Raw genomic sequence first — 243,793 nt, 5'->3', positions numbered from 1 at the left:
TGGTAACAACTGGAGAAAAGAAAAAAAAAAGGAAAAAAAAAAAACCTTCATCCTTTATTGTCTCAGTTTTATTTGAATTTTGTAATGTAGTCAACCAACTTTGCTCCAACTCAGTATCTAGGACTTCTCATCAAATACTGTTGGGTTTTGAATTCTTTCTTGGAAATTCAATTTGGAAAGAATCACTAGGAAGGATCTAATTGTTAAGTTATGTGGTATTTTCAAATAATTTACACTGTATTGTTTTCATGAAAAACTGTGTTCATGGCAGCAGTTGGTTATTCTTTTGTTTCCAGCCTCTTCTAGTGTCATTAGGTCACAGAGTTTTCAGGACTGTGGCACTTTGCAATGCTTCTGGCCACTCTGTTCAGAGCAGTCCCAGAATGTATTAGACAAGAACTTTGAAAAAGTTTTTCTGTGACACAGCCGGGTCTACACTCTAACAGAGCCTGATAACCATTTTGGTCCATCCTGAAGAAAACCTGCTTGATTTATAGCCAACCTCAGGCATTCAAGAGAAAGAGAACATGTCCTATGAATCTGTCACCCCCTTCAGTTGAGTCAGTGGCAATGCTTTGTTATGGTGCTTTACAAAGTCAGTGTTGTAGTGGCTGTATCATTCTTCACATAAGCAAATCTTGCTTTTTTCCTGTGGTTGCTTCTCTCCTGCCTTTGAGCAGCATGTAGAAGTTGAGTGAAAAGCCAGCCCTCTCCTCATTTGCCTCATCCTCTAAACTTGGGGGGAAAGGGATGCTCCAATTGGTCCTGTTGAAGCACTGTTGGAAAGCACCTGGATAGAATATCCCTTAAAAGAGTTCAGATTCAAGACTTGGCACCATTGGCAAATTACTCTGCTCCTCCTGTATGGCACCTTCACAGTGACCTCACATTTCTCAGCAGCCTCATAACACCTGCAACATACAATCTGCATCTGTACCACTCTCAGGGATCTCCCCCTACCTTGGCCTGTACTGCAGAGTTAAACTGGGAAATCCCAGTCATTCCTTATGGCTCTCCCTGCAGATGTGCATCACCTGGTCTAGCCCAGCTTCAGACAGAGGCTGATAAAATGTAGGGAAAACCTCCAGAACACCTTGTCTGGAAGCTCCACAGCACTCAGACTGCTGTTTCCCTTAGTACTTTGGGAAGTCGATGCCAGAAATCTTGTTAGGCAAGAAAGAGGGTTCAGTGTTCTCTGGACTATGTTTGTCTGAAAAAAAATTGTAAGAAATCAACCTGGCTGGAGGAGCTTATCAGGGGATTCCAGTCAAAATGCAAGCTAAGTTATAGGAACTGTTCAGACAAAGCAGCAGCAGGTCAGGCTTCTCTCAAAGATACTATGCTATAAGCTATAATAATTATTCAATCAAAGCCACATTAATCTGTTCTTAAATTCTGGCAGAATGAACACAGTTCATTTTCCTGAGCAAAATTCAGTTACCTTTTTTTTTTTTTTTTTTTAATATAGTTCAGCTGAGGTCAAATTTGTGTTCAACCAGAGGGGTGCAGAGGCCAGAGGAGCTGGGTTAAATGAGCATTAACAAAACAATAGAGAAAACCGATTATCAGAAAAGTCACCATAAACATATTTTTGTCTGGATTTCTTATTCTTTGGTTCCTCTGATGTTTCATCTTAACAGTTTTTCCGTAAGGCTATCATAACAATTATTTTACTAATCAGCAGTGAATATCGGAAGGACGTGCATTAACATTCATGCAAGTGATGTGTAGAATTTCTGTTGTTCACATGCATTCTGGTAACGTACTAATGAACTTTGAAAAGTTTTCAAATATCTGTACAAGTCATTATTTCTATGAAAATTAATCATAGAATCATAGGACGTTTTGACTCAGAAAGGACCTTAAAGATCATCTAGTTATAATCTTTATCCCAAATTAGAGTGCCCTCGAGCTCATCCCTCATTTAACTTGACTACAAAAAGGAATCTCAGTCTCCTTAGTGGAACGCCCGTGGAAAGTGTCACTTGGAACAACAGCTCTGCTCTCTTCCGTTCAGCCATGCTGCGGAGGCGGCCGTGTCCAGCGCGGCTTTCCCGCTGCTATTTGGGAGCGCGCCTCCTCCGCTGGGCGCAGCGCGGGGCCGGGGCTGGCGGGGGCTCCCCCGGGGCCGTGACAACATCCAGGGCCCCAGGGGAATGTTATTAAACCCTGCTCTACGCGAGAGGCCCGGCCCGGGCCCCGGAGGGCAGGACGGAAGCGGGACCGCCCTGTCCGGCCGTGGCCCCGGCCCCGAGCCCGACCCTGACCCTGACCCGGGCCGGCCCGGCTGTGGGGCGGCGGCGGGCGGCAGTGGGGCGGTAGCAGGGCGGCTGTGGGGCGGGCCCGGCGGTGGGGCGGCCCGGCGGTGCCTGTGGGGCTGTGGCTGTGGGGCGGCCCGGCGGGCGGAGCGGGGAGGGGCGGCTGTGGGGCGGCCCGGCGGTGGCTGTGGGGCGGCGGTGGCGGCCCGGCGGGCGGAGCGGAGCAGGCAGGGCGCTCTCCGGAAGAGGGAGGGACGGAGCGGCGGCGGCTCGGCGGCAGCGGGATGGCAGCGCGGGGCGCCCCGGGGGATGCCGCGCTCCGCCGCGCGGCCGAGCAGTGGCTGCTCTGGGATAAGGTGAGCGGCGGCGGCCAGGCGGGGCTGGGCGGGCGGCGATGGAGGCGCGGGCTGGGACGGGTCGGCAGGCGCGAGGTGACGCCCGGCTGTTGTATTGTGCCGGTTTGGGGTGCGGTAAAAGCGCCCGTTTGCACCTTCGGCTCTGCTCTCAGAGCTCTCTGACAAAGGGGCGCTCGCCCTCCGGCTCTCCATCCATCCCCTCCCGCCCCGCGGTGGGGCCGGCGCAGGTGGGGCCCTGCCACTGCCGCCCCCCGCCCGCGGCTCCGGCACCTGCCCGGCAGCCGCCGCTCTCCTTTGGGAACACCCCCGGCTGCTCTCGGTGGGGCTTTTCGCTCTACTGAACGTCTTCTGCAAAAAGGGGCCTGTATTGTTCCGAGCAGCTGAGAGACTTAAATTATTAAAGACCAGCATACGTTGCCGTGTTACTTATCTCTCAGTGTTAAAAATCTCCTGCTACTTTCAATGTTTTGTTTACTAAAATACTGATCCCAAAAGACATGTGGGCCCACTTCAGAAACACTTGGAAATGCAGAAGCTGTCAGTCCTGTTTTTTTCAGGTGTTATTTCCCTTCCTGTTGAGACTTACCTTAGTCTTTGGTTTTGACAGCACAATACACAAAGTAAAATCTTCTGTGTGTTTCTATTTTCCACATACCTAAAGAAACATCTTTCCATAGTGGTGCTCTGGAAATAGTTATGTAGTTGCTTGCTGCTGCAGGTCCCACTGAGATGCAGGCCTCTATTGGCACATTTGGTTCGCCTTTTTTTCTGTCCCTCTCGATATAATTTGTTCATTTGGCTGTATTGGAACATGCTGGCCATTACCTTCACAAAAGTTACTTTCCTGGGCTGAGCACTCAGCAGTGCCTCTGGGTTTTGTGCAACACACATATATCTGTTTGGTAAGGAATCTTCTGCTTATTTCAGAAATATCGGTGGAAACATATAATTTGTTTTTAACATTATTTCCAGGTTCTAAAGGACGTCATCAGAAGTACCTCGAGCTTGTTGTGATTCTTCATTAAAGATCAGTCAGCTGTTTGACTGACCAGTTCTGGTTTTATTAATGTCAGAGCAGTGCCAAACTAGTCCTCTTTTCAGAAATGCTATTGCATCACATAGAATTACAATAAACTTTTGTGCCTTTTTTTCCCCAGTTTAATTGATTTTGAGAAAATAGTTTGGTTTTAGAGCCTCTTATTTACATAACTTCCCTGACCAGCATTAGTTATATTCCTGTCTTCCGTGTAATTATTTGCTTTTCAATTGGTTATTCTGATTATTTTATTAAGCCCTCTGGAAATCTAATGCAGTATCCCTTATAGCATCTGTACTTTTGAAAGTTTAGCCCTCTGTTAGCACTTGCATCTTTGACTCAGTAATAATTGACTAGTGTGCAATACCCATTGCTGATTGCTCAAAAATGATGAGGTATTCTAATTTCTCGGGGAGTTATTACATGTTTCTATTGAGTAACAGAAGAATCAGATATAACCCTTGTCCATTTACTCTGATACAGAAAAAAGGTTCCTTTTTGACATGCAGAGATTGGTTAATATTTAATGATGATAAGCCCCATGTTTCTTACAAAATAATCATCTGCAAGAGCAAGCCCTTATGGCTGATGGCAGTTCTCTTGACGTAACTGGAAGTTTCTATCTACATGACAATTACTGAACTTGTTACCAGGCTGTTTCCATCACTCTGTTCATTACAGTAATAGCATATTTTTCATTCTTTCTATTACTAGTCATAGAATTATGAATGGAAGGTAGCTTCTAGTTTTAGTAAAAATAAAATCTGTTTAGTCAGGAGATTTTCCTCTCCTCTAAAACCTTGTGGGGACTCCTCTACTGTTAATAACTCTTTGAGCCTTCCTGTAGTGTAGATTAAAGTAAATAACTTGAGTGTTACCAGGTGATGTTCAAGCTAATTGAACTAGTAGATATTAACTTGGTATTAAATCACCTGCCACAGAAAATGGTACTCCCATACTCATGTCTTGTTTAATTTGAGAGCAGTAAAAGTGTAACCTGAGAGAATCAATAAGAAAGGAAAAAGCCAGCACACTTCATCTTTCTGATACAAAATGGTCCTTTTTGGTAGAGATGCTGTGAAGAGTTTGTTTAAGCAGAAGAAAAAGCCAAAACCAAGATTAGTTTTTTTTATTTAGCTGTGTACAATGGCATCATAACATTCTCCACCAAAAAACAAACAAACATAAAAAGGCAGATTCTTCGGAGAATATAGCTATAAGCAATTATAGCAATAGTTCTGGAAAAATCTTTCTGCCATATTGAACAGACTTGGCCTGGCTTTTACCTTTATTTGGTGTGGGGTGGAGGCAGGCAGTGGGGAACAACTAAATTAATGCAACCAAGTTTTCTTTAGAAAATTATGTGGACTGAAACTCTTAAGACGTGGGCAGCCACCTGAATGTTTAACCAGACTTAAAAAACTGGAGGATCCCTCTAGTTTCACAGTAGATACCAAACCTGGGAAATTCCTCTAACAACAACAAACAAACAACTCCTTGGCTGTGAGAGCTGCAGGATGCTCCTGATGTCCTTCTGCATTGGCATTACAGCTTCTAGTCTGTCAAACACCTGTAGAAATGTGTAGTATCTACTTAAAAACATGCTCATTTCAGTATTAAGAGATGACTCGTGTGCACAAAGCTCGGGCAGAGGAATTAAAAGGTGACTAGGCAGTGTACAAAACTGGATGCAAGTGGTGTCATTTGGGCTCTGCCTTTGAGATATAGGCCTGATGTTAAAGCAAAAACCGGAGGTCAGCTTGTAAACAGCCTAAACTCAGTTGTGCTGCCCTATATATTCTATGACAACCTAGAATTATGTTTATTCTTAGAGAATGTAATTGCTCAATAATAATAGATAATTGTGTCAAGCCACTTACAAGGAAGTGTTAATTACAACATTCTTGGACTGGTAAATTGGTAATTTTTGCACTGGAAATCAGTAATTGTGGGGTGCCTAATTGTTCATGGCACTCAAGAAGCTGGATTTCTTATTTTAATTCTTTTGTTTATTCTGCATTATACAGCTTGCTCATTAGTACCAAAGGCTCTTTAGTTTTTCAAGTATTTATTTAAACTACATTGTTTGTCCTGTAGCAGTGGGTGCACAGGTCAGTGGTTAGGACATCCTGACTCTGGTCTCAGTTGGATGTGCAGAATGTTTATACCTTTCTATGCAAACTTACTCACGTGCCTGCTATTCTGTGTGTTCTGCAGCATTTTCTGAAGCTGCAGAAGATACATGGTTTTACATTTAGATGTTGTTTTCCTTTTTGTCTGGAATGATATGCTTTCCTTTGTTGTAAGCATACCTAGGTCATCCAGGAAATAGTAAAGTCTGTGACTTTTATGAGGTCATTTGATTGCCTAGAAATCAGAGTTTGTGTCCTTTTGGAAATGATAAACTTTGTACTCCAGAGTAAAGTGTGTGTACTTGTGCAGTGAATAACCTGCTGCCTCTCCAGATAGTCCTGTTGTCAGAAGTCTGCCACCTGCCATCTGTCCTCTTGGCTCATCACTTCTCAAGAAATCAAATACCAAACTTCGCAAGTCTCATGTTACTACACTGAGAGGTTGAGGCTTTGCTCAATGTACAGAATTTTGCTGATTCCCTAAGTCCGGAAACAAAAAGAATAATTAACAACAGAAACTCTGTGGAAGCAAAATACCAATAAAGCAGTGAAAGGTTGAAACTCCTCACTGTTCTCAAGTGGTCTGACATGGCCTTTTTGTTACTACTCTGGAGTAATTTTAAGAATTGGCTGTAGTTCCTAGGCTTTTATCCTGGGATTGTGTTTATTTTTACAAGCATTACCTGCAAATATGTTGGAAGTTATCTTTTGCCCAATCTGCTTAGTGTTGCTGCTACCTCTGGTGCTAGCCAGTCTTGGGGCAAGGTTATGATTTAATTTGTTTTAAACTCTACATATAGTGCTATAGAAATAACAAATGTTTCTTAATAATTAACTTAGCTTACTTTCTTAAATGTTTAGTGTAGTTCTTGTGTTGTGATGAAAAATTCTCTGAAGTGTGGAAGTGCTGCCTTTTGTTTGTTTTGTTTTTAAGAATAGAAAACATTAAAATAGACATCTTGGAAATCTTTTAACATCCCAAATTTTGAGATATACACACACACACACTCACATTGCTGTCTGGGTAACATGTTCACTTAAGCAGATAAATGTAAAATAAGTAATACTTGAGGTTGTACTGATTTAAAATTAAGAAGACAGCAGGAGCTCTGGTGTTCTTGAAGTTGTGTGCCGTGTTTTGTTACTGAAACCCAGAGACTGGGACAGCAAGTCAGTTCTGTTAAAACAAACCAAACCTCATTTAGAATATCTGAATTTTGTATCAACAGAATCCAAAAACTTATGCAATCGTGAAACAATTGCTTGCGGAAGGAAATGCTGGAGAACTGCAGAAATACTTTGGCTCACGGATGGAGTTTGGCACAGCAGGGCTCAGAGCTGCCATGGGAGCAGGGATTTCCCACATGAATGACTTGACTATTATCCAGACAACCCAGGTATTGTGTTCAGCACTTCATCTCACTTAACTGGTGTGTATATGAATGGAAGGGCCTCATTTATGGGAAGCAAATGAGTATTCTATGGAAGTACAAGTTGTCTCCTATTACAGTTTTCAGAAGTAATTTAAATTATAATTATTAGCTGAGTGCTGATCTCTGAAAACAGAGAGAAGCTATTAAACCATTGAAAGAAGTTACTCTCCGTGTTTGATTTGCAATTTAATTTACACACAGCTGCAGTTAAGCTCTAGTGTTACAGTTAGTGTTGTAACAACTACAGAAAAACCCCAAAGGTAGCCAGCATTTGGATAAGCGCTTTGTGTGCTGGACATGGATTTACATAAGGGTAGTGAAGGTATGTATACATACATGGATCCTAAAGTAGATGTACTTGAGGAAAAATCCACAGCCTTGAATAACTGGAGCCCGGAGTGGTGATGTATCGTGTGCTAAAGGGATGTCATTATTAAAGGTGAGATTTGGTTCAAAACTGAAATGCTGGCCAGCTGTTCTCTTCCTCATGTGAGACGTAAGACATCTGAATCATTTCTCAAAACCTGCAATTTGGACTAATTGTGTTACCTATGACTTTTTGGAGTTGGTTCTGATATTTTAAAAAGTACTTAAATGCTGTCCAGGTTTGCAATATTGATTTGAAGGTTTCTGGTATTTCTTGGTGTTTATTGGTCCTGGACAAGCTGAATCCCAGAGCAGTTCAGTGAGATGCTATGTGTGCTCAGCTTCCTAAGACATCAGCATCTTAGCAATTATCTTAATGCTGTGATAAATCAAGCATCAAGATTGAGTTAATGAGGTGGATTTGTTGTTGTCTTTAGGGATTTTGCAGATACCTTGAGAAGAATTTCAGTGATCTGAAAAAGAGAGGAGTTGTGATTGGGTTTGATGCTCGTGCTCATCTTTCCAGTGGAGGTAGTAGCAAAAGGTACTTCTTATGTTTTGTATTTAGCATTTTGTAGATGCCTTGTTTGTTCCATGATGGATTTATATGTACTTCAACTGTATTTTTCTGTAAAGTGAATTAATATTTCATTAATGTTAATTAATATTAAAGTGGGATTTACAGTATTCTTACATACTCGTAATGCCAAGGCAGTTGTTAGAGTTATGCTTTGTCTATTGGGAATAGTGAGAGAACACATTTAAATTGGGTCTGTATAATGATTGAGATATATTGATAAGTGGTGGTGTTTGCTGTCAGGATTTTGTAATTGTATTGAGGTGGGAGTTTCCAGAAAGCTGTGAATTCTAGGAAACTAATTGGTAAGAAAATGAATATATTCCCTAGGTATCTTTTCTTCCTGTTTAGGTTTGCAAGACTTGCTGCCAATACCTTCATCAGTCAGGGAGTTCCAGTTTATCTGTTCTCTGATATAATACCAACCCCCTTTGTGGTAAGTTTTTCTATTGTATTTTTTTATAAACTATATCTTTATATACACACAAATTCTGCCAGATACCTTGCATTACTTACACTAAGGACAGCTACACAAACCAATTCTTACTTATTAAGCTCTTGCTGCAGTTAGTAGTATACTTATTTAGCTCTGTATAGTTTACAACATTCATAGCAAAAGAATGAATTTTTACTTTTTTCTTTTTTTTTTTTTGAGGGAAGGAGGGACAAGGGCAGGTATTGAACCCAAACTAGCAAGCTGCTGGAGTGCAGTGATGTTTTGCCAGAAGGGTTGCTGGATTGTGTCCACAATGCCCCTATCAGAACACCAGATGTCTCCAGAGCAACGCAGAAAAGCCCTGCTCTTGGCTCTTGTACTAAAAGCAGTATTTTCTCCCTATAGCAGTTACTCCAGTTCAAACAGAACACAGTGGTAGAAAGACTTTCTACATAGCATTCCTATACAATTTTTTGTAGATTTAGAGTCAAATTCTTCACAGTGCAGCTTAAAGTGGTGTTGCAAGAACTGCAGTTGATTGCATTTGACTATTAAATAAAGAGCCATGAGTTTTATGACTATTGAATAAAGAGCCACAAATTGGACCTATGTTCATGAATAATGTTTTATTTTTAATTCACTCAGTCTGCGTTGAGCTAATTTATAAGACCTCTTTCTAAAACAATTCTCTTCTGAACCCCAGTGGAGTGGTTGCTCCCCAGGCTGCTCCCAAAAGCCAGAATGGACAAGGCTGCTTGAGCAGCACTTCTCTGCCCCATGCTGACTTCTGTCATTACCCCAACAGACTTGGCACCCTCTGAGGCCTTGCATACCTCAAGTCATTCTACAGTAGGCATCATGTGCATCTGGCTTCCTGCTAGAAATACCCTAGAGATTCACAAAGCATCTGGAACAATGTTAATGTTAACATATAAATGGAAAAACGCACAAGAAAAACAAGGGCTAAAATTGTGCCACACGGAGTCTTTTGGAGCAAGTACTATTTAGCTTTTGTTTTAGAGAGTCCATGTGTAGGAATCACATCCTGAGTTTTCATTGAGCACCATGGAAGTATGAATGAGAAGAAATAATATATAATATGTTGCACATTCTACTTCAAGTAACTTTCTCTTGTTACAGCCATACACAGTAACTCATCTGAAGCTTTGTGCTGGAATTATGGTTACTGCTTCCCATAATCCAAAACAAGACAATGGTTACAAGGTATTCCAATGTGATGTATTTTCTGGCTTTGTTTTTTCCATGTAGAGAAACTAATGCAATTGTATATAGTTCCTATCATGGTATAGGCTAAATTAATTACTAGTCTCTCTCTTATCTCTTCTATGTATTTAAAGCTAGTATTGTGTTAAACTGATAATATAGTTAAAATCTTTGCTCTGGAAAGCAAGATGCCATTGTAATCTGCTGTCCACTGAAAAAAAAAACAGCTGAATTACCTGTGCACTAGTCATTCAGTAGCTGGGCAGTCACATACAGACTGTTTCCAAAATACAAAAATGGAAGTTTTGTCAAATGACTGGGTCTTTTTTTGTGTTTCATTATGATAAAATTAAACTGCTTTCTTACTAGAATGGGATGTGAGAAGAAACACTGAGAATATGAACAGAATACTTTGGGTATACCTAAGCCTAATTTATTTTAATGCTGTAGTGAATGTACTGCAATCTAAGCAACAAAAAGCTTAACACAACTATCTTACGAGATTAGTGATCAAATACTTACCTGTTTTTGTTTAGGTTTACTGGGAAAATGGTGCTCAGATCATTTCCCCTCATGACAAAGGAATTTCTCAGGCTATTGAGGAGAACCAAGAACCATGGCCTCAGGCTTGGGATGACAAACTGATTGACAGCAGCCCACTACTTCATGATCCATATGCCATGGTCAATAAGGAGTATTTCAAAGACATACAGAAACAGTGCTTTTACAGGTGACTGTTAATCCCTTTAAGAATACAGGATATTCCATCTATTATATTAGCGGGGCAGTTTAAGTTGATGGAGGTGAGTGGCCACTGACCCAGTTCTGCCTGTGCCTTTTTGCCATCTTTTGTGGTAGCACTGGCAGCTGTGTGGTGGTGTGGTAAGCCAGTTCATAAAGCTGTCCTGGCAGATGTATAACCCAGTAAAGCGAGCAGATTTCTGACGGTATCATCTCAATGTATTTTCATGGTCATGCATCAGCTAAGTGTCTCAGCAAGACTGGGCCTGCTGGAGTGAACTGGCATGGACAGCCCAGCCACCTTAAAATAAGATTCTAAAAGGGACAGTGAACCAGGTTGTTAAGTCAATTCTGGACAAAAAAGCTCTTGCTCTGTCATTCCAGCCTTGCTTTTGCTCCTGGTATCCTTGATTGCCTTACAACAGCCTATACCTATCACTTGCTCAGTAAAACCTTCACTCAGCAAAATGAAGTGGATATTTCTCTTGGTGATTAACAGTTGGAATTGATTTATGTAGTAGATGAGTGATCTTTCAGATCTGCTTATTTTATGTCGAAATTTCAGTCACCAGTAACCATGTTACTGAAAACAATCAGGAGTTACTAGAAAGCTAGGGCTATTAAACTACTTCTTCAGAATTGGAATTAAATGTCTCCTTAGGACTTCACATGATCTTACATCCTAAAAATGAGTGCACTGAAATGGGGCAGGCTGCTGTTGACTCACTGTGTTCACAGTCTTTGGGGGTGGTTTAAAGGCCAGAGTTGGGGATGAATAGTCTCTTTAGTCAGTTGTATTTGTTTTTCACTCACCTTCTTTGGGATATGTAGAGTGTACTGTCTTTCTTACTCCAGTGATTTGCACATAGCAGGATATTGGATGCCAAGAGTGACACATATTGTTGAAAAATTAGGCTAAGCCAATTTTCAAGCCATTGCTTTTAAAATCTGACAGCCTTTAATTCATAATTTTAACAGTGATATAAAATACTGAGTAGTGTCTTTTTCCAAACATAGTGAGTTTTGTGCAGAACATCTTCCATGTCCAAGTTAACTGTTAACCTGTTTTATTTCAGGAATATAAACAAGGAAACAAACTTGAAATTTGTTCATACTTCTGTGCATGGTGTAGGACATAAATTTGTGCAGTTGGCATTCAAAGCATTTGACCTTAGCCCTCCTTTTGCTGTTCCGGAGCAGAAAGATCCTGATCCAGACTTTCCTACAGTGAAGTATCCAAATCCTGAAGAAGGCAAAGGTGTTCTGGTAAATATATATATATATATTTTTTTAATAGTTGTGATGGCTTTCAGTGTTTTTCTTTTTGCCAGAAGACAGAGCTGTAGATGTTGATGTGAGATCTATTTTTAATCTGTTTCGCAGCCTTACATTTAGTGAAGAGCTAACTGGTATCCTTTCATTGATGTAACCCTCTTTGAAGGGTTACAGTCAGGTAGTAACTAGCTGTAACTTTCAAGTACTTTGTGCTCTAACAGAATGGGCAGGATCTGCACATGGGACAAAGTGGTAGTTAACTCAAAAAATAAATAATTTAAATCTTCTCAGTTGTTTTTAGAAGGCTTCTGCTCTTTTGTTCTGACACAACACCAGGAGGGGGCGTAAGTCCTGACAGGTGGTTAGAGTTTCTGCCACTATTTCTGTTACAGTGTTGTTGAAGGATCCCATTAAATCTAGGTAGATCTTAAGTTGGGCTACAGAACTGAAATGATGTAGGTAAAATTAAATGTCCTGACTGTATTCTCTTGCTGCCAGGCTAGAAGTTTTTTGGTTTTTTGAGATGCACATAATGATTTTTGAGTGTTTGAGATTAAATAAATTGGGAAAATTGCTTCAAACCTATAAAGAAAGTGAAAATATTAATGCTCATCTGCTCCTGCTTGCCACTTTTCCAGACATTGTCTTTTGCTTTGGCTGAAAAAGATGGGGCAAGAATCATTTTAGCAAATGATCCTGATGCTGATCGACTGGCAGTGGCAGAAAAACAAGAGAGGTATGGTAATAAAGTAATGAAAACCACTGGTATTTTTTACTCCCAAGGTTAGACTCATTTGGGGAATTCTTGCTACTTGTGTTGCAACGGAAGAATAGTCACAGTAGTAATTGTTTGGATTGAAGACATGCAGAAATGTGAGAAGTCTGTATGAAGCAGACCACAGTAGGGGCAGGATAGGAAATCATGATCAGTATTAGACATTGTATAGAAGCCTGAATAAATAGTTGATGTTTGCTGTAGTTTAGGCATTCATAGAAACATATGAATTATTGTTATTGTGCTGTACTTTTTCAAAGGTAGGTTTTCAGTTAGATTGTTTTCACAGAGGACTGATAGACATATTTTCATTCAATTTATTAAACAATAAATTTGATTCAGGAGAATCTGTATGCTTCCCTGATAATCTCTTGTTCTTTAGTATGAGTGTCTTTATCAAATTCTGTTAAACCAAACATTTTACTAATCATTATATGATTTGTGCTTCTCTTGCTCAGTTTCCCACTCTTTGCATAATATTATGTACTTGCATTTCACCTTAAGATTTTTCACAGTTAAGTGCTTCCCAGTGTAGTCATTTGTACTCTCCCCTTCAATGACCACCTACCTATATGTGCATTAGTTATTTTTTCATGCCCAGTAAAAGATCACAAAAGGTAAACTTGCTCTGACTCAATATGGCTGTGCCCTTATTTCATGCCTTCTGATATTCTGTACTTCTACAATTGTTTACATTTCTGTATTGGGGTTTTATCTGATGAATAAAAGAAAGCTGAAGTTCAAGCACTATCATATCTACAAATAGTAATCTTTCTCCTTTATCTACCTTGATAAAGCAGAAACTAATCTGAACAGTTAGAAACTATAAGTCCTTCATAAACATAAGCTTAAAGGTTTCAGCTTAGAGAAGGGCAGAAAAAAGTCTGCTGCTGGGCCAGCCTATATGAATTCCCTGTGTGTGAGAGCCAGAAGAGGGATGTAAAATTATGGCATCAGTCTTTGGTCTAGCAGATGCTATGGTCATCTGCTAGATGTCCTCAGTGAATGTGGATGAATTAAATAGTTGAATCTGTGTCAGTTAGACGAATTTCAAAGTCCAGTAAAAAGAGACAGTGCAAATACCAATTTTTCTCAACAGATAACCAAAAAAGCTAAAGTAGTAGCTTTAAAAGTGGCAGTGTGTTTGGGAGGGATTTGGGGTGCTTTTAAACTCATTAGGTTCACAGCATGAACTAAAGAGGTTTCTCTGCCCTTGGAAGAAGAATGGTCTTATGTGGACACTGCTGTATCTTGAACAGTGTTAGTTGGAAGGTTTCAATGCTTTTGGTCTATGCCAGCCTCAGTTGGCCATTCAGCATTGAGGAAAAGGTATAAAAAGTTTCAGATTATCCTAGTTACGATGCATTAAAACAAGAATGCAAAATCACTCGTGCTTTTTCTGAGAACTTTGAGCTACCAGAAGCTTGAAGAGGGGTGTTAGTTTATTGTATCCATTACCAGTGAGAGTGTGGTGCTCTCATTCTGCTACCTCTACACTCATTGTTTAGCCAGTCTTAGTTGTCTCCTAACTTCCAGTCCTGTGTCTTCTCAGACTTCTGCTGTAGCTTTTCATACACTAATCAATTATTAATATAGGCTTCTACAGTATCTGTACTTCTTCTTTGACAGAACCTCCTGCTAGAGCACACTCTCTCAGCACTCTTACACTAAGTTGCTGCTGTGCATTGCTTTGTGCCTGTTGGCATCAATAAATGCAGGAGACTGAGTCTGCCTCTCTTTCACAACAGGTACTGTTTCTGTAGGTCTTGGTTTTGTCAGTTTGGAAATGTCTCTGTCCCCTTTTGTGACTGGGAATTTTTTTGACAATTTTGACATTTGTCTTTTGGTTTTTTTTCTTCATTTTTTTTCCTGTTCTAGCAACACATCAATATTAATCTTTTTTATCCATTTGAGATTTTTTCCCCAATCTTCCCAATGACTAATTGATGTATTTGGGATTAAATTAAAAGTATTTGTCACTAAGTCAACTAAAAATACTGATCACTTGAGAACTGTATTTTTGTGTCTTTGTGCTTGTCTAAAACACTGAGTTTATAATTTGTATGCTGAATATTTTTGTTTAAAATATGTTGGAAATATCACTGTTTCACATTTGGATAACTGCAAAAGCTTATGTGTATGATGGAGAAGAAAGGTAACAGTTTCAGAATGCTTTGGGGGAGGAATTTTTTTGTTTGTTCATTCAAATACATGATACCTCATTACTGTTACTTGGCAGTGGTTTATTTGTTAGTATTAATTTATAGAAGAACCAATAGATTTAATTTTTGTTGCTCCCTGTATTATCCCTTAAATTCATATACTTTCTAAAATTTTTTTGCCTCTAGTGGTGAATGGAAAGTGTTTTCTGGAAATGAACTAGGAGCTCTTTTAGGCTGGTGGATCTTCACTTGCTGGAAAAATAACAGTAGGGATAGTGGTGCCATTAAAGATGTCTACATGTTATCCAGTACTGTTTCCTCCAAAATTCTGAGAGCAATTGCACTAAAGGAAGGTTTTCACTTTGAGGTAAGCAACACATTACACATCATTCAATGTTCTTTTATTAGCTTTCCTACAAAGTGTCATATGTTTGTTAAACATTGCTTTTCTTTTTAATGCCTTTGATTTCTCCTCACTGCTGTAGGAAACACTGACAGGTTTCAAGTGGATGGGCAACCGTGCCAAACAGCTCATGGACCAGGGGAAAGCTGTTCTTTTTGCATTTGAAGAAGCTATAGGTAAGAGACAGAATGTTATGTTTTCAAATCTTGCAAAATAGTGAGAATAGAACTACTGCAAGAAGTGACAGAATTGCAGAGAATTACAGAATGGGTAGGGTTGGAAGGACTGCTGGAGGTCATTTGGTCCATCCTTCCTACTCAAGCAGGGCATCCTAAGGCACATTACACAGGATTTGGCCCAGATGGTTCTTGAATATCTCCAGGGAAGGATATTCTACAATTTCTCTGGGCTGCCTTTGCCAGTGCTCTGTTAGTGTCTCAGTAATGAAGTAAAATGTTAAAAAAAAAAAAAAAAAAAAAAAAAAAAAAAAAAAAGTTAAAATGGCAACATAAGGGTATCCTCTATATAATTGGTGTATTTCCAGTGAGTAACAGATAATTATCTATTTGGCTAATTGATACTTGTGGTTAAAACCTTTGTATCTCTGCTTAGCACAAAGTTTGTGAGCTAGGAGTATATATCTACAGTAGCATGGCTGTGCAGATTTGGACTGCAAATTCTGCATAAAGTATTAAAAAAAAAAAAAAAAGACATTTTTCAGACTTGAAGTTGAGTTTTTTACCTGACAGGTTTAAGGTCAGCTTAAATGTGAATAAAATAAAGGAAAAACTACCCCAAATTACATTTGTAGACTTGAAAGCCACAAATGAAAGTTAAGAATAAGGAGGAAGTTGTAAAGCTATAATGGTGTCTAATGTCTCAGTACCTGAAAAACAGAAAATGCGACTAATTTCACAGATAATTATCAATGTTACCTTACACAACTGTATGAGGTAATCACATTTGGGACAATGCTATACTTGCATTGTTCCTGCTGTGTGGCATTTTTCTTTCTAGAAAGCTTATGAGGACCTGGGAACATGTGGCACTGATATGATGCAAATCTGTCTTGAAATTCCATTAAATACCTTACTTATTAAAATTAACACTGTTTAGAAGATAAAGTTTTCTACTTTTGGTTTGACTCTAAAATGCCTGTACTACGGAAATGTGCATTTCTCCTTTCAAAGATGTTGGCTAACCTTCCCTGCCCATCCTATTTCCTGTTAAAATATGTCAAATTATATCTAATGTTCCTTGTTTAGGGTATATGTGCTGTCCTGCTGTTTTGGACAAAGATGGTGTCAGTGCTGCTGTTATAACTGCGGAGATGGCCAGCTTTTTGGCAACCAGGAATTTGTCTTTGTCTCAGCAGCTGAAAGCTGTCTATGATGAGTGAGTTAAATTTTAATTTTTCATTTTTTCAGATTTTCTCAATTTCATGTACTGGGATTCATAGGGACTCAGTAGCAGCCTATAGTTTGTAATGAAATAAAATGTGGATTGTTGTACTATTAAGAGAATTCTATAGTAATAGTAATCTTTCATAAAGTATTCCTGCCTTCTGGACATGAATATATTTATGACTTTGTGTTGGTTTAAAGTATTTTAAATATAATAATATCTACCTTACTAATTCTCTGTTAGTTAATGAGATCTTAGTGATGTTTTTCTTCACTTGTCTGAAAGGTTTTTTTCCCTTTTGGGAAGTTCTGCATTTGGGTCCTTTTACAGAAGATTGGGCAGGGTTTTGGCCAGTAGTATTGCTGAGCTGTAGAAATTATAGTGCTTCTTGCTGCTTAAATGAGCCAGACACACAAAAATGTTGATGGCAGAATGGATGTAAGTATCTCTGCCTTATTTATGCTATGTATAGAAGCCAGCTTGCTTCTGTCCTTGCAGGGCTACTTATGATAAATTAATTGTAGTTGGCTCTAAAGTTAGACCTTTTATTGTATTATTCGGTAGTCTTTTTTTTTTTTTTTTTTTTTTTTTTTTTTTTTTTAATAGATTATTGTTGTTGAGTTTTGATTGTCTTTTTCTCTTTCTGTTCCTGATTAATGAGATTTCAGCTGATTATGCAGAAGTGCTCTGACTGGCCATTACTCTTGGCTATATACAGCCAGGTATCTCTCTGAGAACTTTTAATATGAGGCACTACTTTTTCTTTTGTTCATTTTTACAGGGTTCAAAGAAATCAATAGCAAAGATGAGTATTGGATTTCATGGGGCAGGGAGTGGTTTTTGTGGAGGTTTTGGGTTGTTTGTTTTAAAGGAGGGAACAGCACAGGCTATTTGATACTCTCCTGCTCTTCATGTCTCACAGAGACTAACAAGGGCGTGTGGAACCAGCAAAGAAACTCATGGAAAACTCCAGCCTTTGTGCTGCTTGTTTTGCCAGTCCTGAGTTCTCATTTGTGTGCAGCACTAGCCATTCTTGTTTTATTGTCTATTTAGGAAGGAATCAAGTGGCAAAGACTTTCTTAAACTGCATAGATAAATTGTGTGATATAAAAGCATAAAAGAGGAATTCATACCTAGAGTGGCAAATACACCATCTGATGGGAGAATTCCCTTAGATGCTACTGACTGGAAGTGCATCTTCAAGAATTGAATATTCAACCTGTTGCTTGGTGCCTTTTTTTTTTTTTTTTCCTAATACTAACAACACCTGCTTTAGATTGACCTCAGAATATTTGACTGAGTGGAATTGAGCTGTGCCACAGTGCTGCTGTATATATAGCTGCTGAAGAGGAGTCAGAGCTGCTTTAGCGTAAATCAGTCTGTAAGATGCTGCTGCACATAGTCACTCTATGGCAAAGCTACAGATAGAGGGAAGGATACAAACCTGCCCTATTAAACTGCCCTATTGTTTGATAATGAGCTGGAAGGAGGGTTCTTGTTTTGTTTTGGGGGGTTGTTTTGTATGTGTTTGATTTTTGTTTGTAGCTAATACAGAGTTGCGGTTTTCTACTTGTTAGTATTTTACTTTTTTGCCTTGTGAGTTACACTTGAAGCAGAAGAAACTCTATTTTGTACTTTGGAAATGTAGAAGGGGAATCTGTCTGGAAGTAAATGCAGATCAGGAAAAGGATGTGGTCCTAGTAGGCTTATCACTTCTTTCAGACACAGGATAGGTTTTGTTAATTCCCTTACTGAAGGATTCTTAAGACTCATTGAACTACTATTAACCTTCAAGATGTCTATTTAGTTATAAACATGACCCTATCTAAGAAGGCATTCAAATTTCTACTGTGAACATCCTAGTACTAATGAAGATTCAGCCCCTCAGATTGTTGCTGCAGTCAGGGATATTTATCAAGTCTTGATCTGGAGCAAGAGCTCACTGGAACAACTAGTCCAGGCTTGTATGTGCTATTTTGAGAAGTCAGTGTTACTGGGTCATTTGTCTTTGATACAGCACGTTACCTGGCAAACAGGTGAGGTAGAGAGACAACATTCAGAACAGATTGGTTTAGTAAAAACACTTTAATGGGAGAGTAGAAACACTTCAATGAAGTGTGGTTGGGAAAAGCAGTCTTGAATTTGTTTTACTTAGAAAAGGTCAGCTGGAATCCACTCAAAGAAGCTGTTAGATGTAATCTGTTCCTTCCTATGGTGGTCAGAGCTCTTCAATGGTATCTTTTTTTCTTTTGGTTTTGCTGTAAACTTTCTCAGTTTTCATCATTAAAAATAAAACGCATCTGCATAGAAATTTCTTTTAAAGTATGTAAAATGGGATAGTTCAGCTGTTTAGACCTTTTTAAAATTGTAAAGGCATGAACTCATGCTCCAGTTGGGTGAGCATGAGTACACAGTGTTGCTTTTTGGAAGGTTGTGTAACGTGTCTGGTGTACAACTCTTAGAACATTGCTTCCTGGATTCACTAATATTATGTCTTCACAGATACGGCTTCCATATTACCAAAGCTTCGTATTTCATCTGCCATGATCCTAAAGTTATTCAACAGCTTTTTGACAACCTTAGAAATTTTGATGGAAAAAACACATACCCAAAATCTTGTGGTAGATTTAAAGTTTCTGGAATAAGGGATCTAACTACTGGGTATGACAGCAGCCAGCCAGATCAAAAGGCTGTAAGTATTTTTCTAAATTACATGTAAATCATGTGTGATGTATACATAAAACATTCTGTGGAGAAATAGTAAACGTCTTTACATACTGAGTCATAAAATAAGTTAAATTGATGATCATTGTTTTGCCTTGCTGAGAGGAAGCGAAGCCAAGGAGGTGTTGGGTTTTTTGTTAGGTTTTGTGGTATGTTTTTCTCTCCAAGATGAGCTTGTAAAGGGCGGTAGGAGGATCTTGCTGCCTTGCTACAGCAATCTGCATTGTTTCCTTGTGAGTGCCAGTTCAACTGTCTATTAAGATGTGGCGTTGGATTCTATATTTTTCCTTTCCTCCTGGGAAATGCCATGACAGCTCAACCTCTATTAACAAAAAAAAAAAAAAAAATATTTCTTCTAAAAGAATTGTCTAGGTTTTAAATGAGCTGCCTAGCAGGGATACAGTTCTAACAGATTCCAGGCAGAGGGCAAGGAAATCTTGTGGTCTCAAGACCACAGTGTTGGAGAAAACAGAACTAAACTATAATTTTAGCTGATGCTTTTATCATATTATCTAACAACAAGTCATGGGTTTCTATATAGTTTCTTTTCAAGTTAAAAAAAAAAACTCTTAATATTTCTAGATACTTCCTACTAGTAAAAGCAGCCAAATGATAACATTCACTTTTGCTAATGGAGGAGTGGCCACAATGAGAACCAGTGGGACGGAACCAAAGATCAAGTACTATTCTGAACTTTGTGCACCCCCTGGAAACAGGTATTGTCACTTGTACATTTGGTGTAATAGAGTCTGTGTAGATTGTTTTAGTGAAATAAGAGCTCTCCACAGTCAAATAATATTACTAAAGTCATTTTAGTGAATATATTTGTATAAAGCTTTAGCTCTGCAAAATTTGTTGACACATTCTTGTCACTGAAATTTCTTTGAACCCAGTTTTGCGTTCAGTGAAAACAATATCAGGAAAAATATTCTGCCTTAAATAAATGCAAATATTTTCATCCCTTTTTACATACTTAGTTGCTTTAAAATTATTTAATCAAATATAAAGTGTTGTAATATATTTCAAACCCTTTTATCCTTAACTGGTAGCCTTGGAAATCATGCAGTCTTAAAGATAAATAATTATTAGCTTACATAATGAAATAAACTTTTTCACAGATGAAAAGTCATCTAAGAATACTGTTACAAGTATAAAAATTACACTTCGGATTACTTACATTTAGTAATAGAAGATCTTCTGAACTCAGATTGGCCATTCTGCTTCAGATTATATTGTAGGGTTATGTTTCTTCATAGTCTTCACGCATATCAGTTGAAGGTGAACATCAGTGCATTGCCATAAGAAATCAAATATATACACTTCTAGCATTAATAGAAAATGCTTGTCTAAAGCAATGCAACAGTTTTTAAAATTCCTCATACTAAAAGTATGCATTTTAGCTTTTCCATAGTTTCACTGTTTTCTGTGTTTGTGTGGTTTTTATGTTCCAGTGATGTTGAACAGCTGAAGAAGGAGCTAGATGAATTGGTCAATGCTCTTGAAAAACACTTCTTTCAACCAGAAAAAAACAAACTTCAACGAAAGACTGAGTAAAATAGCAAAATTACTACCTCGATTGGCTTTTGCAGCATTAGAAGTACATTATTTAAGAAGTTAAGGTTTTTTGGACCAAACATCTGAGAACTCTTGACTATAAGGACTTCTGCTTTTAAAAGTAATTTTGGGTACTCTTGGCTCTACTATCTTATTTTGGAAGGAAAGTACCTTTACCCTTAATGGACCAAAAAAAACCCCAATCAGTTGAACTAAAAGCTTTATGAACTCTAAGTTGACTGCAAATGTATTTCAATCAAAACTTGTTTTAATTAAATATAAGTAATATTCTGCTATCTGAAACTGCCTGTTTTGTGGTGACTTATTTCTTTTGTATGGGTATAATCTGATAACACTATGCAATTTTTTCTAGGTTTAGATTTGCAAAGCAAGTTCTTCTGTTAACAGGAAGTATTTAAAGCCTGTGGTGAGATTTGCCAAACTTGGGGCAGATGATTCAGAAGCAGTGATCTTTCTTAGGGATTTTGGCCCTAAGAAATAATAAACGAGAAACTCACAGCAAATTTGCTGTGGGACTATATATCATATTCCAGGCTAGAGATACAAAGTGTACTAAACTGCCTTGGAATCCCATGAACCCATTAAGATAGTATATCTACATACAGCACCTTTTTGTTGCCTCACTGAACATAATTAGTTCTATGCATAGCCCAGTTTTGGAGCCTCTCACACTGTTTGCTGCCATGACTTGGTGCATAACTCTGCATGTCTGATTTCGATCAGAAGTTTCCATTTCATTGCATGCTCTTGTCTGTGCTTGCAAAGCCTGAGAGGTTTTTATGGAGGTTGCCAGTTGACCTTAATATGGGGCTTTTCTGCATTTTCAGTACTTGCTTTGGATATCAGCAGTAATAGTCACAACCATAGCTACATACTTCTTATAAATGCAAAACTTCTAAGCTTGATTATCCTCCCAGAGTTCAAGTCCTCTGGGCTTGTTATTTTCAGTGCAATGTGAATATTGCAGCAGTTGTGCAGCTGGGTAGAGGGAGGCAGCCCTGGGGGGAGTGAAGGAGAGGAAGTTTCACAGTCTGATGTACCACTGCAGATCATGTGCAGGCCTGTGGTGAGAGACCTCAAAAATGAGTCTGGGGATGCTTCAGGGATCTTTGATGGTTTATGACACCTTCTAAGACATAACAGCTGCCTCTCAAGTCAGCCTAGTTGAGTGAATCCCATCAGAAGAGATGAATATCTTCAAGCCTCCATGTGAATGTCCCTGTTCCAGACAGGAGTTTTCATGCCTGAGCCAGTTGTGTAAGGAGGGACAGTGGCAGGATAAAAAGCCTCACAGGATCTGCTTCCTCCTGGCTTGAAGGTACAGACAGAGGAATGGTTCTTCAGGAGGCAGGCTGGGTTAGTGCTTTCAGTCTGGACACTGATGAGCTGCACCCAGGGCTGGAGAAGCTTTGTGGGTCCATACAAACTGCAGCCTTGGGCTTCTACAGGGGAGGTGATTCTCTCCCTGCACTCTGCTCTTGTGAAATTCCATGTGGAGTACTGCTTCCCAGCACAAGAACAGCATGACCCTGTTAGAGTAGGTCCACAGGAAAGTAATGAAAACACAGAGTTAGAATAGCTGTGCTGGGAAAAAAAGCTGAGAGCTGGGGTTGCTCAGCCTGTAGAAGAGGCTATGAGATCTTTCACTATATAAAGGGCTTATAAGAAACACACTTTTTACAAGGGACTGTATTGACAGAACAAGGGGAAACAGTTTTGAAGTGAAAGAGGATAGATTTAATTGGATACAAGAAAAGATTTTTTTTTTAATATATACTGAGCGGTGTGAGACACTGGAACAAGTTGCCCAGCAAAGCTTTTGTATGCCTGAAAGTGTTCAAGGCCAGATTGGATGCAGCTTTGAGCAATCTGATCTTCCCTGTTTCATGTAGGGAAGTTGAACTAAGTGATTTTTAAAGGGACCTCCAGACAGAAAGCATTTCATCATTCCTTTTATTTCATTTTTATTGGGAGGGCTCACATTTCTTTTCGTACAGAATATGATAAAGGATGCTTTACTGAATTTGTGGGGAAGGCCTGAAGACAGGATTACAGGTCCAGAATTTTTTATGCATTTATCTTAACATCTCCATAAACCAGAGAGGCATATTTTACATGTTGTTTTATATGCCAAACCTGAATTTGGATTTTGCTAATGTTAAAAAGTCTAGAAGTGAAACCTGTAATGCACTCGTGTATACTGAAACATCCTTAGGATGGCTTTAAAGCATCCTCAGAAGCAGTACAGACATAGGATGATGACCTAACTTTTATCATTCTCTCTTCCTAACATCAGGGAATTTACTTGCTCCATTCCTTTCTCTAATGCAAAAAGAAGTTCACAGTTTGGGGTGGGGGGGGAGCCCAACAAAAAAAAATAGCCAAATGCACAGTGGTTTATCAAGCTGCTTGCTCATTTACAACAAACTACAAAATTACGAGAGAAAACTTGTTATTGCTAAAGTCTTTACTAACCTTGTCTTGCGTCAGAGAAAGAGGATCTAGAACTGAAATAAAGAATCAAAACAAAGGCAGCAAGAGTTCAGCAAGAGAGAAGTTAGTATTGCAACTCAGAACTGGTGTTAAGCTACAGTTTCTTCAGGGCTGGTCTAATCCTTCCACTTAAGTGTTGTGTAAGATATTAGTCCTTTATTAGTCCCAAGATATTCAAACACAGACAAATGTAATTTGTAAAAAAGCGGCCTTGAACTGGGAGCAGGTGCACTAGTATTTTGTCCAGAAATGGAAATTGCTATGACTGGAATAAAGAATGCTTGCAGCCCAGACTGAATTCAGGTGTAAGGGAATTCTTGGTTATTTCTAGAGAAAGACACATCCCTACCTTCCCAAAACCATGAATAACGAGCCTGGTTTTTATAACAGATGAAAACACCATTCCAATTGTAAACATTGATCCTGTAGGGAATCAGGCCTATGGGGCTAGAGGGAAAGACTGAGAAGAATTAACATAGTACTCAAAACTCTGCCAAAATAAAACTCCAAAACAATAATGCTTTAAGAGTAGACCAATGGACTTCACTTGAAGGTTATTAGTTTCTTTACAGATCCCAATTTCATAAAATTTACTGAATAAATTAAAATTCAGGAATGGATTGAAACAGTTTTGCTGAAAGGAAGTAAATACATTTAATCTTTCTTACAGGCTATGAACTTAGTCCATGGCATATTATGTAAAAGTATTGTTATGATACTCAAGTATTGTACTTGAGTTGCAGAAGGATCTATCTGATAATTTTGCTATATACAACAAATCATACAAGGATAACTGGAATTAATTCTAAAAGATTTACTATGTAAGCAATTTTCATATTGTACAAGTCTGTGCTTAAATATGTGATTCACCTAAAAGGTTTCTGTAAATAAAGCTTTTCTCCTTGCTAATCCTTTTAAAAATTCCAGTGGCCATGGGTTTGATTTTCACGCACCATTAACAAGTGAATCTTATGTCTTTGATTAACAATCACTGTGAATGGCAACATTAAAATGATATTAAATTACCAGTTGTTAACCACCAGAATAAGTATTAACAAGTTTGGGGATTTTTAGGATTCTGATGCTGAAGATGCCATATGTATGGATGCCATACATATATCTAATTGGATGTCATACATATATCTAATTAATTGTAAATAAAAATAATCACCAATAAAACAGTTTTCTGTCTCTACATACAAAACTAGTCAAACGTGATAAAGCTGAATTGCTTTCCTTCCCAGTACATTTTTGCACTATATAAGATATATATTTGCACTATATAGTCATCAAGGTTAGGATTTCTGATCAACTTCCAAGCAGAGGCCAACATCGATCTGCTGTATAGCAATTGCCAGGTAACTGAAATTAGGTCATGCACCATCAGAACATTGTGGGTAATGGGATGACACTATTAGACTCTCCAATTATATCCTAACACTCTCCTAAATGAACTGTAATATATAGGTGATGGCATAGAAACAGCAGCTTCCAAACAAAAGGAAAAGCTAAAAATACCCACATAAACACTGGTAAGTAATTTTCAAATGCATGTGTGGGAATGACTTGCCAGTGTTTATCATCATGACATCTGAAATGCTCAAAAATACAGAGACAGCAGCAGGCAGGATCTGTAAGAGTAGCTCAACTCCTTGACTACTCATCAGTGATAATAGAAAGCCTCTTGTCTACAAAGATAATCACTAATTAATGTCACTGCCATGTATTCCTACAGCATATGCAGTAGGTAAATGTGCTATAGTAACAGATATGCAAATTTTGTTTATGAATTGAGACGATACATAAATAGCATCTGGAGATAAAATGCCATTGGATAAGAATATAGTACTTCATCCAGAGCTCCCTAAGTCAAAGCACTGCAAAACAGTTAGTAACATCCCTTAATGTAACATCCCTACTAAACAAATTTACATGACAGAAGTCACAGAAAAAGACTGTTTTATATAATAACAATAGAAAATCATCATTATGGGTAACATAGAGGGAAAAGAACAAGGCAACTAAAACACAATATATGGGTCTGCATTCAAATTCACAATCCAAGAACATTATTGCTCAGCTGCTGCCCAACTATGGAGCAACTTGAACTCTGAAAACATCATGGGTGGAAACTTCCTGTTTACCTCATGGTACTTGAAAGGGTACAGCACCAGGTTCTGCCCTCACTCCTAGGCTGGCACATTCAGCCTAAATTTGTATTGATCTACAATCTTACCCCAGCTGGGACCAAGTGAGTAGATACTTCTGGTCCTTAACCTACAAAAGAGGCTTCATTACCCACATGTTCTCACAGAATGCTTCATACAAGCCTGTATATTCAGGTTCTCTACAAAAGGAAGTGGTGGGGTTTTCCTTGCATTTTTTTAGAACATGACTGGACAAAGAGAAAATGGTTAAACTGGTGTTATTTTTACATTACGTTTGCAGGATGTGCAAAGCACAGTTTGATTTTCCTCCTCATCTGAGAAAGTTAATGTGATGGTAAAGGTTTTAGTTAATAGGCTACTGTAAAGAGAATCTAACCTGTGAAGGAAAAAAAGAACTGAGATCACCTCTTTCAGAAAATAGAAAATTATTAGAAAGTCTGGTGCTCACAGCTTTCACATGAATACTGGGACCCCAGTCCCTGGAACACATAAAAGTGTTTAATTTTTAAAGACTGGAACATAAAACCCTCATTGTGTAGTTCTTTTGGGGTTTTTTGCCCCTACTTAAGTAAGTTTTATCAGGAAACACAGAAGGAATCTGTCCAGTGTAGCCTGAAAGGTGATGATTAGCTAACTTTTATTGCAGGCAGGCTGAACACTCTGAGGCTGATTTCTTTCCCAGTATCAAAGAGGAAAAGGAACAAAGTTTTTCTAATTGTGATACTCGAGTATTGACTTCTGTTGTTCAAGGATTTTCCTAGAAGCAAGGAATAGTCTTGTAGGATCCTTATCTGTTTCATTACATTTTTTGAAAGGCAACAGTGAAGCAGTAAAAAAAGTCTTCCTAAGATCATTGCTTGGTTATTTGGGAATGCATGAGCCTCAGCTGAAGTGTCTGGGTGGGAATTGCAATTCACCTTCTGCTAGAGCATGGTTACCAGAGGCATATTAATGCTCAGTCAAGCTGAAAATGAGCCAAAGGGCATACTTGACTAAGGTACTGCTATGGGGTGATAACTGGAGTAACAGCATTGTCCTTAGCTGTGGTGGTTTAAAAACTAAGGCACTGATTGCAAGGAGATGGCATTCCTCTTTCCAAGGACCATAAAGATGTCTATGAAAAGCAAGAGTATTTATTGTATTTATTCCCATGTCTGAAGTGGAAGCAGCAAACCATGACCTGAGCACAGACTGGGAACAAGCTCTCTGGGTGAACTGCTACTTACACACCACAGTTCACTCACCAGCGATGCTGTGGAAGTACACCTATATGCCAAGGGTCATGGAGACACAATGCACTTTGTACCTACCTGTGTAGATAAAAAAATGTACACCACGTGTATCTACGTGTCTAGATACAAAATCTACACTTTGTAATTAGGGGATGTGCTTGGATACCAAAATCTGACTTGTTTTTCATAATCTGGGGCAACATTGTGATTGCATTCATCAGCTTGACTGTTTCAGTCACAGCAGCACAGCAGATTTTCTTTATAAAGTTCTGATTCTACAAATGTGTACAGACTTAAAAGTAAGTAAATCAGTGGTCTTACTGCCAAGAAGACTTGAAATTGAGTGCAAAAGTGGTTTGCACAACGAGGATGTAGGGTGCTTTAATCATCTTCACTTGCAGAGTATAGTTAAGTCTCTGGATCCATTCATGCTTTATCCTTTCTGGCAACTGGATATCCTTTCTGGCAACCTAGTACCTACTCTTACATTGATTTTATGAATATGCAAGTGTGGTTTCTTTGAGGAAGCAGTCCAGGTGACTCAGGTGAGCTCTCAAAAGGCTGCCCTTCAGCCAGGGCTGGGCCCACAGCAGAGCGGGGACTTGACAGCGTCAGAGCTCGCCAGCCGGGCTCGTTCCAGTTTTGTGAGCAAACTTGGCTCGCCACTTCAGCTGACCTCGCCATTCGCCCAGGCTCACTACCGCAAGGCGACAACGATAGTGTTTTCCGCGAGAGCTCAGAGGCTGTGCCAGACACACGGGGCAGCGTCGCCGAAATGCTCTTCGAGAGGAACTTAACGGGCGACGGGAGGAGGCTCCAGCTGCCCGCGGTCGCGACATGGGCGCCCCCCTATCGCCGGCTGCCCGCCGTCCCTGCCGGGCTCCCGTGCGGTCCGCTCCCCGTGCCGGGACCCGCCGCCTGTTGCTATTTCGCCCTCGCTGGCGAGCGGCCGGCCCGGGTGTGCGGCGCGGGTCCGTCCTCGGCCCGGCCCCGGCAGGTAGGGGCGGGGCGGGCGGCGGGCGCTGCAGGGGCGGCGGGCGGTGGTGGACGGTGCAGGAGGCGGCGGGCGGTGGCAGGAGGCGGAGGACAGTGGCAGACAGTGGCAGGAGGCGGCGGGCGGTGGCAGGAGGTGGCAGACAGTGGCAGGAGGCGGAGGACAGTGGCAGGCGGTGGCAGACAGTACAGGAGGCGGCGGGCAGCCCCTGCCCCGGCCCGGCGCCCGTTACCGGCCCCGCCCGCCTCCCCGCGCGGTCGGTGCCCGGCCGCTGCCGAGGGCATTTCCCTGAGGCGAGCACGGCCTGCGGCGGTAAGCGGCGCCGGACGGCCCCGGGCCTGTCGGGGGGCGGCGGTGAGCGGGCCCGGGGGAGCAGCGTTTTTGGAGGGTGGGAGGAAGGAGGAAGAGCAGCTCTTGGCGCAGAGGAAGTGAAGAGTTGTGTTGAGGAGCGCAGCACCCGCCGCGGGCGGCCCGTGCCTGCACCCACCGGCGCCGCGAGAGGGGACAAGGGTCCGGCCGGGGCCCCGCTCCGTGCCCGCGGCGGGGAGGGCGGGTGCGCGCTCCCGTGCCCGCGGCGGGGTCGCGCCGTGGCTGCTGCCGGGCTCCCGGCGGAGGCGCGGCTCCGGCGGCCACAGCGGCGCTGCTGCGGGACGGGGCGGCCGGGCGGGAGCGCGGCGGGGACGCCGTTCTCGGCCGCCGGGGCTCTGGGACAGCCGGCTCCTCGTCAGAATAACCAAAGGACCGGCTCGAATTTAATCTGTCAGTGACCTGAGGTGCTTTTAGTTCTTTTTCTCTCGTCTGCCGTTTCCTCGCCCATCTATGTAACATCGGCGGGTGTAACTCCTCCCAAACCCCGCTCCGTCTCAGAGCAGCAAAGCGCCTCTTCCCTGGGCAAAACCGAACCATTTCCTACCGCGGCACAGCCGAATGTAACTTTTAATCCGCCCACAGCGGCGCAGTGTCCTTGTGGCCCTTTAAATTCGCGAACTAACTCAACAAGGGAATGATCTCTTGAAACTGCCTTCGCGAGAGGTATGAAACGAATGTGGTTATTTATAGCGGAGTTTGAAACGATCGAGGCCTTTGTGTGCTGTGTTTTATTTGGGAGAGAGGCTAACACGGCAGATCTGCTGTAGGAACCTTTAATAGTGCAGATGGTGGGATTTGTGTCTGCGTTAAGCCTAGAGATTGAATGGAACATCGTGGGTCAAAAATAATAAATTATACATTTTCCGAATAGCGAATACCTCTGAGCTGATGCATACGACTATACTTTTAACACTTGTAAGTGCTGAAATAGAAATTTGTCACGGGTTGTTATATAGGAATGCCGAAAATCATAGGTAACGCACAAAAGTAGAAATGTTTGCAGGTGAGAAAAACGACAGGATGGAAGGAAAGTGAAAGGCATTCATTGATATGTGGATGACTTGACACTTTTTTTCACTTTAATTTAGTTAACTGCAAAGTTGAGTGCAGGCTGTGGATATGCAATTGAATAAAAAGGAATGATGTTCATAATGTCATTTACCTAGCAAGCTTTTATTTATTTATTTATTTAGTGCATTACTGTTGTAGAACAGCTCAATATTTTGTTCAGGTCTGTATGAGGCTGAGTCAGAAGACTTCAGTCATCAGCATATTAATTTCCATGGACTTGATTAAGGAAATTACAACAAGTGTTAAGGGCAGGAACAGTCAGCTATTTTCTTCATTTGATAGCTGATTATAAATGTGTGTGTTTGTAATCAATAATATATTACCATTTTGTTGCAATTTTTATTTTAAATTAATAGCCTATTTTTAAAACTTACTTGAGGAGTGAGATAAATGCTGGCTGTACTGGTTAATATTTTAGGTGTGTTTGTTACTGGCAGCAGTACCAGCGTATATGGTCAAATGTTATTCAGCACACAGTCTGGAATTGCTGACAGCATTTAAGCATTAAGTACTTTAAAAGTGAGCATTTAATGAAAAAATAATGGAAATTAAAACTAGTTTCTGAGGCAAATTGGTTTCTGGACTCGCACATGATGTTGCCCACAGCTAACCATAGCTTCAGAAGGAAACAGCAAATAATAAATAGCTACGAGATAAAAAGAATATCTTCACAACAAGAGGGGTGTGTCATGCTTCCAAATGCCCTTAAAAGCATAAAAATCCCTTTCTGAACACTGTTCTCAGCAGTGACCATGTGATGATATACTTAATATATATTCTCATTTGTGTTTTTCTGTATATCCTGCCAGGTGGATAGAGAAATCTGTCAGCTTGAGCAGAGACAACGTAAATTTCAGTTAGGGATCAGAAAGAGAGGGAGACAAGTGGTATTTAGTTCTGGCTAGTATTCCAGAGTTCTGGCTGCAGGCCAGGGCTCCTCATAATCCTTAAGTAGTATGATATTTCTGCTAAAATAATCAGGGGTGAAGTGCAGTCAGTACCAGTGCCTCTGGTTCCATTTGTCAACAGGGTTCAGTGCTAATGCCATGCAGAGAAGAGCTGAACAAATTTGTGCTATTTAAGACCAGCTGTTTTTCGTAAGACCTTGCTGTATGGTTGCATTTTTTTTGCTTAGCTTTGTGAAAGGGAAAATAACTGACTTAGAGAAACGTACAGAAACTAAAGCTGCTGCCATGTCCCAAGCCTGATGTGGAGTAACGGCACAGTCGTCTCTCAGAAGAGCTGCAGAGATTGAGGAGGATGGTGTTTTTCTGTTCAGCTCTCAGCTCAACCCCCTCATTTATTCATTGCTGTGTGAAAGCTCTGCCTGCTTCCTTGCTTGATACATCTTGTAAGCCCATCAGTTCTGCTGTGAGTCCCAGCACTCCAGCTGCTACCAAAGCAGGGAAGGAGCTGGAGGATAGTGAAGGGTTGCTTAAGTCTGCAGTTACCAGTGTTCCAAACAATAGTTTAAAACTTTTGGCTGCATGTCTGTATTGAGTTTAGTCTGCTTGAGATGGAAGAAAAGTCAAAAGAAGGACAATGCTGCAGCACTGTCAAAGTCTCTGGTTTTTTTGTTGTTTTTTTTTTTTTTTTTGGTTTTGGTTTTGTTGTTGTTGTTGTTTGTGGGTTTTTTGGGTTTTTGTTGTTGTTGGTTTGTTTGTTTGTTTGTTTTGTAGATGGTGGGGGGGGGATGTTCTTTTGGCTTAGAATATTCTCTCTCCTCTCTGTGTCTTCTTCTATATTAGTCTGCATCTATCCCAGATCTGCCTGGTGTTCCCCCAGGTGCACAAACCCAGTTTTCAGTGCCTCACTTTCCCAGGTTATTAACACAATAACCTCACAAGATTCTCCTTCCTAACCTTAAAGTTCACCTGACCCCATCTAACCAACTGGCACCTGGAGCCAATACCTTGCCCTTGTGATATAGTCTTTCTTGAGAGAAGGTGAATTTTGAGGAATGCTGTCTTGTATGATGCAATGCTGCTTAGACATGTACCTTCACAGAGGTCCAGAATGGCAGAAATAATAATTTGTGTAGCACTTCCTTTCATGCTGTGTTACCATCACCCTGACTTCTCTCTGAAGGGGTCGCTTTTAACTTGGTGTCATACCACAGTGAGAATGTAACTTGATTTTAGAGAGCAAGAGTCTAATATATATATATTTTAATTAGGTTAGGGTTTTAAAAAACAATATCAGATTTCACTGGAACAGTGTAGTGTTTCATGCTAAGTCTGCTCCCCAGTTGTGAGAAGTGGCTGGGTTGATCAGAGCAAAAGAGAAGCTGAGGACAAAGGGCACACGTATTCCCATGTGTATCTTCTACATTAATGATAGTCTGGTGTGCCCTGGTATAGAAGGCAGGGATGGATACATTCATGTGGTTTGTATAAATATGTCTTACAGTTTGGCTGTTTTTATGCTGATGAAGCAAATACAGCTGAACCAAAGCAGGCTAAACAGTAGGAACAGTAAGGATCATATTCTCTATATCTCTGTAAACTATATCTTTCTCAGCAGCAAAGCTGTCAGCTGAGGAGTGCCACTCAAGCTGTTCTCAGTTTTGATTGCAAGGGCAACCAAGATCCTTCAAAAGATGCTGGTGGAGAGGAGAAAGAGGAACTGTCTCAGTTATGTTGTGAGTGCTGGGAGAACAACTGGAGACATCCAGTGTGCAAAGCAAAGCCCAGAGTGATGAAGCTGAATGGTGCTTAGGGCTGCCAAAGGAACATCTAAGTTGAGGTAGAAGGAAACTAGTGGAGAGCTTTATTTTTATATCTTTTCTATTCCCTTTTGGCTTAGAGGTGAAATAAACATTTAATAAGCATGAGTCAATTGGACACTTGGGAGGAGGAGGAGACTTGTTTGAGCCTACTGTACTAATATATAAAATCCTGTGGCACCTGCAGAGCCGAATTTCAGAGGGGATGAACTAAAAGGCAGCAACCAGGGATGGGCAAAGGTGCTAAAATTCCAAGTGGTGGCATCAGGGCAGACTTGGATGGGCTGAGAGGGTGGCTACTCTTTGGCCCTAATGAGTGCTTAATTTTTGCTGGGAATAGGCCTGTTGAGAAGAACAAAACTGTTTTTAGGTCTAAATTAAAGAACGTTCATAAAATATTTCATGGTCTTGAAGTAAAACCTTGTTGTAAACTTGAAGGACATTAACACCAGTGGCATGAAATTGGCATAATTTCTGGTGGGATTTGTTTACAATAAGTGACAGGAGGGGAAAACAAAGAAAGAATGGCTGGGAAAGGGAAATGGAACATGCAGAACAGGAACATGCAGAACAGTAACATTCAGGGCGAAATGGGTTAGATAAGGAGGTTTTCTGATGCTGCTGAATTTGTGCTCTGAGAAACTGCACTTTCAGCCTTTCCTAACATTAAGAAAAAAGCCCTAGCACTTTCACTTCTACCTAACTGGTTTGATTTAGTTGTGTTTTTCTTTGGAAATAAAAAATGCAGACATTTGAGTATTTATGCTGTTGAGTTTGCAAGGTGTTTATTATTTTAAAAAAGAGATGAATGCCAAGAAGCTTCACATTTATGTTAAATACATTCCAGCAGTACAATGTTTGTTTAAGTGTGACAGAGTATCAACCTTCGGTTTTTTATATATTGTTCAGTCCTTAGAGTTAGCACCCAAAATAATGTATTATATTGTGATACTCATTTCTCGTTGAGGCTGCATTGCCTTGTAGATCTGCAGTAAAAGAGCATGGTAGATTGTGGTAATCAAAGAGAAACTTGAAAAGTTGGTTGAAACAGGAGTGACTTTTTGGTATTTTTACATGCCTTTAATTGCATTTTTTAAGAAGGGTTCTCAGAAAATACAAATAAGAAGCTGGCTACAAAATGTATGTGGCTAATACATCATTGTCTGTGTGGTAGCTCACTTCTCATGTTTTCAGCTAAGAATAAAGTTTTCTTAGGCTTTCTTATCCTGAGATTTTTATCTATGCCACTAAGTGACAAGAGCACTAAAAGCTAAAACCTAGATTTTTATGTAGTTTAGACTTTACACCATGGTAGTTATGAATTAATCCAATCTTCCCTGCAGTTGCTGAGCTATTTTTCATTGTTGCAGTTAAGGAGAAAAAAATTGTAATGGTTTGTCAAAGAAGAGACCATTTTGATTCCTGGCTGATGGAAAACTGTAATGCTAACTGTGTTTAGCACTCTGTGTTGATAAGGTGTAAAAATGCTTCCTGAAGCTGCTATCCCATTTAGAATCACAGAATCATTGATGTTGGAAGGGATCTCCAAGATCATCATGTCCAGCATCTGACTGAATTCACCATGTGAATTAGATCATAGCACCAAGTACCACATCCAGTTGTTTCTTGAACACTTCCAGGGACAGTGACTCCACCACATCCCTTGGCAGCCTCTTCCAATCCTTATCACCCTTTCAGTGAAGAAATTCTTCCTGATGCCAAATCTGAACCACCCCTGCCACAACTTAATGCCATTTCATTTACAATGTAATGCATTTATATTAAACTAAAAGATGCTTATTTTCTTCTTCACTTGTGAAATAAACAAGAAAATCTTCCAATTGTAGTGTACTTAAAATGAGGTGCACAAATTCTGGGTTTTCATGGCCCTTTTCCCCACACCTCTCATGTGCAGATACACAGAGGTTTATGAAAAGACTTTTTAAAAAATTATCTACATATCTGGAATGCTATTTATTATGAATTCATTAAATAGGATCTTGAAAACTTGTGCTCTTGCTAAATTTGCTCTTCTTCAAACTGGTAATGTTGCCAGTGTTCATTTCTCAAAAGATGAAAAAGTTTCAAAAACATAAATGCACCCAAAGATGATTTCTGCAGTTCTGTTGTTTTTACAGTTTGCCAGTTACTGCAGAAGCATTTTTCCCCACTGGGACATTTACAGATTGGTTGCATTTTAAACAGTTCAAAATGAATTTCCATCTTGAAATTTTTTTAAAAAAAAGTTTTGTGGCTTTTTTAATCCTGAAATTTCCTTTAATTTTTAACAAGGTGAAAGACTGTTAAAAACTCAGTCTGAAAATATTATTACAAGAGCAAATGAAGGACAAAGTTTAATAGAAACTCTTGAGAAGAATAGTGCTGGGTTTGATCATATTTGTAGATGAACAAAGACAAGAAATACTGTTGCCGCAGTAAACAGATGCCACTTATTCAATACTTGTTCAAATGTAATTAAAATGTTTTTTAGGCTATCTTGGTACTATTTATGTTGTTCCTAATAGATCTTATAATGAGAAATTCTCTCAGACTGATGGTGAACTACTGTCCTGGTATTTAAACACAGGCAATTAAAGGCCTGTCAGCCTTGTGTCAGTCTCACACAATATAATGTAACAGCTGAAACTGGGGTCAATTAAAGAAGAGTTAGAACAGGCTAGTATAACAAATGCCAATCTATGTGTTTTCATGGACTGCATTTTGTGAAATGGAATTTATAAATAAATGCATTTACTGGATTTCATTACTATAAGTACTAATACATAATAACAGTAGTGGTGGTAGATTCTGGGTATAACAGGGTTACAACAGGGTTGTGTGCTACTTGGCAAATTCCACTTGATATTTTAAGGAGTGAAAGTGATACAATGTCAGTCTGGCTAACATTTAAGTGTTCCTGTCTGGCTGACCAGTTAAAATGTAACCATGAATTGTGATGGTCATCTGGTTCTTCCCAGAATGCTGTACGGACTGCTCTTTGTGCCGGGATCTGACAGGTCTTTCAGTGATCAGTCAGTTGACTGCTGCTACCATTTTTAGATGACAGTGATTCCTATTTTTTTATTTATTGAAAAAATCTGTTTGGTTACAAGTAGTAATCACTGGGCAAATTATATCTAAGGAAACAACTCCATGTTAGTAGCCAAATTCAAAGTTATGAACTTATGGACAAGAAAGTTGTCAAGCTGACTTTTTTCCCCCCACATGTAAAGCTGTCTTACCAGTCAGTGACTTCAGCTGCCATGAAGGTCAGAATAGCTCAGCTGAGTTCTTCCTGTGATAACAGGATTGAAATAGGCCAGTGTGATCTACATGTGCCTGCCCATGAAACAGACACTGGCTAGAAAGAATGTTCATTGTAATTTAGTTACTCATTAGATAGTTGAGCTAAGGTCAGATTTTAAATCAGGACTGACTTTTTCCCAAGCAATGCATTTATTACGATTATGTTTGTTGGATCTAAAATAGTAAGACTGGCCCAATGTAAAGAGGGGGAACTCTCTAGATTGGCCATGGTAGCCCTCTTCTGATGTTAAGCTATTAATTATTTGTGTTACTGAGAGTTGGTTTTTTCATACAGTTCCAGCACCTACATAACTCTTTCTTTTCCTTTCAGAACTCCTCTGTTCCTTAGTCAAAGGAGCCGTGCAGCATCCAGATAATGTCATTCCATGGAAGTGAAATATTGGTGAATTAAAGGTTCTCTAAAGGACTGCAAAATGGAGCCAATAACTTTCAAAGTTAAAAAGTGTCAAACACCAAGTGATTTCTCAGCAAGTTTCAGTCTCCAGCTAGTGGGTTCTCTCCCAGTGCATTCCCTAACCACTATGTCAATGCTGCCTTGGATCGTGGCCGAGATCCGGTTGCTCAGTGCAAAGTCTTCCAAAGAAGAGCCCAGCGTCAGCCAAATCCGACTTTGTGTCTCACCAGCCAGTCTGCGGTGTGAGCCAGACACAGGGAAAACGCAGCAGTGGGATCCTTTAATTTGTTCAAGTTTGTTTGAATACAAGCCACAGCAGGTCCACAAACTGATTCACAACAGCCATGACCCGAGCTACTTCGCTTGTCTGATAAAGGATGAAGCTGCAAATCAGCAAAGTATCTGCTATGTATTTAAAGCTGATGATCAGACAAAAGTAAGTAAAAACAAAGAACCAAAGCAAGCATCCCTGGAGCTGCTTTTGTGCTGTTTGAATCACCTTTCACTACACTGTAAGACCTTAAGGTTGTAGTTACAATTAGAGACTATCTCATTAAAACTTACTGATTTACTTTATTTGATGTTAATTGCTCAGTGGAATTCAAACTGCTCAGCATGTGAAATGATAGGTGTGTACATCTCCTACAGGATCAGCACCTGAATTTCATCAGCTTAAAAAACACTTTAGTTTGGGATATGGGCTGAAATCTTGGCCTTCAAGTCAGTGAGAGCTTTTCTGTTGATGTCACTAGGGCTAGTATTTCACTCTCGAGTCACTGTGAACTTTATCTTATCCTGCACTCAGACCTCTCAAATTTCTGTTTTCCTGAGTTGAGACCTATGTAACTGGGAAACAGAGATACCTCTTTTCTCAGAAAAAGGAGAGGGTAGTGTGGAACCTCCATATGTATCATATCTCTAACAACAGGACCCTGTGGAAACCTTTTCCTAGCTCTATAATTCACAAAGCCTGGCAGGCAGGTTTACAGAGTGGGAGAAAGTGCCCAGTCTCTCACTTCTGTGACATGCAGGCTTGCTGCTGCATGGTGTGAGACAAGAATTGGGTATGCACGTCTGGCAGTGGGTGAGATTTGGCTTAGTCTGAATTTCCTAACCAGTTCCTAGCCAGTTGTGTCTTTGCTGAAAAAGTGGAAGCATTAAAATTGTCTCTCTCTTCTGTTTGAGAGTAATGTGTGACACTGACTCTCATGAAGGAGTAAAATGAGTAGAATTTAAAACAAAGTTATTGTGAACTACTGGGAACAAAATGGTGACATATCCTTCACCTCTTGAATGTCAACTCTAGTCTCCATAATGTTGGAAAGCAGCATGATCACTTGACTCATAGGAGGTGTCCTGCTGAAGAGCCCTGGAGGTATTATGTGAATATACACCATGTATGGGATTTATGCCAACCTACCCAACAGAAAAACATTGTACAGTTCCAAATCCATGGTCTCAAGCTTACAGCTCGAAACATATGGAAACAGCTTTAGTTAAATCCTCCCAGATAAAATGGCAGTTCCAGTAAATTAAAGGGCAAATACGTGGTACATCATAAGCATTTAAGTTAGAAATCCTGTCAAGTTAAATGTAGAATACCAAGTTTATGTACGTAAGAGCAGAAATAAGGAATAGATATTTCAAAACTTGGAATTGGATAACAGTGAGTGAATGCATTTTTCAGTTTGCTTATGCATTTACTTGTGCTTGTGGTTTTCCAGGATTATGGTGAGTGCACAGCACTGATCACCTCCAGTACATTTTCTTAGGCATTTTCTTTTGCAACAAGAGATTCAAGTACTTTTTCTTCATGTTTGATCAAATTCCTGGATATGTTTGAAATGATCAAGAACAAATTAAGTTTCTAGTGAAATTTGCATCTGTGTCTATATGTTTTTGGAAACAACACCCAAAATTTTTGGATACCTGGTTTAACTGCTTAGCTCTAGATTGACATAGATATGTGTCCTTTCAAAAACTGCCTTCTGCTTGGTCTCTTAACTTGCCTTGCATGCAAGAGTTGTTTGTCTTGACTTCTTTTCAGTCTAGGTAGACATCTGATCAGCATTTGTGGACCTATGTTTTAGCAAAAGGGTAATGGAGATGTCAGGTGTTCTTACCATCCAAAAGTGAAGCTCTGCCTCTTTTACTTAAATTTTGTGCAATTTCCACGTTTTAAATAAGTTCTTTGTGCCTTGTAGGGTGTTGTTACTTTGCCCTGAATATGGCCATATAATTCCTTTTAGCTAATTGAAGTGTGTATTTATTAGGAAGAGTGAACTGATGTTACCTGTTTTGCAGATGCCCAACTTGAAAGGATAGGTTGATACCCACCTACAAACATATTTGTTACAAACTGAAAGAGCTGTTTGTTAAAAGCCAGTGAATTGGGATGAAGAATTTAGAATTGTTACTGCAGTTTATGTTCAATTTCAGAAGAAATAAATTTTAGAGATAGGACTTTTGCAGCCTGTGCAACTCAGCAGACTCCTGTGCTGGCACTCTTGTTTGTGAGGACTCTTTTTTTCCTATTTGCTTCAGATCTGTAAAAGAATCACAGCAGTCCAGATATGTTTAGTCACAGAATGTTCATAACTATCTTTAATCAACAATCTTGGACATCCAGACTTTTGCGATAACTACCAATTACAATAACGTTGTAAACTGCAAGAGCCACAACTTTGTGTCTGCACATATAAATCTGTAGTAGGGTTATATTTGACAAAGAATTCTTGGATTAAGTCTGGTCTGACTTAGGATTTGAATTAAAGGTACTTTGTGGCTTTGCAATTAAGTTCTGTGTGTATCCTCACCTTAAGATAACTATAATAAAAGGGGGCAGAAGTATGTCTGTGGGAGAAGTACAGTAGGAAGATTAGGATGTTAAGAGGAAGGCAGCTGAGTAGAAGACTAAGCAAGTAAAGCCTTTAAGAGGAGGACAAGAAACTTGAAAGTCATGCAGACAGGAATACCACTGGAGATGGTAGAAAGTATAGAAATCCAGGAATGGTCAGGCTTTTAGCATCAGCACTGCAGATAGACTGCAGTCCATTAACTGTAATGTTGCTCCTTTATAAATATAAATTGAGCAAGAACATACAGCTGATTAGTGAGGGATTATTTTACTGATTAATTTACTGATTTATTTATTAATTTAATTTTTTAGATTCTTGTTAATGTTGCTCAATAATTTTTAGCTCAGCTCTAGAGTTGATGGAGGTGCCTGCAATGTGAGGTTTTCCCTGCAAATAAATACAAGGGTCTTGGGTTTCTTGTTGCTGCATTTCCAACATATCCACTTTAGAGAAGAAATTAGTAGACAGGTAATTAACACTAAGTAATGTCAGGATTCTTTGCATGGAATTCTTTGTTATGCTGCTCTTTAGAAGTGAAAGAAAAGGTAGTTCCCCACTGTGGTCTGTCTTCCCTCTGTAGGATCGTCAATAATTGTTTCCACTGTACCATCATGGCAATGTGTGGCTCACTTTCCCTGCTGGACAGCAGTAAGGAGGGAAGGATGAGATGACATTACTTGGATAAAAGCATGTGAATATGGAAATCATTCTACTCTACCTTGTGCTTAAAGGGTGGGTTTACTCTGCCTAGAGAGAGCTTCTCTTCTTTCCAAATAGACTTGTCAGACATGGTGCTGGAGTGTTCCTTCCTTCATCTATAATCTCAGTAAGTTTCCACTAGTTACAGATAGTGGAGTTTCTTATCTTTACACCCTTATTCTGCAGAGGGTCTGATGTGGCCTCATGATTAATTTCTGCCTGAGGGTGGGGCTGAAGCATTAATACATATTCTTTGTAGGTGCTCAGGAATGGAGCTGGATTCAATTATATTGCCTGCAGAGAGCTTATGAAGGCTACTTATAGGTCAGGTGAGTAATGGTGGGGGAAGCTGGGGAAAAATTAAATCTTCACTAAATCTGTTTGCAGAATAATCCTTTCAGAATAAGAACACAGCATTGCTGAACACCTTAATGAGAGTGCTTGGCTACTGTAGGAGTGTGATGGAAATTAAACCATACCTGCTCCACCCTCTTCATCTCCCCAGTGGCCTCTGGTCTGACATTTACTTATGTACCACAGAAGTGGGATGCTATTGATATCACTGTTGTTGTTGAAAACTATATGCTTTAAAAATTATTAGCTTTTTAGTGCTACCTTTGAGATCTACTAGTTCTAAACTATTTGGAACTGCAGGTGATGTTGCAGGTGAGGTGTGCTGTTTCCTTCCTGAGCTCATTCTCCCCAGCTTTCCTTCTGTATGATGCCCTGCTTTAGCACATCATTCACTCCAAGAAATGAAAGAGATAAATAATGTGAGGTTAATGGTATCCCCCTCTATCAGATGCATAGTAGCCAAAACATTATGAAGGATGAGTATTTCTATTCTTATTTTCAGCTTGGAAAAGTAATTCCAGATGTCATTATGTTGAGCCTTCTTTGGTGTATCAAATGATTTGTTTTACTTAGGTATGTTTAATCTTACTTGATGGATATTTGGGCTGGCAAATGGAACACAGGTCACTAGTTTGTCCAATTCATGCCCTGAGCTAGTTTAGATTTAAGGCAAGTTAAGGTTGTGCTGTCCTTCATTATACTTTCATATTTATTTTAAGTGAAGACTAACAATTCTAAATTGAATGGTTTCGCAGAGGTCTGAGTCAAAGAGGACATTTAGTATCTCAGCCTTGTTCAGGGCAGGCTCACGTTTTCCCAAGCCTGTGTTCTGTCACCTACAGAGCTATAAAGACTTTTTTGTTGCCTTTGACAATCCTTGCTAGATTCAATTCCAGGTGGACTTTGGCTTTCCTAATCATGTCTCTGTCTTGGGTTGGCAAGTTCTAATCGAGGCTCTCTGGAAACTGGCTGGATTGACTATGCCCTGCTGTGTTTTTCCTACAGCAGATATTCGAGTGGTTGAGTCCTTCATCAGGACCAGTGTATGCTAACATGAGGCTACTCTGAGCTGTCTGTAGAATGCATCATCCACCTATTCTTTCTGATCACAGAGTAAAATAAATTCCTGTATGCAGAGTAGAAGTTGGCAGACAGCACTGTCATTTTTAATTTTTCATTTTTTTTAAGTGAAGCAGATGCTCAGAATGCTTGAAAGTTTCTCCTTTTTTACTCTGTGATATAAACTGGAGGTTTAGAGAATTTGAGGGAAAGCCTAGAAACTTGAGCCTGGTATCTTGCCAGGAAAATATTTCTGTAACATTACCAATGCAGAACTGAAGTAGGAAGAAAGGTAGAAAGTTCAGTTCAGATTTTTAGAGGGTTACATTTTGTACTGGTGTTTTTGTTTGTGTGGGTTAGGGTTTTTTTGTCCCCAAGACTCTGAACACAAGTTGTCATAACAGCCTGTAATATATGCTTGTGTTTACCAGAGCAGTTAATGCTATGATGGCAAAACACTGGGTAGAACTTTCCTGCTTACGAGGAATACATTGCCTGTGATTTAAACAGGATCACAGCTGCACAAGACATGAACAAGTCTGTGCGGTGCTTCTGAACCTTGTCTCTGTGGTGCCATCAGTCAGGGACAGCTTTTGGCGGGGGCAGCTGCAGGAGTGTTACCAGGAGAGTTGCAGTGTCTGTGTGACTGCGGCAGACCGGGACACCCGCTGGAAACCTGAGCCTGGGGATTGACCTCACCTGTGCCAAATCTGCCCCAAGGCAAACACAGATAGGACCCATCTCCTTACACTGAGGCATTTCTTGAAATGTAGCACTTGGCCTGTTGTTGAGCTTTTTGGTTACAGCTGTGATGTCTTCTGTTGTCAGAGCTCCTCAGGTTTTTTGTCCACCCATGGCTTTAACAGTTACTATGCTTTTAAACAACCTTCACCTACTTTCATGAGTTAAAATAGCTTATGCACTTAAGTAGATCACGCTGTCTTACCTGGAATGCAGCACTCTGTTACATGTTGTTTATGATCTGATTATGTGCTGAGGAAGCTGGTTTCAGATAATCAACACTTAGCTCTCTGTGAGGCTGCACAGAGCTGAACTTCACATTATTCATCTATAAAAGGAATGGCAGGGGCCCAGTGAACTCCTAAGCAGTTGCGAGGCTTGGCTTCATGACTGTTGATTCTTGGAAAAACTTGTTTTTACTTTAGACTCTAAAATATAGCCTCACTAAGTATCTCATTTTTATTAGCACCATTTCGCTTTCTTAAAAGAATTCAGGGAAGATAATTTTAAAGGTAGAGGTGATCTTTTTCCTGTCTCTTTTACTGCCTGATGAGTCTAGGGTGATTAAAACATGGTTCTTCCTTTGCAAAAAACATAAAACACTAAAACAAAATTAAGTAACTGGACTAATGTCAGTGCAAATGAGAACTTGATTTGGCAGTTTTCTGCCTCCTTATGCAACTTCAGGGTTTTTGATTAGATCAGTTTCTTTAGGACATCTGTATCCCATATACAAACTGAAGAAAAAGTAAAATACAGAAGGAAAAAAATGCAGAAGAACAAATGAAAAATCAAATACATATTTGTGCTGTGCACATATACAGTCCAGTTTAAAAAGTAGGTCAAAGTTTAGCTGTGTAAATCCTAGCAGAATATCCTATTTGATGCAAACAACCAGCTGTGCTTTCAGTACTCTCACAATTAATCAAGCTTTACAGGCTTCTTGAGCATGAGTGTGACGACACCAGTTCTATCCTGGGATCTGTTCAAACAGTTTATGTATGTGAGCCTTTCTGTCAGGGGACTTTAGTGGCCAGTGACCCTGCCCCTAGCATCATTATTCCAAGCCTTTATGGGGATCTTGTCAAATCTTGTGACATGCTGCACCAGCTAAGTGCGCATGTGTTTGCTCATGTGTTTTACAAAAAATATTGTGAGATTTCCCTAAACTTTGTCTGATTGCCACTTGGAGGAAGTAATTTGTGTAACACCTGCTGTTTGACTTGGTTAGAGATAATGTTTGGTCAAGGAAGATGAAATTAATCACAAGGTTTGTAAAAAGAGTTGTCTGTTCCCACTGTTATGGCAGCAGCAACATAAAAATTATATATTCTTGTGATTTCTTATCTTAATGTCATAGTCAACTACATAGTAAACTGAGATTTTTCATGTCTTTTCCAACTTAAATAATACTGAAAGTAGCTGTGTGTTGTGATTTTACATGTGCTTTATTTTATTGTCAGAGTTCATGCCAAGGCTATTTATTGTTCAAGGCTATTAACTGTTCCTTCATTGTTGGGGATTGTAGCAGAAATACAAAACAGTAGAACTGAGGAAAAACATAATTAGTGTTTTTGTGATGGCTTCTCATCTGATTACTAACCATTTTTTTTGTCTTTATTTGTGGCCAGCACAGGTAACTGGAGCCATGAATATTTAAGCATTCTCCAGAGCTGTAGTAGAGTTTTCTTTAAAAGCTCCTGTTCACACAGAGAAGAGCTTCTTTACATATCTCCAAGGAGAAGCTGACTCTTAGCATCTTAACCAAGTTTGAGTCAGCTTTCCATGGTCTTGTATTCCCTTGTATGCTGATTTGCACATTCCCACCTTTCCCCCTATTCTTTATACTGTGGTATCACTCAGTGAGGTGTTTCAGAGCAATTTGAATATTCCAAAGGAAAAGTGGTAAAGTTTCAATGAAATCAGCATCCTAACATGATCACAGAGCAGTTTCACATGCACCTTTGTGGGAGTCAGAGCATTGCCATCTAGAGCAGAGAGAGGGCTCAGCCTCAGATCGCCAGTTCATTCAGTCTTAAACTGCTGTGGGGTTTTAGTTCAAGTGTAATCTATGATGGTTCACTGAGGAGATTTTATAGTTGTCCTCTGTCAAAAGAGGCAATTCTGTTATTCTTTTCTCGTCTAATCCATCTCTTGATGTACTTCCTTGGTATTTTCCCTTGTGCTGGCACTTAGGTTTCTCCAGCTCTGTGTTGAGCTGCTTTAGGGACTAAGGTAAAAGAAAGTAATTTCATTCTGCTCCAAAACAAATTTGGTGCACCTTGCTAGATCACCACAGATGTTTTTTGTCAGATTTCAAGTTGACATAAATCTGGAAACTAAAGTGAACATGAAATAATTTGGGACAAGTTTTTCCTGGTCCTTTTATAAGCAGGTGGGGGAAATAGAGTGCCACACCAGGAGTACTTCAAAAGGACCAGGCTGTGGAGCAGGAAACCTGTTGTTCTTTCTTTCTAGGATGGCACAGATCTTGAAAGTAGGACTATGAGGATAGAGGTGCACAGGGACACTTGCAGGCTTCCCTCTGTACACAGGGCCACCTTTGGCATGTGGTGCTCATAACACCAAGATTGTGGATTCAGTCCCAATATGGGCCATTCACTGAAAAGTTGGACTTGGTGATCCTTATGGGTCCCTCCCAACTCCAAATATTCTGTGAAAGTGTCACTGACGTTGAAATCTGTCCTGCTAGTAAAGTGTGAGAAGAAACCACTGCACACCTGCTCAGTGAGTCAAAGTAGCCTTGCTCTAAAAAGACATAAACATCCCGGAGTGGGTGGTCTTCAACTGGGAGACTGTCTATCCCCATATTTCCAGAGCACTAATCATATTAAAGTTCTCAGCTTCACAACTGGTAGCAATAGCAAACTATGTAGTAACAAAGTTATTCAGCTCAGCTTACAACTGTTGCAATAAAGACTGATTTATGCAAAGGTGTTGGATGCAAGACACAAAGGAAGTGAATGAGTCTCTTCACTGCCTTGCAGCCTCATCAGTCCTATGGCTTCAGACAAACACACAGCAAGCAGACAGTGCTGGGCAAATAAAAACCCAAACCAAACTGAAAGACTTGTGCCCATGGAAAAGTTCTGACTGAGAAGTAGGAGGAGTGTGGAAATACAAGTTGTGTATACAGAATTAAGAGTTCAAGAAATACTGTTTGATTTATAGCAATATTGAATATAAACTGTATGCACACTACTACACAAAGAAATACTTAATAATGAAGGAACTACAATGTATTTTCTGAGTTACCCACTGCTGAGGCTTGCTGAAGTTGATTTAAAACTAGAAGTTTGGAAGTTTGAATTGTTGGTCTCCAGACTCAAGTCAGAAAGTCTAATCTAGACTCAAAAGATGGTTTTTATTTTTTGTTTATTTACTTAACAATCTTAAGTAATGCAAAGTATGAACAGTTGTGAAGTTGTTAAATTAATTTTATGGATACTTGGTGCAATGATAGTTGTATGCAATTTAAAGCCAGAAAGTGTATATTAGAGAGGGGAGAAAAAACCGCTTTGATAATTACAGTCCTTATTAAAAAAATCAGTATTACCTGAAAGAGTGTTAGTTTTTTTGGCACACAGTACAATAGCATATTGAGGACAGTGTGATTTATTTAGCAAAAGTGAGAAAATAGTTTTTGTCAAATACATGATTAAACAAAGGCCATATCTGTCATGTACAGTCTCTACAGACAGACTCAAGAGTAGTTGTCACTCATATCTGATTGATATCTGTTGTCTTTCCTCGAGACTAGTAAAACCAAAACGTCCTGTTTTCTGTGCTTTGCAAGCTTCATTAGGAAGCTTAGGCTTTAGCTCATTTGGAGCTACTTAAACATGGACATTCATGTTCAGGGAGTTGTTTTTCCTTCTTTTCAGATTTTAAAATGCCCCTAAAAGACAAATGCAAGCCATCCACACTAAAATATGAAGATGCCAATTCATAAATTATGATACTGAGTAAATCACCTTCCTGAAATAGCTCCTTATGTTTCCATGCACTTGGTTTTTCATTTTTAGAGTTTTGCCTTTCCTGGGCTGACATTTATGCTGTGCCCCCTAGGTCATCAGATGGGGACTCTTTGGCTGTAGTGAAGCAGAAAACCAAAGCAGAGGAGGCATATATAACTGCTGTATTTACTTTAGCAGTACAATCTCCCATCCTGTTATATGTCAAAGTGAATAATGGTAGAAAATCATTGTCGTAAAATCAGTGCTTTCCCTTGCCTGGTGTAGACACAGTTGTTCTGTATTTCTGTTTTTTTTACCGTCTCTGTGGACGTCAAGTTATGGGAAGGGCTGTGGGAAATATTTTCCTAAAGAATGATTTGTGTGACTGGACAAATACAGGCTTAAATGGATATGTGTGTTTGCCCTAAAGGTTGATCATCGAGGATCTGATACAAGGATTGAGTGGATAATGCCAGTTTATACTTGGTTTGTCCTGTGTATGAAACTGCTGGTTGATGTGGACTTCTCCTTTCTTTCCCACCCTCCCCCCACTTTTCCCAGAGTGACAGTAATTGAGATCTGTTGCTGGTCATAAAAACAGCTTCACTGATGGTGATTCCTCTTGCATTGGGTTTAAGTTTGGTCCTCGCAAGCTTCTTGTTTCAGCCTTTAAAAGAGCCCCACAAAACTAGCTGCACAAAGGCAGGATGTGCTTCAAAATTGTATTTTTAGGAATTGTGGTGTGGCTTGTTGTGTTGTTTTGTTGCTTATATGCTATGCTTCTACGTATAATGTAAAGAACTTGCACAGGAAGAGGGAATAAAAGCTGAATTTTATAACTCCTCGTTTGAGATTTTTGGAGGCCATGTTCAGCACAAAGGTGTAAAGGGGAGCTTGCAGTCAATATCTGGTGGTATATTTGCATCTAAACCTGTGGCTAACTGAAATAGAGGTGGTTTTTTGAGAGTCAGAAAGCAAATTATACATAAATCTTATTTCTGAGTCTTTGAGGCTGAAAATCTGTATGCATTTTAACTTCAGGCTAGTTCCTTTGAAGACAACAGACATACTTGCAACAGTGACTTTAAACATGCATGTAGATACTTGCTTGGTTAGCACCTATAATACATAATATATTATTCTGCTTGGCTTTATCCTTAGATTTTTTTCAATGACAGTTATGTTGCTCATGTAGGAAGAAAAGGTTTCCAATACCTGTAATTAATCCATTTAGAAAGATTTTTAATGAAACAGAAGTACTTTTAAAGCCAGACAAGAAAAATTATGATTCAAATACAAGAATATATTCAGGATTATTAACATGGTTGATTCAACACCATTATTACAAAAATTAGGTTTCTTTCCTTATTTAAAATTTCAAATAGAAGTATGCCGTATGTCTACAAAGCAATAATTTACTAAAGTCTTAAGAAGGGCATATCCTCATTCATCACTTTTAATTCTCTGTGGACTATGAAAACCATGTTCCAATGTGCATCTTCAAGTACACATTGTTGGTACCTTCAGAGGTCTCTCACTGAAGCTGAGTTTGGAGGCATTTCTAGAAGTTGTGTGATCATGTTAGGATTGCCTTTGTTGGACCAGCTGTCCAGCAGCAATGAGGCACTTCAGTTTTCCCCATTTAAGTGCATATTTCAAAGCGACACAATAGTGGGTAATGACACGCTGGATTACTCCTCCGAGTGTATAACTCCTTTTGTGACTCCAGTCCCTTCACAAGTTCGCAGATTCATCAGGGTTTACGATAAGGTGTTTAAGTGCCACTTAGTGGCTGTCCGGGGCAAATGTAAGATACTGCGATTGCTGTGACAGTTTTCACCTCCTCTGCTTTTGCTTTCCACCAGCAGGAGAATTGCTCGCCTTTTTTTGGAGGTACCGAAGGCTTAATCTAAAACTGGTTGAAATCATCTGAAAGATGCTGGTAGAGTTTTCAGCAAGAAAGTTTCCGTACTGCAATTTCCATTTTACTTTTTTCCCCCAAATTGTCCTACTGAAGTTCTGTTTGGGTTCTCCTAGTGGGTTTTTTGGGGGTTTTGTTTTTCATTGGAGTGTTTTTTCAATATGTTTGCAATGCCTCTTAAAGTATTGGAATGGGTTTGTATTTTACTACGTAAAGTCTGTAGAACAGAAATATTGCCGTTTCTGGAGTTTATTCTTGTGTGTTAAATTTCACAAAACAAGACGTGCTTGGTTAGTGCTTGAAACCAGCCACTGTTCTGGGGTGTTTCAGCTCTCCTCAGCAGAATATCCAATAGATGTGAAGACATTAACTCTCAGTCATGTTAGGAGCTTGCTATAGTAAATTTTTATGTGTGTAAGGACAAAAGTTTATCTTCTAGAAACTTGCAGGACTTCTGGATATTCTTTACGTGTATGTTATTAGCTGTGTACTGAACCAGATACATCCTTAAGACACATAAGGGTATAGTAGCAACTCGATCTGTGATTTAAGTGGGGGCAATTCTCAAATGAATCACCTTTACATCTCATAGTGCCTGCATTGCCTGTATGCAGCCTTCCTCTTTACTGGGAAGAGGTTTTCAGTGGGCTGCCTGCAGGGAGTTTGTGTACTGCAGAAGGCATGCTTCAAGTTTTTCTTTAGAATGGAGTTGTCTTTTTGTTTTTCCTTTTATTTTGATTTTTGTGTTTAATAGACTATCTGTATGCATGCTAGATTTGGAAGAGTCAGAAAAGTTCCCAGGAACCTCCAACAAACAAAACACAGATTTCTGATTACATTTCTTCTTAAAATTACAGACCAGAAACTGTCAAGGTCTTAGGATAAACCTCTTTGCACATGTTGAGACAATGTACTTCCAGCAAGCCATATAAAACCTAGATACGTGACAAATTTTCCTTAGCCTGATAACCCTCAGTGACCTGACTTTAAGTACACATGTTTGCACAGGCATGTCAGCCTGGTCTGTAAGTCTTGATGCCAGCTTGAAACATCAGCTGAATTAGACTTCTGGGTTTCTGTCTTAACTGGAGTTGTGAGTAAAATGAAAGGACATGTATGGGGATGACATTGTGTATCTGCAGTGAGAGAAAGTAATACTTGGTTCTTATTAAGTTCTTGTTGTTTGACTGTATATTACAGCTTTTTGCATGCTAAGAGAAAAAATTGGGAAGATTGATTAAAACTGGCCTACATTCCACTCATAAATTATAATTGAAAGCAATGGAACACTTGAGAATTTAATATACCCTGGATGAAATGTCCTGTTTAATATCTTAATCAATGATTGGGACAGGGGGATCAAGGGCACACTCAGTAAATTCACAGATGTTACCCAACTGAGTAGGAATGTTGGTTTGCTGGAGGGCAGGAAGGCTCTGCAGAGGAAACTGGACCAGCTGGATAAATAGGCCAAGGCCAGTTGCAAGAGGTTCAACATGGCAAAGTGCTGGATCCTACACTTGGGTCACAACAGCCCCAGGCAGTGCTACAGGCTGGGGCAGAGTAGCTGGAATGTGGCCACAGCCAGCTGAACATGAGCCAGGCTGTGCCCAGGTGGCCAAGAAGGCCAGTGGCATCCTGGCCTGTGTCAGCAACAGTGTGGCCAGCAGGACCAGGGCTCAGCACTGCCGAGGCCACACCTTGAGTGCTATGTCCAGTTCTGGGCCCCTCAGAACAGGAAGGACATTGAGGGGCTGGGCCAGAGAAAGGCAAAGGAGCTGGGGAGAGAAAGGTCTGGAGCACAAGGCTTATGAAGAGCAGCTGAGAGAGCTGGGGGTGTTCAGCCTGGAAAAGGCTCAGGGAGGACCAGATCACTCTTTGCAGTGATCTGAAAGGAGATTGTAGTGAGGTGGGGATTGGCCACTTTTCCCAGGTAACAAGTGACAGGTTGAGAGGAAGTGGCTTCAGTTGCACCAGGGAAGATGGATGTTAAATTGGATGTTAGGAAAAAAAAATCCTCAGTAATAGGGTTGTCAGGTATTGGATCAGGCTGCTCAGGGAAGTGGTAAAATCACCATCCCTGGAAACATTCAAGAAATGTGTGCATGTGATACCTGAGGACACGGTTTAGTGGTGAATATGGCAGTGCTGAGTTAGTGGTTGCACTTGATGATCTTACAGGTCTTTTCCAACCTGTATTGATTCTATGATTCTAAAAGACCTGCTCAGACTTCTGAGGTCCACTTATCCATTTGAGTCTTTGCATCTGTGAACACATTCAAATATGTGAGTTAAGACTTGCAAATTATTCTAATATGTGAGCTCAGACTTGCAGTGGTATCTGTGAATATACTTCAGTGAAGAATTCAGCTATCTAGCTCATCCATCCAGCTTTGTGCAGGTTTCTCCTGGAATGCCAGTTCCCTATTGGTACTAAGAATGCCCAGAAAGGAGAAAATGGCAGAACTGACCCAGGATTAATTATGTATTTATGTATTTCAGTAGTGTACAGCATGTCAGCTAATAATTTAGACTTTATTCCTGAAAATATGTACACATTTCCAAATTCTTCCAACTCCATGAGTCTTACATGAAATGATGCAGCTGTCTCCCCTTCCTGGTGAAAAGATGGTTAACAGAACCTGTGGGGAGGGGCTGTGTGGATCCCGGTTTTTTTGGATGGCTGACTCAGCACACAGAGGCTCCCATTGTTGTGGCAGAGGAGCGGAAGCACAGTCAGCACATGTGGGTGACTTACAGTAGTATATCCTGAGCCCTTTGAGGCCATGCAGTTTTATCAAAACCACAAAAGAGCCATAAGGACAAACCCTGCTGCTGCTGTCTCTTTTAAAAGCCTCTCTATTGTGTTGTTATACTTCACAAATATTTTCCAGTGTGTTTTTTAGGAGTTAAAACAGAATTGTCTTAAAGTAACTAAATGTGGAATGTTGTTTGTAATGAAACCTGGAACTGTAAATTTCTGAATGGAAAGCCAGCTGAACCATGGGGAAAGGGATTTTTCAGATTGGTTAAGACAGTGTTTGAACCTTGGTTTGAAAGATGGTTTTATTGCCATTTTGTGGCTTTCAGTGTAATCGAAAGACAGTATGACTTAGCCAAAAATACAAAAGCAAAAAAGTCCACAGAACTGGTAAAGATACACTCAATGGGTTAATAAGCCTGCAGAAAAGGGTAGGATGGGGAGAGATTAGAAACAGTAAGTTAAAATTATGTGCAAGGGAACACTGCTGGTAAAGTTTTCTGCTTTCAAGACAACTGAGAAGGAATATAATCAACAGCACAACATAGCACAATAAAAATCACAGATAATTTAATAAAAAGGCAGATTTATATGCTCCATACAAAATTACTGTACATGCAAATTATTATGTAAGTTCCAGTGTATTCTCCAGTGTATTTTCCAGTGTAATTTCACATTACACTGGAAATATCTAGGGAAGGACTGTGCTGCAGCTTGTAGTCAAATGGAAGGCTGGTGATGATAAGTGATGTTAGGCAGGCAGCTGAGTGTACTTCTTTATCAAGGGGCTGCAGTAGTTCTTAGTTGGCTGCTTCAATTCTCCCACCAGGGTTTTTTCCAAGAGCATCCAAGTAGGGAGGCTTATGATATGAGATCAATCTTACAGACATTAAAATTTCTTCAGCTTGATTATGGAAAAGAACAGGACAACATGGTATTTGTTTCCTCTTTTTGTTTTCAATTCTTAAGATGCATAAGGATATAGTAAGGACTTGGTCTGTGATTTCAGTGGGCACAGTTCTCAAATAAATAGCTTTTACACTCAGCTGCTCATCACATGTGAACTGCAATATAGCTCCATTGACTGAAGGTAAGTTCTGGACCCTACACCTGCTGAGAGATAAATCTGAACTGATAGTTCTTATTGTTAAGCAGTTCCCAGGAAAACCAAGAATATTTTGGTTTGGGGGTAGAATAGTTAACACTTAAAGTTTTATTTTAACTGTTGGCATTTTTTCAGTTTGCTGAAATGAGGGTTGCTTTAGAGTATGTGAACTATAATATAAATCCATTAGAATCTGTGTGCTGTCTATGGGGATTGTGGCTGGATTAAATAACGAGAAATCAGTGCTGTTAGAAATTGATTTATTTAGTTATTATGTAAACTGGAGAACTGAGAAGGCTGGCTACTTTTCATGCTCTCCATACTCTGTTGCAACCGAAGTATACAAATAATATGCCTAGGACAGTGGGACTATTTTGTATTTATAATTATGTGAATAAAGAGTTAGGCTATAACTCTGTAAAATTATGCATACATTATTGCTTATTTTATATTACTCATTACTACAGTGTTCTGGTAGGCTACAGTAAATAACTAATCTAACATTGTGCCATGTAATGGAAATAGGCATTCAGGGTATATATATCTCCCATAGCATATGGGGAATTGATAAAATTATAATTATGTTTTGATTTTAACCAGTTAAATGAGAGGTGTCATGTTCTGTTCATAGGTTTTCCTCAATACTTTCTAGACATTTTTTACTCTATAACTTATCTGTTACTGGAAATAGAAGTGCCTAGTAGTTTGGGGGATTTTTTCCACTGTGAGGTAATGCTTCTTTACAAAGGAAATGAGACTTATCTTCAAATGAATTATCTGTTTTCCCATCTGACTGCAGTAATTGTATAAGCTTAAAGATCAACAAGCACTTTAACTTTTAACTAGTTGCATTTTGAAAACGTTTTTTAAACTTTAAGAGGTTTGTGGTTTTTTTCTTCCTGAGATCTGTGAGTGCTTGTCACAAGGAAGCAGCAGTAAGGGTTTAAAGTCCTTTCAGGGCCATGTATCTAGTGCCAGGAGACATTAATGGCAATTTGATTTTCACTTGTTTTGCATCCCAGTGCTGGGAGATTTTTAAAATAAGCAGTCTTGTGTAATTAGTATTTTATAGTTTATCCAGGTGTGTCAGGGTGTGTGTGCATCTGCTGCTCTCTCCCCAGAGCCACCTCAGCATTCTGGAGAGCTCAGCTAAGTTATCCCTCAGCTTGGTGACACTGAGAAGACCAAAAGCTACTGCCTGACAAGGAGGAAAAACAGGAGGTTTCCAGCTGTTTCAGCTACAGTCAAGACTTAGCTGATGATCTCAATGGCTTGACCTGTGTGTTTGTCATTGCATACTGGGAGCATCCCCATTTATTTTGAGCTCTGTGATTTGCTTCTGCAGTTTCCTAGTTTGCCCTGCCTGTTTTCTGCTCTTCCTGCTCATTTCACAGCTTCCAGAAAACCCTCATTATTAAACAGAATAAATGCATGGAGCCTCTGATGTCTCTTTGTGACAATTCCCTCCAAGTTTCCTTTGTCGCTCATTTTCCACATAATCCTTGTGGGTTTTTTGCATCCAACTATTCATATCAAAGTGACCTTCTCACAAGAGATCTTCGTAAGTCTTGCTTGGACTTATCTGTAGATTCAGGCTGTGTTTTTTCAGTCATTTATAGAGATCTGATAATTTGATTACAATTAGATCACTCAGCAGTGTGCATTTCATCTTGGTCAAATGCAGACATATGATTGTGATTGAGTGGAATTAGTCAGAACCCATGGCAAAGTTCCTGACATCTTTAAGCTTTATGTTTCTGTGGGAAGACAAAAAATACAATCCAGCATAAAGCTTGCAATCCAAAGTTTGCTCATCAGTGTTTTAAGAAGGGTTTGAAGTGGCACAGTGATTTCAGTCCAGATGTGCTCTTTGCATCAGATGACCCTATGTTTATGAATGGGCAGCGGTGGACTCTAAAGCTGGATTGTGTTACTGTTATGCTGATTATGTATATCCTTGGTTACCTTTACAGAATGATTAATACTACCCTGTACTGTGAGTAGTATTTTCTCCAGTCCCTTGTCTGACTAAGGATTTCACCAAAACCCCTCCACTCTGAATTTTCTGGAGCAAATTGAAATTGCTAAGAAATTATCCATTCTGTTCAAGGTAACTGACTGATCATCCCAGCATCTGCTATCACCCACAACTGTCTTCTAACAGGACATAAGAAAAACACAAACCATTTTCTCCAGATAGAACTTTTTCAAATTAAAAAAAGAATGCCTTAATACTTTTTTGTTCAAAATAGACCCATGGGGAAGAACATGAAGATAATGGTAGCCAATCAGGAAAGCTGCTTCAACCATATGAGGTGATTTATCTTCTGATACTCTCATGACCTCACTCCAGCTGATGTAACCCTGCCTCTAGGGTATTACTTGCCCAGGGAAGACTTTAATTCCACTGTCTGCTGAGTGAGCAATGTGGCCCATCTCTCCTACAGGTGTAGGTCACCTTTCCCTTCACAGATCTTGCTTTCCCTCAGTCCTCTTGCTGAGGTGCAATTGAGCCCCAGCACATGGTAACCCTCTTATGCTCTGACACTGTTGGAGAGAGGAGGGATAGTGATGGTAGGGAAGAGGACAGATAGCCCATCACCAACGTGACTTTTCATTCTTAAGTGAGAAATCCTAATATCACTTGAATCAAAGCATTTTAGCAATTACAAATTTTGTGGTGGAAAAGGGAGTTATATGTAAGCTAAAGGTACGGGAGATGTTGGAAAGGACTCTGCTGCTGAATCAGTGCCCAGCAGTCTGGTGAGGAACTGTTCTATCCTGTCTGCCACACAGGGAGTGAATTGCAAGTTACCTCTGGGCACCCACCCAGTGTCAGCATTTTTCCTATTTGCTACTGGTTAGCAAATAGCCAGAAAATTTCACTCACAGTACTAAGAAGATTATCCAAATCTGTGTAATTTCTGTTTCCACTGAGTGTCTAGAAAGCAACAAGAAAGTCATTCCAGGTGCTTTGGTGAAAGCTGGATTTCATCTTTTAGCATGGGCAGTGGGCTCCTATGCACTTTAACACAAAAGGAAAGCCACTACCAGTCTGTGATTATGTGTTGGGTCTTGCTGTTGTCTTTCATCATAGATCTGGTTTGGTGAAGTAATTTGGTTTTATGATTAATATTTTATTTTGTATTGAGAAAAAAGTTTGCTTATAATTTAGCCAAAAGAAATAACAAAGCTTACTCTTTTCTTTACCACAGTATATATTCAGGAACCACTGAGTTAGGTTTGATTGAGTCTTTGGATAGGATGAAATCCAGAGGATTGGTTACTCTTTTCCATTGATGGATTCAGATAAATAATTTTTTGTATGTCACATTGTGTGAAGGTGCCATAAAAGTCTGGTGTTTCCTTAGACCTCTTTATTTTGGTATGGCTGCATCTAAGAACCAAAACATTATTACATTTTGAATTCACATCACAAATAGTACTCTCACAGTAGTTACGTTCTTTCTCTTTTGCTCCGATAAAGTAGAAGCCATCACACTTGGAAGGGGAAAGGATGAGACAATACTCAGGGAAATCCTAAAGAAAAATGAGAAATAAGTGATAAAGGATAAAAATTGTGTTTTTAAACAAAGACCAAATATTGGAAAGTGATAATTAATGGCAGGCTTTTTTTTTCTTCTATTTTTTTCACCTGAATTTATCAAGACCTTTCTGTGTACAGGAAGGAAAGATATAAGTGAAAGTTGCAAGTGAATGTGGACAGAGGGGATAATTCATGAGAAGGATAACTGGCAAAATATTTTAAGTACAATGCAGAAGAAAAAACTAAATGGGAATAGGATCTGCTTTAAAATCACCACTAGTTGTAACAAAAGAGGAACAGAAGAAGCCAGTTCTCAGGTACCACAGCTGTGGCTATACCCTTAATGCAAGTTCTTGTGAGGCTTCATTCAGTGATGATGCACTGTGAACACACAAAAATATTTATGGCTATTAAACCTAGAGAAACTGAAATGAGAGGAAAATGAAGCAGAAATACTTTCTTGAGTTGAAAGGTCAACTGCACCCTCCCTTCTTCTTAATATTTCCTTATGTCTCCCTTCTCTTTTTATATCTCTTTCATTCTCCAAATGGCTTCTTTTAATGAGAAAAGTTTGTTGGAGAAATCATAGTAGGGGTATTTGTGTATGTGTAAATTTATGTAGGACATCTGTAAAACAGAAAGATCGCCTTTCTGATAATGTGGCTTTGAAGTATTTTAAATGTTGCTATTTTGAAAACAGCCACAAATATCTTGCTAATACTTTCCATGATAACACGGAACAGCTTATAGGACTGAGGGGGTTGTTTTGATTTTTTGAGAGATCATACACTTGGATAAGATGGTGTCAAGTGCTACTTACTATTTATGCAATACAGATGTTATTCCCTGGCCCTAAATTTTTCCATGTCCCCAAAATGGGTATGTAGTATTTTTGGAGAGACAGTTATCTACACAAGACAAACTTAAAATATTAAAATGTAGAGGTTCTCTTTTTAGAAATTTGAACATCCTGAAAAATGAATGCAGTTATTGTTCCCACTACGTTACTATATGCATCTTTTTTGGAACGTAAAAAAGTGACCTTTTCATTTACTCTGAAGAATTTAATGTATTACTAAATGTTTTTTATAGCTGAACACTTAAGCTTCACATCCAGCTGTTTCCCAAATGCCGAAGTGTGCCCACTTCTCCTTCCTTCAAGGCCAGCATCTATCATCTCTGTTTAACAGATGAATTAAAGCAGAGAGAGCAGTTATGTAGCATGCCTGAAAGCCACGTTAACAGCAGAAGCTGGAATTCATTCATTGTTACTCTATCTCCTAATTCGGTATCTTCACCACCAGACCACTCTTCTTCCCAATCCCATAGAAGCATGTAGAAGTTTTCAGAGTGCATTTTAAATCATACAAATGTCACTATAACAACTAGATGCAACAGGTTTGAGGTTAAGTAGTGTGAAGTAACACACTGGAGATGGCTGTTTGAGCCAGTTGCAGACAGGGCGAGAAGCCAGATATCCTGACTGACATCAGTGTTTAATGTGGACTCAGGGGCAGATGTGTGTATTGTTAGTTTAAAATTGTGTAAAGATGTCAGTCAGGAACGGGAAGCTGGAAAAACTCCCAAGCTGGCAGGGTCTCCTTGGAGAAAAGGGAAGAAATAATTATTTAGAAGTAATACTGTTCACACTCAGTGTTAGAGAAATGAGACTCTTGAGACTCATATGCAACCATCAAATATAGTGGTTATACTGTACTGTATAGTGGTTATGAGCAGCACATAATGAGGAGTGTTCTGCCTTGCTCATGCCCTCAGTTACTTTATGAAATAAAAGCAGACCTGGTTCTATACTTCAGATGGCAATATTTCTAGAGTTCTTGTCAGGTTCTGAGTTTAAGGCCCTGAGAATAGATGGGGTTTTTTTTCATGTATGTGCTCTGTCCATCATGAACAGTAGCAGCAGTGAAAATGTCTCACTCTACCATGCCAGTAAGCCTTTAGAGACTGCTGCCTGAATGGGTATCAGTCATATTTAGTCACTGCTGCCTGAATGGGTATCAGTCACAGTCACTTATTTGGCTTATGGCTAAGAACATCTGTACAACTGACAGAGAGAACCACTGGCCATCTTTGTGAATTATCTCTAATCTGTAGAACTATTAGAAAATGGAACTTTACTCTCCTTTTATGAAGATCTGAAATATGTTTGTTAAGGTTTTCATTTCATAACTGTATCTTAGGTACAGCCTGAGAAGAACCACTTCTGCGTTGCCCCCTCATCCCTGTGTGGCCCATTACAGACACAGAGCAGTGCTAGGGCACTCACCAGCACCACGTTAGGAGGTGATAGAGCTCTCTGGCAGCTCGCTGCCTTGTTTGCTTTGCATGAACCAAACCCAGGGCTGCAGGGTCATGCATTCTGAGCCAGGCACCAAAACTATCCCTTTTCTGCCTCAGTGAGCTGTGAGATTGGCTCTGGTTGTCCCTGGCCCATGTGCAGGGTTGTCACTCTTTCCCTTCTGTTTTCATTTAATAACTCAAACAACTGGAGCAGCGTCAGCTCTAACCTGGAGATCATTCCATTGGCTGTAAGTGTGCCAGGGCAAGCATACACAGGGCACTCTCACAGTGGAGCAGCTGTGTCAGTGAGAGTGTCTTTGGGCAAAACCAAGAGCTGAATTTGGCACTTCATCATCTAACTTCGGCCAGTTGAATTTTATTGAGAAGTGCATAGCAGACCCCTATGCTTTCCTGTTACGATTGTGCAACTCTAGTTCTTCATGTTGTTTCTGCGAGGTGGTGGAAAATAAAAGGCTTTTTGTTTTGAGCCCAGTGGATTATTTCCTGTGAACTCCAAGCCTTTTTTCCTTTCCTGGTTCTGTGCCCCTCCTCCAAACTCATGAAAATTAGTTGTTTCAGGCAGCCCTACGGCCACTTTGAAGGGGAGGAGGGTGTTCACAGCCAGCTCAGCCGGAGCAACGACAGGAATGAGCATTCCTGGCTGAGTGGCAAGTTACATCCCTGGACCTGCCGGAAACATGTACACTGCTGTCTGGCCTTCCACCACAGTCTGATTTCTGGAAGTTGAGTCGCTAGCGTGTGATGTCAAATGCCATTAGCTAACACGAATGGCAAGACAGACTGGAAGTGTAACATCTCACAGTGATTTCAAACAGATGATTTTTCGCTCGATCCTTTAATGTTAGGAATGGCTTCGATGTCGGGATGTTCCCGGAAAGTTTTACTTACGAATCCCGTCGTCAGCGCTGGGCCGGGCAGCGCCAGGCGGCGGCCGGCGATTGTCTGCGTTGCCGGGTGCGCTGCCGGAGGGCGAGCCCCTTCCTGCCCCGAGCCCGCTCCTTCGCCCGAGTCCTCTCCAGAGCCCGCTGCCTTCCCGAGCCCTCTCCCTTCCCGAGCCCGCTGCCTTCCCCCGAGCCCGCTCCTTTCCCCGAACCCTCTCCTTTCCCCGAGCCCTCTCCTTTCCCCGAGCCCTCTCCTTTCCCGAGCCCTCTCCCTTCCCCAGCCCTCTCCTTTCCCCGAGCCCGCTCCTTTCCCCGAGCCCGCTCCTTTCCCCAGCCCTCTCCTTTCCCCGAGCCCTCTCCCTTCCCGAGCCCTCTCCTTTCCCCAGCCCTCTCCTTTCCCCAGCCCTCTCCTTTCCCCGAGCCCGCTCCTTTCCCCGAGCCCTCTCCCTTCCCGAGCCCTTTCCCTTCCCCAGCCCGCTCCCCTCCCGCGGCAGGCGCGGGGAGCCCTCCGGAGGCGGAGCGCGGCGGGGGCGGGACGCGGCCCGGCCCTTCCTTTCCCTCCCTTTCCCTCCCTTTCCCTCCCTTTCCCTCCCTTTCCCTCCCTTTCCCTCCCTTCCCGCCCCGCAGCCCCGCGGCTGCAGCCGGCGCCGCCACGGGCAGTGTCCCCGGCGCGGAGAGTCGCCGTGCGGGGCTCGGGGACACTCGGGGGTCCCCGCGGGCCGGTCCCCTCCCGGCGCATGAGGCGGCGGGCGGGAGAGGCGGAGAGGAGCGGCCGGAGCCGGGGATCGCCGTGCCGGAGCCCCTAGGATGTCACCATTGTTCAGCTGGGTGGCCAAGGTAGGCGGTGCGGCGCCCGCCGCGCTCGGGAAGTAAAGTCCAGCCTTAGGGCTTGCAGATGTTCGCGTGTAATTTGAAGGCAAGTCGGTCGTGTCTGGGAAGGGAGCAGAGCACTGCTGTATTGTTCAGCCAGGGAAAAGGAGGAGTACTCAAAGTGACCGGTAAAGTCAACCTGCTGTCAGACATGGCTTGGGTTTATTTAGGGGCTAAATGCGAAGCTTCAGGTCTTGTTCTGCCTTTCTGCGGGTCTGCAGAAGGGGAGACTGTAATTAAAACTGCTCAGAAGGCCTGATTTTAGTGCCTGTTGAAGTCTAACGCTACTTTTGCACTCTAGGGAATGTGTAACAGCGCTCCCACTGTTTGTTTTGGAGTCTTTTTTTTCCCGTGTTTTTTGTCATGCTTTGAATTAACGAAGAACAATAAGTTGGATTTTAGTTGGACACTTACATTTTTAACTATGACAATGCATGTGTCGTGCTGGCTTCTTCATCTGTGTGTCTAGGGCTTCAGTAGGATTTTCCACTGTAACTGAAATTACATGGGGATGCAAAGCAGTAAAGATGGTTAAAGATCTCCATAGTTTTGAGCTGATGTTTAAAAGAATTTCTGAAGTAACAGTCATTCTGAATTTAAAATGAGCGGCAAATTATATTCTTTGTCAAGGCACAGTTTAACACGTAGAAGAAGACAAGTGTGTGAAAAAGCTGTATGACAGTCAAGAATTGTAGGTTCCTTGAATAAACCAGCTCGGGAAAAAAACCAAACCTATATCTTGGAATTGAACAAACAGCGTAGGCTGCTAGGCAGACCACATATAAAACCTGATTCGCCCTTCTCTGTTGTTTGGTGTAAATGGTCAGTTGCTTAATTACTTCTGCGTCCCTGTTCCTGAATATTTAACAGGTGAAATACCTACCCTCGGGTGATGCTAAGAGGGAAGTGCTTGATATGTGACTATTGCCTTTGTTCAGGTTCTCAGATAGAAAGCTTTGCTCTATTCTGCTTTGAAAGGACTTTTAGACACACCCTGATAAACCGAAATGTGTCCTTTTCTCTTTCCACTTGCCTTTTTTTCTCTGGGTGAAGACCTATTGGGTGGAGCACGTGTAGTTACCTCTCCTGTCACTCCTCAGGCTCTGTCTTACGCACAACATAAAACCCGTTTTGCCGTGTTATCTGAAGGAATGATTTCGGCTGATGCCATCCCGACCCTTATATATGTGCCGGGGTCCTGTACATGTGGCTGCTGTCAAAGATGAGTGATGCCATTGAGTACGTACTTCAAGGATGTGCCCAAGGCACGGCTCATTTCCTTCCCTCATTGTTCACTTGTCAGCTGGGCAAGGCAGCTGGTCGGAGAGGAGTTGGAGGAGGAGGAGGTCAGAACTTAGAGCACGGAGAGTTCGCTGTGTTTTTAGACAAACAAGCTCTTGCACAAACACACTTCTAACTGCTTTTAGGAGTGCTTTCTGGGCTTTCAAAACTAATTATTTCAATGCTGGTTCCTCACAACTACTTGTTTTATTCTTTTGATGGCCATTAATGGTCAGCACTAATTTGGGAGGGAAAGCAAGGCAGTGTACTTAGAAATATAAAATGAGGCTTGATGATAGAGAAAGCTTTCCTGCCTGCCAAAATCTGATCAGTAAAAATGTGGGAGCTGTTGCTGTGGGCTTTCAACACAAATGCGAGCCTTTCCAGTTTTTATGAGATGGTGGCCCATTCCAGAACAGGGAAGGACTGTAGGATGGGAGGAGGAAACTGCCCCCCTTGCATCTATTACTTAAAAATGAGTGACCCCCCACTTAAGGAACATAAGTATTCTGTCTCACCAGGCAAGTCACCCGGCCTGCAGATAGTTGCATGTGAAGGAAGTTACTCCCATGTGCTATAAAATTGATTACCCTGGTGTTTGTATAAACAATTATCTTTAATATATCTTATTTACACATTTTTACATGCAGTTTTACCCAGCTTGCCTCTCACCTAGACACAGGCTCCTCAGGGCTGAGTTTTGCAGTGCTGCCAGGCTCAGCCATGGAGCCCATTCTGGGCTGGAGGATAAAGCCCTACTTGGGTCTTGTGTGAATTGATGTTGCCCCCATTGGCCATATGATAATGGCTAAATCCCTGCATGATGGCTCTGTGGATAATGAATTCTAAAGTAGTGACTTGTTTTAGTCTCCTAAAATTATTTAAATAAAAAAGAATAGTTATACCTGTTTTTCCTGCATAGTTTGATACAAAGTTAGACAACTGACTTAAGGGAAATCTTTGACTAAGCACCTAAAAGAACAGTCTCTTGAAAGTGTAAACTGTGTTTACACTGTTCTGAGTAGAAAATACAGTTGCTTTTGTAGATACGCAAAGACTATTCATATTCAGTTTAGGTCACTGAAGTATCTGTTACTAAAAGTAATCATTGTGGGGTTGAAAAATGTCAAAGCTTTCAGTCTCAAAAAAAAAAAAAAAAAGAAATGCAGTTTTAGTGGTAAACTGGCACGTTATTAATTCATTAGTAGGAGATAATGCAGTTAAAAGTAATTTTATTTTTGCACCTATGATATTTAATACAGATTTAGTTAAAAGAGATTTGTCTTAGTTCTTTACAAATTGCTTAACTTGTAATGCAAATTTTTATTCAGAAGCAGCTTTACAGCAACCAGAATTAGAGAACTGGTTGCTGAAGAAATAGAAACTGTTCTTAGTTCAAGAAATTGTATAAATAGAGAATTTGGAGTAAATGTGTCCTCAGATTTTCAGCAAGCTCTGAAATTGATACAGTTTTTCTTTCTAGTTACACACACGCAAAAAAAAGGTGCTGTATATGATTTAAAAGCTGAGTTAACTTCAACTTATTTGTCTGAAGGATTATAAACCAACAAGGAACCAGTAAAGAAAATAACTTAAGATAAAATGCAAAGCAAAGTTATGCAATAATTCAAGATTTCTTCTTTAACGATTTTGCTGGTAGGGATCAATCCACCTTGAGCAGCTGCCTCCCACCTGCAGGACAGCAGGTGGGAAAGAGATCCTGATTCAGTGATAGTGTGTGTTGCTGGAGCCTCCACTGATGTGCCACCAGCACTGGAAGAAAAGGGTGGGTGTACAGTGTAGCTGCCCCAGCTGGGCTGGCTCTTGTTGGACCTTGACTTGAGAAAGCTGATTGTTTGGATTCCTTCTCCTACGAATGTCAGATTTTAGGGTGTGTTCACAATAGATGCTCTGAAATTCCCAACAGCAAAACAAGAAATAAGTTTTAGTATGGTTTTTTTTTCAAGGATTTCTGAGTTGGAAGAGCCTATGAACTTTGCTCAGTTTAGGAAGTTCTCCAGCCATCACCAAAGCAAGTGTCTATCCTATTCAATGCAGCAGGATGTGGTTACTTGGCTTGTGCCATGAAACATTACTGAAGAAGTAATCATAATAATATTGGAAATGCCACTTATATTTCTTGTAATCCTAACACAGCTTTATATGCTCTGTTAGAATTGATCTTGCTGCTGTTTTGCCATCATTCCTACTATTTTCTATATAATAGAGTGCCTAGTAGACCTCTGGAGGAGCATGCATGGGAGTAACAATATATGAAATTAATTTGCCTTCTACAAAGGAATGAAGAGGATTGAAAATCAGGATGGTCAAGAAATCCCCTCCTGCTCTTTTTTTTAGAGTGTTTTAAAAGGATGATTTTGGCTTTTTACCTGGTCTGTTCTAGGCTATATCACACTTTTTTTATGAGGATGTTTTGTTCCAGTTTAACTGACATGCCTCTTTCTTTTATTCCCCATGGCTTCCAGCAAAGCTGAGCACCTTTGGACATCTTTGATCCCTCAGTAAATGACTTACGTTTTAGCCAAACAAATCAAGTTTGGTCTCTTCAGGAGGCCTCATAACCAAGCATTTTAAAACTGTCTAAAGCCAAAAAACTTAAATGTTTGTTAAACCTGTCTTACTTCTAAGCCCATCTTACTTAAATTATTTGGGTAGGTAAGTGGTGGTGAAATTCTATGGGGTGCAGGTCTTGTTTGTGCTAATGCATTTATCCCTGATAACCCTTATTGTAAAGGAATTTGAATACTTGCATACTGTTTCAAGAATCAAGTAGTTCATAGTGAGCTAGTGCCAGGGAAGAATTGGGAATTGCTGAGGAGGGGAGGCTCAAAAGCCGTAGTTTTGCTCGTGGAAGAATCTCCTTGAAGCCATTGGCGCTGTGGGTAGGGCTGAAAGGACAGACCCTCACTTGTCTCCCAGGCTGGATGCCAGCACTGTAGCAAAGAGAAAGTGCAGATTTCTGCCAGAGCTGTGTTTTGGTGCCCAAGCTTGCACAATGCCCTTGTCAGAGAACACCACGATTCTGCCCAGTGTGTTTCTCCAGGTCAGTTTATGTTGGTGTAAAGTGTTGTTGCCAATTGACAGCTTTCACATAAATGCAGATTATCACGAAATCCCAAGCAGTTCAAATGGACTGTTTTCTGTATGCCAGTCACTCCTCGCCTTCCCCTGCGGGGGCCTGGGTGATGACTGAGGAATATGTGCTCAGCATTTGAAATGAAGTCAGTCCTGTGGTGAAACCCCTCAGTTACTCAGCAGTTAAGTTCCCTCTGGAACTATTTGCTTTTATTCTTCATCCTTCCGTTTCTTTTTCTGCATGCCAGGCTCTAATTGCACCTGCTCTGCTTAGATGCTCCCCGTTTGATAGGAGAGGATGGAATATAGTTGTCCACATGGCATTTGTGTGGCTGTGCAGGTGTAGTAGAGCAGTGTCCTCTGCATTTGTCAAGTACATTAGCGATGCTTAGTAAGGAGTAGAGCTTTCCACAGAGAAATTCCTGGCCATGTAGATTGCAGTTCAGCAATCAAGCAATCAAGGTTTTTCTCTTGAATCATTTATGCCTTTCTGAATTAATTTCTCATGAGTATCTTCTTTCAGGTTCATGTTGACCTTCAGATTAAACAAGCCAAGCCTGACAAGGTAGCTGAGCTTGCTCTTTTGTACAGGTTCTGTCCTCTGCAATTCAAAACAGAACTTTTAGCCTCTAGTCAAACACTGTTTGCTTTTCTTTGCTGAAGGGCACTCTGGAAGTTGGTGCTAGCTGTCTTCATGTGGTTAACATGTTCTGAGACAACCAGTAGCAAAACTACTAGTAAATCCTGCAGGATCAGGGAAAACCCCAGGTTGTATCAAAGGCGGAAAATACAACTAAGGGCTTGTTTGGATTTTTTTGCCATATATACATATGTCTGCAGCACTGCAGTTTAACTTTATTTGCCTTACATCTGATGATTTAAAATACAGTTTCACATCATAGTCTTTTTTTGAAAGGCTACTGTAATGAAGCAGTCTTTTACGTGTACTAGACTAGAGGTGTTAATGAGAACACCAAAGTAGCAGTTCCACTCTGGGTCCCATAAATAGAAATACCCTTAGGGAAAAGTCAGGTAAAGAACCTCTTTACAGTTTGTAACTTCCCATCGTCCTGAATGTAGAAGCTGCAGCACATCTGAGAAACTTTTGCTTTAAGGGGCTGTTGGAACTTTTTTGTTGTGCCATCTAATAAAAGCTTTAAATACTTTAAGAAGTCTTTTGAACAATTTTATTTTAAATTTGAAAGAGCTGAGGTTGTGTATGGTGTACAGAAGTTGACTAATGACTTAACAAGTAAATCCTCAATGGAATTATTCAATTATTATTCAATTATTGGCATTACAGCTTGGCGCTTTTTTTTTTTTTTTTTTTTTTTTTTTAAATTAGAAGCCTTTACAGCTCAGCTGTTGAAGCTGAAATACTTATGGATGGCAATGACTCAGAGGAAAAATATTCTCAGCCTCTGTTTTGGTAGTATTTTACATATCAGTTAAGATACACAAAATATGTCAAGAGATGCTTTCAAATTTTTAAGGGGAGGTGAGGCAGCAAAGCTGGGAAAAGCAGCCAGAACTCAGAGAGCAGAGGGTGAGGCAGGGGAATGAGTTTAACTACTGTGTATTTAGCTCAGTGTTTCATCGCTGAGTTAACTCTACTGAATTGTATTTGAATTGTTTTCAGTTATTCTTGTTTTTTAACCAAGTTATACCTCACTCTGGGAAGTGATTTCTACTTTGAATTGGCCCTAATTTGGTGCTGTGAACCGAATTTTTGCAGTGAAATATATCACAAAATGAAGGTTTAGTTCTGTTTAAATGAGTGACAGTTCTGGTATTTTGAGACACCCCCATAATGTAGTCTGTCACACAAGAAGTGGAATGGGAGAATCCACTCTAAAACATATTTCTTGTTCAAAATAAAACAGTGAAGTAGTCACACCAGATTATGCTTGAGAGTCCAGTTAGAAAAGCTGGACAAACAGCATACACATGGCTTTGGCTGTGTGGACACACTGTGGATGGAGGGAGTAGGGGCCCATCAGGGAATTTTTGTTTTATTGGGATCTTGACATTTTGGCTAGTGCTTAGTGAAAATGTCAGGCCTGAAGAGGTTATCTGGAATTTCTGTGCCCTAGAGTTCTGTCTGTTTCTAACTGAAGAACTGTGAAGAGAATGTGAAAATGTTTGTTGTCGTCTATTCTCAGGGCACTGTGGATGTATACACACATATTGATGGTGGCATTTTAAAAGCAAACTAAATATTATTCTGGAGTATCTGGAAGCTTCTTTCCAACTCAAAAGTTGCTAGCTTTGGACATGTGAATGTTTCTCTTTATACCTTTGCAGCACCATCACTATAATCAAAAGCATGGTTTTTTTCCAGGGGAAACCTTTGATATGCAGCTACCAAACAGGATTTTCAGGTACAGATATTCTGTGAAATTGCAGGTTTGGGGGAAAGAGGCTGCTTTTGCATAGTTCCACAGGCACACTCCCTGCTACTGAAAATGGCAAAGTTGAGCTAAACTAAACAGTTCCTTTTTTTTTTCTCTTTTTTTTTTTTTTTTTTTTGATGAACCATTTTGCAGGATTTATGTGTTTTTCTCAAGGACCTATGTAGGCCAATAACTTACTTTCCCCAGATCTTAACAGTTGCCCCTCTATATTTACTGCTGCTGTAGTAAATGAGGTGAGCTCACTGAAGCCGTTGTCATGGAAATTTGGATGGTTTGCACTAAATGCTTCATGCTGGTTTTGTTTCTGTGGAGCTTTTTATAGCTTCTAATCTCCTCAAATGCAAGTCATGGAAAAGGAAATTTGTAGAAGTGCTTTGGAGTTTTAGACAATTATATACAAGGGGCTTGTCTTTTAAACTGGTGTTACTTACCCAGAACCTGAACCAGTTATATGTTTTGGAATTTCGGATTTGGGTATGTCCCATTGGAATATAACCTACAGAGTTTATCATTCTGTGAAAGCAACATTTCTGCTTGACATACGGTCATTGAAGGCTGACCTTTTTAGACTGAAACACTAAAACATATTTTTTCATATGCAAACATAGTTCATGCAGCTGATGTGGTTTTGTTTATGAAATGTGGAATCATATCAAAAAATTATTGTAGCTTGTTGTAATTCCGGCAGCATTTTTTTCTTCTGTTTTACAGCAGAGAAGGTTGAAACCTGGTAAACTAACTGCTCTTTTAAGTGAAAGTCAGAGTAGCGTTCATGGGATGTTTGGTCATTACTTTCCCATCCTGTTCTCCTGTGAGTTGACCTGAGGCAGCTGAAATCTGTTACTGTATGACAAAGCAACAAATGTGCTCATCCACAAGCAAATCATTTCACCAGGATTTGGTACCAGTCAGGCAGAATGCTGGAAAAAGCTGATCAGCTTCTTCGCTCCAGTTCCCCTGGGGCCCTTATAAGTTTAACGTTCAAATTAGATTCCAATTAAAAGCATCATCTGTCCCTCTGCCTCCCACCAGCAGCCCTAGGAGGAAGGGCTGTGTGGCTGTTTCCTTTGCAAGTCTGTCAACTCTGTTGTCAGAGTAAGAGATGGTGTTTTACTCTGCTGCAGATAAAACTTACACATCATGTCAATCAAAAGCATTCAAAGGTTGACTTCTCTCCGCTACCTTCCTTTGTGAAAACATCAAAATAAATTTTGAGGGGAGGGAGATTCTGACAGACATTTGGGTCAGCTGTCAAGAAGGTTATATCAGAAATAACCTTTGTTGTAATGAGGATACACGTGGAGTTCTCCTCCTTTCTTGTTTGGAATTGGATATTGATAATAACGACAGAAGAATTTCAGGCTTTTTTTATTTTATTTTTTAAATTTGTAAAGAAAGTATATTCACTTCTCTCTGTTTTGCTAACCCCTATTCTGCTAGTTGTACCAATATTGATAACTACCAGAAGCCCAAGAGCAGAGGAGACCATGTGAGAGCCTGTATTCTATTGTACAAATGAAATTTGGTCTGATTAATAATTTTTTTAAAAAATTGCTACCTCTTTTCCTGTTTTAAGTCCTGTTATTGCCTTTCAGTTATAAAAGACAAATTCTCTGCTCCGCCTCAAAAAAATCAAAACAGAAAAGAACTCTTGTCCTGAAAGCTTTAAAATGCTATTGCTGTTTTTCCATTTATAGCTATTTAAGAATAGGCTTCCTTCTGTTTCCCATCCCATAGCCTCCAGCAAAGTTCTGCCTCAACCCTGTGAAGGGAGCTACTTACAGTTCCATCTTACACCTCTCCCCCAAAAAAAGGATTTAATCTCTGTTCATAATGAGCACAGATACTTCTAGTTATTGCTTTACAACAGGTATTGCCTTGTTCAGTACTCACCTTGCAAAATGTGAGCCAGGAACCCTGTAGGTATGACCAGCAGCTATTTCTATGTCTTGACATGCTGTTTTCATTTGCAAAACTGTGTGAAAAGAAACCTTTGAAACGAAATATGGAGAAAACACTTCTGAAGATGTATTTCAAGTAATGCCTTATTTGAAATATTTTTTGATTTATTCCACAGTTGATCTGTATAGGTTTATGGTACTGAATGGAGGAGCTGATAAAGCTGTGCAGGATGAAAAGTCATGGTTTTTGTCATAAGGACAGAAAGGACTAGGCAAATATGAATTAGTGTTATGAACCATGTTATAAGCCCACCAGGTATATGGCAGAGTATACCTATATTCTTTCCAAAAGCACAATTTGTAGGAATACTCCCTTCAGAACCAGTCAGGTGCTGTTGCATTTAGAGATATTCTAAAAGCTATATGGAGACTTTGCCAACTGTAGTTGGCATAGTTGCATAACTGGGGTTATGCATTTTCATGGGGAGGGTTCCAAAAGTAAAAACCAGTACGGGACATGGCAGTTTATGGAGAGTTGAGAGAGCTTTGTTGTATTTCAGGCTTCAAATAAGGTATGTCTTAAAAGCATGTGTAAGAAGCCCTTTAAGTGTATCAGTAACATGATGCATCTCTCTTGGGGAGAAAGCACCATCACAAAACAGAACAGTCCAACTTCATTAGAATACTGAGTGCACTGAAGTTCTACTTCTGAGTTTGTTTACAATACTCTATGAACAGATTCTGCAAATATTGGTTTGGTTTGGTTTGTTTTTTGTTTTTTTTTTTTTTTTTCAAATGAAGTAAAACCTTTTGTATCTCCTTAAGTTACATGGAGTGCTCTGAAACTCACATATTTTGCAAAAAGTGTACTCTCTTCTGTCTGGCTAAGGAATCATGAGGAATGTTCTTGAGCTGAGATTTGCCTGTAATATTACAAGGAATGCAATACAGTGAAAGTGGCATACAGTACTCATGACATCAGTCTGCAGTACTTTAACAGTCTTCTGGAGATAGCACTTGATGTGTGTGGGAAGTCTAGTCCCCTTTACAGCTTTTTATGATAATGTGTAAATTGTTAAGAGTATGTGTTAGCTACATGGAGCTCTACTCGTGGTGCTTACTGTCAGTCATCTCAGACAATGCTAGTGGCATTCATCCACTCATCCACGTCAAAAAGAACTAGATTTAAAAACATAACTTTCTCTGCCCCTTTAAATATCCTTTGAATTTTAGTGCACATTCATCAGGTTCTTACATGCATCCCTGCAAAATTTGAGTCTTAGCCTCATCACCCTCACTTATCCCTTTCTCTGTATAAAGCCCATTCAAACCTTACTAAGGAAACCATGTCCACAAGTAGGCATGTGTATGACTGTTCTTCCTTTCATGGTGATATTCAGCTGTTCAACTCTTCTTTATTAAGGCTGAAACAATACCTCTGTCTTGCTTTTGTAGGTTTCACAACCCTTCCTAAGCAACACACCTGCACTGTGGTTAGTCCTGCTGGCTGCTACCCTCCCAGCTCTCTGCTTGTGCTCCAACTTGTTCTCCTTTTCGAGACATTTATGAGTTCCCTGCTTAAGTGAGACACCCAGCATCTTATGTACTGTGGAGAGAAATGTGCTGGACTGACATGTGTGGCTGGTGAAGCTGCTAAGAGTGGCATAGTTTTTATAGCTGTTTTTTTGAGCAGTGAGGTTACAGCAGCAAAATTTGGGATCATAGGTGTTGAGAAGTGAAGTCATGGAGTAAAGGTGACTTGTCTCTCTGCACTTGCCAGTCTTAAGTACTTGGGGAGCTGTTGGTAAGAATGTCACTTTAGTTCTACCCCTGGTGCATTTGCTGTTCATAGAAAAGCTGACAGGAGCTTGCAAGGACACTCGTCAGCCAGGGACTGGAGAGCTCTAAGCTTTGTTGTTCCCTGAATTTAATCTGGGTTTGAAAGTGGCTTTGTGGGAGGGATAAAAATCAAATTAAATCTGTCTATTAAGGGCCAATGGGTAAAAAGGTTTTAAAACAAAAATTGAGGTTCATGACTGGAAAAAGTCATAGAGGTGTAGGAGACTCTTAGAGACCAATCTCTAAGCAAGATAACAGAAGAAAAAAACACCCTTGAGATAAGAACTGAATATAAAAGACATTTCACTGCAATAGAAATTAACTGGGAAAGTTTATAACTCTTTTCTGCTTTCAATTTCTGCTGATTTCCAGAGTGTAAGGAAATTCTGTCTTGACATTCCTGCTTGGAACTTAGCTGGATGTGACCCCCAGCATTTCATCAAAGTTTGAAGTTGTATCTAACTTGGAAGTTTGCCTTGCTTTATGTGGGAGACTGCACCATCAGAGGTCACTTCTAAATTAAATTACTCTGTGATTTTAGAAGGAGAAATTATGCAGTATCTCAATTTAAAAGAAGAAGACTGTCTGTAAAATTTAATTAAAATGCTTTTGGTTTAAAATTTCCAAACTTTAAATGCTATGAGTGGAGAAAGTGTTTGAGAAATCAGTTGACCACTACTGTGGGTTAAGCAGTGGTAAGGACAGGAAATGCTGATCTGCACTGATATCTGGACAGCTATTTTGCCACCAGTGTGCTGAAAACAGAGCAGCTGCTTTTTATTACATATCAAACTACTGAAATTAAAAGTTTAATGCATCTTTTTTAAAAATTCAAGTAAACACCGTACTGTGTTACTTTTTATATGTGTGGTATTTGTTTAAAAATATTTTAATTTCTTCATTCTACTATTTTTACAAAATATTCCATTACTGTAAATAACTTACAGGTAACAAAATTATTGCTCTCTGTCCTGATACAACTAGATGGCTTCTCCCACAGTTAAATAGCTGTGTACCCTATCTTTTTTTGTAGCAGTACTCTCTACTAAAATAAAGAAGGAAAGATACTAACAGGAAACAGTATTAGATTTCTTGGTATATTTTATTTAGCTTGCTCTATTGATCAGGAAAAAAAAAAGCCAGCAAAAGCACTTACAAATAATTCAGATGTTCTCTCTCGCTTGAGTAAGCTAGCAAAATTCAATCAAAACATCTAATTGTTTCAAGAGCTTTGTGGAAGGTCTTCAAGGCTTTGCTCCAGCTGGGGTGGTGTGAGACCTTCTGAGGTTCAGCCTAAGAATCTGAGCCTAATGGTTTTCAGTGTCCAGCAATTCCTGGAGTCTGTTGCACAAGACCAGCTCCTGTCAGCACAGGTCTGTCTTAGGTTAAACAAACCCCCCTATGTCCTTGAAATCATTAAGCCAGTGCTTGAGCACTTCATTGACCTGAAGCCTTATGCAGACACTGGTAGGTATAAACAGGTAGATTTGTACTGCTGGTATACACATTGCATAACATCTAGAATAATAAATTATCCCACTTTTTTTCTTTTTTCACCTAGTCATCCCAGCTGATGTGTTAGCAGTTGTTTTTCTGTGGCACATTTTGCTCTTTTAGCTACTATGTTTAAAATAAACTAGGAATCTTTTTTTTTCAGTCTGGTCTTTCTTACCAAAAGTCAGCTGTAACATTCAGCTGTTACTGGGCTCTTTTAATTGTAATAGTTTCTAACTCTTTCTTACATCTACTGACAGGATAAAGACCTTGACCTCTTATATGCTTGTATGTAAACTTACAGGGTGACTGCTAGTTTCAAGGGGTGAAAATGCAACTGCAGTTTATGTGAGGGGGAAGAGCTGTTCTTTGCTCTTCAGATGCAGCAAACCTGTGCATGCTTAAAAATTACTGCTTTTTGTCATGATTTGGGGCATGGCATAGAAGCTGCAGCTGTTTGTCTTGTAAATGAGCAACATGCACTAGGAAGTCCTAAGTGTTGGTTTATATTTTGCTTCAATACCCACAAGCCAAGTCACAAGAATACTCAGCATTTCAGTTCCCTGCTTTGTCTCTGCAAAGTAAACATTCTCCTTATGGCAGAAATAATGTGGAACACTTTAAAAACACCCACAAGTCCAGTGTTATTTTTAATGGTTATAGATCCATGATCTTTTTCTGTATCTAATTCAGACACTTGAAACACAAAACCTTTTCCCTAGTACATTTCAGTTGTATCTTCTGTTCAGCAGGCTTGTTTGGCCTGAAGTGATAAGAAGGTAATGCTCTGTGTTTGGTAAAGGTTCCTTGTTGCTTACAATGATGTTCTGTACTTAGTTTTGTAGGTTTAGGGAAATAATTTTATCCACTAATTATGTATTTATATTAAGAAACCTGTCAGAGAATGCTTAAGCATAGAAGTATGCTAGAAAAGAGGATTTGTATGGCAGGAAGAAATCCTACCTGCGTGCAACAGTCTCCCCCACTGTCTTAGCAAGTTCAGATTAGTTGGCACAATTACCAGTAGGTATGTATAACAACAGTTGGTATCTATATCACCAAGGTGACATAGGGTGGCCCCTCAGGAGGTCATCTAATTCAGCCCCCTGCTCAAAGCAGGGTCACCCAGAGCTGGCTGCTCAGCCCATGTCCAGTCAGAGTTTACATATCCACAACGATGGACACTCTGCAATCTCTCTGGGCAACTTATGCCAGCTTGTGGCCACCTTTGCACTTAAAAAAAAATAAAAATTCTTATGTTCAGAAAGAGCTCACAACCTTTAAAAGACTCCAAGCAGCATTGACTTAATTCATGAGCAACTTCATCCTTGCTGCTTTCTAATACAAATTGAAGAGCCATAAAACCTGATTCTGTTTACATCCTAATTAATTTTTGGAGGTTTGCAAGAGATGTGGTTACTGATCAGCCAGTGGCATGCTGCTTAACCTGGAAATGTTCCAGCTGTGGTTAATAAACATTTGCCAAGATAGAGCTTACATCTTTATTCTAATAACCTGAAATAATTGTAGTTTGTTTTTTTTTTTTTCAACTACCGTTTACTTCATATTTGTTTACTCAGCATCCAGGTCTGTTTACTTGGAGAGCCAGTGTCAGGATACAGAGAGCAAGTGGATTATTCATTTTTCATACTTGCATAAAAAGTCTGGAGTGGTCCAGGTAGATAAAAAGAGCACAGATCTTGATCAGTCAAAGAGCAGTTCCAGGGGAAATAAATATTTTGGATTTTTTTTTTTTCATTCATCATGGATCTTGTCTTTACTAATGAAAATAGATACATGTTTAACATACATAAGCATCACAGAAAAGTGAAATGGTGATTTGCTGTTTCTGCTGTATCAGTTGCCTAATCAAAAGTAATAAAATTTTATTAGCAGGCTGAAGATTTTTTTTTGGTCTGTAAGTGAGAACAGAAGAGTCTGTGTTTTTTAGTGAGTGTAGCACGGAAGCCAGCTGTTACTTATCAATGACATGATTCAAGCCCTAGCATGTGTGAAAATAAATAAATAAATACTTCCCTTGATTTTTCATCAACAGGCCTGCTGGCTCTCCTCAGACACAAAGTTTATTAACTACTGCAGAGTCCTGTGTGATGTAGTGTCTTTCCCTAACCACTGTCTACATAAAGTATAGCCACTGTTGAATAGCTATTTTATCAATGTCCAAGGTGTTTGATAACAAGAAACACTGAAGAAGTTAAATTCAATAACTGCATGTATGTGCTGGATCTCTAAGGCCCTGTCAGGGCTTTAGCTCAGCTGTAACCCTTGCAGCACCTGCACTGTTGGAAACTGTCCTTACAGTCACTGATGTGTGACTGGGTGAGAGCTGATGTTCCTGGCTTTACCAAAGTCAGCAAAGTTCAGAAAATGCCTCGGTCCTTTGCTGCTGCCTCTGCAGCCTCAGCAGAATTGGAGGTGGGATTGCTGGTCTCTGCTGGTGACCATGTATCCTGGGCAGCTCAGTAGTAAAATTGTCTATGGCTGGTGAGTCCAGACACTCCCACAAGAGTAAAACATATTTATGAAAAATTACTAAAGCACTTCAAATGTGGATAGAATTAAGTGTCATGTTTTACTGTAATTCTGATGTGTTATGCCATTCAAAATTGTTTCTTTGGAGGAGTGTTGAGTAAATAAAACCGAGGTAGACCTTTAGCTCCCTGTAGAGCAAATGCATGTTTTTGTTTGAGGTACTGAAGATTTGTTCTATCCTTAATGTTCTTCTTGTGCATGATTAAGAAGTTAGGCACAAAGCTGCCTGAGCTCAAGGCTTTCTGACTGGTTTGTGACATATCAGAGAATGGAGTTATGAATTCCTGATCCTGCTTTTCTTGCTCATTCTTCCATATTGTCTTTGCTGAATGATTAGCTGATGACTCATGCCTCGCACTGAAGGGTGAAGTAATGCTTCCCGAGTTCCTATTTTGTAATGTGTTACTATTTTAAATCCACTAGCTATATGTGTGTGAATACCTATCTATCTATATGTCCATCTATCCACTACCTACCTACCTACCCACCCATATCTTTATCTTTGTTTTCTTGTCTATAAAAGAAATCCTATTGAGGTCTTTATGACCACCCAGAATATTCATTCAATTTTCACTGTACATATTTTTTCCCTCAAAATCCTGTGCTGTTTCCTCAATTGGTTTATGCATGTTACTGCGTTATGTTTAAGCAATAGATAACCATAAAAATGTCTGAACAAAACCAGAGGCCAGGTCTCCAAAATATTCTCTAGGTTTAGGGATGCCTTTTCTCATAGGGGAAGTGGTCCTTCTGGACTAGTATTTTAGTCTGCTGCTCCCAGACTTCTTTCTGTACTATCTCCAACCAAATACTTGTAAGTAAAGCAAGTTCCAGTTGATGCTTGACTGGGGAAATTTTTGTCATGAAATTAGCACACTTTGCCTGGATTTTTCTCGACCTATCTTTGGTAAATAAAAAAAGCTGGCAGAATTAGCAGTTGTGATCATAGATGGTGGCCTCACATTTTTTGTTAGAGCAGGAGCAGCAGACTGCAGAAGAACCTTAATCTCCTAGGTCAGTCAACGCAGTGTGATGTAACCAAGCACTGGCCTCACAGCAACTTAGCACAGAGCATTTGTACATCACTACTGTCTAACCATATCAACAACTGAGACTGTTTCCTGTCACTCAAAATGCATCACATGGCAGTTTGGGTTCTAATTAGAACATCTGTGATCTGTAGCAGACTGCTGTCTCATACAGATGCCCTGCAAGTCATATTGTATGTGAGGTAATATTATTTAAGAGTGTGCTCTAGCATAGTAGAATATAAATTAACATCTAAAATAATTAATTTCAGTAAGAGAAGGGAGTGAAAAACAACAGAGATTAAATTACTTTACCAATTAATTAGTCCATGGCTTCTTGTATGTTTTCTGAAGTACTTCTGTCTTTCATTTTGAATTGGAATTTGTCATGTTATACTAGTTGCTTCAGAGGCAAAAATTTTACTGAAGATGAAGAGCAACTGCAAGGGACAAAGCTCTTTTGACAAAGTGTTGATGATGGTGAACTCCTGGCAAGGAGACAAATGAGAAATTCCTCTTCTCAATGTTTAACTGCTATAATGTGTCTCTTGAATAAACACAAGATCACTTCAACTGGTCTTTTATTTCTGAAACTGAATTAGAGTATCCTTCCAGGAAAATCTCAACAGGAAGCCTCTTAATATTGTAATTTGTTTCTCATAAAGCAACAGATGCTAATGTGCATTTTTTCCCCTCCTGTAGGTGCCTGAGATTATAAGCTCTATTCGACAAGCTGGAAAAATTGCCCGTCAAGAAGAGTTTCAGAATAATCTCTCAGATGTTGAAGACCCTTTTGCCAAAAAGTTTGAGGTGCTGTTCTGTGGACGGGTAACAGTAGCCCATAAAAATGCACCTCCAGCACTCATAGATGAATGCATTGAGAAATTTAATCGTGCAAGTTGTGCAAAAGATTCAGATTTCAACTCATCATCCCAACAACATGAAACTGCCAATAACTTTGGAGGCTTCTCTTTCAGCAGCAAATTGCGGTCTGTATTCCAGCCCTTGGCCAATGAAGAGGAGGAAAAAAGGCCAATTAGGAAATCTTTTTCTCAACCTGGACTTCGTTCTTTTGCTTTTAAGAAGGATTTCCAAGAGGGAAGCCTTAGGAGTAACAGCTTTGTCAGGTCTTTTGAAGAAGATGCAATTTCACTGAACCTGAAAAGTCAACTCATCTATGGACACAGTGTTGTGCAGCCAACTGACATTGCAGAGAACCGGACTATGTTGTTTACGGTAAAGCAAGATTTGCAGCTTCTGGTGGTGTTTTCACATCCTGGAGTTTGGAGTGGCAGACACCAAAGCAGATGTTCTGACAGATGGCAGTTACTTCTTTGATGACTTAATTGCAATTACCAAAGCTTAACTTAAACTCGCCTATTTCTCTGGAGAGCATTACTTGTTAGGGCAAATTGGTTTACATGTTCTAAATAAGTTTATATTAAATAGTTTAAAACAGTACTACCTGAAACCTTGGGCTTTTAAAGAAAGCTTTTAGATAGCTACTGCAAGTTACTAGGTAGCTGTGCATTTGCAGAATGGTATGTACACTTACCCTAGCTAGTATCAGCAGAAATTAATTTCCAGGGGAATGAATTACCTGTAACTAGAGCAGAAGGACCAAACCATGACTGAGGGCTAGCAGACTTTGTCCCATGATAAGCAGTGTAACTGATGAAGGTGCTCCTGCTGGCCAACATGTCTGTGTAATGATGGAGTAGTAGTGTAATAGCTTCCAATGCTACTCCACACATGCCTCCACTGCTGCCCTGCTTTGGTGTGGCTAGCAATGCCCTTGCCTTGATAGCTGAGCAGCAAAACTGTTTTCCAAGAACTGAGAAGCAAATAAGGGATGTGGTTTGTGCTCCTCTTACAATCCTCATGATGCATAAGCTATGTAACATATTTTACTTAGCTTGTGTCTTCTGAGCATAATGCAAACTTGGAGCTGATACTGCAGAATTTGACTCTCCTAGGTCATCTTGGATCCATCAGCTGCTGTTGGAGCTGGGCCTTCTTAAGGCCGGTATTGGAGTGGAGTGTGTGCAATTATAACAAGTTTTCTGAAGCAGAGAAAAAGGATCCTTAAGAAGGATTGCCACTGTGTTATATCTGTATAAAGTAGCATGCAGAAGATGTTGTAGTCAGCTATACCTGAATTAAAGCTTCTGTTTGGTTGTGGCAGGCTGACATCAAACAGAGAGTGCAAGGAGATGGAGAGATGTTTCTTCTCTAGTAAAAAGAAAGCCATGTTCACCTTCTTCCCCTGAGCATGCATTTCACGTAGAAAATACAGATACTCTTTGTAATAATAATAATAATATTAATAATGCCTAGTTCTAAATTGAATTGATTCATGGCATATATTTTAGAAATAGAGAGATTATAGTTGGGCTGGGTAGGTCCAGGTGCTCTTACTCCAGTGAGTACATTCTTAATTTATATTAAATAGGTGCAACAGCTCTTAAAGACACCTTCAGCTTCAGCTTGTGACTCTAATGTCAGTCACCTGCTGGCAGGTACATTCCTGAATTGTGAGGCTTCAGTGATCTGGCTTTGTGTCTTGGGTTGCTTTTTGCCTGGGAAAATATTGTTTAATATGCACAGCTGTATTCTTTTCCTATTCAGCCAGTCTAAATTCAGCTGAATATAAGGAAGTGAGGTAACTCTAGTTTGTGCCTTCAGTATCCACAGGCAGCAGCTCATGACAGAGCTGAGTTTGTTGGTTACCCATCCCTTGTGTTCAGCAGGTTCTGAGTCAGGGAATGCAGGCAGCATGCTCAGGTCTTACCAGTTTGTATGTGGCTACATACAAAACACTTATAAGTAACTTAATATCCAGAGGGGGAAAAGAAAAACCAAGGTTGATATATTTTCAGTTAGTTACTTAGATTTTCCCCAGGACTGAAGCAAAGGTTGTTTGATGCATGAGGTGTGAAAAATATTCAGATTAGTTGTCTGCCAGCTCTCCTCACCTGATTCAAACAGTCCTGATTTTCATATGTATTCCTGAAGAACTGCTCTCCTAGCCACTTTCTTAGGATCTAGGGGGGAGGAGGGGGTACTATAGGTTTTAGTCCTGGCTGTATATTGAGGGTGAGGGGGAAGAGGTTCATTGGTTTGGGTTTTTTCCTCTTGTTCAGTTGACTTCAAATGATCACTTCTGGCCAAATGTGAAAGAATTATGTGGGACTGAGCTGTAAGGAGCCTCTTGCTGCAGGGAGGGGATGACAGCAGCAATCAGGAGGCTGCTGAGTAGGTGTTGGAAGGAATATCTCCACGAACACATGCTAGGTCAGCCCCAGGGACAGTACAAGGAAACCAGCAGGCATCTGGGGAAAACCATTGTGACTGGTTGAAGTGAAAGAAGAGGTGGAAGGTAAATGCACAGCACCATATTTGGACATACAGAGGTGGCACATCTGGCTTGATCCATTCACACACAAGATTTGTCCCTTCCTCCTTTCTTAAGAAAGTTCAGTTATATTGGTGCTGCTGATGTTTTTATGTGCATCTTTTGGGATTTGGTAGTGATCGATGCAGGTTTCTCTAAGTCATGTTCATGAGTGGATCCAAATTCCACCTGCCTTCCTAAAATCTGATACGAGACTTGTTTTTAGCAGTTTCTGACATGCTAGGAAATATGAGGAATTTAAATTTTTCTGTTACAATATTACAAAGATGTTGCCAGAAGCTGAAAATATAAAACAATAGTTTTACCTTAAAAACACCCTTTGCCCATCGGTACTTAGCATCATCTTTTGACTGTACAAATGGCCAACAGATTAAATTGCATTAGAAAATATGCTCCAGTAAATTCATTTGTATAGTTTTTGAGTTAAGTGCTTTAAATTGTTATGTGTGCCATAAATAAATAAAACTCTAAAAAATTATTAGATGGCATACAGGAAGAGGCACACACTTGAATTTAAATTTTATAGCAATCTCATTAAGTAGCTCCTGTGACTGTGGTACATTCCAGGACTGCAGAAAATCAGAAAATGGAGCATGAATATATTTCTCTAAAGGCAGAGTAGGTTATTTGTGTAGGATAATTGTGATACATTTGTGATACCTTGCTCTCATCTGTTTAAACATTACTTTCAGTCTCTTGTCCCGTTGAACCTCAGTGCCTTAATGTGCAGAACTCTCAATGCCCCATCAGTGTTGTTTCAGTATTTTTTCTGGCAGCAAAACACTCATTGATACAAATATACAGGTAGAAAAAAAAAATTGGAGATTTGTATTCAGGAAACATTTTTATAGTGGGACAAAGGGAAGTGTCATGTTACTTGTTAGCACCTTGCAATTTGTTTTGCTCTTTTTAGATTGGCCAGTCTGAAGTTTACCTAATCAGTCCTGACACAAAAAAAGTCGCAATTGAGAAAAGCTTTAAAGAAATATCCTTTTGTTCTCAGGTAAGATTGTAGGTATTCTTCTCTTTTTTTATTGTTAAGATGTTCTCTGCTTGTGAATGCTCATGTAATCCTCTCTTCTTGCACTCCACATGGATTCTCTCAACAGCAGTTTTAGTGATTGAAAAGCTGCTAATTAATCAGTAATTTTATAAGATCATCATTCTTCTTTCATGCTTTGCATTGTGATTTCTGAGATAAAGACTCACTTCTGTGTGCAGTGGATGAATAATATTAGCTAGAAGGAACATGCTGGTCAGGAGCATACTCTTGTTTGAGATTGCAGTGAGCATGATTCATGGCTGTGCAAATCTTGGCTGTGCAAGATGTATTTTTTAAGAAGTGAGAATGAAAGGAGAAAAATTATATGCAAGAGTTATCTGAAAAATAGTGTAAAATTTTTTATTTCAAGAATATAAATTACATTTGTTTGAACGAGGACAGTTCTCTGCCATGCGGTGGTAATATATGTGATGCACTGAGGGCAGGCATGTGTCAGATCTTCCCCTTTCACTATTAATCTCTGTTGCTTGTGCCACAGAGTTTGCTTCTCTGTCCTTCTGCCTGAGTTTTTTTTGGTTTATTTTGTAGGTTTTGTTTTCCACAAATGACTTTTGTTTTTAATTTGATGACAATAGCTTTCATCACTAAACATACAGGCACATATTCTGTAAATTTCAGAGGAAAATACATTTTGAATAGAATTCTTTGGGTCTGCTATATGGCTCTTTTATATACTTCATCCATTAAAAACAAAACAAAAAACCAAGCAATGCCTGACTTAATTGAAATTCAAAAGATTCATGAAGTATTAGGTTCTGTAACACGACAGAATTTTAGTCTTTAATCTCACTGTAACAGAGATAAGTGGCCTATATGTAATGCTAATTTGTTCTTTTCTTCCTGGAAGAAATACAGGTACAATGAGTTCGTTGAAAGTAGATATGACTGTTTCATTGCTGTTGTTTCTTTGCTAGGGAATTAGACATGTGGATCACTTTGGGTTCATCTGTAGAGAGTCTTCAGAAAATGGAGGCTTCCACTTTGTTTGCTATGTGTTTCAGTGTACAGACGAAGCACTGGTAAGTGAAAGAAAAGAACAGCCAAATAGAGTATTAGGCTCTAAAAGTCTTCCACTGCTCCATGCTCTGTATTTTGCTGAATGTCTTCAAATCCTGTTCCACTCAGAAATACCAGTATTTCAAAAATGTAACTAATATAGCAGTCTGCAAGAGACCTTTTCATTTGTTTTGAGGGCAGAACTTAAAATCCTCTTTAAAGTCCACTAAATCATCCTGTCATTTATCAAACTAAGTTAGACCTCATGCCTCTTTTTGGGGGAGTTTTCTCTTAGGATACCTGTTCTGAAAATCAGGACACCACCTCTGTGCTCTAAGTAAGACCAGTGCATCACAACTGCAATAGACAAGAAAGGGGTTGGAGATAGAGAGCAGGATCTTCATTAGACCACAGTAATAAAATTGGGTGGCCTGGAAGAGACATGAGTTCATGATGAGTTTTATCACACTTGTGTGTTTGTGCACAGAACTGACATAGGAACAGCTTGTCTTTTTAATCATAAGCACATTCCCAAGCAAGGGGCAGTATCATTCTAAAAGACTGTTGTGTTTGTGTTAAGGAAAACAGTGGAAGAGTGAAATTCTGTTCTTTTGCATGCCATTCTTTTCAGGTTGATGAAATCATGATGACATTGAAGCAGGCTTTCACTGTGGCTGCTGTGCAACAAACTTCCAAGGCACAGCCCCAGCTCTGTGAAGGGTGTCCTATGCAAAGTTTGCATAAACTCTGTGAAAGGATAGAAGGTGAGGTTTAAAAAGTTTTCTGGTTGAATATTTTTTCTGGCAGTTTCACTGGGGGATAATATGTAAAATCCTAAGGAAATTAAAGCTTAAAAGGAGTTTAAGACTTGGGGTGGAAACTTTTATTTAGAGGAGTGTAGTGTCAGGTTTTCTGTAAAGTAATAAGAATTTTCTAACAAGAGTTAAGCTCCTTTATTGTGTTTTAGTTGAATTTTTGAAAACCATTTACAAGTGTAAACATTAGTGAGTTGCAGCATGTTTGGCTCTATTGGCCTATAAATGCAGAACACTGTAGATAAGGAACTTCTGAAGGATAGATGCTGCAATAGCTATGACCTGCTGTCCTGTTGAATCCACTTAAAAACTGGCATTGTGCTATCACTAAGCAGGAACTGAACAGTATGCTTTTAATATGTTTGTGGTGCTGATCTATGCTCCTTCATGAAAATGCAGAAATTAGAATTGTAGTTGTCACCTAGAACAGACATTCAAACCTCTTTATGTTTCAGCAAATTTCACAGTTAGATTTTGTTCATTTAAGTGATGTTTGGGGTGAATAAAGGGCAACAGCAGCTTGTCAGACCACGTGACAGTGGCTTGTTGGACTAGAACCTGCCTAGTGCTAATTTGATGATATTGGAGAACTTCCAAAACTACTTTCACTCTGTTTTGGTTTTCAGCTAGCTGTGATTTTTGGGACGTTTCTTAAAAGCAAATGTTCCTGAATGCCTTCAATCATTCCATCTTATTAATTGTAGCATCTGCTTCTGAAGGAGATATTCTGTGATCAGAAACTGAAGTGCACAATACTGTTGATGGTTTGCTGTTTTTCCACAGAAAATAGAGGAAAGGAATTTAATCCTGGATGAGAACAGAGAAAATAATCTGAATGAAAGGGTAGTCTGGTTTAGACTGTCAATAAATGTTTTCATCAAGGGGCAAAGTAAGACCTTCACTAACAAGCAGTGAATTTGCTTGTTTTCAGAAGAGCCCACAACACGGAAATTGGGGGAAATGAAAGGGAATTCTAATTATTTATACCCTAAACAAAATCCAAGCAGCACTGCACAAAACACAAACAAAACAGTCTGCTAAAATGCAGTAGATTGTGGGTTTATTTTATTTTGTGTGGTAATGAAATCTTCAGCTAAGAGTATAATCCTGGTCTGTGCTCAGTAAATCTCCTCATTGCAGAGTTCATGTCCTTCATTTTAAAGACATGTGTTTAGTAGTAGCTTTAAATTAACCTAGAGATCTTTCTAATGCCCTCTTAAGAAATCATGGAATGAGCCAGCTCAAATAATTGACCAGCTTTGGCTTAAATTGTGAGTATATTTATGTGATTGATTAATTCTGAAAAATTTGACCCTGTAATTTGTTCTTTTTTGTTCTTCTTGGTAGGGTTGCATCCTTCTAAGACTAAACTAGAACTACAAAAGCATCTAACCACACTAAATAACCAGGAGCAGGCCTCTGTTTTTGAAGAGGTCCAGGTAAGCTTTGTTTCCTACAAGATTTTAAAGCAGTTGGTGGTTTTTGCTAACATCTGTATAAAATACAGAAGTTATTTTCGTTTTTTGAGAATCATTCATTAATTTCACTTAATAGACTGTTAGCCAGCTTGGGCTTTAATTTCAATTGTTTTTCTAGAGCTGTTAAAAACTTATCTTTTGGTGAAAATGACTGTTTTACTCATTTTTCTTCCCCTAATACTCCTTGCTTTCCATGAAGATGTTGCCTTCTCACTGAGTAAAACTGAACACATTTTTTGTGGGCAAAGGCAATAACTTCTACTGTGAGAGCATTCAAACTGTTATTTTGACCAAAACAAATTACTGTAATATTCCCAGATCAGAAAATATCTTGCCTAAAATTTGTCTTAGATCTCAATTCTTGTCAAACTAACTAAAGAAGTTAAACTTTCTATCTTCTTAATTAAATCTATTTTAGGACAGAGGAAAGCATAGCTAGATTTAAGACAGATGATGTGCATTGTAGGAAATGTCACTGGGATTGACACACTGTTGAAGATTAAGAAATTTCAGACTTTTTAAAAAGTAATGTTTCCTTCCTTTCTTGAGCCATTTCAGTATCTTTGTGTGTTTCCACGTGGCAGTTTATCACTCAGTACCAAATTTGGAAGTTACTCTGTGGGACCAATTCCCTGAGCTAAGTAATTTCTTAGCATAGGGCAGCTAGCAGCAGTGGTGTCTTTTAGTGTTCTGCACACAATCTAAAGCTTCTAGTAGTCACAGGAAACTGTTAATTGCTTCTGGTGAAGGTCTGCAAACGATTAACTTGGTAGAACTAAGGGTAAAGTACAAATCTCCTGTCCATCTTTCTCAGACAACTTTTTCAGCTGGACAGCCTGGGATGTTGCATTCTTGCAGATCCATGTATTGTTACCATGATTTGCACTATCAACTATCTTCCTGTGGTACTTTTATTAATGTAATGTGCTACCTTGGCCTTAATTCATACTGTATCCTCTGCGTTCTATCAATAGGCTTAAGGCAGCGTATGCTTTTCTAAAGTTAAATTTCTGGGATTAAATTCTTTAATAAATTGTTTTAAAATCTTCCCTTGCAAGAACTCAGATCTAAATAAAATGCAGCACAGATAAATATGTTCACCTTGTGCACCAATTTATAAAAAACCTATATAATTTCCCAAAAATTAAATGTTCAGTGTGAAGGATTTCTAGGAGAAGCATTGTGAAAATCCTATGTCTAGGACGGTACTCCATGACTGCTACAAATTCAGAACTACAGTGGTTCAGTTTTCTTTATATCAAAAGAAAATTGGCAAAAATATTTTTAAAGCCTTTATTTGCTTGTGGCAAATATCTGTATATCTTTGTGTATTTGTATATCTATATATATTTTTATCTGTACAGCTGTCCTCTGTCTTAGGTGTAAATTCTGTCATGTATGAAGCGAGATCAGGTGTTTTTGTGGCTGTATTGGTGCTTTGCCTGGGACACTGGTGTCCTCTGGTGGACTGGAGTAGTAGCATTAGCAGACTAAACGTGTTCCTACATTGCTGATTTATTAGTGACAAATGAAGAGTAAATATTTGCTAACAGTATAATTACTGTGCTTGTGGTGTTTTCAATTACAGAAATTAAGACCACGAAATGAACAAAAAGAGAATGAGCTGATTATTTCTCTTTTGAGAAACATGTATGAAGAAAAACAGAAGGACCATATTCATGTTGGAGAAGCAAAACAGGTAAGTAATCATTCAATTTTAGTTCATGTAAGGAGAAGCCAGCAAAAATTTTATGCTCAATTTTTATATTTTTCCAAAGGCGAACTTCCATCACTTGCAATTTGAAGCATCAATCTGTAAGCAGTGGTGAATAACTGGGTTTGCTTCTGGTTCATAAACTATTGTCATGCACCAAAACAGATATCTCAGATTTTGAAGTCCCTGGTACCAAGTGATTTCAGGCCTGGGAGACAGAGGTGCAAACAAGGCAGACGACTAAATTGTTTATTTGTTCTCACTGCAATGACAATTCAATATATATGAGAGAATGTATAATGAATTTGTGATTGCTCTCAAATGATCTGTGGCATTTGCCATCTTGCTGTCAGTGTTGAGTCAGTGTAATGTTAAGACATTGGATTTGATCATTGATAAAGCCTATTACATTTACTCAAGACTGGAAGTTTTTTCTTGTGTGCAAATAACCATTGGAAGTGGCCTTAAGATGAGGAGGATTGCTGCAGAAATGGCAGCAGAGACTCTCATCCATATGCAAAGAGATGAGCTACCTTTTATTTTCTATCAGGTTCTATCAATGCTGTTTAACTGGCTATTTATATAGCACAGTTAAGGTTTTTCCAAAGGGATTAGTGATTTTGGATGCCTTGGTTTGTGAGTAGCTGCCTTGAGACAACTCAAGCAGGTTAGTATTTTAAAAAGGATTCCATTTATTCTCTGGAAACTTTCATTTCCAATTATTTAGACCCTTTTAAAATCTTGAACGTTCCTCTACTTTTGGTTGGTAATTCCACTGTGATGATTACTCTCAGCCATTTGTGATATAAACTAGCAAATGAATGTATGGAGAGTAATTAGACCTGTGAAGAAATTAGGAAAGTAGCAGCAAATCTTCCTTTACTGTACTTTCACTTTATTAATCTCTTCTCTTTTATGGCTTACGAGCTAATTATTGACCTCCCTGAGTAAACAGGAAGAAAATTGCATATTTCACTCTCTGATTTATTGTCTTGGGTGTCTCACCAGAAATGTACTTTTAAGAAAAAAGCATTTCAGCTGTGGGATAAGAGAAGGAACATTGCCTGAGATCCTCTGTCATCATACACGAAGTATTTTTATTTGGTGTAACGCTAGCTGATGGTCAAATAGTTGTCATCACAAACAGCTTGGAAATAGGGATATACAAAGCAAGATAAGATCTTTAGTATGTCTTCAATTATTTGAAAATTTGAAAGGCCTGCTGCAATCTCTTTGCTCAGTTCCTGAAACCAAATTTGTTAATCTGACACTTGCAAAGATGCCAGTGCTCTAAGAAGAGAACTGACTTCCCCTCAGCCTATCATTTGTCTCAGCATAACATTTTATATTTACTCTGATAATTTATCTCCAGGCCTGTGTAATAGCAGATACCTTTGAACACATACTCTGATATTTGTCTCAGCAATCATTAACCCATGACACCCTGGTGTCCCTGTTCCTGTCTTCTCTGCATATTCACTTTCATGCTTTTCATTGCCTTTTTCAAAAAATGTATTTAAATCAGGGGAGAAAAAAGATGAAATGTGATACTAGTACGTGGATTTTGTTTAACAAAAACACTTCAAAAAGTGTCTTCTCATAAGAATGTAATAGCAAGCAGCATCTGATTTACCCTTGGAGAATGAAGGAAGGTGTCATGGTTTAGGAATGGATGGTACTCCCCATTCAGTGCCCCCACCAAGACTCTCCAAGCCAGGCACCTACTGCAGTGGGATGCAGAGGACAATTGGAGGGACAAATGGCAAAGGTCACAGGCTGAGATAAGAACCATTTACTGGAAACAGCAGTGAGGTAAGAAAATGACCAGAAATAGCAAAAATACAAGTCAGAGAGGGTAATAGAAAAGAAATTATTGAAACAGGATCCACCCCCTAATTATAGACAGTACTGGAAGACTCCCTCCTGACACATTTTTTTGACTGGAAGGAGCCCCTTCTCTCTGAAGAGAGACCTTTCCTCCCTACCTCCAGCAATGACAGATGGCATAAAATATCCTTAGGTCCTGGCTAAAATTAACCTTGTCCTGGCATAACCAGGACAGCAAGTAAAAAGAAAATACAGGAGCATGTGAAGTTGTCATACTGGAAACAGAATACTTGAAAATTACATCTAGACAGGACAAAATGGTGATGGTTATACTATGTCACTCAGCTGGCCAGTACTAGTAATTATACAGATCAAGCGTTCAGATCTGTGAATTTAGAGACAAGTGGAGAGGGTTACAGTGCCTGTCAGCTTCAAGATGAACTTCCCTCAACAGCATTGAAAACTGAGCTCTGATTTCTACTGCAGATATTGGGTTTGGATGGTAATATTTGCATCATAGTATTGTTTTTATGTTAGCTACATTAGTATTCACCAGCACTAAAAATGGACTGAAATATTTGTTCAAGATGCAAAACTCTCAACTGATTGTTAGTTTTAAGGTGGAAATGTTTCTACTGCTGAAATATACAGAAGAGTTAGATTGTTACACATCTTCGTGGCCCTTAGAAAGACCCATTTTACTATAAGGGAGAAAGTTGAGAGTTTCTGTTAATGATGAGATTTTGATTCATTTCTTGGTTGAAGAAAAGGAAATCCATGAGAAATCTCTAATCTGTAACACTTAAACATTTAGAATTTGTACAATTCTACACTGGTTTAAGTGAAAAATATCAGTTTAAAAATAACAGTTAACAGAGCTGTAAATCCATATTAAAACGGCAATTCTTCTGAAGCAGGCTAGTTCACTCTACACTGTAGGAGTCCTTATTTTAGGAGAGTTTGTTAAACTTCAGTGCAAGTATCACTAGAGAAAAAGGCATGACAAGCAGAGGACACCAGGAAAAACTTTTCATTCAGATTACAGAAGTCTTCAAACTGTTCACTGAGATTTTCTCCATGCTGGTTGAGTATTTCACGTTTCTGTTTTTAAACACTTGCAGGCTTCACAGCCTCCAGCGGAGAATGCTGTAAATGAAGTGTCCAGCAGTGCTCCAAGATTCAGATTAGACATGTTAAAGAACAAAGCAAAAAGGTCTCTTACAGAATCTTTTGAAAGTATTTTATCACGTGTAAGTATTTTCATGTTTATTGTCTTTGATTATAATGTCATTGCTTCACTTATTTGATAGAAAAGTCTTATTTTTTATCATTCCAAGCTGTAGCCCAAAGGTTATTACAGTCACAGTGACAAAAATATTTGAGCATACATTTTAGAAGACAAAAAAAGCGGGGCTTTGGTAGAGAGAATACTAAGTCCTGGTTGAAGTGAACTAATTCCTAGATAAGAAAGTGCATATATAGGCATTTCAGAAAATTACTATGAAGTTTAACATGAGGACTTATGAAAAGCAACAATTGTTTTATTTCTCTTTTGGATTTAGAAAATTAAAACAGAAATTTCACTTCTCTTTATGTAGAAGGAAACTACTAAGGAGCTGACTAAGCATTTACAATGAGATGTGTTTATTAGTGAGTGACACAGAACTGATTAACAATGAGATATCTGAACTTTTAAATCCTGTAGATTATTTGAAGGTGAGGAATGTGAAGAAAAGCACTAAGAACATGAAGGCATCTATGCAATATTACATCTGGTAAAATTCTCTGTAGACAGTGTCTGGAAATACTAATTAGTGGAAAAAACTTGAGCTTCTATGTGATAGTGATTCTTTTCCAACCTAGTTAGTTCTGTGATTCTGTGAAAATGTTTATCATGGACAGATCACTGAAATTAGCTGCCAAAAGTAACCAGCAGCAGTTTGAAATTAAATCAGATGTCCTGATTTAAATCTATGCAGTGTCTTCTCATTCAAATACACTGCATTTTGCACCTCACGAGAAAAGTCTGAAGAAAATAGTAGGAGGCTTGGAAAGGATTCTGCTTGACAAAGGATTAAAAAAATCAAACGTTCTCCCTTAAAACAAAAGAGCTGTGACAGAATGTCAAACAACAAACATTCAGGAACAGAAATTCGACATTCTCATTTGTAGTCAGCAAAAAGTTACATTGAAGCAGTATGTAGTACAATTTATTAGTTCACGGACAAGCAGTTCCCAGTGACAGAACTAGGTTTTCAAAGCTTGTTTCAGACATCATATCTAACCCAGTCTCTTAAGACAAATGTTAGCAAAAGCATGGTTTTCTTGTTACAATTCTACATATAGAGACGATTTTTAGTTTCATATCCCCTCTCATTACTTCCCAGACAGCATTTCTAGAATTTACCCCTATAAAAGCCTGCTGCAGCTGTGCTTGGGATATGAAACATAATGTTAGTGGTGTTACATTAGTTGTAGTACTGTTCAAATTTTTTTCAGTTTGCTGACTGGTATAAGCTGCCTTCTCATACGCATAGCTGTACATTGGTTGCGTTTTCACTGGCATTGCTGTTTTGATGGAAACTCTTGATTTTGATCAGATCTGAAGCCAGAAGTTTTGGGTGAACTGCAAAGAGAGATAGTCACTGTTGTGAATAATTTTATATTTTACCTGTGATAAAACTTCAAAGAGAACATGAGCTTTAACTTCAGAACATTTATAAATTATATGATTTAAGGTTAGGAAGATACAACTTCTGTAATTGTGTTAGCACATCAGGATTAATCAGATATTTTTCTTGGTTACACAAAAACATTACTCAAATGATACAAAAATATTGTTCACAGATTCTACAGAAATATTTATGCTTTCTGATTTGTAGGCACTGAAATGGTAGTACCAGAAATTATATTTTCCTTTGCATTAAATGTATATGGGTTTAGTCCTTTGTAAAAGACGTCCTTTTTATTTCTCAGTATCCCTCTAATACCTAATACAGAAGGTACTTTAACAGTAGTTCTAGTACATGTGAAACATGTGATTATGTACATATCATGGAAAGCACATCATTGCCCATGAGGATTCCTTAATTGTACAGAATCCTTCAAGTTAACAGAGACTATCCTGAATGGATCTTCTGCTTCCCATAGGGAAAAAGGATATTTTTAGGCATTTCAGGAAATTAAATTTGATACTGTCTGTGAAAATTATAGATCCCAACTGTGCTACCCAAATCTCTTTGGTGTGCCCCATGTATCATAATCTTAACTGCTGATGTGCTTTATTTGTACAGGGCAGTAAAGCCAGAGGTCCGCTGGACAGTTCTGGTTCTGTGGATTTGGACAGCTCTATGTCCAGTACCTTAAGCAGCACAAATAAAGTAAGTAAAGTCTGGGACAGTTGTACATATTTAGACACTTCAAAAAATATTCCCTGAAACAACTAAGCAAGTGTGAAATATGGTCAGATGTGAAATGTTTCAAGTTGCTTTCAAGCCTTTCATTCTGTTCCCTTTTTTATAAACCAAAGAAATGCTACTGAATTAAAAATGCCTTGTACTGTATATAACATATATTTTGTATGAATATGTGAGTGTATGTGAAATAAAGTATTGTATAACATCATCTGAATTTTACAAGTGTGTGCAGTGTAACAAGTGCTATAATGACCATGCTGCCTAACCTAATCTGACTGGTTTTAGCCCTGAAAGTTCATACCATGAATGCAGGACTGCATTCATAAGAAACATAAAACTAAAACAAGAAGTAGTTTTCCTGTTTATGTGATTAGAAAGCTTTTAGTCTGCCTAAAACAATATGAACAAACAGCATGGAAGAAACAAATCTTCTTCCCTGGAGGCAGCATAGCACTCTGCAGGCTTAGATGTACAGCTATTGATTCTGCTGTAGTACCTGCTCACCAGCTAACCCCTGACGTAGTGGAAACAAGGGTCTGCTCTTTCTGGTTATGTTTTTGAAAGAATGGCTGATTCTGCACACGAGGTGAGGAATAAATAAAATTAATGGCTTGGGATTGAAACAGACATCTACTCATAAGCTTAAGTCCTTTGTGTGAATCTGCAGGTAGGCAAGAGGAATAGTATATGGTTAGATGAGTTGCTAAATATACAGCATTCTGCAATGGCACCCTTTTCACTGTTCACCAAACCTCACCCTTTTGTTCTGACCCTATTTCTTCTGAGTTGTATTCAACATACTATAAAATACAATCAATCTCAAAATTTTCTCAGCAAAATAAAGACTCTGCTTTTTTGGCCTAAGTGATGAACAACAAGGACATAAAACATCAAACATCTTTCATTGACCTAGCTTGATAAAAATGTGTGTATTTGAAGCAGAGGTCTGTGGGATATGAATAATGACATGGTACTGCAATCTCAAAGATGCATTCTAAGCTCACATATGGATAATGTTATTTCTTGCACTGCTAGGAGCCACCATTGTGTGAAAAGGAGAAAGACAGACTTCCTACGCTCCCTGCAGAAAATGCTGTCAAGAGCAGTGGGTCAGTGGATGATCTCTGCAGTGACACAGAGGATTCCTCTCTGGAGCAGTCTCTTATGTTGCCCCAGCAGAGCTTTCGGAGGCGAGCAAACACACTCAGTCATTTACCCACGGAGAGCCAGGAATCTCTGGGACCTGCTGAAACATCACCATCTGTTCCTCAGAGGAAACTTATGAGGTATCACTCAGTGAGCACAGAGACTCCTCACAAAAGAAAGTAAGGCTTATTAAAAGCAGGCTATGATTTTGTTTGTTGAGGGCACATTTGGGGATGATAATTGCATACCAGGTATGTCCTCTTAATGGATAAGAGATGTGTCGCAGCAGTGTGTCACTCCTTGGAGGTTTGTAGGTATTCTTTTTAAAAACACCTTTAGCCCTGTTTGCTTCACAGGGGAGAGAAGACATGAGATGTGTAGTTCCACAGTATATGTCACAAAACTACTTGATTCGGTTATATTTGTCCAAGCAATCGTTTTTTTGTTTTGATTTGTGAACAGCATAAATAAATGCTACTTCTTGTTTTCTATTTACAGACAAAAATCCAGTAGCCTGTGATCCTGAAAACCTTACTTGTTGGTGATTTCATATGTAGCTTTGAAACAGCAGACAAAAGTGACTTAAAGTGCTTAGTTATTGGTAGAGGTGGGACTCCTGTCTGGCTTTTCAATGAGCCTATCTAGATTTTACTGACAAAAACAAACTATTGCTTCCTTTGATATGAATATTCTTCAAGCTGTCCTCCTTCAAAGGCCTGCCTCTGTATCTCTAGCCCCCTCTTAACTTTATGGCAGTTTTCTCTCATCCTTCTACTGGCTTTTTCCAATTACTGTTGAAACACTTCTGTCCATAGGCTTCTGTTTTACTGCCCAAACTGTTTGTTTACACAAATTAGTAGGAAATCTCTATGTATTCCAGCCCATTGTTTTCTGCAGGAGGCAGGGCAGTAAATGAACATGCCTGAAATGGATGATGACAGTGAAAAAAAGGAGAATTATAATATTTGAAAGGAAGCATAACCTGGGTTGCTTTTTTGTCCCTTTTTTGAACCCTTTTAATTCTAAAGTACTAGAATGTTTTGGTAGTGCAATTTAGGACTTGTTGATGGTCTGTTATCTTCACAAGAGCTGCCCTGGAACTTGTAGCTGCTTGTTCAATCAGTTATTATCTTACTATAGGAATGCAGCTAGAAAATTAAGATTTTTTTTTTTTTTATTTATTTCCTTGGTTATTTCTGTTTGGGTTTAGTCACGTAATTCTTCGTAAGGCCTGAGTGTGCTTGCTCCCTCACATAACCCAAACCCAAAAGAAGTAACTATTGCTTCCATTTCATAGCAAATGTACAGAAACAGAGGAAATGGAAAACTTGTGAGACAAGTATACTTAAAGTTCTCAAAAATCTTGTGCATTATAGACTTTTAACAGGTCCTGTTTTATGAGTATTCTTGAGCAGCTTACCTCAATTAAAAAATGGTGTTCATCTGATAGCATTTCACTTCTCATTCACTGAAACTCTTGATCATATGCCTGACTTTATCACAGAAATCAAGGGGAAGCACATATTAGGAAAAAAATGGGGTGTAAGTGCCATTTTTTTGGGGAGTTATAATTAGTCATATTCTGAAATGCCTTGCTTAAGCCTGTAAACATGAATTTGGGACTTTGCTGATTGGGTTAAAAAAAAGAGTTTGTGTTCTTACAGTTAATGCGTTAACTGTGAAAAACCTAGGAAATGCCTCCTTTACATGTGCCAGCTCTCTTTCAAAGATTAGAGAAGGGATTTCATTTTTTTTTTTCTTTCCCTCCTTTCCTTTCTTTCTGTTTTGTTCTCTGTGCTGCCTCACCTCCATCACTCTGGTTGGAATCCGCACTCTGTGGTGTGAACGAATCTGTCGGCAAATCTAAAAGTTCCTCTGGTCAACTTGCACGTTCTCCTACTCTAGCTCGTCTTAATCCCTCGGCCTCTTCACCCAACTTTTTAAAATATCTAAGGCATAATTCAAGTGGAGAACCAAGTGGGCATTTTGCACAAAAAAGGTGAGCCAGTACCTGCAGAGAGTTTGGGGTAGGGTTTGTTTTCCTGTGTCATAAACATGAAACTCTATGGCATAAATAATTAAAATAATTTAGTATAGACCAAAAGTGGTAGATTTTTATAGGAGAAGTAGATCTTTAACTCTGCACTACTGAATGTAGAGCTAGTACTTACATAATTTATTGTTTTAATCAATCAAATTCTTTCAGACTTTGGCTCTTTCTTTAGAGCCAGCTGTTCCAAAGCAATTTGTTGTTATGCAGCAGACAGCAGCACTCCTTAAATTGTGTGAGGGATAAATTGCCAAGAACCTGAGACCTCACTCTTGTCCTTCCTGAAGCATTTGGTTCTGCCCTTTGTTCATGGAAACACAAAAACATACTACTGTTATTTTGTGCTTGATATTAAAGGCAAGCTGACCAAGTTAACTACATGGAGGAAGAAGCAGCAGGAATATGGAGAGCTGATAGGGAAAAAAACCCCACCACCATCCCCACTCCTCACAAAACAAAAACCCAAGAACAAACAAACAAAAACTCCAAACCGTCAACCCATAATTTGTCCTGGGTACTGCAGCAGTATCAAATTATGCTTTTCCATGCCTTTCTTCTTAGAATTAAAATAGAGAGGGAGTTGGAGAAAAAGACATTAACATTTTGTTTCCCTGAGAACTGGAAACTAAATGGCTCCCTAAAAATCATAAACCGTGAAACTCTTTCCTAACCCCTTGAGCTGAAACTGCTTGTTTTGGCTCAAAAAGTTAATGAGACCAAATGTCCTAAGAAGCACTGTCAACAATCACTGCCCATTGGCAAGCAATTTTTATTGCTGTTGCTGTTTATTTTTTATTTTTGTTCTCTCATGTGAAAATTTCCTGTTTCCCCAGGGTGCAGACTTTTCTAAACCTGAGAAAATACTCAGCTGAGGATGCTGTTTCACCAATTTCTTCAGCTGTACTTGCTGAGTACTAACTAGCATCTGTTAATTCAGGTTTACCTCAGAAGTATGACACAGCTCAGGGCAGGAAATGTCAGTCTGGGGAATCCTGTTCACTCTTCAATTTAATAAGACTTCCTTGAATCCTGAAGGTTAAATTCTCAAAGCAAACATTTCCAAGTGATTTGGTAATGATTCTGTGCCCACAGTTGCAACTTCTCCTTTCCCTGTCTTTTAGGGATATGCCATATTGAACATCTAAGCAACAAGACTGAAAATGGAAATTGATAGGGATGCCAAATAGGTTAATCAGTTTAAATCAATACAGTCAAGCTTCCCAATTCTGTAAGTGGAATTACCATGTAATTGTAATGGATTTACAATGTGATTGTAAGTGAACCCTGTTTGCAGGGCACACCATGCTACAGCCTTATCTTCTTTATCTCAACACCAGCTACTAAAGAACCTGCTTCACTTCATGCTAGTGATTATCCCAGAGTATTCTGCACCCCCCCACTTCCATTCACACCTTCAGGAAGCAGTCCTAAATATCATCCAGATAGAACATTATGGTTTATCAGAAACAATTCTTTCTTAGAAATACTTTTTTCAGGAGTAAATTCTCCTACTCGTGATTTTGTGTACTCATCTGAGAAAACGTCTTCTAATATCATCAGCCAAGTAGTTTTTGTTTGGGGTTTTTTTTAATATTTTCACTCCATGCAAAAAATTCACATTATCTGAGTTGTTCTTACTTCATTCTATTAACCTTCTTCCAAATATGCTTCAGACTTGTTATTTTAAAAGACAATTAAATAATTCATTTAAATTAAAATTATTTCTATTAAAAGAATTATGTTGACCAGAGGACTGTTGATGAAATGTGTTTAGCGCTCCTGTCTGTTGCATAAATAGAGGCACAATCCTGAATGATCAGTCAGAAGGCTTAGCTTTTAGCTTAAAAGTTGCAAGTTTGTCTGAATAAAACCCTGTTAAAGCTTTACAACATAGTTTTTGCTAAAGTCTTATTTTTCATTTGCCAGCCAATGATTATCAGTGTCAACTTTTCCTAACCTTTTCCCCCCAAACCTAGTCGGTCATTGAGACTGATATTTTAAAAAATGTGGTAAAGTTGGCAAAGTTGGCATTGGTTCTTATAAAATTGAAGGAATTTATTTGAAACATGCACTAAAAAATCTTGTGATATAGCAAAGAATAATAACTTTACTGGAAGTACATTTATATACATTGGAACATTTTAGTTTGCCCAAACAAATATGTATCTCAAAGTAGGACTTTGTTAGCAGTGTTAGTTTTGACTTTGGTTTCCTTGACATTCAGATCTTCAGGATTTAGCTGCCTTTTGTTTGAAACTTAGGAATGTGTATTATTTTTATTCTGTGGATTTATACTTCTTTGTTCTAAACTATACTTTTCCCAACTGCACTCTCAGCATCTCCTACCGTACTGCCTTAAGGAAAAAGCTTCATTCTTCCTCTTCTGTGCCAAATTTCTTAAAATTTCTGGCTCCTGTAGATGAAAATAACACCTCTGACTTTAGGAGCACGACAAGGTAGGGTTCTCTCTTTAAAGCCTGGAGGTAAAGCTGTATTTGCAAAGATTCCTTTGTCTGAAATATTTCAAATGCTTCTTGCACTTGCAAAACCTGATTTATGCAGCTGTTCACCTGCGTGTGTTCTGCATGTAATTGCTGTCAAAAGGATGAAGCTATCCCAGATTACTCTCCCATTAGGATTGCAGATTTTAGTAATTTATGATGTTGCAATGGTCATGCAACTTCCATCTATGTACTTCTGTCATTATTCCTGACATGGGAGAATTTTCAGTTAAGAAAATATGATTCATCCTAAGCAAGTGTCAGTGTCCTCCAATTAGAAGGAGATGATGACCTGTAAGCTCCTTCCTGTTGGTGCCGTAGCTATCTGAACTTCATTTATCCCTTTCAGTTTCTACAAAGACTCATATAACCATTTAGCCAATGGCTGGAATAAAGCAATGAATAGTTGAAAGTTCTAACAGATGAAAGTTATTAGTAGGATTTTTAATAGGAAAATATCATTGTTCCTCACTATTTCATTTTGTATTCTGATTAAAAACCTCTGTATAGCATGTGTGGATGACATCAAAGGAGTAATATCCAAGGTTCTTGGATTCTGTTCCCAAGTTTGTTGCATGTTTCAGAGGTAGACTTGCTAACAGAGAAGTTAAAAGTTTTTCTCCCAGTCTGTGTTGGGAGGGAATATATTGCATACACAGTGCACAGAAGGTTGGAAGTTTAGTTGGTGTTTATGAAGCTTGATGAGTACTTGCATCAGCAAGTCTCTGTGTCTCCTGTGAATAATTGCTAAGTTTTGTGGATGGCATGTAAATAGTGTAACGGTAAAGCTACATTATTGTGTATGTATCTTTAATATGTTCTGATTAATATGCTGCTGCAATATTAATGCAAAATAAAACTGAAAATTAATTAAATCTGGAAAGAGTAGACTGTGCAGAGCTGCCAGCCCCTATTTGTGAACCTCAGTGCTGTTTGCAGCCATGTAAAAGCTTCTGCCACAAAAGCAAGTTTCACCTTCCTAACACCGAGAGCTTGCCTGGCATGTGCACAGCACTCTGCACTCCCAGGGCAGTGGCCCATGGGTTCACTGAAGGCTGTGTTATGTTCCTGGCAGATCCAGGTGCCCTGCTCACAAACTGTTCTGTGTTGTGCCCTTTTAGTGACTACGAATCCAAGCACGGGCAGCAGGCCCTCGATGCGGACAGCCCCGTACGGACCCGAAGGCATTCCTGGAGGCAGCAGATATTCCTACGAGTGGCCACCCCTCAGAAAGCATGTGATTCTCCCAGCAGATACGATGGTAAGGGCTGGGTTTGTTTGCTTCTGTGAGCTTATTCGTGTATGTAGTGTATCAAATGTGAATCATTGTGTCTGCCTAGAGGGTATATTTACCTGGTGTTCTATTTCTACTGTCATTGCAGTTTACCACCTAGTTTTTGGTACTACTCAACTCATTAGCTGTTGAATTTTTACTTTTCAGCTTCATATGTAAGCTTTCCCTATTGTCTCATGTTAACTAGCCAGAGAAAAAAATTATTTTTATGTATACTATTTTAAAAAGCTCTGGGGAAAAAATGCATCACCAAGTATTGCTCCGAAGAAAAGAGAATGCTTCTATTTCCTCTTTCTGAGTGGAGTACAGACCTACAAACTAGAAAAATCCAGGTGTACAAGCAGGAATTACATTTCTTCTATGATCTCATTTGAGTTCTGCAGTGCATACTTTGTCCTCATGTATGCTGCTCTAGTCTGTGACATTTGCCATTTGTGCCATAAATATCCACTGTTCCCATTAATATTTTGTGAAATTCTTTATTGCTGAAGAACCACAGACTAGAAGAAAACCACTGTGCATAATCATGCATGTGCATCATTTTGTGCATTTGCTTTATGTAAGCCAGATAGCACAGGACATGCTGGGGCCAAGAATGCCTGAGAAAATCCTCTGGCTCACTAAAGTTTGAGTTTCACAGCACAAGCTTTGTAAGCCATAACTTCTAACTTACCTCTAAGGCCATTGTACGAGAAATAAAACTGTAAGGAAACAGAAAGGAGCAGTGCTTTATAGTAAATGTAGTAAAAAGCAACCATCCTAATGTCACTGAGATGTTTTTTCTTGCATCTTAAAGTGAGACCTTGATTAACCGGAGTAGGCACATAATAGAAGTGTTTCTATCATTAATGCACTGCTTGCAATGTAATTTGACTGACAGTGAGGTAAGCTGCGTGTGGGTACAGATGCCTCTCAAATCTTGTGTATGTGAAAGTGAAGTGATCTCAGGAGCATGTTGTCTGAACATACATGTGAAATGCTCTGTTGTACTTAAAGGCGTGTGAAGGGCTGTTATATGATACTTTTGTTTTTACATGTTTGATGAATCTCTTTGTGTCTGGAAATAGTCTTAATTGTTTTTGAAAGCCACAAAACCTTCCCGTATTAAATAGGAAAATAAAATCCACCTAAATTGCCTACCCAAGCATTTCCTCTGAGACATAATAGCTGTAAGATACAATCTTAACAACCTACAGCTGGGTAAGCAGAATAGTTTGGGAAACAAGTGCGGCCAAAATGGAAAACAGGATGTGCTATTAATAGGAGCAGTAATTTAAAATATTTGCCCTATTTTCTTTTTCATTTTACAGTAAATACTTGACTTAAGAACAGAAGAAAACTCAGAGTCAGCGAGTTTTTTAATTATTTAGGGCAAATACTAGATTTTTCTATTTGGACTTCAATGCATCTTCTGGAACATTTCTGGCAGTGAAGGATACACACTTGTTATCCACTTGTAGCCTTGAAGAGAGCTGCTGTACAGCTGGTCTTACACTGGACCCACCACCACAATTAACTAAGAACCCCCTCTAGTTCCAAAGTAAATGTAACTACCTGTCATTCATCATCTTGTTTTTCTTTCATATTCTGTCTTCTTTTAAGTCTTTCTCACTTTTTTTAGACTGATTTCCTTAAATTTGTACAAACAGCTGATGTATCACCAAAAGATCAATTTCAGCCAAATTGGACACAGGACAAAAAGGGTTTTAAAGATAACATGCTTTGTCATGTTCTGCAAAAGTAATGAAGGGACGGAAATAGGGGAACATCTGAGGTTTATGTGTTTCCCTTTATAAACAGACTCCACTGACCAGTTTCTCCCTCCAGGTGCCATGGTCAACACCCTACTACAGGGTAATCTGCAGGAGAAGAGTAAGAAAAAAAGCTGGGGAAGGGGTGTGTTTAAAAGATAGTTGGTCAGTCAGCCAAGAGACCCAGATCTCTGTGATTCAGAGATACAGTTTTTCAAGTTTAGCCTAGGCTGCTTTACTAAACTTCGTGTTAAAGGTAAAATCCACCAGGGTGCCTGAACTGTGCATTGCTTTGACCACATGGGGACAGGCATCATCAACAAAATTAAGCTACTCTGTGGCTGTAATTTCTCTGGGTTGCAATGAGTAAATTGCACATAAGAATGTGTAGGTTGTCACAAGAACTAGAGACAGCTTTAAGCTTTATACTCACAGAAAAACCTAGGCTCTGACATTTGTGGTTACTTTTGTATACGCATGTGGTGAGCTGAATCTCAAGCTGCATCATGTTCATTGCTGCTCTCTGTGTGGTTAACACAGCAGGATATGAAAGTGTATTTACTAAAAGTTTTTAGTAAAAAGTTTAAAAAAGAAAAAAAAAGAAACCTCAGACAACTGGTACCTAGCTTATGCTGAAATTCTGGTCTTACTCTTTCGAGTAACTTGTTAACAGTCTGATGAAAAGTCTGAACTTGATAAGTCTGATATCCTGAGTTTCCACTTGAAGCTTGAACAGCTTCAACAGCACTGTCTTGCACTTCTGAATCTTTTAATTCTTTAGGAAGTGCTCATAAATAGTTTGAGCTAAAACTTCATTTTCTGTAGCTCAGGTGGAGCAAAATGGTTGCTGGCTGTGCTTTGGGGATTGCATCATGAATTACCAGGCACAGCTTGTTTTGCAGACACCATTATTTAAAAGGAAGGATTTACTGTACATTAAGGGGGGTATTCAGTCCTAAATTAGTAGAAGAAAAATAGTGCAAATAGGTATGCTGGAAAGCCATTGTTTCTTGCCAGTTGAGATTCCTGCCTTGCCTGATCTCTGAGACAACACAAAAAGCATTGTAGAGAAACAATTACTTTTGTTTGTTGTGGGAGCAAAGCCCCACATACACATCCTTTTCCAGCCACTTCCTGCTTGTGGTGCTGCCACTTTCCCCTTCCCTCAGTATTTTTCCCTCCTTCTGTACATAACTTTACAATTAAGCACATCAGAGAACTATTATGCAATTTGCTGGCTGACAGAAGAGCCAGGTGATCCTTGATGAGCCTGAAGATGAGGCTGATTTCCAGTTTGAAGACCTGAAAAGAATTTTCTACATGGGAGAAATGATCTGTAGAAACTTCTAATACTTTACAGCTGGTAGCTGGAGGATGGAGTGTTGAATTATGTTAGTTCCATTGTAGCAAGCTGCAGTTCAAATTCTCCAGCCTCAACTCCTGCTGTTAGCTGCTTCCCCTGAACAGCTGTGATGCTGCTAGTGTTGTGGAGCACCAGGGGGCAACGTTTCTCTCAGTGGCACCTTCAGACACAGCATCTCATCCTCGAAATCTCCTTTTTGTTGTTTATTTGTGGGAGTGTCAGGAGCGTTGAATCCTGCAAAGTGGAGAGATGGAAAAAGAGAAGCAGAGTCTCCTTTCAAAATGGATCATGCTTTGATCTGTTACAATACTACATTTATTTTGAAAGAAGGGTTTTATTCTTTTTCTAAAGCTCTCATAGTCACTGTCCTAAACATTCTAAGTAATAAATGTGTTTCTTCAGTTATTTGATTTTTACCTTTATATCTCCCCACCCTACTTGCAGGCAGATGTTCCTACTTCTGTAGCATCACCCAAGAGCCAAATTTTTTGGCTATGTTAGTGACTTCAATTCTCTGTTCACTGGTAAAAAGGTGAAGAGAACAACAAATCAGTGATTATTTTAAACCAGATGAAGTATGGACACACTCAAAGGCCCTAATTTTCAGTTGGGTCAGTTTTCTATTCCCACTCACAATATTACACAAGCAATAGAGCAGGCAGGGACAAGTGTCTGGAAGATGAGGATGGGTGCCCTTACTCTGCTCAGGAGCAGGACCATCCCTAAATCAGTGTAGGCTGATAATGAAACTTCACTTTGCACTGCAGTGCAGCAAGATATACACTTACATTTGTTCAGCATCTACAAATCTCTGTGCAGTGGACAATTTTCACTACAGTTTTCACATATTGACTGCTCAGAATTGGTCATAGTAGGAGAACTGTTTTGCAGATTGTCAGAAACTTCCAGGACAGTCAAGTCAATTGCTGGATTTGAAGGGGATGTGAATAGTTTTTGAAGGAAATGGTGGGAAAGTAGTGGTGCTTGTTGGAGCTTTCTTGCTGAGTGAGGTGCATTGGAAGTAGACAAGAAGATTTTTCTTACAGCTATGTCAGTTTTAGGTTGGAAAATGGGTGATTTGTTTTAATGTGGCCAATGTATGGTGAAGTTATTTGTAGAACAGTGAAAGAAGTTGAAATTCAGAGCAATGAGATGCTTGTATCATCTAGCAGTAGTCAGCAAATAAATTCAGATTAAAAAATCAACTACATTTTATTTTAGAGCTTGCGTTACAGAAAAAATGGTTTAGAAAGCACAAGTACCTCTGTACAGGAAAATGAACTTGATTCATTAATTAAAATTAATTTGGTTTCAGCTTCTGTCAGATAGAGGTGGCAAACTGTTAAATCCTATGTGCATCCTATGTGAAGAAAAGTAGAAAAATTTGAATTTGAAGAACTGTTATTCTTGAAAATAGCTGTAGTTAACACTTACCTAGCTGTTTATGTGCTTTGTGGTGTGGGCTATATCTCTTGATTATTTAAAAATCATTTTGTAGTAGCATTGCAGATATTATAAACTGTTGCTTAAGCATTCTGTAGAGTGTAAATTACTTGTAACGTGTTTGCCAATACTGTTTTAGCAACGTAGTTACTATTAATTAAAGCCAGTTGGTTATATTTGATTACCCAGTTCTGCGTTTTTTAGAGCAAGTATATGCTCAATCTGATTTGCAGCACAGAAGTTTGCCTACAACCAGTATATACACAATTCACCTTTTATGGCTTCTGTGCCCATTGAAATATCAGGGTATTCCTTTCTCAGGCATCGATAATATTAGCAAATGAGGTTTATTTGGAGGTAGTGAGTACTTTTTAAGAAGTCGTTGTGGTTTGAAAATAAAATGAGTGAGAGACTCCAAGTCAGAAATACAATTTAATGAGAAGAAAAGGGAAAAAAGATAAAATAAATGCAATAATACAAAAAGACCACTGACAGAGTCAGAATACAACCTGAGCAGGGTGATGGAAGCAGTCCAGGTGAGGTGGTCTTCCTGAAGCAGTGATCTCATAGAAAGGTCTAGTAGCCCTGGTCTTCTGGGAATCCAGTGGGTAAAGACTACGTGTACTGTCCCAAATCCCAGCTTATATCCAAGTGAGAATGCTTGGCTCCTCCCTGTGGGTGGAGCATCTCACAATGGGATGATGAGTCATACAGGAGATCCTTGATGGCCCATTAAAGAGAGATGATACCCGGAGGGAGTTATCTATGAGTCATGCACAAGGCATTGATGGGCCAGTAACAGAAGGCACCCCAGAGGGAGGGGGGCCTGGGAAAACACTGCTCCAACAATTGGATTCATCAGTTCATGAAGATGGTGATAGCATACATCCTATTTAATGGTGATAGAATACATCCTATACTACAACCCAGGACAGAAGTCTTGGCTTTAAAAGAAAAGTCCAAAGCATCCTTCAGAGCTGATTTTAATCAACAGTGTTCAAATACACAGTTTTTCTATTCCTCCTTCAGCCATTGTTTAAGTTGTATGTCAGAATAGAAGAACTTGTTGCGTCTTGTGATTCTGCATCTGAAGCTTTCTAATGACAGACGGTCATTTTACCACATCTGGTTATGAAGTTAAATATTCCAGGCACCTATGTAAAATAATAGGACTATTATATCCTTGGTTATAGAAGTTTTCATTCCTCTTTATTTTTCTGTACCATATGTGAAAGAAGGTGTTGTACTACTTGAATGAAAAATCTGAAGAGTACTAAGGATGTGGTTGATGTGTTTTCTTTTGGCAATTGAATCTTAAATGACTGTGAAGTTCATGTTGTTTGCAGAGATGAATTTTGTGAAGTTTAAAATGCAACTAAAAAAATAACATAATGCAGTAAATGAAAGGCTTAATGGATTCTTCCATCCACATTCTTACCATATCTTCTCTGACTTTTTAACCCCAGAGAGTGGATGTGAGTTGTAAACACTACATGTAGAGAGAGCCATGTGTAAACAGTTCCATAGTGAGGATGGTGGTAATGCATTATTACTGAGCCTCCTCCCTATCAGCCCTTCCCTTCTACTTGAAACGTTCGAGTTTCTAGTCAAAGATGAATCTTGTTGTCTTGGTTTTGATAGTTGAGGCTGGTTAGATTAAGTGCTTCTGAAAGAATGTTTCTTAAATTTAGGCTTTTAGGTTGGTTTGTCACTTAAGCCTTGTTAAATACTAAGGTGGATTGATTAGGAAAATATTTGATAAACTAATCTTTTCTTAGTGATTTACAAATGGAATATCCCTGTTCATTTATTTGTGATCAGGTATTGTCTGTTTTAATTACTACTGAGGTCACTCACCATCTTTCCATGTACAGACTTTCTTTAGTATGGCCCCTAGTAGTAATATATTGCAATACTTCCTTCTTAATCTTTTGTGCTTTGCTTTTTGTGTCATCTTTCCACATAAGAGTTTTGTGTAATGCATTTGTTGATCCTTTTGGAGTGTAGGGATACTCTGCACCTTAGGGTTGAAGCACTGCCATGTGAAAAACCAAGTGCTGAGTATAAATGTATAGATGAGTTGTACTAATTCCATCTCATTCCATTGTTCCTACTGGCCTTGTCCTTTATTGGGTAATATAAGTAGTGGAAGCAGAAGAGGAGTGCTTTTGAGGTACATATGGATGTGCTAGAATATTTGGGCAACATTTCCATCTGGTTCATGAGCAGTGTCATCTGCAATTCAGTACCTTGAAGAAGTTCTCACAAGGCCACGAAAGGTGGTGGTTTTCCCAGTGAAGTGCAGTTTCTCGGGGAATCGTGTTTGGCCGACAGACTTGTAAAATTCCATTGTGCAGAGGAATAGTTCTGAAACGTAGTCCCAAGTATGAAGCTCAAATGGAAAATTACCATAAAATGACCATTTTATGATCGAATATACTAACAGTTATTGAGTCAACTTGCCAAATCCTGAACCTTAGAGAGCAGAAGTGCAGGAGTAGCATGTATGGAGGTAGAATTTTATACGGAAGCAAAAGAAACAATATATTTGAAAGGAGTTAGGGTCAGGTCAAACGTGGAATAGGAGTCAACAAAAGCTGACTAAGTTGGCAAGTGAATAGGGAAGCAGTCTTTCAGTGTGTACTGAAGCAGTCAGATCCTGTTTAAGTGCACCTACTAATCTCATAAAAGGCCGCCCATTGCTTGGATTTTAGTACATGGCAGTTTGGTTCAGTGGAATGTGAACTCCCAGTTACATGCAGTTGAATCAATCCACTGTTTAGCTTTACTTTCTCTGCTGTCCTCCAGATCCCTGGTGCGTAACAATGCAATGCTCAGTTCCTTGTATTTCTGCTCTTGTCTGTTCTGGATCTGGAAGCTGGGTGGCATGTCTATCTATCACCTTGTAGTTTCATGGATGTGGGTTAGTGCTGATTTATCTAATGTCTGAGTTTTTTATTTTGCTTTGAGGGATTACCTTCACGTTCCACCTTCCTCCCTCCTTTACCAGCCAAACAGCTGATGCAACTCTGCAGACTTCTGACAGGCCACCTGAGCAGTTAAACAGGATCATTCTGTAAATCTTGGCTCTTGCCAGTGTGCAGACAGGAAGGAAGGCAGCTATTGAATGTGCTGCACTTTATCAGAGTAGACTTTAGACTTGCTGTTAAATGTCCACAAGTGATAAGAAGCAAAAGAAAAAATAGAAAAGGAGCTGCTGTTTGGAAGGCAAAATCAATCCTAGGATTCTTCACAGAAGCACTAGAGGTAGGGTTGATAATCATAATTGCTCAGCTTTTAGAATTTTGTAACTTTTTGGTTTTCTTTTATAGTCTTAAGCATTATTTCTTTTAATGAGTACTGATTTTATCAGATTAGTCAGCAATAGATGGGAAATTTTCAGCCTAAATGGAAGCAGGACCATGGTCTTCAATAACTGATGTTTTGCAGCAGTTCAGGTGTTGCCACATTTTGGTCACTGGAGAACGACAAGTGAGTAATGTCTCTGATAAACCTGTGAATTTGGTACTTGAAGACCAGTCCCTAAAATTTATCCTGAGGAAGCAGGATGTGTACACTAAAGACAGGAAGATTCTAGATGTGGAATGTGTTCATTCTTGCTTTAGGAATGCAATGGGTTTAATCAATTTCCTTGTATGTGTTTTGCCAGATTGGGTGTTTTTTGGGTTTAGGGCTTTTTTAGCAAGTAGGTAGCCATAAACTGTATCTAGACATAGTCTATTATTTTCTAACATACTTGTGCATATATGCATATGTAAAATCAAAATACACATCTGACTCTAAAAGAGATATATAAATCACTGGGAGGATGTGTAAAAGAAACTTGTTTCCCCCAAGATGTGCCTGCATTCCATATTGGATGCTATGAGAATGGAACATGAATGTCAGATGTGAGTAGACCACAGAGAGTGTGCAATAGATACGGGGTTTCCCAGCTGGATCACTTTTCCTTTTTTGCATTGGTGTATGGTGACAACTTCTGTTAATTCCTCTTTCTTATAGTCTCATTATTCTATGCAGCCTTAGAGGAAATTAAAAACTTCCCTTGAAGATTGTCTTTTTATTTCTGTATTATTTTATTCAAGCAAATTAAGTGAATTTTACCAGCATTATCCTTAAGAGCATTTCCCTTTAAATATTTCTTAATATGCACTAAGGAAAATTGGGTGCAAAGCTACTATATTTAGAAATTCTACATAAAAATGTGCAGAACACTGTTGACAGTAAAGCATGTGCATCAAAACCAACAATTGCATCAAAAGCAGCAATCAAATAAAAACAGTTTTCCTTTCATGCTCAATACAAGCTGAAAATTATTGAGCCTGTCTATCTTCTCTATGTGCTGACATTTGCCTCTCTCTCTTTTCTAATTGCTGATCTTAGCCCACTGGAGTCTTTCCATTTACCTGTAAAGAAAAAAGATTAATGTTTCCCACTTTCTTTTAATGAATATAATACAGTCTCTTCATTGTATTGATACTTGTTGTATTTCTGAGTGCATCTGTCAGTTTTCCTATTTTCTTTGCAAAAATGGTGGTGGCCATTAAAGTGTCAAATATTTCACCTTCACCTAATTCTCATTCCCATGATGTTCATTGTTCTTTGAAGTGCTGTAGATACCAGAAGTGTGGGTATCCACACCTATATCCAGAGTGCAAGGTTGTAGATGTTTAAATTGGTCTGCTAGCTGAAAATGTTGCACTCATTTTTATATGTATATTTTAGCCCTAGACTTTGTGGTGGCAAGCAAATAAATGTTGTATAAGGAAATGGGTGGGTGGTATTTGGAGCCACACTACTTCTCTCTGACTCTTTGGGAGGAGAAGATTGAGAGTGGCCAGACTTCAAAAAGCAGAAGTGAACAGCTGTGAACATTTCCATTCTTAGTCATCGGAGCTCAGTTGTGCGAGTGCCTGTGAACAAACAGGGAAAGAATAGCTGTGTATGAACTGCATGAGTCAAAGTAGAGTGACAGTCTGGGCAGAAGTTAAAGGGGAGAAAACCTTCCTTTTTTGTTAGTTTTGAAGTGATGGGAAGATGTGTGTGTTTAATCTTTACCACCATGCTTGGCAATGATCAAGAAGTGGACCGCTGAGCTGCAATCAGAATAATTGCTTCAGGAATGCTCCTTCTGCAGGAGCTGTTTTGAAAGAGCACACACAGATGTACTTGTCCTTGGCTGGCAAGTCTGTGAATGGGTTTTGTTGCACTTTGAAGCACTGTCCTGCATGTATAGCTCAGGGAACCATTTCACAGCCATTCTGGTTGGGTGAAGAACTGCTGTTGTGATGGCCTTCCATTTGAAATTTGGTAGGAAGAGATTGGTTGTTTTGACCATTCATTTAAAAGTTGGTGAACTGAGTAATTTTTCTTTAGATACAACTTGTGTCAAATACTACTGAGCCTCCAGAGAAGCTGTATAAATCAGTAAAATTAAGTGATACTACAGCAGGTATTAAGAAAGCAAAGTATAACAGCTTGTGCTTCTTACACTGATTACTTGATTTAAAACAATGTTATATACCCTTTCCCTAAAACCAAATTATTTTTCAATTTGCCTGAGATTTATTTAATGTTCACTTTCTTTTATAATGTCTTCAGTCTTAGAATTGCCTTGCATGCTTGACAAAATGATGTATTTTCTGGTAGGCCAGCTGAAGCCAAAAGAAAAAGTGCAGAAGGTTATGACATGGTTAAAAATGAGATGTGAAATGTCTTAAGGGCCTGTCTCTCTTTCTGCCTATTTACTTTAAGAACCGGTAATCATCCCATTGCATGGCCTTAGGTGGTGGTGTATTTGTGCAGCTAAGGGTGTGTGTTTTCTTTGTTAAACATGCTTTAGAGATTATTCTTCGAATTATGTGGGTGCTGTATTTGATTTTATCTGCTATTTGAGTCATGCCACGTTTCAGCTGTAGGTTATGTTTTTGTAATTTCTCAAACTTGCCTTTCCCTTTCAGTTCTCTGCATGCGAAGTTGTAATTAGCAAGATGTGGTCTTGGTGTGTGGTACAATGTTTTTACCTCGTTATAGAAAAAAATTATTCTAGACTTTAGCCTGTATTATTCTCATTCTGAAGCAGCTTTTAGGTCTGCTTGAAACTGTCATTTGGGAAACCTTGCTTGATATTGCTACCTATTATCTGTCTATCTATCTATTGATGGGTACAGGAGTTAATGTGTATATATGTAGATGTGTGTATCTATATATGTGCAATCTTCAAATTGTGTCCCTTCATTCACCTGTTCATGACATCCAAGTAGTTAACAACAGCCTCTCTTTTTTAAAGATTACTGTGAACTGGGAGATCTTCCACCCAGATCCCCATTGGAGCCAGTGTGTGAAGATGGTCCCTTTGGGCCAGTGAAAGAAGAAAGGAAACGGACGCCTCATGAGCTTCGTGAACTCTGGAAGAAAGCCATCATTCAGCAGATTCTGCTCCTCAGAATGGAGAAAGAAAACCAGAAGTTACAAGGTTCGTGATGTTCTTGAGTACTACACCCTACTGCAGTACAAACTCACCTTTTTGTTTTCTCTGTGGCCTCGGTAGTGGGCTGCACCAAGCCTTAATGAAACATTCTAGGAACACACAGGTAAATCAGATTAGTAACATCTCCCTCAGCACTATTTAGGGTGGGTGACAATGGATGATAATTTTTTTTATTACATCACCTTATGATTTGTTTACTTGATCTGAAAAGACACTCTCTTTACCATGGCTGGGCTTTTTTAGGCTGGTGTCTAGAAGCTCTCACAAGGAATTCAGCATGATCAGTATCATGAACTGAATTGTTTTCTACATACACATCCACAGGTCCTTGTCTAAGAATTGGTCATTTCAACGTTGTGTTTAGCCAGTCTTGGGGCTTAAAGGAAGTTCTTAAAGAGGTTGTTGTGGACTAGAAACTATGGGTTCCTGCAATAGTACACACACTGTGCAGGCAAGGTTTCTGTACAGGGGCAATGACTTAGATCAGTCCAACGGGTGATGAGAAGGAACTTAAGAAACTGTAATTTGCAGTTGTTCTTAACCACAATTTTTCTGTGAATGACTTAGCTGCAACAAATCCATTTTGGTGGCTATTTTTACACATAAAGAACAGCTGTATGCAGAATCACAAGTGGTTGCCTTTGAGAGCTGCTCCTTTGAAGATACGAATGATGACAACAGAAATTTTTATCTGGGTGATTTTAGATGTTCAGGAAGGGAGCAGGCACCTGTACCCTCAAAAAGGGAGGTACCTGGCATGAAAACAGCAATATTTATTTTTCTTGTCTAAACTTGAGGAAGGATTGACTTCCAAGAAGTGTGTAGAGAGGACCAGCTATATGAAAAGTACAGTACACCAAACATAAAATCCTTTAAACTCAGGCTAAGGCACGTGGCTGGAAAGACAAAACACCTCCTGGATATTGGATATGGCCTGGCAAAGCACTTGACCCACCTCTAGGCTATTTATTTCCAGCAGTGTAGCTCTCCTATTTCAACCCTGTCTGAAGAACACCTGACACCCGAGTTTCCTAAGAACGCCACAGGTGACAAGCATGTTCCCAGCAATGTACTAGCTAAGCCAGTAAAATAAAATATGGCAGTGGATACCAGATATACAGTGTCCTTGGCCAGAGGCTGAGACCATCTGGAGAAGAGGTATTTAGAGAAATGATTTGTACAGTCTCTTCAAGCTTAGAACAGTGCTGTTGTAAATGAGCTTCTGTAACTTTTTTTGTGGCATTTAGAAATAAATTTTCTGTTTTGCGTATTTATACTCCTGATTTTTTAAAAAAATTTCTCTTGTATTCAAATTATCCAAATCTACAGCCTGAAGTCAAATTTTTGGCAAGTGCAGGTCATTAATATCCATACACATTTTCACAAGTTTAACTAGATGCTCCAATTTTGTCTTCCCAAAAGAAAAAATTGCAGAACCATCACATATACGTTAAATGAGCATGTCTAGAAGCTAATTATTGAATTAATGAGGTGGCTGTTGGCAGAACTGAAGGCCCAGCTGTGCTGTGCTGTGCTGTGCTGTGTATGCCCTGTGGGGTGAGGAAGTTGTCCTAGGTAGCTGCTGCATGAAGAACTCAGATGGTGAGATAATACTTGAAAACAGCAGCAAGCACAGCATCTTCACTAGTAGTGCTTATGTGTGATATTGGGAATTGGGCAGTGTCAGTACCTAAATAAGCTTGTTGGTGAAGTCAGTATCTAAATAAGCTTGTTGATAGTCTCACCTCAGTCCTCACGTCACATTCTTGCACATAGCACAGGAAGAGTGAATAAAGCATAAAAGTCTGAAAAGTTTCCAAGTACCAGAAAACATTTGTTTGCAGAAGATGAAACATCCAAAGATTTCTCCAACTTTGTTTTCCCATAAGCTGAAATTTAAATGCTCTTTTTTTTTTTTTTAGTTATATTCATACAATACCATCTGTATTTTAAGGTTTTTAATATTCTGATTTATAAATGTGTTGGTTTTGACCTGACAAAAATGTGAAGAGGTTGACAAATAGTTTAGATAGACTGAATTACTTTCAGTGGGAACACACAGCTATAATAAAACTATGAGTGCCTGTATTTCATGTATCTGTAGTTAATCACTGAATTAAAAATTAAACATTCAGAGGTCCAAATCTTACACTTAGGTAACCTCACAACTCAGATGAATAAACTCATTGAATAAAGTCATTCACACGTAAAAGCAGCTAGAGGATGAGGACGTACACTTCCCAGATATAAATAGTTCTTTTCTTCTCAGTTTTTAAAATGTAAAAGCTTGTATAATGAGTGGGACTACAGGCAGGACAAGATAACCCTTTTTGATTCTCAAAATTCAATAATCTAAGAAACTTTAATTGCAGATACAGATCTCAGAACAGGCTGAGTTTAGTGTGTTGATAGTGTCATTATGCAATGTAAATGTCAGGCAACGTTTAACTGCTTGTTAAATTTGTATAAAGGAGTTGAAAATACAAATAATGGAGAGTTAAATTATCAAAAGATAATATAATAACATTTTAACATAGATTGTCTCAAGACTGAAATGGATAGGAATGATTCTGTGAGTTCATACTGTGAAATCCTCAAAAGTAGCAGCAGGCTTATGATATATGGCAGAATATCCTCAAAATAAAGAGTATCTTGTTACCATTACAACAATGCATCATCACAACCAAGAAGTACTGTAAATACATTGGGGAAAATTAATTTTAGAATATGTTCACTTCATGATAGACTATTTCATAAACATAGTTTCAAATTGTGTTATTTGTAGGAGAATAACCTTTTAATTTTTGTTTAAGACTATAGAATCTTTCCAGACTTTTATGTATTTTGAACTTTTGCTCTGCTCATTTTTTGCAAGTAGAGAGCTGCTCTTGTCCTGCAACTAGGTGCAGCCACATTACAGCCTAGTTTAAAAATTGAAAACTATTTTGTTAATTTCTCCATAAATTTCCCACTGTTTGTCTCTCCTTTGTCTTTGTAGCTTTGTCTTGGTTTCCTAATAGCATTTTCTTTGATCATTTCATCCTTTTAGGAATAGATGACTGGCAGACTGGCATATTTGTATCTCATATGAACTACTCCTCTTTTTCTCCTCTTCTATTTTTTCAGTCTTATTACCTGTACAAATCCATCCACTGTCACAAAACATGCTTTATTATTTAGTTTACATGATTAACATTAATAAATCCTGTTTTCCAGGCACAGTATAGTACTAAAATGCCCCACAAAAAAAAAAAAAAAAAAACTTAAAAGCTTTACCAAGACTCTCTTGGAAATTCTTGCTCTACTTCTAAACTTCGGAATTACACTCAGCTGCAGAATCCTTTTCATTTCTGCCATGGCTTTTTGATGCTTTCCCAGCTATTGTTTTTACTTTGTCATTATTATTATTATTATTATTATTATTATTATTATTATTACTATTATTAGGCTGTATGCATAACAAATAGATTACTAAATGGGGTTTGTGTTTTTAATTGCTGAAAGTCTTCTGCACTGAAGAGCTGAGAAAATGAAAATTCCTGTTATGAAAATCTTATGCTTATTTCATTAGTCATCATCTCTCATGGTTCTTCATATTTAGGAAGCAGTCATCTTTTGAATAGGAGTAGGGAATTCAGTTTAACTGGCCAAGCACAATTAATGTTGCATATAATATCTTTAAAAAACCAAACAAACTGATCCAACCCCAGAATCATGAAATTTTAAGTGTGAAATATTTCAGGTGGATAGCACAAGAGAGTTGTAAATTAAATTAATCCATTTTACAGATAGTAAACAATATTAACTGCTACTTTCATTATATCACTTTTTAGCATCTGAAAACAATTTGCAGAACAGACGCCTGAAACTTGACTATGAAGAAATCACACCATGCTTAAAAGACGTAACTTTGATTTGGGAAAAAATGTTGAGTACACCTGGAAGGTCAAAGATTAAATTTGATGTAGAAAAAATACACTCTGCTGTTGGACAAGGTAAACAGTTTGTTTTTTGAGTTGTTGAAATGCATGTAAATTGTATCTGAAAAAGGAATAAGTGTGGCCACTTAACCACTCCTTATAACCATATTGTCTCTAGCGCTGTTCTTCAGGCTGCTGAAAAAACAAGTAACAACTTTTGGTACCATTGTGCTTGTGCAAATGCAAGTGCCAGTCCTTTTCAGTGGTAGCTGCAGTTGTCTCACTGGACTACTCCATACCTTTTTAAACAACATCTGCCCTTACCAGGAGAGTTGTATGCTACCTCAATGTATTAAAACTTTTTGCCATCTAATTTTATAAATTAAAAGTTAAAACCAAATTTAAAAAGCATGGATAATGCCAATCAATAAATGACTGTGTGAATAACTGAAGAAGCCCTCTGAAGTGTTGTCTGGAAATTCTCTGTTCCAGGCTGTGTACTGTGTCTGTGCACAATCAGTAGGCATGGACATCTCTGCAGAACTGCCTTTTCTCTGAGTTCAAGAACACTTTGTCCCTGCAAGCACCACTTACAGTCTTCCTCACAACTGCAGGGCTGAGCAACCACCCCTGTCTCCACTGCAGCAAAAGTAATATAACCTAGGGATGTTTTTAAAATGTTCTAAGAAATTGGGCTATTACTCAGTGTTACATTTGCCATGGTTTGACTCAAAGGCCCTAGGCTGAGTGCCATATGGACCAGTGGTGAAGATGGCTACTCCAGGAAGCTTCTTGTAGTTCTTTACAAAGCTTTCCAACATGTAAAGGAAGTATCAAGATTTAACCACTGTCAGAAGTTTAATATTTTTAATATTGCACCTGACTATGTGCAATTATGCAAGCAAGTTAAACCAAATTACCCATTTAAAATGACTGGGTAAGTCTAGATTTCTAACAGTATCCAATCCTAATATGTTTTATTATCTTTCCATGTAACTTGTATGCTTGACTAAGTCTTAATTTCTCCTATTGTGATTGTCCTCTGTATGTTACACATATACCAAAAGGAAAAAAAAAAAAAAAACCAAAAAAAAAAAAAAAAAAAAACCAAACCTTCAAGCTGTAGTATCTGGTTCCAGTACATTATGGATTAGAAAACTTCCCCAAGTGAAAGTGAATTGATTTCTTGTGTAGATGATTGAATAGTGAGTGATAGTCTTGTGCTGAATTAATTTTACTCTCAGGGCTTTACACGCAGTTTAAAAATGAAGGCTATCATTACTTATATGAAATAGCTACGTAGCATCTGCCCTTTTAAAAGAAAAATAAATTCAAACTTTAAAACATTTTTGTGTGTACCAGTCATTAAGCAAGCAGATAGCAAAACTAGAAATACAGTACTTGCTATCTGATTATCTGCCTTGTGTTGTCGTCTCTAGATCACATCTCATTTGTACCTATTTATATTTTTGGTATGTGTGCATCCCACCTTCCTAAAATGTGCTCATAACATCAGAGTCCATGCTATATTAATGAAAAGTGTGAAATAGTTCTATTGCAGTGCTTTATTGTGCACTTTACATGGAAAAATGGGAGATAAGCATGTAACTTCTCAGCGACAAGTATTGCAATTCTTGATGCCTCTTCCAGTGCTTCTCAGACTGGATGTAAGCATGAACCTTAGGCAGTTCATAGTATTTCTTTCTGCTTTAAATCACTCCTGTTGAGGTGCTGATGTCTTTTATTGGTTGAAGACATAAAAGCACTGTAGTTCCATCTACTTCTATGGTCCACTGGAGGTAGCCAATTGGGATCTGCCCACCTGTGTGGCAGATAGGTATCTTCAGTTCCTCAATCCTGTTAGCTCAGCTATGGCAGAACCCTCAGCAGGAGTACAAATTACTGGTTTAATTGCTTTCTCTGCTCAGGAGTACCACGTCACCACCGTGGGGAGATCTGGAAGTTTCTAGCTGAGCAATACCATCTTAAACATCAGTTTCCAAGTAAACAACAACCAAAGGACACACCTTATAAAGAACTCCTAAAACAACTAACTTCCCAACAGCATGCAATTCTTATTGACCTAGGTAAGTACAATAGTGGTCTGAAATTAAAACAAGGGGTTTATGATCTCTGTAAGATATTTAAAGAAAGTAACACACAAAATGCCTTTCACTGTTTAATAATAGGTTGTTGGTAAGAACTGCTTTTAATCTGGTGTGAGAAACCAGGAGCTGATGTTTTTCCAAGAGGATCACAGCTCTTATGTGTGGGAAAATCCCACACTGAACACACTATTCATTATGCTCTTCCCTAATAAAAGGCAAAAAATCAATGTCTTCCAGAGCATAGCACTGACACTTTGGTTTTGAGGAACTGTGTGGGTCAGTTTAAGAAGTCCATTATCACTGCATTTGATTAAATGAATTTGCAATGAAAAACTCCATCAAAGGAAAATATGCACTGCAAGTAACCAAATGTCATGTGAAAGAATGATAAATTTCATGGGAAAGGTTGTATTTTTGGACTGATCTGAATGATTAATACCCATTGTATTGTTTTTTTCTTACATCTTTTCTTTAAAGCAGTAGTACAAAATTGTCCCATTATAATTCTGCTCTATATAACTACTCACACATTATTTAAGCATTTTTCACTGCAAATGGATCTACCCCCTTTCTTGCCTGATGAGGAAGGATTACCTATACCCAGAGCTGCCATTTATTAAAAAAATCAGTATGCTGACTGTCTTCAGTGAGTACTAAACTGTGAGAAGATTTGTCAAGTTTAACTGGTGACCTAAGCTTTAGATGATAAAGAGGCTATTTCTCCTTTTTGCCACACTTGGTAAAGTGAGTCAAAATCCCTAAGCAGTGCATAGAAAATCCATAGGAATGTGAAGGAACAAGTGTGTTTCTGCAGAAAGTGGCATGACCAGAGGTGGGAAAGGGTGGTGGTGGATGTCACCTTCACTTTCCCCTACTTGGTAGACCTGCCTGGTTTTGACTTGGCACTGGGAAAGTAACTGTCCAAGGAACTTTAATACCAGCTGGGAATAGGCAGTGGCAGTGTCTCCCTTCAGAGAGAAACTGTCTCCCTTCAGAGAGAAAGGATCACACCCTTCTTTGCACACCGATCTCAGTCCCCTGGACTGAGCAGTGCCAGACAACAATCTTTTGTGTTAGACAGAGACATTTACATGCAGCCAGAGATGATTTACTAACAAATACCTATTGGTCCAGCATACCTGGTGTTGATAGCCCCAGCAGTGAAGGGTGGGACACTGAAGTGGTTCATTAAGAGGTGAACAGTTTTGTGCTGGGTTAATTAATTGAACACCTTAGCAAAGGGATGGTGCTGGGATGATTCCTGGGCAGTAGGGAGCACAGTCAGTCTGAACTTGGTTGTCTCAAACAGCAGACTGGGGCTTACTGGCTCAGCAAGCTGTTCATATTTTCTATCTGGTTCTGCACACAAATACTCTCTTATCTTAGCCACGTGCTCTTCTTGTAGAAACAAATGACTGCATGTGTTGGCAAATTGGTAACTTCATGGAGGTTTTCATGCAAGGTGCGTTTCTGCCATTTGTGCTATTTGCCAGCCCATTAGCTGAAAGAGGGATTGGGCTCTGTCATAACCATAAGGTGAATTAGGAAGCTGCAGACTTCCTAGTGATTCACATTGAAATAGAGCTGTGCTGCACAGTAACAGACAGCATAACTGGACAGGCAGCTAGAAGGGATTTGCATGTTCTGACTTGTGTTCCTTCAGGCTATCAGAAGCATTTTCTCTCAAATCTTTAAGAATCCTTCTGAGAGCATGCACTTACACTTTGAAAGAAACAAACTATGTTCTCCCAACATACTGATTGTAATATTTAAAATACTTTCCCAAAATTAGGCTAAAATAGGCCATGTTAACACAGTATGAGCCAAAGCTGTAATAGTATTGCTTGCACATAGTTGAATTGATGCATCCTCAGATGTAAACAGTGCTTCCTGAGGCCAGGAGTGTGCATGTGGATGCAGAGCTAAGGTATAGCAGCTGCTTTGCTGGCCCAATTTACATGTCACAGTGCTATCGCTGTAGGAAACCATCCATCATTGGGTGTTTGCTGAACACGGTAAAAAATAGGGTTTGTTTTATTGCATTCAAACAAATAAAAGTAATAGATACTTACTTTCACATTCTGGGGCTCTAGAGGTATCACAGTTAATTTAGTCTCTTTTTGGCAGGGCCAGAGATCTTTGCATCAAAATAAAGGCTAAAATTCTTAGTTAAGCCAACATCAGAGCACTCAGAAACACATCAGCTTGTGAGTTGAGCAGTTCTTTTCCTCATCCATTTCCTGGTTATTAGAACTTCTTAGTGTTTTTCTTCTTGCTAAGCATGTAACTCTTTTTCATGACTTAGATGAAATAAGCTTTGCTGCCTGAGTGAGGCAGTGCAGGTATGCCTTTAGACTGTGCTGTAGTAATTTATCCTTCAAGCAAAGGAATGCGAGCTCCTTCTCATATGAAAGTTAGAAATACTTATTCTCTAACATTCAGCTCTGACACCCTGGCCAGGGAGACCTCAGAACTGAATGCCGTGTCCCATATGACAGGCTACAGCAACTACCAGATGGCAGAAGGACTCTGCCCCGGGCTTTGTCTTGAAACAAGAGTTCTGATATTATCTGGCAGCACAGCAGCATTCCAGGAGCTAAAGGGTGGGGTGGTATTTAACAAGTAGGCAACCAAAAAACAAGCTCCACTTAATACTAGAACAAAAGAGGTATTAAAATTTCTCCTCCGTTGAGGTGTTTTACAGAGGAAGTTTGATGGGGGAGGGTTTTTCCTAAAAGTGAAAAATTTGCATTTGGAAGTTTTTTTAAAAAATCTGCGCCCAGGCTACCTAGGATCATGTTTGCTCAGACTTTCAATATGTCCACAGATGGAGACTTGACAACCTCTTTGGGCAGCCTGTGCCAATGTCTATTCACCCTTACAAAAAACCAAAACAAGACCAAAAAACACAACAACAACAAACTAAAAAAACCCACCCCCACAACAACAAACCCCCCTCCCCCTCCCCCCCCAAAAAAAAAAAAAAAAAAAAACACCAAAAAAGTGGTATTTCTTGTTTTTCAATGTGTGCCCATTGCATCTTGTTCTGTCAGTGAGCACTACTGTGAAGAGCCTGGCTCCTTCTGCTTCATTCCCTTCCACTCGGTATTTGTACACACTGGTAACATCCTCCTGAGCCTTTTCTTTTCTGGGCTGAACAGTCCCAGTTCTCTCAACCTCTCTTCACAGAAGAGATGCTCTCTGTTATCCTAGTGGCCCTTTGCTGGACTCTCTGCAGTGTGGCTGTATCTCTTCTGTAGTGGGAACAGAGAACTGGGCACAGCACTCCAGCTGTGACCTCACCAGTGCTGAGTAGAGGGGAAGGATCAGCTGCCCCCAGCTGCTTGCAGCACTCCTAATGCAGCCCAGGATACCATCAGCCTTCTTTGCTGCAAGGGCAAACTGCTGGCTCACGTTCCACCTGGTGGCCACCAGAACCCTCAGGTCCTTTTCTGCAAAGCTCCTTTCCAGATGGGTGGCTAATACTGGTGCAAATACTGGTTTGTTGCCTCCAAGTACAGGAATTTTGCAGTTAACTTTGTTGAACTTCATAAAGTTCCTGGCAGCTCATTTGGCCACCTGCCCTCTGAATGGTAACAGGTGGGTCTGTCACTCCTCCCAGTTTGGTATTACCTTCAGGCTTGCTGAGGGGGTGTGTGCTCTGCCCCATTGCCCAGGTTATTAGTGACCTGCCCCTGTAAGGGATCAGCTGGAAGAAAGGCTCCAGGCGCCTTGTCACCAAGGGCAGCTGACAAGGGATGGTTAGCATCAGCTTCACCAGCCAGCAGCACTACCCTCATGATTCCAGGAGTCCCCTGCTGATCCTGGACATTGTCTCTGTATGCTAAAGCTCAAGGGAACAAAACACAGAAATGGCTGCACAAAATGCTGTGTCTGTTGGCTGCCTCGATTAGCTGTGCTCTCATATAATAGTTATATAGCATATATCGTAACTTATGTACAGCTACACAATTCTTGGTGGTATACAGGCTGCAGAAAAAAAAAAAAAAAAAGGCAAATGGAGACTGGGAGAGACCAAGGCAAGGATGGTTGTGACAAGAGACACATTTACATGAAAAAGACAAAAAGTAAAAGTAGAGGGAAGGGGCCTCAGCCTGAGTAGATCAGATGTTCTAAGTATGTGCCTGAATCCTAATAGTTGTCCTTATTAGGACAACTTATAATAATAGTCCTTATAATAGTTTATTATCCTTTAATAAACTGTTCAGGGACCAGTCTTAAGAATCAGGTATTCAGCTGTTCCAAACAACAGTTTTCCCCACCCCCTGACAGTTTTTGCAATGACTGTAACAAAACAGTGGTAGAGTGTAAGAGTCAATTGTTTTGTATTGTTAACTTTCTTATGATCTTCTTGTGGGTTGCTTCAAAATCTACTTCTCAAAAGAATCGATTTTTTTGAAAGACTGTTTAATTTGACAATATGGCAAAGTTTTGGGGGTTTTGTTGTTTATTTTTTAGTTTAAATCACTAACCTCGGCTCTTTTCACAGGACGCACATTTCCAACACATCCATACTTCTCAGCACAGCTGGGAGCTGGGCAGCTGTCACTCTACAATATTTTGAAGGCTTATTCACTTCTGGACCAGGAAGTAGGATATTGCCAGGGCCTTAGTTTTGTAGCAGGAGTTTTACTACTTCATATGAGTGAAGAAGATGCTTTTAAAATGCTGAAGTTTCTTATGTTTGACATGGGCCTGAGAAAGCAATATCGTCCTGACATGACAATTTTACAGGTATGATTTCTATTTTTGTTAAGTAAAGGGTGCTAATTCAATACAGCTAGCATTGTCAAAACCTGACCTTAAATAGAGTTCTTAAAAATAGGGCAGGATAATCTAGGAAAAGAATACCTCATCTTAAATGCATGATTTTTCAAATCAAAATGCTTCTGGGGAAACTATGAAAACCATAAATAAGAAGTTGTGCTCAAATGAGGTTCAAATGACCCTGCAAATGGGCCTGTTGTAGGCTCACATCCTGTGTCTTTTAGGTGGCTTCCAAGTATCTCTTGTTTCCACACAATTTCATCCAAACATCAATTAACAAATACCTTCCTCTGTTTCTGATAAGTGCAAAGCCTGAACTTCGCTATTATGAATATTAAAACACGTTGATCTTTAGTCTCTTGTTCTTATTCCATGCAGATCCAGATGTACCAATTGTCTCGACTTCTTCATGACTACCATCGAGATCTCTATAACCACCTCGAGGAACATGAGATTGGCCCCAGCCTCTATGCTGCTCCCTGGTTTCTCACCATGTTTGCCTCCCAGTTTCCCCTTGGATTCGTATCCAGAGTGTTTGGTAATTCTCCATAAAACTTCTCTCTGCTCTTTCTGTAGTCTTACATTTAGAATCTTGTTAGGAGCAGCATTGCTATCCAACCTGTTTCAGACACCCAGGAGAAATACTTTGCTTTCTGTGAACAAAAGAAAAACAACAGAGGTCATCCTATGGAGTGTGCAGTATATCAGTGAAACTGGAACAGAGAGGAGGAAAGTAAACGACAGCCCCTAATGTCTTTTCATCCTCATTGTAACCTTTTCCCAGCTTGTAACCACTTTTAGAGAGGATGTAAAATTTGATGCCTTGAAGGCAGCCATTATCATGACAATGACACTTCAACACCAACAATTAGTTATTTTCAAGCTGAAAAGAGATGTAGCAAAGGCATCATCTGAGAAATATATCCATTTACTCCATTATCATGATTTCCAGCTGTGTCAGCAGAAAATTAGCTTGAGGGTTATGTTTTAAAATACACACAGAGATGGCCCTTGCGGTGTAATCATGGATTTACTCTGCAGAAATACAAGATATTTAAACTAGTGTTTCTTATCCTGACAATTTTAGTTCCAAAAATGTTTGGAATTACCTGGGGTTTAGTTTCTAAAGTCACTTCTGTTGCCTATTTTTAGAAGCTCTCTTTTTAAATTAAATCCCAATTAAGAATTTACCTTGATACCATTGTCTGGATGTATATTTCATAGATTGTTTCATGTTTGAGAAGATGCTTTGTTTCCTTTTCAGTTGTGTGTTTTTCATTATGTGATCCTGGGTTGTCCATAATGAGTGGGGTGGATTGGAGCTTTCTCTCCAGTCCTTCTCTTCTAGAGAGAAGCAAGTTTAATTTTCCTTAGTCTGCCTCATTTAAGAGATACAATGAAGATGAATCTTGATGGATTCATATTGACACTTCCCTGATTTAAAAACAATATGGTCCTGTCTATCACAAATAGTAATAAAGAGCTCAAGAGGAACCAACAACAATTCTGTCTGATTTCTGTTTAAGGGCATGCTAAAAATAATGCTAGAAAAAAAATTCACAGTGAAACGGATGGTGTATAGGATAGAACTATACATCCCATGATTAGCATCCAAACACCAGGGAAAACAGCATGGGGTTTTTTTTCTGGAAGAGTTCAAAGCAGGTTAATGTACATCAACAAGAATGTAGCTGACAGTAATTATCTCTAGGAATCAAATGAAGTGCTGTATCCAAGTGTCATATACTGAGTTTATAATCAGCTCATCTTTTTGTTATACTTAATCTTTCATAGTATTGTACATGACAAGCATTGAATGAGGCAATTGACTGCAGTGAGGTTATAAAAATGTATCCAGTATATTTGGATTTCTGCCTTAATACACAGATCAGTATTTTCTCTGTCACTGAAAGATCGTAGGGCTTTAGAAAACAAAGACTTTGCATTAGAATAGAAGGCACAGATCTTCACATATCAGATTTTAGGTCAAGGAGAGAAAAGCATGTGTGACAGAAGCTATTGCCTCTTAAAAATCTCTGATGTTTTTTTGGGGAAAGTTCAATGTGACCAGCACCTGCAGTTTTGTATTTAGTATTTTCCTTAAATTTGGTATTTTCTTTGTATTTAGTAATTTCCTTAAAACAGTATTTATTGGAGCTATGTAGGTTAGGAACACTGGACATTCTCTTACATTAGAAAGTAAAATATCATCCTCACCCATACTAAAGACTGACTCTGAAACCCAACTTTAAACAAAAAAGACTAGAGCTGTCACTCTGCCAGTGGCTGTCATTAGCAGACTGGCAAGTTAAAACCTAATAATTTTTGACCTATGTGTTCACACATTTTAGCAGAACATATGTATATAGATTTTCATTCCTCACTTATTAGAACTCTTGGGAGGAAAGAATGTTGATGCTGAAGTAACTGATTTATAGGTTACTAACAGTCTGAGATTGCACTGCCATTTTCTAACATGTTTTCTCTGAACTACTATTTGAAATTAGCCTACTCCTATTTAATTATACAGTTGTTACTGAAGACCATTCCCTTGGATTTCCATAGAATGTCCTTTTTGCAGATATACAACAGGCAATATGTAAAAGGAGTGGATTAGACTGTTTTATGAGTCAAATAGCAAAACTCCTTTTAAGTTTTTATTCATCTGTCCAAACTTTTGACACTTCTCCTGAACAGGAGCTGATGAAAGCAGAGTGTTAAGAAAGATGTGTTCTTTAGTACCTCTGCTTACTTATTAATAGATGAGATTTGATAGAATAGCATTTATTTTGTTTCAAGATTGTAGATAAAAGTTAATTTTGTTTAATCCTGTAGGCTGCCTGTCATGCTGACATTAATTTGGATGCCTTCACTGTATTGTTGTTGGCTGGGAGCCCACTTAATATGAAGCATGGGGAGTGGATAACAAACAGGTCTTTGTTAAGTATCTGCTGTTTTAAATGAGAGAGGGATTTCAGCCATGTATTACAACTCTCTTGTAGCTCAGTCATACAGACATTCATTAACAACTCCTAAGTCACCTTGAGTTAATCTGCACGTCATTATGGGGCAGGTGCTGAATCATAAAAACACATTCTTTTTAGCTCTACTTTTTTCACTTTGTGTTTCTAGCTATTCTTCAGTATTTTCTGTCCTAATATAGAGCTTTCCCTATGAATAATTTTCCCTGTAGTTTTGAGTTTCAATAGAGAATTGAGGCAGATGCCTGTTCTGTTACCACTTTTTAATCATTTCTGCCACTGGAGTTCACATTCAGTTCAACACAGAGCTAAAAAGTGTTAAACCCCTTTTAGGCCAAACGGCAAGATAGTGTGAGATTTGTGGTTAGTTTTTACTTGTGCTTTACTTTCTTGGAGAGAGAGAATGAAATGAGTTATGGCTTCAAGATTGCAAGCTAAAGAGTGAAAGAGGGGAATTTCATTATGATACAGATTTGAAAATAGAGTTTGATTTTACTAAGAAAGGCTGTTAGCTATTGCTTTCATAGGTCCTTCACTACATCAGAGAGAACTGTAGTTTTGCTAGTAGTTGTTTCTCTTACAGCATGATGGTTTTTTTCTCTCTCTTTGCTTTTAGTCTTTTTTTTTTTTTTTTTTTTTTTTTTTTTTTTTTTTTTTTTAGTATCAAGACATATCTTTCTTTTTGTGTCACTGTGCTATTTTGTATGTGACTGATTGTGGGTGCATTCACAGCTTCAAATACAAAGCAGGGAAAGAACAAGAGAGAAGCCCTTTCAAAGTAAATTTATATTTAGGAAATACGCCACAGTATCTTTTATTCCTTTATCACCTCCATCAGTAATGTTTCATTTGTTAGATGCATCTGTCTGTAGCAAGGTGAGTCCTTCAATGAAACCAGGAGCAGATTCTGAGTTACAGTAGCAGGAAATGCAGGGCAGTGCTGTTTATACAGATTGGGTTTCTTGTCTGATGCTTTTATTGCAGACTTATATTTTTTCCTCTATAAATACATAGGCACTTTGTAAAAGAAAGGAGAGCACATTATACTGAAAGGTCACTGTATACTGTGGTTTCAGTGTGCTTGGTATTTCAGATGCTGTCATTACAGGGCCACCTGCAATATTTACACTTATGCTGTATGACTGAGATTTCTGGGTATTTATTAATATTGTTATTAGCATATTAACAGAAGTGGTTGAGACACATACTAAAAATAAACACACACACCTGAAACTTGAGGCTACTGAAAAGTGTGCATTTAGCCTCATGTGCTTAATGTTGTATTGTGGTTTTGTGGCTTTTTCCACCACATGAGAGAAAAACAGAATTTCAGATCTTCAGTTGTGTCTTCAAGTATAGATTTTTTCTCTCTTGTATTACGATTTTTAAAGGGCTTTGGGATTAGATTTCTCTTCAAATTTATGTTCCTGCAAACATCAAAACAGCCCACTAAACTATTACATTCACAAAAAGTGGCAACATTGATAAACTTGACTACTTAGTTTATTTAAACTTAGCTTAAACTTGAATTGTTGGGGTTTTTTTGTGAAAACTCACTAAACAAATCAGTACATGATTGTGTTAGTCGACTGTGTTATTCACAGTAATAATCTTGATCCTATAAAACTTCTAAAGCCAGAGTGTATCTAACCTCCAGGTCACTCCTATCAGAAGTTGTTTTCCTTGGACAATTTATTGGTTTGATATTCTTGTCAAAAGATGGGCTTGCTTGATATAACCTGTTTTTTCCTTGTTTTCACAGATATGCTCTTTCTTCAAGGATCAGAGGCTATATTTAAAGTGGCTTTAAGCCTTTTGGGAAGCCACAAGCCCTTGATTCTGCAGCATGAGAATCTAGAAACTATTGTTGATTTTATTAAAAGCACTCTCCCCAATCTTGGTTTGGTACAGATGGAAAAGACCATTAGTCAGGTATGAAATAAACTGAACACTTAAGAGGTATGCAAAGGAATGCTCCTGTTAAGTTCTCAACAGTAAAACCAGAACAGCTACTTCAAGCTGGGAACTCTCTTGTAGCTTAGAAGATGTTGAAAACTTTTGGAAGCAGATTACCTGTAAACTAAGACAACTTAGTAGCTTTGTATGATGTTGTAAGCATTGATTCTTGTCACTTTATGAAGTCTTTAGTGAAAATTATTTTTTTTCCAAAGAATCTTGCCTTCCAAGTCTCATATCAGAAGCAAAAACTGACCTAAAAGCGCCTCACAAATGTTAACCTTACTTAATGAAATTAGAAGCCTTCCTGCATCAACTCTGTCTCTACTGGCTTTTATGGTGCTGGCCCATTATGTAACAGCACCTTTGTAATTCTCTCAGGAGTACATGGGGCAGTGCAGACTCTTGCAGTGAGTAGTGACTCTAGACAGCAAAACTTGGAATCCTTCATTACAATTCTTTTAAACAGCAGAAAAGGAAAATGATGCAAGGAATATATTGCTAAGCTAGCAGAATGCTCCGGATGATACATAAGGAATATGAAAAAATCAGAAATTATTTCAGTTAAGGCTTGCCTCTTTGAAAATCCTAAGTGTTTTTACAGTTGACATCCAAACTGCAGCAGGCACATAGAAGATGGGCTTTAGCCAGTTTTTCTGAAGGCCTTTTGAGGTCCAGAACATAGGGGCTGTACTGTGCAGAAATGTTGACAACCCCCCCAAGGGCTGCTGGAGATCAAAGCCGATGAGTTGATAAAGAAAGCAGCAGCAGCAGGGCAGAGGGCTCCCTCTGAGCCCTGGCAGCAAAGCTTCTCAGGGACACAGCTCACATTAGGGCCAGAAAAATGGCTCCTAGTGCTTACTGTCAAAGGAAGGAAATGAGAACTAGAAAGTCTGTGCAAGGGGAAGGAAAGCAAGGAATTTCCAAGGGCAAAGGTGGTTGTATGTTACCTGCCAGGCTGAAAGACTTGCAGTGCTTGGGTGACCTGCAGAAAACCATGTCTTTCAATGGAAGGAGAGAGGGACGCTCTGTTTGAGCAGCCAAATTTGCTCTAAATTTGAAGTGGTTAGATAGAAGTGAAGTGAAGGAAGAGCAGTTCCCTCACTTTGATCAGAGCTGGTTTTGAAGAGAGCAACTGTTTGACCAGCCCACAGTCCATACACAGCTCCTGGGTTAATCCCCATGCTCTTCATCCTTTTGCAGCATGGCCTTTGGTTCCAAGCCTTAATGTGCCTTCAGTTGGCTCAGTTTCAAATCAAACTTTTTATTGCCTCATGTTTCCCTTCTTTCAGATTTGATACTCTGGTTATGACAGCAGGGACTTCCCTCTCTCCACAGGAGCACAGAGGCTAGAAGTGGCAGAGGCCATGAGAGGAACTAACATTGTGCCTTGCTGAATTGCACTTTTATTGAAATTTCAACAGGGTGTCTTCTCCAGAGATGCTCAAATTCACAGAAAATGAAAATTCCCGATGTGTAATCAAACTCAAATTAAAATTGTATTTCAGCCTTCTGTGCTTAGATGCTCAGTATATATGTTTGTGCTGCCATCTAACTATGAGATAATTTTTTGTTGGACATGTGACAGAAACATTACATAAACTGATGTTTTCTTAACCAACAGTTAAAATTTTGTAGACAGAGCAGATAAAAGTTCCTGTTACTTTTAACAGGTATTTAAGATGGGGTTTGACATTTGGCTTACTTTAAAAAGAATAGAGTACAAGAGGTTTAAAAATGAAGAATGACCCTGGAACTTCCCTTCTTGGGCTATTTTTCAAATACACTTTTAAATCAACCTTTATTTCTTCTATGTTCTGTGATTGGCACACTTGTCCTTTTAATTTACTACCTTCTTCACTGCTTGTAGAGGAGATTGGAGTCATAGTTATGAATAATTTGAAGGCAGATGCTTGCCAAAACCTAGAAAAAAGAAAAGAAAATAGTAGGCTTTTTTCCTTTGGGTCACTCTGCATCTCAATTTATTTATCTGCTTTTAAAATAAAAGGTTTTTTATAATGTTCATGGATAAGACTGAGCATTTGCTTCAGTGATTTGTAGTTAATAGAAATCTAGTTTGATGTTACATGATGTTTTTGTAAAATGTATAAGGGTAGATAATTTCATTTTCTTTCAGTCTGTAAAAACACTATAGAATCTTAAATAAAGATAGCAAATGGTTTTCATTTAAAGCTTTTATTTTACTTAGCCTTAGATTTGTATATGTGGCAGGTGAGTTTGGACCACACTTCTTCTGAACTGACAACTGATTCTGGGTATGACTAGGAGGGTTTATGCCAAACTGAGATGTATTAAATTTGAAAAGGGAATACCCTACAAAGTCCACACCCTTGAAACCTTTAGTGTAAGCAGTTTTGCTGAAGTCAGGCAGCAAATCAGTAGCAAAGTCTTTAAGTAGATCCAATGCCAATGTATTGCAGTCTACTGCCTCAGGCTTGCCATTTCCACAATAGGAAATGTCAATGCCAAAAAAGAAGTCCTTTTTTTGTATGCATTGATTAAATATCTAAGTCTAGATCTCAATCAATAGATTTTAAAGCCTTGAAAGAGAAAGGGTTTTGATCTGCACAGCACCTAATAATACTTTAATATACAACAGGTGTTTGAAATGGATATTGCCAAGCAGTTGCAAGCTTATGAAGTTGAATATCACGTGCTTCAGGATGAGCTTATAGATTCATCTTTAAATGACAATCAGAGACTGGATAAATTAGAAAAGGCAAACAGTAGCTTGCGCAAACAAAACTTTGATCTCCTGGAAGAACTGCAGGTAAAATTTATATTTCATATATGATTAACATTCTAATTTTCTAATTTATACACCTTTTCAGCAGAGACTGTCCTCCACCACATCACAGGAGGAATTGATGTTTGGTCTAGTGAATTTAAAATGTCGTCACTTAAAAGTTGTGTTTAGTTTAGCCATCACAGTTTACATTCAGAAGAAATTCTAAAAGAGGTGTGGTTAGAGCATATACTTGTAGCTGGTGAAAAGTTGATTCAACACACTGCCTCTTCTCTTGTAATTAAATCATATTTGTAAAAGATAAGTAAAAATAAAGTGCTTTTTCAACTTCATTTTTACATTTTCAGTCACTGCTTTATTACAGCAGGGATACTACTCCATCAAAAATGCATAAACTAAATGCAGTGTCACAATTTAGGGATATGTTAGAGAAGGATGGATTGTCTATAAAGACATACTTTCTATTACAATTTTTTAACTGTTATCCAGATTGTTTAAACATTATGTGAAATAATAATTTCTAATATATGCTCAATGCCTGTTCAGTCTGCAGCATTTTCAGAGACAATGCACCTGTTCTGTGTAAGGGGTTATTTGATTATCTGAGCAAGAAGTCAGCTTTCTGGCTGCTTTATAACAGGATGTTTGCTATAAAGCTTTTGGCTGTGCATTAAGTTTAGTGGAGAAAGGGACTTCAAGGGTAAAAAGCAGACATTTCAAACCTCTTGATTATTGTTAAAAATGTAAACTTTGTAAGATAATTGGTGAGGGAAGTTTAGATTTCTCAGAAATTGGTTCTTTATCCTGAGGGCCGACCTGCTGGGGAGCAGCTCTGTGGAGAAGGACCTGGGGGTCCTGGTGGACAACAAGCTGTCCATGGGCCAGCACTGTGTCCTTGTGGCCAAGAAAGGCAATGGGATCCTGGGGGGCATCAGGAAGAGCATTGCCAGCAGGCTGAGGGAGATGATCCTGCCCCTCTACTCAGCCCTGGTGAGGCACATCTGGAGTGCTGTGTCCAGTTTTGGGCTCCTCAGTACAAAAGAGACGTGGAGCTCCTGGAGCAGGTCATGAGTATATGAAAAGAAGGTGTGAAGTGGATGGAGCCAGGCTCCACTCGGAGGGTGCAGAGCAGTAGGAAAAGAAGGAACAGTCAGAAACTGATGCATAGGAAGCTCCACCTGAAGATGAGAAAGAATTTTGCAATATGTTTGACTGAGTGCTGGCACAGGTGGCCCAGAAAGGTTGTGGAGTCTCCCTCACTGGCCATATTCAAAAGCAGTCAGGACGCAGTCCTGAGTGACGTGCTCTAGGGGACTGTGGTTGAACAGGGAGGTTGCAGCTAGATGACCTCCAGTGATCCCTTCCAACGCTATCCATTCAGTGATTCTGTGATCTTCCACCCACTCCTGTCCCTATAGACTGGACAGCCTTAAGCAGTTTATTACAAAGCTCATCTCCACTTGAGTGTTGGCAAGTCAGCAGCTAGAGTCACAGCGAGGAACTTAACCATCTAACACTGTAGTGTTGGAGCAATCCCTTTGTCTTGGAGTTGGGCTTCATCAGACTTTGTTTCATAGCAGGGAAGGTGACCCATTGCTGATAGGAGGAAAATGCACCACCAGATAATGTGGGTCAATATTATTGTCAGTATTTTGTCTCTGAAGGCTGAACTTTTATTTCATCATAACTACATGATGGGTAGTGGGCTCATCAGAAAAGGCAAATACTTTCCTGAAAGCAAAGACCACCTCATATCATGTCTCCAAATGTTATCCAGTGCTGAAACTTCCAAACAGGTATCTGATGTTGTTAAAGTACCTGCAGGTCTCACATAATGAGTTTGAACAATCTAATACTTTGTTTCACCATGAATTAGAATGCCAATATGTGCAGCCTTTTGAGCAAGATTTTTTGAATTTTTTCATGATCCTTTCTCCCCTCCTCTCTTTTTACTTTGATAGGTGGCTAATGGAAAAATCCAAAACCTTGAAGCTACAGTAGAGCTTTTATTGACCAATGAAGGCAAACTGAAGCAGTCCATTCTCACTCTTGAGCAGGAGCGAGCAGCTCTGCTGAAAGCTGTGGAAGAGATGCGGAAAAAGGCAGGTGATACAGATGGGAAACCTCTACTTACAAGACAAGAACTGGATGCTGACTGACCTGCACAGTTGTAAGGGAGCAGAGAAGCTGAGCAAGAAACAAAGGGAAGAACTGAGTCATTTTGTCCTGATCCACGGGGATCTGACGTTGTCGTGTTCGTTGTACGTGCCTTACTGTGGCAAAGCAAGATATGGGCATGGTGGCTTTCCATATCAGAGAGGCTGGTTTCTTGGGGAAAAGACTCTTCTCTTCCTAGTATGTAGAAATACTATGAAGAGTAAGATGCCACACAAGAAATAGTGAACGCATTACTTTACTAGTGCGTGCAGTCATACACAATACACTGTAAATATGGATTCTTCAATAAGTGCTTCTAAACCCTAAGTGCTTTGGGTTTGTCCAATTTTTGTTTGTGTCTGGGTCACCACCATGTTAAATAGCACATCCTTTAGAAGGTCTTTTGAAGAAATATGTCAGTGTAAAACCTTTGAATGGATGACTGCCCCATTGCAGCTATGCAGTGGTAACATACACAGGTGATTTGTGATTAGACTTGAGATTTTTGACAGTGTAATTCCCCTACAGTTTGGCTGGATTCTGTTAATTATGTTGTTTACACCTCAGAAAACTGCTTCCTGATGCTTGAAGGTGTCAATCCATCGGACTCAAGGGAGCTGGACATTATCATATGTAACTATGCATAACTGGGGGTTGCCTTCCTTTTTTTAAGTATGTTGGTTTAGTATATTTCTTGTTTAACTATCATTAATTTAGTGTATTGTCAGTTAGCATTATCTGATAAACATACTGTATATAGTAACTGCATTATTCTTAACAAAATATACTGATATTAATTTGTTGAAGCCTGTGACTCTTGCAGGATCATTCAAGGATTTATATTCAGACTCCTCAAATTTCATCTTATTTATTTCTGATCAGCTGTGTGATGTAAGACATCTTTTTTGCTGGGAAACTAATGTCCACTGCCATTTTTCTCCTTTATTTGCTACTCTGTGCCCACCCATCCTCTGAGAAATGTAAAGACTTTTTCTGAAGAATTGGAGTCATTTCAAGAGCTTTCATGGTGTGCCAGATACATTTAAACTGTTTCATAAAGGGTATGTAAGTTCTAATTAGGACACCATTCTTTTTGCAATGCATCTTTCAAATAAGATTACATATCTAAAAAAGTAAATCTCACTTTCCTTAATGCAAAAGTAGTTTGCAAGACAGTTAAAGCAACACTGTGCAATAATACCCATGGATATGCTGTTGTTTGGGTTTGCTTCAGAATTAGGAATATTGCCATAGTTTTTTTCAGTCCCTAAGCACTGAGTTAATAGGCACTGGTGTTTTGTTATAGTGGAGATTCACCCAGGATATGATTTTTGTATGTTTGGTTTTTGCAAGTCCACTTTGTATTCACTTAGTATTGAAATTCCACATACATCAGTTATTATTAATCCATTTACCTCTTAAGATTGTCTTTTTTTAATTTGGAAATCCATAGTGAAGCTTACACTTCATGTTTAAAATCTTGTCATAATGGACCTCATACTGTTAGATCACTCACTCATATTGCATTTTTACAGCATAATACTATAGTTCATACACTGACTTTTTAACAAGAGCAATAAAAAAAATAATAATCTATGCCTACATCTATGTTGTTACATTTTTTGACACTGAAAAACAAAACCACAGTTGGTGGGGTGCCAGTTCAGAACCATGAAGGATGAGACTTCTGGAAGTATGGTACTGTCTACAGTGGTTGTTCATTTCCATTCCCAGTCATGCTTTCTGAGAACAGTGGCTCTAGTTCTCATCTAAGTGCACTTAGTAGTGGACTTACACAAATTCTCAGTAAAAGACTTTGGACTAGAAGTTGAACAGAAGTAATACCACTTACCAAGTTCTCAACTTTGTAAAAGCACAGGGCTTTTCCCTTCAGAAGTATGACAAAGAAGTAATAGAGCCTAGAGCTCGTCCCACATACTTGATACTCCCAACTATGCTATAGCTGAGCATCCTTAAGAATGTTTAAATTACATCTCCTATGTTCTGTCTGAGTACCAGAAATTGTCATCACATACTGTCTTCCATATGAACAGTAACTTCTGATTCAGAGAGTATTTTTTTTAATCCACCTGAAAATCCATACATTCAATCCCTCAGCAGAAATAGCAAATGAACCACTCCTAGAAAATTCAAGTTGAAACAATCAATGTTTTCCCCATATTACTTCCACATATAAAAATCCCCAGCAGTGATGCTTAATCTTTGGAGAAAAGAAAAAACAGTGAAGAAGGAAGGAAGAAGTTCATTGGTATGTGCAACTTAGGCTCCCAAAGGTGCATGACAAAGGCAGCAAGGGATGCAGTGTAAGTGTGCTAGTGAATTACATAGATGTTCAGAGAGAAGTTAGTCAGAAATGTGGAAAGAACCGATGTTGACATGTGCAGCAAGAAAAAGGCAGGATCTCTGAAACCTCTGCAGTGAACAGCACTGCGTGTATGGAGGACCTGCTGCAGTGTGTTGTGGTCACTCAGTTCTGTTTTGGTTTTCTTCCATCTAGTGTGAGTGATTGTGGTAGGTACCTGGGACTCCCCATGCTTCTGGCTGTTTGATGTACTTCTGTATTTTGCCCTGTTGTCTATTTCCTGAGATCGTTATTTAATACAGAATCTGAGAAATGATGCAGTGCCTATCGTGGGAAGATCAAAGCACTTTCATAAAGGCACAAATTCCCTTGTTTAGAGTGAGGATTGAATCACAAAAAGGTGTGATGACTTGCACCAAGTATTTCACTTTCTTGCTGGTTGCTGGCACCCACTGCAATCCAGATCTTCTAAGTAATATCAAACTGTCTTACTGGTTTTCTGAAAGATGGTTCCAGAAGGTCTGTGTCATGTACTTGGTATGTCAGGCAGTGCTCTGCTGAAACAATGTAAAATGGGAAATGCATCCCCTTGAACTTTGTCCTTTGGCAGCTATTCCTCCCTCCCGACAGTAACTCTCTCAGTCCCACTAAAGCATGTTGTGTCCTTACCAGGTACCTCCTCGGCAGGTACCCAGCACCACCAGCTCCTGCTTGACACATACTGGAGTGGAAGCACCGCCAGCAATCCTGAGCAACAAGAACTGTACTATAGCCGTCAGTCATTGTCCTTGGGATTTTTTCATACACAATAATCTGATAAGAATTCCATTATTTAGGACTAAGTGACAAAACTCCAGCTAGTAGGACTCTGAATGAAGGCCAGTAGTCTCTGCATGGCAAAGAAGAAAAGATAGCTGGTGCTTTTCTTCCTTTGAGATCTTACTCCGTCATTCATGGAGCAAGAAACCGAATCCAATTTTTTTTATTTCAAGCCCACTACAGTAGGTGCTGCAGTTTCACTGTAATAAAACAGCCTTGTATGTCAAAATGGCAGAGCACACCACTTCTTAGCCAAGTCAGTGGGATACTGTCAGTGCCCTCAATACTTTTCCCTCTCTCCTGGAGATTTGGCTGCTTAATTAGATAATGCAGACATCTGGCTTAGATGCACTTCAGGCCTCCAGAAGCTTGGGGCCTCAATGTCTGCTGGCCTTGCAACCATTCAACAGAAAACTGGAAGAAGCCAGGTGCTTCCCACACTGCCACCATCTTTTAAGAGATGCATTTAAACTGAGTCTCTTGTGGCTGGTCCTTGCCTGAGCTATGTTGCAGCCACACCTGCATCTGGCTGTGTACCTTTGTTGATCCTGACCTAAGAGCTTGGCTTTCCTGCTTGAGCCCAGCCTAGGCTGGAGATCTGAATTGCTGACCTGCCTTGCTTGTGTTTTTTGGGGGACATGCCCCTTGTCAGTAAGTTATCCCCTTTGCCTGCCTGTCACCCTCAGCTCTTGGATCACTGTCCCCTTCAGAGCAGCCCTGCCCTTGCTGCTCCCCAGCACACAGCTCAGGTTTCATATCTACCCTGCTGCTGTTTCAGGGCAGGGCTGGTCAGGGCTTGTTTAGGTGTCTGTGCATGCCACTGCTCTGCCCTGAACAAGCCAGCCTGTTCTCTCAGAGCCTGCTTAGGCACCTCCAGCACAATGGTTGTTCTGTGTAACACAGCCCTTACTAGTCTCTCATCTGTTTCAAAAATGTTTGCACCATATTTGCAAACACAGTATTGGTGTTGATGACACCACAAAAAGTGCCTGAAATGAAAAGAATACATTTTAACTACAGCTGGATGAATGCCTTGGTTGCTTGAGGCACCTTAGATCATTGCACAGCATTTCTATGGTGTCGCACCCATTTTCTTCAACAGAGCTTTACAAGAACAGGTGTGTGGGAGGGAGAAGAGAGCTGGCAGCCAGGCCAGTCATTGAGAGTGCAATCACTGCCTTCAGAAGGCACATGTGTAGCTTACACCCACTAGGTTTTACATAACCTAAAATAGAGTGGATCACTAGGTACTCATTTGCTCCTGTAGCTGCCAGAAAATGTTCCTTTCATCTAGTCAAACCTGAGGCTGCAAGAATTCATTGCCTCCAAGTAGGCCTTTTCAGCATAACCCAAAGCAAATCAAGAAGGACTTCATTATGTATAAGACTGTAGTTATTCTTTTGTATAAATGCATTTTTCCTTCTGTCTAATTGTATCATATATTTCCATGGTGCTAGAAAAGTGTTGGGGCTATAGCTGCTGGAAGATGATGAAACTCCTCATGCAGAGAGAATAGAGATGATTAAAACAGGGCTTCTGGAGAAGCTTGTACTAGCTCCCCATTCTTGATTTTTCTCATACATCATTACCAAACCAAAGAGATTTTAAGAAAATGTAATTACATTTCTTTTTTTATTAGGAACAACTGACAAAAATGTTCTGACAACAGCCATTGATCCTAGGTTCAACCAGATACCTGTTTCTTTCTGTCACTCTCTAGCACTCATCTGTTAATACCTTTCCTTTTGTTTACATTTTGCACTAGACTGCTTGTCTGCAAAGGAGATAGAAATACATTTTTAATTTTCTAGCTAAAAGCAGAATATTATAGTTATCTTCTGCATCAGTCTGCCCCTGGCAGCAAGTTTTCATTTCTCAGTAGTTATTTGCAAATCATTCTAATCAAGGTGGTCCTCAGGACAAAAAGTCTTGCCACAATGTGATTCATCCTATTGTCCTATTTCTTTTGGAATTGGGGAACAGAGAAGGAGGGGCAGGGGTTGACTGTTTACCCAGCATTAAGAAACTTCAAGTTCTGTTTTCTCAGATATTTTTTTCGTAAGTTGTTAAAGGATGAGTGAATACTAAAAACTGTCCCTATGTACAGTCTCTTTTTCTCTGTGTTTCCAGCATTTGGTGCACAGGATGTTGTTGGCTCTGTAGATAGTGACAGTTCTTGTAGTGTTGCAGATTTGAAATTGGCAAGGCAATGGTTGCCTTAAAGAGCATTTCTTCCATGTACTAGTTAAGATGAGTTGAGTAGCTCCAAGAGTCAGCTGCTGGCTGGGACTTTGATCTCATAAAGCCATGGATTCTTGGTGGGATTAGTGGTACATGTATGTCTTCCCAGCTCATTATTCGCAGTTTTCTCTTAGGGCATATCACAAAAAGTCTGATTGCAAAACAAACAAAACCTGAAATGCGGTTGTTGTTTAGTGTTTAAGGGCTTGGTACGCCAATTGTCTCTAATATTTTTTGATAAGGAATTTTAAATGGTGGTTTCAGTGGTTAGAGACTGAGGTAACAGGCAGATACAGAGGAGCAGTGAACCTTGCAAATAGCAAAATAGCAATTAATTAGTATGTAAGTACGGAATCATTCTAGAGCCTTTGAAGTGCACTGAATAGAGTAAACATGTCCAGCAAGTTGTTGATAGACATTATGTTCATTTTGAGAGAAGGAAAAACCAAGATGCTTATTAAAAATGGAAAGAGATGGACTATTAAGAAGGGATGTAGGGCCAGAGAGGATAAAGCCATGACATTTTCAAGACCTGCAGTAGGATGTCTGACATACCATGAAGAGATGTGAGTGCAAATATCCATTGAACTGAGAGGCAACACAAATCTGAGCATAGTGAAATAATTGGGATAACCCTCAGAAAACATTTAGGTTTTTTGCAGCTCCTGATGGAGCACCTAGAGACAGGCTTCAATGTCAGCTGGGTTTTTCTGATAAAGAAAATGTTCTGTTCTTTTCAAACAGTGGAGAAAGTCAAGTAAGGCCTGATTACATCATATAGTCATCTGGTCAGAATGACCTAAAATAAAAGAAGACTTGTTAATGCAAAAACATCTTCCATATTTTCTGTGAGCTTCTGGCATATCTCTAGGATGCACTGACATCTTCATTATGCTGAGAACAAACTTCCATAGCACACAGAAATCAAATAATTTAAGTAGCAAGTTCAGCCACAGACACTTAAAATATATAATTTTGCTGGAGCCTACACAAAGGCAGTCCATGATGCTGATCTATAATTATACAGCTCGAACCATTGTTTTGGTGATACCTGTCACCTTACTTCATGTTTAATGAAAAAGTTATTTGCTCACAATTTTGGGGTTTATTGTTTGACTGTCATGTTTCTGACCTTAACTTCATTGTATGGCATTAAACTGCTAAACTACATCAAAGGAGTAGAAAGATTGCTTTATTGCACTGACTTTGCAGGAAAACAAGAAAAAGGATGGTGAGACAGAACATACGTAGGTGTTTTACCATGCCTGAACAGAAATTGTAGCTGCAGAAACTCCAGGTGGCCCAGTCAGCTCCTGCAGGATTTAATGGGATAAAGTGATGGAGTCATATATAACCACTGACTTCAGTGTTGCTGCATGCTGGTTTAGATATACTGGCTAGCATGAAAGGTGCCACAGCAAGCCATTACCCATACTCTGCTAGCTGCCAAGTTCCTTATAGGGCAGGAAAAATAAGTCAGTTTTAGCCTAAATCAAGCAGGTATAAACAGCATCTTCTATCCTCAGAGCGTCTTTAGGCATCCAAAATTATTAGCATGTGTTTGAAAAAAAAAAAAAATTACAGCATTTCAGATGCTCTCCTTATTTGTTCCAGATCTCAATTCCAGAAAGCAGTATCATTTAAACTGGGGCTGATGTTTAAAAGAAATTACTAAAAAGGTACAAATTAAGTCAGTGGGTGCTAAAAATTGTGTCCAAATTAAAGAATATATATTTGGACATTTGAGTGGATCTATGCTAATTACTATTTCCTGAGTTTGTGTTGCAAGTACAGTAAGTTCTTGTTTCCCCTTTTAAAAAACTTCATGCCTCAACAAAAGATAAAAACTCCCATTGTCAGCTTTTGCTTAAAAAAGAAGTAGGAAGTTCTATGATTAAAGGAACATAAGGGTATGTGAGAGAAGGAGGAAATGAGAGTTTCAGAAGCAAAGAGCTGACAGCAGGGATTTACCCAAACCCTTTGTATGACCTCCAGAGAGATCCCAGCAAAAAAAACATGCAACAGCTTACTGCTGTAGGCTACAAGTTTTAGGAATTTTGAGTTACTGCAGTGACTAAAAATTCTCTCAGAAAGAAGCTTATACTATAGTTTCCCTCTTCTGTATTCCCCTCCCACCAGCTACTCTGTCTTGCAACATAAAGCTGGGACATGCACACAACATAGACATAAGCAAAATATCTGCAAGCTGTGTTTGTCACTTGAACTCCCTGTCCTGATGAGCCAGTCAAGACGAAAAACATCACTGAGGACTAAGGTACTTTCCTCTGTGAGCTGTGAAGTCCACAAGAGTCACTGGCTCTGTACTAACGCCAATCCTGTGCATTTTGGTGAAGCATCTCTTCTGGAAAACCAGCAGGATATGATCCAGCAAGTGTCGAGAGATGATGACTCTTCCACTTTCCATGACAATTTGATCTAGAAGGGTCGAACAAGAACAAAAACATTGAAGACTCTGCAGAGCCAAAAGATTTTGTTGTTGTTCAGGTAGATCTACCACTGAAATGGAGTTCTTAAAAGATTTTATGTTTTCTCCCAGATTTCCTTCATTACCAAACATGGTTTCTGCCCAGAAATTATTGGCACTGCTAGCCCTCTTCCCTAAGGAAACTAAGGGCATGGGCAATCTGGAAGCTTTTATGAATACCAGGATCTTGTTCTTTCAGTCAGGCAAGAAGGATGTAAGTCAGACCATGTACCATTCCTGACAAATGGTTCCAAATTCAGCTTCTCCCTTCCATCCTTGATTCTTGGCTATTTCTCAAGGCATATCTCCACAATTTCTGAGAAGGAAATTTACAAAAAGCTGTCTGTGATCTGAGATATACTAAGCCTTCCAAAAGAGGTAGTTAATTTTACCCAGAACCCACACCTTATTCCTCTGTTTCCTGGCCAAGTTTGTTAGTTTGAGCTCAGTGCAGTCCCCAGCTCAGGCAGTTACAGTTCCCAGTTTAGAGTTAGCCTGTCCCCAGCAAGCTTGGAGTATAGAGAGGGTTCTCTCATGTCAACCTACACCATTCCATGTTGACTTTGAGTGTTTTCAGGTCGACTTCAAGACTTGTCTTCACTAAAGCACAATGAGCATGCAGGCAATATGAAGAATTTTACCAGCCCCTGACCATTTAGGTTGTGGGCTTCTGTACCACCTTTCATTTTTCATAATTATTGGAGGACAGGAACAGAATTTGTGGTCTTCTGCATGTCTCTCATCTCCATGTTTGTAGAGAACATTCTTATTCCAGCACCCACTGGGAACTCATGTTAAATTTACTGGCAATGGCCATTGCTCCTAAGGTCTTTTCAATCATTTTTGATCATCACAAGATTTATTGTGTAGTTATGGTATAGATTATTCTTTCCCTCCTGATTATGTAATTTCCACTGCATTGAGGCATTTTTGTTTCCATAGGACACAATACCATTATAAAAATCAAGACCAGTCCAAAACCTTCCTAAGCTTGTTCTTCTGAAACATCATCTGTGCAAAAAAATCTTATATACCTCCTGCGTTTCTTTTTCTCCTATGGAGGTTTGCAAAATTCACTGAAGTTCCCAGCCTGGAATTATGTACATCAGGACTACCCAGCTTCCCCTGTTTCCAGTCACCACTGTTACAAAGATGGGCAAGGCATTGGTCTGAGACCAGATCACGGTTGCATTTTTTAAAGACAGGAGCAACATTTAAAAGCAAGCAGAATTTAAAAGCAAGCACTCATGAGTTGTCAGCTGTGTTAGTTTACAAAGCCCCTGGACATCCAACCTAATGTTCTCACTGGATACCAAACTGGCCTAATTTGGAAGCAAAAAGAAGCAGTTATGACTCTCACTGGAGGTTAGATAGAATTGTGAAAAGATGTACTGCATATACCACAAAGAAAATGGCAAGCTCATTCCCTTGCCTTAATTCATTTGGCCATTTTCCTATTTTGTGGCTGTAATGAAAGAGTTTTTTCCAGCTCTCTACAACCATCTTTTGCAAAAGGATTGTAAAGTTTCAGGCAATTAGCCTGGGTATGTAGCCATTGCTGTTACTGGAGAAGGTTTAAAAATTAAACAGGTTTCATACCCAGGCCCATCACAAAAATCAGGCTGATTTCAATATAGCCCTACCCTGGGCAGATTGTAATGATCTTCTTAATTACAAATTTTAAGGACTTTCTGTCTCTCAGATCTAGCATGTTCTGTCTGTGTAAGTGAAGAAACACGAACAGCTGTGACATATTACCCTGCTGCATCTTATCAGAAGAAAAGAAATTTGATTCTAAAAAGAAAACTTACAAAACTTTTGGCAGATATTTTCTTCTCATTTTACTTTCCTTTTAATGTCTGACGTTAAAGTACCCAAAATTTATCCCCAGGGAGGAATTTGATCATCAATTCCAACAGGAACAGGATGGCACCCTTATTATTCCTACCTCAGACAGCAAACTGCCTCTGGGGGAGGGGCTCTGTTGCTGGGTTTTATTTTAATGTGTTTATTACCCTTAGAGTTCAAGACCTAAGCCTTTAATCTCCAAAGCAAAGCAGCTACTGTGACCCCAAGCAGAGGAGGTGCTGTAACACTGTTATTCGGTATTGTGCAACCACCGTGGCTGTGCTGCACAGAGTGCTTCTGTGTCCTCCAGATAGCAACTCCCACGAGATGCAGCTTTCCTCAGTGATGCCAGGGCTTTTACAGAGCAGCATGGAAAGTAGAGGAGCTGAACCAAGTCCCTAGTATGACTTTTCACATGTGTGCATGTTGCTCTAGGCAACCATCTACAAGTGAAAGTGTGACCCTCATCATGGGTGGATTTAAAACCACTCATTTGCCTTGATTTTTCTGTAAAGCTTTCTACTTTGGCATTTGAGCACTGTATAAAGGTAGTGTCCCCAGAGAATGGTGTGTTTTCCTTTCAGAAAGGTTTGGGCCACAGAGGATTGACAAGCTAGCCAAGTCTAGAACTGCAAACTGGTTTCAGCTACAATGCTGAAGGAAATGTGGCAATGAGGGAAGAAGCATGGAACCACACAGATGAGACCAGACACATTTAAGAGAGTTGTTACATGTCCTGCACACTCCTGGAGCTGTGCCTCACTGTCGAGGCCCCACTGAATGCTGGCTGTTTTACCAAAGCCTGGGCAGGGGAAGCAACTGGTGGGACACAGCAGAGAAACCCAATAAATTAACTGAGCATCAGAGAGAAAGTGTAGGAAGGGCAGGGTGGAGGTGCAGGAAGTGAAAGCCCTGTGACCAGCAGTCCTGTCCTCTGCCACTGATCACCAGCTCCTGTCCTGCACACTGGAAGTGCTGCACAGTGTTCAGGGACACTGAACCTCCTGCACACAAGGGGATGGACAGGGAAAGGACAGCTGGCCAGGCCTCAGGAAGTTTCCAGAACAAGCCACATGGCTGAGTCTGCCTCGAGATTTCCCTTTACACCAGCCTGAAAGAGGAGAGTTTGGGTTTGACTTGTATTGATTAAATTCAGGCTCTATTTTTTACATAATTTTTTATAGATAGAGTAATTGTGTTTTGCGGTCTCTTTTCCAGGTAAAGATGTAGCTGCTTTGTCAGAATGAATATCGAAGTTTTCTTCTGAAAACCTATGGGAATTAAAATTAATCTAGAGATTCTTATACTGATTCCTTGCATTTCTAGTATTACTGTTCTACAGTATGACTCAAAGATTCTCTGTTAAACCAGTCAGCTAACTTTAAGCCTTGATTTTCAAAATGAATATTTAATTGACTTCTTAATTCAACATTTGTGCGACAGTCACACTGTATATTTCTGCATTAAGGACTTCACATCAGTGCTAGATGATATTCTCCACTAGATGGTAATGTTGTTTCAAATAGTTTGTGTTTAAAGGTGCTTCCTTGCCAACAACTCCAAAAGAAAGCGGAAGCCATGAGGTACGTCCAAGAAATTATCTTCGGACGACTTGAAGCAGAAAAAAAGTTTCTAGTTATTATAAATAATTTTTGGTTTGAAAAGGTTTTGATGAAAACTTTGTATGTACTGTAATTACTAGGATCATGGAAGTCTTCGTCCACGAAACAAATTTGAAAAGCTCTGAAAGCAATGAATCAATTGACAGAGAATGCAGAAGACAAGCGGAGTGATCTCTGCTTTATGCTATCTGATACCCATCGTTGTTACTGAGTGACTCAAAATCCTTCATTTGTTTTTAGCCACAGTTTTTCTGGCGAGCAGAAAAGTGCTCTTCTCCTCCTTTTATGGCAATGGAGACAGAGGAGCAAAAAACCACTTCTGCCATGGTACTAGAGAGCCTCTTTGGCTCCATGGGCATGTGGGGCAAAACAGCAGCTGTGCCACTGTGCTGCTGAGGGTGGGTTTGGCGGGCTGGGGAGGGGACACGGTGAGGGGACAGGGTGAGGGGACAGGGTGAGGGCACAGGGTGAGGGCACAGGGTGAGGGCACAGGGTGAGGGGACAGGGTGAGGACACAGGGTGAGGGGACAGGGTGAGGGCACAGGGTGAGGGGACAGGGTGAGGGGACAGGGTGAGGGCACAGGGTGAGGACACAGGGTGAGGGGACAGGGTGAGGGCACAGGGTGAGGGGACAGGGTGAGGGGACAGGGTGAGGGCACAGGGTGAGGGCACAGGGTGAGGGGACAGGGTGAGGGCACAGGGTGAGGGCACACAGTGAGGGCACAGGGTGAGGGGACAGGGTGAGGGCACAGGGTGAGGGGACAGGGTGAGGGGACAGGGTGAGGGCACAGGGTGAGGGGACAGGGTGAGGGGACAGGGTGAGGGCACACGGTGAGGGGACAGGGTGAGGGGACACGGTGAAGGCACACCATGAGGGCACACAGTGAAGGCACAGGGTGAAGGCACACGGTGAGGGGACACGGTGAAGGCACACGGTGAAGGCACACGGTGAGGGCACACGGTGAGGGCACACGGTGAGGGCACAGGGTGAGGGGACACGGTGAGGGCACACCGTGAGGGCACACGGTGAGGGCACACGGTGAAGGCACACGGTGAGGGCACACGGTGAGGGGACAGGGTGAGGGCACAGGGTGAGGGGACCGGGTGAGGGCACAGGGTGAGGGCACAGGGTGAGGGGACCGGGTGAGGGGACAGGGTGAGGGCACACGGTGAGGGCACAGGGTGAGGTCACACGGTAAAGGCACACGGTGAAGGCACAGGGTGAAGGCACACCATGAGGGCACACGGTGAAGGCACACGGTGAGGGCACACAGTGAAGGCACAGGGTGAAGGCACACGGTGAAGGCACACGGTGAGGGCACACGGTGAGGGCACACCATGAGGGCACACGGTGAGGGCACACGGTGAAGGCACACCATGAGGCCACACGGTGAGGGCACACGGTGAGGGCACACGGTGAGGGCACAGGGTGAGGGCACACGGTGAAGGCACACCATGAGGGCACACAGTGAGGGCACAGGGTGAGGGCACACCGTGTACCTGCGGGGGTACCCGCTCCGCAGCGCGGCGATGCCGGCGGAGCAGAGCACAGGGCAGCGCGGCCGGGCGGATCGCAGCGGCGCTGCCCCACGGCTGCACACAGCGGGCCGGGACACGGCGTCCCGACTGCTCACCGAGAACCTGGGCTGCCCTCGGGCCCAAAGGGCGGCCCTTGTCACACAGACGTGATTTATTTATCTGCGTTCGGCAAAACACCACCGCTGTGAAACAAAAAGGCGCCAGCTCGCCCCGCAGGAAGAAGCGCAGTTCCAGCGTGTGCTGCAAGCAAACAGCTCCCAGGCAATATCACAGGCCAGTGCAGCTCTGGAAAATGTTTTTTAATGTCTTAAAATAGCACGTAGCATTAAAGCTAAACATTGTTTCCACCTTAGAAACCCAAGGTTTCCAGCTTCTGTATTAGGATTTGTCACAAAATTCAGTGAAATCCTTAACATTAAATTTTGCTGTAACGTGCTGACAGATGTAAATTGACGTATTACAAATACAAACCTAAAATTAGCTCAGTCTGTTTCTTCGAGGTGACCCATCAATGTTACAAATCAAAAGCAGATTTATGCTGTTTACAAACAATAACCTGCTCCCCACTAGCACTGGCTGAGAACATCATCATTTAACTTACGTAAAGTAAGAGAGTCCCTGTCAACACTGGATCCTCTGATCACATGAAACTCAATTACATATACTTCAAAGTTCATCTGTGCTAGTTTTATTTTTAGTAATAAAGTGTAGTTTAAAAAAAGACTTTTCACCTTTCACTTGGAACAAGAGATTAAGAAAGGTACCACCCAGGAAAATTCAAGAGAGGTTCCATTTAAAGTAGCAATTCCAGATTTTGATAGTTCTGCAACGTGATTCCATTATTTTTTTTAATGAATTAATCCAGCCTTGGCTACAGACATTATTATGACTGTTATACAGTTATGGAAAGGCACCATTTGGTTTGGAAGAGAAAAATGTAATGCCTCTGCTTCAAGTTTGGGTTCGTATTCTTTATTCTTTGCTAGATGGAATAATGGATAACTGCCAGTTTTGCTTTAAATCAGAGAAACAAGTTTATCCCTCTCTCAAGAGACATGAGATGAATCTCACACTCGGGGAAGTCTTTGCAGGCACTTCTAAGGGCACTGTCCCACTGCCAGTTGCTGTGCCTTGTCTGGAGAGGCAACATTTACTATGAGAGGTGATCGTTTTAATCAGAGCTAACAAATCCAATATCCTTCTGGGCTTAGATTGTATTCATTTGTCCAGGCAGAAAGCTGCAACATTCAAACTGAAGGAAGGTTAGGCTAGGAATGGATGTGGAATCCCATGCATTCCACACTGGTTGCTTTTGCTGGCCTCCCCACCAAAAACACCTTGTGGCGTGCCTATTTCAGTTCCCAACTGAGAAGCGATCACACAGGCCAGAAGGGCCTTAGTTTAAAAAGGCAGAGGTGGTGTTAAAAGATGCTAAATGGTGCTGTCTGCCAAAACTGCCTCTGAAGTCTAAAGACCAAGAAGAAGGATGAGTCCATCCTGCTTACCCAGTCTACACCATGCCACAGTATATATGCTGATTTTATCACAATATTCTGTCACAAACAGCTACTCTGAAACATAATAAGATAATTTAAGATTCACATTATATCATTATGACCTTTACAAACTTCTTGAGCCTCTAGCTATGCAGAGCAGAAATTTCTTCATGTTATGATCATCTGGACACAGAAAGAGAGCATCACCTCTGACAGGCTCTGCAGAACAAGAAAATCTCTGGGCAGCCCATCTTCTATACACAATACAAATTTCTGTCCATACTTGGTGACAGCAACCCATGAGGCCCACTCAACCTTACACAGTGGACATGCCTGACTGTTGGCAGATCAACCTAAATGTGCTTTTTCCAGAGAAAACACACAAGAGAGCTGGAAAATAATTTTTTTCTTGCTTTTTTTCCCTAATTTGCACCTGCTGTTCTGGGGCATCAGAATGTCTTGGATGTCAGACTCTCAGAGGTAAGGCAATACTTGACCTCACTATTTTCTTCTGAGTCAGGTGTAAGGAGCAGAACCTGTTTCACATTGTGGACACATGGCATAGCTGCTGGGTCACTGCTCAGTTTGTAGATACATGCAGAGAAAAAGATCTGAAAATGCAGATTTTTTGTTTAAGTTGACATGAGTAAGATGTTTGTGTCATATTGCATCTTATTATGCTCATAATCTTTCAATATTACGAAATTTAATACTTTGTATTGTAATCTAACAATTTTTAAAAACTTTACCTAGAAAAAAAAATCATGTTTTCAACTTATCACTTCAAATTAGAACCCAGCAATTTTACATCTCTGTTACCAAAGAGCTAGTTAGAAAGCATTATTCCATTTCTCTGCTCTTTTATAGAACTTTTCATCTGCAGATTTTTCAAGGCCTTGAAGAGGATGTTCAAAGAGAGATTTTTTTCTCTCTTTGAAAGCACAGTGCTGGAAACATAATGAGTTTAACTGTTTCTGTTTGGGCTCACCATGCTCTGCAAAAGCAGAGGCAGAAGGGAGATAGGTGCTGGAGAGTCCTTAGCCCCATTCAGACACTCTCACCCTGAAATAGCCCTGCCTTTCCTGGGCATAAACTCATCAAAGTGCAGAGAATGGTGGCACTGAGCCAGGACAAAGAAGCTCAGTTGTAGAGGCAGAAAATGTTGAAAGTTATTGCTGGGCTGAGGGGCTGTGAGTAGTGCTAGGACACAGGGATGGGCAGCAGTCTGCTTCCACCCAAGACTTTAAGAAGTACCTTTCACTTTTGGCCATGTATTAGATGTCTCAAATATTTTCTCTAAATAGATCTGTTTAGACATGTATCTTAACCTTTACAAAGCTGGAATATTTAATTGTTCTTTCAAGAGTGGGCCTTACCATTAAATCACCACAGATATATATTTCTGCTAGATCTGCACTGCAGTCATCCCTATTTTTAGCGAAAGGTGATTAACTTCCTTTGTTCAAATTAATGTATTTCTACAAAAAAACACCCAAGAACACTGAGACTATGAAACTATGAAATGTTTTTTCCCATGCAACAAGAGACATACATGCAGCACCAGCAATCAGTGAGAGGATGGGCAGGGCACCCCTGGACAGCAAACACCCCTTGCCTGCTGTGGGGCCACCGTGTCTGGCCAGGGATATGTGAACAGGGCAGGAATGGAGCAAGGCATGGTAGGAGCCCAATTTTGTTGAGCAGTACTCTCCAAAATTCCCTAGCTTTGTATTCAGTGTGAGCAGGTGTGGCAGATCCAGAGGAGAGTAACTCTTAAGACAAGAGAGAGCCTTGAGAAAAGCACCAGCATGTGAGAGCCACTGGGCACCACTGGGACATGACTGATACTCATTGAAACAGGCTGTTCTCCCAGATTATTCTCCTGTGTCACTGCCTGCTCGTCCTGGAGGGACAGCACCTTGGAGCACAGCATGACAGACTGAGTGGGTGACAGGATGCATCCTGCCATAGTCTGTGCAGAACACAACACATGAGGTGAGGTGGAGCAGGAAACACCTCTGGAAAAGGCAGACTGATAGAGTTGAGATCCCTTTGCCTGAGAACAAGTGTGATGAGATTCTGTGCTGCCTCTCCACAAGCAACCATGCTGAGTCCAGGGAGTGGATGACACCAACAAAATTTCCTGGGCCATTCATGCAATTGGCAAAGGAACCATGGCCTAACATAACCTCATGTCTTGGCTTCCCACAAGCTAAACACCTGTTTCTGGACAACTCTGCAGCTGGAGCAGAGCTCTCTGCATTTCTGCCCCTACATAAACCAGCATAGGGGAGTCTACTTGCACTCCCGTCACTGGTGTGAGATAGATAGGTATATTCCAAGTTTCCATGGGTCACTGAAGCAGCACAACTGGCCAGCTGCAAGCTGCACCCCAATTCTACAAAAGATGCTGAGAAACTGTTCCCTCGGTTCTTATCCCCAGTGCATCCTTGCTTCACCTGTTTTGAGCCTCTTCAGCAAGGTGAACCCCCTGCAGCAGGTAAAGCAGGGGAAGCTGAGCTGAATACCTCGCCTGTATCATCCCATCCGTGTGCTTTGAAATGTGAGCAGCACTGAGGGCAGAAAGCTTGTACAAGAAAAAGGTGGGCTAATAAAGCAGGGCAGCACTACTGAAATTGGTGTAGGCCATTGGAGCAAACCTCCTGCAGAAGAACTGGGAGGAGCAAAACCATGTATGTCATGTGCTGTAAACTGACTTTTTCATGTCATTAGATAGTCAGTAAGGCTATGAATAAACAGCTGTGATAATTAGGAAAGTAAATGCATACATTTGATGTCCAGAAATTTTAAGGAAAACCATACTGATGATGAAACAGGTACTCTCCCTCTGATCTTTTTGAACCTGATATCCAGAACAAGCAGGAAGCATTACAGCAAAACAAGGATTTCCTCCTAGTAAATTCAATTTCCCTTTTTTAGGCTAATTATATTGTACTAAGGGATGTAACTCTTTTTTTAAGTTACAGATTGAGAATTTAAGGAAAATGAGACAGAAAACCAAAATAGAGGAAAAACAAGGGAAAGGAAGAGTAAAAGCAAGAGCCCATGTAATTGCATTGCCTCTGTGGTGTGAAGAAGTGCAGCCAGAAGTGACTTGTGGATAGACTGTGCCCTAGGGCTGTGTACAACTTGTACCAGTGCCTGGGCTGTCCTTACTGCACTCACTCAGAGCAGCTGGTGCACAATGAGTTTGGATTACTTTCCATGCACATTTGCTTGTATCTACTAATGAAAATCAAGCCTAAAATATCCTGTTTCTTCAGCTATGTCCTCTTAATTTAGTTACTGCCAACCACTTGATCCCACTGTGGATTTCACTTCACTCTAGTTGCCTGATTTTACCCCACTCTAATTTTGTCCTTTTTTTTTTTTTTTTTTTTAATTTTCTGTAGAGCTTCCTATTTATCCAAAGAAATCTCATTTATTGATGGCCTTTCCCTAATAATTTAGTTGTAGACTCAACAAAGTTTTTGTTACCAAGGATCTGAAAATTAAGTAGAATTTTTTTTTCCTCTGCTGTTCTCTTTACATTTAGAACAGTAACTAACACCGACATCAAAAATATTCTTCTGGAGGTTTTTTTGTAGACGTGCTGGCTTATGCAATGTGCCACTGGGAGAGGGGCAAAGGGAACAGGAGTTTATCCTGGGACAGATCACCACACAGGACTCCTCAAGGCAGCTGCAGAAGGTGCAGTAGGGGAGGCTGAAGTTTGGGAAGGTTCGCGCTGTGAATTGGGCCACTGTGACCCTCCAGCAGGTGTGGCTGGCACTGGTGGCAGCAGCGCCTTTTCTATTGGGAGCGCCAGCAGAATGCAAATGCGGAGAAATTGGCAGGAAAAGCGCGCTGGGGGCAAAGCCAAGAAATCATATCCGCCCAGAGCTGCGTGCTGGGGGCCAAGTGACAGGAACTGTCCCGGAGGGTCAGGCAGCCCCAGCAGCTCCGCATTGCTTCATGAGATCGGCAGTCACTTGGCACCGTCCCGCTCCCGTGCCGTGCCCGCGCCTCCGGCCGCGCTGCGGCGGGACCCAAACGGGACTGCAAAGGTCACCCTGCAGCTCCCCGTCACAGAAACACGGCCGGCAAAGGCTGCACCACCGCGGCAGACCTTGAACCCTTGTGCAAATTTACCAGGGGATATGGAAAAACAAACACGGAGGAGCCCGAGGGAGAGCGGCGGTGGTGGTGGTTTAATCTCTGAATAGCAGTTTTCAAATAGAGTTGGTCATGAATTTTGCAGCCAAATGCTTTTGATCATATATTGCCTGCTCTGGTCAGGCTTGACAATCTTTCACTAGGATGTGTATGTATCACACAAATTTCTTCCCTTCCCTTCCCTTCCCTTCCCTTCCCTTCCCTTCCCTTCCCTTCCCTTCCCTTCCCTTCCCTTCCCTTCCCTTCCCTTCCCTTCCCTTCCCTTCCCTTCCCTTCCCTTCCCTTCCCTTCCCTTCCCTTCCCTTCCCTTCCCTTCCCTTCCCTTCCCTTCCCTTCCCTTCCCTTCCCTTCCCTTCCCTTCCCTTCCCTTCCCTTCCCTTCCCTTCCCTTCCCTTCCCTTCCCTTCCTTCCCTTCCCTTCCCTTCCCTTCCCTTCCCTTCCCTTCCCTTCCCTTCCCTTCCCTTCCCTTCCCTTCCCTTCCCTTCCCTTCCCTTCCCTTCCCTTCCCCCTCTCTTTTTCTTCATTTTTATTTAAGGGAGAGAAAGAGGAGTGTTTGTAAGGACAGAACAGGCTGTTTGGTCATAACATCCCATTTGGTTGGGATTAGAGCCCTCCTCTGGAATGAGAAAAAAGCCCAAGGCTGGACGCATACCCTGCCAGCCCCAGGCCAAGGGAGCAGCACTCACTGTTTTCCTTCCCAAGTGTTTTCTCTGTTGGAGAGTGATAAGGAATGTGTTTTGGGTGGTTTCTGTGAAAGCTCCTATGGTTATTACAGAAAATTGCTCATTTTGCAGACATAATTGTTTCTTTTCTTGATTAATGGTTCCTCTCACCTTGGGGCAGGTGGAACAAATGGTTTGCTAGCCCAGAAGGACAAACAGTGCTGAACACCTCAGACCAAGCTCTTGGCTGGTTTCTGCAAACTGCTTCAAAAAGTCTTGAGTTTCGTCCAACTCAGGATAGGAAAGATTTCAAAGTCTTGTAGTTTTGTGGGAGGAAGAAACTATTTTCCACCAGATACTATTCCTCAGAAAATATGTTAGGAAGCAGCCAAGGAAATTGCCAGAACAGCTAAGTCTTCATGCGTCAAGCTTACTTTTAGTGGGGTCAAGGAATGGTTGGGTGTACTTCACTTCTGGGCTTTTCATATTTTGCCTGCATCACTGTGTGAGTTTGTAATAGAATAGAGCTCCCTAAAGCATTTTCAGCCAAAAACCATGATTCTAAAAAAATTGAGCTGAAGGATATTTGTCTTGGAGACTTGGGTTGGGAATCATTTGGACTGTGAGTTTAACAGATGAGATAAAGAGCTTACCTCTCTGTAAGCAGCTCCAAGGTAAGAAAACTGCACACTTTATATAAACTTGTTTTAATAATGGTGTGTTTAAAGGAAAAAAGCTTTGCATTAACAAATATTTTTGCAACTGGTACTCTCTGAGACAGGTCTTGAGTGAAATCATTGGCAATTAAAGATGAGTGGCTATTAGGATAACTAGTTCGAAATAACATGGAGGAATTTGTATTCTTAACCATGTATGTTAAGAACTTTGTTGATAAATCACTACACTAGAGACACCATCTTTTTCATCAGCATTTTGGTAGCTCCAGTCTCTGTGACTCTCAAGGAAGGAAGTTTAGCAAAAATGTTCTTTATGATTTTTAACTTCACTGCTTTCATTATCCAGAATAATTTGCCCTTCCTTTTAGCTTGAGTTGTCTTTTACTTAGATGAGTTTACACTTTTTGAAAGGCTAGGCAGTAAAAGTTTGTTTATGACAACATTAATTAATTAATAAATAATTCAGTGTGTGCATTATTTATTTTGCACATTACAATAGTCTCTTTGGCTTAGATGTTTCCCATTTGTTGGATGATGTCTGTCTCTGAAAATGAGTTTCTAAATGTCAATAATTCCAAATCTGTCTAGTTCCAGTAGCCTGCCTGATGAAAGATTGTGTTTTGGTTAGATGGATAGTTTCCTGGACTCATAAGCACTAAGAGTGCAATCACTCTGCAAGGTTCTTGACATGAAAGCTGTGTGTGCTCTGTATAGTTCCTTTTGATGTTTTGGTTAGCTCACCCCAACTAATTACTAGTTAATTTTGTGCCATATAGAAAACAAAAGATTTCTCTCTCTTTTCCTCTAAAAGAAATTTCTGTTGTGGATTCCTAAGAGGGAAGCTTGGCCCCTCCATGAAGGAAAGTGACTTGTATTTTCCACAAAACACGTGTGAAAATACAGGTCCTTTTGTCTTGTCCCCATTTGTGGTTCTTGCTTTTTTGTCACAACAAAATTTATGTAAAGGCGGTGAGGGAAACCAGTGGCTACAGTAAAGGGGAAACAAGTGGCTGAGAAAAAATTTTGGCTGGTGTGGGACAAAGTGAGAAACGGGAGAGCCACAGAGTGGAGAGAAGAGAAGAAAGCTGAGTGAGGTCACTGCTGTGACAGGGTAAGTAAAAGCTGAAATGTGTCTCTGTCACAACCATTGTTTTGGACATTGGCAACCATCAGCAGTGTAGCAGTACAGAGCAAAAAATAAAAACTGTCTTTTTTAATGTCCTAAATTACAGTTGCCATATATTTCAGGCAGATATCGATTAAGCAGCCAGTGTATCATCAGTGCACCATCAAGTGTCACCCTCAGGAGAACAAATGTAAACTACCAGTTTAACACAGCTCCATTTTCCAATGCAATTCACAGAGACTTGTCTAAAGGCATACTGGACAAGTCTCCTCCAAATATTACTTATCTAGGAGACACTTAAGGCCTCTTAGATGATCCATAACTCATATTTTTCTTAGAGTGCTGTTCGATATCTTTCCAAGCCAGACAAATCTTCTTCAGCACAAACTTTTATGGTCTTCCTTTTTTCCCTGTAGACACCACTCCATAGCATGACTGCTAGCTCTGATATCTGATTTCCTCAGACAGTGGCGAATCCATTTCCACTTTCTTTAATAGTAGCTTTGATGTGTCTCCCTTGTACTGTGCTCTCATTTGTCATCCATCCAACCATCCATTACAGTCTAAAATGGGGAGGCGTAGCAATGTTTAGTATTCTCATCAGTTCCTTTGTGGTCCCCAGTGTCTCTAAGCTGTTCAATAAAATTTCCTTTACATTTCTGTTTAGAATTGAAGTTTATTTCTCCATTAATCTTAATTTACACATCACTTTGAAACAGTAAAAGCAACTGGTTCCCCTCCAGTTCCAGTACTATTATCTCCTATGTCATAGCATCAAACTCACAAAGTTTTTTGCCTGAATGACTATACTTCTGCAGTCTGTGTGTTTTGCTACATTATTCAATATCCTTTTTATCTTCCCTGCTCTATCAGCTTCCTGCTTTGTAAGTTTGTGTATTTCAGTTTCCTCCCATTGTCAGTCTCTGCAGTCACATGCCTCACGTCTGGTCAATGATTCACGTATCACCTGTGAAATCTAGGCCTTCCAGGATTTTGACTGATGTTCACCATATCCCTGCCAATGATATTCCTCAGTTCCTCAATGGAACAAGTAGCAACAGTGTTCAAAAACCTGCTTATCTCAAAGTAGTCTCTGAATGACTTAAAAGCTGCTTTCTCAATTGTAGCATAAAAAAAAATTCAAACAATTAACAAAACCTTAAACTGTCCAATTCTCCACAGATCAAATGTGTTGTCAGGGATTACAAAATGCGTGTATTTATTTGAATACCACAGGATGCTCTGTACAGTAGATGACCCTAACATGATCTTAGCATCTTATTACTATTTCTGTATTCTGAATTTGACATAATTTCAAAATTAGGGATCCATTGGTTATCTCAAATTCTCCAGACTGTTCTTGACAAGAAGAGATATGAAATAGAGATAAGCTTTCTCCTTGAGGTATTTAATAAAGATATGTCCTTCTACTCATGTACAACATCTTCTGTTTCCTACAAATTTTGCCAAGAAGTTTGTTTGTGGCAGCAGTAAAGGTTGGATGTCCTGTATTTAACAGCTAAGCTGCAATTCATCAGTTCCACAGACTGTATTTTCATTATGCAGGTCTGGAGCGGCTTACGATATTTCAGCATGTTTTTAAAACCCAGATCAAGAGAAAGGCAAGAAAATGAAGAGGCTTGTGTATTGGTAGACAGAGCTGTTGATTTTTTTATTTTAGTTCAGAATTTTTTTTCCCATATAAATGTTTAATGTGATCTTATTGTTGAAATTTTGGCCCTCAAAGCCTGTCATCCTTCCAAAGCTTCTTGTCATGCAGCTATGACTGTCCTTACCTTCAGCTGAAGGGACACAAGATGGGCAGGCTCAGCAGCTGGCTGGAGCAAGCTCTTAATTATTAGAGAAACCAAAAAATGTCACAGTGCTCCTTGCCAGGCAGCCAGTACCATGTGCTGCAATGAGAGCTTCTGGGGCAATGCTGGTAGGCATGCATCACATTGATGAAATTTCTTTATAATATTGCATTAAAAGGTGCTTTCTCATGCTTCAGTGTCATACAGTTAGGATAACTTCCTTACATCCCATCCATCTGCCAATGCACCTGCCATTGTCTTTATTTTTCCTCTTTAGTCTTAGGGGGATTTCATATGAAATTGCTTTCAGTATTCTCCACTGACAAGATGGACATGCAGGCATTTCCAGGGACCATCAGCAGAGTTAATCTATGCCAATAACTTAAGTTACTGCTCTTACTTTTGTGAAGTCTGAAAGGTTTTTAAGCATACGATTTTTCTCATGAAGTGCCCCTCTCAGGACTGGATGTCACACCTCATCACGGTCTGAAGCTGCATGAGAAAGCCTGGCTGGGAGAGCCACCACTTCCCTGAGCTCTCTCTCAGTGTGGGTAAGACCAGCCAGGTCTTTACCCAAATATCTCGTGGGTGTTCCTCAGAAAGGCAGGAGTCACCTCTTCAGAGGTGACCACAAGGGACCATCACATGCCAAGAGCAGATTTCACCTGAGGCATGGCTACAGCGTTCATCTCAAACTAAGCTTGCTTTGCAGAGAGACTTCCAGCCTGCCATGTCTGCAGCCAGACCACAGCCCCTTCCTCACAGCTGTGCATGGGGAGGGAAGGATGTGTACTGGGTGGGATATGGCATCCTGTCAAGGATGGGGGGTGAGGATTTGGGTCAGGTGTGGAAGCAGAGGAGGCAGGCAGAGAGGCTTCCCCAGGGCATGAGAAAGGGGAGGGGAGGAGGAAAGCATGGCCTGCCTGGAGACTAATGCAAGGTAGAGCTCTGGTATACACTTATCCTAACAACTATTTCCATCCTAAACAGCCTGAGCTAGCTCTAGCAAAGAGGTTTTTGTCTGTGCACTGTGAGAAAACACACTTAAAGGCACTGCTGGTTGCAACTGCCCTTTCAATGTTTTTATTGAAAGGATGGGGATTGACTGGCTGCAGAGGCAATGTAAGGGGATGCTCAAAAGGCAAAGGCTCTGCTCACTGTGCATGTTTATTTAGAAAACATATGAAAATGGATTTCAATTATTGGTAAAAATAGGCAGTAAGGCAAATGGATCTTCATCTAATTTTTCTAAGTGTTCAGGTCCTGAGCTTCTCCTGAGGCATTTCTCCCTGGGGAATCTCCCAGGAAGAGTCTCCTCCCATCGGGGCAGTGTGGTCAGGCTGTTAGCACCTTTTAGGTGCTAATCTTCCCTCAGTACCAAGCTGGGCAGGTTCCGGGCTGGTTTGCTCCACACCTTTGTTTTGGGGGTGAACTGAGAGCTGCTGAAGCTGAGGACTCTCAGCTCATGAGGACATGATCTCTGTGTCACACCGACGAATGTATGTGTGGTGAATGTATATGTTCTGGGGTGTCCTGCTCTGTCACCTGCAAGGACGGGTGGATGACCATAAAAGCACTGAGCAGTAACCCACGCCTGTGTCTGCTGACATCAGCGGGGATTCTCGTGTTGACCGAGGGAGCAGATTTTCTGAAAGTGCCACGTGTGTGTGTACTTTGCTGCCTCGTGTGAAATGGAGCGTGTGCCTGTAAGAGAGCTGCCCAGCAGCCTCCTGCCAGCTTACCTCAGCCCCATGGCACCAGGAGCCTGCAGGAATGGTAAGCCTTGCTTATGGGTTAGCTGGGTGGGACACAGGGTGGGGTGAGAAGCTGGGATCATTTTGACCTGATGAACCAGATCATCTGGATGCATTTCAGCAGGCCATATCTGTGCAGCTTCCTGCTCAATCCCAAGGTGAGTGCCTGGAGCCATGCTCCAGTTTATCATGCAGTCTCTGACCTGGGTCAGATGTCTTCAGTGTGCCTCTCAGGCACACCCCTGCCTGATTTATGTGAACGTTGGACTGGGTGAGATCAGTGAAGGAAGGTAGTGTTACAGCATCATCGTGTTTTCATTTGGTGGATCCAGTTTGTTTTATTCACCTGCCTTCTTCTGCCATTGTAATTACATTGTTTGTTTTGGAGGGGGTTGCTTTCCCAATCTTTGTCCTATCCCAGAAAATGGTACAGCTTTTACTTCAGTTGTGATGGTTTCAGAACTGAACCTAAAGCACAGGACCACATTCTTACTTTTTTTAATCCAGGAAACATTTTTACTGACCCTAAAGTCCTACTCTTAAAGGAGTGGCAGAGACAGCAGGATCAAGCTCAGTTTTCCATTTCTACACATATTTGAAGAGGCAAACCGTATTTCTGCAGAAACAAGTGGCTAAACTTCTCCTTGTCTCTAAAATGGCAAAGAATGAAAGTTTCAGTGAAATATATATAATTTGATGGTAAAAGTCAGCAGACAGTCGGTGTTACATAAGTGAAGTATCCCCATACATTGGAGAAGCCCAACCCAGCCTGCCCTTTCCTGCCCAGCTGGAGATTGGAGCCTCAGGAACCTCCTCTGCAACTGTACTTCAGCAGTGATTTTAAACAGCAAACTACTGGCTTTTGTCACTTGGCAAACATAAATAAGATTCTTTGGGGCCTCTCCAGTTATCCTCTCTAGAGAATTTTCATACCAAAGATCTTCCTTAAAGCAGCTATTACATGTGGAAGCTTAAATAATAGCTCTGCCTATTTATAGCTATGTTAAGTTTTCCATTTACTTCCATTTTGGTCTTGTGTAAGCCTCTGCCATGCCTGCCATTTCTGAGCAGTGAGCACCCTGGGAATTCCTGTGACTGTGCCCTGGGAGAGGAATGTTATCATTCTCCCACTACCTTGGGTATAAAAAAGAGCAGGTAGGGTCTCTGAGCAAGTATGAATTAGACATGGTTTTCTTCATTTCAGTGTCTCTAGTCATGATAAGGTACTGTGTAATAGAGATGATTAATTGATTGATAAATGTTCATTTATAAAATATGCCTGAAAGAAGTTATGTGGCACTGGACAAGGCATGAAGTGAGAAGCTCTTTCACATGGTGAGTGGATGCAAGCTGCTTTAGGATTTCTGTGTCATGCATGAGCATTTTGTGAGAGAAGAAAAGGGAGAAAAGGGAGAGATTCTTGAGCCACTAATCATGCCTGTTCTTGGTGTTTCAACTACAGTCACATTTTTGTTGTATAATCTCTTACAGAGATTTTATAGCTAAGCCAAGGACAAGGTGACCCTCTAGAAAATGTTCCTTGTCACTCAGATGCTGCCTGTGATGTTTAGGCAAGGCAGCTCTAGCATAGGAAGCATGCCCAGGTCACTGCCCCAAGAGGTGTCCAGGAACGGAGAGCTTCAGAGTTCTGAATTTGGTTCTAACATCAACTGAGTTTCCAAAGGCCTTGAATTTCAATCAGGACTAGCAATACCAGAGCTCTTAAGGATGGGGAAACAAACAGGGCTGGTTTGCCAAGGGCTTCAAGCCTACTTGTAGAAATGACATCATTGGTTTAGACAAAGTGCTGGAATCTGCCAGTGTCTTGATAACTGATTAACATCAGAGAGATAGGAGGAGGTCTCTTCAGTTTCTGCTGTATCTGAAACAGCCACTCCTACGCCAGGGGCTTTGAATTTTTAATTTGCTGCCCTATCAACATGCAGAAGGGTGGGACTGAGAAAGGTTTTCCTCAAATAGATCATCAGCAGATATGACTGAGCTTGTTCTTGGAGGAGCCCTGCAAGGCAGGCTTAAAGAGGGGGATAATTACTTCACAAGTCAAATGTGTGATATATATCACCACTTCCATGACAAAGGAAAGGCTTTCAGAAATATGTGTAGAAGAAATGGCGAGAATGAAACAAAAGAGACTTTATAAATGTGGAACCAAGCTTGGAGAGGAGGAGGCCCATATCTCCCTCCCATTGAGCTAACATTGCCCGGTTGCATCTTTCTAAACTCCCCTCCATCAACATCCATCAACTGGCCCCTCTCTATCTTGTTCCCAGCTCAGTCAAATGAACTCATGGTTTTCCTAGTTTGAATCTCATTACATACTTTTGCTTCCCTTCAATTCAGTCCACACTTGTTCAGCCCATATCCCCTCAGCCCAGTGGTACAGTCTCAAGTAACCCTAACCACTTACTTGCATTTTGGTTCAGTCAAAACTGAGTAAAAGTATTAATAAAATGCATTAGTGTAGCTGTTTGTCTGACAAAAAAAAAAAAAAAAAAGAAAAAAAAAAAAAAAAGAAAAAAAAAGTGTTGGAATGATAAGGCTCTGAGGGAGAATTATTAGAATATCTACATAATCTATATAATGTTCAACAAAAATCTCAAATTCTTAAAGGCAGCACATGACTGAGTGGTGGGACATTAGGGCCTGTTGCCTGGCCTATTATCAACATTTTGGTCAGTCATTTCTAGGGCAGAGTACTGTGCAACAGAGAATAAACTGGCTAAGGGGCAAGCTGAGAAGCAAATGTCTATGGCTAATATCTTATTAAGAACTTGTTTATATAGACAAACATATAATTATTTACTAGCAGGTCATTCAAGGATACAACAATGAAGAATTTTGTTAAGAAGAAAGATTAGATTTATTTGAGATTATGAAAAATGTCTGCATTACCATAAATCAATCAGGACTTTGTCTACACATTTGATTTAGGCTGAGATTTATAGAGCTGATAGCTAACATTTATTCATTACTGTTCTTCTAACAGGAAATCTGAAATAGGAAAATTTAAGAAGGTCATTAGGGACAATAAACAAATAAGGTTGATATTTTATTTGAAGAAAAAAAAAAAAAAAGGAATGAGAAAGGGAGTAATTTCACTTCCTGGAATATCACAAATAGTGATCCAGAACATGGTAATTTCAATTATGGGGATAAATTATAAGAAAAACTGCCACCAGTCAAAACAACATCAGAATAATTACTAACCAGAGATCAAATAGTGACTATGTCTCTTTGCCACTAGAGGGAAATGTATAGATCAATTTATAGACTGTTTATGAGGAAAGTTTTCATTTTACATTTTAAACAAGATGGAACAAAGCCTTGCCTGAATGATTTCTTTTTCAAATGGTTATATGTTTTAAAGCAGAAAATTATTTAGAAATGAGAGATGGAGAGCTCATGGCATCTAAATCCTTTCCATGATTAATTGCTATCACTGCTTGGAAATTAATTTCACAGAATGACAGAATGGGTCAGGTTGGAAGGGACCACAGTGGGTCATCTGGTCCAGGCTCCCTGCTCAAGCAGGGTCATCCCAGAGCACAGGGCACAGGATTGTGTCCAGATGGTTCTTGAAAATCTCCAGTGAACTCCACAGCCTCTCTGGACAGTCTGTTCCAGTGCTTGGTCACCCACACAGTAAAGAAATTCTTCCTCATATTCAGGGAGAACTTCCTGTGCTTCAGTTTCTGCCCTTTGCCTCTTGTCTTATTGCTTGGCACCACTGATAAAAGCCTGGCTCCATCCTCTTGGCACCCTCCCTTTATACATTTCTAGGCTGTATTTGCTTCACTACAGCTCACAGCCTTTGAACTTTATCTTACTTTTGCCACATTGAACTCACTTTCCTTTTCGAAATACAGAGTACTCTCCTTGGGACTGTGAGAAGGGCACGCTGGCCTAGTGTCAGCTCAGTATGCAGGGTTGCAGGATGTCTCTGCTCTTTTTCAGCTCTGGCATCAGCCACTAGCTGGTTCACTCAAGTAACCCCTCTATGACTTTTTTAAGCATATAAATCCCCATGAAATATAACCAAGGAGAGTGTTTAAATAAAGCACCACTAGTCCTGCAGATTATTTCTGAGTAGATTGACACATTGAGCAAATTCTTTTAAAACATGTACTTCCAAGATAAGCATATAAATACAGCTGCTTTTGGTGATCCTGGACATACAGCACCTTTCACTGCCAGATTTCTTCCCAGCTCACCAACGGCCCCAGGGAGTAAAAGGTCAGTATCCTCTTCCTTGTTCACTTCCCCCATCGTGTTCTCCCCCAGGCTGCTGGGCTCCACACTTCACTCAGGCAGACACACTCCAGCTTTCTGGAAACACCCCATCTCACAAGGAATTCCTGCTCTGCACTGGAATAGGTGCAGTGTCATCAGTGATATGGCCTCCTACTTGATCGGCAAGCTTGCTGGATAAACTTCAGTTAGAAATGTGTGCCAGCAACACCTTGTCCAGGCTCTTATTTCTCCATCTTGCTCAACTAAAATAATGTTAGACCAACCATATAACATAAAGGAAGTTGATTTTGAAAGTTGAAATTGATTATTCTAAAGTCATGACTATTCAGTAGGATCTGTTTTGAGAGTAAGAGTTTTGGGATACTTGAGGGGTTTATTTTATTTCATACAGAAAATTAAGCCTATTGACTCTGGCTTCTTTACCTTATGACACCTGTGCTGGTTTTGGCTGGGGTTGGGCTAATTTTCTTCACAGTAGCTGGTTTAGGGCTGTGTTTTGGATTTGTGCTGAGAACTACTGATAAGAGAGGGATGTTTTAGTTCCTGTTGAGCAGTGCTGACACAGAGCCAAGGCCTTCTCTGCTTCTCACATCACCGCACAAGTAGACTGGGAGTGCACAAAAAGTTGGGAGGGGACACAGTTGACCTAAGAGATATTCCATACCATATGGCATCATGCTCAACAATAATGTAGGTAGTGGGACTGCCCTTTGATGACTGGCTGGGCATCATTTGACTGGTGGTGAAGAATTTCACCTCCAATGAATGTTTCAATTTTTATCTCATTTTTCTTGTGTTTTACTTTTCTATCTCTTTTTTATCCTCCCACTCTGCCCCACTGGCCCCCATTATTAATATTATTTTTGTTACTATTAATTAGCATTACAATTATTTTTATTTTAATTCTTATTTAATTATTAAATATTATATTTTAATTTAATTATTATTCTGCCCTGAAGAGCAGAGCCATTGCTGTCTTCTGAAGGCCACCAAAGCTGGCTCTGCTTTGAGCTGAGTGCTGGACCAAATGATGTCCAGAGGTGCCTTCTGACCTAAACAACTGCATAAGCAGCACTGCTGCTGCAGTGACATGGACAGCCTTGCTACCTGTGAGCACAAGACTTTAGGGCCTTGGTAACCTTGTACCTCCATAATGTGCCTATGTCACTGCCACAGACAGCACTTTTGCAGTGAGTTTGCATAGCCTTGGGACTGAGCCTTGTCAGGTTGCTCTCTCCCTCATCTGCCTGAAGCTTTGTTTGACTGAGTTTGGCTGTTGCCAAACTAACTAACCTAACTAACCAAACTAACTAACCTAGCATCTTCAGATAATTTACTTGTTTATCATCGCATGGTATAATCTCAGTTTTATATTGGTAGCCATGATAAGCAGTTATTTCCTGTAGAGTAAAATATTAATTGAAAACTCTAATACAATGATGGACAGAAACATAGGTCTGATACAACAGCAGAGGCCCTGAGAAGCAGAGACACAGGTTGGCATAGAGAAAGACAGATGTGGGCTGATGAAGTACAGAGCTGCACTGAACTGTATTTAGGGAAAGCAGAACAAAGGAACAGTAACTCACCTATGTAGAAGGCATCTTGTATATTAAATTCTGATGTAATATAGACCAATGAAGATATAATGTAGTGTAGACAAAGAAGAAAAATAGAAGTGTGTAAGTATGTTAGCAAACGAACAAAAGTACCTCAGGTGGATCCCAGAAGGAGCAAGAAGAAACCAGTTGCATCAATACAATCTTCCTCCCAAAGAGGAATTTCAGAGGCTGATGACTTACTGTGTCACCCTCTTCGGTAGCCCAAAGCTGCTGACTTCAGGACTCAAAGGTGTAGTGCAATGGTGATCCCATTACCTTGAGAAAAAGGATGTCAGCTGAGAACTGCAAGTGTTATGATTTCAGTGGTATTACAGAATCACAGAAATGATGAGGTTCGAACAGACTTTGGCCCAACACCAACCTATGGCCCAACACCACCTTGTCAACCAGACCATGGCACCGAGTGCCACATCCAGTCTTTCCTTAAACTCCTCTAGGGACAGTCACCCCACCACCACCCTGGGCAGCCCATTCCAATGCCCAGTCACCCTTTCTGTGAAGAACTTCTTCCTAAATGTCCAACCTAAACCTCCCCTGGCGCAGCTTTAGACAGTGTCCTCTTGTCCTACTGCTGGTTGCCTGAGAGAAGCATAGGTTGGGGTCAGGACTGCTCTGTGCAAGGGCAATCAGGGCATCAAGAAAGCCCTGAGAGCCAGATCAGATTGTCAGACTTTGGAATGGGAAACAGAAGTCTGAGGGATGACCAAGGAAATACAGAGTAGAACAGCAGCAGCACTTGGCAGCAATCAGAGGATGTGTAATCCAGGCCTCCTGACAATGTCTAATGCCCTTTTCACTGCATAACAATAACCCCCTTCCAAACCAAAGCTAATGTTTGTCTAAGCCTGCTACATCTCTCTGGGTTGTGTAGGATATCCTTACCAAGCACTTTCTACACATCGCTGCACCCCGGCACCTCAGGCTTTCTCTCCTCATGGCTTTCTTTTGTTAGAGCTGAACATGATTTGGTAACATGGCACCAGGGAGATAATTTCTTTCCTTACAGAGTCACTTGACAGCACAAAACAAGCTCTGAAGGAATACAGAGTCCTTCTGCAGGGGCCACATTAAATCCCTGTTTGCAGTTACCCCAGTAATTGTCACGTGTATCTCAGCAGACCTCAGCTCAGGGTGTCCCCAAAAGGATGCTCATCTAGCAGTATTGGACTGAGGCTCTCATCCTCTATCAAATTGTATGTTCTTCTGTAACACTTCTACATATCCAGAACTGTGACCATGCCATTCACGGTGATGGTGCTGACAAGACTCCTGCCCTGAGGAGTCTGGGGTATTAGAAGGATGTGACACCTGTGACACCTGCCCACATATAGGAATAAGTGGGTAATTATAACAGCACTTTCACTTTATGCTGATCAGTGTGTGGGCAGGTGTCAGGTGTGACACCCACACCTGCCCAGACTCTGGCTGGCTCCAGTGAGGTTTGATATAATTACATTAAACAGTGGTAAAAGGCCACTAAGGCTGGAAGATCAAAGCCCAAAACCTTGCTTAGGAGGTTAATAAGTTAGTAAAAGGCCTAAATGTCTTTGATTCACCTCTTTGGCATATATCATTTTGTAACACTTTCACTACCTGACCACATACTACTTTTCAAGAGGCTTTCTGCTTCATTCAAAGCAAAGCTGGTTCTTTTCAAGATTGGTATTGCACAATATTCGTGGGGAGAGGGTGTGAAAGGCAGGATGTGAGGGAGGACATCATCTGACATCCAGGCAAAGGGCGCTTATTTCAGCTGCAAAAGCAACAGAGGTGAGATTTTGAAATCCAAACGCCTTCAGAAACAGAAAGAATTACATTCTTCTTTTAAAATACATGTTCATGAATAAAATAAGATTATAGACAAATGAGTTTTAAGCCCATGAGATTTAGGAGAGGTGAAGTTTTTAAATTGGCTGACAGCCATTCATTTTGCTAGATTCAAATTCATGTAAACATGTAACTGTTGCTGGAACTCAACTTTCATTCTCACTCTTGACTATTAACAAATAAATCAGTCCAAATCCTGTACTGGACTTCATCAATTCCTTTTGGCCTGAGTTTGGCTTAGTAAATGAAGAGATATGAAAAAAAAAACCAGCCTTTTTTGTCCCAAAATCATATGAAAAGTAAATAGCTGAAAGGAGCATCCAAGTGCAGACAGAGATACCTCAGGTTCTCTCTAGTTGTGAAATCCCTGAATAACCAGCCCAGCTTTTTCATGATTATTATGAAGTTCTTTATGTAATGATAGGGAAGCATTATGTGCAGCAACCAGTTTTTACGGTTCTTTGTCTTCTGGAATTTTGTTCTGGGGGGAGGTTGACCCGGTCAGAAGCAAAACGAGGCAAACTACTGCATTTGATTTATAACCGCTTACATTGCAGGTGTGGGAGAGCTGGGAGCAGTCTCATGGAGCTTCATTATCCAGCACTGTAAAGCAGCTAGACTTTGTGAATTAAGACAAAAAGCCTAGCTTTCAAAACAGTGTGCTCGTTTTTTGGTTTGTTTTTTTTTTTTTTTTTCTGAAATGTAAGAAGTTGAGAAGGCCTGTAGGCAACTTCATAAGGACTGTATGAGTAGCACTGATTATGTGTCCCTGGAGAGGCCAAGAAAACAGGAAAGAGAGCCAGCCAAGAGGCATATTTAAGAGAAGGTTCTCAAACTTCCCTATTACCTTTGGGATTGTTGCCAAATTCTAAAGCTAGGAAAGAAAAACCTGGGCTTGGTAAAATAAATAATCTGCACCGTACAATACATGGTGTCCCAGGATGAATTATGACATTTAGTAACACCGTATGTCATGAACAACCGTGAGGGAATAATCCACAGAAATACAGCTGCTTGAAAATTGCTTCCAAGACCACTTCTAAATGAACAATTAAATCAAAATCTTGCCCATTTTATAAGCACCGTTGCACAAAATCCAGTGTTTTTTGTCCACAAAAGAGCTATTGCAAAAGGGAAATCTTAAAAATATTTTTACTGGAATATATTCGTATTTTTATATTTTTCAAGATTTCTTATTTTAATTTTAGGATGGTTGTGACTAGGAGAAATTATTCCCATTATATAATTCCTTATCACTAATTAGTCTTAGAGTGATCTTACTGTCACAAATATGCAAGAAAAGCAAGTTTAGTGTTTTACTTCCTCCAAATGGTCATACACAGATGGTTCTTATAATCATTTTCTCACAGATAACCTGATTATACCCAGTTTAAACCTGATCTACAAGGAAAGGGAAGGAAAGACATTCACATTATGCAAGAGAGTTCAGATGTATTTACATCTTTCTGCCTAGCACTGGTCGTGTGTGTGGGACACTATCCATAAACAGTAATAAGGAAAAATAGCTTTTATCCCCTATTCTCCACTGTTTTTTGGGGTTTTTTATTTTTTGAGAGACCTAGTGGAAAGAAAGCCTCTCCTTTGTATTGGAAATTTCCTTCAACAAATACTCTTTTTTTTTAACCATCTCAATATATTTATAATGTCTCACAAAAATAAAATTAGCATTTATTTGCCGTATATCTTTAGCTCTATCATGTATGCTTTTATTGATAACACTTCAGGAGAAACTGTTTGCTGTGATACCTGAGTCATGGACAGCATTTAAATATCTGTAATCAATGTCATACCATGAAAGGTGATGTAATTAAAAGCATTTGTAGACTATGGTTAGAGGAGTAATAGACTTTTACAAAGCTATTTTTGTCAGCAGAATAAATAAGGAAACAGAAATTTGCTTCCAATTAAGATTTTATATCTTTATAATAAGCTTGAGCAACACTTCAGCCAAATTTGAGGGACTGTTACTGTGTGGGAAGGACAATGTCCGTGGTGAACTGAGGAGATACCTGCTGGTTTTTTGCATTTTCTGTGCCATCATTTACTTTCTAGCACAGGTTATGTGCTTACTGCTACTCTGCACTATTTACACCATCATGTATGCAATATGATTAATAAGCCAGAAGTGCAATAAACCTTGCCTTCACACTCTTAAATTCATTGTGGAGAATAACTATATACACTCCAGCATTATCTCAGATGTAAATTTTCATGAATTTTCATCATACCTCTCTCATCAATTATATCACTGTTATGGACCAAATAGCATCTCTTGCATATGTATACTTCCTGGAGACTGTAGTAGAAAATATGCAGGAGAAAAAAATGATCCAGAGCCCAAGCAGGGAATCTTGTGAGTTTGTGTTTGTGCAAAAGAGATGCCCAGCCTATTACAGGAGGTCTTAAACATTGCCTAAATAAAATACAGTGCAGAAAGTAAAAAGGTACAGTGCTCGAAGTCAGAATAAGATTATTTGAAGATTGTAATCTGATTATCTATCACATGTTTTCCCATTCTAATGCAGACTTCATCTTTATTAAGGAGACAACACAGAATCCCACATTCAGCTGTATTCTTACCAGATCTTACTATTGCACATATTTGCAGTGACCAATACCTGGATTCTGCTCTCCCTGGAGCACTTTCTTCCTAGGGTGCTCCAGGGCCAGCACAGATACTTCCCTGCTGCTACATGGGTGCTTTCCATGGCACACATCCAAATGTAGTAAAGGTATCCTCCTCTGCTCTAGCAGCCCTGCCACCCTTTGTCTACTGATGAAGGACTTTTCAAGGACAGTATGAATGCCAAGCAAACAGCCTTTCAGGAAACTTCATTCACTGCCATTGCTGCCAGTTAAATTAATGCCTCATATGGTGTTAGAATAGTAATGGACCGTGGTCCACATGCTGTCCTGTCTCAATGAACCACCCCACAGCTGGAGATATGTATCTGCATAATGTGTATGTGGCAGAATAATATTTTACACACAAAAGAAGGATTTTCCTAACCTTACTTTAAGCATCCTCCCTATTCTGACTATAAATTTGCCAGTGTATTTAAAGAAATGAAAATCTCCTCTCCAGGTTGAAGACTACAAAATCTCTGACAGGGAAATCCTGCTATGGTGTGTGCAGAGAAGCAGAATCTCAGGGGGACTCTGAGGAGGTGAGCTTTGTGCCATTCACACTGTGAAAATTGTTTAGAGCCCACTTCTGACAAAAAGCCTGCAACTTTTGTTTTGTAATTAAAAGTTCTGCAAAGGTTTTACACTTCCATTTTCAAGTAAAATATTGCCCAGAGAGTTTGTAGACTCCCCATCCCTGGAGATGTTCAACTCAAGACTGGATGGGACTAGTGGAAGGTTCCCTGCCTATAGCAGGAGGGTTGCTAGATGATCTTTAAGGCCACTTGCAACCGAAACCATTCTGTGATTCCATGAAATACCAGTTCCTCTTGTGCTTATCTGGTAAGATCTGAACTCTTGCAAACACAGGGCATCCAGGAAAGTGGAGTGTTTCTTCTTAGCATATTGCATGGCAGGCACTATGTCCAAAGGCTATTCTGACTGTCACTACGGCTGGTGAGGAAAGACTTATGCCTCCCTCTTTATACCTGCTCAGGGGACACCCAGCCACACCATTATTATGATAGAGTTCCCAGGAACAACAGGAGGAAGTGTTCTTTGTTGAAGATTCATTTGGCTTTTTGTGGCTCTGTAACATTGAAATAAGAAGCACAGAAGAGCCTTTGCTCTTTGCTCTTGAGCTAATAAAAAGTAATAATACTTTCTGGTAGAGCCATGTCCAAGTCTTTTCCACAGGTGTCCCCACATCTTCTAAACATAACTTTTACCCTTCAGAATTTTCCTGCTTCTCCCATTTCATGGCCCCTCCTGCCAGCGCTGGCTGCTGCCTGGCTCTCAGGCAGCCCCGGGCTGAGGTATGGGTGCCTTTGCAGGGCACTGCTCCCATTCCACTGCTCCCTGCCCCTGCCTAAGGCAGCAACTTACCTGAGGACAGAGATTCCTGACTTGTGAGGCACATGCATGTTTGGGTGCCAGGAGGGCGGGGAAGCCACTCTCAGCACCTTAAGGGGTGTAGCACTACGTGTCTGCCCTTCACCCTCACCCCGACCTGCATACAGAGAGAACCTCTCCCCCAGAGCCACAGAACTGGCTCTTGGCCCCTTCTTGAAGGAACTTCTCACTGACCCCTGAAGATGGTGGTGGTACTTCCTCCACAATCAGCCCCTCTCTGGGTCACTTTTGAGAAGCTTCTCTTTGTTACACAGGGAAGTGCTGGTGTACAGATGTAGAGTCAGGACTGCACAAGTTTATGAACTTGCAAAGTTTTTTATTCCTTCTTAAACTATCTAAAGGAGGTTAGAAGCTTATAACTGAGGTTTGAAAAGGACAGGAGAAATCCACAGAAAAATGCTCATACAAATGTTTTATCAGAGCTTGATACAGAAGGATGCTAAAAAATCCTAATATTTATTAAATGAATGAGCATTTCCCCCTAAGTATCTCGAGTCATACCTGAAAGTCTATGTTAGGAGGTATTCTACAAACAGCGTCTCGTAATTGTTTCAGTTTTAGTGTAGAGTTTGTTACAGTAGAATAAACACATGAGCAATGTAAACATGCACCACCTGATTCTAAGAAAAGGGAAAAAAAGTGCTGTTCTTTCTTGCAATGTTTTTCCTCCAGGGTGTATTTTTCCCCCTAGTACTTAATCAAAGAAGCTTCTTAATACTTTGGCACTGTTATGGCTCCCCCATCAGAGGATTGTTAGGCAGAAGACAAGGGTGTTTCCTTTCCCTCCTAATTGTTTCACTTTTTTTTTCAGGTAAACCATAACTTGGCTGGCTATATGACTGGAGTGTCAAAAGGAGAGCTTTGCAAGTGCCCATGGCTCAGTGTGATGTGAGTAGGCATGTGGTGGTGGCCTCACTTCTGCAACCTAAAGAGATCTGTGGAAGCTGGTTGGAACCATGCAGCCTTTGCCATCAGCCTGTCAGAGGAGTGTGGCAGTTCACATCACCCCACATTCCAGCTAACCTAGAAATATTCTGTCCAGTCTTGCCTTATGCAAACCCACAATACACCCAGCACTGCAACTTGCTGCAGCAGTCAGAGGAAGTATTAATTCAGCTCTCAGAAGTGAGGAATACTTGTGCTCTCAAGACAGTGATATTCAGGCATGTCTCCAGAAATATATTATTCTTCTTAAGAAGGATATTCTCTAATACTAGGCTTTGAGATTTGGAAAGTGATAGCAGTATAGCCCAAATGAACAATTAAAATTTGGCAGACTACTGTTCACTTCCCATTTAGAATCACAAGAATAATGTCAGAGTTTTATTTGATTAACATTCACTATCTGTAGCGATCAAAGCATTATGTCTAAAAATTAGCATTTTAGAAGGTCTTTGATAGTCAGCAATAAAATTCTCATACTTAGTCTGAAATCATTCCCATCTGCATTCTTTATTTGCATATAATTTATGAAGTGTCATTAATGAAATCAAACAGATAGTAAGCACACCTGAAGCATCCATCCAACAGAAAATAGAGACTCCAGATAATTAGGGTAACTGCTATTATTTTACTTCTCTGCTCCTCCTGTAATTAGTATTGTTTGTAGTTGAAAACAGAAAGAATCAAAGACTTTTCAGGAGACTGTTTTAGTCTCACCTTATTTCACAATATATTGTTTCAATCACACCTTATGCTTTGTAGGTAGCTTCTGAGCAAACTAGGTTTGCCTCCCTTCAATGGCAGTCTACAATTAATGGCTTCATTATTTAGTTCAGGTCCAGGAAATGCAAATTTTTACTTCAGACAGAGTTTTGCCTGCTAAAGGACTTATTCCTACATTATCAACAGCAATCAAAGAATTGCTTTTACAGCAGATACTTTTCTACTAAGTATGATTATTCATTGACCATCAATATCCTACAGAAGTCAGGGAGCACAAAGGGTAAGGAACAATTAGTGTAGTGTGAGTTGGCTTGGGCTAATTTCCAACACCAAGACTATGCAGTATAGAATATCCTCTTATGAACATGACAATTATTGTATATTGCATTAGCCTACTAATACCACAAGGAATGTTTCATGCAGTTTTAAAGAAGGCTGTTAAGGACATATCCATAATTTATTACTTCAGATGGAAAATTGTATTTCAACAAATCAAACTTTTAATAGAAAAAAATTGTAGGTATTTCACACACACACAGACACATAAAAATGGTGTACAAAAGAAAGTGCAAAGTTCATAGCTTTCAGATAGGGACTGAGTGTTTTCCATTTGGACTTACTGACCAGTTTTCATCTGTGAGTGATAACATTTCCCTCTACTCCCATCTCTCCTCTGATCCTGGCTGCCTGGGCAATAACACACCCCTCAATGCACCTGCAGGGATTGTGCTGAAGCAGCCACCTCCCTGAGCAGCCAGCCTGGCCAATGTCTGCTGCAGCAGAAAGCTGCATCCATGGAAAATCCACAGAAACTGAGCACTGAGCTCATGAGATGCCATGTCAGGAGGAGGTGACCTTTTGCTTTATGTGTCCTTCCAGCTGCAGCTCCTCTGGGACCACAGAAGAGTGTATGGTGCCTGGTGCACACATGGCTCACCAAAACCTTGGGCTGCTCCTTCAGCAGGGTCCATGAGACCGCAGCTACAGCCCAGGGGAAGTGGTGGCCCCTTCAACACTGCTTGAAGATGCTTACTGGAAGAGAGGAGTCTTCACATTATGAGGACCAAGGTAGTGCCCATTCTCATGCATTTTTCTCAGACATTTCAAAACAGGAAAGGCCAACATTTCATCATGGTTAATGATGTCTTGTCCTCAGTGCTCAAAGTAACTGGTTTACAAAGAAGAGAAGTAAAAATAATGATAACAGAGCACACACTTACACTGAGCAGCTCTTACCTGGGATGTGATAAGAGGTGATCAACTTCATGAGTCTAATAAAGACTACTTTCTATCTAATCAGTAATTAGCTGGCCAATATAATTAGAGTGTTTGGCGTTAGAAATTAATGGCACTGTTTCCTCTTACTGAACTTTGGAGCAGGGAGATGAAAAGCAGAACATCTATGAATGCCTCATTGTTTTGGATGGTGTAGACTGCATAGGTGTATCAGGAATGTGTTCTTTCATTCATTGCACAGCTGAAAGACTGTACAACAGTACCCATTGCAGACTCCAGTGTCCCACAGCAATATTCACAAGGAAAGAAATCTGCCCACAGCCTCAGTCATCTATGAGACACACATGGACAAAATTTTAAAACTGACATTCAAATCAAGATTCAAAAATACTGTGGCAACCTAAGCAAAACAGGTTTTCAGAAATCAAATTTTCAAAGCAGCATACAAAAAGCATGAAAGCTGGCAACCACTCAATGATTTGCAGGAACTTGATAGCATCAGAGTAGGCTATCTTACAACTTGTCCATTCTTGTACTGGCAGAAGTGGCTGTATTTCTTTTCCAAACTTAATAAATAACAATGTAGAAAGCAATACTTAAAATAAACTTTAAGAAATAGTTAAATAAATCTCATGTTTGACAAATTGCTCATGCACAGAAATAAGGTAGAATAGTCCCACAATCTCCTGATGCAATATGATTGCAGGACAGTAGCTGAAACTGAAATTGCAGCAGTAGTGGTTTTAGATTTAGATTACCTGCAAAGGATTTCTGCAAGCATTCTGCAGGTTCTGTGCAACAGAGCAAGACCCTGAAGTTCCAAGACAAGTTAATGACAACTTACCTGCATGTCAGCTACCTACAGTAGTGCACAGAATAGGGAAAGACAGCAAAATGTGACTAGGAAAACATCCAAATCTATCTCTGTGGGATTACATCTGTCTCAACGTTTTGTCCATTAGTGACACCTCACATGAGATGACAGGGGTATTTCTTACACACTGAAATGTTTACAAGTTAGATATCTGCCCTGTGAAAAATTGGCTCCTACAAAGGGTGTACCACTAGTCCTCAGAAACCTGTTTCAAAGAATAATTCAAGGTTAAGGACAATCATTTTCTGAATAGCCACAACATTCCCACATAGAATTCCCAAAACTGGCTAGGCAGGTGAATCATGCAGGGCAGAGTGTACCATTTTAACTCAAACCCTTAAAGTATATTCTCAAAACTATCAATATCTGTGATGATGTCACAGCAAGTAGACACTTGCCATCACTTAGATGCACTTCTTCAAGTGTATCAAATCAGGCTATTGAAGATGTAGTGCTAATAAAACTATCATCATAAGGCAGCAGTACTGCAATTCTAGTGGTCTTCAGTACAAAATACCACAGTTGATGGATTTTGTAGGCATGAGAGATCTTTTGGTCAATGTCTTTGCTAGCCTAACACTGACCCTTCTCTTTTTCTGGCTGAGGGCATGCATCCTGAGCAGTACTACCTGTGCTGCTGTGAGCTGCCAGCCCTGGGGAGCACCTTGTCCCTCTGGCAGCAGCTTCTGAGGCAGGTCTGAATGAAGAGCAATGTGTACAGTGCCTGACAAGAAATTGTGAGAGTGCATCAGCATCTGCTGGTTAAGCCTGCTGCAGTCAGTAGCTGTATGGGGATGATATGTATTATCCAGGTTTAACTAAAGCACAGGATCTCTCCCAGGCTTTGTACAAAATCCTTCTGATGAAAAATGGAAGCCTTTTATGACTTCAGCTCACCAAAGAGCCATCTCATTCAAAGTGTCAGCACAGCTCTCCTATAAACTCCTGCATTATTTTCCATGTTTAAAGAGTATGTGTTGACTGGCAGCAGCTGAGACATGCTAAAAGCTGTCCAAGAAGCATGAAAAGTGGCATCAGACTGTGTGAGACTTCAATAATCCACTAATCTTTTTGAACACATTCTTTTGTTTAGGCAGACTTTAGTTATCAGATTTGACATGTTTCACGTATTACAAAACTGATCAGTATTGTGTGGCTGGCTAATCCTCCGTTTGAGGAAGGGCTGATTTTAAAACTAATATAAAAAGTCTGTCAACTTAAGCAAGGAGGCTCTATGTTTCTAAGCATGTATTTTGCTTTAACAACATCATCAGAGATGATACAAATGATAGGTAGATTCACATATAAGGGAAAATGCATATACTGTGAGCACAAAACTGCCTTGCAGCCAATGATCAAAATAGAAATGGGTTTGTTTCTCTGTGAAACATTCACTCGTGCTCAGGCTTAGATGACAGGTCTGTTTTAGCAGGCATTTCTGTAAAGACAAAGGTAGAATTATAGAAATCATTTAGGTTGGAAAACACCTCAAAGATCTTCAAATCCAACCATTAACCAAGCACTGCCAAGCTCATCATTAAACCATGTTCCTAAGTACCATGTCTATATAACCTAATAAAATCAGGAATAAAACTGCAGGAGAAGTATCAATTAACATCTATTTTGATGCATTTATGCCTTAAAATAAAATTTAAAAATGTTAACATCAGAGATAAGGATGCGTTTTTAATGTTAGTATTCACATAACAGCCTATTTTTGCACACCTATGTAGTATTTTCTGTAAAATATTTTTCCCTAAATTAAATATACAATGTCCACTAGGTCTTGCAGAATTAATCAACTTTTTTTACAGGTTTCCAGACTATTAAAAAGCAGGTTATTGTGAGTCACTGAAAATTAGTTATTAATACTGGCTTTTTCAGTGAACATCTCTTAAAAGGTCTTTTAACAATACTTTTTAGGTTCTCAGAATACAGTTTCACTACTTCTTCCTCATGTCTGAGTTTTAGTCACTGTTCAAGTCACTGAGAGTCTTTCAATTTCCAATAACAGGACTGAACTCATTACCAGGCCATAAAGATGCTTCAGGCCAGACTGCACAGTAAGATTCCATCCCTTTACTGATTCTCCTTTTTCACCTATGAATGAATCTGAAAATCCAGGAGACAACTGTTGCATGCCTGAAGAGGGTTCTGGGAGAGAATCTGAGTTCATCTTCTAGGTTTCTTCATCCAAAGATCAGGCCTTTTAAATCTGCTTATTAAATATTAATTTATATATTTAATTCTATTCAATTCTACGTTGCCTGCATTCATTCTTGGTAATTGGATGCACAGTAGTCACTGATAAATTCAAATTATGCTAGTTTTAAAATGTGCACACAATGTCACATTTTGTGACAAGCTTCTGGTGGCCATGGCTGCAGACCTTATACAAAACTGAAATAAGTCTAAATAAGTTACTGCCTCAGTAATGAACTTGAATAACATTTTTAATCCTTCACTGATGTTACCATTTTGTAACCAGGTTTGCTTTGCACTTCCTCACTTTGTATTAAAATAGGCACCTTCTAAGCTTTTGAAAGAATATGATCATGAACGCAGTCCAACACCTAGGATATATGATAACACTTTTTCTCAGTAAGTCAGGCTAAGATAAGAACTGCAGTGAACCCTGAGGCTTGCTGAACTGTCCAGTTGTTGAGATTTCAGTAGAAGATAAGTGTTTATCCTTAAAGAAATGTGAATTTTTCAGCTAAAATGCAACTCTCATGATGATAACGGTACCCAAAGACCTCTGTGTAGTTGATCAGCATAAAGTTTATGCCACACTTAGAAAAATATTTTAAAGCTTAGGGAAGGACCTTACTTATGTACAGATGTGGGGTTCTGCTGTGCACTATAATGAATTCACCCAGTGGGATTTTAATCTGCATACATTATCCTATTATTATGCCTCTCCCAAACCTTTATTAGCTTTAGTGCAATACTGCCTGAAAGTAGCTAGACTGCTTTCAGAAATCAATCTATTCAAGCCAGTGCAAAAATTATTGAGTTTTGGAGCTTTGTTGGGTGTTCCCAAGCATATATTTCCATATTGGCACTTGTATGATTTTTATTACAGTCTATACTCACTAATACTATATTTAGTCTTTTACTCCAGGAGATTCTCATCAGTGTATTATATATTAATCAGAATTGGTCAGTGTCTTATCCTGACCACAGAGGAGAGGTTAGAGAATGTGAAAGTTGCTTGGTGACAAAAAGTAGAAATCTCTTCATTCAGATCCTGCTTGGATGAGTGCTATCACAACTTTCCCGTGAATTGACTATCTTCAGAGGTATCAAACTAACTTAATCACCCCTTTAGTGCCAGGCCTGTCTGAGAGTTAAGATGCCCTTAACATCAAATACAGCCCTGTGAGGGCTTAGTCTCTGGAAGCCGTTCTGATCTGTCTTTTGTGTCCCCTGCAAGAACTGAGCCCAGGTATACAGCCACAGTGTGAAGGATGCCAGGCCCTGGCCAGGCAGTCTAACAGGAGCTGCTGTGGAGAGGCAGCAGTGCACTTCTGGTGCTTCAGGGAGGAGGGAAACAGTCCCTTAACAACACTTCTGTAGTTTTGACACAGAGTGCCTGAAGACCCAGAATAGCTGATTCTACTTGCAAGAGGGTGTTGTCCATAAGAATGACTATTTGCTGTTTCATTGCAGTCTAGTTAGTGCTATGCAGAGCACCCTACAGGCACAAATTACAGTCCTCACTCTGGTCATAAAAGACTGCAATCAAAATTTCAAAATATATTGGGCAGAACTCCAGCGTAAGATCCACCTTTCTTTAGAAAGAGTCTCTCTCTATCAAAGTGCCCTATGCCAATTCACTGTGAGCTAAGCTCTCCCCACTCTGCATAACAGCACTAATTAAGAGAAGTTTTTGGCTAATTGCATTTCATGCTGCCGCTTAGGTTGACCTAATTTGTGCTTGGCAGTCTCTGTAAGGAAAGTTAGTCAGTGAAGAATAAGACACTGTGTTGCAGTAAACAACTCAATGCAGGCAGTATCTGGGCAGTCTAAAATAGACATCTGTAGCTCTTCAAAGTTAAAAACAAAAAATGGTGTTTCTTTGTTGCTAATTTTATAAGCACTTTGTAGGGCAAAATTAAATGGTGTATTTGTTGCAGCACAAATATTGCCTGAGATGTGTGCAGAAAAGGGGTGAATCATTTCCTGTTTGCTGCATTGTTGCTTCACAGCTTTCCCCCAGCAAGGGAATGATGCTGCCCAAACAACCTAGGAAGCACATCTGGGCACTCAGTGTCACGGTCCTCTCATGGTTGCAGGGGGCTTTGTGTGCTGTGTGCTGGGACAGACACAGCGACAGGACTGGAAGAAGCTGGGCAGGGATCAGTGCCTCACCCAGCCTTGCCCTGTCCTGCAAACCTGCACAAGGAGAGGGGGCAGTGACTCGATGATGGAGATGGCTTGAGGAAGCCCACTCTCCCTTTGATGCTGCAGATAATAAGTGGTTAGAAGGAGGAGGGAGCCATAAGTCCCTTTCTTGGCTTACCTGGCACATGGATTCCCACTGCAGTCCAATACAGGGAACTTCAGCAGTCCTTGCACCCACACAAAAGGCCGTTGAAGTTGAGCCAAGAATGTCACAATTGCAACACCAAAGTTCTAAGTCTGAAGAAGGGTCCTGACGTGTGTCTGCACTAAGCTACATGAAGCAATAAAGGTGTCATGCTCAAAGCAGCACTGCTGGCTTTGCTGAAGCACTGCTTGAAGATCACTGGCAAATACACAGTCACAGAAACATTGGTTAAAGGAGGCCTGGGAAGGTCATCAACTCCAGCCTCTTTCTGGAAGCATGACTGCCACCAGTGCTGATTGATAGGTCAGCTGTGACTTTGGTCAAGTCCTGTAAGCATCCAAGGACTGAGACTTCCCTGTCTTCCCAGACAACCTCTTCCTGTTGTGTGCTGCACTGCCCTCCCAGTGGAAATGTTTTTATAATGTCCAGTCTGAATCTCCAGTTTGTGGCCATAGCTGGATGTTGTATCATCTGCCACTCCAGACAGATTCAGTTTTCTCATTTGCTTCTGACATGTCAAAATCTTCACTAAAGTCAATAAATACTCCATCTAGCCTGCTCCTCCCACTAGTATACACAGTCACGTCCTCACAAACTGCAGTCAGGTTTGTCAAGAATTAACCCTTGGTGTATCTTTCTGTCCCAAAGATTCATGCTCCCTGATTTTTCCAGGCCTGAGGTGAGCATTACTTGTCTACAGTTCCTCTTCCCAAGTCTTCCTTCTTGCCTTGACTACAGACAGATGTAATATTAGCCTTTTTCTGGCAAGAACAACAGCTTCCACTCCCACAGTTTCACTACGGTCTTCATCTCAGCAATTGTTTAGTAACTTTTCTAAAGCTTCACACATAAATTTTTGGTTTATACATGTTCTACAGACTCCTGCCACTTCAAAATCATTCCTGACTGTTCAAGATACCAGTTTTTCCTTGAAGAACATACCATCCATGCCGTTTACTTCCTTCATTTTGAAGAAAAGTGCCTGGTTGGAACACAAGTTGAGAGCCGTTGAAAGGAAGGATAGTTATGCAGACAGAAAATTAACAAGAAAATTAACATAGACTGATGATAAACACTGGCTATGTTGTTTTCACTGAATAGAGGTTAAAATTTTCAGCCTGGAAGATACATTTCAAAACTTAATTATTTGTTCCAGTTACTTCACTGTGTCCTGTACTTTTTCTTATTTGGGGAGGAATATAGACTGCTAATTGCTTTTGCAACTAGCTTGCCGTAACATAATTTACACTTCTCTTTTGGGTACTAGCAACAGAGTTTCATGAATGAAGTATTTTCTAAATTACAGAAATTAACTTAATGGCTGTTATACTTTACTTAAGTTAAATTCTCTCTTCCAATATATTGAGTTTACTTAACATAATATAGTTAATATTTTGGGCATGCCAAGTGTGTATATATACATTATATAGCTGAGTGTAGAAATCCAGGAGATGCTCCTTATATGACTTCACCATGGCATTCATGAATCACACAATAAGGATGATAAATAACTGAATATAAGAATTTACATTGCAGAAGGTTTTTTTAATAAAACAAGTGTTTCCTTAGTCTCTTAAGTCACAAATGTGGTTCTTAATTTTTCTGCTTGCTGTACAACTGATGTAAAACTAAGTCAAATGGTTGCTTCATTCCTATACTCCTTCTGATAGCTGAAATCTATACCTGAAATGACAGGTTTAAAAAATAAAATTGCAGAAATCCACAAGGGCAATCAATTATATTTACCTAGGTTGTTTTAGACTTCCCTCTGACAATTCAACCACTAAATCTGTTCATGGAATTAAATTAATTATATGGGAAAGTCTGCCATGTGCTTTGTACATTACCTTAGCTTTCAGTGTGTGCTATGCAAGTTACCAAAAATTAACTGCCACTGTTCATCCTTCAGAGCTAGTCTAGCCAAATGTAGAGTTCTCCTCTCTGGGCTCCCAGTCAGCTGTCCTGCCCTACACATGCTCTTTTTCCAAGGCACAAAACATGAGATCATGCCAGAAAGAAAGCTGCCTGTACAGCATAATATGAGGAGAGCCAAATATTTCTGCAGTGCAATAGAAGTTGCACATGCAGTATGTGTTGCATGGACATGAGTGGATTAGGGATGTGGTACTTAGATGTTCTGGTTTATGCCTGTTCACATCTCTACTGCCTACACACCCAACAGCCTGTGCTCTGATCTAATAGTTGCAGCTCACTAGAAGTAAAAACAGCAATTGTACAAGAAAAAAGATGAAGCCAGAGAGACTGAACAGTGAATAGGAATTTCTGACAGTCAGTACTGGGTGTGTGTGAGAGGGAAAGAGAGCATCAGTAAGTCAGTCTCTCAGAGTCTACATGTACTAGCCCAGTTTTTCAAAGAGGCAGAGCTCATCGACTATACTTGTGTGAACTGAAAAGGCAGAGGATTTTCACAGCTTTGCAATAAGCTTACATAGATACAGGTTTGAAACAGAGTTGAATTTTAGGCCTTAAAATATTTGGAGCATAGAAAGTTTCTGAGCTGCAAAAAATATAAAACAAGCAACTATTGTATGCTGTAAGATGTATGTGTAGTGTTTATTGATTGCCTTAAGTAGATGCTTGTAAGCTTTTAGTATTAGCCTATTGGCTAAAAGCTTTTAAAAGGCCTTGTAACAAAGAGAACTTTAGCTTCTGTTGTTATGGCGTAACTTTTGCCATCTTTTATGTCTCTACCTTCACTGAGACTAATAATAAAATAAAAAACTTGTGGAACGCTTCTTGTCACCCCGTCCCGTTATTAGGGATTAGTTCCAACAGGTACCAATGCATCAGCCTTACTCTTCCTGTAGGAATTCATTCTGTCAGCTGTAATAAAAGGAGAAATTAAACATTTTGCTGCCCCTAATCACTGTGTTTAGATAGTTTTTGTTAGGTTTCTATCCTGATGGTTTCTTGCAGGGTTAACCACTTACCTTTTTCTTCTCCTAAAGGAATGATACCCAGCTGTTATCCTGCTCCCTGTCAAGATGATGTCAGGTGAGTGTACAGCATTCCCCATGCCAGAAGTTTTCCTTCCCTGTATTATGTAGAGTTCATTGTCAAGTCACAGACAATTACTTTACCTGATACTTGTCAACATGCAGGAACACAAATTCTTTACCTCCAAAACTGTCTACTCAGCACCATCCTCTGCAGACTTTGCCCTCCTGTCAGCCTGTCTGGAAGGAATGAATGGGGTGGAAAGGAGACAACAGGCTCAGTCTCACGCTGTTCCTTTCAGAGTTGAACTGGGAAGCTCTCCACAGAGCTCTCTTGCACAGCTAGAGCCCTGGACTCCAGAAGGGCTGCTCTGAGAGCCCAGCACCAAGACAGGCGGCCAGAGAACAGGTACCTCAGAGCCTTTGTGTTTCTTTAGCAGCAATGAAAGAAGTAGAACCTGTGTGAAACGCACAAAGCAGCAGCCAGGGTACAGCTAGCAGCTTGTAGGACATGTTCCATGGCCTGTAGTAGGTGGCCAATCTCACAGCATTGAAACAGATCCATTACCCATGCCAATACTCAGCCCCAGGCTACAGCAGAAAGGCAAAAGTCCAGAATTTACATCCCCTAAAGCAGTGAATATCCATTATTCTCCTATCACCTAAAACAAAACCAGCTGATTTGTGTTAATTACAGCTTAGATAAAATAAATTTACAGATAATTCACATGCTTCCTGTTGTACAGCAGCATGTGAATTAAGCATGGCATCCAACACCGACCTGACACATTTATAATGGTGGAATGAAGTCAGAGGATCTGTTTGCAGAGTGGTATATTGCTTGAATTAAGGGCACAAGGGCAGGGAAAGAGGCCATGCAAAATCTGACTCATTTACCTATAAATCAGTTTATGGTTGGGAAGACATTTATTTACTGATATTGGGACACAATCAGTAAGAGAAGCAATAGGAGTAAGTGATGACAACACTGCTGTATTCCCAGGAAAGGTTAAGGTTTGTGTTGATACTCTGACATGCAGGAATGAGCAAATTTGTTTTCAACAGCTTTTATTCCAGGTGATTTGATACAGGTTTGTCACTAGCAAAGCATTTATCTTCTTTGCAAAAACAGTATACAGCATCTATGAAATGTAACTGATCAGACACACCCTCTAGGAGATACATCCTTCCTACTCTTGTAAGCCAGTAAAATCTACATTTTCATCTCAATAATCACATGAACCATGCTAGATGCTCAGAGCCAACGTCTCACCACATGTAAGCCAAAGTAGCTCCTCTCAAGGCAGTGGAGTAGCACCAGCTGTGCTGTTTCAGATCAGATCTACAAACCTCCATGCATGTGTTGGACTGTCTGTAGGAGCAATGTAAAGTTACCTGTTTATAGAAGTAGGCCTTCAAAGCATGTAGAAAACATATTATGCAGAAAGTTTGCCCTTGTTAGGAGTCATGAATCCAAGGTCTTTCCATCAAGGGCGCTTCCTCAATTAAGAGCTATATATTGGTCTTGAACAAGGGTTTTTATTGTCTAGAACTCAGATATCTACACTAATATCTACAATTACTATTTTATGTATTAGAATGAGTTTTAAGCAGTTACAAATAGAAGAACCACGAAACACAGGCTATGTTGTCTGTAAAACAGCTTTCCATCAAACAAAATTGCCTTATAGGCACTATAAGCATTATAAAACATTAAAAGATAATATCTTATTGAAATTTAAATTATTTTAGCACTTATTATTTTAGCAATTATTTTGACCTGGTCTTCTAAGAAAAGGTAACCAACAGACACACAGTTCAAAAGAATTGTCTTTTTTATATGTTAATAAATGAGAGGTTCCCACAACTGACAACAGTGGCACAGTTTATTGGCGACCCCCCAGCTCTGCTCTCCTTGAGTTCAGATCCAGAAGAAGGCAGAAATAAGCCACAAGTAAAATCCCTTTTTTCAGAGATTGTCCCTGTGCCTCTCAGGAAAGACAAAACCATGGGATACCACACTAGGGAGAAGTTCAGGCCTACCTCCATACCAAGTTTACTGCTGGAGTTGCATCCACCAGCCATAGTAATTCCCCAGAGAATGAGAAGCTCATCTGCTGTAAATCACGAGGGTTTGCTGATCTAGGATCACAAAGCAACATTCTTTGACTAAGGATCTTGATGGCACTGAGCTTATTATCTAAAAACTTTGAACAGAGAAAAGCATGTGTGCCTCCACATGTGTTAATATACAGCCATTTTTAAAATAGCATCATCCCAAGACAAGCAAAGTAAACCAAGAATGAAATTCTCACATTTAGTTATTATAATTTCTGATCTGTCTTTAATTTGTTTTCTGTAATAATTGAACTCTAACAACTTAGGTAACCAACACAGGTAAGCTACACAGTGTTGTTATGGTTTGGAGGCTTCACATTAGGAATATTGTTCACATATCTTTTTCAGAGGTTGGCCTTGATTTCTTTGCTGCCTCTAGTCTACTGCAGTGTCCGGGACTGGCACTTCCCAAAGAGCTACATTAAAAGAAAATGTAGCTGCCTCTTTCTGCAGGTTTGATCATGCACCTGAATTTCAGAAAGGCCTGTGATGGAAGGAAAAAGTGATGGAAATTGGATTATTTTGCTTTCACTACTCTGATATATCTAGTAATCAGGCGATTTATCAATCCTCCTTGCCAAAACCTACGTACTTAAAATTTGAAAGTATGTATTATGTAACAAACCACTGTGGTTTATTGGGCCATATATAATTTGCCAGGGAAACTATAAGGACTAGAACATTAATCCTTCCAGACAGTTGATGCAATTTGTGAGCTGTGCATGGGCACAAATCCTCAGCTCTCCCATTTGAACAGTGTGTAGGGAATCTGTTGCTCAAGCTCCTGCCCCGAGATGCAGAGTCCAGGCAGCAAGGGTCATCCAGGCTGTGCTTCCCCGCTGAGGATTTTTCCCCACTGGGCAGTGATGAAATGTAGTGCAGTGCAGCCTGCCACTTCTTGCAAATCTCAGAGACTTATACTCACAAGAGACACAAGTACAAGTTTCTAGTCATAAAGGGACATAATTCTGCTAGCTTTGCACAGAGAACTGAACTTTCCTCTAAAGAGTAGCAACTAAAAGGCAGTAAAATAATGACTGATAGAAGTGTTGCCCTTTTACAGCCACAAGGCTGATAACAGTCCTTAAAATAGTTCAAGAGATATGAGCTTCAGTCAGTAAGGGAAAATATTCAGTAAGAACTTATAAAAGAAATTATTTTGTTGGTTTACTGTCACGGGAAACAAATAGTTTCACTAAATCAGAGGCAGATTTATATTTAGAATCTTATCATAGAGTGGTTTGAATTGGAAGGCACCTTAAAGATCACCTAGTTCTGACAGGGACACCTTCCACTATGAAGGGGGCTCAGAGCCCCCCATCAACTTGGCCTTGAACACTTCCAGGGATGGGACATTCATGGCTTCTCTGGCCACCTGTTTAAGTACATCACCACCCTCATTGCAAAGAATTTCTTCCTAACATCTAATCTAAACCTACTCTCTTTCAGTTTAAAGGCCTTCCCCCTTGTCCTATCACTGCACGCCCTTTTAAAAAGCCTCTCTGCAGCCTCCATACAGGCTCCCTCTAAGTACAAGAAGGCTGCTATAAAGTCTCCCTGGAGCCTCCTCTTCTCCAGGCTGAACAAGCCCAACTCTCAGCCTTTCCTCTTTGGGGAAAGGGCTATCTTTCTCATTATCTTCATGGCCCTCCCTCAGAGCTCTATTTTTTATGTTGGGGTGCCCAGGCCTGAACACAGTACTTCAGGCAGGTTCTCATGAGAGTGGAGTAGAGGGGCAAAACCACCTTCCTCAACCTGCTGGTCACACTTCTTTTGATGCAGCCCAGAATACAGCTAGAAGGTACTCTGAATGTCATGCCAGGGCTGCACAGACCATGAATCTCATTTCAGTGCTTCCTTTTGGGACCAGCCCAATACTCATATGCCTCCCACTGCAGCACCAAAAGCAGGAGAAGCAGTTCCAGGACTGGGGCTTGGAGAGCTGGTAAAGGACAAAACGCACATCATCTGTGCAAGCAACTTTACAAAAAAGCTAGAATTTGGCATGGGATAAGCAGGGTAAATGGACACCATTAGATTAGGTTAGAGCATATGATCCCTAATTACCACTTCCAGAACACTTTGATGTCCTTACAGAGAGATTATATGAAGTTCAAAATGACTTGTTAATGAGTAAGATTTTCAAAAGCGTTTGAATAGTGAATCGGTTCCAGAGACCGCTAAGTTACATAGGTAGCTTTGAAAACTTCCCCTCAAGATAATAATTGTATGTCCCACCACCTGCTAAACAGCCATTCTTCTGCAGTGGCACAGTACTACTTGCACACACTTTGTAGCCATGTTTTTGTTCTCTGACGAACTGAAAGCATAGCCTCAGTGTATCACTGTGTATGTTGTGCAAGAGCACATTTGGAATTTGCATTTTTTAGATTACCAGACAATAAAAAAACCCTGAGATTGCACAGATATGCACCACCCTTCATTAGAGGCAGCAATATTCTCTCCCACCCAGTCCTGCCCAACCAAGACAATATTGCACATACACCTCCAGACAATGAGCCTACCACACCTTTTGTCTCTAATTAAAATTATTAAGTTGAGATGGAAATAAATGCATTTCAGTCTGTGCTTGTTAGCCAAATGTCTTGATAAAACTGAACATGTTCTGCTGCTGCCCACCATCTGTCCTTATAAATACTTTTTGAAAACACTGAACAGGAAAACAGATTCGTCATTACTGACTTCCACAATTTTATGCCATGCCCTCAGGTTTTTCTTTATGCAGACCAATAGAATCCACAGAAGAGGATAAATTTTTCTCCTATTAAAACAATTTTGCACTCGACACATTTCAGTAGAAAAATTTCAAACCTAATGTAGAAAGCTATGCAGAGCAATGAGGATGTCCTTATTGAGAACAGTATTTTGGGGGAATCTTCCTTCTTCTGTGTCAATTCATTCCTCACACATTTCTCAGTTCTTTCTTTAATGCTAGATAAACTCTCATGGAAGCACTGTGACTCCCTGTCTTTGACAAAGAGGTTACTTTTCATAGCTCTGCAGCCTTTGAGGCATCAAAACAATGTACATCTTCTCAGCTTTCCCTTGTTGCTGAGAATTCAGACACCTGCAAGAAAATATGCCTTTTCCATTACTGAGGTAAAGAAAACCTCCTAGACGACCACAGCATCTAGTCCTTCCATGATTCCCAGTATTTTGCCCCGACACAATGAAGAAATCCCAGCTGATGCAACACAGCAGCCCACTGATCAAGACGGGCTGCCAAGAAGGCCGATGCTGTTTCTCATGCAGACTCCCCACTGAATTTTAAGTGCTGACACCATCCCCAGACTTCCAGTGAGCTGCTTTAACTATTGTGCCATAGGTGCTTTTCTTAAAAGCTTCACCGCAGGTACAATGTTATAGTCAACTGGTATTTGTAAAACAAAGGAAAATGGACTTTGCCTGAGGCTGGTGCTAATCTCTAGAGAAACACAGGAATATCTCCTACTGCTGCAGGACCAACTGTGAGCTCTCTTCTCATAGATTATTGCAATCAGTTCTTTCTTTTTTCCTCGAATTATTTTCTTATCACAGAAGCTCTTCCCAACAAACAAGCGTTTATTTACAATGAGTGTGAATAAACAATACCACATGCAAACATTATCCCATCACAAATGAGAACAGGCTCACATAGGCACAGGTATTAAATTCCTCAGGGCTTGAGTTCAGGCAATAGAGAGGCCACTCTTCCTTTGGCAAATTTTGGTGAGATAACGGCTCAGTGTGAAGATTTCTGGAATACCAGGACTGCTTAAGAAAAAGCTGCTCAACCTACATTACGTCTGTTGAGGAGTGTTGCCTAATCCCATGGTATTCCAGGTCATGTGAGGCCAGGGCTGCCTGGGAAGGAGCAGTAGTACCTCCTCCTCAAACCGGTGAAAAGCTCTGCTTGCTGCCAGAAGGGACAAGAAGAAGAATAGGGCAGAAAGGTCTCTAATACTACATGCAAGAGTGTGATTTTTTTGAAGTAGAGAAATACGAGGAGGTCAAAAGGAATGGCAGCAGCAAGATTTAAAATTATAACAGTAATAATCTAAAAGGCTTCTAGACAAAGCATGCACAGGAAAAGGGCCGTTTTTCAGTCTTCTATGAGTTAAACTCCATTTGCAAATTCTCTCTAGAAATTCCTTAGGAGTAGGCTTTCTTCTGCAATTTCTGGTCCCATCCATTTCAAGTTAGACTGGAAATATTGAGAAAGAGGCTCCTGACTCACTAACAGCCCAGTCTTTCTCAGGCTATTGACTCCCTCATATTCAAATCCACAAATTTCTCAGGAAGTACAGATACATGAGTATGAGGATGTTATCTTGTAAGGCAGAACATTAGACTGGCTTCAAAAGTCAGAAACAAAATTTTGCGTTATTGCCAGGGCTGTGCCTATGACAGCCAAGGTGAGAACAATGGTGAGCAAAGGTGAGGATGAAAATAGGCATTTTGTGGTAACTGGAATCTGTTTCTGTTTCCTCTCCTTATCTGGCAGTTTTGGAGGGGTTTTGCCCCTCCTGTCTTTGTTTTCAGTTAAATTACATAGTTAAGTGAATATTTTGAGCCATCCAAAGCTTTCTGGAGGCAATGGGAAGGAATTATACTGAATTAATCTATGGGTTAATATGACATTTTTGGAAAAGTATTCCAAACACTACTTCATACACTGCAGTAACTTCACACTATACCTTGTTATTGCAGCATATGGCTGTCTCAGATGATGCTGAAAGTTCACAGTTTACCCCCCAAAATCTCAGTAAGTAGACAGAAAACTTTATTTCAAAATTCAAGGGCGGGAAGGAGAAACAAAAACAAAACCCTAATCTTTACCTCTCAAATGACCGACGTTCTGGAGTACAGAATGAGAGAAAACTGTATGGTTGCTTGTTGTGAGAGGGAAGAAAATAAAAATGTGCCTGCTTTCTTACTGGAAAAAGAAGAAACTAAAAGAGAAAAATTAATACTAAGCAAAATTTTTCACAAGGTAAAAAAGGAAAATAAATACTATAAATGTTTCCTTTTCTCTCTTACAAAATAATTTAAAAACTATTTTTCATCCATTTCTAATTACAGTTGTGGTTCCATCTTCCACATGAGCAGTAATGCAACTGTTTCCTGAACTCCTGTATGATTTCTTTAAATTTCTCCTTATTGCCTCTGAACACTCAGCACTTTACTTTTTTTTCAAATGAGCATCATTAAACATATGTGACTCATTAGTAATGCTGGCTTAGTTTGGGACATTGGTGGTATCCACTCCCAGCTTTCTGCCCTTGCTTTCTCTTGGTAGTTAGTTATTCCTCTTGCTGCAGGGGTAGCTCAGCAGCACGTGAAGCTCCTTCACAACTCAAGTTTGGAGGAAACTAGGATCCATTTCAATTTCCCCTAGTACACCTACCTCTAATTTATGGCAGCTCAGCAACTGCTCCTGAGCAGCCACAGCCCTCTGCAGCACAGGCAAAAGCTGCTGAGAGAAAAGCAGGGCAGATTTCCTGGCTGAATTCAAAGGAGCAGGTGAGGTACATTAGCAAATGCCATGTGTTGCATTAAGGAAATTTGAGGAGTAATGCACTCAGTGAAAACAAAACGGACCTTGGCAGCAACCTAAATATTTGGAGGGTGGGGGAGGGAGGAAGAGAAGGTGCTACAGGGCCATTGACAGTTGTTAAGATCATCATTTAGATCTCAAAAATGAATGCTTAAGGAGAAGTCCCCAAAGAGATACAAAATTAACCCTTGATAATATATTTATAATTTTCCACTGTTTTTAAGAAAGTCCAGGTAAAACAAAAGATATTACTGCTTTAACAGGTACTCCAGCCCTCTGGCTCAAGGTATACTGTTTTAAAATGGCAGGGGTCAGTACAAAACAAAAGCATCTGGGGATGTTTCACCACAACTTTCAACACATATTACTTGAAATTGATTCTCTCAAAGATCATGTCCACAAAAAACTTCTCCTTGTCCTGTAGCAAAGTATAAAACAAAGCCATGGTCCTCTGGCTTTGTGACTTAAAAAATTAAGTGAAAGAAGTAAGATTGCTCAACTGGTCTTCTGGATGTAAAGAATTAAATCCTGTCTTTACATGTAGGCCAAAAAGCATTATACAAATGAAGAAGAAGGGAACATTCCTTGGAGATGTGGCTGATTATTTTCCTAAACTGATGTATCATCTGCAGCCTAGATGCTACCCTTAGAAAGAATGTGGCCTTACAACATTTTACTTTGCATATCCAGTTCCTTTTTAAGAGTCTTTATTTTCTTAAACTGATATTTGAATTATATTCAGCACTTATTTCCTGAGAAAACAATTGTGTATTGGTACAGGAAGCTGCACAGGTGACAGTTTAATTTAGAAAAGAATAGCAGAATAAACTCTGCAAACACCACATTAGGAATTGATTCTCTAAAACAAAGCAAAGCACAGTTTTGCCCTTACTGCCAAAAAAGGTATTTGCCTGTCATACATTTCATTCAGGTTTTCCTGAGGTAGTTTTCCTAGGAAGTTTTCGAGGTCAGCAAATGAATGTGTGTAGGCAGTCTTGTGAAGTTACTAAGAATATTTGGTACTAGACTTCAGGCTTCTGGTTCACCAGCACAAGTCAGAGACAAGGAGAAGTGACAGTATAGGTTCTGCTGTCAGATCTTGTGCTGGAGTAGCATGGTCTCTAACAGCAGGGCTGGTGTCTCCAGGGAACCACATAGACCCAGGCAACAGCTCTAAGCACCACAAAGGCTAATTTAACATTACACACATTCAGCATGGTACAGCAGGTAAGAGCATTTGTAGTTGGGGTTGGGTTTCTTTAACAAATTATAAAATTCTGGCTCAAGAAGAAAAAGGCAGTATTTGAGACTGCATCTTTTAGTGCTGAATCATCTCAGTCAGAAGAAAAGATTGCTGTTGAGTGCTTGTATATGTTGTAAATTACACCTGGTCTTGTAAGTATAGGGCAGCCACTGCATATCCATGCTGCATGCCCTATAATCTGGTTTTTGATCCACTGCTGATAAATCCTGCAGAAAACTGTTAAAGCAAACACTAGCAAAGTAGCCCATGTGAGAGAGAGGAAGAAAGAAACAAACCAGAAATGAAGCACTACAATGTAGAAAAGTACTACATGTTATTGATAGATTTACTGTTATGAGGATTGCACTGTCTTGCTTTCACCACTAGTTTCTAACTCCCAGCCATAAGGTATAGGGGTTTCGGTCTGGTAAGTTTTATATTCCTCATAATCTCAGTTCCTTTGTGATTTCTGCTTTGTTTTTGATATCATAAAAATACATCATGTTCTTCAAAGTACAAGAAACTGGTGATAAAAATCATTTGGGAGTGAGCATTGGCAGACTCACCTGGCAGAGAAACTGGCTTTTAACCTTGCAGTGAAGGGGAGGAGAGGATCTGGTTGAGTATTCTGCAGTAGGTGAAGCTCTACTGAGCCATGGGACAGCTGGAAAACTCCACAGCAGCTGAGATGTGTCTGGATCTCCACAGTGTGTGTCTGCTAGGAGACATTAGGCTCCCAATCATGTTAGGCTCCCACTCTCAAATTCTTCCTCTCATGAGCAGCTCCACCATCTTTAAGTGAACTATTTGCTGCTACTTCAACCAAGCCCTAGTTCCCCATTTAACAGAGGCACATTCCCTGAAATTTTCTTCTGGTTTCCAGCCTATTTTAAGGGATAAAGCTTAGGAGATAGGAAGAAAAAGCCCACACAGTCAATTTTCCACTATCATGTCACAGAGATGTATAATTGTGAATTACTTTAAATGGGAAGTTTAATGGAAAAGGACTAAATTATTTTAACGGAAAGGGATTTTTAGCTCAAACGTAACAGTGTGCAAATGTATAAGCTGAAAGGTTCAAAGGCAGCCAAACCCACTGCAGATCTCTCCAGCCCAGAAGCAGGAGGCTGAGGAACTCTTACATTGGCTGGTCCTAGTGGTGCAGACAGTCCTCGATCGCTGCTCTTGTACAACACCACTTCTGTGGCAACAAAGAGCAGGCATGATTTACTGGGGTTTGTTAGCTCAGGCTCAGTCAAGACCTTTCTGGACCAGTTGCAGCCCTACACCAGCCAGCCGAGGCACTCCTTAAACCACAGTTCATTTAATAAATGACTGGGTAACCCATTCAGAGGCACTGGAACTGGCTGATCGCATTTACATCACATTCAATGAGGAATCTCTGCATGGATCACAGACAGACAATGTCCAGCACATCTTTTGTATCTTTACTTTATAGGAGAAACTCCTTTTCCACACTGCAGCCTGGGGTTCCTTCTGTAATCTTTACAGGGGGAACTACACACACAGCTGATGTACAACTGCTACCTACAAAAGACCCATATCTCAGTGTAAACAAAGCACAAAAGAAATGGTTTAGCTGTATAAAGTGACAACATAATAAACAGATTCTCTTTTCCTGTACATTCATTCCTGAGTGTCTGCTTATATTTGAAAACATTTATGGTGTTGAGAATGGTTTTTTAATTGTTCCACAGCATCTGCTTCTTTCAATAAAAAATAAAAGCTGGCCATGCTCCATATGATTCTTTACTCAGGCAATGTTGCAAATTTAAACAGGAATTGGGGAAACTGCAAGGGAACAGAGAGCATAGATGAAAACTCAATGGCATATGATATAATTAAGCCCCAGCAGTGCCAAATCCAACACAGACTTAGAAGGCTGCTCCCCCAGACCAACAGCAGCTAGCTGTGCCAGCTAGCAAACCACAGTGTGCAGGGAAGATGAGGCACCTCTGAATGGCAGTGCTGAGCAGGGAGTTATGTCAGTGCAAAACCCTGGCAAGGGGACACTTAATTCCTGCCATCAGCTACCTAAGCTAGGGCAGTGCCAAACTTCCCTCAGAGTGCACAGTGGAAGGACAATGGCAATCATCAAAAGTTGCAGCAAAGGAAATTCTGTCTGGATATGAGGACCAAAATGTTCACAGTGAGACTAATCCAACACTGGAAGAGATTTTACCAATGAAGTTGTGGTGCCTCGATTCTTGCACAGCTTCACGTGGCCCTGAGAAACTTGCTGTACTTGATAATAGTTTGAGGAAGAGGTCAGATTGGAAGTCAGAAGTCTCTTCTGACCTACACTGTCCTGTGTTTCAGTGGACCCCTGTCCAGAGTCTGAGATGCTCATGGAGAAATTCAGTTAGGAATATTTCTTTATTTGGAACCCATCCCCAAGAAGTCTCTCCCAAAGAAGAGTCCTGTAACCATCTCCTCAAAAAGGTAAAAGCAAGAATAGCAGTTTCTTTTAAAATTCATGACAGTGGTGATGCCAGTACCCAAGTACTTTACGATATCCTGCTGCCTAAAGCACTTCCCAAGAAATGGTTATCCTTAGTGAGCTGAGTGGGTCCAAACAGGTGCAGGGCAGTGATCAAGAAATAAGGATCTGAAGAAAGGCGCGGGGACATGAAGGAGCCTAGACCTATGGTGAATTGTTAATGTCTCCTTCCAAGAAATAATGCCTCCCATCTTCACATCTGGTTCTGGACTGTCTTTTGCATGGGCTCAGACAGAGAAACAGCCATGGAGATGGGGATATGCCAGGCTTTATTTCCTTCCCAGTTCTGCTGTAGCCCCTGGGCTGCAGTAACACTGCCCCTGGTTGCTCCCTTCCTGGCCCTTTGACTCATGTATAATTTATTCTGCCAAGATCCAGCTTCAAAAACAAGCTCCAAGTTTCCTCCCCTCCCACAGATGGGCTGCTTATTAGGTTCCCTTGGGAAATGTACACTTGAGCTTCTCCAGACCGAGGAAGATCTAATACTGAGGTTACTCTGGGCAGACACCCTTAACCTCTGTGTGGCATTAACTAAGAAAACCTCACATGATTGTGCCATCCCAATTACCTCCTCTATCATAACCAGGGCCTGTTTTCAAAGAGCTTGGCCCTTGCTGAGCTCTGCAGGCAGCCAAATGCCATCTATGGGCATTAGCTGGGCTCTGGGAACAGGGAATGGGATGGGCCCTGAGAGAGCAGGGCTGAGAGCAGCCAGTTTCCTGTATCCTGCCCTTCCCAGCACCCAGACACAGCCATGTGGGCTGTGGTGCTTCAGATCAAGCAGTGAAGCAGAGCTGGAGGTGCCCAGGCCATGTCAGGACCTCCCTGTGAGCACAGGCAGCCCCAACCTTTGGAAGCAGATGCACAGAGTCTTCTTGGATTTCTGATTTGGAGAGACCGACTGACGTTCTACGTGCCCTATAACACAGCCAATTTACACACCTACAGCTTCTTTGGACTTTGATGCTCACATCCAGTGCTCTGCTTGAATCACATTTTGGGATTGTGCCACCATCTCAAATGCTTTGTGATCTATTTTTTTCTCTCTCCTACTAAACCCTCTCATCCTTTCTTTCCTGCCACGGTGCCCTCTGCCTGGGCTCTCCATACACTTTTTTCAGTGGGCATTTTCTCCCTATACAGCTCCAGCAGACTGACCTGCCTGGGCATGGCAGGACACTGGTTGTGTGACCAGAGGTGTCCTTGGCACTCCAATTGCTAAAGTAGCCCACAAGACCCACAGACTGCTTCAGTCTCCAAGGGACTGATAGATCCCTGTAACTAATAGAAATAACTTCAGGTCTAGACTGAAAAAAAGCCCCAGCCTCTACCAGCTTCTGACCCCCAAATTTCTCTACAGCTCAGCCTTTGCCTTCTGCCATACACCATGCGCTAGCATTTCTTTTTTACTATTTTACTATTTTCTACTTGTTCCAACTGAGCATTACTATAATCATGTGACAAAAGTAGCATGGACCAAATGTGCCTTCTAAGTTCTTTGTGACCATATTTATGTATTAAAATTAATTTTGATTTTGTTCTTCAGAGATTGAAATAATGTCTTTCAAGTTACTCTTCTGTCAGAAATATGCTGAGACATCTGTTTGCAGACTAAACCTCTTGGTTTTCCATTTTGGAAGGCACATATGGCATTGGTCTTCCAGCATCCCCATCCAAGTTTCTTTTGCGGGATGGGACTCATAAATCCTTCCATTCTTGACACTTGCATTACAGCAAAACAGAGAATGAGTCAGAATATTAGTCTAGGAAATTATCTAATTCCCTTGTTACAGAACATGATGTGTGCCTACTTCTTCAATTACTTTGCCTCTCTTGACAAAACTGATACTGCTTTGGAAACATTTTGACTTAAAAAAAAATAAAATTCAGAAAACAAATTAATTTAAATGCAAATTACACTTGGACTCCTACTTCAGAGTTTCCTATTTTGGGGTCCCATTTAAAAAAATATCTTTAATCCCCACGCACTTTTCCTGTTCTTTCTCAGTGATGAGCTCTTCATAGTACAAAATGTACCATGAATAGTGGTACTCTTTTAGTACTGAAGGCCAGGAGATGACAGTCTTCTGTACTCTACCCTATGAGACTCCAACTAGGACTAAAAATTGAGTTTTCCTCTTTTGAAATAACACCTTGTCCATTAATGACAAGTGGCACAATTCAAAGAAACTTCAGGATTAAACAGAAGGGCTGGAACACTCCAAAGAATAGCAGGAACCCAATCATACAGGTACTGGAGGGGTTGACACAGGGACATCTAGATAGGGTTACCCAGATAGGGTTACACAGCACTAACAACACTGGCACATGGCCAGAGATAACAAGCCTACTTATCCCACTACAGAGCAAGACATGTTTTTCTCCCCAGTGCTCAACAATCTGCCTGGATTTACCATCTTGGGCTTAATACCAAGTGTATTTAGTGAGTGTACCCACCCTGCAGGCCTGGAATTGGGAAAGCAGTAGGGACCCAAGGGGTTCTGCAGGTAGCCCACTGGAGTCATGCATGGTTCCTGAAGACAAAGGCTTTATAATTAGCAAGGTGAAAAAGAAAAGGGTGGAAAGGACTAGGACAGTGGGGAAATAGGAAGGAGGGAGGAACAGGAGTGCCTCATTTAACACTGGTGACCTCACTATAGGTGTGCTGCTTACTTTTTTCTTCAGACTGTACAACACAACTGCAGTGAGCCCTCTGCCAGAGCAGAGCTGACTCCGCAAACAGTGGAGCTATGCCTGTGTGACATTCCTCCTAAACCTATAAGCACTGCTGATCCCCAGCTGTCTCTGCTGTCCAGTAGAATAATATCCCAAGACACCAGCAGGCAATTAAATGTTAACTGTCCTGGCAATTTATGGTGCACAGATGGTGGTATAACCATGTAGCAGAGAAGTGTCAGGGTCAACTACCAATGGGATACTTTTAAAAACCTCAAAAAAGGGCTTTCATATTAATCTACATTATGTTTTCTGTGTGTTTATGATGGGAACTATTTTCCACTCACTGGACTTCCTATGTCTGTCATACACAGACACACTGGTTTAACCTGTGTGTTGGTACTGATACCTGGCCTTGATCATTAGTAGATAAATGGGAGACCTCCCTCCAGGCTTCACAAGGGATCTGGCCCTCTCTTTCCTTTGTGTACAAACTGTGGTGTGTCTAAGCCTTGGGGCTTAGCCTTGAGAAGTGCCCAGGCAGCAGATGTGTGCACAACCCATCCCACAGACATAATTTGAGAAAACCCTTGCACAAGCTTGGTCTCAGCTTTAACTGTGCTAGGTGGCAAAGCATCTTCCTACCTCAAAACAATTTCACTCCAGTGGTCTGAACAACACAAGAATCTGGAGAAATTACAATGCCCTTTTCAAAATGCAGTTGTCCTATCCCTCTTCTCATATAAATCCTTAAACTGCACACAAAGCAGGAGACTGCCAAGCCAGGACAGAGAATTCCATAGAAGAGAAGCCACTAAGATCTACCTCAAGCAGTATTAAAATATTCATAACTTCTTAGAGCAAATGTCAAATGGTAGACTAAGATGCAAGAATATTTTTTTTACAGTAACATGTTTAGCAGATTTCATTGGAAGAGCTCACACTTGAATTACTGTTATATGTTATCACTCTGCTGTACCTACCACCAATTGTCAAAATACACTTCTATTCTCTTTAATTCTGACACATTTTCCACTGAAGCAAATGGAACTTTTCCCATTGCTCTGACTCTGTAAAATGCCTTCTGAATAAAAATCATACAACTGCTACAGCTATTTAATAAGTAACTACCATATACAATTTTATAACTATATGTTTATAGTTATACAGTAATAACTAGATATTTATATAATGTAGTTAACTACAAAGTTAAATAGCAGTTATAGCTCACTTTAGCATGAAAAGGAGTATTAAAATTTTACTGGATTGATTTAACATTTGCTAGTGGTTTTGCTAGAATGATTTACATGTGCTTTGTAAATGCACTCATCATGTCTGTTCTCCTAGCTGTGCTCAGAAATTAATTGCAGGCTGAACAACACAGGGATTAACACAATCTGTGGGACTGAACCAATCTGTGAGTTTTGTGGCCTGTCTTGAACAGGAAGCAAGGAGATAAAGGTGTTTTGATAATCCATAACTGTTTCAATGCTAAGGTTCATTTCTTCATGCTTTGCAAGCACTGAAGAGATCTCCAGAGCACACACAGTTCAGCCTCTCCACTGGAGCAGAATCCAGAATCCATGTGTGACAGATGTTGGTCTAACCAGTTCTTACAAACCCCCAGTGAAGGAGATTAGCAACACAGCCTGCTTCTGCTTAGCCACTAGATAATCTTTTTTCATATATAATTTAAATCTTCTTCTCTGCAAATTAGACTCTTTGTTTTATACACATCCCAGTGGGCATGTTACTCACTGATCTCTTTAAAACAACTTTTAAGCAGTACCAATGTTTCTCCTCTTCACAACATCTCATGCTGATTTACACTAGCTGAGCAGCTGGCCTACAGTTTTAAAAGACCTGTTCTCCCAGCATCAGGCACTTTAGAGGACTGACAACAGCAAATCAAGGTTTATGTTTTTCTGTTACAGTGTTTTGTGATTTTAATGTGCTTATTTTCACAGTGACAGTAAGTCTTTGTGAGCTTACGGCTCTGATGGTAACCTGTACAAACCAACAAAAAATGGATTGTGTCCTCCAAGGAGAGACAGCAAGATGGCTTTTGTACTCTCAGAAAACATACTGGGTCATTTTTGTATGATGTTCCCAGTTTTGCTCCCTCTAACAGAGCTAAATTCACCTTAAAAACAAGGGAGGGAGAATGAGAATTAGAAGTTTGTTTTCTCCTAAACAACTTTCAGTAGAAGGTGGTTCAAGTTTTTAGCATCATACAACAGGATTTTTAGTTCCAGCCAAGATGTCAAGTGAGATGTTTTGCAAACTTCAAGAATTATCTCCTCTGTTTCTTACAGGGGCCTGATGCATTTATTTTATGTCAATCTGTAGGAAATCCCTGCAACTATTCTTGGTTTGGCACAGAAAGGGACTGCTCTAGTCCAAGACAATGGAAAAAAACCCCTAATATTAGCTTGGAAATTAACACTCCTAGGAATTCTGTTCCCAGAGAAAACAAGACATCACCTAGTTATACTGTCTTCTCAATGGCTTACAGATTTGTCTTGAACTCATTACCTGAAATGAGTCAAGACTGGGTGGCCTAGATAATTGAGTGAAAGTTGTGTGACCCAGATTAGCATCCACCACACCTCCTGACTCTTGGCATAATTTCACCCATATAGGAAACAATGATAATCTTTCTCTGGACCCCAGAGAAGAGGAAGATGAGAAAAACTATAGGGAGAGTGAAAATTTTTAAAAAATCTAAAAACAGCAGAAAATAGCATCAGAATAAGATCCTTTTGATATACTAAGAATTTCAAAGGACAAAACCAAATGTGCTGCTCCCTTCTGGCCTGGCATGGCTTGTCCTGAAAAGAATAAGCTTTACTGCCTTTCTAGGCACTGATACATGGAACTGCTTTCGAGGCAAGCATAAGGGGCAATTTGAAAAAAAGCAGTTGTAAAAGTTTTACAGTGACCTTGCCACTAGTTGCTGTGTGGGTGATGATACCACGAAGCTGATTGACAAAGAAGCTGAAAATGGAAGAGTGCAAAGAAGTGAAGTCTAAGGAGCTGGTCCCTGAGTTAGGTGCTAACCTAGGAGGATTAAATGGAGCAGACTTTTCTTGGACTGCCTGGGCAGATCATTTGCCCTAAGAATCAAAGAGAGAGAAGAAAAATCCAATAAAATATGTTTACTTCGTAAGTATTGTAAGGAGAAAGGCAGGAATGTTTTGCTGAGGGATAAACTGAAATAATGTGTAGAAGATAAACTTGAAAGTAGACAACCGATTTTTCTTTGAATCAGATGTGCCAGCCAGAGACTGGAAATTGTCTCTAAAATCAGGGTGAATGAAAATATTTCTATGAACATTCAGTGCATCTTGTGGACAGTCTTCCTCAGACTATGGTAGGAGTTATAACCAGCACTCAGGGTGTCAGTGCAACACAGAAGCTTGACAACAACACCTGAAGACTTTGATCAAGTGCTAAGAAAGCTTTGAGGGAATTCATGGCCTGAGAGTAACAGAAGAATCAAAGAGTAAAGCAAAGGATAAGGCTTGTACTGGAGGAGAGTTAAACAAGGGGAAGCGAAATGTGCTTGATGAATATCAGGTCGATAACCAGGGATTTTATTGAAACTGTTGAGCTAGAGTTGAAGGCCACACAGGATGGAGGGGGGAGGCAGAGGGAAGCCTAATTAGTGAGATGGAGTCTCTGGATGAAAATAAAAGCCACTGAGAGGAAGAAGAGGAGGAAAGCCAGAAGGTAAGGCAGAGGATTGCTGAGGCTGGGTGGTATCAGTTGTGATATACACCACGGCAACATAATAAGAAGAAAAGTTAGAGAGAAGATATGAAACAAAATGACAAAAGGGAGGAGAAGGATGCAGCTATAGGGGGAGGAACCATCAGTTTTCAGCTTTTTTCTTCTACACAGTTCAGCTTCCCTCCTGTGTAGAAAAATTTATCACTAAAATCTATCCTCAGTGTTTCATGTCATTGTGGCTCAATTTGTGACATTTTTTCACAAACAACTTTGGTAAATGCTCCCTTAATGCTGTTCTGTGCTGTGATTGCTGAGGTCCTTCACAACAAGAAGTAGAGTGGTAAAAGCCAGATAACTGCTGTGCAAGCAGGGTGGAGTCACCAAGCAGTGTTGTTATTGCATGGCAACTCACAATGTGAAGCTGTTAAAATTACTCATGTTTTAGTAGTACAACTGTGCTACTTTTCCTGACACTAAATGCCCTCTGACATGCCAAATTGACTGGGGATGATAAACAAAAGCTTGTGGCCAGTTGTTTTTCTGGCACAGAAAAGAATTTAAAAATGCAAATTCATAAATTTTGTCATTATAATTGTGTAAATTACATTCCTGATCCCATCAGATGCCTCCCCCTCCTAGTGCCAGGCTCTTAATTTCCACATCTCCCACCACAGAGCCCCATGACTCTCCCAGGCTCCACTTCCCTGCTGTCAGATGTAATTATCTCACAGTCCTGACTAAATTTCAGTTCTTCTGCCTCCACCAGCATAGTGGTGTCCATCAGCAAACAGCCTTGATAAAGTAGAGCCTGATCTTCTCAGAACAAAGGCAGAACAGTGGAAAACACTCCAAAACAAGAGTTAACTAAGTTTGTCTGTCTGCCTCTCACTAAGGCTGACTGTGATGGCTGCTTCTCTGACTCCAGGATCTCTCCCCACCTTGTCCTGTGCCCTGTGGCAGCTCCTGACTGCTGACTGCATCCTCTTGGGAGCAACTTCTTAACTGTTTGCTGATGTCTGAATCTGCAAGTATCACAACCAGCAAAGAAAAGCCTGGAGCTTTTCACTGAGCAGAATACAGGATGCTCAAATGGAGCAGTTCATCAGTGCCTGCCAAGATGTTGTCTGCTAAGTCACTGTACAGACAGACAAGTTTTGGTCTTCCAATAGTCCACTTAATTAGACCAATGCTGGCTAGTCAGGAAGCATTCTCCCCTCTAGAAGTCAAACAGATTAGCTTCGTGTTCAAGGGTACATTTAAACTGCAGAGAACAGGATGCCGAGTTCCCCAAGCTCACACTGAGCTCATCTGGTGAGTCCACATAGCACAGCAAAGCACTGTGCAGATATGCCAAGGGGGACTGGAAGGCAGAACAATCACATTCAGCTGGCACAGCACTCAGAGCTACATCGTGTCTGGTTCAGTGCTGGCCTGCATGGAGCCTTTGCACTGTGTTTCTCAGCTCTTCAGGCTGTGGGAATAAATTGTACTGCACCAGCATAGACACCTTAGTGCACACCCTAAGTCGCTGATCAGAGTCTTAGATTTACGTGGCAACTTCACTCCATCTCAAGCTCTCTCCTATAATCACTAAGAAGTCATCACGCAGTATGATCTATTTGACCTCCATTTGGTTACACTTCTCATGTGAGGCACTTAAAAATCTCTTAACCTCTACATTTGTGCATTGATTTTTCTAAGCCTAACCTTGAGAAAGTCTAGAAACACTAGCCCTCCAATGTCTGCATTCATCCTGACCCTCTCCCTCCCTTCCTTCCTTCCTTCCTTCCTTCCTTCCTTCCTTCCTTCCTTCCTTCCTTCCTTCCTTCCTTCCTTCCTTCCTTCCTTCCTTCCTTCCTTCCTTCCTTCCTTCCTTCCTTCCTTCCTTCCAGCATATCCCAAAGCCTCTTTAAGACACAGTTACCAAAAAAGAAATATGTTATTCAGATAAAATTAAAATCTGGTACTAGACATGAATGAGTAACGGCTTTGGCATCAACCTAGATTAGTAACCCTAAATTCAAGAAACTATTCCTTCTAGCAGGTTCTAGCAGAGCAAGGAACAGGAAACATGAGAAAATTTGCCATCTTGCAAAGTTTTTGTAGCACTGACTGTGTTCTTGAAAAGCAGCCAGCAATCCATCCCATGCACTTGTAAATGTTCTGCAGCTACTCTCTTAATAACTCAAGGATGATGGATGAGTGCAAGGTTGGGCAGCTTTGTTTGATAGCCTAGGGGAGAGAGAAGGAGGGAGAGAAACAAGTATCAGCAAATACATTGTGCAACAGACAAATAAAAAGAATTACACAATACACTATATTTTAAATAAGCCTTCTGGAATGTTGTCATTTTCAGCAATTGATGTTGCTTATAATAAATTATCACCTAATGCTATCAATAATTTCATTTCAAGAGAGACAAATGGTTCCAAAGCATTGCCTCCAATAGTGTTTGAAAGAGTGTCAACAATGCAGAGCACTATTTATGACATGTTACACTTTCTAAAAAGAGACAGTCCCTTCATTTCAGCTTTTTATCCCCTTTGGAGCTTTAGCAGCAATTTAGGAAAATGGGCTCAAACAAGATACGAAAGGGAGTCTTGAGGTCTTCCCACACCTCAGAAGCAGTCAGAAGTCATTTTTGTAAATTGTTTCATTCTGTGACTTTTCAAACCCTTAGGAGACAGTGAGCAAAACATTTCATGCCCCAAATTTTCACAACAGGTAAGTGAGAAACAGCCACTACTCTCCGTAGGCTTACATTCAATAGAAATGGGGACTGCCCCTCTGCTTGGTAAATGCTGACATTGTTAAGATGGTGAAAGTTCACCTAAATCTGTTACAAATCCTTCTAGTAAATATTTATAAATTATTTTCTGCTTGAAGAAAAAGACCTAACAGTTCTTTCTTTTCCTTCAACTTTTGCAACTTCTGATCTGTCCTTCTTTCCACTCCTTCTCTTGAACTGAAACATCTTTCTCATTTTATGATCACCAGAGCACAACATTAAAATAATTAAAACAACTCTAGTATTAATTGAAGTTATGGAAGTTATGGAAGCATGGATTTTGGAATTAGGAATTTGTGGAAGAAGTATGGGAATTGTAATTATTTCAGATCTAGTACATATATGCAAACCAGCAGAAGTTTGCACAAAGAATGTGGTCATGCATGGTAAAGCACAGACCACTGGTTATGTCAGTCAAACCTCCAGTGGGAAGGTGAGCACCTACAAATGCTTTTGATTTTTGGGATGGGCTCAGTGTTTCACATAATTAATACACTTTTTTCAAAACCAGCAAACATTGTATTCATGTCTTGATGAAGAAGAAGCACAATAGCACATGCAAAGGGTACTAGAACCTAAACTTAATAAAAACAACATCAAAATGCCTCTTGTCCTCTCAGATGTGGCATCAGCAGTCTTTGTGTATATGAGATCAGATGTCTGAAGTTGACTTGCAATGGAAGCAAAGGTCCTGATAAATGGAGGAAAACATTTTTTTTAAGGACTTGTAGCCACTGTGCAGCTAATGGTAATGGCAGAAACACACTATTGGCTAAGTCAGTCTTTAATGTGGTAGCAGCTCTGTACTCCTGACTGACATTATTCACACAGAGCAGCTTCTGCAGGAAATGTTTGCCAGACTCCCAACAAGAAAACTCCACCTGGCACAGATGGCTATGAATGAATCTGACTTGTCCCTACTCTCTTCCTAGGTCATATATGGCATTTCAAGCATCACTGAGGCTCTTTACCTTTGAGACCCTTTATGGCCACTACAAAAGATCACAGTGAGTTGCAGAGAGAAGACTACAATCCGCCCCAGTGCTCTCAGACACAGTCCCCTGAGGTACAGAAATCACTGTGGTATGAAAAAGCTATTTAGGGCAGAAGTAGAACAGTTTTTTAGAGCTCTGAATCTGAAGAATGAACTTCCAATAAGCTGAAGACCACCACAAACCACAGAACTTCCTGTTCCAACTGTATTTGACCTTGTCTTTCTAACAATAATAAAAAGTGCTGGTAACCCACCAGAAGAGACTGCTACAGAAGACTCACCACTGCTGCAAAGCACACTGCCAAGGCTCAGAGGAAGATCAGGCTGATGTGTGAACAGCAAATATCCTGGAGGGGCCAATAAGAATATGCAATATCCTTTAAATCTACAAACTTTGAAAGAGAAAAGTACGGTGCTGTCTGTCCTAGAGAATTCCAGCTAGTGTGCTATTTCTGCTGTTCACCATCTTCAGCTACTCATGAGGGAAATCAGTGTTGTCTGAGGAAGGACTGAAAAAATTATCGCCACATTTGTCCTACTTGAAGCACAGTTTTTGTAACACCGACAGTGAAATGATTTATATTATATTATATATTTATATTATATTATATTATGCACTGGTCACACCTAAATGACAACCATTTTTACTCTTATTTTTTCCATCTATGCAGCTCAGGAGTAGAGGGCAAGACTCACATCTACTTTTTGGGGTACGGAAGCTGAAAGCATTAGACAAAAGATTGTCAGACAACTTAAGCAAATGCCTTAATACATATGAATATGCCTTCTGCTACAGACTCAATTAAAGGCTCTGTGAATTTGAGTCTAGAAGGCAGGGAATCCTCAGTCCAACAGCATATTTAACTGATTTCTCATTACCATAATGCTGAATATTATAGCACCAAGTAATCTAGTCAGTACCATTTTCCTTTTCAAATCTGGAGTTCACTGATGCAGTTGATAACAAAAAAACCCTGAGATTTCTCAAAAGCAAAATAACTTACATTTATGTCTTTATTTGTAAATGCACTTCTGAGAGACATCATGTGAATTGTATTTAGTAAGATCCTTAAAGAGCTTTTACTACCTCAGCATTAAATACAGAGAATCCTACTTGAGCAGTAATAATGTCATCTCTTTCCTTCTAAGAAAGCCAGTTTGACTAGACAAAACATGTATTGTCAAATGCATGGCAGGCACAGATGACTTGGGAGATAACACAGCACAAGCAATCATAAGGTCTGAAACTCAGAGAACTACCAGAAATTCCCATACTACTTTTATTCTTGTGCTGTATTTCTTGTTTGTTCTTTCAATATATATTTATAGAAATGCCAAGATCATGAGAATAACGTTACTTTTGCAAATTTTTTTAGCTTGTATATCATTATCTTTCCACTCAGTTTTCTTTGACAGCTGTAGCTAGTCTAAGATAGTTGTTGTGTACATGACTATGTAGTGACTTTTGCTGATCATCTTCGATACTTCTAACATAATCAAAAATTAATAATTAATATCTACCTGTCAGATATGCCTTCTTCAGTGAAGAACTAAAATCAAAATTATAACTTTTTAAGGAGTTAGCCAATACTAAAAATAAAAGCTAGAATTACACTCATATGTAACCAGGTCAACTTATCTCATAGCACTTGTTGTAAAAGATGAATGATATAATGTTCCCTGGGTAATTCTGTGATGGCCAACTTTTTATATGCAAACATTGCAAAGAACCTTGCAAACGATTAGGATTAATTCAGAGCTCCCAGTAACATTGACTATACTCCATGGGGCAAGTCTGGCAAACCCCTCCATGTTGGTCCTGAAGGGACGTATCCTGAAGGCTGCGACCTGAGGGTGCATTAGGGCAAACCTGGGATCACCATCGCCCTCAGTGCCTGGCTTACTGCAGGAAACCCCCAAAACAGTCAGAAAGGGAGATGCAGCAGGTCACTGCGGAGCACAGCCACCCTGTAATGAGCTACAAATGGCTACACAGTAGTTAATCCCACAGGAGCAACATGAACCAAATCAGCAGTTCTCAGGACAATGCTATGATTTGGGTTTAGCGAGGAAAATGCTGATGACAGAGACATAACAGAGCCATCCATCACAGTCCAAGTAAAGAATTACATGGGTTTTTCTTTAGGGTTTGGGGTTTTTTTCAATATATCAGTATGCATAGAGAAAGGATGGATTGTTTGGAAATGGTTTAATTTCTCTAAAGGGATGGAGATCCCAGAAGTTTTTATTCCTTCAGCTGATGCAGATAGGCAATCCTGGATGCTCAGTACCTTTCAAAATTGGGTCACAGACATAAGATAGATTTGGGCCTAATTTTCAGCTATCTTTTTAAAGAAGGATCTGGATTAAGTCTTGAGAAGTAAAATACTTGTAAGAAAATTGTATTGTCTTTCTGCTCTGTAGAATAAAGTGGCATGTGGTATTTCCTGTAGGTGCACACATTCACTTTATAGCCAATCTGAAACATGTTCACATCAGATAATACTCAGCAATGTTGCTGCCCTCTTTGAATGAGTTTAGGCAATTATGCCCAAGTCCGTGCATATATTTAGGTGCCTGATAACCAAGGCAATCAGTAGGAGCTGGGTGTTTAATTATCTTCACATACCCAGGACAGAATGGTGGAAAAGAGTCTGTTGATACCACTTTCCACAGCTATCAAGGGCAATGCCAAAACCAGTGACTGCTGTGAACAGCAAGGCTGGGACTCTGCTCAGTAGTGCTGCAAGTCACAGTGTGGATACAGCTAGGATGGAAGGGCACACCTCACCTGCAGGGATCCCTCCTAGAAGGCAACAAAACCATGGCTCTCAGTCTCCCCAGGACATTCACAAAAGCAAACCTGCACCAGCATGTACCCAGAGGAGCCCCACCACACCCAAACACACCAGGGCAGCTGCACACACTGCCCAGGAGTATCACAGAGCCCATTCTTCTCCATTACCACACGGGAGCAGGCCCTGCTTCTGCTTGAAGCTGCCCATATTCTTGTATGGGCCTGTATGGTGTTCAGATACAAACCTGTGCATGAATTATTCAAAAGCATCTGTAAAATTAGTTTTGAAAACTGTAAAATACTGATCTGATAACAGGCTGGTCATATCTCCCATGGTTTCATTACCTCATATGAACCTGAAGAATCAGGAAATGTTTTTCTTTAGTTTTCCATTGAACCAATGAAAAAGAAATGTATTCTTCCTGATGCTTCACCTGTGAGTGATCACTTCTGCCATCTCCCTGAGCTATGGAAGGGCAGACAACGGCCAAGGGGGGCAACACTTGGGCACTGCCCCTGATACAGTCAACAGAGCTGCCCTCTGGCATTGGTACTTGGATCAACCTGGCATTTCTCATTTGAGTCCCAGTTCTGCCACTGCCAAGTTAACAAGAGTTTGTGATGGGGCATGTTCAGGCTTCCAACACATTAGGAATAATGCTAATGATATTATATGTTTTGTCTGCATTACGGTCTGGTGCTTAGAAAATAAACATCTTGGCTTTGTCTCAATGTTTATCTTCGATAAATACCTCAGCTTTGTCTCAACAATTATCTCTCCACAGCAGACCATTATCCAGTAGCAACATATAATTCATTTAACAGTACTGTTTAAAACACATCCTCTTTGTGCTGCAGAGAAAGGAGTTGTATGTGGGAGATGTCAGGGGCCTCATGTATTCCTTGAATTATAACAGAAATTAAGTCATTTGAGCTATTTTTTATCCTCTCAGCTTTTGTTTTTCCAATTCTAGTTTTGCACTATACAAGCTCTCTTTGGCTTGTGAGGAGATTGCAATTGGAGAAATCTGGAAAGCTTCCAAGGAAAGCATATTTTAGGGCAGTCCTATGCCAGGGGCTATTCCAGGTGATAGTAATAAGGGTCCAACATATCACCTGAATCTGCTTCAAACTGATGACAGGACTTTAGGAACAGGTGGGCGTTGGGCTTCTTCCTTTTCTTCTAAGGAAAAGGTGTGAGAAGTTCCTGGTGATAATTGTTAAATATTAACATCATGTTGACGTTTCAATCTGATTGCATGCAAGTCAGCAAGACACCTACAAGTTAGCAGGGTATTTAAAGGAAAAAAAATTCTCAGTAATTTTGGGGGTGTAGGGGCATTGTGGGAGGAGGCCCTGCCCTAACTACAGTGCTCAGTGCAATCAGCTCAGGCAGCAGCATCTGGGAGAAAACAGCTCTCTATTACACATCAGTCTTTTTGTTGTCTGCATTCTGTACTCAGCCAAATATGCTGTTAGCACTTAGTAAATATGCAGTAGGGTGGAAGATGTATTCTCCTGTGCATCACTACAAGTGCAGAGAAACTCTGTTAAGGTTGCAGAAGTAAATGAGATCACAACCTGACTTGTGTTCATAACCAGTTAAATTTTAACAAGGACCTGAAATAGTAGTACTACTCTGAGGTAAAAGGTTGAAGTGATGAAAAGTGGCTGAAGAGGAATGGATGGTGAAAAAACTGAACAAGTAGAGCCCTAGTGTGGATGGAAACAATATTTAATGTCTGCAGTCAAAATCACCATGGCCAGATCTTCTAAAGGATACAGGTGTCTGTGAGGGGAGAAAAAGGAGGAGGAATGCTCAAACTGTTTGAGGTACTTGCAACCAAGCCTGGTATTTCCCAAACTCATTTGGTACCTTACAATCAAATCCCATTCTTGGGCTTCTGTGCAGCCCACCCTCACCACCATCTCACACATGCTGACCTCTCTGTACCTATTTCATGCTCAGCTGAGTGGTGGCTCCAGACTAGGAATCCTAGCATAAAGGTCTCTTGAAGGGCTGTCTTGGCAATGTACTCTGAATACACCTCAGCACTGAATTTCATGCAGAACACCACACACAGGGCCTTGCAGGGGAGTCTTCTACACTAACCACCATTGCACTTTTATCAGCTTTAATTCTGGTGACACAACCCACACGAGCAGATAGCATCCCCTGAAGCAGAAAGCTGTCTCCACCCTCATCCATGGTGAGGCTGAAGCCAAGAGCTGGGGAGATGGGGATGCAGGTTGCTCTCTAGTCTGCATTACAGCAGTATGAGGATGTAAATTACTGCATGGTAATTTAGAAAGGCTCCCTACAGGAACTGTTCCAGTGGTACTCCTCATCTCTTCCTGGAAAAATCAGATGGCAATGCCACCTGGCCTGACATTAGCCTACAAGCCACTGGTATAGCTAGTCATGCCTAGCAAATTTGGCACTTGCTCATTTATTAGGAGAGATGAGCTAGAGGTTCTTCTCCAGAGCTCTGTATATCTCTGCTAGGCAGACAAAATTAAAGTAAGTCTAAGATATGTGATTCAGCCTTGTGCTTCTGGAGCACCAGTGGGATGGGGGGGGGGGTCTGTGTTGCTATTCCTCCTAAGTATTTTATCTGAAGTCTCTGGATAGCTCAGTGAGCATGGACACACACAAATGAGAAGCAGTCAATAAAGAAAAAATCAGGTCCCTGAGTAGTAGCAATGTGACATGCTTGGAAAACTGCACACGGGCAACAAATTTTTTATATGAACTTCAGTACAGCCAAAAGTAAACTCATTCATTGGAGGACAAATCTTTCAGGTCAACCCCACAGGTTAATGGAGCCCTTAAAAGCAGTGAGTCCACAGGGAGGCCAGGGCAGATAACCCAACAGGAGGAAATGTTTGCTTCAACAAAAGGAATTCTTGTGTGCATGAACCTGGGAACTCTGGATGCTAAGGACAAAGTCTGTAACTGGTCTCAGTTTAAAAGTGTCCTGGTCTCACATATATATATAAGTCAAGAGGTTTCAGATGAGAGTTCACTGAATGACTAAGTGTTGGATTATGCTTTGAAAATTCTCTACAAATCCATTTGCCACAACTAAGGACTGGAAAATGTGTCTTACAGTAAGAGTTTCCAAAAGTTGAAGCTCTTCAGTAGAACAATGGGAAAGGCTCGTCTAAGTATAATTTAGGAGTACCTGTATCTGAAGCAAAATTTTGGAGTAGGCTCTCACACACATCTGTCTAGACAATCTGCCCTAGAAATAAGGCATGTGGTTTCAGTGGAGAGGGGAAATTAACTGCTGGAACAACTTACACAGAGCAGAGGGTAGATTCTTTATCACTGTGCAAAATTTAATTAAACTTGGCTGGTTTATGCAAAGAAAATCAATAGTTCAAACAGGAACAAATGCTGGGAAACCCTTTGATCCATATTATGCAGAAGGACAAGCGAGTTGATTAATTCTGGGTATCAGTCAATGAAAAGTGGGTCATGCTGTGCTCTGCTGCCCCTTTACTCTCCATCCCTCAGCACCAGGTCTGTGTGCAGTGTCAGCCAAGTGAAGCATCTCCAGCAATGCCTTCTTCCACCCTGAGACACAGAATCCAGGACTAGCAGGAGTAGGAGAGATAGGCAAGATTTCAGTGCAGGAACAGAGCTTGGAAATTCATGAATTAATACCATGTTTTTCTTGGGTTGCATAACTAATTGTTGAGCAAGAGAAGAGTGCAGATGTGTGCTGGTAGGATCTAGAATAAATTAATTAAAAATTAAGAGTCTGAGGGCCAGCTGGAAACTTCCTACTCTCAGGAGTCCAGAGAGAGTTCTTACAGAAGAGAGTATCGCTCTGTCCATCCAGAAGAACTGGCAACACACATTGTCTGTCTTTCCCTCTTACACACACAAGAAAAAAAAAAAAAACAACCTTTTGTTAAATACCTCATGATACTAAAATCATTCCCATGATGAGGACAGTGCACAGTTTTCTTCACTTCTGGGGTTTGGAGTCCTGTGGGAGATCTGAACCCTACAAGGCAGGCAGTGATCCCCTCTGACCAACCTTGAGAGTGTTGTCTCATGCCTTTGTGAATGCATCCACCGAGGAGGTTGCAGTGACCTCTCTTGGTAACCTCTGGGGGTGTGTGGGTGTGTGTGTGTTTCTACTCAAGCTACTCTTTGCATATCTTCCAGGAGCTGAAAAAGGAAAATGAGCTCAAAACCAGTGCAAATTGCCTAGAAGGTAATCAGAATATTACCTATTCCTCACAAAGAATAGTAAGACTCTCTACCCATATTTATAGCATTAACACAGCACTAGTATAATGTTTCAGCCAACAAAATTTGTCAAAGAGATAGTCCAGATTAAACAAAATATTTGATCCCTCAAATTGATTGATTACTCGAATCTCCTGGTTGTTTAAAGAATAGCACTTCATGACAGTCATCTTCATGATATTACAAATCCCAGTACAAAATTAAGATACAACCATACACAAGCTGTGAAAGCTCATGCCTGCATTTGCTCACTTCTCTGACCTTTCTGTTGTTTATCCTGGGCACAAGATCTATTTCAGTCATTTGAATTTGCACTCCAGGCCTTATCAGACTATCCTTCTCACCATCCCCACCCTGACCTGGAGGAAATACTGTCTGTAGGACATTCTGCAAGTCACCAGTAGTGTTGCAACATGCTGCTCCACCTTCACGTTGCTGGACAGATAGATAAAGAACCTAGCCCATGCTCCCATCTGGATAAAGAGAAGCTTTAGAAAGGACAAAGAAGCACTGCACATGTTGCCTGCAGCACTGGTGGAGTCTTCAAGAACCGGCTTGACGGCATCTGTCAGGATGCAGGATACAGGCTCAGTTCATTCTGCCTTCCAACACTATTTTTCTTAGCCTAGGATGAAATTCTGCTCGTGACAAACTGTCAGGAATATCTGCCTGTTCCCAGCAACCTGGGAAACTGAAGAGACACACTTTGGCAACAGGCATTGAGGGAAGGGGATGGCAACTAATTTTAATCACCTTAGAAGAACATCTGACCCTTATCTACTACGGCCCAGCTAGCACAGTCATTGGTATTGACCAACATTTCAATCTTCAAACCCCAAAACGAGCAACAGCTTCCAGACTGCTATGACTTGCATTATTTTTAGCCGCTTACACAGTCCTCACGATTGATCTGCCGGGAGCGGCTCTGCTGCTGCAAGCCCCGAGGGAGGGGAGAGGAAGGGGTTCACGGACACACATTTCCATGGGTGATAAGCTCGCATCTGGTTTGAACCGTAAAATGGCAGCTCGTTGTGAAATCCCGTCGGAGCATAGCTTTTAAATGCCAAACAAGCACAGCATCAGCAGCACATAAAGAAATATTTGAAAGGCCCTGGCGGGAAGCCAAGACAACGTGGCTAATGTTTCACCTAAGCTCACCCCCTCGCCGGCTGGCTGTGCCCCGGCAGCCCTGCCTGTGTGACGTGAGCCTCCGAGCTCCGGCAGGCAGCTGCTCCTTGACTGCCCGCACTGTCCGCCCTGCTGGCAGCACGACAAGGGAAACAAAGGCTAAAGCGTAAAGCAGCAGAGCTCCGCAGCGCCGCGGCCCGCAGCACAGCGCGGCCGCCCTCAGCCTCACGGAGCGCGGCCTCCCTCAGCCTCACGGAGCGCGGCCTCCCTCAGCCTCACGGGGCGCGGCCTCGCCCGCCCTCAGCCGCGGAGCCGCCCGCGCTCCGGCCGCGCCCTCGGGCCCAGCGCCGGGCACACAGAGGGCGGCTCTTTCCCGGCGGGCTGGCCTCCGTGGGGAAGCGCTGTGGGAAAAGCTCGTCAGGCTCTGCCTTTCCTTTGGAAAAATCCACTTTCACTCCCCAGCCTCCAGTCGCCTTGTCCTTTACGTGCACCTAGTGATTTGCCTCCTCTTTCACGCTTCCCTTTAGCACAGAGCAGTTTAACTTGTCCATAATCTGTATTAAAAGTAAATTATCCAGAGGCCCGTCCCAGCGGTTCGGCTCTGGAATTCTTGTTTTCTCTGAGTTATTCCTGTGTCCTTGCTTTGTAAAATTAGTACCCACCTCATACAAAAACCTGCAGAACATCTGCCGTCTGTTGCTATCACTGGCTGCCAGCTCAAGTTGAAAATGGAGATGACAAAAGCATGATATGCCAAGAGAAACATTCTGCATGCTGGAATTTGGACTTATTGGATGTGAAGTGTTAATTATTGATTGATCATATTCTCCTCAGTTCAAGTGAGATTTTTAGAATTGTCCTTTTAGCTGCCTTAAAGTGTGAACTGTTGTTAACGCAGTAGTAGAGGCACGAAGCTTTTCAGAGGATTTAGAGAAAACCTTCTTTGTGTAGCATCAACCCAAGTGACAAAAGTTTTTTAGATCCTAAATAAAAAGAAGCAAGACATATTTTTTTAACTAGGTGCTGACCAAAAGCTTGAGTTTAAGCCAAAAATCACCAGCAATATGGTCTCATGACATAAGCAGGAACATAGTGGCAAAGCATTTGCCTAATGGCAGCAAAACAGAAATACAGATCAGAGACCAGTAGGAGACTAAAACCAAATGTAATTCTTCTTGCAAAGGACATACAAACTGACAGGAAGAAAAAGATTTAAAAATTAATATACAGTTATATTAATCTACCAAAACCAGATACAGAATTAAAATCAATTTAATTTTTGATGGTTTGGATTGCTTTGCTTATTTGCTTACTAGATTTCTTTTTGATCCAGCTGTTTTTCATCTTGGTTAGTTTCATTTTGAGGCAAAAGTGATGAAACCATACAAGAAGGGAAGTTCTTGTGGTTTTGCAGGCGCATCCAGAAGGAGAGTAATGGAAAACCAACTGTGAGACTTTTCCCAAACTCTGCCTAGTTTTGCAGACTGATGGTATATCATGACATTCAGACTTTTCTTTGGGCTGAAGAGGTTGCATGCAGACCTTGTGTAGGCACAGGCAGATGTTGTGATAAACTCCTAGAGAATGCCAAAGCTGGATTGCCTTCAGAGGCACAGTGATCCATTACTTTCCAACCCCCCTCCTTGTGCTCCTTCCAAGGTCTCCAGTCTGTGCTCCATCAGCCATAGGACTCTCCTTGTGTTCAACCAGAAAGGCTGGAGACAAGTGTCTGTGCTCTCTTCCCTGCTTGAGCAGCTGTATCATGTCAGGAACTGCCTGGCTTTAATATAGGTCAGAGGTTGCATTAGCATTGTGTAAGTTTGGGCCAATCTCCCAAACACTGTAGTACAAGTACCTTTTTTTTAAATTCCTCTTCTCAATTAAAAAATCATGAGTGCAAGATAAAGTGCATTGTTCTAGATGGTGTTTTACTTAAGCTGTTTCTCTTCATGTTGCCACAGGTACTTCCTGTAGCAAAAATATGCATATTTAGTCTATCTAGTGAAAATATGTTAAATTTGTTTTACAGGCTAATCAACACAGACTTCTGAACACGGTCTAGACTCTTCTCATCCAACCACTTTGCACATGCAAAAAGAAAAAAGAATGAACTCTGAGGCTTGGACTGGCTATGCCCATTCAGGACCACTCAGTGTACCAGTCATCAGCATCAGAAAAGGGGAAAAAATAGTCAGGAACTCATTCCTGTCCCATCTCCAGGCAGGTACAGAACAAGCAGGACATGAGGAAAAGGCAGTGTGTAGAGACTAGCTTGTACCCTGAGAACAAAATTCCACGTTTTTTCCCGTGCAAATTGTGGAAGTATTTTGAGTAATGGATAAACATTACTTTACCCTGCTCCCACCCACCCAAGTGCAGCTGAACCCTCAATTTCATTTAGTATGCATATTCCTTCTGCCTGTGATGCCTATAACCTGTCACCACTCAGATATGGCTCTGCTTTATGATCTGTAATGCATAAGCAGAGATGCAGGAAAAGCTCTTGCCTTTGCTTCACAGAGAGAAGACTGATTTGCCTGATGTTGTAAGTTTCAGACAGAACTCAGCCTATAAAGAAATGACTAAAAGTTTAACCATGTTTCTTCTATCATTAATATTCATCAAGTGGCTACCAACCAGATCTTGAGCTGGGTAAAGTCACCTTCCCTTTAAATTTTTTAGGAGATGTTAGCCACTTTCTCTGCCTCTGGGCTTAAACTTGTAAGTGTCAAATGGATTCATTTCTGGAGTTGTGCAGTCTTGAATGCCCTCCAGCCTTGCTTGTTTCCCTACCCAGCAGCAGAGGACATGGAGGTATGTGTGCAACACAGGAAGGATGTGCATGGGATCCATGCTGGCTGGGGTGCCCAAGGGATGCCATGGGGGACTCAGCACATTCCTAGGGACCTCTCTTGTCCCACCACGTACACAACACTACTAAATACAGTGGGGACATGTTTCTGGGTCTGAAACTCTGAAACACTGAAACACTGAAACACTGAAACTCCCTGGAATAACTTTCCAGCTGTCATAGTCAAGAAAGCCTCTTTGTTATACCTCTCTTACAAAAATAAAACAATAGCATGGGATAAATCCTACTTTCCTTTATACTCAAATCTGAGATGACACTGGTGATTTCAGGAGGGGAGCTTACATTTCTGCATCTTTGCACATCCAGAAGAAAACTACTTTCTCTACTTAAGTAGGGAGCAGATAATCCCAGATGTTTCTGGAGCTATGTGATTAATCAGTAGCTAACGTGCAATACCATGAGAGGAGAACCTGTGGAGGGGCTAAAAAGTAAAAAAATTAATTGGGAAGGAGACTTGGAGAGTGGGTATAAAATATGATATTTTATTTCATTCCATTAATAGTTTGAAAAATAAATGTAGCTAAAGGCAACCTTCAACAGCTTTCCTTAGAAAGGCCCTAAATATATAATTTTGAAAGGAGTTATCTTAACAATTAAAAAATATTTCTTAAGGCTGTTCACTGAATTCAGTAAAATATTCACAATATTTTCAGTAAAATCAGGACTGCATTTGGGTCTTACTACATAAATCTGTGAAGAGAAATCACATTGAGTGAAAAAAAGAAATACATTGTCGTGCGGGATTAAAATGCAGAAGTGTTTTATTTCCGTGGATATCATCAGGTTTTATATTCCTTTATTGTTCTTACATCAAAGGACTAAAAGATTTAATTTTATTATGTTTTAGTAGACCTTTGATATCCTACTTTGCTTTTCACTTTACAAATTGAACCTCCAATTATTTATGAGTTATTTCAGAATATTTCTCAAAGTTGTGACAATGAAATTACTGGGAATTTTTTAATCAATGCAATTGAATATATTTTGCCTTTTAATCAGTCATTTGTTTCCTAGACTACTTTCTCAACTTAAGTATTCAGCAAGCATTTTTAAGAGAAATAGTTGTTTCTTAAAGTTTCAATACCCTGTTCCATCTGCTATGGATGGCAAACCTCAAGAACATGATTTCTGAGACCACCCAAAAAGTCATGGAGAAAAAGAAAAGGACAACTAGACTTGTGAACCTTCTTGTTGGTTTTTATTGTGAGCTTTTTTTTGTACAGCTCAGAATACAGCCATCTGAGGAGTTTACTGTGCTCTCATGAAGAAAATATTTGTACTACAGAACAGTATGTTTTAGAGCAGTTACAGAGCTTCCTAAACAAAGTTTAAGGTTATATTTCTTCCTCTGTGGATTTAATGGTCTGTCAGAAGTGTAAGGATACAACTTATAAAAAATAAATTATGTCTTTAGTTGACCCTGAGATTAGCTCAGTTCATTAGAGCAGGGTGCTAATAATACCAAGATTGTGCACCCAATCGCAGTATGAGCCATCCACTTAAGAGTTGGACTTGATGATCCTTGTGAGTCTCTTTGAACTAACAATATTTTATGATCTTAGTCCATGTTTTAGCTTTTGATACACATTTGTTTCAACTATCTTTTGTTTCAAGTCAATGTACTAAAATTTTTTTCTGCACAGGCTACAAATGAACAGCCGGTTAAAAGATATATTTAATTACCTTCAGTAGAATTGTCATCTTTCCTATCATCTGGTACCAAGTGACACTGGACATTTTACTCTACTGAAGAATTTCCTGTTTTTGTCTAGCCAGACTCCAGGCATGCTTTTCAGCAGAGAAGAACTAAAAAGGGAGGACCCAGTGCAAAGGAACCACAATTTATCAGTGTAAAACCTACAATAAATTAGAACAGTTTTCTCCAAATCATTTCAGCTATCAGAGGAGGTTCCACACCATTTTGTCATGCTAAGATATGTTCCTAATCAATCACTGCATATACATGCATATGCCTCTGCCTTGATCAAATGAACAGTTCTTGACAGCTAAATCCTCATGCACTCTTTGCTCCCCAAACTTACAAGCCTTTCACAGGATGTTTAGACAGGAGAAAGGGGTGCAGGACACCACAATGACAGAGCTTATGACAAGCTAGGGGGCTACATGATTCTGTTTTTCAGTAAGGGATATTTCTCATTATTCTATCCACTGCTTGGCACAGAAGTGGTGACAGAAAAGGAGAAAGCCCAGGCAAAGGGAAGGAAACAAGACAGAGGTGATTGCAATTACAGGTAGTCAAAAAAAACAGGTGATAGGTGCATTCCATTCTTCTGCAGGGAAAGGAGTCAGCATGAAGAGTGACCCTGCTCTTTTGGAGACTTTGATCTTTCTGTAACTTTACAGGTGTTAGAAGAAATCTAGATAAGTAGAAGCCCTTCCAGCCTCAGTCCCAGTCAGTTGTCACATTGTTTGGCCAGTGGAGATTTCATTTAGAAGGTAAAGAGATACACTGAAAATAGATATGAATAGGACAAGAGCTATATGTTACACAAATTTTGGATTATATTATTTCACAATGAATCCACGGGAAATTATTTGAGGCCTTGAATCATGAAGTACACAGCTCTGCCCTTTAGTAGGAAAGTGCCTCTCCACTGGTGCAGAATCAAACACTGGATGTCTGGGCAGTCACCTCCTCCAAAAAAGCTGCTTTTTCAGCAATGTGCAGACTGAAATTGAGCTCTATGTGTGCCTGCAGTTCTCCCTTACATCTGCAGATTGCAGTTGCACTGCAAAATGCATTCAGATCCACAGTTGCTTCTCCTAAGGATAAGCTTCTTCTCAAGGGCCATGAACTCTATGAGTGTTGAAGTGTTTCTGTGGCCTGATCTGGATCGTTCAGCATACAAAAGATCAGCTGTACTACAACCCAATGGCATTACTGGTATGGTGAGCTACTATACCTTTGCTATTGATTTTGTCTTATTCTGCAGATACAAAATTAATCTGCTATGCACTGTGTGTGCCCTGATGACTGCAATACTGGCTGGTATCTCAAGTGGGGGACCTGGATGCCAGGGAGAACAGGCACATGAGAAACATCCTGGAGAATATAGATGTGGGAAATGTAGCCAGTAGTTCCAGAATAAGAATAATTGAAGAAAAGAATAAATATAATAAGTTTCATTCTGTTTCTACACATAGCAGTGTGCAGGGACAATGGCTCCCTTTTTGTGACATACATATCACCTGCAGAAATGAGCTACAGAGGAGGGGGAGCGCACACTGGGCAAGAGACAGGAGCATTGCCAGAGTTGCAGTTCTGGTCCCTGTCATCTGGGATGCCTCCACCTGGTCTCAGTGCAAGAGTGCATCCCTGCCCTTCCACCAACATTGCTACCCCTGGAGCAACTAAGTCAAAAGAGGCATCTCCCCAAACTTCAGGAATTTAAGCAAGACTGATCACCAGCTTGAGCATTAAATTTCTAAAGCTCATCAGGAGCCCATCAGTTCACACAACATTTAACATGAATATCCTTCAGTAGAATTGAACCAAGCAAAGACACAACTTTCTCTCATTTGTGACTTCTAAAAAATCATGTAAGTTGGAAAAAAGCTATTTGAAGTTCTGGCAAATTAATTATCACAATTAACCACAGAAAGTCAGTCAGGAGGCTTTGTTATGACAAAATGCTTTTGGCTAATGAAAATACTTCAGCTAGATTCTGACTCCCTCAATCATGTTTTAGATACCATTAAAGGAAATTCTGAAGTAAAATAATGGTGAATCAAAGGTACTGAAAAAAAATTGAAGTGTCAATTTAGTTTTTAACAAAGTACTATATTAAACATTTCTATATTACACAAACATTCTGCAGAATTTCCATGGGTTTGTGAACTGATTCATGGTTGCTACAGCAGCTCTCTCCATTTAAATGGAATTTTTTTGATCATTTTCACTTATTCAGTCACTGAGAGTTGACTACACAGATTGAACCAGGAAAGTCTGAGAAAGTGATTATTGAAAGATTGAAAAAATAATTTTGGGCAACCTTGTGTTTTCTTTTTTTCTTCTATTTTGCTCCACAGGAAAAGGCTTTTGTGAGAGCAACTCTCAGCTGTTCTGCTTCAGAGGAGTATGGTGATTAATTTTGGTTTCAGTTTGCTGAGCATTAGGACTCCTGTCTTATTTTTCTATTCTGAAATGAACTGAACAAGTCAAAGTGATTCTCATAATCCTGAATTTGGGACTGAAATTATGTGACTTGTAATAATGTCAACCTTTTCATAAACTGGAGCTGTCTTTCATAGCCATAATGGAAGCAGGCAATAGTATCTCAAAAGGATGAATCAATGGATGTCCATGGGGATGATTCTGATTTCACAGATAACAATGGAAATCAGAGGCTGGAAAAACATTAGAGACATTAAAATGACTGTAAGTAAAAGCAAGACTAATTTTTACATTTTCAGATAAACAAATATGCACATTAAGAATTGCCTTCAGTCAGGAGTATCGTACTGGCAGTAGCCATCTTACTTTAAATGTAGCAAGACTGATTACAGAAGAAGGTCAGGAGCTGGAATTTTAGAGTTATTTTTGTATCTTATGCAAATTCCCTTTTGAGCAGTTGCTGTTTGGTATCTATTTGCTTTGTTAAAAGTGAACAGAGAAAAATAATTGAATATATAATAATGGTTCAGAAGTTGAATAAAAATAAAATCCAAATTTGCTAAAGCTAAACAGGAGGGGAAAAAAGGCATATTAGTATGTGCACACAACATCAAGATGGAAAGAGACATTCTAAAATATTACATTGCCCTCATAAAGATCTCTGAACAGGGACACTTTACTCTTCATCTGGAGGGAAAAAAACCTGAACAGAGAAATCACAACTAAAAGTGTGGCATTTAAAATATACCAGGTGCATGCTTTTGCACAAACTGTGCAAAAATATTCTATCTGCTGGGCTTGATGCCATTATTTATTGTCTTCTAGGAATCAGTTCTTTCACTGAATCAGGATGACAGTGGGTTTTGTATACCTTCATCAAATAAATTGAACAGAAATCATCACACTAGAAGAAGGTCAACATCATTTGAGTTAAGGGGCATGTTAGCAAAAAGCAGAAGAAATCATCCCCACAACGCCATTCCAATTTTTTATCTTTCCCAGCAAATGTTTCCTCAGATCAATATTAGCACATATTAATGAAGTGATTTTTAAAAACATTTTTATATCATATGACTTTTTTCAGAAATTGTTTAATGTGACCTCTGCTTGGCTTGATTTGTTTTTTTCAGTTTCTGAGGGATTTTGGGGGGAGATTTTGTTTGTTTGTTTGTTTTGGTTGGGTTGTTTTGTTGGGTTTTTTTCTTTTTGCTTTGGTTTTGGTTGGTTGGTTGGTTTTTTGAAAGTGAGCATTTTGTGGTGAAAATAATAAATCTGATCTTGATTTTTTGCTCTCCCACTCTGCTTGATTCCCTGCTGTATTCTGTGTAGATTTATGCCACTGAGTAGTTTGCATTTAGAAGTGGAAGGTAGGTTTTGAGCATACAGCCATGAAAAACGAGTCCAGGAAAGTGTGGCTATTATATGCATACATTGAGAAGATGATTTGAAAATGTTTTAGAAAATCTGCTATACCAAGAACAATGACTGCTTTCTCACAGTTGCCTCACATTAGTGCACCTGAAAAGTAGATACTATGAATGTAGAAAAATTACTTAAATCAGTGACCAGGGGTACACGTGGCTCTCGCAGACCTGGGTCCAGGTGTAGATGGGTCAGAAAGCCACTTGGTCAGAGTCATGGAGGAAAACTTTTGGCAATGTTCTAGCACATTGTCATGGCATAGTGACTCTGGAAGGTGTCAGAGTTGCTGCTTGTAATATTTTCACAAATATCCCTCACTGCTTTTGTCCTTGGTATCAGTTACATATAAATACGTGCCAGCTGGATAGTAAAAGCAAACCCTCAATTTTCATACTAAAAACATATTCCTAATTTTTCATTATTCTGTTATGGGGCTTGGAGAATTTTTGTGATTGTGATTCTTGTCTGAAAATTTCTTTCTCAGTAGAAAACGCAGTAACTTACCAAAGATCAAACATCCTAGCCCTTGGATAAACAAACATCCTTCTGATAAAGAAGCAGCATTTAGGCCCACTTCTTATGTCTCTGTGTCTGTACTTGCATCTAAGATAACAAATGGGAGTACTGGGTCAGAAATAAAGGTTTTACAGAAGTACTATTTTAACAAGCCCTAGCCATGACAACATACATATAGGGAAAAGGAGAAAGATAATGGTTTCTTCAAACATTATTTGGTTCTTAGAGGAATGGAAAAAGATAAAAAAACATTTTACCAGCACCAGGGAGGGAAAGGCATGGAGCACACAATCCAGGTATTCAATGCCTGTAAGGAAGAATAGATGAGACCCCTTCCTGCCAGTCTGGGAGAGCAGGGATGTGGTTTAGCCATTTTATCTGAAAGGAGAGTACTTATGCTTGGTATAAACATTTGAGAGGTAGACTGGGACAGTTTATCTGGACACCCAAGTGACAATTACAGGATGAAGAAAAATAGCATAACTGGAAGTAAATGAAGCCTGTAATGCAGAGTGGTTTTAAAGGAAAAGCCAGATTATTGGGAGGTAGGAGGATGTTAGCAAAGGAAACCAGGAAAATATTGGAGATGGTGAGAGAGGAGAGCAGTCCTGAGAAGTATATCTTGGAAGCTGGAATTTGGATTTTATGACTTTTTAGAAAAAGAGAGTAAATAGGTTAAATAATGGAAATGGGAATATGGAAAGACTCTGTCAATCATATTCCATTTCAAAGCCTGGCTAAATAGGCATTTACTTATACCAAATAGCAGTAGATGGCTGCAGCAAACATTCAGATAACCCCCAAAGCATTTTTTATCTATAGAAATGCACAATGAAGTCTATTTAATATGGCCTTGATTTCATATTGAGCAGATGATTTAATAGACTGCAGCCTTTTGTCGAAGGAAAAAGACAGGGAGGTGTGTAAAGCTGAATATTAAATACTCAGGAGTCTACTTCTGGCTGGTACTTAAGGCTCTGTTTTACAGTCAATGGACTTTAGAGGAAACGCTGAACATAAAAAAAAACCCAGCAGAAAGTGCTTTTCCCATATAGTCTATTACTTCCTGCAATTCATAAGAACTCTTTCCTTGTGCATAAAGGTCACCTTTCATTTATGTACATATCTGTTTGGTTTGCTGAAAAGGGTATCCTGAAAACGTATTAAAAATATGAAAGGAAATGTAAAATTAGAGGTAAAAGGTTGTGTCTCATGGCAGGACATCTATAAATAATGACTATTAAAGAGAATTGGCCATTGAAACTGCTCCATACAGAAATATCCTCATGGCACTACAGATCACAGATTCCACACAAACACTTTAAAACCTCAGGCCAAGCCAACACTCCTCACTGCTGTTTGAATGGCTGAAGAAAAAAAAAGAAAGTGAGATATGAAGACAGATTTGAAATTCTGCAGAATAATATAACAGAGAGACAACCAAAAGGAGAACCAACACCCTAGAAAACAGTAGAGTAAATTTAAAATACTGGATGCATTCAGGAGCAAGTATTACAGTATGTTTGTTCATGTCCCCATGTCTTTTCTGTGTATAGCTGCTTCCATCTTAGGCAGACCCAAGATCCCAAATGACCCCAGCAAGACCCATCAGATGACTGGGTGGGATGATGGTGGTGCCCCTGTAACCATGTACAAGATGCAAGCAAACAAGGAGCAAAGGCATGAGGTGGGATCAAAATATTCTCACCTCATGCTCAGCACAGGGGATTTGATGGGTCTGCCTGGAATGTACAGCAGTGAGAAGCCTGCAGTGGGCCAGCAGTGGGTAGCCCACCTCTAGCAGCAGCAGCCAGTTGCAGAACCACTGCCTGCCCTGGGGGGCCATGGGCAGCACTATTTTTCTCTTGACTGGAAATGAATGATGATATTTTCACTTTGATGACACCTCTTTAAAAATTTCCCCCCCCCCCATCCTTGCTCTGTGAGGGAAATACGTGATTGAAAGCAGTGGTTAACAGAATTCATAAGCCCTTCCACAAACAAGAGCAAAGAATTTTATTTGCAACCACTCCTTGCAAGTATTAAAACAACAGTTTTTTAATTAAACAAAGTATGGCTTAAAGCTAAACTTTATCAGCTCATTTCCATCAGTGTTGCTAAATGCTCCCATGACTTGTGAACAAAATTGTGCATCAAGTTGATCAGCATTGAGATGTTGCCACTAGAGCTACAGAGCCCTGGTCCTGGATGTCTTCTCATGCACAGTGCACCCATAGGTGTGAGTGTTCTCTCCTTGACTTGAGGTGTACACAAAGTGTCCTTCAAGTCCTCTCCAGCTTGTAATCACTGTCCAGACGACCTTGAACACTCAGAAATATTTTACATAGTAATGAAAATCTTATAGACCATCAGGAACTGGAAGAGGGCTGGGGTGATGCCAGTGAGGGACCTGGCAGAGCAGGAAGAGCTGTGAAGGAGAGCAGATACCACACAGAGCAGGATTCCTGGGGATGGAGAGAGGGACAAAGCACGAGTGGGTGGTGGGTGAACAGCACTCCAGCACCTGCAACAGCAAAGCCACTCAGGAGGCTGTGGCGGGGTGGATGTGCAAAGGTGAGACTGCCCAAGTAAAGCAAGTTAGGAAAATAGTCTAAACCAGCAAGACCTTTAAAATCAAAATCAGTATCAAGACTATCTATCTATTTTAGAAAGTCCTGTGAGCATGAGATTTCTTCAGTTGCAGTGGTAGAGAGTGAACGTGGGAAAGAGTTCAGCTATTCCTGTAGCCAAAGGTGCTAAAACCAGGCAGCTGAAAGGGATCTGCACAGCAGAAGGATATAGGGGTGTGTTAGCAACGGGAGCAGAAGGACAATGCAGAGCTCCAACTCCCTTCCGCCCCTGCCCCCTCTGCCAGACATCCGGATTCCAGGCGCAAAAGGGCAAAGCTTTTTTTTTTTTTTTTTTTTTTTTTTTCCCCTTGAATAGCTTTTTGGGACTCTGGGAGGCTGCCCTGGGGACTGCCAAAGCCCTGCTGCCGCCCAAACAAGCTGCTAGCTCTAGGTTCAATTAATTATGCACTTGGTGGTAACCGTAGCAGAACTGGAACCAGACGTGGTATTAAAATATCTTGAGCCTGTTTCCATTTTCCCCCCGCCTCTTATTTCCCTAGAACAGCTAATTTGTCTCTTGCAGGTAAAGAGCCATGGCTCTGCTGTATTTCTAGTGTAATGATGCATGACAGACATGTAATGATGCATGATGTGTGTCCTAGCTGCATTTTTGACTCCTCTTGCTTTTTCTTAATGCATTTTCAAGTAAAGATCTGTTTCAAAATAAAAACCCTCAAAACAACAAACCAAACCAAACAAAAAACCCCAACAAAACAAAACAAAAAAACCACACACAAAAAAACCAAACCCCAAAACCAACCAACCAACCAAACCCAACAAAAAACTTCTCCCCTGCCCCCACCCCGTGGAATTTAAACAAGCAAACAAACAAAAAAAAATCCCTGTCACTCAGGGTTTCCTGTTCAGGATATTTCCCAAACAAGCAAACATGCAGTACTTCTCTGTATCATATGTCTATGTCCTTCCTGGAGACTGCACAACTGCATAGTATGCAAAATCTTTGCCTGCAAACCATAATGCTATTATATTATTAAATATTATTAATATGTTATAATAGTAATTATTACTACTAAAAATCTTGTGGAGAACTTCAGATCCTGACCTTGTAGCAGGGGAATAAAACCACGAAGCATTACCACGCAAATATTTTTTTCTTTATTTGATGAAGCATTTGGATAATAAGAACTATGTATGCCTTTCTATTTGCTGCATTTTAAATAACCATTCAGCACTGCTTTTATTTTTCAGTTTGAATAAGTTTTATGAGTTGATGTTGTGATGTGAATTTTTTATTGCTGTTATCACAACAATATGTCATTATCAACAGAGTGCAGAATTCCATAAGGAAAACTTCTTTTGAAAGTGGGTTTTGGCTGGCTAGTGGACAGGTGCTTGGTAGACAGGTACTTAGACTGCCACAGTCCAGGGTTTCTCCTGGGCCTTCAGTAAAGTCACCACATCCAGTCCATGATGAGTCTACCTTCTCCTTGGCTGCACAGCCCTGGCTGGAGGAAGCTGCAGCATCCTTGGTTGAGTGTATGCCTGCAGCCACCTTGGCAAAGGAGGCACCTTGCAGAGATGCCAAGGAGCCCATTTAGTCCCCTGCTATGAGAAAAAAACAATTTTCACAGTTTTCCAACATGGTAAAAAAAAAAAAAAAAATCACATTTTTGATTAACCATGACTTCACAGTTACTAGCAACAGAGAACTCTAGGATAACTGGAAGAGGTGTAGGAGGAAAGCTAGAGAATAATAAATTCTAAAACCTTTTGAAAAAAATCCCATGAGCTGGGACTAGATGGCAAGTCCCAAATTCCTCTTAAGTTATTAAGTGTTGGGTGCAGGGGGAGTTAAGCTTGTCTGTCCTGCTGGAAGGAAGCATTCCCTTAAGAGAAATCTATTATTTTTCATTCCCACTTGTATTGGGCTGTGGCCTGAATCCAAGTCAAGGACCAGCTCTCAGAAGGGAATTAGAGGCAGAGCCAATAACTAAGTGCCACAATAATTCTGCCAGCTCTGTAAGCATGCTACCAGCTATAGCTGGGTGAAAACTGCCAGCACCAGGAGGACCCTGCAGCATCCAAGCTCCAAGTGGAGGTACCAGGCCCTTGGGAACCAAATACAATAAAATAGGGTGTGTTAATAACGAGATTTAAAATTAGATTGAGTTCAATCAGACAGTGAGGACCAGAGCTGCAGTGAGAGGACAGTGGTCAAGACTGTGTACCCTCTGAAAGCACTTCTGTTTGACCCCACCATTTTAAGAGGATGCTTGAAGACCAGTAAGACCAACAAATCCAGTAGAGGTAAAGAGGAAAAGAAAGCCTCCCTGGCTCAGAAACAGGATAGTCCCTGCCATTGTCCATTTATGGTGTGTTTTTGTTGTGGGGTATTTTTTTTGTTTTGGTTTGGTTTGGTTTTTGGTTTTTGTTTTGTTTTGTTTTGTTTTGTTTATGGGGGGGTTTTTGGGGTTTGTTTTTGTTTTTGATTGTAGATTCCCATCAGACAAAACTCTAAGGTCCCTAATTCTGATTTTGGGTTCTTAATTCAGGACTATTTGCTGCAAATTCTGATAATTTTGACTTGTGTGCATAAAAATAAAATAAAATAAAAAAAACAGGTTTATTTTGTTTTCTCCAACAGAAAATTAACTTCACATAATAATCCTATTATTTGGGTGAGTTGGGGTTTTTTTGTTTTGATGCTTGGGTTTTTTTTTTTCCCTAAGACCTAACTGCCTCTGATGGAAGATTCTGTTCCTCCAGAATTTGTTTGCACCCATAACCAAAATATCCCACATTCTGTAACCATGAAAAAAACCAGCAAAGCTGATCACCACAATTTCCAATTGGTCCCATTGACCCACAGACATGAGGGAAGCCTGGAAAGAGAGAGATCTCAAGTTTGGCTGCTCCCCTAAAGCACTTCAACTTGCATTTCCTATCTTTACACGTGGTCAATTCCCAAATGGTCAAAGGGGTCACACAAAGGAAAGTGAGTACTAAAATAAGTTTCCCATCTAACATAGCTCTGCACATTGTGCAAACACATTCCACAGACAGACTAGTCACAGAGGGAATAGTGTCTTGTTAAATGTTTTAAAAGCATATCAACTTCGAAGGTTCGCAGTGAGAAAACGGTGCCTAAACCTTTAATACTATTCCATGCATTGGCATAATTCACTGCTGATTTTTGTCCGCAAATTTTTTCAGAAAATCTCATGGGCTTGAACATCTGTAAGTTATTTTTAAATACAAGATGTGCCTGGGTCGATCCTAGCTGAGAGGTTCCTCAGCAGTGGCCTAGACACACAGAGCCAAGAGCTGCTGGGAGAGGGCAGCAAATGGGCAGGTAACCTCAAAGTACAGTTCACACCAGGGAATTTCAAAGAAAGATGGGGGTGTCTCCTGAGGGAGATGGACTTTAACTCCCTTTCATGTGCAACTGCTGGTGAGCAAAGAAATAAATAATGCACCCAGTGGAAGATCCTCATCTTCTGAGCTACCCTAGTCAGCTATGGCCATGTATGCTCAGTGTCCTGGGAACAGCTGAGACTGCAGGAAAGAGCAGAAATGAGCTAAAGGGCAGGTCCCCAAGGACAAATCCACACACTCCTGTAGTCCAGCCCCTGTACTCTGTCACCATTAGCCACCTCTGCCAATGTCCTCCATCTGCATCTTCATCTCCACTCAACTTTCTTACTGAAATTCCCTTTCTAAATCCAAAAAATCTGTGTCCTTTGGTACCCCTCTTCAGAGGCATGAAAATGCTCTGCTGCCACTATCACATTGCAGCAAACTGCCTCCCTCCTCAACCCAGGATCTCATTCAAAAAGGACGTCTTGTGAACTTCACTCTGCAAGTTTTCTTGTTACCTTTCCTTGCAGGCTTTCTGCTGCCTCCGCCAGGACCTCTTTTCTTGTCACCATCTCTGAGTGCAAGAGAAAAAGACACATATTTTTTCTTCCTCTAAACAACAAACTCAAGAAAAATACTACATCTGCTTGCCACAGGGCTATTCAGTGTGGTAACTTCAAGCTTACATTCAGTCTTATTTTCAATTGTGATATTTTGCCTAGTCCTCATATTTAGAAATCAACTAGCAACCATTGGACAAAGAAGCTATAAGCTTTACAGCTCTGACATAAATGGCTAACATTTGGGGAGCAAAAGACCTGCTGTAGTTACTAAAATAAATTTCCTTTTTCTTCTTTTTTCTCTTAGTTTCTCTCTCCACATTCTCTCTATATATTTCCTTCCAGATATTCCTCTTAATTCCCCTTCTCATCTTTTTAATTTTGGTTCTGAATTAATTCTTCTGAAGCTAAAAAAATTAGGGACTCACAAGTATTTTCTTTTATAAAGGTCATACCATTCTTTGCACTGGGTTATTTACAGCTGTAAAATGAGACAAGTTGTGTTCATCTGACACCAGCAGCAGAATGTAAGAGATAAGAACAAGCACAACTAGAGCCTGAGCACCTTCCCAGGTGGGCTGTACACACATGTCCTTGGCCACCAGCTGCCATCTGTTCCATCCAGGATGCCTGCACCATTTAATGCAGGGTCTTATGATAACTTGAACTCCCCCAAAACACCAGGCTATAGAGCCTAAGCCACAATTTATTTTTATTTTGCCTGTCTTTCTAAGCAGTTTTTTCTTTTTCCAGACCACTTCAGTGACATCACCTGCATGTTCTTAAGGTTGTCATTTCAGCTGCTGTTTTCCCTGCTGAATTTCCACTAAAAACTCTGCTTATGACTTTCAAGACTTCCATAAAATTCCGTGAGAAACTGGTCAGCGACCAAAGCTCTCACAGAAATTACTTTCGTAAATCTATTTAGCAGGATATGATGCCTGTAAACTCTTCAGAGTTTCAAAGACAGGAAGAAACTCATTTTTACAAAAGTAAGGCCTACTGGGTAGATCAAGGAATCTGTTCTTCTGTCCCATTCCTGAGTAATGAGAAGAATATTAACAGCAGAGGCTTCAGGGACATTTTATGTTTGAATGCTGGTGGGAGAGTAACTCCTCTCTCTTTCTGGAGTAATGAATATTTAATTCAAAATATAACTACTCATACTGGGGACACTTAATAGCTTGGTACATTGAATATTCACCTGGGATACATATATCATAGGGTTTAGTTCCTTCCTTAAATAAGGAAAAATATTTTAATGTGATAAAGCCAGAAGTTCAGTCTGGCCATTTACTGTCCCAAAAGTGGACTCCAAACACTAGCATAGCATTTTCAAGGCTTTATGACCTCTGCAAAATGAGCAAAACAAAAATTCACAGACCATCCTGTATAGAATTAGTCTTTGGTGGCTAGAAGTTGAGAGGAATTGCAGAAAACTAATATAAAGTTATATAAAACGATTGTTTTACAAACTCAGAATTTTACTCTTACAGCTACAAACATTTTATTTAAAATGCTGGCAAATCCTGCCAACTCCCAGCTAAAACTGCAGTCAGGCACAGCAACAGCTGGAGCCAGTAAGCATTTCACAGGCCATTTTCACATGTGCCTCACCTGCATGGAGCATGAAAGTGTACCAGCCTACCTAGGCAGCAGAGACTGCTGTCTTAGTGCATTTCTCCAAAAGGACTTGAAAGGTGCAAGTCTCATTCTGCATCAGACTAAAACCAAATGTCAAAAGAAAAAAAAAAAAGCAAACAAGAAGGTTCTCTGCTGTACATCTGCAGCTGAAATCCCCTTTCCTATGTAGCAACGGTGAATTTCATTCCAGGAGGTCGAAAAAAACCTGATAAGTGAAAACATGAAATGGACAGAGAAAGCTATAAAAGAAATCACTAAACAAAGCGGAACCATAAGGGTTCAATCTTATTACTCTTTCTACAATTGTGATCACAATAATAAGCAACAATGAAGTACTGGAGCCATTAAATAAGTCAGCAAAATTTGTGAAGTCCAGTTTTAGTGACACACCTAATCTCCTTGTAACTTTTCTATACTAATGCCTGTGCTGTCAAAACTGCCACCCCTGCTTCTGCCAAAACTACCAAGAGCTCATTTCCTGCAAATAATGACTGCACAGAGTCTGGAAGAGCATGATCACTTGTGCTTCACCACATACTCTAGGCTCTTTCTGTGCATTTGTGGTATTCCAGGTTTAAAGATGTTTAGTTGAAGGGTCCAAACCAGTAGAACAACTTTTTAGTGCCCAGTTTCACATTACAAATAATCAATAGTGAATTCTCAGTGTGAAAAGACTGGGATCATTTTCTAGGTTAAAACTCTTCTGAGATGCCTCAAAATATTGCTAATTTAAACAGTGGTAGAAATCCAGAGAATTTTACAAATTATCTGGAAGCAGAAGAAAATGTCCTAGAGTGACTAGTGTGCTAATGCAATTTCAGACACATTTTAGGAAATAATTTGAAAATCTCACTGTAGCATAAAACCTAAAATCTGCAACAGGAGGGACAAAAAGAAAAGGCTTAAACCCCCTCTGCAAAAACAATATCCAGCAGAAATCCACATTTAGAAACTGACTTACAGGCAGTTGCACAAGGGAGCTGGGCTTCACATCTCCCAGTACATTTTTGCTCAGCTGAGGCTTTCTCACAGACATAAGCTCCACTGCAACTGGCTTTGAAGTCCTGTGCACACCTGCATAGATTACAAAGAAGGGAAGGCAGGTCCCTCCACACCCAAACTGTAAATTAACAATGCAACATGTCAAGTTAAGATATGCCCTCCGGCACCTTGTTTTAAAGTCAGACCAATGGCTGACAATCTCCTGATATGCTTAAACCTTTCCCTGGAATTCACACCCAGGTTTCAGTCTCCTGAAAGAAGAAACAAATTTAGAGGAGTAACTGTGTGGGTTTGGGGGTTTCTTTTAAATATATCCATTCAAACCTTGGCCTTCTGTTTTAATTCAAAACAGGAACTTATTTTTTTCTGCACAAAACAGAAGAAAGTTACCACTGTACTGATTTGACTTTTGCAAAGTGCTTTGGGCAGCAATAGCTTTGGCTTGTGAATATGTCACAGGCTGAAGAGAGCTAGGCTTTGCCTCTCCATTTCATCTGTTACTCCTTCATAGAAGGGGAAGAATTCCCTTCTGTGGATAGGTCATGCCAATTACTGTCCTTTATTTCACCAAAACTCTTCAGGAAGCTCTGTTCTTCCACCAAAGAAGTGTGTCACCAGCAACTACAGCTTTGAAAAGGACTTTTAACTGAAGCAAGAACTAGTCACTCAAATGCAAGACTTCCTAGTCTTACTGTAATTTTTTTCCTTACTTCTTTCACTTTGTCATGCTGGCTCAGTAATCAATCACACTCATCATGTCCCATAACTTCAGATCTAATTGTAGATGACAACTAATTCCTGTCCATCTGTAATATTAGCCTTCTCCTGACCTAACCTCCTCTTGACCCCATCCCATGTGCCAGATCCTACAGCTGTGGGCAATGAGTACATGGAAATAAAGGACCCTGCTGACCACGTTGAAGTGATTTCTGCAGGGGAGAGCCCAGTGCCTGCTGCAACTCCATGCTCCAGCACTACCTTTATTTGACAAGTTTGCACACAAGCAGACAATACAGGCACAGAGTTGAGGTACTGACGGGCTGCTGGGCTGGGCAGGGTGCATCTCATGTCTATTTAGCCACCAGCACAAGGCCAAGCTTACAGAGAGGCACAGGGCACCACTGACTTGGTGCAGCCATCTCCATGTCTCCCACCTGCTCTTCCAGGAAAATCATGCAGCCCACTCTGGTCTGTGGTGCTCCTTGGTGGCATCCCAACACCCTCCACCCTGGAGGTGAGAGGCTGGAGGCATTTAGATTGGGTTGCCATTTTATAGTGTGGACCTGGTGGTCGAAACCATCATTATCCCAGAAGTGGTAACACCAAAGAGTGGAGCTGAGCCAGAGAGGGACCAGACTGCTATTCATCCCTTGAAACACCAGAAGTCAGTGATGATTTCTACACCCAGGTGTTGGTCCTTACAGCAAGACCTAAAGTACACCTGACCAATGATAAGAAAGATCATCCAGGTACCCAGCTGTACTACTGGAAAATTTTGCTCATCTGCCTCCTGCCAATGACATATGATTCAACTGCCAGGTGCTAGAAGGCTTTTCATTTGAGACAAGTGCAGATAAAAGCCAAGAACTGCAGTTTATGTGGTAAAATATGCTTTTCAAATCTTAAATGAAATTTCCACATTTGGATATTCTTTGACAGTTTGGCTTTGGGAGAAGAATAAATAAAGTATTGGACTTTATTTTATGTTCCTTTTTCTGTCTCAAACACATCTCCTTCCTTGTCACAAGCCCATAAGAAAGGGATCCAACCATGTTTTTCAGAAAGTAGGTACAATATAATAAAATTCAAAAAGCTGATTTTCAGAAGTTTCTTCTTTCAGTTGAAAACAACTGTGACTCTGATAAGCATTGTTTCTTCATGTGTTTGTTTTAGGTGGTTTAGTTGAAAGATCTAACTCCAAGCACTTTGGTACATATCATTATCTGCATCAAAAGGAACCAAATATACTAGGAGACAACTAAAAAAGGAAGAAAAACTATATTAGAGAATGGCAACCACCAGGCATATTAAAGAATGTCAGTAGAAAAAGGAGACAGAAATAGGACCCAGTTTCTTCAGATGAAAGCTGAACTATCTTTCCTTCAAAGATAACCAGACAACAAGAGCAAACCATCAGATTGCCCAATGAGTGTATGAAATGGAATAAGGAAAAAACAGAGCTGATTAATAGGAGGGATGTAAAGAAGGGCCAGTGCAATGCAATGGTGATGTCTTTATTGCTTTTAAGAGCAATTTGAATTCCAGGATGTTTTTCCATACAAGGAGGTCTGAATTCAGGTGTAGATTTTTTGTTGGATTGTTTGTCCTCCTACAATTAAGTAGCCAAGCTAACAGGAGTAATCAATGCTGTAAGACACTCTGTTGCACCCTAGAATGTTATCACTGCTGGGGAGCAGATTATGTAGGAAAATGTGATCAGAATCTTTTCAAAAAAGGAGACAAGTGAGCAGCTCCCAAGATTCATGTCTAAGGCTATATTCCAAGCACTCTCCATCTCCTGTCTCCTAAAAAACAAAAAAAGCCCAAAAAAACAAAAACAAAAACAAAAAAACCAAACAAACAAAAAACAAACAAACAAACAAACAAACCCCAAAAAAAACCCAAAAAAACAAAAAACCAAAAAAAACAACCAAGCAAACCAAAACAAAAAAAAAAAAAAAACCCAAAAACTCTGATTTATAAAATGTACACAAAGAATGCAAAGGAGAACACACAACACAAACACCCCCACCACCCCTAGGGAGATCACAGATCACAAGAGACTACCAAGGTCTCACACCCAGATTGTGAGATCAAAAGGAAAAGGGCCCAGATAGAGAACTTCTGGTATATAGCTGAAAAGTCAGCAAGCCAGTGATTCATTGCTTGTTGTCTGATAAATTTCTAAAGACTACGACAACAAAATATCCCAAAGTCTTCCTCTAAGAGGCCAGGATGAGGAATGGCATTTCAGATGGTTCCAGTGGATTGAAGCTAGCAGTTGTCCTTCATGAGGCGTTAAGTGGATCTTTAGGCTTTTTAATGAGCACACCTTAAACTCACCAACAGATTAAAAAAGGTGTGCAGATCCAAAATAAACTGTAAGACAGATGGATGGGTGGATATGAAGACCAGAACAGAATGAAAGCAATCAGCAATGCCCAATGCTCTTCCTGGTCAAAAACTTACTTTAAGAAAACATGTCAAATAATGCCAGCACCTGACCTCAATCACCTTATTTTCCCTGCTTTCTGCTCTGCTTTTCACTTTTATCTCAAAAGCCCTCTATCATCAGCATCTTAAGAATCCAAACCTCTCTATTCTCTCAATGAGAGAACATAGTGCATCAGGCCATAATAAGCAGAACACTGAAATGACTGTCCTGATACTGATTTTCTCATGTTAGTAACACAGAATGCAACCAACACACAAAAATTGATTACTTTAATTTCAAAGGAATGGGCAACTAGATCTAATCTCAAAAGTGAAAATAGCACTAGGGAGTGTCTCGTTTATTGTAATTCTGAATTCACACCACTTTGGCTTAGCTGGAAGAGAAACAAAGACCCTCTGAAAGTATTGGGGAATTTGAACTTTTGGGATGAGCAGCAATCAGTTCTACCCTGAGCTAATATTAAGGGCAGAGTACCTATACGCTTAGTAGAGAGGCACCTCATTAATTCTGTGAAATATTGATACATAAACTGAGCAAAGTGTAATTACTTTTCCTTGAAGGCCATTGCAAGTAAAGCCTTGGAGTTCCCACTGCCCAGAGTTCCCTTCAAATATGTCATGAATCTAACTGACCTGTTATTTCAGAGGTACAAAACCAACACATTTTTATAAAACCATGGTTCAGAGGAAGAGATGCTACCCTGACTGCTTTGGATCCACTAGGCTCCTCGACTTCTTATCTTCCATTTTCACTCCTCAGCCAAATTGCTATCCTTTCTCATAATTCCAGATATAAACTTCAGTGTTTTAAACACTCTTCCTATTGTGCAGACACTGAGAAACCAATTGGCAGGTGCCCTCCTTATCTTACAAACATCTCTATACTGTGTTTTAGTCGCTGGTCAAATTTCATTCAGGTGCCTCCAGAAAATAAATTTTTTCCACCATTCTGATACTCAGTAGTGGGCATCCACATCCCTTGTATCATGTTTGAACAGAATTACTCTCCTGATCTTCTTGTTCTTCTCTGAGTCTGTCTGACCGTGTAGCCAGGAGTTGCTGTAGAGTTAATATTACAGGGTCTGGTATTACCCATCAATACTGCAGAGGTGTCCGGGTGCCCTGGCAAAGATTAGGACTTACTGGGCCAAGGACTGTACAAACAGTAAAGAACAGTGCCTGCCTGCAAAGCCTGAAATCTAAACACACAGTGCAAGCAAAGGCAAGGTTCCCATTTCCCTTTGACATGTGGGAGGGGGTGCCACCTCCCTCTGACCACTCCCTTCCCTTCCATCCAGCGCTGACAATGAGGTTCTGCTCCATGGGGCTTTCCTGCTGCAAGAATCCCCATCTCCTCTGGCAAGGAGAAATTCCACATTCCTTGGGGATCTCCCTTGACACACCTTGTGTCACACCTTGCTGCACAGCCTCCATACTCATGCAGGGCTGACCCCTGCCCACATCACACACACACAGCTCCCCCCTCCATGGCAGCCCATGTACACCTATGCACCCATAAACACACAGACACTCAGACAGGGCATTCTGCCTAGCCCTAGGAAATCTCGGGATTTTCCACTTTGCCCTTGGGCAACAAAATTTCCTCACATGCTGCACCCCAATCTGCATCTGCACCCAGGTCTCACAGCACCTGCTTCTCAAGGGCATCCACAGCAGCTTTTTCTCTCACTGCAATATGATCTGATTCACACTCAGCTCAGAGCTGTGTGACATGACACACACCCTTGAATTCACCCATGTTGTGTTTAACACTGGAAACAGACCAGTGTCCTCACGCCCACATGTAGGGTGCAGCAGTGGGCTTCCCTGTGCTGGTTGTGGTGATGGTACCACACTACTTGTGGTCACCACCCAAACTTGGCTTCACAAGTGACTCCCTCTTTAAGCCAGAATCAACTCTCCACGTCTATTAGCATTTCACCTGACTGGCCATTGCTATAATGGTACACAGCCTTTAAATGAGACCAGTAAATTCAAGAGAAAAAAAAATGGATAGATACGAAGTGACTGATGAAGAAAAACAGAAAATCATTTACCTCTGGGTGCTTGGTTGTACTCCTGAGTCATGAGAACATGCTCACAACAGTTGCTCTGAAGAGAAGAGAAAGCAAACATTAAATTGACAAATAATTAAGGTTAGCCAAGCATAACTTTAGAATTTATTTGCAGAGGATAAAACTATGACTGCTGGTTGAGATGTCCTTAAAGATAAAAAACTACATTAATTTAACCCTGAGACTGCTGTAACACTTTCTCTGAGATTTCCCAGATGGAAATATGTGTGAATGAGCTCTGCAGACCATGTGTTACAAACCCAACATTTCAGGAAGTGTTCAGACTGACTGCACATTCTCTGAACAAAATGTCGATGTTCAACAGATCTGGAAGCTCTGGGACATGTTTGGCTTAGTGTGCATGCTCAATTCTGTTGAATAACATGAATGAGCAGAGGAAACCTAGAAACTGGAACACTTCAGACATATTATACTATAGATACTCACACAAGCAGAGCAACACTGACTGAAATCCACAGGACTTTCAGGCTGGCTGTGTACATACTGGGTAGCTAATCTTTGCATGTGCTGTAGAAACAGTGCAGGTTTCCAGATTTATGTCAGGTCAGGCAAGGATCAGCTACTGAGCAGGGCTTCCCACTGGCTGGAAAACCTGGGCCAGTGTAAAAACTCTGAGGTTCTGTCTAGGAGCATGTCTGCAAGGAAAATGGGGCATTCTCAGGAGCACTCAGATCTGAGGGGGGTCTGTGTTAGCCCCATGGCAACAACAAGGGCTTGCCTCTACCCACTTTGCCTCTGACATACAGATGCTTTCTTCTTCAGAGAGCCTGCGCCTGGTGTCAGTATCGAGAAGTTGTGCTTGTTTGTACTAGCCCAGATGAGGAGCCCATGCAATGCTAATTATATGCTGTAGGTACCTGTTAAGCCATTTTACAAACAGCTGTGTGCCTTTAAAATTTAAAAGAACAAGTGCAGTGAGTTACATGTAAATGAGGTCTGGCTTAGTGTCACAGCATCTATAAAGGACACAAGGGAGCCAAATAAACTGGGGAGCCTTTTTCCTCTGTGCATTACTGCAGAGGAGGCAGGCAAAGCGGCGGCTGGCGTTGCCTGCTGACAGGAAACAGGGCTTTGTTAGCACAGCCAGAGGCACTGCCCCAAAGGAGAGCGTACCTGCCAAGAACAGGGCGTAGCAGAAGCCTCTCCCCGCCAAACCCCAGCCAGCAGGTTGGGATCGGCACTGAAGGGAATGCCAGCAGCAGTCCTGGAGGGAGGGAAAGGTGGCACACGAGCTCTCCTATCCCAAACCCCTGGGACAGCTTCCCACCCAGCATCACTGCCTGCTACTCAGAGGGTAAACCAAAGAAGAAATGTGCACGAAGGGAAAACCAAGAAAAGGAGGGAAATAGCTAGGGAAGTAAAGTTCATTGTACCTATGGCCAAGTTTATGCAGCTATGCAGTTTCCTAGAAGGTAACACACGATACCACAGCTTCAATCCATGAACAAATAAAGTGGTGTTGTTTTGCCCACTGCAATCCAGCTTCAGTTATGATGCTTAGTGAAGGCAAAAGTCTTGCAGGATTTTAAAAAGGACCCAAAACTGCCTCAAATGACTTCTGGAGAAATGAGGGTTCCAGAATTGCCTTCTTGTATACTGACCTCATATCACAAGACATCGATGATGGAGACAGTGAAGGACTTTTTCCAAAAGGCTGGTATTCTTGTGTGTCCTTTCTTTCAGATTGTTCCATCTTTCTACATTAATATTAGTCATATCTGAAAACCAACACCAGAAACTGAACCAGAAATTATATTTCTTCTCTCTTAGTTTGTATGCTGATCTGAGAGGGTGGACAAGCCGATGCAATTTAACAGAGGCCTGAGATTTTTAACTCTACTGACTTTCATGAAGATATTCCTGATTTGCACATACATTGTGCTTGGTCACCTGTTGGCAAAGTTTTGCTTTCACAGACATCACTTTGCCATAGCATTGGTGATGCTGAGGACAGTTCCTACAGTGGAGGAGGTATCTGCCTAAGCAAATTACTGGTTCTGCCCTGCAGATAGTCATTCCTGATCATCAGGAAAAAGTCATTTTGGGGAAAAATAAAATTTTAGCTTCTTAACTGGCCCATCTATAAACCTGAATGGATTTATGCAAAATCAAGATGTCTCTGGAAATCCAGGAAGTGCAGTGCCAGACTGAGGAATCATCTCATGGCTTGTTAGCACTGCAGGCAGGCATGGTACAGGAGGTGTTTCACAAACCAGACATGGCTATGGAAAGGCCCACACTTCTCCCAGTGCTTTGCTGGATGAGCAAGTCCTAAGTTAAGTGCCACCCACTGGAGAAGCCACGCTTCTCTTCCCTCCCTGCTTTCCTTCAGGTCAGAGATACCTCCAGGGATTAGATCATCTCTTGGTGTCAGGATCTGTGCTGTGCTTGGTTGCCAGCCATGGGTGGGTGCGTTATTAGTCAGATTTACATGTCTAAAACATCGTTTGTGCAACCACCCCAGGCATGGCTATAAATTCGCTCAGGATGAAAATCTGAAAAAGAAATTCAATAAGCAGAAAAACAGTGAGCTGATGCACCCCTACAAGCAAGTCAAATCTACTCGCAGCAAGTTAGCTAATATGATTTACCACCAGATTTACTACAGAATGTGTGTGCTATAAAATGCTTCTTTAGTTGCTCTACTAGATGCAGTATGCAGTTGGTATTTGTCTCTAAAAAGCAAAAAAGGAAGCTGAGGAGTCCCAACAAGGGGCACACCTCCAGGGCTCCCGCAACAGGCGTTAAAGAGACTTCATAGGCCATGACCATACAGAATTATTTATCTACCTAACCTAGGGCTTGCAGGCTGTCACTCTGTCTGTGTTCAAAGTAATTGTTTCTGTCCTTGTAGAGGAGTAAAATCACAGGAACTCCAGACAGCAATGGTAAAATATGAACCCAGCCTCAAAGGAATGTAACACATTACAAGCAGTTGACATGGTTTAACTATTTTCTTGACAAAAGAAAAAGAGGACTCTATTTTAAAGGATTTTACTCATGCTTTTCATTACCAACACAAAATTAATGGCCACAGCCCAACACTTTGGTGAAATTAGGCATGGGAGCATGAGTCTAGTGGAAAGCAATTTCAAGTCATATTAATACCACACTACCAGAAGGGCAGGAGTAAAACAGCAAAGTTGAAATAGTGTCCAAAATCTCCTCATGGAGTGCCCATCCTCATTATGGGCTGCCTCTAGATCAGTTGTCGCAGGAGGAGCTGTGCTTTCCTCCTCCTATAGCACTGGGGAGGAATATAAAGCCAGGGCTGCAGCTCTCAAGGGAAGAAAGGAAATGTTGGAACCCAGATAAAAGTACAGAACTAAGGAACTTCCAGGTAGCTTTCGAGGCACTGGGCTGGCAGTGCCAGTTCAGATCCCTGGCTGCCTTGCTGCACTCATTTGCTTCTCCTCAACCTCTGTGCATGCTGCAGCCCAGGCCACTGCAAGAAAGTGGAGTGAGGAGCAGCTCACACACTGCCCTTGCCAACACAGCATCACCATCCCATAATCCTACACCTGGTGTAGGCCAATTTACCTGATTACATCACCTCTGTTCACATTAAGTGTTCATTGTGAAACTCTCTCAAGACAGGAAAAACTAGATAACAGGGGAAGAGCTCTCTGTGGAGATTGCCACAGATGATGCTTGTTCTCATTGTTCAAGAAACCAGCATGACATCCAAAATGAAAAATTTCCCTGAGACGGCCTAAGCATGCCATAATTTTTCACAGCTAAGCTGTGCAAGGAATAACAAATCCAGACTTTCTTTTGGTTTCCAATCACAAAATGTACACAAAGAATCAAAGCAGGACAGAGAGCAACATGCCCCACCATCTCTGGGAATCACAAGTAAAAAGAGACAGATTTTTTAAAACTGTTTTGGAATAATCTGATTATGTAAGAAAAAATTGTTTAAAGCAATTCACAGGAGTTGTGGGCACACCTGCTAAATGATTCAGTTAAAATCAACAACCCCAAAGATAAATTCATGTTAAAATTTCTCTAGTTGCTACTAGAAAAATAAACTGACTTAGCCCATCTTCATGTCTTAAGAACTCTAATCATAACCTAGAGCTATGCCCTCAGGTAATTTCTGTCCTAGACATCACCCATTATCCCTCAACACAGCAGCAGAGTTCTAGCCCTGATTCCTCACTTCTTTATTTCATCCATCAGAATATCCTCCCCTCCTTCTACCCTGGATTGCATTGGCAGGTGTAGAGCAGAGGGTGGAAACTTGCCTTCCCTGCAGTGAGGGAATATTATTCCCTTCCTGTTCCCTGGGAATGTAGGAGCTGCCTACCATGATGCAAAAAAAAATCAGAGTTTATTTTTTTAAATAGTACTGTCTTGATTTTTGGTGTTCCAGGTTTAGGAAAGGCCCTGATTTGATTATGTCTCATGCTGTGTTCCTTAATTACCTCGAATTATGAAACTATGATCCAAAAAAAGCACAGTGGTTGGTATCACCATGTAGAATAATCTGCTCCAAAATATTCTTAGACCTACATCCACACACATCCCTAAGACTAATTAATTAATTTATTAAATCAAAACTTTCTGGTAGCAAATATATGTCGTTAATTGAATAAAAATAAACTACTGAAAATAAAGCTATAAAACCTTTGCATTTTTAAACCTTTGCTAATATTTTAAATGCCCACATGTACTACTAACTACAGAATTATTTGCCTAACAATTTTTGTATAAAATATGATAACATATTTTATTTACCTTGTTGGTTCAAAATAACAAAATCATTTATAAAGTTCCTTTATGGATTCAATATATGGGCCATATATTACAGTTTTTTCTCTGGTTTAGTAGAGTAAAATTTCTAGATTTACACAGCTAAATTAATGACAATGTATAATTTAAGACTCTGATTATCTACAGATAATTTACAATTCTAAATTGTAATTGGCCTCACTAATTCAATGCAGTAACTTGTAGAGCATCTGCATACAGGCTGCTACTTGTAAACTTGCACAGAGCAGATGATAGCCATTTTATTAAAGCACTAAAAATTGACAGTGTGTGATGGAAAGCTTTGATATGATTTGTATTAAATTTCATTCTTGACAGGATACAGTATTTTATTAAGTAGAATCTTTTTCTTCTATGTAAAGTACTAATGCAAAACATAACAAACTAACAAAGCTATGCCAGAAGGGATACAGTTGAAACACATTTCTAATTCCTTGAAGAGTCATGGTTTTTTGTTATTTAAGAGGATATATTGGTAGCATTAGAACTGTTTTGAAACCACACCTAGCAACAGTTCAAGGAATTAATTTGTTGAGCAAAAACTTTACTTACAATCCCTGCACAATTCCTCTAAATTTTCAATATGAAAAGGCTTTGCAGTAAAATGTAACTAAGTCTACTAGTTAGATAGCTGAAGTTTGCTGTTACTTATCCTTAGTTACAGCACTGACTCCAGGCAGCCCCAGAAAAATGTCAGTGGAGAATTGCAGCCAACAAACCACCAAAGCTCCATCCTGTCCTGTGAATGTCGCATTGATTTCAGCAGTGCGGGACGCATCTGAAAAGCTTTGATGAAAAATGGTCATGTGCAGTTTCACTCTAGGATTCCTCTTTTAATTATGCTATTCTCAAAAATTGTTAGTGCCAACAGCAGTGTACACTGGCCTAGGCTTGCTCCAAGATTCTTTTATCCAGCAAGGCTAAGGAAAGCCTTCTGCTCTGTTTCATGTGCTTTCCATGCAAAAATTCCAGCCTATAAAGCACACCTTCCACTGTGGGATCCTAATGCTTTTAAAATTATAAACCGCTGCAAACTTCCACCTAACAGAAGAACTGCCATTGACTTTAACAGGAGTAAGACTGGCACCTCATTAATGCAGTGCAGATGGCTTTTCCTATCTTTCCAGGACAAAAGAGAGCTCTATCAGCATATATGGGACATTATTGTCAGTTGTGTGTGAAGAGGCAAGTGGGTCTATTTCAAACTGTCCTTTGATGATTTATGATCCAGATGGATTTCAGAAATATCATTTCCTTAACAACCTACTGAGCCACCTCTTTGATGTGTTTTCTCCCACTAATGACAAGTGTCCCATGAAGTTCATCATACTCCAGCAATGTTCCTCAAATTGTGGATTGGGACTCCTTTGAAGACCTGAGAGCATTCGAAAGAGGCCATGCCACTTGAGCAAAAGCAGAGTGAGTCAGCTCAGTTCTTCCAGGTGCTGTTATATTTACCTGGCTGCTGGTGTTCACACCAGCCCAGCAACTATGATTTTCTTCTCATTGCTTATAATTGGCTGACATTAGTTCAGTCCCTTCAGCATATGGGTATGATTGTTTACACTTGCAAGCAGTAATTAGCAGCAATTCTCATTGCCTCATCCTAAAAGGACTGACCTGCTGTCAGTTCAGGATGTTGTACAAAAGATGGATGAACCAGAGAAGGTTGCATTTTCAGAAATTCTTGACATATAATGTTCACAGAAAAATGGACAATAAACAGATCCCTAATTTTTAAAGAGGTAAATAATCAGTGGACTTGAAACTGTGGAACAGAGAGAGAAGAGGCAGAGCATTCAGCTGGCCCCTACACCTGCAGAAAAAGTTTCTTTTAGGAGAAAAGTGCATTGTGTGAGTCAGGCAGGCAGAAAACTGGTAACAAAAGAGAGAAAAAATGGAGACTCAAAGAACACTCATCAAAATCAAGATGTTGAGAACAAAATTAGTCATGAGCCCAAAGAACACAAAAAGAAGAAAAACATAATTGCCTAATCATCAGCACCAAGAGCTGGATGAGAGGGACTGCAGTTACTCAACTACAAGCAACATGACAATGTTACAGAACCTGGCATGATGAGTATGTTAAAGCAAATTGCCAGGATCTTCACAGACACAGGAACAGGGGAGATGGCCCTTGCATGTCATGTAAGGTTCATCACTCTGTGTGTGCAGCTCATAAACACAGCTAAAAAGCTTGGCAAAGATCTGCCCACTCGGTTTGTGTGTTCAGCCCAGCCACTGCAGGCTCTTTGCAACCAAGCTGCTCTCTTTGCAGACCTGTTAAAGGTGTGCCCTCCTACAACTACTCTCCAAGCTGCTGGAACTAGCAGAGAAAATAATTTTCAAAGGCTATGAATTAGAAGTGTCACTTACGAAGTTCAAGGTAAGTGAAGAGGTCGTCTATTTTGCACACCACCAAATCTAACCAACTAGCTAGGTGACTAGAACCATTATGAGATATCTGTGGTTCCAGAGTAGAAAAACACATTCTCACTCACATCTTCTAGCTGAATGAAGCAGGCTGGATGTCTTCTGTTGCTACTAAACAAGTGCAAAAGCACAGGCAATTTCCTAATTGAAAATTAATTGTCTCTTATTTATAAATAAATCTATACTAGAACTGGATTGAAGAGAGTCTGATTACAAAACTGTATTTTAGGCACAAAGGATTATATACCATGAGTTGTATTTAAAGACCATGAAGTCCAAACCAGTAATCTATTCAGCTTGTGATACAAAAGGCCAAGTGTGTAAATGATTCTATGAAATTCTTGAGATGTAGTAGTAGATGTTATTACAATAAGTCACAGTTTCTAAATGCTAAGAGCAACCATTTTTTCCTGTAGGAAGGGAATATGAGTTCAGTATTACATTACCTGCTTATTACATAGTATTACATGAAAGAAGAAGGAAGCTGATAATAATTATTACGAACCAGAAGATAGTGACTAATAGAGAAATAAAAGCACAATGACAAAAAATAGTATGTTTTGAAAAAGAAAAATCTTCTCTGATGGATAGATTCTACAGTGTCTCTATAACATATTGTGAGATAAGAATGGTAAAATTATCAGGAGCAGTATACAAAAGGCAGAAGTGTTAACTACATCTTTCTACTCTGTGCTGGGAACCATCCCAGTCAGTATATAGTCATATAAGGTAGTGATGAATGGTGGAGCCTTCAAGCTCTATCAGTCCCCCTGTTTGGCAAAACAACAGAATTCAAGTGCCAAACTTTCATTCATATCTCGAAATCTTGTTAATTAATTCAAAGATTCAAAGCTTATGAATCTGTTGCGATCATCTATTCTGCCCTCCTACATAGCATAGTCCATAGGATTTGCGTGAATCCCATCTTAAGCTACGGAACATCTACAAGGAATACACCTACTTGTAAGAGTAGAACTATGAAACTGAGATGTTAGTTTATGTCAAAGCTTGTTTTAATTTAGCTTCTGACCATGACAGTCTCCCATCTGCCTGCACTGTTCACTATACTACTAGCCAGGTCCCTCCTTTATCTTCTCCCAGTCAAATATGAACATTATGAGGCACATTTTGCCATTTCTCAGGAGTTTCAACCCTTGCTAATGGAGTAGCATTCTTCCTGTCCTGTGAATGTCCAGTGAACACCAGTAATTATTAAACCACTGCTAAGCATGACTAACAGCAGTGTCTGAGTGAGAAAAATAAAGGTGGATGCAAGTATGGGCACACATTTGTTCACACTATGTCTTGGTTAGTTCCATAGCACATTTTGGGAATACGTGAACCAGCCCTCTGTCAGCCAGTGCCTTAGCATGGTCTGAAGGGTAGCATGGGGCAAGTTGCTCAAGTATGGGTGAGGCTACTTTGTGCAGGGAAATCCAGGTGTATAGAGGCAAGTTGTGCTAGTCCAATTGTCCAGAAAGACAATGAACTGAACTGTATCTGTATCTATACTGAGTAGCATAGATACAAATTTTATAAACTTCTCTAATCAATTTCCTCATATTTTTAAGTTTAAGGGTCACAGAAGTTTGTTTTTCAGTGACCCACACCAACTCATGCTCAGACAGTTATTCACCCTATTTACCATGTCACTCTGAACATCACTCTTCCCCAGCCCAGATTTGTCCATGCCATCTGTATGACCTAACATTTTTCTTCTCTCTCCAATGACTGTATATTCAACCATGTTAAAACAGGCAATTAAAGGTCACTTGAATTATCATACTACTGCTTTGGCATTTGTTAGATTCTTCACCATTAATGTCCTCTGAAAATTCCATTTGCACTAGTTCTGTGTATCTTCAGAACAATTTCTCAAAAAATATTGTTTTAACTAATCTGTTTAAGCAAGAGGAACTTTCACACTAAATAATAGATTGTGCAAGTTGCCACCTGTGCAGTCATTGCAAACTCAGCTGAACAAGACCCCAAGCAATGTAATCTGCTGACACTAGTACTGCTTTGAAGAAGGGGCTGGACTACATGACCCACAGAGGTACCTTCCAACCCAAATAATTCCGTGATGATTCTACATTTGCGCTCCAAAACCTGTCAGCTGGCCAGCCTTCAATCAGTCTAACTCATGCCGTGTTAATTTTATATTGCTTGGCATTCTTAGCTGCTGTCTCCACGTGATCTTAGATCAAATTTGGTCATTTCCATCATGCTAATCAAACTAATTTGCCATTTCATTTTTTAAAAAGTAGCAAGTAAGATTTCCAGTATCAGTTTATTTCTCATATAGTAACCATGACTGGCGTTGGGCTTTTTCTCCTTTATTTTTCATTAATTCAGCCCTAATGAGCTCGTCGTTCTTTTGCCCACGGTTCGGAATAGGCCTTATTCTATGTACCAGAAATTATCCTGGATTCCCGGCTCTTCCGGAGTTTCAGGAATCCTTAAACACGCGAGCAATTAGCCGCTCTTCAGAAGGACTCAGCTAACCAGCTTGAACGCAATTATCCGGGGTGGCTTGTTTTTTTTAATGTTTAACTTCTCCTCCAGTTCCTGACGGCACAGAAGCGTTTCCCCGCAGCCCCGAACGCTCCCGAGGGAGGGGTTCATGGAGCGCGGCTGTCCCTGCGGGCCGGGCGGGGCCGGCGCTGCTGCCGCGGGCCGGGGGCACCGCCCGCGCCCTGCTCGGCCCCGGGAGGCTTGTCCTGTCCCTGCCCCTTTCCCTGCCCCTGTCCCTGCCCCTGCCCCTGCCCCTGCCCCTGCCCCTGTCCCTGTCCCGCCCCTGCCTCCCCCGGGCCTGGCCCGGCCCGCGCTCCCCCACCCGCGGCGGCAGCGCGGCCTCCTCGCCTGAGGGGCTTCAGCCCGGGAAACGCCGCAACTGCGACACTTCCTGCCCTTTCTGCAGCTAAAAGCCTTGTCAGTGAATAGTGTAACACCCTTGTCAGTGAATAGTGTAAAACCCTTGTCAGTGAATAGTGTAAAACCCTTGTCAGTGAATAGTGTGGGATTCAGAACGACTTACCACGACTTGGTGTTAGCACGCATATCAGAAAGTCCCATTTGTCATGCATAGCCCAAATCTTATCTATTTTGCTGGCAAAACAATGCAAATAAATTCCAGGAATTCTGACCCTTTTTTTTTTTTTTTTTTTTTTTTTCTTGCCTGCTCTGTTTTTGAGTCAACGAGACACTGGCTTTTGTTCGCTGTCTCCACACACTTCCACGTGCTTTATATTTGTCAGTACCTGTGCCCACCTACACCATCTGCCAGTGCAAGCAGCGGACTGACATTCCCAAAGCATCACAGACTGAAAAAGGACGACTAATATTTCTGTCTTCAGCACTGCAGTAAACAGAAGATAAATCTTTTTAGTGGTTTTGTTTTTTGGTTTTGGTTTTGGTTTGGTTTGGTTTGGTTTTGTTTTTCCCTGCTAGATGCCAGTCAATTTTGAAAGAAAGCTTAGTAGCCAGCATTGCATTTTGGTATTTGACCTTAAAAATTAAAATCATCATGCCAATTTCAAGCCTGTGAGAAAACTTGTAACTATGTCTCACTACCAGCTGCAAAATCTGATTTACATTTTTCACCATCAATCCTATGGGCTTTCCAGTGGCAAACAATTATGCCTTTTGGTCTCCAGACAACCAGTGTGTTCTAAATCCCAGTTATCCACAGAAAATGAACTGATTTTGTGTATCAGTACTCATCATCTGGTCACTCCCTGGAAGAGAAAATCTACCCAAAGCAATCTTTCCACTCTGATTTTAGTTGTTATTTGGAGTACAAGGCCACCCTCCAGAACACTGCTTTTAGTGTTCTGCTCTGCCTTTAATGATCAGGCTCTGCTGATCATGACAGATGTTAAGGAGGAAGCCATGGGGAGTTTTGTTTCTCCCCTGCTCTACATACCACCAGAAGTTAAGTGTCCCTAATACCAAGTTCCTTTTGGCTGAGATGTCTTTCACAAACAGTACTTAAAGACATATGATGAATCCATGGAGGATACACATCATTCACAGCCCCTGCAGCCATGCCTCTCTCAATAAATCATTGCTTTTGGCACTGGGACATCAATCCTCCCCTCCCTAAGAGAGAGTGTGATGCCCTACCCTAAATGGCCTATCTCCCATCTCATTAGTTTTCTTTGCCACCCCAGAAATCTTTGGACTGAAATGTAGCCCTTTTGTTTGTGAGGGTTGATTCAGGATTGTCTCCAGAAACAGAAATTCTGAAGTTCCATGAAAAATCCTGTATTTATGATATTGTGTGGAGCAATATTGACTGGCTAACAATAGCTCTGCTTCTGCCAAATAAAGGTATGTGGGAAGACCAAGAGATTACAGGATGCACGTGGTAATCAGCCAACTTCAAGTGAGTAAGTGGCCATATACACTTATTATCCATGGCTCTATCCTGCAAAAACATCAACATATCCAGAAGAGTCCATCAGGTCCTGTTGAAATCACATTATGTCAGTAGTAGCAACGGTGATGTAAATATGGAACCAAAAGGAAGACACAAACCCTGTCCAAAGGCTTACCAAGGCACAATCCAGGCGTGGGGATCTGCTTAGATGAGCACAGGAGGGCATGAAATGTAGAGATGGGTCTCCAGAGAGAGAAGAGAGCCAGATGGTCCTGTTTCAGGTGGGATCTGTGAGAACTTCAAGCAGTTCCCTCCACTTTCAGACACATGCTTTGTGGCTCAGGCAAAATGCTAAGGCATAAATATGTAACATTCATATTCATATTTCTTTCTCACCATTTGGCATGGAGGCACGCAGTGTCTTTTACAATTTCTTTATTTGCCCCATAAGGAGATAGAGATGCCTGTGCAGCATGGGTGCAAAGTGCTGAACATGACCTAGGAAATGCCAGGAGAGGGATAGGTAGTAAGTTAAACTTCTCCTAAAGCACCAATGCCTTGAGTCCAGGCTGCAAACAAATTCCTTCTTCCAATCAGAAGCAAGCTAAACCAGGTCAGTGACTGTACACGGAAAGAGGAGGAGGAGGATGTAGTGGCAGAGATGACGCCCAGTATCCCAGTGGCAAGAGAACTCACCCTGGAGGTGGAAGATTCAGGTTTGGATACCTTCTCTTCTGCCTGACTTAGAGTGGGGATTTAACTTCAGATCTTCTGTCTCCTAAACAAGAAAGCCACCCAGGCTCTCAGTATCAATGGCACTACTTTGCACAGAATTTTTTAGTGCTCTTTTGACCAGAGAGGAAAAAAACTATACTGTCTCATCCTGATGTGAGATCGTGCCCAGAAAGCACCAATCTGGGATGAATACTCCAACCCTCATCCAGAGAAGATTTAAGTACTTTATAGAAACTGAGAGGGCTGAGTTCCACTGCAGAATATTCTCTATTGAATTGTGCATGCTTTACAAGAGAACTAGGTTTAAACCCAGGGGGATCAGGATTTAAATTTCTAGCATCTCTATGTGAGGTTTTGGGGGGGGGTTGGTTTGTTTGGGGATTTTTTTAGTTTTCTAATGTTTCGGGACAGGTGCAATGCAGAAGATGTGGTGTCTCAGATTGTATGACAAGGTGGAGGCATTTGGAGCTGTGAATTCCCTCAATAAGCAGTATTTGCAGCTCAGAGACATTCAGAAGGAAAGATTGTATGCATGCTGACAGCAAAAATGTAGGTGCATCGTAGCCTTTACTTTTGTCATCAGCAGCACCAAAGGGCATCAAGTGCCTCTCGAGCTAAGCAGACATTGTGCAGGGGGTTCTGATGATCTCAGGAATATGCTAGCATCAGATTAGCCAGATACCAGCCTAAATATCAGTTTAGCCCTTAGTCTCTGGAGTTCAACTCCACCGTGGTACAGCAGTATCACAAAGAAAAGGCTCCAGGCCATATCCACCTCCTATCCATCTGACTCCTGCAGAAGTACCTTTAGGGCATGTTGTAGGGCAGCCCAGCTGGTACTCACAGGGATGAACTTTATGTGCACCCAAACGCATTGAAGTGCACTCAAGGGCACGCTTATTCCCATGCTGTGCATGGCACTGTGTCTCTGTGAAGCATCTGCCTGGCCTGTTTGCCTGTGCAAACATATCCTGTGACCTTTATCAGGTGGACAACAACCCTGGAGCCCGAGGCCTGGAGGTGGAGGAGGACTCACAGCCCCACTGCCTCTGCTCCTCTTGCAGCACTGTGATCATGCTACCAGCAGCACTGTGAGGATGAACACAATGGGGTGTAGGCAGGAAAGCTGATCTGACAAAGCAAAAGTGGAAAAGCAGAAGCTCTTTCCTGGGAACACTTCTGAGAAGCACAGAATGGAGAGTCAGGAGGAAGAAATGAACAATCACAAAATTGCCAAATCCTAGCACAGCACAGTCAGGTCAGGTCCCAAATAATCATAAGATTACAAAGCAAAATGACTTTTTTTTTTTCTTTGTATTTTTCATCTGATTTTTTGAGTCCCTAGGGTTTGTATGCAATCTTTTCCCTCATTAGAAGAATCAGGATAAGATTTTGCCTTTGTCACTTATCTCCAGAAAACATTGTTGTAAACAAACACACCAAACAGAACAAGGATGCCAACTGAAATCCTGAATTCTAGCAAAGAAAGTTAAAATTCAAATTTATAGAATGGATAATCAATGATATGACTAGCCTTCCACAATCTGTTCTCCTCCTGTGAAACATAAGGTGATTCATATTTCTGTGAACTGCAAGTCTGAAAGAATGAAAAAAGTAACATTTGAGTATTTGCAAACATTGCATTACTTTTTTTTATCCATGAGGGTGCTAGTAAGAGAAGTATATTTGAAACAATTCACTAAGGTTTTTGTCAGTGTGTAGGGCACACAGATGAGGGTATTGTGGGAAAATGCAGTTGACATTCATCTTTTCTTCAGCAGCATCTGCCACATCCGTGCTGTCTTCATGTCCCTACATGTTAAAGTGCTGTGCTCCTGACTGGGAGAAAGCCCCACAAATCACACAGCTGAAGCACAGATCTGAGAATTTTTATGAATGTGGCAATCCAAATGCCATTGACAGCTTATAGGAAGCAAAGGAAAGAGAGTTTTGTTGTTTGAATTTACAGTGTGGTGAACAGGTGAGTTTAATATCAGGCATCAAATTTATCTAGGTAATAAATCACACCAAAATAAAAGTTTTATTGAGCTGGAAACAGCTTTTTTTCCCAACTCATTCTCTAACTTCTTCTTTAACATGGAGTCTTTGCTCCTATTATGAAACTTCATATTTCTCTACTTACTTTAGCAATTTGTCAATCAAGTTTCACAGTATAATACCATCAGAAATTTAATCCAGTTTAAAAAAAATCAAAAAGGATAGGGTTTTAATAATTAGTTACTGAAATGTCAGCTCAAGTTCCTGCCATTTCAACCAAGATACAGATCCAAACCTTTCTTTTTGTGTGGTATCCAATGCAGTCATACTACAGTATTCCCAAGGAATGGCTCTGCTCTACCTCCAGGTGAAATCTTTTGACTTCCTAAACTAAAGGAATGTGTGGGCAAATGTTTTGGTCCCTTAAAAATACTGAAATAACCAGCTTCTCAAAGAGGCTGAAATTTTACTTTATTGTATTGCTGCAGGTCTTCAGCAGCATGACAGCTAGGCAGTCTTCCCCCACAGAGAACTGAAAAGAGAGAGAACCAACAAAGAGATTTATGGATAAAGCACATCAAACCTTTATGTACTGCAGTAAAGCTGAGGGCATGTTGCTGGCAGCATGGCATTGCATGCCTGTGTGCATTTGTAGGGAAATGGAGACGCTTGTATGGGGAGTCAGCGAGGAGCCAGCGGGACACCTCCCATCAGGGATCCGCCAGCGCCTTTGTGTCACCCAGTGTCACCCGAGCCCCGCTCAGCCTGGGGCAAGGCAGAGCTCATACACACCTGCCTGCAGGGGAGCATACGGCTGATACCAACAGCC

The 243,793-nt window shown here is 40.3% G+C and overlaps 2 protein-coding genes and 2 long non-coding RNA genes across 11 annotated transcripts in view; 2 read left to right on the top strand and 2 right to left on the bottom strand.

Moving 5' to 3' along the window:
- Positions 1-2,519: 2,519 nt before the first annotated feature.
- PGM2 (phosphoglucomutase 2) lies at positions 2,520-21,159 on the top strand. The gene is made up of 14 exons (XM_066317127.1): positions 2,520-2,614; positions 7,012-7,179; positions 8,019-8,125; positions 8,510-8,594; positions 9,735-9,818; positions 10,355-10,548; positions 11,636-11,825; positions 12,473-12,570; positions 14,958-15,138; positions 15,257-15,350; positions 16,440-16,569; positions 19,081-19,270; positions 19,885-20,018; positions 20,754-21,159. The coding sequence occupies exons 1-14, from the start codon at positions 2,543-2,545 to the stop codon at positions 20,854-20,856; spliced, it is 1,830 nt and encodes a 609-aa protein (XP_066173224.1). The 5' UTR covers positions 2,520-2,542; the 3' UTR covers positions 20,857-21,159.
- Positions 21,160-28,471: 7,312 nt separating this feature from the next.
- On the top strand, positions 28,472-129,415 carry TBC1D1 (TBC1 domain family member 1). Of its 8 annotated transcripts, none has more exons than XM_066317118.1 (22): positions 28,472-28,796; positions 35,567-36,086; positions 75,054-75,587; positions 78,680-78,769; positions 79,744-79,848; positions 80,457-80,589; positions 81,988-82,079; positions 83,707-83,817; positions 86,781-86,909; positions 88,953-89,039; positions 90,111-90,361; positions 92,092-92,220; positions 94,608-94,727; positions 95,894-96,033; positions 106,934-107,119; positions 110,968-111,129; positions 112,983-113,141; positions 117,673-117,917; positions 118,329-118,488; positions 122,694-122,863; positions 125,508-125,678; positions 127,616-129,415. In XM_066317118.1, exons 2-22 carry the CDS (start codon positions 35,670-35,672, stop codon positions 127,811-127,813), a joined length of 3,789 nt encoding a protein of 1,262 aa, XP_066173215.1. In that variant the 5' UTR covers positions 28,472-28,796; positions 35,567-35,669; the 3' UTR covers positions 127,814-129,415. The 8 variants fall into 8 exon arrangements, with proteins under 8 accessions (XP_066173215.1, XP_066173214.1, XP_066173222.1 ...); XM_066317117.1 differs by having other exon boundaries at positions 90,111-90,400; XM_066317125.1 differs by having other exon boundaries at positions 90,111-90,400; positions 92,062-92,220.
- Positions 129,416-217,900: 88,485 nt separating this feature from the next.
- On the bottom strand, positions 217,901-223,475 carry LOC136360131 (uncharacterized). Its single transcript, XR_010743422.1, has 3 exons — positions 223,334-223,475; positions 220,687-220,742; positions 217,901-218,416 (listed from the first exon to the last, which is right to left on the bottom strand). It is a non-coding gene; the product is annotated as an uncharacterized lncRNA (long non-coding RNA).
- Positions 223,476-243,418: 19,943 nt separating this feature from the next.
- The window catches only part of LOC136359880 (uncharacterized), a 562-nt gene continuing 187 nt past the window's right edge, over positions 243,419-243,793 (bottom strand). The window contains exon 2 of the long non-coding RNA XR_010743359.1: positions 243,419-243,496. This is a non-coding gene — a long non-coding RNA (uncharacterized lncRNA). The remainder of the gene's footprint in view (positions 243,497-243,793) is intronic.

Source organism: Sylvia atricapilla, chromosome 4 (genome assembly GCF_009819655.1).
Source record: "Sylvia atricapilla isolate bSylAtr1 chromosome 4, bSylAtr1.pri, whole genome shotgun sequence".
Lineage (NCBI taxonomy): Eukaryota > Metazoa > Chordata > Aves > Passeriformes > Sylviidae > Sylvia > Sylvia atricapilla.
The sequence above is the reverse complement of the archived record's forward strand: the minus strand, read 5'-3'. Positions and strand labels throughout refer to the sequence as shown.

Excerpts from the sequence above, each read along its gene's own strand:
- PGM2 (XM_066317127.1), top strand. The coding sequence starts at position 2,543 with ATGGCAGCGCGGGGCGCCCCGGGGGATGCCGCGCTCCGCCGCGCGGCC. Across the intron at positions 9,819-10,354 it reads AACAAGACAATGGTTACAAG|GTTTACTGGGAAAATGGTGC; the intron begins GTATTCCAATGT and ends GTTTTTGTTTAG. Across the intron at positions 16,570-19,080 it reads CTGAAAGCTGTCTATGATGA|ATACGGCTTCCATATTACCA; the intron begins GTGAGTTAAATT and ends ATGTCTTCACAG.
- TBC1D1 (XM_066317125.1), top strand. The coding sequence starts at position 35,670 with ATGGAGCCAATAACTTTCAAAGTTAAAAAGTGTCAAACACCAAGTGAT. Across the intron at positions 94,728-95,893 it reads GACTTTAGGAGCACGACAAG|TGACTACGAATCCAAGCACG; the intron begins GTAGGGTTCTCT and ends GTGCCCTTTTAG. Across the intron at positions 96,034-106,933 it reads TTCTCCCAGCAGATACGATG|ATTACTGTGAACTGGGAGAT; the intron begins GTAAGGGCTGGG and ends TCTTTTTTAAAG.